At 32.2% G+C, this 286,808-nt stretch overlaps 24 protein-coding genes, 5 long non-coding RNA genes and 2 pseudogenes across 42 annotated transcripts; 12 read left to right on the top strand and 19 right to left on the bottom strand.

Annotated features, from left to right (window-relative positions):
- Nucleotides 1-2,087: 2,087 nt before the first annotated feature.
- Nucleotides 2,088-3,002, bottom strand: LOC123910913. The gene is made up of 2 exons (XR_006810336.1): nt 2,776-3,002; nt 2,088-2,672 (listed from the first exon to the last, which is right to left on the bottom strand). It is a non-coding gene; the product is annotated as an uncharacterized LOC123910913 (long non-coding RNA).
- A 2,716-nt stretch (nt 3,003-5,718) lies between these two features.
- Nucleotides 5,719-12,679, bottom strand: LOC123910912 (phosphoglycerate kinase-like). Of its 3 annotated transcripts, none has more exons than XM_045962202.1 (14): nt 12,425-12,679; nt 11,471-11,648; nt 11,336-11,382; nt 10,507-10,771; nt 10,086-10,429; nt 9,677-9,962; nt 9,503-9,570; nt 8,546-8,797; nt 8,113-8,188; nt 7,883-7,959; nt 7,730-7,779; nt 7,449-7,533; nt 6,718-6,816; nt 5,719-6,315 (listed from the first exon to the last, which is right to left on the bottom strand). In XM_045962202.1, the coding sequence occupies exons 2-14, from the start codon at nt 11,610-11,612 to the stop codon at nt 6,058-6,060; spliced, it is 2,049 nt and encodes a 682-aa protein (XP_045818158.1). In that variant the 5' UTR covers nt 11,613-11,648; nt 12,425-12,679; the 3' UTR covers nt 5,719-6,057. The 3 variants fall into 3 exon arrangements, with proteins under 3 accessions (XP_045818158.1, XP_045818159.1, XP_045818161.1); XM_045962203.1 differs by having other exon boundaries at nt 10,086-10,417; nt 12,425-12,610; XM_045962205.1 differs by lacking the exon at nt 12,425-12,679 and having other exon boundaries at nt 10,507-10,703; nt 11,471-11,533.
- Nucleotides 12,680-20,584: 7,905 nt separating this feature from the next.
- LOC123910911 lies at nt 20,585-22,499 on the top strand. Its single transcript, XM_045962201.1, has one exon. It carries the CDS (start codon nt 21,271-21,273, stop codon nt 22,036-22,038), a length of 768 nt encoding a protein of 255 aa, XP_045818157.1. The 5' UTR covers nt 20,585-21,270; the 3' UTR covers nt 22,039-22,499.
- Nucleotides 22,500-32,534: 10,035 nt separating this feature from the next.
- Nucleotides 32,535-37,016, top strand: LOC123910908. Its single transcript, XM_045962199.1, has 5 exons — nt 32,535-33,113; nt 33,649-33,719; nt 34,046-35,683; nt 35,821-35,932; nt 36,018-37,016. The coding sequence occupies exons 1-5, from the start codon at nt 32,951-32,953 to the stop codon at nt 36,728-36,730; spliced, it is 2,697 nt and encodes an 898-aa protein (XP_045818155.1). The 5' UTR covers nt 32,535-32,950; the 3' UTR covers nt 36,731-37,016.
- An 81-nt stretch (nt 37,017-37,097) lies between these two features.
- LOC123910910 lies at nt 37,098-38,520 on the bottom strand. Its single transcript, XM_045962200.1, has one exon. It carries the CDS (start codon nt 38,306-38,308, stop codon nt 37,313-37,315), a length of 996 nt encoding a protein of 331 aa, XP_045818156.1. The 5' UTR covers nt 38,309-38,520; the 3' UTR covers nt 37,098-37,312.
- A 4,674-nt stretch (nt 38,521-43,194) lies between these two features.
- LOC123909503 lies at nt 43,195-48,195 on the top strand (annotated as a pseudogene).
- Nucleotides 48,196-66,476: 18,281 nt separating this feature from the next.
- LOC123910907 lies at nt 66,477-67,031 on the bottom strand. Its single transcript, XR_006810335.1, has 2 exons — nt 66,928-67,031; nt 66,477-66,800 (listed from the first exon to the last, which is right to left on the bottom strand). It is a non-coding gene; the product is annotated as an uncharacterized LOC123910907 (long non-coding RNA).
- A 1-nt stretch (nt 67,032) lies between these two features.
- On the bottom strand, nt 67,033-67,731 carry LOC123909482 (the record flags this gene model as incomplete). The annotated part of the gene is made up of 1 exon (XM_045960323.1): nt 67,033-67,731. A coding segment is annotated over exon 1 (552 nt), but the record flags the coding sequence as incomplete, so codon positions are not given.
- Nucleotides 67,732-70,978: 3,247 nt separating this feature from the next.
- LOC123910906 (plastidic glucose transporter 4) lies at nt 70,979-77,599 on the top strand. Its single transcript, XM_045962198.1, has 14 exons — nt 70,979-71,187; nt 71,351-71,611; nt 73,151-73,265; nt 73,455-73,522; nt 73,837-73,969; nt 74,056-74,155; nt 74,247-74,359; nt 74,570-74,663; nt 75,026-75,179; nt 75,995-76,141; nt 76,264-76,337; nt 76,648-76,736; nt 76,867-76,981; nt 77,260-77,599. Exons 2-14 carry the CDS (start codon nt 71,356-71,358, stop codon nt 77,440-77,442), a joined length of 1,641 nt encoding a protein of 546 aa, XP_045818154.1. The 5' UTR covers nt 70,979-71,187; nt 71,351-71,355; the 3' UTR covers nt 77,443-77,599.
- Nucleotides 77,600-83,770: 6,171 nt separating this feature from the next.
- LOC123910905 lies at nt 83,771-87,050 on the bottom strand. Its single transcript, XM_045962197.1, has 4 exons — nt 85,968-87,050; nt 85,722-85,782; nt 84,954-85,140; nt 83,771-84,009 (listed from the first exon to the last, which is right to left on the bottom strand). The coding sequence occupies exons 1-4, from the start codon at nt 86,079-86,081 to the stop codon at nt 83,967-83,969; spliced, it is 405 nt and encodes a 134-aa protein (XP_045818153.1). The 5' UTR covers nt 86,082-87,050; the 3' UTR covers nt 83,771-83,966.
- Nucleotides 87,051-100,279: 13,229 nt separating this feature from the next.
- LOC123910904 (delta(7)-sterol-C5(6)-desaturase-like) lies at nt 100,280-104,708 on the top strand. Its single transcript, XM_045962196.1, has 3 exons — nt 100,280-100,925; nt 102,856-103,161; nt 104,186-104,708. The coding sequence occupies exons 1-3, from the start codon at nt 100,562-100,564 to the stop codon at nt 104,476-104,478; spliced, it is 963 nt and encodes a 320-aa protein (XP_045818152.1). The 5' UTR covers nt 100,280-100,561; the 3' UTR covers nt 104,479-104,708.
- Nucleotides 104,709-105,257: 549 nt separating this feature from the next.
- On the bottom strand, nt 105,258-106,348 carry LOC123910903 (agamous-like MADS-box protein AGL82). The gene has a single exon (XM_045962195.1). It carries the CDS (start codon nt 106,346-106,348, stop codon nt 105,308-105,310), a length of 1,041 nt encoding a protein of 346 aa, XP_045818151.1. The 3' UTR covers nt 105,258-105,307.
- A 5,569-nt stretch (nt 106,349-111,917) lies between these two features.
- On the bottom strand, nt 111,918-118,759 carry LOC123910902 (probable ribonuclease P/MRP protein subunit POP5). 2 transcript variants are annotated; one of them, XM_045962192.1, is made up of 4 exons: nt 118,588-118,759; nt 114,813-114,997; nt 114,570-114,707; nt 111,918-112,482 (listed from the first exon to the last, which is right to left on the bottom strand). In XM_045962192.1, exons 1-4 carry the CDS (start codon nt 118,743-118,745, stop codon nt 112,334-112,336), a joined length of 630 nt encoding a protein of 209 aa, XP_045818148.1. In that variant the 5' UTR covers nt 118,746-118,759; the 3' UTR covers nt 111,918-112,333. The 2 variants fall into 2 exon arrangements, with proteins under 2 accessions (XP_045818148.1, XP_045818150.1); XM_045962194.1 differs by lacking the exon at nt 118,588-118,759 and adding an exon at nt 115,267-115,818.
- A 2,482-nt stretch (nt 118,760-121,241) lies between these two features.
- Nucleotides 121,242-130,481, bottom strand: LOC123910901 (alpha/beta hydrolase domain-containing protein 17C). Its single transcript, XM_045962191.1, has 5 exons — nt 129,889-130,481; nt 127,877-127,913; nt 123,374-123,610; nt 123,244-123,291; nt 121,242-122,131 (listed from the first exon to the last, which is right to left on the bottom strand). The coding sequence occupies exons 1-5, from the start codon at nt 130,212-130,214 to the stop codon at nt 121,715-121,717; spliced, it is 1,065 nt and encodes a 354-aa protein (XP_045818147.1). The 5' UTR covers nt 130,215-130,481; the 3' UTR covers nt 121,242-121,714.
- Nucleotides 130,482-156,029: 25,548 nt separating this feature from the next.
- On the top strand, nt 156,030-164,784 carry LOC123910898 (choline/ethanolaminephosphotransferase 1-like). Of its 2 annotated transcripts, none has more exons than XM_045962188.1 (20): nt 156,030-156,221; nt 158,999-159,191; nt 160,084-160,093; nt 160,210-160,260; nt 160,404-160,481; nt 160,634-160,709; nt 160,804-160,826; nt 160,911-161,011; nt 161,565-161,659; nt 161,737-161,805; nt 161,910-161,979; nt 162,209-162,272; nt 162,357-162,397; nt 162,540-162,624; nt 162,780-162,842; nt 163,178-163,236; nt 163,351-163,403; nt 163,918-163,990; nt 164,134-164,177; nt 164,435-164,784. In XM_045962188.1, exons 2-19 carry the CDS (start codon nt 159,055-159,057, stop codon nt 164,153-164,155), a joined length of 1,170 nt encoding a protein of 389 aa, XP_045818144.1. In that variant the 5' UTR covers nt 156,030-156,221; nt 158,999-159,054; the 3' UTR covers nt 164,156-164,177; nt 164,435-164,784. The 2 variants fall into 2 exon arrangements, with proteins under 2 accessions (XP_045818144.1, XP_045818145.1); XM_045962189.1 differs by lacking the exon at nt 156,030-156,221 and adding an exon at nt 156,287-157,274.
- Nucleotides 164,785-168,445: 3,661 nt separating this feature from the next.
- On the bottom strand, nt 168,446-169,132 carry LOC123910897. The gene has a single exon (XM_045962187.1). The coding sequence runs from the start codon at nt 169,130-169,132 to the stop codon at nt 168,680-168,682; it is 453 nt and encodes a 150-aa protein (XP_045818143.1). The 3' UTR covers nt 168,446-168,679.
- Nucleotides 169,133-169,201: 69 nt separating this feature from the next.
- On the bottom strand, nt 169,202-173,609 carry LOC123910896. The gene is made up of 8 exons (XM_045962186.1): nt 173,108-173,609; nt 171,518-171,598; nt 171,366-171,425; nt 170,489-170,532; nt 170,119-170,161; nt 169,947-170,018; nt 169,615-169,716; nt 169,202-169,525 (listed from the first exon to the last, which is right to left on the bottom strand). Exons 1-8 carry the CDS (start codon nt 173,432-173,434, stop codon nt 169,385-169,387), a joined length of 870 nt encoding a protein of 289 aa, XP_045818142.1. The 5' UTR covers nt 173,435-173,609; the 3' UTR covers nt 169,202-169,384.
- An 862-nt stretch (nt 173,610-174,471) lies between these two features.
- Nucleotides 174,472-176,395, bottom strand: LOC123910895. Its single transcript, XR_006810334.1, has 2 exons — nt 176,245-176,395; nt 174,472-175,567 (listed from the first exon to the last, which is right to left on the bottom strand). It is a non-coding gene; the product is annotated as an uncharacterized LOC123910895 (long non-coding RNA).
- Nucleotides 176,396-180,973: 4,578 nt separating this feature from the next.
- LOC123910894 lies at nt 180,974-187,387 on the bottom strand. Its single transcript, XR_006810333.1, has 2 exons — nt 187,274-187,387; nt 180,974-181,198 (listed from the first exon to the last, which is right to left on the bottom strand). It is a non-coding gene; the product is annotated as an uncharacterized LOC123910894 (long non-coding RNA).
- LOC123910892 (serine/threonine protein phosphatase 2A 55 kDa regulatory subunit B beta isoform-like) lies at nt 181,770-185,947 on the top strand. Of its 7 annotated transcripts, none has more exons than XM_045962182.1 (9): nt 181,770-182,295; nt 183,375-183,490; nt 183,780-183,900; nt 184,168-184,239; nt 184,754-184,822; nt 184,864-184,961; nt 185,057-185,134; nt 185,219-185,289; nt 185,625-185,947. In XM_045962182.1, the coding sequence occupies exons 4-9, from the start codon at nt 184,228-184,230 to the stop codon at nt 185,822-185,824; spliced, it is 528 nt and encodes a 175-aa protein (XP_045818138.1). In that variant the 5' UTR covers nt 181,770-182,295; nt 183,375-183,490; nt 183,780-183,900; nt 184,168-184,227; the 3' UTR covers nt 185,825-185,947. The 7 variants fall into 7 exon arrangements, with proteins under 7 accessions (XP_045818138.1, XP_045818137.1, XP_045818136.1 ...); XM_045962181.1 differs by having other exon boundaries at nt 184,062-184,239; XM_045962180.1 differs by having other exon boundaries at nt 183,780-183,974; nt 184,079-184,239.
- Nucleotides 187,388-191,720: 4,333 nt separating the features above from the next.
- On the bottom strand, nt 191,721-193,036 carry LOC123910891. The gene is made up of 2 exons (XR_006810332.1): nt 192,894-193,036; nt 191,721-191,946 (listed from the first exon to the last, which is right to left on the bottom strand). It is a non-coding gene; the product is annotated as an uncharacterized LOC123910891 (long non-coding RNA).
- Nucleotides 193,037-197,724: 4,688 nt separating this feature from the next.
- On the bottom strand, nt 197,725-201,354 carry LOC123910890 (GDSL esterase/lipase At5g18430-like). Its single transcript, XM_045962177.1, has 5 exons — nt 201,032-201,354; nt 200,289-200,416; nt 199,553-199,795; nt 199,214-199,466; nt 197,725-198,281 (listed from the first exon to the last, which is right to left on the bottom strand). The coding sequence occupies exons 1-5, from the start codon at nt 201,273-201,275 to the stop codon at nt 198,049-198,051; spliced, it is 1,101 nt and encodes a 366-aa protein (XP_045818133.1). The 5' UTR covers nt 201,276-201,354; the 3' UTR covers nt 197,725-198,048.
- A 9,833-nt stretch (nt 201,355-211,187) lies between these two features.
- LOC123910889 (40S ribosomal protein S7-1-like) lies at nt 211,188-213,563 on the bottom strand. Its single transcript, XM_045962176.1, has 6 exons — nt 213,407-213,563; nt 212,480-212,562; nt 212,310-212,383; nt 212,101-212,224; nt 211,718-211,900; nt 211,188-211,499 (listed from the first exon to the last, which is right to left on the bottom strand). The coding sequence occupies exons 2-6, from the start codon at nt 212,552-212,554 to the stop codon at nt 211,380-211,382; spliced, it is 576 nt and encodes a 191-aa protein (XP_045818132.1). The 5' UTR covers nt 212,555-212,562; nt 213,407-213,563; the 3' UTR covers nt 211,188-211,379.
- Nucleotides 213,564-215,904: 2,341 nt separating this feature from the next.
- On the bottom strand, nt 215,905-221,753 carry LOC123909425 (uridine kinase-like protein 5). Its single transcript, XM_045960256.1, has 14 exons — nt 221,636-221,753; nt 221,455-221,546; nt 220,854-220,923; nt 220,606-220,721; nt 220,388-220,484; nt 219,446-219,525; nt 219,012-219,206; nt 218,250-218,333; nt 218,095-218,155; nt 217,825-217,885; nt 216,766-216,859; nt 216,584-216,656; nt 216,130-216,212; nt 215,905-216,051 (listed from the first exon to the last, which is right to left on the bottom strand). Exons 1-14 carry the CDS (start codon nt 221,751-221,753, stop codon nt 215,905-215,907), a joined length of 1,371 nt encoding a protein of 456 aa, XP_045816212.1.
- A 3,162-nt stretch (nt 221,754-224,915) lies between these two features.
- Nucleotides 224,916-225,855, top strand: LOC123909420. The gene is made up of 2 exons (XM_045960253.1): nt 224,916-225,363; nt 225,500-225,855. Exons 1-2 carry the CDS (start codon nt 224,916-224,918, stop codon nt 225,853-225,855), a joined length of 804 nt encoding a protein of 267 aa, XP_045816209.1.
- Nucleotides 225,856-234,829: 8,974 nt separating this feature from the next.
- On the top strand, nt 234,830-239,807 carry LOC123910888 (E3 ubiquitin-protein ligase RGLG2-like). 4 transcript variants are annotated; one of them, XM_045962175.1, is made up of 13 exons: nt 234,926-234,944; nt 234,982-235,054; nt 235,960-236,287; nt 236,769-236,853; nt 236,956-237,096; nt 237,192-237,305; nt 237,400-237,497; nt 237,780-237,859; nt 237,938-238,043; nt 238,132-238,259; nt 238,388-238,607; nt 239,095-239,151; nt 239,478-239,807. In XM_045962175.1, the coding sequence occupies exons 3-13, from the start codon at nt 235,976-235,978 to the stop codon at nt 239,556-239,558; spliced, it is 1,422 nt and encodes a 473-aa protein (XP_045818131.1). In that variant the 5' UTR covers nt 234,926-234,944; nt 234,982-235,054; nt 235,960-235,975; the 3' UTR covers nt 239,559-239,807. The 4 variants fall into 4 exon arrangements, with proteins under 4 accessions (XP_045818130.1, XP_045818128.1, XP_045818131.1 ...); XM_045962174.1 differs by having other exon boundaries at nt 234,830-235,054; XM_045962173.1 differs by lacking the exons at nt 234,926-234,944; nt 234,982-235,054 and adding an exon at nt 235,096-235,632.
- A 2,400-nt stretch (nt 239,808-242,207) lies between these two features.
- Nucleotides 242,208-247,397, top strand: LOC123910887 (pre-rRNA-processing protein ESF2). The gene is made up of 7 exons (XM_045962171.1): nt 242,208-242,626; nt 243,761-243,824; nt 243,926-243,993; nt 244,662-244,751; nt 244,835-244,965; nt 246,792-246,917; nt 247,049-247,397. The coding sequence occupies exons 1-7, from the start codon at nt 242,362-242,364 to the stop codon at nt 247,064-247,066; spliced, it is 762 nt and encodes a 253-aa protein (XP_045818127.1). The 5' UTR covers nt 242,208-242,361; the 3' UTR covers nt 247,067-247,397.
- A 2,106-nt stretch (nt 247,398-249,503) lies between these two features.
- On the bottom strand, nt 249,504-254,216 carry LOC123910886 (ras-related protein RABB1b). Its single transcript, XM_045962170.1, has 6 exons — nt 254,004-254,216; nt 253,767-253,906; nt 252,053-252,135; nt 250,945-251,149; nt 250,763-250,831; nt 249,504-249,824 (listed from the first exon to the last, which is right to left on the bottom strand). Exons 1-6 carry the CDS (start codon nt 254,047-254,049, stop codon nt 249,732-249,734), a joined length of 636 nt encoding a protein of 211 aa, XP_045818126.1. The 5' UTR covers nt 254,050-254,216; the 3' UTR covers nt 249,504-249,731.
- Nucleotides 254,217-256,265: 2,049 nt separating this feature from the next.
- Nucleotides 256,266-259,600, top strand: LOC123910885 (elongation factor 1-alpha). Its single transcript, XM_045962169.1, has 3 exons — nt 256,266-256,776; nt 257,856-258,327; nt 258,424-259,600. Exons 2-3 carry the CDS (start codon nt 257,866-257,868, stop codon nt 259,303-259,305), a joined length of 1,344 nt encoding a protein of 447 aa, XP_045818125.1. The 5' UTR covers nt 256,266-256,776; nt 257,856-257,865; the 3' UTR covers nt 259,306-259,600.
- A 50-nt stretch (nt 259,601-259,650) lies between these two features.
- LOC123909204 lies at nt 259,651-261,674 on the bottom strand (annotated as a pseudogene).
- Nucleotides 261,675-272,803: 11,129 nt separating this feature from the next.
- LOC123910884 (elongation factor 1-alpha) lies at nt 272,804-275,521 on the top strand. The gene is made up of 3 exons (XM_045962168.1): nt 272,804-272,957; nt 273,785-274,256; nt 274,356-275,521. The coding sequence occupies exons 2-3, from the start codon at nt 273,795-273,797 to the stop codon at nt 275,235-275,237; spliced, it is 1,344 nt and encodes a 447-aa protein (XP_045818124.1). The 5' UTR covers nt 272,804-272,957; nt 273,785-273,794; the 3' UTR covers nt 275,238-275,521.
- Nucleotides 275,522-286,808: the final 11,287 nt, after the last annotated feature.

The raw sequence follows: 286,808 nt of genomic DNA, 5'->3' as shown, positions 1-286,808 counted from the left end.
ATTGTTGTCTATGTTGATGACATAAATATTATTGGAACTCCTGAAGAGCTTTCAAAAGCCATAACTTGCTTAAAGAAAGAGTTTGAGATGAAAGACTTGGGAAAGACAAAATTTTGTCTTGGATTACAAATTGAGCATATGAAAAATGGAATTTTTGTGCATCAAGAAGCTTATATAGCAAAAATGTTAAAACGTTTTTACATGGACAAATCTCATCCGTTATCTACTCCAATGGTTGTTAGATCATTGGACGTGGAGAAAGATCCATTCAGACCTAAAGAAGAGGATGAAGAACTAATTGGTCCTGAAGTACCATATCTGAGTGCGATAGGAGCACTAATGTATCTTGCTAATTATACACGTCCTGATATAGCATTTTCTGTCAATCTACTATCAAGGTATAGTTCTTCACCTACAAAAAGACATTGGAACGGAGTCAAACATATATTTCGTTATCTTAAAGGTACAATGGATATGGGATTATTTTATCCTAAAGTATCCAAACTAGAATTAATAGGTTATGCAGATGCAGGTTATTTGTCAGATCCTCATAAAGGAAGATCACAAACAGGTTACTTGTTCACAAGTGGAGATACAGCCATCTCATGGAGATCTGTCAAACAGACCTTAACAGCAACATCATCAAATCATGCGGAACTTTTAGCACTACACGAGGCAAGTAGAGAATGTGTATGGTTGAGGTCCGTAATTCAACACATACAAAAGAATTGCAGTTTATCTTCCGAAAGAATGAATACAACAATCATTTTTGAAGACAACACTGCATGCATTGCTCAGTTAAAGGAAGGCTACATTAAAGGAGACAGAACAAAACATATCTCTCCAAAGTTCTTTTTCACTCATGATCTTCAAAAGAATGGTGAAGTAAGCATACAACAAATTCGTTCGTGTGATAATCTTGCAGACCTCTTTACAAAGTCACTCCCGAGCAGAATCTTCGAGAAACTAGTACAAAGGATTGGTCTTCGTCGTCTCAGAAATATTTGTCTAGTTGAGGGGGAGAAATAAATATATTGTAAAAGGATTGTACTCTTTTTCCTTCACTAGAATTTTTTCCCACTGGGTTTTTTTCTAGTAAGGTTTTAATGAGGCATATCCTCGATGGACATCCAAGGGGGAGTGTTATGAATATTTAGTGGATGTCCATATAGGTTCTGACCCATGTTATTGGCCCATTACATTTGCCTATAAATAGAACCTATGACTAATGTAAACTACTCACTTGGTCAATCAGACTAATTCTATTCTTTCTCTCTTCTCTTCTTCTCTCCTCTATACTTATATATTATTACTATTACTTATATTTTATAACATATATATATATATATATATATTATGTATGAGTTGAGATTTAAATTCTGAATATTTTACTTATTTATTTCTAAGGTAAAAATTTTAATCACTATACTACTAAACAAATTTTCTCTTGTAACTCAATAACACCATTATTTAAAATTTGTATTCGATCAAGGAGATTTAACTATATAGTCTTTACTATATATATATATATATATATATATATATATATATATATATATATATATATATATATATATATATATATATTAAGGCAAATATATTATTATTAAAAATCAGATTTCTGTACAAGATAGATAGGAACCCATAAAAAAGGATTACAAAATAAAGGTATTATATATAAGTGGAACATCAATAAAAATATCAAAACAGACAGTCACACACCACCTAAAAAAAAGTATAATTTAGTTGTTGGTATAGCTTTTCAAAGCAGGTAAAGCCTTTGAGGCTGTTAAAAAAAAAATTAAAACGTATGAGAGGAGATCCCACCTCGTGTGTCTTATAAGTTCTTTAACGGATATTAATCATCATTAATAACTGTGAAAACTCCGTACCACTATAATGGTCCTCCGGAAAAAAATTAAAATGTAAGAGAAATATAAATTCAAGTGTGTAACATACAAACTATTTTTTCAACTCATTAACTATTTTAAAGATGTTTTGATAGGTGGGTAGAGTTTGAAAGAAAATGTGATATGTGCAAATTTGAAGGTAATAACGATATCTATAAAATTAGGAGAAAAGACAACTTAAATAATATTCTTTGCTGCACCTTATTTCATTACCATCATCTTAGATTACAAAGTGATCATAACATAACCACATGTTCTTTAAATTAAAAAAAAAAAAAAAAAAATATCGGGTGCCAACAAAATAACAAAATTATAACTCATACTCATGTAATATTTTAGAATGGCATTTATGTACTCTCTTGTGTATGACACCAAATACATTATTTTTTTATGAGATGGAAAATAAAACAAATAACACAAGAACAAAAAGAGAAAAGAAACTAAGTTCTTGGACGAGCAATACCCACAACATCAGTCATCAATATGAGATTGAGTTGAGGAGGACAACTATTCTAAATGTTCGAAGTATCATTATAAGAGGCTCCAGTCTTCGCAAGTCAATTGACACATTCATTATTCTCTCTAAGAGTATGCCGAAAAGAAACATTTCAATCCCCTTGTGAAGATATTAATTTATCATATGGGCTTAGATATCTTCTTGCCACACTTTAATACAATTGCAACGATTGTTATAACACCTTGTAAAATAATTAAGTGGACATGCATTTGATGGACATGGTATATGCTTTGAACATCTAATATCTGTAACGAAAAAAGAGAATAGAAGAGTATAATTAAAATGAAATAAAATATTAAGTACAACGTAAGAAAAGAAATTTGAAATTAATGGATAAAAAACACTTACTTGTATTGAAATTTGCAACAAAAAATATGGAAAGAAAGATAATAAACTTGACAATTGTAGCCATATTTCCTCAATTTACACGTAACAAATGGTTTTTAAAACTTTGTATAATTTATTGAGTTTGTATTCTCATCAATTAAATAGTTTTTAGTACTTATCCAGTAAGAAATTCTTTCAGAAATTATAATATTAATTATTAAATGTCCCTACAATACATCAATGAGTTGTGTTTGTCCGGCCCTTTAATTAATACATGTAGTAAAAAGATCTTATAAAACACTTACTAATCATAAGAGTTCATTCATTTTTATTTTTTTTACTAAATTCCCATTATTTTATGACCTTTCACGACAGAAAAGGAAAACTCACAAAATCACTATTAGAAATATGATATTTGACAGCGACTTTTTCTTAGCGAGAATCAACTTATTGGCAATAACATGCATGCATATAATAACGATTAATCTATGTCGTTGTAATAATTTATTATTTTTCTCAACAAAATTTTTATCCTTGGAAAAAATGATTTATCGCAACAATAATTATTATCTTTCGAATATCCGTTTCTAGTTTTCAATCAACAACGGATAAATCTATAGGACATACACAAACACATACTTCACAAGCAATACATTTATCAAATTCAAAATGGATTCAACCGCAAAAACGTTCTGATGTGACTAATTTGCATATAGCAAAAATCAATTTAAGTAGTTGTAATAAGTATTTTTTTCTTAACCATAGATTTCAATAAAAAAATATAGTTATGAGAAGATATAATAACATCTTTAGATTTTTTTCCCAAAATATACCCCTACCCCCCTCTTATTTCCCGTAATACCCCCCTCTCAAAATTATTTCCCGTAATACATCTCTCAGGAGACAAAATCTTACGACGCAGCAGGGGGGAAGGGTAGCGCCATTCAGAATGGCTCCATTGCCTTTGGGTAGCGCCATTCTGAATGGCTCCATTGACCAAGGCTAATTTATTTTGTCTTTTTTCTGTCGGGTCTGCATGCGCATGGGAGGGAGAGAATAACCGGGATAGTAAGCATTTTCTAAATTTTCATTGAAACGTTGAGTTCCCGGTGATTCAAATGGTTGGTCGTCGAAAATGAAAATTCCGCGTAAATGAAAATTTTGCGAAAATGAAAATTCCGCGAAAATGAAAATTCCGCGTAAATGAAAATTCCGCAAAATTTTTATTTTCGCAGAATTTTCATTTTCGCAGAATTTTCATTTACGACGACCATCCATTTGAATCACCGGGAACTCAACGTTTCAATGAAAATTTAGAGTAAATGAAAATTCTGCGAAAATGAAAATTTCGCGGAATTTTCATTTACGCGGAATTTTCATTTTCGCGGAATTTTCATTTTCGCAGAATTTTCATTTACAACGACCAACCATTTGAATCACCGGGAACTCAACGTTTCAATGAAAATTTAGAGTAAGTGAAAATTCCGCGAAAATGAAAATTTCGCAGAATTTTCATTTACGACGACCAACCATTTGAATCAACGGGAACTCAACGTTTCAATGAAAATTTAGAAAATGCTTACTATCCCGGTTATTCTCTCCCTCCCATGCGCATGCAGACCCGACAGGAAAAAGACAAAAAAAATTAGTCTTGGTCAATGGAGCCATTCAGAATGGCGCTACCCAAAGGCAATGGAGCCATTCTGAATGGCGCTACCCTTCCCCCCTGCTGCGTCGTCAGATTTTGTCTCATGAGAGGTGTATTACGGGAAATAATTTTGAGAGGAGGGTATTACGGGAAATAAGAGGGGGGTAGGAGTATATTTTAGGAAAAAAATCTAACATTAAGACCCGTTTGGCCTAACTTTTTTTCCTCTTTTTTTTTTATTTAAAAATAAGAAACTAGGCCAAACAACAATTTCTATAAGCTATAGTAAAAATAAAAGTTTCTATATTTTAGGAAAAATTATAATATATTATCAAATAAAAAAATAACAATTTTTAAATTTTTTTTATAAAAAAATTAAGATTTACCAACCAATTTTAACTTTAGTTAAAAAGCTATTATTTTTAGCTTTATGATTAAAGGAGCTTCTACACCTAAAAAAAGTTAGGACAAAGGGCCTAAGAACCATAGATACGAAGAATGTTAACACAGTTGAAGAAAATGTCAACATTTGTAAAAAACTTTTAACATTCATCACCCTTTCATCACTAACCCAGAAATCCAGCGCCACCTTCATCATGAAATCCAGAAAAATTTATCACTTCTTGATCATCAAGCCTAAAATTCTTATTCAAAACTCAAATTCTAATAAACCCATTGAAACTTTAATGTTTAATACAAAAAATAAAGAAAGATTGTGTAGAAAGAAAAGATCTTGTATAATACAAGGTGGTGTGGGTTTGTGCGGTGTTGGTTTTGTTGTTTTTTTTGGACAGCTTTTTTATCAATAGGTAACTTCAAGAGTATTTGAACATATCGTCAATGATTCCATATTAGCAAGCTCAACCAACCAATTGTGTAGAACCAATGAAGTCTTTGCGGAGTTCAACAAACTTTTTAAGGTAATATTTACATGTTTGACAGAAGAGAGATTGCTCTTGCTCCAACAGAGTTGTTGAACAATAGGAGTACCCTTATAAACAAAGGTACGTAGGCTTGGAGTGCATAGCTCAAATTTACAACATTCGGTTGTTAAATTGTCAAGTGTGGCACTTGATATGCAGATCTTTTGTTTATCAAGAGCTATACAATACCGAAGTATCAAACTTTTCAACCTGTTAAATGCTGAAAAAGGCTCAACACGACCATCATCGCCCACACAAAAGACAAAACACCGTAAAGACAAACTAGTTAAAGCCGGAAAATTCAGAGAATTTGGAAATATTGTTTTTTGAGGATGAGCAACTGAAATGTGAAGAGATGTTAAAGTGTGACATGAAAAGAAGCAAGGCGGAAAGTATTCAATATGACGTTTATTACTAACCAAAATAAATTGTACAGGAAATATCATAGTACCATTTATAGAAATCATGAATTTCTAGACCTTTATTACAAATATACACAAAGCTAACATTAAAATATGAAATCTAATCAGATGAGTGAACTAAGACCCCGACAATGAACCAGATCAACTCAAAATTAGAGTGAGCATTGATCGATTTTCCGAGTAACTCATTGGCACTGGTTCATGAACTAAATGAGCTGAAAATTCTTGTTCTTGATTAATTAACTAAATGAGCGGAACATTGAGCTCGTTAAATATATAAGTTAAACTCGAACAATATATAGTTGATAGTTCAGCTTGAAGCAACTTTCTGAATTACCTCATTTGAAATTAAAACTTCACTTTTCTCAGATGATTTAGAAAACATCATTCGATACATAGGTGCCCTACGCTCTAAAACATGTTTTTCCCAATCTGACCTAACTCCTAATGGGTTTTCATCAAGCCAATCACTTTGGCCATGCTCCAAAACAAGCTTACCCTTGCCATATCTCATAAATTGTTCTTTCATTTTTTGTGCTACCTCCTTTACATCGGATTGCAAAAAGACCTGATCAATGTTGAGAATCTAATCAAGCTCAATATCATTAAACACAAAACTATTCAAAATATACAAGTTGGAGTAAGTCATCGCTCGACACATTACAGTATCACTAAACAGGGAGCGACACAATGAATATAATATACTTAAAACCAGTGTTGTCAACTGCGATCGCAGAACATAGTTGTTTTTCAAATTCTGCCACACAATAGAACTATAACGCCGTCGTTATAGATGCTATTTGACAACACTTTGTACTAAATGATGTATTACAGAACAATAGTAATTTGTTCAGTTACACTATGCTATAGCCGCTATTTGACAACACTACTGAAAACAACTATTTCTCTCAAATGTAACGAGCAATGATTAAGAAAATGCAAGTAAAAAAATTCTTTAGAGTCTATTTACCTTTCCACCAGATGCTAGAAGATCTACCACTGCTTCAATTAAAGATCTCTGCAGCATTCTCCATCTATGTTCAGGTTTATTGAAATCAGGGTTTGGACACTGCAAAAAAATAAAGGCAAGATGAAGATTAGGCTTTAGTGGTTGGTGGAGAAAGGAAAATATTTGCAAGAAAAAATATGCTTATTAATAAGCAAATTTGTTGTGATAGCATTTTGCTTAGAGATTAACCAATCAAGTATGTAAAGTTGTGACAACAAATCTTAAAATTTGGAATGAGCCTAACTCTACCCTATAAAACCATCTTATAAGATGAGGAAAGTCTCACACTTATAAACTTATTTTAGGCCATATCTCATCAAATGTGAGACTCTTAACCACCACCACCCACACGCCCAGAACCAGACATCTGAGTGTGACCCGAGTGACTCTAATATCATCTTAAAATGTTGGTTGAACCTAACTCCACCCACAAAATGGCTTATAAGGCGAAAGATGCCTCCCACTTATAAACTAGTTTTCAGGCCATATCTCATCTAATGTGAGACTCTTAACATTAAATAATGAACAAAGTCTATTCTACATGCATGTGTTAAGAGGAAAAAACGAATAAGACTCAAGGTCGTTGCTAGTAGCTAATTTAGAGAATATAAAGAGAATAGAAACTATTCAATATTCAATAATGACAAAGAAGAGAACACAAAAGTAAAAATGTAACGAATTTTAAGCTTGACCTGTATTGATACAAGAACTAACTCTCCTTGGTACGAAGAAACGATCGAACGAAATGTTGATGTTGCATTAGTAGCAATGAAGTGCCTAAAATAGATAAATCAGAAAAGCAAAGCTTAGAAAGTTAAACAAAACAATGAAATTTAAAGTATGAATGAACTTAGAAATTAGTGATATATGATCAGTATTCAACTATGAAAATTTTCTTGTAATCTAATCCAACTAAAAACCAAAAATATACAGCTTCTATTAGTCCTATGGAAAGTGGAAACAACGACATTACCCATTCTTTATGCCAAACTCTTGAATAGAATCCAGACACCGCAAAACAAGCTGAAAAATATGTTAATGGTTAAAGCGAAAACAAAAAAAGGATAAACAATGAGCGTAGCAAAAAAGGCTAGGAACAAGGCAGGGTATGTTACAATTATGAAACCTTTTCATTCATCTCCAAACCAAGAAAGTTCAAATCTTTCCTTCGTTTAGCCATTTCGAGAAGAAAAAGCCCATTGCCTGTCATTTAGAGATCAAATGTTCATAGGAACGAGTAACATAAGGACTGTTTTACAACAATGTTATGGTTAAAAGAAAATGTATATGATGACAATATACTCATTACTATATATGCACATTATATACATTATTATATATAGAAAAAGAAAGTACCGCTTCCGATATCAACCACAAGAGATTGAGTTGGAACAGAATAAATGTTGTTCCAGTTGATTTCAAAAGGGTATGCCTGCAAAATGTGACTACCATAAAATTGAAGCACTTTCAATTGCTTAGAGCAAGATTGAATACATCAACACAATTAATTAAAATGATAACACCAAGAAGAAGAAAAAATCACTATATATCTTGTTACGAATCTCACATCGGATGTGAGATGGCCTGTATATGGTTTAGGCCGGTTTTGTAGGATTGAGTTAAAAAAGTGGTTAATGTAATATTAAGAAAGTAACTCTGGTGGCTTAAACCATACAGTTCTAGCACAAGAAGCATGCAAGATAATATATGCAAAATAGAATGGTTTCAGAATTTACAGAACTGTTATTCTATAATATGGCGTAGAGTAGTAGTAGTAATAATAACATACTCTATCAACAGCCATAACACCTGGGAGCTTTCTTCCTTTGAGAAATTCCCATACTACTGAAGCATTCTGAACCATATTTATAGAAGACAGCGAACTTGTTTCCTGTCTCACAAGATTGCATGCAGTAGTCCCAACAATAGTTGTTTCACAGTTTCCTTGGCTTAGTTGAACAAGAATTTTCGCCAATTTAGATGCTCCATTTGTGTGTTCACTTCGATTAGCAAATTTCACTGGACCGATCCAAATTATTTTCTGTAGTTGATTCAAAGAAAAAAGTGAGGTGGTTACTTGTGAATTTTAAAATGTAAGAAAAAAACCATTATTTTTAAAACGAAAATATTACTATCAATTACGAATACCAGTGTTGAAAATTGTGGTTCGCGGAAAATAGCGTGTTGTTCAAATTTTGCTTCGCTACAATGATATAGCACCGCTATAGCTACTACTAGATAACACTTTGTCCTAAATAGCAAATTGCAGAACCATAATGATTTGGTCAAATTATGGTATACTACAGTGCTATGGCACCGGTATTTGACAATACTGACAAATATTTCTATTACATGACATTGACTACATGCACAAATTCAAGTAACATTAGCATATATGGTGCAGTGTTGCAGGTATGATATGTCCATCTTAAAAGATTCCCTATCTTAAGAAAACAAATGATAAATTAATCAAGCTCAATGTTGACAGTAATCCTAAGCTATGTAGAACCGACACTTCATATTGAAGACACGCCCAAGTCCGACACACGTCAGTGTTCAAAACCAACTGACCGGCAGGACACTTGTGGTCACATACAATCACTTCTATTTTCTCAAATTATTATCAGTGCTTATGTGTCTGTGCGTCCGTTATTCATAGATGGTAAGGTACTTCAATACATATTAAGAAATTAAATCAACAGTAGTGCATGTTTAAATTTTAGGTAAAAATAAATTACTCGTGTACCTTACAATTTGTAAGCATGGTACCTATTTCATCCAATGACACAGGTCCAAGGTCAATAGGCACCCAACCTAGATCAAAGTTAAATATGAGTCAATTTTATTTTCTGAGAATACTAACATATGACTAATTATACAAATAGAACAACTGCATTTATCAGATTGAAGAAAATCTCACCATCCAAAAGTCCATGAGAAGGAAATACATGCAATTGCTTTGGATCATTTTTATTCCTACACCAGAAATCCTTTGGATACAATATCTGCACGTTGTTATCGCGAGCACGTCTCACTATATCTATAGCTTCACTGAATGCCTTACGGTCCACCAAATCAATAGGAACCGGTACTCCTAATGCATTCATTATTTGAAATGACATCATTCCAACAAAAATAAAACATTGACATCTGGAGGCTAAAAACCGAAATGAAGCTGCTTTCATGGCAAGATTACCACCTCCAATCTGAATTGTATGAGAAACAAACGGTGAATAACTTCATTGATAAGAGAACTTGACGCTATCTTGAAGAGTTATTTGTCATAGTCGTAACTGGTAATCAATGCTATAGCAGAAGATGAGTCATACAATTGCTACATATGGCTTCTTGTTGGCTTCTGCTAAATTCTTCACGAAACGAAGCTTCTCCTCGAAGTGAAAACCAGCAATACGAGCATAGCAGAAACGAGTAACGCCAACCGTTGATGCTAGAACTTTATGAGAGTTAGAGAAGGAGTCGTTTACAAAGATATCAACTCCTGACGATAATACTCTAGCAAACTTCAAACAATTAGCAACTTCGTCTTTGATATTATTAAGATTCTCAAGAAGATAGATATTCTCTTTCTTGAAGCCATTAATCTCCGATAGTTTGTTACAAGAAATGCCTTGCAGTGGAACAACTTGTCTTTGAAGAATTCCTGATAAGAAATCTATTGCATAGAGATAATCACTTATCTAATATGGAAGCTCAAACAACTTAATTTCAAGAAAGTCTTTAGGAATGTACCTGCAACCGTTGCTGTGTGAAGTTCTGAAGTATTTGTTTTCCAATCACCGACAAGGATGACATTTGCTCCGGCTTCATGTAAATATTTAATTGTAAACAGTGCATTAAAATCTGATTGATTTTTCTCGTTATACTCTTGCTTGAGCAATATGTTAGACTCAAATCTAACCATGACGACTTTTCCAAAAAGCTCCTCCCTAGGAAATTCTCTAAGAGTTTGTATATGAGGAATACCATTCAACTCTTCTCCATTATTAATGTAAATCTAACATTAAAAGTATAAAACCAAAATATTTAGAGCCACAACGAAATACACAGCCAATAACACATCATATCATTAAGAATATAGCAACCATGCTCAACCGACAACGACAATCATTGACATAACATATATTCTACTGGTTATACTGGTCAAAAATGTTATTTGATCATCAATTTAGGACAACTAAATTTGACAACTTTGTAAATGGCTTATGATACAGTGCTATAGCCGCTACTTGACATCGCTTTATGCTAAAAATCACGTATCACAGAATAATAGCAGTTTGTTAAAATTGTGTATGCTATAATGCTGCTATTTGACAACACTAGGATCCGCAGTTACATCCTTATCACTGTAGTCCTTCGTAATTGAATTAAATTTCAACATAAGGTATGATGATCATGTATTAGGAAAGAAAACAAATGCATCCGAATGAGAATGACAACACTATTTCATCCTATCCTAAAAGGAAAAAATTAAGAAACGGGGAACCTCTAGGCTGCTAAAAAATGATGAAATATCAGAACATAAGATTGTAGCACAAAAAAGGCCTATAAACTATATTACCTTATGGTTGAATGAGTTGACAACAGGACCTGCTAACTCTACATTGCCTGTCAAAAATAACATCTATTATTAAAACACAAAAATGGAGATTTTGAAAATAAAAATAAAGAAAATCCTTAAGTAAAATAAAATAACCTTGCATAGCCAAAAGGGCGCCATTAGATTTATGAAATTTGGCAAGTTTTGGAACATAAGAACATGTTTTATGTTTAAGTAACTTGGGGAAGTCATAGAAACATGAAATGTTTAAGAAGACTGGTTCGTGGAGAATATTCATAAGTTGAGTTGAGCCATCAAATTCACAAGATTGAATCTGCAACATATGAGAACAATCAACAATTGAAAATCAAATTAAGAAGAAAATAAGAATTAGTACACAAAATCCACTCACTCCATGAGACAAAATTTAGATAAAGAGGAATCAACAATAGTTGTCAAATAACAGCTATTACAGTGCTATAACCAATGCAGCACTGACAGTTTGCATTGAAGTTGTGTCTGGTGTCTGACATGTGTACCGACACCGACACATATAACCTTCAATTATTCTACTTTCTCAATTTATTGCCAGTGCCGAAGTGTAAGTATCAGTGTCTTACTCGTGTCCGTGTCAGTATTTTATAGGCTATAACGTGCAGCAAAATTTAAACAAACTACTATTGTTCACAATACATTGTCAAATAGGTATTAACCCTCCGGTTTCAAGGAAGGGACTCTGATAATCTAGAGTTTGACCGCCGCGGTAAGTAAGTTCTTGGTGAGAATTGTTCTCACCAGGAATCAAACCCGAGTTCTCCTGAACGCTTGGTCCTAATAGTTAACTAACATTTGACAAACATTGTGTTGTGGGATCCACTAAATTCCAATGTTCCTAATATTGTAGTTAGTTTTCTGTAAACAGTTATAACCAATTTTTTTTAAAAAAAAGTTGGTTAATTTTTACTAATCAAAGTGGCACTAATAACCATATTTTACAACTGTTACTAAGCTCTGACTAGTAAGCTAGCATAGCACTCAAGTAACATTGAACTATGTATGAACAAGAAAAGACAAAAGATTGTTAAAGTTAATGTTGGAAGTGAAAATCACCTTAGAAGAAGTTGGAACACGTTTATGTCATGGCCACCATGATTGCTTAACAGACGAGAGTCGGAGAGTGAAGAAGAGAGATGATAAAACGACGGGATATCCAGTTATCTGTTATGATGGTGGACGGTGTTTAAGAACCGTAAGATCAAACAGTTCCACACAGAGAATTTGGGGGTGTGGTTAGCAAACTCTGGTGGTGGAGATAGCATCTCCGAATATTCTCTTCCCTCCCTTACATGTATTTTCTGCCCCCCCCCCAAAAAAATCTAATTTTGCTTTTGAATAAAAACTTCGGAACACGTTTTCCGAAGTTTTCATAGTTCAAATTCAGAAAAGACTTTCCGAAGTTTTATTCAAGTGTAGAAACGGAAAATCGGGAGAAAAGATATGTTGCGGGGGGAAGGGGGGGGGGGAGGTGAGAATTTTTCATAAGTCTCTCCAAAGTAATTTACTCGAGTTATAGAACTTAATGTGTATGTTACATATTTTAAATCTAGAATCTAAATGCTCCCTACACATATATGAAATTTTATGATTGTATACGTTCAAGTTCTAAAATCTGAAATATATTTTAGTGTTAATTTTTTTATTATGAAAGAGCAAGTTGAAAATATATAATGAAAACTAAGAAAAAATTATTTTAAGAAAAATGATATATACTAAGAACAACATCTGAGAAACTAAAAATGACATGAATAAATTTTATTGGAATCACAGAAAAACTCAAAAAGTTTTGACAAAAGTATTTATATAATATTGTTAAAATTCTCACATCAACGAATGAGATTCAAACTCGTGTATAAGGTTTGAGTTGAATATTTACCACCTGTGTATCAACCTAATTACCATAATGGACTTTTTTTTGTGGATACAACCAAAATAGACTTTTCATACATTGTTCATTAAGTTCCCCTCATACCTTTGAAAACGTGAGTTCAAGCTGAAATTATGTGATTGATAAATTATACGTATATATTCCGTCAAAAAAAAAATTATACGTATATAAATTTCATCATAACGAACATAATAAAGTTTGTAGTTCTCTCTAACCTTATATGGGTGGGGTACATCTCCCCTATTTTAAACTTATTCCAAAATAGTACAAATGCTAACGACTATTTCAGGTCATTTTTTAAAACATTAAATGGTAAGTTTTTTATAGATTTTTTTGGAAATGTGTAAAGTTAAAATGTTAAAAATTGTAGTGTTTAATTTTTTGAATAAAAAATTTCTTTAAATTGAATGCTTAAAGAGCGTCTTGGGGCACTCGTTAACAAGATCCTAAAAATAATAATGTCATTGATTCAAATTCTTTTGAAGTATTTAAATTAAGAAAAATGATAAAAACCAAAAATAAAATTCATTTAAGGTTCAAGTTGACATGAATGACATTATTGATTCAAATTCTTTACATAATAGACCAAAGTTGACATCAATCCATGATGTAACATATTCAACAATTTAGAGGAGTTCAGGGACGGATCTAGAAATCAATCACACGGGGGGCCGAATTTCTTTTTTAACAATAAATAATAGAGTTAAATATATTTTTTATCCTTATAAAATAACGAGTTTTTATGTTTAGTCCTATTAAATTTTAACTTAAAATATCCTTTAAAATATTGCAGTTTGTTAAGAATAGTCCCCATTTTGAAATATTCTTACAAAAAATTGATACTTTTAGTCCTCAAAATAGTCCTATAAAATACAAATATGGACTAAAAGTAAATTTTTTGAAGGACAAAACTTAAAAACTCATAATTTTATAAAGACTAAAAATATATTTAACTCAAAATTATTAAATAAAATCACAATAATTTATTTAAGAGGTGTCATTAGCAACTATATGTATGTGGGAGGGGGGGGGGGGGTTGAAGCCCCTACTTGCCCCCCTTCAGTCCGTCCCTGGAGGAGTTGGATTAAAAGAGTTGTTAGAATTAGGGAAAAATCTATAAACTTAAAGAACTTTGACACATGTACTTATATATTTTCAACAAGAACCTCACATCAACAATGATATATTTGAACTCAAAACCGTTATCGGACCTGATTTGAATTGTTACCAACTAAAACTAACCTAATTGCATGGAGTTTTGTTCATTGGCCATTAAAAAAATATTAAAGAATTTTTAACTCAATCTTATAAAATGGTTGTACATTTTGCTCACATCGACTGTTACTTGAGTTCGAGATCGAACTCCACAATTAATAGATAAATTATATGTTTAAGATTTCATTGTACATATTCAATAAAATTTGTAATTTTCTCTAATCTTATATGAGATGTGTCGTCTCCTCAAGGAATATAAGGTTTTCATGACGTTGATTTTGAGCCGCCATCCACGCACGAATACCTTCATTTAAGAGAATATTTCCAGTGTAGAAAGTCTCAAATTTAGGATCTTCCGCTGTGCAGATTTCTTGAAAAACGAAATCATAGACAGATAGGTGTCGTCTCCCGTAATTTAACTTTATTTTATTTAAAAAGAATCTTATAACATGCTCAACACTTGCAACAAAAAATCCTAATTTATATCTCTTCACAATATCTCCATTCCATTATCTGGATCTAAGGACATCAAATTCATCAATACTTTGCCACCAAAAACCATACTAAGCTGTCGAGACTATGACCCTATCAGATATAAAGTATGCTTTTTTTATATAAAATCCCTTTTCTTATCCTTTTGGGACTATACCCTTAAGACCTTTAAATCAATTACATAACTTGTTCATGCACTGATGTTCCCCAATTAGTTAGATTTTCATCATGCCTTACGTGTAAGGTATCAAATATATTCTAGCTAGCGCAGACATCACACATTTTTGCTAACAAAAACTTTGCCCTACTATGCTTTACTCATAGGCAACCCAATTTTAAGGTGACTCTAAAAATTAGAGCTGAGTTTCATCTCTAGAGACTTTAATTTTGTAGCGAAGATTCTTAGAATCCAACTATGGCGATCTATATGTATAAAGAAAGTACTTTCTCAGGATCTACGTACAATTTATGCTAAATAAAAGCAGAGATAGAGAGTAGACAATCACGATTCACGAATAACATGAAAAATAGAATCAAGAAAACACTATATAGGACAAAAAAATATTGATTTCGATAAGACGACACCTACCTCTCTCGTCATTTATCAATAAAGATATAAAAATAACATGCCAAAAAAAAAACATGATTTTCTCTAATCTCGCCACCATCCAATTAGAATTTAAATAAATTGTTTATGATATAGTAAACCTGTTTGTTATTTTTATAAATAAAAAGTACATAATTAATCTAATTATTATATTTTTAGATATTTTAATAAAATATTTACCCAAGAATAAACTTTGGTCAATAAAGAAATGAGACCTTCAACCAGAACAACCAAATATCAACAAAACAAAAAACAACAACCAAATATCCATAAATAATTTATCATAATTATATATACTTTTAACTAAATTAAATTTCTTAGAACATTTATTTGACCCAGAATTTTGAACATAAAATCCTTGCATAAACTGTTTGCCTAGGACCACCCTACACAATGAAATTGGAAACCATTGATTGACTATGCAGCTTGATTGCCAATCTGTATTATGGTCCAAATTCTTCTTCCATGACACAAAACAGTCAGAAGAGCTTTCAGATTTGTACCTACCACTTTTGCTTCATCATTTGTGTTTTGTTTAACTATTTCCACTACTAGTGTATGTGTTTGTTTGATTTTCCGCCGTTTATTTATTTTTTGTTTTGTGATGTTCATTTAAGTTCGATTGATAGATCTATTTCGGTTAACTAGTAATTTACATATTAGTTAAATTCATCAACGATATAAATCAAGAGGCACATGTATTTCGGTGACTTTGACTTATCACATTATTTATAGACATAAGTAAATTGTTTTATGCTATTAAATTGAATGTTGCGAGTTTATTCACATATATTCATCTTTTTTATTTTTAACGGTGTTGAATTTACTATACTTTATCGATTTGAATTAATATCTTTTTATTATTTTAGAAAAAAAATACTATTCATTCTCTCGATTCTATAATAATTGTCATATTTATTAAAAATAATAATTTTTATATAATTTTTATTTTTAATTCTATTTTCATAATTTTATAAAAACTATAAATAGGCTCTAAGTATAACCTTTTAACAAAATTTTGAACATCTAAATTAGAGTCCCTGTTTTTTTTTTTTTTGATCAAATCTAAATTAGAGTCTCTTATAGATGGACTGATGTGTAATGATTTTTTTTTCTCGTATAATTCTAATAAATTATTTGTACTAAATTGAATTTTATATTTATTTTTTCATAGATTAAAATGAATTTTTACTTTTAAAAAATCCCATATATTATATAAGGAAGTATTAACTAATGAAAAAAATTTGGTTACTTCATTTACTTTCTTTTTTTGGGATTAATGAGTTACTTTCATTTACTTCATTTACTAAAAAATCACATATATGTTTGACTAAGAGGTAGGAAAATATTTTAAAATAATTAAATAATATATATATTTTATACAAATATTACCAAATATTTGGATACAAGGAATTTTCATATTGATGGAAGTATTTTTCATTGTACAAGGATGGGAAGAAGAAGGAAGTGACAGTGAAAAGATCTGACATCTGAGCATGGGTCATCTTTTGTGCATAATTGCTCCATCTAGATTTTGGCACATGATAACTTATTAAATGCCATTGGCTTTTCTATTTGTAGTTTTTCTTCACATGGCAAATGGTCTTGACATTGAAGTGAAATCATTTTAATTTGTGAATAAGACCACAATTAGAAGCTGTTTTTAATTTTGGCCATACATTAGAGATTACTAGTAAATGGCTCCAATTGTACAAGGCTTGATCATATATAATATCTTAATAGTATATTTTATATCGAACGGTTCAGAATCATTACTCCATTAAATAGTGTGTGTAATTTGAATATTATGCTAACAAAGTATCTTAAAAAAATCTATAAAAAAGAATATCAAGTGAAAGTTAAACTAATTAATAAATATATTATTTTTTTTATATATAAAAGTTGCTTATTTTAATTTCTTATACAATGTCTTAAAATGCTTGTTAACATTTCATTTTACCTTTAATAGAAAATGGGGGAAAGAGTTGACATGTATGGCTGACCTATTGACTTTGAAAATAACAAAGATATAGATATCACAATTGAAGGAACAACTTTTTTCTAACACCATGCTTCACTAATTTAAGTTGTAAGAAGATTTTCAATGTCTTTTTTGTCCCTAGTTATTTCTATTTTGTTAATTATTATTATTATTATTATTTTATTTCAATTTATCAATGTACCATAGAAACTCGCTGATTATTATTACCACTATGATATTAACTTTTATTCAACCACATATTCCTAGCGTAGAGTTTAATTTGGATATGTCAATAATTATATGAGCTTCTAATTTTTGCACCTTGCATCTATTTTTTATGGATAAATCCAAAAACACTAAATTTTTTGTTCTTCAAATTGATAAACCCAAGTAGAACTGTATTTTTCCCAATCCAATAGAGCATTTTCAAATGGGTACGATTTTTAATAAATTTTGCTGGGATAAAAATAACTTCAAATATCTAAAATGGGAGGCCTAATTCATACTACTTGCAACTTTTGATGCTCTAGGTCTTGGCCTAAAATCCAACAAGAGTGACGAGCTACTACATAGTGAAATGGATGGATTAGATGTAATGCGGTTAAAACATTTTACCCTCCAATCAAAATTAGACGTCCGGTCTAAAAAATGGGTATTTTATGTTTATTTAATAATATTAAATATGTTGTGCTTATATCAAAACTGTCTGATCTTGATCGGACAGTTCTGACTGTATGACTACGATAAACAATGCATTGAATCATGCTCCCTCAATGAGCAAAACCAAAATATTCAAGTAGTATAAGGATGATGTCAAGAATGTTTAATATCTTTCCTCTATTGGCAAGTCACAACATGGAAGTAAAGTTCTCAAGATATCACAATAAACTATAGAGTTAAGTTATTTGAACAACTACTTTTTAACGAGAGCAGATTCTCTCAATTACTTGAGGAATCTAGTACAATTCTTTGATTCAAAAGTTAAAAAAAAATAATAATAATAATAATTTAAAAGTGTAGATCTCAACTGCTATCTCTCCTGTTAAATTTGAAATTGAGGGAATCCTCTCTCCTTTTTAACAACCTTTGAGACAAATAAAATATAAGATAATGTGGATAACTAGATATTGGCATAAAAATCATAGCAAGTAAAAAATTATTAAAAAATTAAAATAACTTATGCATGAAAGGATTGGCAACTAATTAGTTATTCCAAAATAGTTATCAAACTATCATTTCTCTAAATTACATCACTATTGAGTTCATTTAGCCAAAAAAAAAAATAAATATTGAGTTCATTAATCTAGTATTATGGACATGTAACTTTGAAAATTTTGATCATAATTTGAGTAAGACAAATGCTTTAGTTGTTCTTTTGTGTGACATGTTTGATTGAGTTAAACCAATTTGTTATCTACATTTGATTAGACATTACTGGTTGGATTTGTAAAATTTTATCCATTTGAATAATGTTCACAAAAAATTGTTCAAATTGGAAGACACATTTGTTTTGGGGAAAACTTCACAAGCCAACAGAACTATCCACATGCCCAAAATATCTTTAGATGAAACACACAATGGTTTGACCCCTCTTACGTCCACGAAAATACATCAACAAATAATTCTTTATCTTAACTTAATAAGATTTTTTCTAAGCCACTGTACGCTTGGTAAGTCAAATAAGCTATCGTATAGTTTATTGGACTATCTTATAAGCTTGTTTGATAAAAATGTGAAGTGTTTGGTAACGAGCTTCTTTAACTAGCTTATAGTGTTTTTTGAGATGCTATTTAAAGTAGTGTATGAGCTTATAGCTCATAACTTTTTATATTTTTTCCATTTTTACCCTTATTATTTTTATTTATTATTTATTTTACTTTTTAAAAAAAAATATAATAACTAACCATGTACTTTTATGTCATTTTATACTTACAACAACAAAATTTGCCAAACACTTTAATTTTATTTTACTAACTTTTCAGCTATAAACTATTAGCCATCAACTATAAGCTAGCTTATAACTTATTTTTACCAAATAAACAGAGCCTATATCTTGTCAAATTCGTTTTCAAATGTATCAAACTTACAAAATTATGTCCACAAATGTCTATTTTATTAGTTATTTTGTTCCTCAAATATATTTTTAAGTAGTAAATTTAATCTTTAAATGTGTTTTTTGTTAGTTATTTTAGTCCATAAAATTATTAACAAAAGAGACACTAAAGATGTATTTGCAATTTCCATACAATGAAGAATTAATATGACAGCGAGTTACACTTTCAGAACTAAAATAATGGCTTGTCCATTATATAATATTATAATTTATTTAATTAGATATATGTTGGATTATTTGGGTAGCTAACTTTGAGCCAAAAGCAACCATACATGAATTAGGTATATCACAAGTGCACTCAAGAGAACATGTCGGGTAACACTATTGTAGAGAACACTTTCAACCCATGGATTGTATTCGGTTTCTTTAGTAATCATCTTTTCTGATATTATTACTGTAAAAAAAAAAAAAATCCTTTTCAATATTATTGTTGGATCATGAGAGAAGCCTAAAGAAATTATGATCCATACAATATCATATCTATATAAATCCTCTCACATATATATTACTATATTGAGCACCGACCACTTCTTCATCTAATACGAGACTTCTATGTCGCATTGACTATGCAATAAATATATTTAAATTTATTTAAGAATCTATCTTACAATACCTTTTTTTTTTCTTTCTTATGTACAAAAGAATATATGATTGAACTTATGACCTCATATATACTATTTAAACTCCTTACCGTTAGAACAAATTTAATGACTTATCTTACTATACTTTTTATTATAATAATTTCAAATAAATTTTTTGAACTAACTCAACAAGAATGTGTATTTATAAAGAAGGATAAACCGTTTTATTAACCAACTAACCCAACAAGTTTTTTCAACTAATCTCAAATACGGTATTCTTTTTTATGTATTTTTAAAATGTATATAAATTGTACCAGATAAAAAAAAATAAAGATAAGCAAATATTATATACCAAATAAACTATGTTAGTCAAATAATTTCACAAACAAATCGTTCTTCTTTTTTTTCTTCTTAATATTTTATTCTTGGGAATTGAATCTGATTTTTATATTTCAATCTTGGCAGTCAACTTGATTTTTAATATTGTATTTTTTTCCTTGGTAGTCAATTTGTTTTTTCTTAACTACTAGTTTGATTGTTGAATAAATCTTCACAATTCAAACACTATATACACTTATCTTGATACCAACCTCTCCAAACAAACCAACCTTTGAAACTTCTCCAAAACCATTCACCATTTTCATTTCCAAAGTCTCAATATTTGGTTTCTCCAAACCATCATATACCATATTCTTTCACTCATCATCCCTTTTTAAATTTCCTTCCAACTTTACATTTCATCATTGGACTAAAATTTTTAAATTTTATTTCATTCCATAATTCATATCTTCACAATTTAACTTCCTTTTCATCTTATTAACTATTTCTTTTTTAACTCTTAAATAATTTGACTTAATTTTTTGCTATTAACCTTTTGAGTTTTGGTAACCCTTTTAAGCCTTCTATTCTTCTGTTTTCAATTTACTATCAAAAAATCATTTTATTTCTTCTAGTAAAAAATTTTCATTTTAGAATTTTGAGTGTTATTTTTTATTTTCATATATCTATTTTATTTGAATGAAATGGTTGTTGATATTTTTTCAGAAAATTGTGGTGTTGTAGCAATGAGTCCAAGAATTTCATTCTCACATGATTTTTCTCAACAAGGTGTAATACCAATTGAAAAACACCCTTTAAGATCAAATTCAAGTGGTTTAAATTCAAGCATGGATTTTGATTTTTGTGTCAATGAAAATTCAGAACTTGAATCATCTTCAGCCGATGAGCTTTTTTCAGATGGTATTATTCTTCCAACTGAAATCAAGAAGAAAAAAAATATTCCTTTGAAGCAAACACCAATTCAACCAACAATACCTCAAAATTATGCATTACCACCACTTTATGCAAATGGAAGCAAAAACTCAAAGAAAATGAGCACAAAAGATGTGAAAGAGTTGAATATTAATGATGAAGTGGATGAGAAGCATAATTCGAATTCTAATAAGTCATTTTGGGGATTCAAGAGAAGTAGTAGTTGTGGAAGTGGATATGCTAGAAGTTTATGTCCTTTGCCACTTCTTTCTAAAAGCAATTCAACTGGTTCTTCAACAAGTGTTAAGGGGGTGCAAATATCAAAGGAAGGTTCTAATGTTAAGCAAAATTCAAAGAAAAATTCATCCACTACAAGATCATCTCATTCTATTGGTTCAAATAATCAACAAAAGCCTCCTTTGAAGAGAAGTTATGGTAATAGTGTTAGAGTTACTCCTGTTTTGAATGTTCCTTATTCAAACCTTTTTGGTTTTGCTTCAATCTTCTCCAACAATAGAGATAAGAGCAAGAAGAAGTAACCAATTGCGGTTGACACATATGGTTAGGTCTTCCGCCGACACTAGCTGTGACTGGTGACTTTAGTCTGGGTTGAGCAATCAGTAGGTTATACGTAGATTTCATGGTAAATTTTAATAAGTTGGTGATTTTCTTTTATCTTGTACGAGGGTGTTAAAAAGTGTAAGAAAATGTAATTTTGGTATTTTGAAAAAAAGTAGTTCAGTAGTTTTAAATTTTACTAATTTGCAAATTGGTGGGGTCTATATATTTTTTTATATTATATGTTTCCATGATTTGGCTTGTGATAAGGAAAATTAGGTGTAGTTTACATAAGTTAAAGTTTTGAAAGGTAAAATGTTTGCATCAAGAAGACAAAATGGTAAGAAAAAGATGTTTGGGAATGGGATGGACAAATAATGATGTAATTGAAGCACATGATTTAGGGGACACAATGTTAAATGTTGCTTTCATGGCTGTCCTATGTTATTGTTTCTTTCCCCTTTGCTTTTGTTCTTTGGCCACATAAAGTGTAATTATATTGATTTTTCTCTAATTACATTGATTTTGGTTGTTATCCATCCTTCATAGATTGATTATCTAGTAACAGTAAAAAGTCCTGGTGGCAAACAAGGTTTGAATCTCGACTCAAAAATATTAGTATCTGACATTTGACATATTAAAAATATGATAATCTCTGATGTAGGGAATTTATTAGAAACGAAAATAGAAAGTTTCTTGACTTATATTTAGAATTCTTCTAAAGTATATAAAAATATTTTAAAAATTAGATGAATTTTTTTTTTTTTTTGAAAACTTGATATCCGGCCTTAGGACCGACTAATACAAGGGGACCAATCCCACCGTCCACTTGCGGGGACTCCATTTAAAGCCAGAGTTTTTTTTTGCTCTGTATGGACAAAATTAGATGAGATTAATTGGTTCAACATGTTGAACCGAAAAACAGCCAAATTTATCTAAGTTGTATGTTAGCGTTGTTGAATTGAAATTGAATAAACCGGTTCAAATATAATTAAAAGATAATTCAACCGATTGAACCATGATTGAACATGACCCAAAAATGTTAATCGGTTTATCTTCAATCCAATTCTATAAACATTGATATTTAGTTATATAAAATATAAATATTGAATATCATATTAGATCATTATTGAGTACATTAATGCAATGAAATAGTGTTACTTCTTTATTGATGTTTCCCTCCTACCACCTTTGGCATATTGACTCGAAGGTTAAATAACTATAATTATATGATCCATGGGCCATGGTTTTTCAAGAAGCACATGTAAAATGGATTTTTCCATTACTCCATGATGCAATTTTAGTTAATGTTTAATATTATGGTGGTTTTACCAAAATTACGGGGAGACACCCTAATTTTACAAAGCTACAAAATGTAGTTTTTAAAAATTATGGTGATTTATTTATGTGATATCAAACATGAACTTAACAGCAAATATGTATGATTGGATATCAATGATGGTCTTGAGTGTACATAACCAAACACACACTAAGTCATGTTTGATATCTTAGTAATTAAAGGACACATGTTTGGTTAAAACTACAAGTTGTAGCCCCCCACATAAAGTTGTATTAGGACACAATATAATACACGTGATTTCCAACTTTACTTTTACCATCTAAATCCATTGATAAGTGAAAGTTTAATTTGGCCTGTTTAAATTAATTAATTAAAAGAAAGAAAGACAATTCCAACAAATTTTAATGCACAGTCAAGTAATCGTCGTTGGGTTTTTGTATGTTGGTTACATTTTGCGAAAACATTTTAGGAAACATATTATTTGATTCAAGAATCTTTAGCTGGACCTTACAAAGACGTCCCAACTGTATTGTGAAGCACGAATTGCTCAGCAAGCTCATGTTAACTCAAGCTATAAATATGAAGATTAAAACCTAGTTTCTACTCACTGAAGTCGTGATTCTTACAAAGCATGTGTTTAGGGTTTTAGTGTGTTTATTGTTAATTGTGAGTCTTTCTTGTGTCACCATTGATGCAAGCTTAGGACTGATGTTTATTGAGTTGTATTTGTGTGAACTTCTCCTAAGCTCTTAAGTACGAAGGTAGTTTGTTTCATATGAGAGTGTCTCCATCATTGGTCTGTTTGTATTGATAGCAACACTGTCTGTGTTGTTTGAGGGAATAGACGGGGTCTTATATCTAGGAGTTCCTAGGTAGAGTTAGCACGGGTGGTGTCTAGGTGAGAAGACTTGTAGTGTGTCTGATGTAGTCTTTGAACTAGAACTATTATAGTGGATTCATTCTTGGATTGGTATCCCCAAAGTAGTTGACGTTGTACTAAACTAGGTTAACAACTCGTTTGTGTTATTTACTTTTCTACATAATATTTATTTGCTTTATTGTGTGTGTTATGTCTATCAATTGTTAAGACAAGTGTTGAAGCATCACGCAAAACACATGTCTACTGTGTGCCAGAATTTCAATCATAAATCATCGTTTTTATGACTGTTAGTGTTAAGTGACATTTAACTATGAAATCAAACTTTTTTTTGGTCGAACGATTATGATCGATAATATATGAATCTTTTTTATAACCTTATTTTAAAAGAGTTTGTTTATTTGTGTTGTTTACTTATTTAAATTTACCTATTGACTGAAACGGTATTTGTGTGTCTATATATGATGGTTTGTGAAAACATCTTATGACATAACTTATTTTCATAAACTCTCAAGAATAGCTTATAAAATAGTTGACTTTATTTTATCTTATACTAAAAAATAGCTTACATATAAACATTTAATTAAGTTGCTTAAAATTTACAGATTGAAGTTGAAGGACTTAGCCTTTGATTGGTACGCATGGGATAGATTTGCCTCACTTCCACTGATTGGCAGAGCAGAGAAAATGCAGAGAGAGATTAAATAAGTGTGGGGCCCGCACATTTTTACTTCTCCCATATATTCAGAAGAAAGGAGTAAATTGTCAAATACCCCTGAAATTTTAAAAAATCAATTAAATTGCCCACGTTACAAGTTTGTTGGGACCAACCCATGCTCTCTTGTTCTATCTTTCCACATTGATTCAAAAGTGAAGTGTATTAAAAAAAATAAAGGGTATTATTGTCATTTTGAAAATTAAGCACACTTCTCTATTTTATATTTTTCTCGTATACCAGTCAATACACTAAATCTACTCTATTTCTCACTTATTTCTCTCTTTCTCACCTATTTCTCTCTTCTCATTTTCTTATCACAACCAAACATACCCTTAAAGAATCGGGGTAAAAGAAATTTCCCTTATTGAAAACTTAATTTTGAAGGATATATATCCTATAGGAACATGCAAGATAATGTGAAGTTTTATATACGTGTATGGTCGTTCTTGTAAAGTCAATAGTCATACGTACCATATTTGAATTTGACATAGTCAAAGAAAGAAAAATTGTATGTCACATAGTATATCCATAGTCAAATATCCTATAACAAAAAAAATAATCTAGTCAAACATTGTGTTTCACCAAAGATGTGCATAGGTAGTCTGGAACATGAGTAGCCGCAATCACAATTATGCCACTATTTTGATTTAATCCATCAAGCTGAACAATCAACTGACTAAGAGTTGTCTTCGTGTGTATTTGATCGATCTCATCATCAATGAAGATATATCTTCCGTCGCCAGTGTCTTACATGGTCAACTATATGTTGCGATTTCAAGAGTTACTTTTAGAGAAGGATTAAAAATATTGATCATCGACGATGACGGCGAAGATATGACTAAGACTTCATTTAATGTTACTCAAAAATTTTCATATACCTTATATTATTGCAATTATCATATCGTAATTTATAATTACATATCTTACGGCTAATTAGATCTGTGCACTGCACGGGTCGATGTTCTAGTAGTCTATATTCTAGAAAAAGATTGATTCTAATATTCTAATAATAATTGCTCCTTATATCATGGCTCGTTATGTCATATCTCCCCTTTGCAATTGAGAGAGATATCCTTTTTCCTTTCTAATCTCATCCCTCGCAGAAAGCAAATGTTGAGAGGTCACAACTTTGGCAACAACCGTTACAGCCTCACGAGCCGCATCATTAACCATGTCTACAATGTCAGCCCCAGAGAGGTCGTTTGTAGCGATGATCTGTGAATTAACATGACTGGCCTTCTGCACCTACGTGGAGAAAGAAAATCATACCTGCGACATGCGACAAAATAAAATCAATGATTTCAAAGGATTAAAAGTATACCTTCGACACGAGGGATTCCAAAATCTGTAGCTTTTCTATTTCATTTGGTTTGAGAACATCGACCAGATCAAATCGCCCATGTTTCAACAAAGACGTGCATAGTGAGTATGGAACATCAGTAACCGCAATCACAACTATTTTGCTCTAATCCATCAAGCTCAATAATCAACTGATCTAAAGTCTTCTTGGTGTGTTGTATTTGATCGATATCATCAATGAAGATTATCTTCGGTGACAGCCGCTCTTTCACAGTAGCAAAAAGATCCCTCATCCTTTGTGCACCAACATCAAGATCCATCCTTTGTGGACCAACATCAAAATCACGTCCATTTAATGAGAAGAAACGAACCCCCAGCCTCTCTAGCAACAGCCGCTCTTTCTTAGGTTTTTTTCCTTCTTGATAGGAGGACTAACCGCCTGTTTTTTTATTTTATTTTATATATATATATATATATATATATATATATATATATATATATATAAAAGCGCCTGTTTGTTATAGTCCACTTAGTTTTAATATTTTTTTTAATAATATTTTTGTACCCTTATTTTACTCTATTAATATGCATAAAAATAGGAACAAAATAAAAATATAAAAATCTATGCACACCAAAAAATTTAGTAAAAAAACTATATAAAAAATAAAAACAATAAAAAGGTTTATATGAATCTATGTATAAAAATAGGAGAAAAAAAAGATTATAGAATATAGAAAGAATAAAATACATACGCATAAAAATAGAAACGTATAGAAACATAAACAATATTACTACTAATAATATAATAAAGTTAATTACTATCAAATAAATATAATAAAAAAAATTTGACAAATAATATAATAAAGTTTTTTGCCGAATAAAGTTAATTCATATAAAAAAAATATAATAAAGTTAATTATTATAAAAATATATATAATAAAATTAATTACTAAGAAATTGACTAAATCTATACATCTATACCTATATTTAAAGATGATACAAAAGTTTTGGTGTTGACTTTTCATAATACCAACAATATCCTTAATCTTTTTTTAGTAGCAACAAAAATCATTTATTAACAAACTCACCATAACATAACACACATTTTTTTTGGACATAAGTTAGACACAGGCAGGAGCAGAACGCACCTGTCTGGCCCGCTAGTTATATATAAAGATAATAGATGAGTTTGATGTGGACTTTTCATAATACAAACAATATCCTTGATTTTTTTAGTAGCAACAAAAATCTTTTATTAACAAACTCATAATAACATAAGACATATTTTTTTTTCTTCACATAAGTTAGACACAGGCAGGCGCATAACGCGCTTGTCTGGCCCGCTAGTTATATATAAAGATAATAGATGAGTTTGATGTGGACTTTTCATAATACAAACAATATCCTTGATTTTTTTAGTAGCAACAAAAATCTTTTATTAACAAACTAACCATAACATAACGCGTCTTTTTTTAGCAGCAAAAATCTTTTATTAACAATAAGACATATTTTTTTTTGCTGACATAAGTTAGACATAGGTAGACGCGTTGGCGCGGAACACGTCTTCCTGACCCGCTAGTATATATAAAGAGGATACACAATTTTTTGTGTGGACTTTTCATAATACAAACAATACCTTGATATTTTTTTTGAGTAGCAAAAATCTTTTATTAACAAACTCGCCATAAGATAAAGCATGTCTTTTTTTTTGCTTAGCAGCAAAAATCTTTTATTAACAAATTCACCGTAACATAAGACATGTTTTTTTTCTACATAATTTTACATAATAGACACAGACAAGCGGACAAGGGCTTGTCCGACAACTATTTACCATAAACATTACTAATAAAATTTATGACTTAATTGTGGTAATTGTCTTTTTGTTTCGCCGATTTTAGCAACGACTTTTTTTTACTCTATTTTTATTTAGATATCTATATCTACTCTTAATATGCAATTAAGCATAAATCTAATTACTATCAAATTTATGGAATTATCCTAAATATTTATAATCAAATTTCTAATTTAATGGTCCTAATTAGTATCAATTTGATCAGTACTACATAAAAATTATTTCAACAATAGTTTCACTCATATTTAAACGATATTTTATAAAATTAAAATTAAAATTTTATTCTTAATTCTAAATAAATTGTTTACTTATTTTTTTACAGAATAATATAATAACAAATTTAAATATCGAATAAAAATCAATTGTCCCGTGCGAATGCACGGGTCTCTAAACTAGTTTTTTTTTTATAAAAAAAATAGATTCTTATAGTGTAATATATTTTTGCTATAATTTCGTTTTATACTAAAATTTTGAAAAAGTATATCTATAAAAAAAAAAACTATTTTAAATAGCTTTTCATAAAAACCATTTTGAAGAGATGTCATTTTGAAAAAATATGTGATTTTTACTATGTAAAATATATAACAATAAATATTTAAGTTAGTGAATGTGAAAATCTCATTTTTAACTTAGGTCAAATGAGTTTGAAATAACTTCACTATTTTTGAGTAAGTTTCTTTGAGTAAATTTCTAAAAAATCCATTTTTATTAAATATTTAACAAACAAGACCCTAAATCAGCGTGGATCAATGAATTTGATCTTTTTTTAATTTTTTGTTTTGTTTTTGGGTTTAAAAATGATAGAGAAAAAAAGATGAAGATCATTTTTTTTTATACATTGGAAAGATAAATTGCACCCTCCAAAAATTGATTCTTGAACCTCCCCCTACTCAGCCGGCCCACATGCCCCGTAGCTCTTATCACTTGAGCTATCCTACGAAATGAAGATGAAGAGAAGTTTCATGAATTCTATTAAAAGATGACACAAAATTTAGTCATGAATCCATTTCAAGTTATAGAGCCTCAGGAAGTTTGTGCTACAAAATAATTGAAGTGGTTTGGAAATTGAATTTTAATTTGACTACAGAAAGAAAGTAAGAATTATGAACAGAAAAATAGCAAAACATAAAGCTCCTTAATGTGTATGGAATATCCAACACAAATATAATACAATACAACCTCTATTTTAAAGTTTCCATGCTTTCTTGTTGGTTAGCTTTAAGATGAGTTTTCTTGTTTTACACTTAAGTTTAGATCATCCATAAATTTTTAAAAAATTAAAAATTAAAAATTATTTCATATGTTATTGAGATTCATCAAAATTAACGGTTTATGGATTTTTATTGAATACCGTTAATCTTGATGGACCTCAATAACATATCAAATGATTTTCAAAAAAATTTCAAAATTTTATGGATAATCCAAAGTCTAAACGATATAAACTTTCAATCCAACGGTAAATTTTTTAAAATTCGTATTCGTTATAAAAATATTGAAAACTTGTGCACCATGCACCACTTAATGTAGTGATCATGCTCTAAATGGCAATATACTTTGTTTTGGAAGAAAATGATTTTGGTCAAAAGTGATTTTGGAGAAGTGATTATTTTTTTGAATGAGTAGGAAAAGAGTGCTCTTGGCATTTCTAGAAGCTTTTTCATGTAATTTGTTTTTGAGGAAATGATTCTTGAAAGAGTGATATTTGGTAGAAAAGTGATTTTGGCAAAGTAAGTACTTTTCCATCATAGAAATTACTAGAGAATGCATGTGTACAAGTTTGTTTTTGAAGAAAAAAATTCTTGATGTATGGTTTATGGGAGAGGCCGAGGCTATGCTATAGGTTTAGGCTTGAAAGTTTAGGCTTGAAATTTATCTAAGTTAAAATGCCCATAATGTTGAGTGAATTGCATGATAGCTTGATCAACAAAGAAATGAGATTTTCTTCCCAAAGGGGAAAGAAAAATGATTCTTTAAATGTTTGATCATGCTTAAACTTTAAGGTTTTTTATACTTTAAGTATTCTCTTGATGTTTTATGACTTGCTATGTGTTAGAAGTTGCATACAATGAAATTTTGGGCAATTTGTAAGTTTGGAGAGATTTGGCTCTTTTTAGCTAAGTTAGAAAAAAGTTGGATTTTTGCAAGAAATTGTTATGTCTTGCTTGTTTGCAGTTGATGAATGATTGCGGACTTTGTATTTCTTCCATGTAGCTAAGTGGCCGAGGGACCTTCGAAGAATTGAATTTGATTTCTGGTGGAATAATTCTTACTCATGTTTTTTTTAGGGTCTGCTTAATAAGATCAAATATCTGACTCATATGACAAAAAAAGACATATTCAATAACAATTTTTTGTTCATGAACTTATAATTTATTTTAGGCAAATTTACATGAAATTTTTTTTATCTTACTTGTAACACTGATTCAAAGAGAAGTTAAAGCCCTTTATCCTAGATTTAATAATTCTCCAAGCTAAAACTAGGACATCCGATAAAATTGACATTATATATCTTATTTAATTTAATGTTAGGCTATGGATTATGCAAAACTATTGACATTAGATTTAAATGATTAACGAGTTTTTCTAGGATTAATATTTTGGAAGGCTTAATTAGTAAAATGGTCTCTTAAAGATATTTTTGGTTTTACATTGGTCCCTTAAAGAAAAAAAAGACCGAATAGGTCCCTTAAAGAAAAAAAGGTTCGAATAGGTCCCTTAAAGACATCTTCGTTAATCAGTTTGGTCCCTTAAAAACATCTCCGTTAATCAGTTTGGTCCCTTAAAGACATCTCTGTTAATCAGTTTGGTCCTCGAAAAAATAGACGGGAAGGACCAAACTGATTAATGGAAATGTCTTTAAGGGACCTATTCGAACCTTTTTTTCTTTAAGCGACCTATTCGGACCTTTTTTTCTTTAAGGGACCAATGTGAAACCAAAAATATCTTTAAGGGACCATTTTACTAATTAAGTCTATTTTGGAATAATCAAATTTGATTTCTGGTGGAACAATTCTTACTCATGTTCTCTTTAGGGTCCGTATGATAAGATCAAATATCTGACTTATATGACAAAAAAAGACATTTTCAATAACAATCTTTTCTTCACGTGCCTATAGTTTATTTTAGGCAAATTTACATAAGTGATATATTTTATCTTATTTACTTGTAACACTTTACTCCTTTATGTTTTTTCTTTTTCGTTTAATTCCTTTATTTTTTATAATGCACAGATATACATCTTTTTTCTCATTTTATATTAAAAAAATGGTGACATGACAATCCACATAAAAATTAAAAACAAACATCCAAGAAATGTAGGAAAATATTCATATCTTCATTACCATCTTGATATCTTCATGTATATCATCATCTTCTTCCTTAAACCAAAATCCAGAGAACGCTATTGTCTGTGTTTGTGGCAGCTAAAGGTTACAGTAGCAGTTTGATGCGAGTGAACAAGAGAGAAGACATTTGGTTTTATCTCAATGTTTAACGATATTTCTGTTTTCATTATTGAAAATTTATAGAGTTTGTTGAGAATTTTAGGATTTTAATTTCTGAGTTTGGAAAAAAATTGAGGAGAATATAAAATAAAGAAGGTTATCATTTTTCTGGGTTTGAGTGATAAAGGTTAATATTTTTAACAAAATTTAATGCAAAAGACAAATTTGACATAGGGATCAAGATAAAACAAATAATAAATTATGAAACTAAAATAAAAGGTTAACTACATATTTGGTCCCTTACGTTTATTTTAGGTTTCAATTTAGTCCCTTACGTTTAAAAAGTATCAATTTGGTCCCTTACGTTTATTTTAGGTTTCAATTTGGTCCTTTCCGTCAATTTTGTCACTAACACCGTTTGAACAGTACACATGTCAGTATGTCCAAGTGCCACGTGTTAGTCCACATGTGCAAATTGACTGCCACATGTGACAAAATTGACGGAAATGACTAACTTGAAACCTAAAATAAACGTAAGGGACCAAATTGATACTTTTTAAACGTAAGAGACCAAATTAAAACCTAAAATAAACGTAAGGGACCAAATGTGTCCTTAAGCCAAAATAAAACTAACAAATAATTGAGTAAAAAAAAACTACAGTAACAAATAAGTTAACTTAACAGACTAAATATCTAATTTGAATAACAAAAAAATATCTAATTTAATTTTTTTTATTTATTTAATTATTCCATAATTTTTTGTTTGTTTTCACTACCGGTATTTGGTGCATTGAACCGTTTAATTTGGTTCGGAAGTCAGTTTCAGGATCAAGCGGTTTCAACCTCTCCCAAGTGCAATTGCGAGGATCGAACCGTGATCCTTCCTATCAAGACGTCAATCATCATTAGACCAACTAATTATAGGTTTGATTTGTCATAAAAAAAAAAAGTAATAAATTTATAAATTTTCAAACTTTCCCTCTGTCTCTTCTTGAGTTCCTCTGCTCTTCTTCTCTCCTCTCTGTGTCGTTTTCTCCTCAGTGGTCGTTTTCTTCTTAGGTGGTTTTACAGAACTGTTCATTCAAACTGTCGTTTTGTGACTGGCATTACTATTCTATCAAGAAAGTTCTTCTTCTTGGTTGCTTTACTTTGGAGGGAAAACAATTCTAGATTCTAAATTAAAAAAAAATAGTCTTTGATATTTTTGTTTCTAGTGAAGCTGTGAAAAATGGATTCTTTTTGTTAGAGAAAGAACATTACTAAAAAACCAATTATGGGTTTTGGAAAACATGTTTTGAGAAGAATGAAGTTTTGGTGTTTTTGTTTGTATTGAAGCTGTGAAGTTGATTTTAATTTTAATTTTAATTTTAATTTTAAGTTTTTTGGTTAGAAAGTGTTGAAGAAATGAGTGATGTTAGTGTGAAGGGTTCTTCATGTTTAGCAATAACAGAGAAGAATAATAATCAGAAGCAAGATGGTAGTTGTGTTGGCATTTTCTTTCAATTATTTGATTGGAATAAAACACTCACAAAGAAGAGATTTTTCACCAAGAAACTTCTTCCTCCTGGTTAGTCTCACATCTAAAGAATTCAAACAAGTTTTTCACTTTAATGTTGTTTATGCATTTTATTTTTATTGTAGTACGGAAACTGGTCAGATTAGGCGTCGTCTAACACGACACTATACAAATTATTACATAAAATTATATTATTTTTTCAAATTATTATCAGTGTTGATGTGTTTATGTTGTGTATGGTGTCTGTGTCGGTGTTTCATAAATATTTATTATTACCAATATTTATGAAAAGTGAGATACACAAGATAAATGTGAGATTTTGACATGGTCTTGCTCAAATTCTTCATTGTTCTTGGAAACTGTTTGTTTTGGTTTCTGTTGTCAACTATGTAAAGCTCTTTTTAAATATATTTTTTAAAGAAAAGAGATTTTGTAAAATAAAATTGATAATTAATCTTTAATGTGAACTGTGAAGTTAGATAAGCCAAGTTTAAGTCAAATTTTCACATGAGTGTTGTGTTTGGATTCTTCTTGTGGTTTATGGTAACTAATGAGAATGTTTTTTTTTTTTTGTGAACCGTTTCAGTTAATGCAAAACAAGATTCTTTGAAGAGGTTTAAAAGTGATGAGAAAATGCCTAATTCTAAGCTCCATTTGGTAAGAATACATGATAGTTTGTGTTGGTTTGAATTTAGTTTTTGATGGATTTGGATTTGTTGCAATAAAAAATTCCACACATTCACGCAATAAGCACATTTGTGGCTATTAGATTAAGATCGCACGGTTTAGAAAGCAAGCAGATTTTGGTTTTTTTTTAACTCTAAAATACCGAGTTTGAAATCTGGATTGTCTGAACTTGGCCTAATACTACTAATGTTTTGACTGTGTGAATTTGTGACTGCAGCAAATCCAAATCCTTCTTTTATGTGGTTGGTTATTGCGAGTGTTCGTAGCACTACTCATTTTATTTATTTTAATTGTAGATTGCTAATGGGAACAATGTCGGTTTCACCAACGCGGAAAAAGGTGAAAATTGTGTTATAGAGGTTGAACAACAAAAGCATGAAATGAAAGTACCAAGTCTTGTAGCTAGGTTGATGGGTCTAGAATCAATTCCAGCTTCGAAGAGAGATAAGTCGGAGAAATCTTCCTTTTCTGATAGTGATGATGGGGAGGAGTCTTTCGAAATCGGGGATGCAAATGCAAGGCATGATTCAAGGCCTCAGAAGCTTCGGAAAACAGAGGCAAACGAGAGAAGGGCAGTGACTAGGTTTGGTACAGAGGCATTGCAAATCAAGAGTGTTTTGTCGCAAGTGAGAAAGTATAATCCTCATCATCACCATCATACGAATAAACTTGTTTCACCTTTGAAGAGTCCGAGAATTTCTTCTGGAAAGAGCGGGTCTCGAAGCTCAAGGTTGATAGAAGCAGCTACTAAGATCTTGGAACCTGGCTTGCAGCCTACAAGCAGATCCAAATCTTCTCTTAAATCTTCCATTTCTACGTTTCCTCCCAATAACGGCATTGCCATCGAAAGGGTTGGAGCTCGGCTACAAGATATACACAAACAATCATGTTATCATGCCGGCATAGACAAGTCAATGGTGGAGCATACTTGCAAAACTTGTGGCAATTTGCTTGATGTTGAGATTAGCAGACCTGTTGATTCAGATGTTTTCACTGATTTCTCTTCGGCGTTGACACAAAATGGAAGATTATTCAGTCCTTCTCATGAAAATGATGTAGTTCTTCTGAGAAGTCAAGAGAAGATCATAACTCTTGTTGATGAAGATGTTAAAAAGAATGCTTATTCTTGTAATGAATCCACTACCATAAGAATACCTGTGCCGGAAAAATGGAATTTGTCACGCCAATTGCACGGAGGCTTAGAGGACGATGGCACATCTTCTTTCGCCTTCAGACACAAAACTCAAACGCAGGAACGAGTATTAAGCGGTGATAAGATGTTATTTGAATTTGGATCTAGAACAAGTAATATGCAAGAGAAGAGAGTTTCAACTGCTGCAACTGCAAGCACTGCGAATGGAAATAAAGATTCTGTTGGTTTGAATCGAAGTCTAAGTGGTCGGAATCGGACAAGGTCTCCTACCAAGTTGGGTAGCTGTGATCATGAGAGGAAAAGAAGGACATTGAATGTCTCAAAAGTTGATAATACAGCTTCTGTCAATTCGGTTACATCGAAACAAAGAAATGTTAGTTTTGATGCACAGAGGGGGAAAAGGAGAAGTTTTGATGCTTTCTCTCCAAACAATTCTAATGACAAAAGTAAACGAGAGAGTTATCAAAAAACTGATAAGATCAATAGGGTAGTTTCATCTACCTTAAGTTTACCTCTTAAAAAAAAGGAAGAAACAAGAAGTGATTATCAGATTAAGACTTGTTTCCAAAGACATCATCCACCCTTGAGAGAAGATGTTATAGGTGCTTTTCTAGAACAGAAGTTGAAAGAATTAAGGTCTAGAGAAAATAAGGAGTTGGTTAATGGTGATCGACCTAAAAGATCTTCTGCTTTGATTCTTCAAGAATTGATATCTGTTCTGAATGTGGAGCGTCTAATATGCACCGATGATCATCGTATGTTCAATGACAAAGATCACATGGTTAGTTTCCATGTCCATTTTCTCTTTCTATATTGTCAAATTGGAGTTTATTTATTAAAACTTGTTCTTTATAATTTGATTAGCTTATTATGACTATTATACCTAACATCGTCTGTTATTTCCTATTGGTATATCAGTATGAAACAAAACATGTTCGATTATTTGGAACGTCTTGCAATGGTAATCATCTCAGTCCTGGATCAGTCCTAGAAGCATCCTTTTCTTCCAGTAGTCTCGAAGAAAACTCAGGTAAACACAATTACGAAAATATGATTTCTAATTTTCATATGTTCAATCCTCTCGTTAATGCCTTCGATCTTTGATTCATTTCCAGGGCATTGTTTTCATCCCGACTCTATAAATTGTTCGTATGATCAACCAGAACGGTTGGAACAGGAAGCCGGACTTTTAAATTCTGAAACATCATTTAACATTGGGAAGATAGGTTATAAGATACTGACCGAACTCGTTAACCGAATTCATAGTATTTTGCATAGTTTAGATTCTTTTTGGACAAGATTAACAAAAAGCAAGCTCAATCATATGAAAGACGTTATCTTCAATGCTGAATTGATTCTTGGAAATGTGACTCGGCACAGTGAGGTTGAAGTGCTGCCACAGCTTCTCATTTCTTGCATTCTTGATGAACTAGACAACATTGCAACCAATACTATGCTGAGAAATTTCAACCAAAGCGAAATAAAGGGATTTCTATTTGATTGTGTAATCGAGTATCTAGAATCAAATTGCTTCCAACATTATTATAGCGTGTTTAAGTCATGGTGTGCATGGACGAAGGTTCCTTTATGCATAAAATCCGAGGTTGTGGTTCAAGGGGTTAAGAGTGAGATTAAGAAGTGGGAATTTTTAGCAGGAATGGAACCAGATCAAATAATAGAATGGGAGATGAGTCACTCATTGGGGAAATGGACAGGTTTTAACATTGAAGCTTTTGAGTTTGGTGTTGATATTGGTGAGGATGTGCTTCAAATTTTGCTTGATGAAATTGTTGAAGACCATGTAAATTTCAGGAAAGTTACTGTTTGAAGTTGCTAAGACCATGCTATTAAAACTCCTCTAAGGTGTTCATTGGAATTTAATCATTTATCACCAGTAATTTGTCTGGTCTTTTTTTGTTCTGATAAAGATTCATGTTACACATTGTTTTTACAAATAGATTGATGATGGTATTTCTAATAGAGGGCTCTTGTGATCTTTTAATTTGGCCAAAATTCAGATCAATATAGGGGTTTTAAACAAAGGTCTACAATCGCGATTTAGACAGTCATATCAAATTTTATATGCCAAACAAAGTAATTCATCTTACTAGTTTTATTATGAATCTTGAAAATGAAATTTCATTTCAGAACACAATTAACAAAATCATTCCCACTTAAGAAGATAAAACTATGTATTTTTCCTATAATATTTGTGTTATTGCAATCAACACTATTACTTACATCAAAGCTTTACATAATACTGTAAAATCCTCAAAAGTAATTCAAACAAATCAAATAGAATGAATATTGAAAAACAAAAGAGAAACATAAGAACAATCACCACAGCCTCTCAAAGCAACAAATTCAACAAACAATGAAAAAAAATTCAAACTTCAAAGAAACCTCACATTCAAAACTGTCTGTGTACTGAAATTGACTTTCTCAACACTCTACCATTCCCTCCTCTTCCTCTACTTTCGCCATTGATGGCAATAGCAGTAGCAGAAGACAAATTCCTAAGCTCATCAAAGCTAGCATAACTCTTCCTGCCCGTCAAAACACCACCGCAGCCGCCACCACCAACCGTTTTCTTTTTCTTCTCCCCTGCACTCTCCGACTTACTCCCTCTTGAGCTTGACACCACCTCATTATAATCCTTGGAAAAACTACTCTTCGAAGGCGGTGTCATCATCTCCATCACCGGAGGCAAATAATTCGACGGCTTCCTATTCTCTTTCCTCAATACAGCAGAGAAATCAGGCACAGATTGAGCAACAACAAAAGACCCTTTTCTCCCATTAGCCAATCCACCTTGAAACTTAACCTCTTTCCTTGTTGAGGACACAAATTTTTGGTGTTCAATCTCAAATTTTTCTTCTTGTTCCAAAGACCCTTTTCTCCCATAACCAAATCCACCTTGAAACCTAACCTCTTTCCTTGTTGAGGTAACAAGTTTCTGCGTTTCAATCTCAAAATTTTCTACATGTTCCAAAGACCCTTTTCTCCCATAACCAAACCCACCTTGAAAGTTAACATTTTTCTTTATTGGGGCAACAATTTTCTGTGATTCAATCTCAAAACTTTCTTCTTTTTCCAAAGACCCTTTTTTCCCATAACCCAAATCATCTTCAAACTTAACCAATTTCCTTGATGGGTCAACAAGTTTTGTTGATTCAATCTCAAAATTTTCTTCTTGAACATGCATCAAACACCTCATACGCAACCTTTTCTCCCTCAATTCAGCATATGCATTATAATTCCTTCCTCTTTCCATGATGAAGCTATCTTCTTCAGTGATGAGTGTAAGAGGACAAGGTTGATTTGAATTTGAATTTTGGTTAAGGATCAATGATATGGGATCAAGGGCATGAAGAAGAGGTTGAAGAATTGGGTTTGGTTTTGACATTACAATAATTGATTTTGACGATGAAAATGTTGAAATTGAGGTTTATGATCAGAGTGTGTTTTTGTGTTTGTTAGTGTGATTGAGTGAGAGAATTTTTGTTGGGATTCTTTGACTTCATCAATGTTGAAGTTGATAAAGTGAAAAAGATTTAATTTTTGTAACGGTCTAATTTTGGATATGAGAGAGAGAGGAAAATCTAGTAGGAATGTTTAACGTTAACTTTTGTTAATGATAGGCATGTTTAATTTAACGTTATTGTTGTGATGAGAATCTTAATACTATACATTTGAGGCTTATTTTTTAAGCCTCATTTATTGCTATTTTTCAAATGCTTTCCTCACATTCATCCTCACATATTTGTATTTATTGTTCAATTTCAAATGCTTTGTTCACAATGATCCTCCAATATTTGTATTGAATGCATATATTTTAAAAAGGAAATATTTCAACTAATTTTTGTTTGAGAAAAAATTGAAATAATCAAACATGTAATATATAAAAAGGAAATTGAGATTTATGTTCTATTCAAATAACCAAAAAGAATTCAAACAACCAATGAATATTATATTGATAGGCATAATATATAGTTTTTTTTCCTGCAAATTGTTATTAATTATTTATATAACTTTTTTTTACACAAAAATTCAAATAATCAAATATGTAATATATAAAAAGGAAATTGATATTTACGTTCAATTCAAATAACAAAAAAAAAAATTGTAAATTTATTTACGTTCAAGACAAATTAATATTGATAGACATAATATATATATATATATATATATATATATATATATATATATATATATATATATATATATATATATATATATATATATATATATTTCCGGCAAATTGTTATTAATTATTTATATTTATTATTTATTTAAAATTTAAAATTAAAATCACGACATCTTATACACCATAAAAAACAAAGCAAATTATATGAAATATTATTATATATTAAATTAAATTTCGTGTATAATTAATATATTAATATTAATACACAAAGCAAATTTTATATGTTTTTTAACAATTGTTTACTTCAATACGATGAAAAATTTACTTCAAAAAATAGCATATGAACAATTCATGAACATGAAAGTTCATACGATGGATGCCAAATGAGAATAAAGAATATGCTTAACTATTATAGGAATATATTAGATGCTAAAAAAATATAAATGAAGTGAATTTTAATATTCATACAATTGATATCAATTACATTTAATTCGAATAAAATACTTCCTTTTATATATTCATTCATGCTTATGTTTATGAGATAGTATGATTTAATTTCCTATATATACTATGCATCATAACACTATTATTTTATTCATTGTTTCATATTTTTATGGCTTCACTCCTCCTCTAGGAAATTATTTGTGTTCTTCTTTTTATGGTTTCCCTCTTCCTCTACGAAATTATAAATTATTTTTTTTACCATTAATCATCTTCTTCTTTGTTTTTGCCCATGAATTAGAGTTAAAGTTTTTATTATTCAAATTGTTATTTAACTTCTTTTTGTTTTTTTTGTATGGTTGAAAGTCTTTATTTTGTGAAATGTTCGAACACTAATTTTGAGTTAGAATGTTTTTATTTTGCAGGTTTGCATAGATCGTTGCTATTTCACACAAATATCTACCAAGAAATATTGTCCGATGATATAATTCTACCGGATTCTTTGGTTCAGACAATATTAATTTTACTTTCATAGAGAATTTATTCACTATTTTAATTCGATTATTATTTTGTTATTTCAAAAAATGTAGAGTCTTTATTACCAAAAAAAAATGTAGAGTCTTTTTCTCTTTATGTTCATCTTTTTACTATTCTCTTGCTATTTTGTTTATAGCTTTTGAATTTATTTAATTTGAGAGAATTTATAATCGCCTTTTCAGTATCAAAAATCACTTTGAGGCATGTTTGGTATAGTTTAACAAAGTCGACAATGACTCATATATATATATAGTGATGATTTTGTAATGGGGGTTGAATATTTTTTATTTAGATATGATTGCAAGAAGATGAATTCCTTTGACTTTTTTTTTTTATATTATATTGGACAGTTTAAATTAATCAACATTATTTATCGTTCATAATTAATAATATTATTTATTTAATTTGTACAATATAAATTCTATAGAGCAGATGGATGTAGAAAAAATTGAAAGCATTAGGACAAACACTTTTTAAAGTTGATGAAACATTATTTTATATATATGATCATATAGCAATTAATATAACATTATTTTATAGCTTTCCGTAAATAAATAAAAAAAAACAAACGGAACATTATTTTATCTCACATGCATATTATTTTATTGCAAAACATTATTTTTCTTTTTTTTAGGCAGAACTACGTGCAGATGGTAAATCTATCTAACGCCCAGAATAAATTAAAATAAAAGATAATATAAAAAGTTGGGGAGACGAAAACCTGACCCTACACAAAAGTGTAGTAACAACCCAGACGAAAATAAAAAAACATTACAATCCAACTACATTGGTGGTTAAAAATAACCTTAACAGGTATAAAACAAGAACAAATGCAAATTCACCCACCATAGACACTACCTAGCGAATTCGGGCACGAACTCAAAACCAGAATAGCAAAACATTATTTCTCGATATCAAGTACGTAATACTTTTTATTGTTTCAGTGAATTGAAATGAATAACAATTTTGATGAACAATATATATATATAATATATATATATATATATATATATATATATATATATATATATATATATATATATATATATAATATTAAATGTTAAATAGTTTCATTTTTAATTTAATTTATTTGGTGTGAAATATATAATTATATACTTTTTTTATAGGAAAATCGTTGGCTTGCTTAAAAGGTTTTTATAATGCACAAAGTCAATGTTGGTTCAAATTTAGTATCCCACATTTATTTTATTTATTTTATGCAATATAAAAGGCAATATAAATTATATGCATAGAACATTTCCTAAAATATATTTTTTGAACAAACTAAAAAAATAATATTAAATGTTAATTTATTTCCATTAACATGCCAATAAGAATGATTGTCAAAATCGTATTTTCTATATAAGGTGTGTGCGCTTCTTTTGCCCGTACTATCAAATAATTTTGTCTATTTATTTTTCTTCAATTTTATTTGATACTATTGATTGATTCAATATAAAAGGCAATATAAATCATGCGCATAGAACATTTCGTAAAATATATTTTTTGAACAAACTAACATGTCAATAAGAATGATTGTCAAAATTGTATTTTCTATATAAGGTGTGTTGCTTCTTTTGCCAGTACTATCAAATAATTTTGTCTATTTATTTATTTATTTTTCTTCAATTTTATTTTATACTATTGATTGATTAATTTATTTTGCTTAACGTAACCATTTTTTTATAGGATGTGAGTAAAACTATTGGAAAAGCTCTGCAATACATACAATCGGCGAAAAGCGTGTGATTTATATTAAAGATGTAAATTAGTATTGTTTTTAGTTTCTTAATTAGAAGTATTAGGCGTTCCGTAAAAAAAAAAAAAAGAAGTATTAGGCGTTAATGTTATTGCTATCAATGTATCATTTCTATCTTAATATTTACTAGCCATCCACTGTTAATGGTTCTTTTAGTGGTTTATTACTCCAATTTTAGGTAAATGTAAAATTTTAAAAGTTATATATGTTCTATATTCTCTTTAGAAATTTTTACACTTTTTTTTTCCCCCTTTTCAAGTTCTGATATTTTTTATTTTGGTTACAAAGTTTTGATATTTAGAATGCATATCTTATTCTATATAATTGTTATTTTTTTATTTGTAAATTCTAATTTATTTATTTTTTTGATAATTTGCGAATTCTAATTAGAGTAAACATCACTAAAAATTCCTACAAATTTTTTTGTGTGAATGAATCCCTTCAAATATTGTACCAAAAAAATCCTACGGGTGAGAGTAATTGTTTAAATTAATCAAACTAAATAATAATTATATTATCATTTTTAAAATTAATTAATTTGTATTTATTTTAAATGTATTAAGGCTTAATTATATGTTTAGTCACTTATATTTATTTTAGATTTCAATTTTTCCCTTATGTTTGAAAAGTGTCAAGTTAATCCTTTTAGTCAAACATTTGTTTAAATCATATGTGTAACTAATTTAATTTTTATTTTAACAAAAAAAATAAAAATAAAAGAAAATAAAAAATAAAAAAAGAAAAAAGAAAAATATGTGTAACTAATAAAGTTGCATGCATGAATAACTTAGGAGGGTGACACGTGAAAGTTGTAGACAAAATTAACTCAAAATTTATCAAAAAAGACGAGTTGACATCAATAACGTAAGTGATCAACATATATAAGACCAATTATACAATTAAGATATTTATTTTTATTTTTTGGGTACAATTAAGACATTTATTTACACAATAATAATTAAATATTATTCCAACTCATGTAACAAAAAAAAATATTATTCTAACTCGAAATCATCCTGTGCTTGGCAAAGCACATGTCACCACAAAAGAATATTATTCTAACTCCAAATTTATTAGAGTTTTAAATCAACACAAAAGAACTAAATAAAACTGTAACCATAATATATGTCTATCCTATCAAGAATTATACAACTAACTACACACTTTTTAATATAATATATGTAATGATTCATTTACATGTTCCTAACTTGATCCATTTTTAATTTCGAATTGTTATAGAAATATTTATAAGAGTAAAGAGACCTTTATAGTCTCATTTAAAATCCAGTGTAAAGATTTTTTATTAATGACTCGAATATTCTTTACATACAGTTGTAGTGATTAATTCATTGAGCTGGTTATTAATATAAAGAGTGACAAAATTCTCCATCAAAAGATTTATATAAAAATGGGGTAGCCAAGACTACATATATACATTATCCTCCACCGATGCTCACCTCAAAACTCACGATCTCTAGGTCCCACAAAAAGTGTGGTTGCACCGAATGTAGATGATCATATCGCTAAACAAATTAAAGAGGCTAAAATTACATGATTGAAAGCCGAGAAAAATACAGTTAAACTTATATAAAAGTATCATTATTGATAAGAAAACACAAGAATGGGAGGGGGGGGGGGGGGGGGGTGAATTGTGTTTTATGACAAACAAAAACTTTTTCAAGTTTAAGCTTAAAGGCAACGGATAAACACAAAACAAACACAAGAGTAAAGAGATAAATGAGAGAAGACGAACACAGTCAATTTTATACGGGTTCCTCTCACAAAACGAGAGTAGTCCAGTCCCCTTGCACTTCTAATGGATTTCCACTATAATCACACAAAATTACAATTGCTTAAGCATACAGCAAGGGACTTCTACACAATGCTCGAGCACACAGCAAGAGACTTCTCAATATAAATAATAAATAAAGATTGTTGTGATAATGCAAAACACTAATAAAACCTTGGAGCTAAAATACAATGAGTTGAAATAGACTTCAAAGTATTTTTTATGTGAATGAAATTCAAAGGTTCAGAGCTTGGGTGCTTTGTAGTATAAAAAAGAGTGTGCAAAGAATAGATCACGTGTTCGTCAATGATCTCTATGATGGAGTGTTGTTTTTATAGTTGAGTTGCACGCTCCATGCATAGGTGACAGTTGTGCAAAGACATTGTAGCCAACTGAATTGGACCGACCAGTGTGAATAATATATGTAGTGAGACCACAAATATTGTGTATCGCGAAGTTTTTCAGGTTATTTCTTAACACTATAATATACTATTATTGTTCCTTAAATTTCATCTATTATTATTTGTGTACTTTTTTCTAACTTGGTATTTTTTTTTTACATTTTTTTTTTGCAGTTCAGACTATTATGAATAACAGATGACTATTATGAAACACGCTTCAATATATGCACATTTATGTTGAAGTTTCAAATAGTGTTGACAATCGTTTTATTTATTATTCGTGTTGAATCGTTTTTTTTATTGGATAAGAAAGAATTTATATTATTTTAAGGTAAATTATGTATAACTGGTGTACACAACCAACAACGGTGATATATATATATATATGATCTTTGTGTGAATACTACGGTGTGAATACTACAAATCACAATTTTTCAAATATTTTCTTTTAGTTATTTTAATTGTTATTTATTTACTTGAAATTTTAAAACTAATATTAATTAGTTGTTTCCACGATTATTTGTGATGTGAATTATTTTTTATATTTCAATTTATTCCCTTTTTATTACTCATATTTGTTGTCCGTATAATTTTCTTCAATTTTTTCTTCTTTACTCTATTATTATTATGTTAATCATTTTATGTTCTTCTATTTTTCAGGATTAATTGTGATCATAAAGAAAGAAAGATATGAAGAGAAGATAGAAGTCTTTTTAATCTCAAGGTCACTTTGAGATATGTCACAAAGTCGAAAACAACAATTATTAGATGCATGTTAGTCAAAAAATGGTTTTGAGAAAATGAACTATAAAGTAGTAAAGTACTCTCTCAATAATATATTGTTTAATGTAGTCTTAACTAGACAATATTTGTTGTCAAATATTAATTAATAAAATAATTTATGTGTACATCGGCCATTTTTTGGGGTTTTAGACCCAAAAATTTGCATTGTTTTCTCTTCACAAAGCCAAACAAGACATGCTAATGACTCAAGATAATTTAGCAAATTAACGTGAAGAATTGTGCAAGACATTTTTCTTTTCAATATGTGATCTACGCGCAACTGCAATGATTAATCTTTTGAAGTATTTAAAATTTCATATTATTTTTTTGGGTCTTAATTTAAGTAGAACATAAGTAAAGTAGAACATAAGTAAACGGGAATCCTTAGTAATCCATAATTCAAGTAGACCATAAGTAAAGTCTGTCCAATAATCAATTCAATCAAAATTTGAACTCATAATCTTCTAATTAGTTTATCTTTAAGTAAAGTTCATCATCTATTCGATGATGAAATTCACTATCCGTAAGTAAGTAGTTTTTCATATCTATTTTACTTTTTATATATATATATATATATATATATATATATATATATATATATATATATATATATATGACTCATATATTAATACATAGGTTTTTTTTCTTTTTTGCATTTTTACAGGGTCTAATAATTTATTTATTTTTGTAATTTACACGAGGACTATTTTTTTTTTAATTTATATGGGAACTATATTTATATTCATATATTAATATAGAGACTTATTTTTATTTTGTAATTTATACGGGTCTTTTTTATTTATAATTTATATAGGGTTGTATTTTTACTCATATATTAATTTGAGGACTGTATTTTAGTCATATATTAATAAAAGGCCTATTTTATTTTATTTTTTAGTAATTCATATTACAAGTTTAGAACTATATTTATAGTCATATATTAATATGATGTCTCATTTAAACTCATATTACTATGAGAGTCTATATTTATAAATTGTCCTTTTTAAAGTTTATAGTCACAGTTTGTGTTTTCCAAATTCGTCTCTAAACCTCAATTTTTCCTCTTTGATACTTTGCTATTCTAATGTTATGATGTTAGTGTTAGAAAGGATTTTGAGTAATAAAGATCACAAGTGATATTGAAGTTCTAACAAAGAGACTAATAACAATGTACTTTTTTTTTTTCAATTTATTCACTCAACTCGATTGTCTTTAGATTTCATTAACTTTTTCTTCTTAATTTATTATATTCTTCTTTTACCTTATAATGATTTAATGTCCTATTTTTTTTCTTTTTTTTCTTCAAGTAATGTAAGTCGTAAAGGAAGCTACAAAGAGAAAATTTAAAAGTTTATTTTCAATCTCAAGAATACTTGGAGATGTCTTACGGGGTCGAAAACAACAATTATTGATGAATGGTTATATAAAGACATACGCATACTTTTTATGTAGACTTTTTTATTCTTTATGTAAATGTTAGTTGGATAAGTGGTTATAAGAAGATAAGTGGTTATAAGAAGATGAACTCTAAGTCTCTATAATATATTGAGAACGGGAATCCTTAGTAATCCATAATTCAAGTAGATACATTTGTTGTCAAATGTTCGATATTTATTTTCTTTTAGAGTTTGAATTAATATATGTCTGATTAATATTGTTGAACATGTACTATATTATTTATTCATTTATTATTGTGATATGGCTATAACTTGAAATTAATTGCTAAAGAAAACCAATACTATTTCAAGGTGAAACTTGCAAATGACGTGTATATGCTAAATGTTGTGCAAAATATAGAAGAATCAACAGTTTTTTCTGCACAATAGTAAAAAAAAAATTCCCGCAAAATTCCCGCCAACTTGAAAATGATTTGAAGAATTTGTGTTTAATATAGATTGAAATGGTGCTTCTTTTAAATGGAAAAACTCTTGAGAAGTACAAGCCTATGCCACATCCATATCATACCGGTATGTCGACCTTCACAAATATGTTTATCGTAGATGCCCTTAATTATGATAGGACTGAATTGGCAAAGACACATGCTTCTCTATTATCCATGTTGACCAGTGAGCAGAGGGATGTATATGATAAGATTATGGAATCTGTTCTTTCAGGTTACGGTCATTTCTTTTTCTTATATGGTTATGGGGTACTGGAAAAACATTTATATAGAAAACATTGTCTGCTGTCGTTAGATCAAAATGGTTAATTGTATTAAATGCAACTTCTAGCAGAATTGCATCACTGTTATTACCGGGTGGAAGAACTGCACACTCAACTTTTGGAATCCCTATTAAAATTAATGAGTTGTCTACATCCAACTTTAAGGATAGTCTACAGGAAGAGCTAATTTGTGAAGCCAAGTTGATAGATTTTTGCGAGATATTATGAAAAAGAAACATTCGCTCAACAAGTACAAACCGTTTGGTGGTATAACAGTGGTTCTTGGCAGTGATTTTAGACAGATATTACCTGTAATCAGGAGAGGGTCAAGACAAGATATTGTTTCTTCGGCAATTAATTCTTCGAAATTATGGGCTCATTGTACTGTAATGCGACTTACTGTGAATATGAGATTGGGTGCATCATCTATACCGGCTGGACAAAAAGAAATTGCAGAATTTGGTAAATGGATACTATCAATTGGTGACAGTGATGACAATGCAGATGAAGATGGTCAGAGCAATATTAAAATCCCTGAAGATTTGCTTATAACTGATACTACAAATCCGTTGATGTCTTTGGTCGATTTTGTATATCCAAACTTTCTGGATAATATTAACGATCCAAATTTTTCATCTAAAAAAAAACAATCCATTTTTTTTTCAAGAAACGGGAATTCTTGCCCCGACTCTCGAATCAGTTGAGTATGTTAATGATTATCTTATGTCATTGATTCCCGGCGATGAGAGAGAATATTTAAGCTCTGACTCCTGGGTTCGATCAGATGAAAATTCAGAGGTTCAAGGAGATTGGTTCACAACATAATTTTTGAATGATATCAAGGTTTCGGGGATTCCTAATCACAAATTGAAACCAAAAGTGGGATGTCCTGTTATGCTCCTGAGAAACATTAATCAGGCAAATGGTTTATGTAATGGTACGAGGTTAACAGTGACCCAACTAAGAAAGAAAAGTATAAGTGCTACGGTCATTATAGGAAAAAATGCGGGAGATAAAATATTTATTCCTAGATTTAATTTGCTACCAAGTGATCCTGGTCTACCATTTAAATTTAAGCGTAGACAATTTCCAATAACTCTTTGTTTTGCAATGACCATCAATAAAAGTCAAGGTCAATCTTTATCTCATGTAGGCATTTATCTCGCGTGTTACATCTAGAAAGGGATTGAAGTTGTTGATTTTGGATGAAGATAATAATATTTGTAGTGAGACTACAAATGTTGTGTATCGGGAAGTTTTTCAGAACGTATAAAGATTTCTAAACTTTTCAGGTTAGTTCTTAACATTATAATATACTATTATTGTTTCTTAAATTTCATCTATTATTATTTGTGTACTTTTTTCTAACTTCATTTTTTTTTTTACATTTGTTTTTTGCAGTTCAGACTATTATTAATAACAAATTACTATTATGAAACACGCTTCAATATATGCACATTTATGTTGAAGTTTCAAATAGTGTTGACAATCGTTTTATTTATTATTCATGTTGAATCATTTTTTTATTGGATAAGAAAGCATTTATATTGTTTTAAGGTGAATTACGTATAAGTGGTGTACACAACCAACAACAGTGATATAAAAATAACTTTCATTGATATTATGCGAAGGTGTATCGAGATGTGTGAGCCCATGTAGCACAAATCTGTTATTACTTCAAATGAGATTCACCGTTTGATGATATATTTTTGTTAATGGTGTCAATAAATTATAAGTTTGGTTTCCTAAATATTGACCATTAGTTTAGATATCACGAAAAGAAATTGTATGAGTTGTTTGATTTTGTAAAAATTGACCATTGTTTTTCATCATATGTTTTTTGTTATTTTATTCATCATAGATTTTATTTATGTTATAAAAAAAAATAAGTAAATTTTTACCCCCGTGCTTGGCACGGGTCTCATACTAGTTGAAATTAAGGTGCACTTTGGATTCTACATTAATTAAATGCTTGATTATTTTATTTTTTATAAAGCTGGATTAATTTTATTTTTTTTATAAAGTTTGATCATTTTTTTTTACAAGAATTCAATTATAGCTTGATTAATTGAGGGATAAGTTTAGGATTTTTACGGTATTGATAAATAAAGGAATATTTGTTCATAAATTTTAACTTTAACCGATAAAAATATTGAAATTATTTCGTCGAACACCATGATTGGAGTGAGAATTCCGGTTCCTTCAATTTATGTGTGGATTTTTATTCACTTGTCATTTCGTTTATCTATTAAAATAAATAAAGAGTATTAATTAATAAAATATTTCTATTTTATTTACAAATAATTTTTTTAGGGGAGGGATCAAATTACACCGATGTAACATTTGAATAATGTTACTGATCGTGTAGACCAGAAAGATGCGACCTCGCCGGCGTTTGACGGTGGTTGAGAGCGTTTGAGACCCCTGTTGAAGCGGAGGGGGGTTGTGTACCTGCAGGCACTCCGACGCTCAAGTCAGTATGTGTGTAAGGTTTTCTTAGCTATAAAATGCGTACCTTGCAAATGAAGTGAGATGCATATATATAGCCCCCAGCGCTGGGCTAAGGCCCTTGATGGCATTAATGGCCATCAAGTGGCTGCCGGAAAACGGCTTGGAGGCCTTGATGTGCAGTAAATGCTCATCATTCCGGTTTACGGCCGTTACAATACGCAAGGGTATCTGACCGTTAGGACGTGCTCGGATGGTGTATGTGTTCGACACCCTCTGATGCTCGAGCTCGATGCTCGGCCCAGAACAGGAGCCCCCCAAGTCGTTATGCTCGTAGGCGAGGGTAATGACTTGAAGCTTTATCGATTCATCTCGATTTACCGAACGTACCAGATCCGAGTTGGGCAGCTGAATTTTCGCAGTGTCCCTATGGTCAAAGTCAAGCTTTGGAAAGGGAAAATCGTTTATTCCAAGTGGTCAATCCTAGGATTCTGCAGCCGCCTCTCGCATTTATGGGATGTCAGGTGTGGTGACTGGTCCTTTGGGTGGCAAGTTTTGCTATAAATACTTGCTTATCCTTTGGCTTCCCATATCCTGAGTTTGAAGGCTAGCGATGGATAATAGGGATTCCAAGAAGGTTGTTGCTGATGGCTCTGAGTTTCGAAGAGGGAAAAAGAGAGCGGAAGTTCCTAAGCCTGCACCGGCTCGTTCTCAAAAGGGGAAAGAAGCTAAGGTGATGTTCCCTTCCTCGGATACTTCTGATACCTCCAGTTCCGACGAATCGGCGGATTTCATTGGGGCAGTCGAGGAGTTCCTGAGGGCTCATCAATCTCCCCATCTCTATCCTCCTGGCCCTGCCTCTGGTGAAGGGGGGTCCCAGGTTGGGAAAGAGGCTAAGATATGGCCAGAGGAGGTGCTGTGGACTGATTCGGATTCCGCGATTAGCTCAGGTTCCGAGCACGAGGATTAGGTGCTCAGATCCATTTGTAATTCTCTTCCCTTTGTAACGGACTATCATTAATAAAATAATTCTCTTTTGATTTTCCCGAGCATAATTTATTTGCACTCATGCTTTATGTATGCTCTTGATTTAATAATGTCGCTAATTTTCCGAACCATTCCGAGCGGACTTTCGATCGAAAAATTATACTCATTGTTCGAGCATGTTTTCGACTTTACGAATTTGTCGAGGAGCGCGGTGTTCTTATTCGATTGCTGCGGCTTTCCCCGTATTTTTAGCAAAGAAATAAGGGGAAGGATTCCGAGGATCTTGCGTTTCCTTATTTGGTCGCAATTTTCTCGGGATGTGGTGTCTTGGATTTCGCGAGATTTGCGCGAGCAGACGGGTGTGATTTGAAAGGACGAGTCGCTTCGTTTCCTCTCGCCACGTGTAAAGGCTATGAAACAGCACTCGAGTGGCTATTCTTTGAGATTTGAACTTCGAGGTCGTTTTGGACCGTTGGATTTTCGCGCCTTTTCGTTTCTCCTGAGATCACATCTGGGCCACTTGATCGTGATTGATCCGGACCGTTAGATCGATCCTGTGGTTCAGATGGAAGCGGCGCGAATTTTCCTGTACGGATGCGTTGGCCTATATATAGGAGGGAGGTTTTTCGTTTGAAACTTTACAGTTTCTCACTTACTTTCTCTATCATTTTGCCTTCCCGGTCCAAGCTTTCTCTGGTGTTTTTCTACTACAAACTCCTCATTCCTGTCTTCATTTGATCAACAAGTAAGTGTTTTATCCTTTTAATCTTTGAAGATTTTGTTTGGATTTTACTTTGGATTGTTGTAGATAGTTCACGCGGTGTAGGGCTGTAGTATGTTTCCTGTGTAGTCTGGGTAGTCTTTTTTGAAGGTTGTAGGTGGTGATTAGCACCCTTTTCCCCCCAAAAGAGGGGTTTTTCGCGGTTTTCCGGCGAGAAATCGCTTGTTTTCACCAACTGACGGTTGGGTTTTAGCTTAGAACAGCGTCGAGCACCATATGCATTTCGTGCTCGGGTGTTTACATGAATTTTACGTTCGGAGAGATGATCTGTCACTTTTAGTTTCCGCGTAATCTTTTGTTTGAGATCCTCGCCCTTTCGCTTGATTTGGCGGTGGAAGGGTGGATTTGAATGTCGAATTCATTTTTCCTTCCTCTGCTTTTTCAGGTTTTCTAGATGGCTGAGGGATCTGAAAGTGACTTCGCGTTCATAGATCAACAGCCTTCCTCATCGATTCGTATCCGAGCCGACGTTTCGTGGGTGGCGGATGAACCTCGAGAGACGGCGTCGGTTTATCAGGACTGCGAGAGTGACATCCCGGAGACGATGTGCACGGATATACAGACTCCTCCCACCGAAGATTTCGAGGTGCGGATTCCCACTGCTCGCCACCGGATCTGCGGCAACTGGGCTTGGGGGACGATTCCTATGTACGAGATTGCCTTTAAGCATCTGGGAATTCGGTTGCCCTTCACAGATCTGGAGGTGTCCATCTTTCGCCATCTTCACTTGGCCCCTTCTCAACTTCATCCGAACTCGTTGGCCTTTATCAAGGCTTTCGAGAAAACCGCAGAGTATTTGGGTCTGGGCCCCACCTTGCCTTTATTCTTTTATCATTTTGGCCTTCAACGGAGCTGTCCTCGGGGGGAACAGGCGAAAGGGAAGCTCGCGAAGGGAGCCCCAGTACCGAGCGCCAAGCATGGATGGGTTTCTTTGAGGCAACGGAAACGCCTCTTTGATATGTTCGACGAGTCGGTACGGGGGTTCAAGTCTGTTTTCTATGGGGTTAGGCCCATAACGACGAAAGGTTGGAACAATTTCGTTCGTAGGGGGCATCGAATTGATGAGCTGGGACAGGAAGTGCTTGACGAGCAGGGGCTCCCTATCGAGGAGGATTTTGCCCGATTTCCTTTCTATTGGCGCAGGGATCATTATTCCATGTCGACCAAAGAATTCGCGTTTACGCTGGGAGCGTTGTCAGCTGAGGAGAGAGCTGATTACAAAAAATTATTAGAGTTTGTGGAGGGCTTGCCTCCGTTCCTTCTGAGTGACTCGAATGGCGAGCCTTTGCTTGGGGAAGATGGTCGAAGGTTGACCTGCCCGAAGGTGATCGCTACCAAAGAGTTGCTCGCTTGCGACACCTCGGAGGAATTGACCGTTTTTTGGAGTATGCTCATAGCTTTCTTTTATTTATTTTCTACCAACTGTTATTGCTTTTTCTATTCGCTCGCCTTCTGTTTTGCTAACTGATGCTCTGATTTGTGTAGGTACAATGACCAGTGGATCTGCTGCTCTCCGCAAAGCTCGTGCTGCCAAGAACAAGAGGGAGGCGAGCAGCGCTGCTACAACTTCTTCTGCCCCTCAGTCTCCCACAGCTTCCAACGTGGATCGCTCGAAGAGGACTCGACTGGAGGAGGAAACCTCTTCTCGACAGGATCATGTGATCGTGGATCTTTCTGGCCAGGATGATCCTCCTCTTCCCGGTCCCCACAAGTTGACTGCTGGGCTTCCTGCTGACGATTTTGTCCTCCCTCCACTTTATGCTCATGGCGAGCTACTGACCGGAGCTACCAAAGTGAAGATTAATCCCGCGGATGAAGCCATCCTATCGGATATGGGTCCTGAGGTTCTTCGTGCCGAGATAGCTGCCCAATCCATGGCTCTACTCAAATTGGTCGAAATGGCGACTTTTTTGAATGGTCGGGAGTGCAAGTATTTGGAGGAGAGGGATGAAGCTCGCAAGGAGTTGCCTTCGTTGCAGCGGAGGTTGGCAGAATCCGAGGCCTCCTGCGAAGTGTTCAGGGAGGAGCGCAAGACCCTCTCGGCTAATCTCAAGGAAGCGGAGGATAGGCTCAAGACGGTGTCCGAGGAGAGGGATAGTGCCGTGCAGAAGGTTGACGAGCAGAAGGGTTTGATTGGCGAGCTGGAAGGGAAATTGGAGAGGCTCCAAGTCACCGGGATTGTTGAAGATCGGGAAAAGGAGCTCGATCCTCAAGGGGAGTATGCTTCTTCTTCTCGTGCTGATTTGATCGCCAAGATCCAGGAGCTTGAGTCCAACATGGTGGCTGCTGCAGCTTTTAGTTTCAACAACGCAGTGGCTCAGCTCAGGATTCTCAACCCCGGTTTGAACGAGGAGGGTTTAGATGAGGAGAAGGAGGTAAGAGATGGAGCTATTGTCACCCCTCCTGATGATGAAGTGTAAATTTATTTTTTTTTCTTCTTTGTTTCGTTCGGGCACTTGCCCTTTTTGATGTAACCGACAATTATGGCCCTTCGGGGTCTTTAACTATCAGTACTTTAATTTATCCACCTGCTCTTTTACCTTTATCTCGTCTAGATTTAGGGTTTGTATGGCGACGTTTTTAATTTCCTCTGAATGTTCGAACCGATCGTTTATACGCTCGACGCTTTTAAGCTTATGCTTTGATTGTCTTTTTGTTTGTGCTCGACCAATTTTGAGGTTTTTAACTTGGTAATTTTCCAAACATTCTATACGCCGAACTATTTGTTTCTTCGCGCTAGTGTGTGTTTGGATGGTGGTCATCGTTGTGGTAGCTGGTACCATTTGATGCCGGGCTTAGAAGGTGCGGGGAACCATTCTAAGTGTTTGGAGATGTTAATCCAAACTAATAACGAGGAGAGGGGCTGTTGTTAAGCTTTCCTCCTCGGGGTGTGAACATCCCATCGCGAGCTGGGGTTCTACCGGGCGTGTACTATGACGATGGTGCTCCGTGGTCTAGAGCTTTCCTCGCCAACATCATCGAGCTCAAAAACGTCTCGACTTTGTTTTAGATTTTAAGATTCATGCCCGTACCTAAGCACTCCTCCGTTGTATAGGCGTGCTTCTCATGGGCGAAGACACAGCCTTCGTTGAGGGATGGTTTTGAACTTCTCTCAACTGTAGTATTGTTTGAGATTTTCGGCATTCCAAGGTCGAGGAATTTCTTTTCCGTAAAGATCTTCCAAATAATAGGCACCGTTTTCGGTTTTGGCTCGAACACGATAAGGTCCCTCCCAATTTGCCGCGAGTTTACCCTCGCGAGAATCTTTTTGGTTGCGTCGGAGTACTAGTGTCCCAACGTCAAATTCTCGCTTGATGACCCTTTTGTCATGCCGTTTTGCTATTTTTTGTTTCAAAGTAGCTTCTCGGAGGGCTGCGCCGTCTCGGAGTTCTTCCAGGAGGTCGAGCTCCTCTCTGAGCATTTCGTGGTTGTCTTCCCCTTCGAGGGGTACTTCTGTTCGGAAGGAGGATGCTCCGGTTTCTACTGGAATTACGGCCTCTGTTCCGTACGTCAGTCGGAAGGGCGTTTCTCCCGTTGTAGAATGTGGAGTGGTTCGGTAAGACCAGAGTACGCTGTGTAGTTCTTCTGTCCATTTTCCCTTTGCTTCATCCAACCTTCTTTTGAGTCCTCGTAGTATAACCCTATTTGCAGCTTCGGCTTGGCCGTTCGTTTGAGGGTGTTCGACAGAGGTGAAATGTTGGGTTGTACCTATTTTTGCCATGAATTCTCGCACTTTCTTGTCCGTGAATTGAGTCCCGTTATCTGTAACGACAACTTGAGGGATCCCAAACCTCGCAAGTATATTGCGTTTGAAGAATCGCAACACGTTGAATGTTGTGATGTGGGCGAGAGGTTCGGCTTCGATCCATTTCGTGAAGTAGTCGACAGCTACTATTAGGTATTTATTTTGTCCTGCTGCCGTTGGAAACGGTCCTAAGAGGTCCATCCCCCACCAAGAAAACGGCCACGGGGACGATAGCGTTCTTAGCTCGTTTGGAGGGGCCAAGTGCATATCCCCGTGACGTTGGCATTTGTCACATTTTTTGACATGCTCTTTTGCGTCTGCTTGCATGGTAGGCCAATAGAATCCTGCTCGCAAGGCCTTTCTGGCCAAGGAGCGTCCACCGATGTGCTGACCGTTTATTCCTTCGTGGATCTCGCCAAGGATCGAGGCTACCTCGCTTTCCTCGACACACCTTAGCAGAGGGATGGAGAATCCTCGGCGGTACATTTTTCCATTTAGGATTACATATGCGCAGGCTCTTCTTTTTACCTTAGCCGCCTCTTTCTTATCAAGTGGGAGGTTTCCAGTGTTCAGAAATTCGAATACGGGTGTCATCCAGCTGTTGGTGTTGATCTCGCATATCAGGAATACCTCGGCGGATTTTACTATGCTTGGTTTGGATAGCGTTTCCTGAATAAGCGATTGATTTCCGCCTTTCTTTTTCTTAGTGCTTGCGAGCTTTGATAAGATATCTGCTCTTGCATTGTGTTCGCGAGGAACGTGCTTGATTTCGGTTTGTCTGAATTTGGTTAATTTTTCTTTGATCAAGTTTAAATATTCCGTGAGTCGCTCGTCTTTTGTTTGGTATTCCCCGGTTATTTGTGATGCGACGAGCTGTGAATCCGTGAATATCTTAATTTCCTCGGCTTCCATATCCTGAGCCAACCTTAACCCTGCCAAGAAAGCTTCGTACTCGGCTTGGTTGTTTGTGGTTGGAAAGGCGAGCTCGAGTGAAACTTCTATGAGCGCTCCTTCACCGCTCTCGAGTATGATACCTGCGCCACTCCCTTGTGGATTTGAGGATCCATCTACGAAGATGGTCCATTTGTTTTTATCCGGGGTAGATGACGTGGTCATTTCGGCTATGAAGTCTGCTAGCACTTGGGCTTTTAAAGCCTTTCTGCTTTCGAAAAAGATTTCGAATTCGGACAACTCGAGCGACCATTTTAGCATTCGTCCTGTCATATCTGGCCTCGCGAGGAGTTGCTTAATTGGTTGATCAGTCCGGACAACGATGGAGTGAGCTAAGAAATAGTGTCTTAGCTTCCTCGCGGCCATGACTACTGCTAAGGCCGTTTTTTCAATCTGTAAGTACCGGAGTTCTGGTCCTTGCAGAGCCTTACTCACGAAATAGACGGGTTTTTGCCCTTGCTCGGTTTCTCTTATGAGAACGGCGCTGATGGCCTCTGATGCTACGGCGAGGTAAAGATATAAGGTTTCCCCTTCGTTGGGTCGCGTTAGGACTGGGGGTTCGGATAATGCTCGTTTTAAGTGTTGTAGCGCATCCTCGCATTCCTTTGTCCATTCGAATGCGGATTCTTTTCTAAGTAATTTGAATAAAGGTAGCGCGTGTTGAGCGGATTTTGCGACAAAACGAGATAAGGCTGTGAGCATCCCGTTTAATGATTGGATTGATTTCTTTGAGTCCGGCGTAGGGAATTCAAAGAATGCTCTGCATTTATCGGGGTTAGCTTCGATTCCTCTTTCGGTTAAGTAAAACCCGAGGAATTTCCCAGCTTTTACGCCGAACGTGCATTTTTCAGGATTGAACCTCATGTTATACTTTCTCGCTTGGTCGAACACTCTTTTTAGATGGGCTGTATGATCGACTTCCTCTTCGGATTTGACGATCATATCATCCATGTAGACTTCGAGCATGTCACCGATTTCATCATTGAAGACTTTGTTCATCATCCTTTGGTATGTGGCGCCTGCGTTTTTAAGCCCGAAAGGCATTACGTTGTAATAATAATTACCGGATTCGGTCATAAACGCTGTTTTCTTTTTATCGATTTCAGCCATTTTTATTTGATTATAACCCGAGTACGCATCCATAAACGATAGTAATTTAAATCCTGATGAATTATCTACTAATTTGTCTATGTTAGGTAAAGGGTAAGCGTCTTTAGGGCAAGCCCTATTAAGATCGGTATAGTCAACATACATGCGCCATTTTCCATTCGATTTCTTAACAAGTACAACATTGGATAGCCAGGTGGTATACCTAGCTTCCGAAATGAAATTTGCCTCGAGGAGGTCTTTTACAGCTTTTTCGGCAGCCTCCGCTTTTTCGGGAGACTGCTTCCTACGCCGCTGAACAATGGCACTAGCCCTAGGATCTAAAGTCAGCTGGTGACAAGCGACCTCAGGGTCGATACCAGGCATTTCTGCAGCGCTCCAGGCGAACAGTTCAGCATTGTCCTTAAGGCAGGCGATCAGCTGCTTTTTGACCAAGTCGGGGAGTCCAGTTCCAATCTTGATCCCTTTGAGGGGGTCTTCGCCCAAGGGCACCAGTTCGAAATCTCCGTCCGGGATGGGGCGGTAGATTTTCTTTTCAGCATCGGCGAGGTCCTTCTGTTTTTCTTCTTGATGCTCCTTTTTTGTGAGTCGAGCATCGATGTCGACGGAACCTCCAATAGTGTTTACCCCCGGATTTTTCTTTTCAGTTTTCTTGGGGGTTGCCACGGTGCTCAGATTCTTTGCCGCGGCCTCGAAGCATCTCCTCGCAGCGGCTATGTCGCCGTTGATGGTGGCGACCTGGCCGTCCAGTGTGTAGTATTTCAGCTTCAAGTGAACAGTGGACGACACAGCAAACAGCTCCGCTAAAGTAGTTCTGCCGATGATGCAGTTGTACAGCGAGGGACAGTCGACGACCATGAATTGCGTCCTCACGGATTTCATAGCCTTTTCCTCGCCGAAGGTAACGATGAGGTCCACGTATCCCCAAGGTTTGGTAGTCGACCCATTGAACCCCTGAAGGTCGGGTCCTACATATGGAACCAAGTTCTTCTCCGACAGCTGTAGAGTTTTGAATAGCCCCGAGTACATTACGTCGCACGAGCTCCCCTGATCTACGAGGATGCGGTGGACGTCGAAGTTTGCCATGCGAGCCCTCACCAGCAGTGGTATCTGATAGTTTGGTGAGCCCCCAGGAACTTCTGATTTGTAGAAGGCCAGCGGGTCGGAGTCTCCCTCAGGTTTGGTGACGGTGATGGGAGTCACCGAGCAAACGTTTTCCAGCTCCTCGAACTTCCTTTTTACCGATCCGAGGGTGATTTTGTTTAGCCCTCCACCTGTTATCACTAGTGCTTTTGGGAAATTTTCCCATGAGCCATTCAGGTGGGCGTTGAAATGCCTCATGAGCGCTCCCTCGTCTGACCCCGGAGATGGGAGTGGAATTTCAGGTGCTGAGATGGCAAGCGCCTGAGGGACGATGCCTCTGTTTTCCTGCTCGGGAACATCAATGGCCATTGCGACCTCTTGAGGCTCCCGCCTTTGTTGTTGTTGTTGTTGTGCTTGTTCGTCATTCTGAACATATCTTCGGGCATAACCCTTTTGTATCAGAATCTCGATGGCATCTTTTAAGTGGACACAGTCCTCAGTGACGTGTCCATGGCTTTTATGATAGCGACAAAATTTTGTCCTATCAGTATTTGCCTTCATGGGCTGCTGTCTTGGGAAGTGGATCCCAGCCTTTTTGAAGTCCGCAGCGGAGACTTCGGCGAAAATGCGATCTCTTGACGCATTCAGCGGAGTATATGTTGTGAACTTTCCCCGAGGAGGTTTGGAATCTTTGATCCTTTCCTCCCTTTGCTTTTCGTTACCTCTTCGCGAGGTTCCAGCTTCGTCCTTTTCATGGTTCCTGGTTTTTTCTTGACTTTTAGGCCTTCTGACATCTTTGGCCCTTTGTTTCTCCTCGTAAGTTATGTACTTCTTCGCCTTTTCGAAGAATGCATCCAGCGTTTTCGGCTCTTCGATACCGACAGCTTTAGCAAAGTCGCTGTCTGGATGTAATCCCCTGTCGAGGAGGTACAGCTTCATGCTCTCATCGACCTTCACTTCAACGGCTGCCTTGTTGAACCGTTCGAGGTAGGCCCTTAGAGGCTCGTTCTCGCCTTGAATGATGGCCTCGAGGGTTGCTTCAGTTTTTGGGTGACGCCTCGAGGAAGTGAAGTGAGCCCGGAAGCGGGCGCACAGGTCCGACCAGGAGTCCACGGATCCTGGCGCCAAGCTCTTATACCAAGCCATAGCGCCTTTCCTCAGAGTTGTGGGAAAGAGCTTACACTTGATAGAGCCTCGTACATTTCTGTACTCGAGGAGAGCTTCAAGATTTTCGATGTGCTCGTCGGGGTCTGTCGAGCCATCGTAGGTATCCATTGCCGGTGGTTTTTCGAGTCCGACCGGTAGGGGAAGTTCTCGGATCCTTCGGGAGAGGGGGCCTTGGTGACTGTCCCTCTCTTCCGGGGATCGGTTCCTTTGACGGCGAGGAGGGTTGTCCCTTCTAGGGGAATGTCTCCTCGGCGGGGTGGAGTTTCGAGATATAGCCTCGTTTCTCCTTGGGCTCGACCTCCTTTCGCTTCTGTGGCGAGGTGGTGAGCGAGACCTGGAGTAGGTTCTGCTCCTCACAGGTGTGGGTGAACGGCGAGCTGGGCGAGCTTGCGCCGTGACCCTCGACTCAGCAATTGCGTCGATGCGACGGCTTTGTTGCTCGAGCCTTTGATTCTGCTGCTCGTATCGCTGGTTCTGCTGCAGCAGTAAGTCCGACTGGCGGTTGATTGCATTGACCAGCGCAACCATCATTTCTTGCATGGGAACGCCCGGAGGGATAGCCACTGCCGGAGTCGCCTGTGGCGGGGTAGCCACAGGGATCTGCGGTTCTTCTGGGTTGTAGGGCTCGTAATGTGCGTCTTGCCCTCCCTGGCCATCTTCTGTTACGGAGGCGAATTGTCCGTCCTGCGGATGGTACGCCGCGTAGTCCATCGGTGATCCATGGTTCTCCGCCACGTGCTCCGGGATTTGGTGGTTGTTAACGCCAGCCATTGGTCGTGAAGAAGGTGTTTTGAGGAAGTTTTTTAGTTTTTGGTTTGAATAAACAGGGAAACTATACTCCCCACAGACGGCGCCACTGATCGTGTAGACCAGAAAGATGCGACCTCGCCGGCGTTTGACGGTGGTTGAGAGCGTTTGAGACCCCTGTTGAAGCGGAGGGGGGTTGTGTACCTGCAGGCACTCCGACGCTCAAGTCAGTATGTGTGTAAGGTTTTCTTAGCTATAAAATGCGTACCTTGCAAATGAAGTGAGATGCATATATATAGCCCCCAGCGCTGGGCTAAGGCCCTTGATGGCATTAATGGCCATCAAGTGGCTGCCGGAAAACGGCTTGGAGGCCTTGATGTGCAGTAAATGCTCATCATTCCGGTTTACGGCCGTTACAATACGCAAGGGTATCTGACCGTTAGGACGTGCTCGGATGGTGTATGTGTTCGACACCCTCTGATGCTCGAGCTCGATGCTCGGCCCAGAACAGTTACACCGCTCAATAATGCTTTAACGAATACAAATTTTACAAAATTCACCGTTGGATTCAAAGTTTATATCATACAGATCATCTATGTTAAGTTTTATAAAAATCTAATATCGTTTGATATGTTATTGAGATAGATCAATATTAACGGTATTCAATAAAAACACATAAACCGTTAATCTTGATTGGTCTCAAAAGCATATCAAACGATTTTAGATTTTTGTAAAATTTAACATAGATGATCTATATGATATAAACTTTTTATCCAACGATGGATTTTGAAAAATTTATATCCGTTAAAGCGTTATTGAGCGGTGTAACATTATTCAAATATTACACCGGTGTAATTTGATCTCTCCCATTTTCTTTTTCTTATAGGGATAAATTTATTTTTAGAGTTGTGCTAATGAAAATTTTGATTAAAAATACAAATCAAATATTTATCAAAGTAGTAAATGTATAATTTTTTATACAGAAAATTATCTTTTTAATTTCTCAAGAAATGCTCTGCATCACTTGGAATTCAACATGTTTTTGCTGAAAATCGTGATAGGATGGTTTCGGCAGAGGCAGCAACATCTGGTCATTTAATCGAACATAAGAAAGGCACTTCGGTGTCGAGTACATCCACTGCAATATTTTCCATGGCGGCGTTGAAAACAGTTGATTTGATGCCATCTTGTGACAATGTGAGGTTGTTCTCTTTGTGAGTGAATGTGGCTCCTGCGACGGTAGACACCAAAACAAAGTTTAAATCTATTATGGATTGAGATTTGATTGGGGTTTCATCATGGTTGACATGTAGATCCATTTGTTTTGTGAATGTATAATACTCAATTAAATCTGAAAGAGCAACATCATTTGATTCTTCTTACTCGGCCATCATTTCCACCAACAGTTGAGATACGATGCCCAATTGGTCATGCATGGAGCGAAGTGATGCCGTGAATTTTTTGTGTGATGATTCGTGAGTAGATAGAGGGAAGTTCAAGGATGAAGGCAACATAGTAATGAATGGGAAGTGTGATTACTTCCTTCGAGTGTAGAGAAGCCTCCTAAGAAAAAAAGATAAGAAGAAAAATACTACTTTCTCATTTCATAATGATTGAATAAGCAAATACAAATTTATATAGGGATACCCCTTGCATAATTGATAACCAAATAATAACAAAAATACTAACAAACTTATTCTAGAAGGGGAGGGATCAAATTACACCGGTGTAACATTTGAGTAATGTTACACCGCTCAATAACGTTTTAACGAATATAAATTTTATAAAATTCATCGTTTGATTGAAAGTTTATATCATATAGATCATCTATGTTAGAATTTATAAAAATCTAAAATCGTTTGATATGTTATTGAGATCGATCAAGATGAACGGTATTCAATAAAAACGCATAAACCATTAATCTTGATCGATCTCGATAACATATCAAACAATTTTAGATTTTTATAAATTCTAACATAGATGATCTATATGATATAAACTTTCAATCAAACGGTGGATTTTGTAAAATTTGTATTCGTTAAAACGTTATTGAGCGGTGTAACATTACTCAAATGTTACACCGGTGTAATTTGATCCCTCCCCATTATAGAATGTAGATAAATCACCACTTCATTCAATTTTGGACTTGACATTGAGTTGGACCTCTAGGATCATAACAGAAGCTCGATTGCAATGACTCAAAATGTTAGGGAGGACCTGACTGGGTTTTGTGGTCTATTGAGGGACTCATATGAAAGATGGTTAAAATGTTACTACGAAAGTTTGAAGATTATGATGCTCTTAATGGATCTTGCTAACAAACAATGAATCACACATATTTAAGTTGAAAGTGACTCGAAAGTCCTGATTGATATGGTGAAAGAGAAAATTAAATTCAACGAAAACATGTTCGCTTTGGTATGTCATATTAGACAACTAGCTCGTTGAGCAAACATTGAACTAGCAAGTTTATTTTTCTCATACTTGATGTGAGGGAAACCACTTAGATACCCTATTAGTTCTTTCAATGCTCATTTTCTCGACTCTCCCTTTAGAGAGCTTCAAAGTCTTATTTTTTACGACATTTTTAAAGTTTACATGCCTCATAATTTTCATCTAACTTTATAAGTACCTGGTCTTTTGGCATTTGCCCTCTTTTATTATAAAATAATTTGAGTTAAACAACTTAAGTAAACACTTGTATAAATTATAATAGTAGTAACATTTGGTCGGTTTGAAATGGATACACACTCTGACATTTGAAAAACAAATTCAATTTTGAATCATAGGAAAACAAACACAAGGAATCTTTTTTACTAGGCCAGATCCATTGAGTATATGTTTGGTTTTAATTCTAGAGGAGTTAGAATTGATTTTAGGCATTTAGAATGGATTATATCATGTTTAAAGGGTGTTTGAATTCTCTTTGTAGAATTGATTCTACTGTCTAGAATTCATTCCAATTGAAGCAACATTTTGTAGCTTTTCAATTCTGCCCAAAATCAATTCTCCACATAAACCTTAATAAACAAAAGATCAAGCATAATGTCTTCTAGTATCTCAATTTTACCCTTCTCAGCTCCGCTCTTAATTAATCTGAAACTTGAAACAGCACTACACTTTCTCCAGGTTAGAGAAGAGAAAAGTTTTTTTTTTTTAATCAAAAGAAGAGGAAAACTAACATACACTTTTTTTTTTCTTCAAAAGAGAGTTAAAGGTGTTAAAAAAAATACTCGTATATAGTTACTGGACACTTATTAACGTAATATATAACCCAAAATCTTACAATATATATATATATATATATATATATATATATATATATATATATATATATATATATATAGGGGAGGGATCAAATTACACCGGTGTAACATTTGAGTAATGTTACACCGCTCAATAACGCTTCAACGAATACAAATTTTACAAAATCCACCGTTGGATTGAAAGTTTATATCATATAGATCATTCATGTTCAATTCTATAAAAATCTAAAATCATTTGATATGTTATTGAGATTGATCAAGCTTAACGGTATTCAATAAAAACACATAAAGCGTTAATCTCAATAACATATCAAACGATTTTAGATTTTTGTAAAATTGAACATGGATGATCTAAATGATATAAACTTTCAATCCAACGGTGGATTTTGTAAAATTTGTATTCGTTGAAGCGTTATTGAGAGGTGTAACATTACTCAAATGTTACAACAGCGTAATTTGATCCCTCTATATATATATATATATATATATATATATATATATATATATATATATATATATATATATATATATATATATATATATATATATATATATATATATATATATATCACCCAATTATTATTTTTTTTAAAAAATTGACTAAAAATATATATGTTCACAAAAAAAAAAATCATGTTCATTTGACATATTGACGGTGGTTCTGCAAGTACACAGAATCACTACCAAGTAATAAAGTGATAAGTTTATCGTTCTTCACAGGGATTGTGCCAAAATTACCAGTTTCGCTTAGGAAGATATATAGTTGCATTCACTTTGTTTGTTTAAGAAGGTTTTTTTGCGGATACTTTAGTCAATGACAGGAAATAAATGCAGAAATTAAATGACTGAAAATAAAAGGTGTGTGTGACCACACGGGGTGGTTAAGTGTGGTCGGATCCCTCCCTTACTCTTGCTTGATTGCTCAATTATTTCCCTCTATTATGATTTAGACTGTTGAAACTAGGTTTGAAGCAATATATGTTCCTATTTCTATTACAAGCTTTACAGAGTCTAGTTAAAAGGTTACCCTTACTTATTTAGACACCATTATCCAGAGCTCCACTTTTTCGTTTAAACTTTGGTCTCATCACCCTAGTGAACCCTAAATTATAAGTTGTAACGTGTGCCTAAAAACTACTCACCTACCCACAAGCATACTCTACAAGGTAGAAATTATCGTACTTTCCAATCATATACTAAAACGACAGATACTGAATTTAATGGTCTCATGTAGGCCCTAGCATACCGTCCTTCGGTCAGGATTACTAGCTTCGTTTCTTATACGATATCCACTAGGTCCTTAGACTTTATTCTAATGTGATCAATATTAAAATAACTAAAATCGAACAATAAAAGAGTTTGAAATAGAACTAACTGAATTTATACCCAAATACTATAAATTATACAACCAAGCATTCGTAAGGGAGTTTCTCGACTCCACCTAACCTAGGAAAAATAAATTACAGAAACAGAAAGAAAAGAACCTTATTGGCCTTGGAGTTCCGTGGCCTCGTTGCCTCCTCCTTAGAGTTCTTCTACTCTAGAGTGAATACTGAACATGTCTCAATATTTCTGAATGAATAATTGTGAAGGAGGAAGGCTTTATTTCTAGTTTTTCAGCTCGGTTTGGGCTTTTTCTGCGCATCCATCGCACCCATCGTGGCCACGATGGCGTGTAATTTCGCCTCATCGTGGCCACGATGGATACTATCGTGGTGCGATAGAAGATTTCTTCAGGATTTTCTGCGTATTTTTCAAGTCATCATCGTGCCACGATGCAAGCCATCGTACCACGATGGTAAAGATTTTCAACAGATTTTCTTCAATTTTAACTGTCTTCTCATCGCGCCACGTTGAACCTCATCGTGGGTACGATGATGCGCTGCTTTATTACATTTTTGCCCTTTTTTGCTGCTTTTTCCACTTTCTTTCTTCTGGTCCTTGTAACTTCACTTTTCCCAATATTTGCTTGCTTTTGGGCTTCAATTACTATAAAAACTATCCTAAATTACTACTAAAAATATCATATAATTGGCTGTCAGATATACAATTTACTATATATTATTTTATTGATACTATGATAATGTCCATTTAGGTAATTATACACTCAAAAGCAATTATGTTCAAAATTAGCCAAACAATATGGATTGACAAAAATCAATTCTAAATTACTCTATCCAAACATAAATCAATTATGTCAAAATTAATTATGTCAAACTCAATTCTGTCAGACCAAACATATACTGAATAGACTCCCAAATTCAATTTGCGAGGAAGAAACTCTTTACTAAAAAATTGTTATTATTCACCAATTAAGCATGCAATAAAATTAATTAAACAAATATTTATACATCATTAATCATATACGGGGTCAAATTGTGTTATAAATTTTTTGTGTATTTTTATTTGTGTAAAAGTTTAATATTGGTCCACAAATTTTAATTCAACTAGCAAAAAATATAAAATTATTAAACTGAATGTTATGATTGGAGTTGAAACTCACATAAAATGTTGTAAAAAAAAAAACATAAAATGTAGTTTTTTTGTTGTAAACTGAAGATTCTCTGAGCGCAACTGCAGAGACTAATCTCTCGAGTCTTGTGAGACCCAGATGGATGTCAAAGCACTAGTGCAGAAAGGGGATTCCACTACCGGCCAAATAGGGATTCCACTACTGGCCGCGGCCGGTAGTAAACACACTCGTCGTTGTAAGTCAATACTTTCCACGACGGGTCTTTTTATACCCGTCGTGGTATGTCAGGTTTCTACTGTATTATTAATTAAATTTATGAGGATTCCACGACGGTTTTTACAAATACCGGTAGTGGTATGTATGAGATTCCACTACGGGTATTTTCAATATCCGTAGTGGTATGTATGGTTTTCATTTTTTTTTTTTTAGAGTCTGGGATTCCACTACCGGTATTTGTAAATACCGGTAGTGGTATGTATAGTTTTCATTTTTTTTTTTTTAGAGTCTGGGATTCCACTACCGGTATTTACAAATACCGGTAGTGGTATGTATGGTTTTCATTTTTTTTTTTTAGAATCTGGGATTCCACTACCGGTATTTGTAAATACCGGTAGTGGTATGTATGCTATTCCATTTTTTTTTTTAGAATTGAGGATTCCACTACGGGTAATTACAAATACCCGTAGTGGTATGTTAGTTTTCACTACTGATTGTTATAAATATCAGTAGTGGTATGTTAGTTTTTTTTTTTTTTTTTTTTTCGTTTTTTTGTAGCTTCCTGTGCCTGCATATTAATATGAAAAATCAAAACTCTAGAACAGTATGCACATCCTAAAATACCAATTCCATCACCTGATAAACAGTCCTAAAATACCAATTCCTAAAATACCAATCCTAAAATACCAATTCCTAAAATACCAATTCTAAAATACCAATCCTTCATAAAATACCAATTCCATCACAAAAATACCAATTCTAATACCAATTCCTTCATAAAACCATCCTAAAATAGTCCAAAATAAACAGTCCAAAACAGTGAGATGCACATCCGAGCCAAAATACCAATTCCATCACCTGATCTGCTTCCAAGACTCAAACTAAAGCTAATAACCAATTCATCACCCTGCAGAATCTCAAATTTGACAGAAACAAAGTTCAAATAAACAAGTGTAAACTAAAATTGCTGCAATGTATTGAATAGACCAATTTGCAAAAACAAAGTTCAAATAATTAACTATTCTATAACTCACCAGATAAATCTTAACCCTCCAATAACTCCAAAAAATATGTTGACCAACGTAATCGCAATTCATACATCTCCTCAGCTGTTAACTCTTTTGGGTCATTAAATACCAACGTAATCGCATTTGTATCAACAATTCAAGCAATTCAGTGAAACTTTTGTCGGTCCACCCATTTTTTGCTTTCAAATTAAACAATTTTAACACCGCAGACAAACGGGTAAAATTTGTGCATCCCGGATACAATGGTTCATCCTTGTCACTGCATAAAGTTTCATACACATGCGCCCTCTTAAACGAATCTTCTCCAATATCACGCATCATGTCTTCCAGTCGATCATCGATATCCACACTACCACTTTCTCTATGGGACACACTTGGCGTTGCAACTACTTCACCGTGCCATATCCATTGTGTATAATTTTGACAAATCCCGTCACAAATTAGATGATTCATGATTTCTTTCTTAGTACGTTTTGGTTCTTTATTTGCACAATTTATACACGGACATAGAAAAAGTGGAGGAAATTCAGGAGGAGGACGTTCTAGTTCAGCATTACTTTCCGCAAACTGTAGAAATTCCATCACTCCATGTCTGTACTCAGTACTTAATCGATTAGCTCTCATCCAACTACGGTCCATACCTACGTTTCGAAATTTATGCATTCTAAGTTAAAGGAATGACTAGGTTGTTACTATTGCGAAACATTCTCTCGCCCTATTTTAATAAAAATTCATAGCCTATAACAGAATGACTAGATTATGCATTCTATTTTAATAAAAATTCATAGCCTATAGCTTCTATGTTTTGAAATAGAATCGGTACATGTAGATGAGACCGTGATTGAACCTTCTAACTTCAAACAAAGATGACAACACCAAAAAAGAGCAACACCAGCCCCTGCACAGCACAAGCAACACGCAGGAGCAGCAATCACCGCCTAACGCAGGAGCAGCAATCACCGCCTAACACAGCAACCCCTGCACAGCACAAGCATTGATAATTTTATAAATATGTTTATACAACTTAGTTAATATCAAAACAAGTTGTATGTTTATACAATTGGCCATAAATATTGACCCCTGCCCATGGCCAAGTTGTATGTTTTCTTGAAGCCGAAGCTGAAGGGTATTTGCAAGAAAAAAGATCCCATCTTATAAGGCTATGTGGTGAAGCTGAAGGGTATTTGGAGAGACACTACTCAGCTATGTTAGGCTCATACCAAAACCCTCTTGACCATCTCCATATTTTCCCTTACTATTCTAACTACATCAAACTTGGTCACCTTGAGTAAGTATATTATATGGCAGAGATATTAAGCACTATTCTAACTCCATATTTTCACTCCTTAGCCAACCTTGAATATATTAAGCACTATAACTTGAGTGACTTCTATATACCTTGAATATATTAAGCACAAGGTTAACATGAGTGACTTCTATATACTTGCTTATACCTAACACCCTCATGTGCAGCAACATAACGAATTTTGAATCACACTTTGACATTAAAACATGGCTTGGTTATTTGAATTTTCTTGCCTATTTGGAGTTTAGCTTCAACAATAAAATCTGATATAATAGCAGCAAAATAGCAGCAAAACATGGCTTGGTTTAAAACATTACATATCATCTATGAAGTAAAAAATAATCAAAATAGCAGCAAAATAAATATCATAAACAGAAATGACCATATATCTTTTTACTTTTCATTAAATCTCATGCTAAAGTGACCTACACAGACTTCCAAATCTCATGCAAATTTGTATTTTTATATTGACATTCTCATCATCAAGCCATCAAGCAGAAGAAGAATGAAAACCCACACAAAAAAACACAGACCCACACAGAAATGAACATCACAGACCCACGAAAACGACGTGAATGAAAACGAATGAAAACCCAAGCGAATGAAAACGAATGAACAAGAATGAAAATGAATGAAAACGAATGAAATTTGGAGGAAGTTTGATTTATTCATACCTTTACCGAATAAAAACGAAGAAATTTGGAGGCGATTCAAGCATTCTAGGGTTTGGAGAATGAAACCGAATGAAATTGGAGAGATTGGAGAATGGAGAATGGAGAATGGAGAGATTGGAGAATGATTGGGAAATTGGAGTGTTTGATTTGAAGAACTTGGGACGATTTGGAAGAACTTGGGACGATTGAGAATGGAGAGTTTGCAGTGGGAGGGAGATTGAACGCGTATGAAAATTGGGAATGAAAATGACAATATGAAAAATATAATAACACTATTAGGATTCCACTACCGGTGAATCCTAGATCGGTAGTGAAAAGTGGGAATATGAAAAAAATAATAACACTATTAGGATTCCACTACCGGTGAATCCTAGATCGGTAGTGGAAGATAATTAAAACAAATTTGTACGTAATTACGACATTGCCACCGTGTCTACTTTCCACTACGGATTTAGCAAAGCCGGTAGTGAAATCCCTTGTCTCTGAACTTTCCAGTACCGTTTTAAAAATATCAGTAGTGGAATCCTTTGGTCAAATGTATTTCACTACTGGTATTCACATACCGGTAGTGGTATCTCCAAACCAAAAGTCATTTTTCTACTAGTGAAGTTTCCCTAAGAGTTTTAACATTACTGCATGCCCAAAATAGGGATCAAACTCATGACATTGATTAAGCTAGAAGAGACTCACACAATCTCATTTAAGTACTCTTGGGTATCCATAAAATGTAGTAAATTCAGAATGAATTTTTCACCACTAAAATCATTGAATTTCAAGATACTAGTAGTTAAACAATTTTTTTATCACACTAATTGTCAAAAATTGAAAGTAAAATAAAAAAGTTATGACAACTAGGACCTCGTTGTCAATGTCATGCTGAAACGTGGGGACCAGTACACGTCAGAATACATACATGAGAAAAAGGACATTAGTCAGCCGATCTAAGCCATAACTCCCTCCATCGTAGGCAAATTATTTTTTTTTTAAATCAATTTTCTCATTTGTAAGATTCTATATGTTTATTCCTTAAAAAAAAAAAATCTATGTTTATTTATTTATATTTTAATATAAAGTATGTTTTTCTTATTTATTTTTATTTTTTTGCATTTTAAGATGTGTAAAGTTATAAAAAATACATGAGTTTTTTTTTTGACGCAAAAAAAAAACGTGAGATAAACATAAATAAATGTATATTATTTTTACGAATATAATTCGGTTGATAAAAATATTCTAATATACAGAATTTGGAGTTTGAAAATTCTAGCTCCTAGAATATTGTAAAAAATAAATGTATACTAACATTGTTTGTATTTTAACATGATTTGTCAATAATAATAAATTGACATATACAGTAATAATAAATTAATTTAAGTGATAAACAATTTAAGTTTCTCTAATAAAAATAATAATTACTATAGTAAAATTTGCGTAATTATAATAAAATTATGTTAATTGGTGCCTCTTAGACATAGTACCTCCGATGCAATAGTTAAATAAAACAAAACAAATAATTTTTGTATTAAAAATAATATTGTTTAAAAAGTTAATTATACAAATTTTAAGATTTTATTATATTTAAGAATTGAATCATACTTTCGTAAACTAGAATTGACTCATACTATCGCGATCCCAATCCAACTATCCAAGTCATATAAACTTCCTATTTATTTTTAATTTCATTTTTTGACAAAATATTATTTATCTTTTGTTTTCAATCTATTATTTCTATTTTTACCAGCACTGGGTGGGACCCAGAGCGAGAAAGGACGGGTTGTCTGTATGTGTCTAATTAAAGATTTTGCTACTAAAAAAAATTAGGAATATTGTTGGTATTATAAAACATCATCAAATAGATGATAAACTTTCATAAAACATGTACCTCTGCGTGTAGCTGCACAAACTAAATCTCGAGTCTCGTAGATCTAAATAGACGACAAACTTTCATCACCGCTGCATATCCAAACCTTCATCAAATTCAATACATTGACTCGCATCATCTCATCTAAGCACTTTTGGTTAAATTTGGTATTTTCTTCGCACATAGTAATAAAACAAAAAAATAAATTGTATTTCCATTTTGGTTAAAAAAAAAAATGAAATTCATGACCATCTTTCATCATTGTTATTGATTTACTGACTCAGTAACGATCTTTTCGAAGCAATTTCTTCATTCATCACAAAACTCACAAATAGAGAAAGCGAATCCCAATACTAAAAGTTTCATTCTCTATTCACTGTTATCATCAAAATCTTCAAACTCAAGAAATTTCATCACCCTTTTCTACGGTACTAATTTTCATCTCTCACTTCCTTTTCAATCTCATTTGATTTTGTCATAAAAATTCATTTTTGCATGCATGATATTGCATTTGTTTTCTACATTCTATTTTATGAATTTTTTGAGTAATTTAAGTGTTTTGATTTTCTGGGTATTGGAAATTTTGACCAGATAATATGCAAGCTTCAACTGTTTCTGTTAAAGGTAGCATTTTTGGGGCTAAAAGTCAAAAGGGGTTGGTGGGTTTTGGAGATTTCAGAAATGGGAGTGTTTTAAGACCAAGAAGAGTTTGCATGACCAAAAATTCCAATTTCTGTGGATCAAGGATTGGTTCTGTTGCTGTTGAATCTGAACTAAGTAGTGCAAGAGTTGGTTTAGGTGGCATTGTTATGAACTCTGCTAAATCCAGATCAGTCAGGGTTCAAGTTTCTGGTTTGCACTTTGCATGCTGTTTTGTTTGCTTTTTAATGTGTTTAGTTTATTAGTTTTTGTGAATTATTTTTGGACTGCATTTGATGATGTGTAATGTATGGTTCTAAATTGCAATTGCAGTCACACTACAAACCTTATATTGTGGTGAAATGCAGACATATGTGGCTGATGTGATGTGTGAAGCACGGACACCGTACATGACACGAACACTGACACATCGACACCAGTAATAATTTATGAAAATAACATAATTCAATGTAATTTGTATCACTGTCGTGTTGGTGTCGGACACTGACGCGTGTCGGTGCACCATAGGATGTGACTGCAATTGCGGTTGTGATGTTGTTGCTGAGGCCTTTATAACTGTTATAATGTGGATGCAATTTAAAACCATGATGTAATGTGGGTTATTTATGTAGATGGGGCATGTTTTGTTTGCTTAATGATTTCTTGTTTGACTTTCTTGGCAAGATTATGTTAGAAATTGGTACCAAACGGAGAAATTTAATAGTAATAATTGACTTTTATTGATATAGAATAGAATTACACAATTAGTTTCCAAGAAATTCGAGATTCTTGCACTATGAAGCACAAACACTTATCGGGTTAGGCGTGTCCCGATGTCGGATACGCATCCGTGTCTGACATCGACACATATGATTACATTGAATTACGTAATTTTCTCAAATTACTATCAGTATCAACGTGTCAGTGTCATGTCCGTGTCTGTGTCCGTACTTCATAGGTCTTGGGTCTCTCCCTTCGAAGAATTCGAGAGCTTGGTCTCTCCATACCAATCCTTTTTCCAAATACCCGAATGACGCCCCCTTTCCTATAACTTCCTATTTATACAATTCGTAAAACAGACATAATAAAAACTGCACACATAACTGTCAATAAATTATAAAAAACTGCACAAATAAACATAACTGCCACAAAACTGACTAAAATCATTTCTGTTCTTCTCTTCCCCTGACTGCATAGTGTTTTATAGAAGGATTTGCTTGTCTACATGTATATGAAATTCTTATGTCTATTTTCCCCAACATGAAAGAATGCAGATTGTAATATATGAAGTCACGACATGCTATCAAATCTTGGGTTTCTAGTCAAGTTGATAATACATCATTACATTTATGGTTAATTTTGCAATAGTTAGGAAATTCAATTATTAACAATAGTCCATGAGGTTTCAGCTTAGTGGTAAGAGCTTGACCTTGTAATTTCAATGAAACTATTTTAGTAGTGTATACTATAAAATACGTCTTTTTAAATTGCCTTTAGTCCCTTGGTGATTCTAAATATCATCTCCAGAATATATATGATATCCATATGCTTCCGTGTGCAGTTGCATTTGCTTTGATTTTGAAAATACTTTTTTATTGCTGAAAATTCCAATTGCATGTCTTTTATTTGCGAATTCTACGAATAATTTTTCTATGTTTGATAACCTTTTTGTGTGAATCTAGTACTTATAGTTTTTTTTTCTTGTATTAATGCACTGTTGAAACAATCATGACAAGTAAAACTGGGTTGCAGATGGAGATACCGAGCATGTTATCCCCCCCGTTCCTCAAGGAAAACCTTCTGGAACTGTTCTACCCTATGTTGGTGTTGCTTGTCTTGGAGCCATTTTATTTGGATACCATCTTGGGTATGCATAACCTCTTCTTTATGCCATTTTCTTCATAAATCCATCTGAGTCATATGAATGATCTGAGTCACTTCAATATATCTGAAGTTTTTTGGTTGCATGACATGTATTGAATCTTCTGTAGAACTGTTACATTTTATAATATATTTGGTTTGCATAATAACTCTATCAATACCCTGTTTGGTGCAGGGTGGTAAATGGTGCTCTCGAATACCTATCTAAAGATCTTGGAATTGCTGAAAATACAGTTCTACAAGGTACTCGGTTTTTTTTTTAAAAATGCATACATTTAGCCGTAGTACTATTTTAAAATTTATGATTGATTTTTTAGACAATTAATTTTTTTAGATATTTATGAAAATACTCTCAATTTTTCACTCATGTTTAAATTTACTGGTTAGTCTTTTATTAATGGCAGAACGTTTAAGTTAAATTTTTGTTACTTCTGTTCACGTGTAAATCTCTGTGCCTTTTACCTTTCACTTTTGTTTCCAAAGGTTCTAGATTCACTTGTTTATTATGCTCAATCAATGTTTTCTCTTGATTCTCACGAGTGTTTATCCGTGAATAGGATGGATTGTCAGCTCATTACTTGCCGGTGCTACTGTTGGTTCGTTTACTGGTGGAACATTGGCTGATAAATTCGGCAGAACTAGGACTTTTCAGTTAGATGCAATCCCTCTCGCAATTGGAGCATATCTTAGGTCTGTCATTTGTTGTTGAGTACAAAAAGTTTGATTGTTTTATATATTTTTGAAATGTGATTCGTTAAACTATGATGTATTTACAGTGCTACAGCACAAAGTGTTCAGACAATGATCATCGGTCGTTTGCTTGCTGGTATAGGAATTGGCGTTACATCTGCTATAGTACCACTGTACATATCTGAGGTGGCGACTTTGTAAAATTATCAAATCTCTGTGATTGTGATTACATATTTTATATTGGCAACGTAATGTAATGACTCCTTCTTTTGGGCAGATATCACCAACTGAAATTCGTGGCGCGCTTGGATCTATTAATCAACTTTTCATATGTATTGGGATTCTTGTAGCCCTGGTGGCCGGACTTCCTCTTTCAGGAAACCCTTTATGGTAATGAGATGTTTCCCCTTACCACTTTTTTTTGGGGTGAGGATTTTATCATATAACCTTTTTGGGAGCCGTTTCATTTCTTCTGTGGAAGTTGGTGATATCAATGCATGTTAGTGATGGAAGTTGTATATTTTTATTTTCAAAAGTTCTTACTTTTGTTGCTTGCATGCTCCTTGAAGAGAAATTTGAATAGTCGTTTTATTTTGTCAGGTGGCGAACAATGTTTGGAATTTCCATAGTTCCATCTATTCTATTAGCTCTTGGAATGGGAATTTCTCCAGAAAGTCCCCGTTGGCTTTTCCAGGTTTTCCTGCAACTCTATAGTATCTTTGTCGTGGAACTGGAAGCAATAGCTTCACATCGACATTCAATGATTGGAAAAAATAATGTTGCTACTTTTAGATACATCAGTGACTTTTGTCGAATATTCATATCATGAACGAAACCATTGGATTACATTGTCATATGGTACCTAACAACTTTGCACATAAAACTATAAGCTTCTTTGATGTCTGAGAAGTAAAACACATTGAAACAAGAGTGGTTGTTTCGTTCTAAATAAAATTAGTCGACATTGCAAGATTTGTGATACTTATATTTTGTAATAGTCTAGCAGAATAAACAAATTATAGGTTTTCTTAGAAAATTCCATGTATTTTTTTACAGCAAGGTAAAATCCCTGAAGCTGAAAAGGCTATTAAAACACTATATGGAAAAGAAAGAGTTGCTACAGTTATGTATGACCTAAGAGCAGCAAGTCAAGGTTCTTCTGAACCCGAAGCAGGGTGGTTTGATCTGTTTAGTAGCCGATACTGGAAAGGTATCCTAAATTTCATTTTAGTCTAACTATAGATTGAACAAAAAGTTTTTTTTTACTGTCAGTGCTAACCTGCATCTTTTAAATGTTTTTTTATAGCAACATCCTTGTTTGGTATTGTAGAAACCATAATCACTGGGATAACTTAGTCTCTGTTTGATGAAAAGTAGCGGATATAAAGATAATAGCGCATAAGTTAGCAGATTGAGCTTGAAGTGTTTAGTAAACCTAGCGGTTGAACTAAGTGAGAAATATAAATGAAATAAAAATATATTTTTAACTAATATTTAAATTTTTGGTCATGCTAACAAGTGGCGTAAGGGTACTATTTAAGGAAATCATAAAAGGAAATTTTTTTCTTAGAAATACAAGTCAAACACTTGCAAAGTAATGAATACATGATTTTCTATGCAAAAGTTACCTCTTTTGATTTCTTAAACAATGCCTAAGGGCACTTGTTAGCATTTTCCTTCAATTTGTTTTTTTTAAATTAAGATAATGAAAGGTAAAAATGAGAGAAAATATTATGAACTATACGCTCAACAGCTACTTGAAGTAGCATGTCGAAAAACGCTATAAGCCAGGGAAAAAATGCTGTAAACTTTGTGAGAGAAGAACCGTTACAAAACAAAATCTATGTTTGTCATGCAATCTTATACACTATAAGCTATCCACCGTAAGCTAGCGGTTTGACAGAGCCTTAAACTTGGATAGTGATTCATGAAAGCCAATTCTATTGTCCGCTGTAAGCTAGTAGTTGATTATTGCTTTCTTATATGAAATGGTGTGGTGCTTTATTAAAAAATGTCTCCTTGCAGTTGTCAGTGTTGGGGCAGCGCTTTTCTTGTTCCAACAGTTGGCTGGAATAAATGCTGTGGTGTATTATTCAACTTCAGTGTTCCGCAGTGCTGGAATTGCTTCTGATGTCGCAGCAAGTGCCCTGGTTGGTGCATCAAATGTATTTGGTTAGTATTTATATTTTTAAATCGTAAAAATATCTATTGCGCCTTCAATAAAAAAAAGGTTAGTTTGTTGCAAAAATATTATATTGTTTGTCTTTCTGACTTCTGTTTTGTTGTTTTCGCAGGAACTGCTATTGCCTCCTCATTGATGGACAAACAAGGAAGAAAAAGCCTCCTTATCACAAGCTTTAGTGGAATGGTAATGTCTATTTTGACTTCACATCTGTCACAACTTATGAAGTTATAAGCTGTTTTTGTAAGTTGTCCTGGAGAGTTTATGGAAATAAGCTGTTATCAACTTATGGACATGTCATAAGTTGTTTCCATGCACTCTCTTAAATAGTCTCATTGATATTTATGTCGGTAGGTAAGCTCAAATAAGTCAATCCAACCAGGCACACATCTTTGTATATATGTTTCTGTTTCTTTCCCGATATAATTTCATTTCTTCCAATATAATTTAACTTATATTCATATAATTGACAATCTTTGCTTTATCTATTTATCAGGCTGCTTCTATGTTGCTTCTTTCTCTCTCTTTCACTTGGAAGGTCCTTGCACCATACTCCGGCCCCCTTGCGGTCCTGGGAACTGTTCTGTATGTCATTTAATTTCATCAATAATTGTAATTCTGTTTGTGAAGGAGTTAGCTACAATGAACTTATCGTTTTGTTTATTATTTAAGCTTTTGATTAATACTGACTCTATGATCTATGAATGTTAACCAGCTATGTCCTATCATTCTCTCTTGGTGCTGGTCCTGTGCCTGCTCTTCTTCTACCGGAGATATTTGCTTCCAGAATTAGAGCAAAAGCGGTTTCTTTGTCATTAGCCACACATTGGGTGAGTGACTTCACTGTAAAATCTAACACTTCTTTTCGTACTTCATGAGTCTGGGTTTAGGAGATCTAGATTTGCTGCAGCAATGACACCACATTGTAATCAATCTCGGTCATTAATTAAAAACCGGACAGCTGAAATTACACATTCAGTAATTTAATATTAAACAATCTCAACCATCAATTTAGACCAGAGACAGTTGAGATTGGTAATTACGTCACAGTTACCGAAAGGAATATGTTTTCTAATTTAACATGGTTTGTTTTTACTTTTCTTATCAGATATGCAACTTTGTCATCGGCCTCTATTTCTTGAGTGTTATGAACAAGTTCGGTATCAGCTCCGTGTACTTAGGATTCTCAGCTGTATGTGTTCTTGCGGTTATATACATAGCTGGTAACGTTGTGGAAACAAAGGGTCGGTCGTTGGAGGAAATCGAACGTGCTCTTAGCTCTTCAGCTTGAGAAACCTCAAGAAGTGAATGAATGTAGTCATAATTCCAATGCTGCTCAATGAACTGTTTTATCTTTGTACTCTTTACTACCTAGGCCAACTTGTTTATTGTAATCAAATTTTGTTGGTGTGCAAATATGGTAATAATAATTTGTGAGGTTTTGTAAAGCATTTGTGTTCAGCACCATCTTTTACAGGTTTTTTTTTTTTGTACTTTAAGGTTCAAAATGTCTACCACTTGTGTAATTTAAGGGACTAAAATGATCCGGAAAAAATAGTAATTAAGGAATCAAAGTGAAATCTAAAAATAACTTGGAGAACTAAAAGTAAATTTAGCCTTGAAAAAACAAAGAGCCATATTGCAGACACTTTATATTATTGTTTTTAGAAGGAATAAATCATACTATTGTGTTAGGCATTGGTACCTACTTAGGCTTACAATCTATGGTTGGAAGAAGCAAGAAGGCTATTTTTTCTTATGTGAAGGACCCTATTTTTTCTTATGTGAAGGACCGGATTTGGAAACGCATAATTTCTTGGAGAGGTCTTGCTTTGTCTAAAGTGGGGAAAGAAGTGATGATCAAGTCAGTTTTACAAGCTATTCCGTCCTATGTAAAGAGCATCTATCTTATAGGAAACGATGATTGAAGAGATAGAAAGGATGGTAAATTATTTTTGGTGGAGAGGTGGTCCGAAAAACAAAGAAATTAAATGGTTAGCTTGAGATAGAATGGTCTACCCGTAAGAACTAGGCGATATGGGATTTCACAACCTACATCTATTTAATTTGGCCATGATAGTAAAGCAGGGCTGGCGGTTTATTTCACAACCGGACACGTTAGTAGCTAAATTATTCAAGACGAGGTACTTTCCTAACTCCACTCTTTTATTCCCATCTTGGTAGCAATCCAAGTTACGCTTGGCGTAGTATTTGGAAGTCACGTCAAGTACTTATAAATGATTGAAGGTGGAGCATAGGAAATGGTACCAATATTAGAGTTATGGGTAAGGGTGATCCTTGGCTTAGGGAGGAAGATGGTTTATAGATTAATTCGCCTCAAGAACAAAGTGTGCATCATATTTATGTTAATCAATTATTGCACCCATGTGAGAAAACATGGGATAAGGAAAAGATTGAGTCATTATTTCCCTTAAATGTTGTTAATTCTATACTTTGATGTTCCTTTGCTTGAAGTCGTAGATGATATAAACTTGTATGGATCTCAAGATTGACACGTCTACATTCTTACTTTTCTTGTACATTTCTATCGTACCATATAGCAGTACTGTAAATTGTTATTGAAAGTTGAAACAACCAGGGAACTATAATGTTGATATCAATCAAGAGCAATGGAAAGATATTTGGAAAGTGCATGCTCCTCCTAAGACTAAGCACTTATTATGGCGTGGCAGACCTTAGACATGGACGCAGTGGTTTTGCCTTGGTTTCGATGGGGCAACACAGTGAAGCAGGTTATAATGAATATCTGTCACTATGAAGATAAATATGCTGCTGGAAAATTTGCTACGATGTTGTGTGGAACAATAGAAATAATTGTGTTTGGAATGATTGGAATGCCGTGCAGCTGGTGCGAAATAATAACAATGCTCCTGAACAGGTACAGCAGCAACAATGGCAAAAACCAGATGTTGGTTGACACAAATGCAATTCTGATGCGGGTTTTCATCATGATATTGGAAAGACAAGCGTGGGGTGGTGTGTTTGTGACCATTTGGAACATCTTGGATTCAAGGAAAGTTATCTATAATTGAAGGGGAAGCATTTGCATTATTACCTACTCCTTGTATTGAACCTCTATTAGTTAATGAAATAAGTTAAGTTTTCTATTGCCAAAAAAAAAAAAAATCATACTGTATTTGTGAGTATATATTGGATGATTGGTATAACAACATATAGGAAAGGAAGTAGACAGATAGTTATCTGGATATGCACTCTACTATACATGAGGTTTGTAGGATATGCAAGTGAGTTTACTGCTCCCAAATACCAATATCTTTTTGCTCGAGTAATTACAAAATAACTAACTGTTGTAAATAAATAGTAAATATTCTATTATTAGGAGTAATCTTCTATTAGTAATTTGTATTTGGCCCATGAGCCCATTAGGTTAGAATAGCCTATATAAACACATTAGTGATTGTAAATTATTCAAAATTATTCATAACTTGAAATATAATAATATATTCAGTTTTCACATGGCATCAGAGCTCTCGTTCTTTGAGGGCCTTGCTTCCGCATAAACCCTAGCCGCCTTCATTGCGGTCATAAACCCTAACTGCCTTCATTGCAGGATTAGGATTTGTTACTACTGCCTTTATTGCAGTTTCAGCAAACAGTTGCGAAATCACTGTTCACGCGGTACTGTTCATCCACGACACTGTTCACGCGCGCACTGTTCATAGCAGTACTGTGCGTCACTGTTCATTAAAAAAAAAAACTTGGATTTTTTGCTATTTTGTTCTCCTTATTAAGGCAATCACATGACATCGGTCAATATGTCAAAAAAAGGATTTGTTCCACTCAACCAAGATGAAATAAAGAGGTTGAAATCTTTTCTTAGTGAATTGGAGACACCAACAACGGTTACAACTTCTCTGGCATATTCAGGTATGTTTCCGTTTCCACTTTCTCTTGGTAAGTCTCAATTTTCTGTTGGATTTAATGCTTCGGATAAACCCTATAACCAATATTGGATACTGGATTCTGGAGCCACTGACCACATGACACCCTTACCCACACAATTTTCCACTTATTCACCTTGTCTCAGTAACAAGAAAATATCCACAGCAGATGGTACCCTTTTAACCGTAGCAGGTCAAGGAGATATCCAAATAAGTCCATCTATAATCCTACGAAATGTCCTTCACATTCCCAAATTGTCTACTAGCCTAATTTCCATACAAAAACTCACCAAAAACCTATCATGTAATGCTATTTTTTATGACAATGCTTGTGTTTTTCAAGATAAGCATTCGGGGAGGACAATTGGAAATGCGAAAGAATTGAATGGTCTTTATTACTTGGATAACCAAAATCTCCCCCCAAATCCACTCAACAACAACAACTCACTTTTTTCGGAATCAATTAAGACCAACAGGGAGAAAGTCTTTCTATACCACCGTCGCCTTGGTCATCCTTCATTTAGAGTCATGAAACAAATATTTCCTTCCTTTTTTAAAAATTTAGATGTTGAGAGTCTTTGTTGTGAGGTGTGTGAACTTGCTAAACACAAACGTGCCTCTTTCCCGGTCAGTAACAAAGTGAGTACTTCTCCATTTTATTTAATTCATACTGATGTGTGGGGTCCTTCTAATGTTCCAAATATATCGGGTGCTCGATGGTTTGTAACCTTCATCGATGATTGCACTCGGGTTACATGGGTCTACTTACTAAGACAAAAGTCCGAGGTTACCTCTGTGTTTCTACATTTTTTCTCATTGGTAAAAAACCAGTTTGGAGTGAGTATTAAGAGGGTCAGGTCTGATAATGCCAAAGATTACTTCAATCAAGGACTTAATTCCTTTTGTCAAAAAGAGGGTATTATTCATGAGTCCTCTTGTGTCAAAACACCCCAACAAAATGGGATTGCTGAGAGAAAAAACAGGCATTTGTTAGATCAAACACGTGCTATATTATTCCAAAATAAGGTTCCCAAGAAGTATTGGGGAGAGGCGGTTTTAACCGCATCGTATCTCATAAATCGTTTACCTTCTAGTGTTCTTGCCTCTAAAACTCCTATGGAGGTTCTATCCTCATTTTATCCTGATGTGTCCACCTCTTGTAATCTCATTCCTAGAATATTTGGGTGTAAGTCGTTCGTCCATATCCATAGTGATGGTAGAGGGAAACTTGATCCTAGAGCCTTAAAGTGTGTCTTTATAGGGTATTCTTCCACCCAAAAGGGTTACAAATGTTATCATCCACCGTCTCATAAATTCTTTGTCTCCCGAGATGTCACCTTCCATGAACATGAAAGTTACTTCATTCAAACTCATCTTCAGGGGGAGAGCACAAGTAAGGAAGATGAGTCTCTTATACTCCCTGACCTTAATTTCGGGCCAGAAGTTGAGGCTGAAACTAGAGGTGACAATGTTGAGACTGAAATTGATCTTGAAAATATTGAAACTAAAGTTGACAATGTTGAGACTGAAATTGATTCTGAGAAAGATGAAAATGTTGGTGTTGATGTGAGATATGGGAAGAATTTAGTATACACAAGAAAAAAGACCATTCCTGAATCTACTCATATCCATGAGTCCGATCCAACATTACATGAGGTAACTTTCCTTGACCCTTCAAACTCTAGTGATTCAATTTCAGAATTTTCTCATACCCAGGAACCAGAATCTAGCTCAACCATACAAAGGGAACCAGAATCCATTCTGATAAAACATAAAAACCCAAAATCCAGAGAAATAACACCAGTAGACTCTAAAGATTTACATCTCCCAATTGCCCATAGGAAAAATACTAGAACCTGCACCAACAAGTCACTTTACCCTCTATCCAATTACTTATGCTTTGAACAATTATCAACTACCCATAAAGCCTTCCTCACAAGTCTAAACACTACCACAATACCTACTTCCTTGTCTGAGGCATTGTCTGACAGGAAATGGAAACAACCCATGGATTTGGAAATGGAGGCACTTGATAAGAACAATACTTGGGAATTGGTCTCTCTACCAAATGGAAAGAAACCTGTAGGGTGCAAATGGGTATACACTGTAAAATACAAGGCTGATGAATCTATTGAGAGGTACAAGGCAAGATTGGTAGCCAAAGGGTTCACTCAGACTTATGGAATAGATTACTCTGAGACATTTGCTCCAGTTGCAAAAATGAACACTGTTAGGGTGATATTATCTTTAGCAGCTAATTACAATTGGAACTTGCAGCAATTTGATGTAAAAAATGCTTTCCTTCATGGAGAACTTGAAGAAGAGATCTACATGGATGTACCCCCTGGATATCGTGAAGATATTGCTGCCAACACCGTGTGTAAGTTAAAAAAGGCTTTATATGGACTAAAGCAATCACCACGAGCTTGGTTTGGAAGATTCACCAAAGTTATGGTTGGTTTGGGCTTCAAACAAAGTCAAGGAGACCATACTTTATTTATTAAACACTCTAAGTCAGGGGGAGTCACAGTGTTATTGGTGTATGTGGACGACATTATCGTAACAGGCGATAATGAAGAGGAGCAGCAAATGTTAAGTCAACACTTAACCAAGGAATTTGAGATTAAGACCTTGGGAAAATTGAAGTATTTTTTGGGAATAGAAGTGGCTCACTCTAAGAAAGGAATTTTCATATCCCAACAAAAATACATTACCGACCTTTTGCAAGAGACTGGCAAGACAGCATGCAAGCCTGCATGTACACCAATTGATCCAAATATAAAGTTGGGGAATGCAGAAGAAGATGTTGCGGTTAATAAGGAAAGGTATCAAAGATTGGTCGGCAAACTAATATATATATCACATACTAGACCTGATGTTGCTTTTGCTGTAAGCTTGGTCAGCCAATTCATGCACCAACCAAAGGAGATTCATCTACAAGCTGCACTCCGAATTGTTCAATATTTGAAAGGAACTCCAGGTAGAGGAATTTTGTTCGAACGAAATGGAAGTGTGGGACTTGAAGCATATACTGATGCTGACTATGCAGGGTCAATTGTGGATAGGAGATCAACTACAGGATATTGCACTTTTTTAGGTGGAAATCTTGTGACTTGGAAGAGTAAAAAACAAAGTGTGGTATCCAGATCTAGTGCTGAAGCAGAGTTCAGGGCAATGGCACAAGGTATATGTGAATTACTATGGCTGAAAAGCATCTTGGAAGACTTGAGGATAAAGAGCGATGAACCAATGAAACTCTATTGTGATAATAAATCTGCTATTAGCATAGCTCATAATCCAGTGCAACATGATAGGACCAAACATATTGAAGTTGACCGACACTTCATCAAAGAAAAATTAGATAGTGGTCTAATTTGCACTCCATATGTCTCTTCCCAAGGCAACCTTGCAGATCTTCTAACTAAGGGGCTGAACGGCAATAACTTTGAAAGAATTGTTTTCAAGTTGGGAATGATAAATATTCATTCACCAGCTTGAGGGGGAGTGTTGTAAATAAATAGTAAATATTCTATTATTAGGAGTAATCTTCTATTAGTAATTTGTATTTGGCCCATGAGCCCATTAGGTTAGAATAGCCTATATAAACACATTAGTGATTGTAAATTATTCAAAATTATTCATAACTTGAAATATAATAATATATTCAGTTTTCACACTAACATTTATACAAGAGTGTGAATAAAATTAACCTGTCAAAGGTGTTTATAGTCAATTGTAGATTGCCGAAATAACAATTTGTTCAAATTTTGTTATAGTGAGAACCGTGATTATACATGTCAACTTAACCCCGAAAAATGGATAGCTAATACTAATTTACAGAACATTATGACAAAATTTTGATGGATTCTTCATTGCAGTTACATGATGATATCTACATGTTGGATTTCCTCTCCCACCTCTCCTTGGTATCAAGCCTGCAAATGTTCACGACAAACAGATAAAAAAGATCGTAAACTGCTCACATGAAACATAAATACTTAACCAGATATACACAAATAACAAAAAACTACTAGTACAATACTATTAACACAATTAAGATGATGTGTGAAGCTAAAATCAGGAATGGTGATTCAAGTAATGTAAGAAACTACTGCTAACTAAGTTTCCTAAACCTCAACATGACACTCTTTTCGCACTCTATTTCCAACAACCTGGAATTGCTGATGTTAAGAAAACATTCAGTCATTGCAAATTGCAATCCAAAAAATAGATTTGTTGGATGAGATCAAATGACTAGCGTTCCAAGTTTCACGTTCGTCCTTTGAATCTAATTAGTTTAGAATGTAAAGTGACTTCATCAAACGACAAAGATTTTCTGACTGCAGTGATTATATACCGTTCTTTTTAGCCCCATTTCTAACACTCTGTCATTTTTGATATCTCATATTGCACTAAATAGCCTGGCTCAGTTTCTATTAGTCGCCCACGCGACAACATAATTTTTTATACCTTATAATAAATATTTACTGCCGTCAAAATACCTGCAGCCATCTGATTATATGCACTTCAAGCACTTTGAGCTCGCTCGGATCACAAGTAGGGCGGAGAGCAATGTCACATAATATATGTGAGGGTTCACAATTAAGGATACTCATTTAAAGACAAAACTTCTCAAGACTAAGCCCTACTAAAATGAGTATGTATTTAGGAAAAGAATCTCGCGAATATTGGGTAGCGGTCCTAAACCCGACAAAGTACTTTAGTAATGGATGGTGGTTGCAGAAAATATAGCTACAAGCATACAAAAGCTATTCCAATAGCAGAATTTTTTACAGTGATTACAGTAAATCCAAATTTATAATAAAGTGTGACAAACATACATTTTTCTTTTAGTGAAAGTAGAGTTAGAAAGCTATACCCCCAATGCAATTTTGGTTTCTTTGATGCAGAAAGAACCGAAACACCGCTCCTTGACTCTTCATTTTTCAAATCAAAGCTTTCACAACTATTCCGTAGGCTTTGTTCATTGTTATCAATTTTTAATCCTTGAGCTCCACCGTTCTTGTTATATACATCATTTCCTTGTGCCTTCTTCTTGGACTCATCTGCAGATTCCAATTCAGGACACACGAAAGACAACTTAAGTAGGCGCTTATAGCATAACTGATTATGTAAGTGTTAATGTAAAAGCTATTCCTATAAGAAAAGATAAATAATGTCAAATTGTTTTCATATAAGCTATAAACTGTTTTCATAAGCTTATCTTAAATAGCTTATGGAAATAAGTTGAAAACAACTTATGAACATATCATAAGCTCTTTCGATAAGTTATTTTGAAACAATCTCACAAGTGCTTATGACAGTAAATAAACTCAAATATGTCAATTCAAACAGACACTCAACAACAATATCAACTTAAGTAGGAGCTTATAGCATAACTGATTATTGTAAGTGTTAGTGTAAAAGCTATTCCTATAACAAGAACTGTTTTCATAAGGTATCTTAAACAGCTTATTGAAATAAGTCGAAACAACTTATGAACATATCATAAGCACTTTCGATAAGTTATATATGTCAATCTCAGATGTGCTTATGACAGTAAATAAACTCAAATATGTAAATCCAAACAGACACTCCAAACAACAACAATATCATCAACAATACAAACATGATTCTAAAAAACAACCTTTGGGTTTTGTCTTAAACTTTGATTTAGACTTCAATTGTAAGCGCTTCCTGTGCAGTTCCTACAACATCCAAATTTTCAAACAAATATTAACTTAAAAAACATCAAACAAACATAGTAAAAAACAATACCCAGATTCCAGAATTTCGGAAAAACCAAAAAAAAATCAATTTTCATAATAAAAAAAAAAGTTGAATGTGGAAAATGTAAAAAAATGAATGAAAATTGAAAATTGAGAATACTGACACGAAATTTGGAGAGTTGATCTTGAGTAACGCCTTTGGGATTGAAATTGGGTTGCAGACAAGGTGATGATGAAATCGCTGCTTCTCTTCTACGATCTTCTTCTTCCTTTTCCATCTCATTAGGGGGCGTTTGTTTCACGGTATAAAAAGTTAAATCCAGGAATAAGTTTCCTGGAATAAATTTTCTTAAAAGGTGTTGGGTAGAATTGTTAGTTACCAGGAATCTTTATTACATTCTTGGCTTAATTAGTTTTTTTTTTGTCCCTTAAAGATATTTAAGGTTTCATAATGGTCCCTTAAAGAAAAAAAAATCCGGAATGGTACATTTCCGTTAATCATTTTGGTCCCTTCCGTTAATTTATCAACCACAAATGTATTAGGTGGACCAACATTGAAAGTGGTCTATCATAAACCTCATTAAAATTCTAATTATCACCATTTGATCTTTTACTTAAATCTATACCTTTAGATCTTGCAAATCCATGATATCTAATAATGAAGCACAAACACTTCATTCCCTCTCTCCTTCTTCATCTTCATCCTCATCTTCATTCAATTCATAAAAAATCCAGAAAAATCATCATCAACAAAATCTAGAAAAAAATCACAAAACAACTTAAAAATTCATTAACAAAAAAAATCAACAACAACAAAATCCACCATTCCCAAATTTGCACATCATTCCCAAATTTACATTTCATCTTTCCATTAACTGAGATTTGAAAAAAAAATTGCAACCACAAAAAGGATTATACACGGCGAATTAACTGTGGTTTGCGGTGGTGCACGGCGAATTCGCGACGGAAGAGGTGGTTGCGGCGGTGTGCGGCGAAAACCTCTCCTTCTTTTCTTTCCTCTGCTTCTTCTTGCTTGTTCTGTTTGTTCTGATTTATGTTCTTTGATTTTGACTGTGTTTGATGGTTTTTTATGTGAGTGAATGGTTTAAGGTGGTCGTGATTTGTTGTTACAATGGTGGTTGTTGTTGAAGAGTAAAGTCTAATGGTAGAGATGAAGAAGGTGAGAGGTGATTAAGGCTTGGTGTTGTAAGAATGGTGGTGCGTGTTTTATTTTATGCTTCTCTGCCTCACTATTTTCACTATTTTTTGGAAGAGATGAAGAAGGTGAGATCTGTGTCGAAATATTAGTGGTTGGATTAATCTGACGGATCAAAACAGTTGAAAGGTACGATGCAGTTCCTGGAAAAAGTAGAAGATCTCTTCCTTTTGCCACATGTGCAAAAGTTAACGTTTTTTTCAAAAAACTGACGGAAGGGACCAATTTGGCAAACGAAGATGTTTTTAAGGGACCAATCCGGACCTTTTTTTCTTTAAGGGACCATTGTGAAACCTAAAATATCTTTCAGGGACCAAAACACTAATTAAGCCTACATTCTTAAAAATAATTAATATATTTTATTTTTAATATATATTTTGACAGTTATATTTTTTTAAAAGCTGATATCATGTGTAAGTTAGTAGGGGTACCCATTATTTTTACACTAACCGCTCAAATTACTTGGGAATAAAAGTTTCCCACCTCAATTAGGGGGGATTAGAAAGCAAGGAACCATAGACAAAAATGATTTCCCGGGTATAATTATTTCCCAGGAACAATTTTTATTTCCATTGTAACAAACATGGGAATTATTATTTCCATCTGAAGATTCCCAGGAATATATTTATAATCTCTGAAACAAACGTCCCCTTCAAATGCTCCATTATTTATATCGATTCATTTTTATTTTTATCCAAATTAATTTATATTTATCTAGTCGAAAATTATTTTCTTTTTTATGAAAAAAAAAATTTCGTTAATAAATTTTAGAGCGAGGGAATGATGTGAAAAAATAAATTAAGATAACTTATAATATTTTTTTTTTTTACAATAAAATAACAATAATAGGAGAGATTTAGTCAAAAACAATAATACAAGAGATAAAAATAACTAAATACTTTAGTAAAAAAAAACAAATTAAATACTCACTAAAAAGATAATCCCTACGATTCTATATATAAGAAAAAAAAAATTAGAATCATTAAAAAAATTGATGTATTTAGACTATAGTATTATCTAGATACATCAATTTGTATGTTATTGTTTGAAGTTGTATAACGAGTCATTCCGAACAAATAAAACACCACATTAAAGCGGGACAACCAAAAAACATTGCACCACATTAAATATGTACCGACATTATAAAATAATTTTATATTGTCAACCAATATCAACCATATTTTTCGTCACATCATTTCACTAAACTTTATTTTTTTAATATGATATGAAAGAATGCTTCATTCTTATTTTAATTGGGATAAGGACGAAATGAAACAATATTTTTTATTCTTAAGGGACACTATCCTTTCGGCCCTTTTAGAAAGGATGCAACAAGAAAAATGAAAGACAAGTAATGGCCACATGTATGTACAAGAGCCACCACTCTCCGATGATAGAGATATATAAGAGACAACAGGTGGAACTTAAGGGATGCATAAGAGACAAGCATCGGAGATGAATAACACTTAGAAGTATAACAAGAATAATATCTAAAATATATGTGAATAACACTTAGAAGTATAACAAGAATAAACAATGAAGAGGTGATGATTCTGAATATAAAAAAATGATCTAAAAACACTCATCTTCGATAGATTAATAAAAAAGAAGAAACGTTAGAAAGAAAATAAAACTTATAACATTTTTTTTTTATTGGTTACAAAGGAGCCTAAGCCCAACTTATAACATTTTAAAAATAGGAAAATCTTAAATAGTGCATTCGGTGCACTAGTTAAACACATAAATAAGTAAATTTTGTCTTGAAACTCATGCATTCAATGCATTGAAAGTGTAAAAAGTATTTTTTATGAACATCAATGACGCAGTACGGAAGCGTGAAGGAAAAGCAAGCGCTAATCCTTTTAGATAAAGGTTCTGGAATCCACCAGATTTCCGGAATCCACCAGAAAGAGTAACTAATCTAGAATCCACTAGACTTCCGGAATCCACCAGAAGGAGTAATTTGGAATCCACCAAATTTGAGAAAAATCTCTATATTTTATTCAATCAAAAGGTTCTCTTCAAGGCTACAATAGTTTAGCTTAAATATGAGTGGAAAATAAAAATAATAAATCTCCTAAAAGATTGTAAAAGAAAATAACAAACCTAACTAAATAAAAATAACAAATCTACCTAAAATATAATAAAACTAAATCTATCTAAAATAATAAATTACTAAAGAAACCCTCCTACATCAGTCTCCTCTACCTCAAAAGAACTCGACCCCGAGTTCTCATCTTGATATTGACTCATACGTTTATCATAGTAGAAACTTAGTACTGGTTCTGCTTTAATTATTCAATTCTTTCTCGTTTGCTTGATTGCTACTTTTTGCTCTTCCTTTAGTTTTGCCTCATACCGACTCTTTTCTTCTTTAAAAGCTTGTTTTTTCTCCTCTAACTTGTGATAATAGCTTGTTAATCCGTTTAATAACTCCACAAGGGCGGTAGAGCTTATATGCATAACATGAGAGTACCGATAAATGTTCATAAGTTTATTTGTTTGTGTTGTCCTTAAGGTCGCATCATATTGCGCTGCCGACGACGATAAATTTGTTACACGACATTCTTTCTCCTTTGTTTCTTCATCAATTTCTGGCGTCGCCTCTATTTGGATGTCGCAATCCATGCCATTATTGTTCTCGTTGAAACTACCCTCAAATTCTAGATTGAGCACTTCTTCCTCATCGATTGTAGTTTCTACCATTTTAGACTCCACATCCGTTTGATCCTCTTTCTCTGAATCATCATGTTCATCAATCTCTTCCTTCTCATCTTTCGATTCATCAACTTCAACCAAAGCATCTTGTTCAACAACTACTTTGGTTTCTTTCGGTTTGGATTTATAAGCAGGATCGTCAAGTTTCTCGGGAAGAGATGGTTGGTTATCATCTAGGGTTTCAGTAGCTATGTGACGTAGATGAAAATTATTGGCATGATTGTTGTTATTGACATTATTGAAGATGCTAAATGCTTCCTCGAATCTAACATTAACATACCAATTAACATACGTTATCAAAACAGAATGTTTAGCAATATCTTTAATCGTTTTACGCGAGTTACCTGCCATTCAGTAAGCATGCCTCAAAAGGTCGGACAACGAGTAATCTTTGTTGTAACAAAACGGACAACGATATGTCGAATCAGAGATTTTAAACTCGTAGTAATCATCCTTCAACCTTTTGTAATATCTACGCTCATAGTATTCCAAATCAGATTCACCACGAGTATGTTCTGATTTTATGTACATAACAATATGGTTGTTATTGCGAACCCTAATAACCGGAATTGATTCTCCCATGGCTGATCACGTGAGGAAAAGAACAGGAGAAACCTGCTCTGATACCAACTGACGCAGTACGGAAGGGTGAAGGAAAAGCAAGCGCTAATCCTTTTAGATAAAGGTTCTGGAATCCACCAGATTTCCGGAATCCACCAGAAAGAGTAACTAATCTAGAATCCACTAGACTTCCGGAATCCACCAGAAGGAGTAATTTGGAATCCACCAAATTTGAGAAAAATCTCTATATTTTATTCAATCAAAAGGTTCTCTTCAAGGCTACAATAGTTTAGCTTAAATATGAGTGGAAAATAAAAATAACAAATCTCCTAAAAGATTGTAAAAGAAAATAACAAACCTAACTAAATAAAAATAACAAATCTACCTAAAATATAATAAAACTAAATCTATCTAAAATAATAAATTACTAAAGAAACCCTCCTACATCAGTCTCCTCTACCTCAAAAGAACTCGACCCCGAGTTCTCATCTTGATATTGACTCATACGTTTATCATAGTAGAAACTTAGTACTGGTTCTGCTTTAATTATCCAATTCTTTCTCATTTGCTTGATTGCTACTTTTTGCTCTTCCTTTAGTTTTGCCTCATACCGACTCTTTTCTTCTTTAAAAGCTTGTTTTTTCTCCTCTAACTTGTGATAATAGCTTGTTAATCCGTTTAATAACTCCACAAGGGCGGTAGAGCTTATATGCATAACATGAGAGTACCGATAAATGTTCATAAGTTTCTTTGTTTGTGTTGTCCTTAAGGTCGCATCATATTGCGCTGCCGACGACGATAAACTTGTTACACGACATTCTTTCTCCTTTGTTTCTTCATCAATTTCTGGCGTCGCCTCTATTTGGATGTCGCAATCCATGCCATTGTTGTTCTCGTTGAAACTACCCTCAAATTCTAGATTGAGCACTTCTTCCTCATCGATTGTAGTTTCTACCATTTTAGACTCCACATCCGTTTGATCCTCTTTCTCTGAATCATCATGTTCATCAATCTCTTCCTTCTCATCTTTCGATTCATCAACTTCAACCAAAGCATCTTGTTCAACAACTACTTTGGTTTCTTTCGGTTTGGATTTATAAGCAGGATCGTCAAGTTTCTCGGGAAGAGATGGTTGGTTATCATCTAGGGTTTCAGTAGCTATGTGACGTAGATGAAAATTATTGGCATGATTGTTGTTATTGACATTATTGAAGATGCTAAATGCTTCCTCGAATCTAACATTAACATACCAATTAACATACGTTATCAAAACAGAATGTTTAGCAATATCTTTAATCGTTTTACGCGAGTTACCTGCCATTCTGTAAGCATGCCTCAAAAGGTCGGACAACGAGTAATCTTTGTTGTAACAAAACGGACAACGATATGTCGAATCAGAGATTTTAAACTCGTAGTAATCATCCTTCAACCTTTTGTAATATCTACGCTCATAGTATTCCAAATCAGATTCACCACGAGTATGTTCTGATTTTATGTACATAACAATATGGTTGTTATTGCGAACCCTAATAACCGGAATTGATTCTCCCATGGCTGATCACGTGAGGAAAAGAACAGGAGAAACCTGCTCTGATACCAACTGACGCAGTACGGAAGCGTGAAGGAAAAGCAAGCGCTAATCCTTTTAGATAAAGGTTCTGGAATCCACCAGATTTCCGGAATCCACCAGAAAGAGTAACTAATCTATAATCCACTAGACTTCCGGAATCCACCAGAAGGAGTAATTTGGAATCCACCAAATTTGAGAAAAATCTCTATATTTTATTCAATCAAAAGGTTCTCTTCAAGGCTACAATAGTTTAGCTTAAATATGAGTGGAAAATAAAAATAACAAATCTCCTAAAAGATTGTAAAAGAAAATAACAAACCTAACTAAATAAAAATAACAAATCTACCTAAAATATAATAAAACTAAATCTATCTAAAATAATAAATTACTAAAGAAACCCTCCTACATCAGTCAACTTTATGTTTTATTTCTATTTTTGGTATGTTTAACAAGTGTACGGTTTAACATGACTCTTAAAAATAATAGAAGGATTTTTTTTAAAAGGCAAAAATAATAGAAGTTATTTTCAACTCGTTTATTACAAATTAAACATTAATTTTAACATTCATAACTTAAATAATAAGCATCACATATTTTTTCAAAAAAAAAAAATTGTAAATGATTTTTATCAAATATTTTTGTCCAAAAAATATTGCAACAAAAGGATAAAATATTTAAATTGGTTTAAACCAAGTTTTTATTTGAATTTTTTTATTTAAAATAACACAAAAAATGAAAAAGCATAATAATTTCTTTGAAAAAAACCTATAACAAATTGGACCTATATATTGTCTAAGATTATGGAGTTTGGGTTTGCTCTATTTACTACTCATCTATTTGTTTTTCATTTATGCGAGAGATAGACACAAGTGAAGATTAGTGAGACTCATTAAAAGTGGGTCCCACCAATTAGTGGGTCCACTGATTTTCACTTGTGTCTATCTCTCTTGTAAATGAACAACAAATGAATAAGTAGTAAATTGAGCAAACCCAAATTCAAGATTATGAGTGTACATGTTTATCTCGCCGCTCAGAGTTTGTGTATTGATACCGAGAATACATTTTTTGATAGAATCAGCTCGTTGAGAATAAGTTGTGTGTGTAAAAATAGGTTGCATTTAGTAACCATAAATGTTGGTAAAGTTTTGCGTTTCTATCGAATTAAACTACATATTCCACCGCTTGTGCAGACTCTCGTCAATTCCTTTGAGTTTCGGTCTTACAACGGTACTCCCAGGCGGAGTGTTTCACACGTTAGCTGGGCCCCTGATCCACGTAGACCAAGGGCGAACACTCATCGTGTACGACATGGAATACCATGGTATCTAATCTTGTTCACTCCCCATCCTTTCGTATCGTTGTTAGACAAGGAAAGAAGCTGGTCAGTATAGATCATCAGTAGCTTCAACTAAAGAATCAGTCAAAGACACTTAATCCAAATCCGCAATATAGCGAGTAGCCAGGTGTGAGTCTCATGTTATTTCTTCTTTTCTTAATTTAATTGTTGGTAAATCACAAAGAACAAAAAAGTATTTAAAAAGAGAGATAAGAAAAGTGAATGAATGACTAAAATTCATATAACATGGTCAATATATGAGAGAACAAATTGGAGATGATCCAACAAATCCGTATTTGGTTTGTTGGTTAATACATCCATGTTGCTCTACTTGATAAACCTTGCTTCTTGAAGGTGTGAAAACACAATAAGGGGAGGTTGAATTGTGTTTTAGATAAATTAAAACTTTTTCGAAGTTTTAACTCAAGTAAAGATTGCAGCGGATAAACCAAAGTAAACACAATATAAGAGAGATCAGAGGGAGAGAAAAGACACAAGCAAATTTATACTGGTTTCTCTGACAAATCGAGAGTAGTCCAGTCCCCTTGCACTTCCAAGGGATTTCACTGTAATCACACAAGATTACAAATGCTCAAGCACACAGCAAGAGACTTCTACACAATGCTCAAGCACACAGCAAGAGACTTCTCAAACTTAAGAGTGAAAAATAAAGTTTGTAGAATAAGATACACAGCACAAATGAAACCTTAAGATTAAAATACAATGAGTAAAAACAGACTTCAAAGTATTTTGAATGTGAAAGAGATTCAAGGTTCAGAGGATTAGTGCTTGTATCATAGAGAGTGTGCAATGAATAATAGTGTGCGCGTGTGATTCTTGCAACTTCAAATATGAAGTGTTGAATATATAGTTCCAATAATACGCTCCATGTGAATATTATGACCGTTGTGCAAGAATCAGATAACCAGTTAACGTTATCTTTGCAGTCTGAGATGAAAGCAACGTTTGCAGACCAAAGTGGTAGTGAGGTTTCTCTACTTTGTCAATGCAGTAGGTGTTTATACCAAACAGAGAAGCTTCACAGTTTGACTTCTAAGCTAACCCTACATTGGAATAAGGTTGATAAGCTTGATTGTCCATTTGAAATGCTTATACTAATCTTGAGTAAGGTCTTTATAACTTGGCTCCAACATTCTCTGATTTTTGACTGACATGAAAGTAACATTTCATAGCGCAGAGAACTCAACATCATCTGAAGACTTCTTGCTTCTGAGTATTGTAGCTTCTAAGTCAAAGAGCTTCAGAGTCAAAAGTCTTTCAGAACTTCCTTGCTTCTGAGACCTTATCAGAACATGCCTTTTCAGAGCATGTTTATTTTCTTCGGAACTTAAGATCATCAGAATTTGCTTATAATGGTCCTGCAAACTAGATTAAAAAATTAGTACTACCAATTGTACCTATAATACTTATTGTTATCATCAAAACATTATAGATTTAAAACTTGGGGCTTTAGAACCAATTTTGTTCAAACACTTGTATCTTCCGTTTGCTAAAAGCATCTGCATCTACTATTAACTCATTTGAGTTCTTTAAATATGTTTCATTTAGTTTTTAATATTAATTTACACTTTCTAATTATTTAAACAACTCAACTACATTTTTTAAATATTAATTTGTACAACTCATTAAAAACTCTAAATTGGATTCACTAAATCCCACAATAGCCTTGTAAATACTATAATTTTAAATTACTTTTTAATTTTATATTGTATTATATTTTTGTCCAATAAAATGTCAAAGAAGCGTTGTTGTGGAGATACACTTTCTTAGTTTAGGAACGACAATGAAAGCAAATTATCAATTTTATTCTGACAGAATCTTGTTGGTAACAGCGTAGAAGCGACCGATATTGATGCTCTAAGAGGCTTGTTAGTTGTCAGGTAGGCGAACATTGTCTATTCAATAAATTTTAACAGTAAGTCTGGCTTAAAACAAGTTTTCCTTAATAACCTAAAATAAATTTTATGGGGTGATACTTATGGGATGTCATAATTATCGTATAATGGCTATCCACTCTAATGTTTTATAAAAAAAGTTTTAATATATGAGATTTTTTTTTTTACAAAATTGCACTCTAATTTATTTATTTTTATAATAGAATTGCACACTATTTTATCGCACTATTGAAAGGGTACACGTGAAGCAATAATTGGAAAATGCTCATGTGAAGATGGTAACCACTCTGCATGTGGTCCAAAACTTAACAACCCCTTTCTCGAAAATCTTTGTTTGAAAAGCCAAGAATGAGAAAATCAAAGTTGAGTGTGATAGTAGAAATAGGGACGACAAAAAAACCCAAATTTGAGAGATACACTCGAACCCAAATTCAAGTTAACGGGCGAAATTCGATTTGACTAGATTTGAGTTTGAGTTCGGGTGACACCCGATAATATGGGTGTGGGTTTGGTATAGTCAAACTCACACCCGAAACTCATACACCCACCCGAAATATTTTATAATTACCTAATTATCCCCATAGTCTTCCTCAATTTCCTTGGAAGACCTTAAATTTTAGTTGTAATTTAATTTCTTGAAAGTCTATGTTGTAATTTCTTGAAAGTCTATGTTTGAATTTCCTTGGAAGACCTTAATTTTAGTTGTAATTTAATTCAAAGTCTATGTTGGAATTTAATTTCTTAAATTTGCAAATTATTTTCAAATGTGTTGCGGGTTTGGGTTTGGGTGGAAAAAACCCGAACTCAATGGGTGTGGGCGTGGGTGTTGTTTTGCCACCCGAACATCATTTGGGTTTGGGTAATGATTTCGAGTTTGGGTTTGGTAAGTGTCAAACCCGCACCCATGGACGCCTGTTGCCATCCCTAAGTAGAAATTAGAAAATCAATTTATTTTTAATTATTTTAAGTACTTTTTTTACGCTTTAATTATTTTGAGTACATATACAGTTATACACTAAAGAATGAGCAAATCAAAGTCAACATAGTAGTATACTACGATTGATAAATAATTGAGTCTCTTAAACTTATGATTGGCAGATTATAACTTTGAGAAAAAATGAAAATTATAGGGAGAATTAAAGACATTATTAGTTATTGGTGTAACAAAATAAGGGACACTGGTTAGTATAATGGTGATATAAAAATGGAGGTGACAAACTATGGGATGGCAGTTTATGTCTCATTTTTGCTTAGCCCACTGAAATATCACTACAGTCCACAGAATGGCTGGCACAGTTTTTTTTTACCACTAGATTAATCTGGTTCGGGGTCAGTTCTAACATCAAGTGGTTTCAGCCCCTCCGATCGCAGTTGCAAGGGATCGAACCGTGGTTCTCCCTACCAAATTCAACGTCAATCACCACTGAACCAATTAAAGATTGAAATGGTTGACATAGTTTTGAATGAGTATAATTTGATTAAGAGAGACTTTTTTTAAAAAAAAATTAAATTAGGTTTAACCCAACTTTACAAAATTTAAGATGATTGTTTATAAATTTATGTTCATATCATCTCTCTACCAACATGGACTCTTAACACAATCATTCACGACCAATACTGTTAAACTTGATACGTGAATATAAATGATGAGTGATATGATAGTAAAAACCTGATAACCAATGGCCTAACGAATCTTAGAGAGACTATGATACTGCTCTGAACGGGCAAAATTAGATGGTTCTTTTGGTGGATCTGGTGATGATGCTGATGATGGTGATGAGCTCAAGTACCTGCAAAAATGTTAACACTTCAACGCTCAAGTCAGTAATAACCCAAGACGCTCAAGTCAGTAACAACTCAAGATAAGTGTATAACTGTATATGAAATAGATGAAATGTGTGTACCTCAAGTATGAGTGTGTATGCTTATTTGTAGAAGAATGGTGGGAATAATTGTTTTGTGGGTCTCACTATGAGTTGAATGAACAATGAATATCTCATGACAAGATTCATTTATTCTTTGCAGAGAATGCATATCATAAGACTACGGTGTGCCCGTAGAGGAGTCATTTATACGGTGTGCCTCTATTGGACTTAATGCGTAAATGAGCCTTGATCAGTCCGGAACAGACACACTTTTAAAGTTTAGGTTGAGTTTAACACGACGTACAAATTCAGTTTGTGAGGTAATAATTGACTCTACTTATAAACTCGTATGCAACCATCTCTCAACTAATATGACACTCTTGATGGACTTATTTTTCTATGTCTATAACTCTATTAGGAATATCCCTCATGAAAATTAAGTGAATTATTTATATAGTGCAAAGTAGAAAGCAGAAAATGTATTTTATTTCCCATACAAAGAAAAATATGTAAAAAAAAAAAGTACAAGTATCTATTTTATCACAATAAAAAAGTGTCTATTATTAAAAAAAAAAAAATTGTATTAACCCTCTGGTTTCACCTTTACAATTGTTATATTGTATATTTATAGCCGACTAAAAAAAATCATAATTCAATTGCGAGGTAAGTAAATTATAGTTATAACTAAAAATTATTCACGCTAGAAATCGAACTCGAATTCTTTCAAATCTATTATTCTTAAATTAATTATCTCTTAATTTTTGTTTACCGGTTCAACTTCAACGCTACGTATTTGATCAAGAACAGTGAGAAATTCCATGTTCTACTTATTATTCATCTTATCTATGCATCCGAAATTGCCTCCTAAGATTAGAAAGTTTGATTCTGGATGTGGGAAGAGTAAGAAAAAGAAAAAACTTAATGAGTTAACACAATCTCTATGAGGATCCCTTGATATATTAAACTTTTTGAAAGACATGAATTGTTTTCTTAATACAATATTGCATATAGAATTTTATTGACAATTCATGTGAAAGATGTTTCTACAGAAAGAAGTTTTTCAAAATTGAAGTTGTTGAAGTCATACTTGCGGTCTACCATGTTACAAGAAAAGTTTAATGGATTAGTATTGATAACAATTGAGAATGACTTGTTGGAGATAGATTTTCTAAAACCGATTTTCAAAATATTACAAGTTTTTTTATATTTGTTTTTGCTAAATTAAAACACTAGTTTTGACATCATATAACATAAACACACATTATTGAAGATCAAAACATAGTCAAAATCACAATTTTTTCAAAAAGTTGTAGCTTCAAAATTAAGTGATTTTTCGAAATTTTGATATCCAAAAAAAATTTCAATAAAATGATCAAATACCTAAAATCACATTTTAAGAACAACTATTCAAACCAAATTTTTATTTGAAGCTTTTACACAAAATTATATAACACTACAAGAATCTATTTTAAAAAAATCTATAACAAACAAGCCCAATATGAATACTTGGTTGATGAATTTGCTTAAAAAAATGCGGGGGACTTTTTTTAAGTACTAAAAGGTATTTTGAAACAATATGACTTTTTTTTTCTTAGCACAAGAATGATTGATTATGTTATTGAAATTGTATACAATGTAAATATATATTATGCTCTCATTGTAAACCATATATATATATATATATATATATATATATATATATATATATATATATATATAATGCTTTTCTTAAAAGCAAAAATAATTATGTTTTTATAAGTGACCGATTTTTATTATTTGTTCGGGATTTTTAAATACTCGGAGATGGCCCTATTCTTAATAATCATAAATTATTATTTTTATTGTTTCAAAATCTGAAGGGTATATTTCTTTTATTACAATAAGAAGGAATATTCTTTTATCAATGATGAAAATATATACAAAGAAGCATCGTGTATGTACTTACCTACAAAATGATAAGACAAATTAGTTTTGTGCACGTGCACTTGTGAGTCTATGATAACTCTATAGTTAAGAAATTTCTTCATCCGATCACATTTATAAGTAAATTTAACCTTTTTTTAATACATTAAAGAATAAATATATATAATTTATATTATTTAATATATTTAAAAAATCAAATTTGTTTATAAATGTGATGGAATGAAATAATTTCTTAAGTAGTCATAGTTTTATTTCATTGGGTCAGCTGAAAAGGGATGATAAATTGGCATGAGTTGGATAGTTAAATTCTATTTTTTTTTTTTATAATCATATAGTTTCTAGGTAAAATGGATCTTACTAATCCAGAATTCGGTCGCGAGATAAGTAAAGCCTAGTTAAAAAATTGTTTCATAAAAAAATTGAATCCTTTTCTCCCGAAATTCGTCTGGTAGTTTTTTTTTTGACTAAAAATAAAGGATATTCATTCATTCAAACTGATAGAGTACATCGATGTAATACAAATTCAAATTTGCTAAAAACAAAAAGGATGAATCTGCAAACAAACTCACAGCATCCATGTTAATAGCATAAAACGGCAAATTACATAAGCCTACATATATGACTATATTGAAGTGTCTGGAATGTCCATGCCCCCAGATCTGCAGCGTTGATGACACAAAAGTCGACATTGGATAGATTTGTACTTGATCGGATCTAATCCTTCAACCTGAAACAAATGAACACCGCACAAAGACGGGAAAACAAAATACACCGCACAGAGACGGCACAATTGAATACACCGCACAAGGACGGGATAACAAATAACACAAAACCAAACAAATATGTGAAAAATCACACTTATTTAATAACGAGAAAGGAAAAACAATTTGGAGGGGTGATTTTAGGTCAAGATTTGACCTGAAATCACCCCTCTTTGATAAACTAAGAAGAAAAAAAAAAGTGACGGCTAGGGTTAGAACTTATAAAAATGGAAGAAATTCGTCTGGTAGTTAAATTCTAATTTTGGTGTACAAAACTTTTGGTCAAATGTGGGATCACAAGGCATGGCCATGGATGGATCATTGATGGCATTAATTAGAGTAACATGGACCACTACTATGAATATATGAATTTGATATGATAATGGTCTACCAAATAACACTAAGACTATGACCACTTCCTACTATGAATACATGATGTCAATCTCAATCATTGATTCAAAATCACACAGTTCACATTACATACACCTTTACAAAATCATCATCATCAATTCATCTTCATTATCGATTCCAAATTAGATTCTTTTCATTGTCGATTCCAACTTAGCCAACTAACTACCTGTAATTCATGCATCTAATCCAATTTCATATTATGTCATTTTATTGGTGTGGACATCTCAGTTTCTTGTCTGTATTGTGTCTGGTGTCCGTGTATGTGCTTTATAGCAAATGAGTGACAAACTCTCCCCACAAAATTTAACATTTTTATATGCCAAAGTCGGCGATCGAAAAATCCTTAACTCTTTATTACTAGTATATGAAAAATTTTCAATCGAGACAATAAAATTCTTCGACAAAAATTAGTAATCGCTAAATGAATCTTATTCCATAATAAAATCAGAGAAAAATAAAAAATAAAATAGAAATTAAATTGATGATAAAAAGATCTGTCACTAAATTTCTCTCTCTCTCTGAATTTGCACAACTCACTCTCTCGTACTCTGTCTCACACTTTCCACCACTGTCACTATTTCATCATCTTCTCTTCTTGGAGTTTCCAATTCCAAAAATGGATGACCCAAAAACCGATTATCGTCAATTCTTCATAGAAGATACCGATTTCTACAACCGCATTGTATTAAGTTTCTTGTTACCACAATCCTTGTGGGTCCCACTTCCTCGGTTCTTCCAAACATGGCTTCGAAATTACATTGGTGGCGTTCTTCTTTACTTCATTTCTGGTTTCTTATGGTGCTTCTACATTTACTATTGGAAACGCAACGTTTATCTTCCTAAAGGTCCCTTTTTTATTTCATTTTTTTTATTCTTTTTTGTTGTTTTCTTTTGTTGTTTGATTCTTCTTTTGTTAAAGATGTTATCTTTTGGGTTTAATTTGAATTGGGTTTTGATTGTTATGTTAATCTGATTCATTCTTGATGTAGTTTTGACTTTATTAATTTGATTATTTGTGTTGTGATGTGTGTTTTTTTATTGGTCTTTTGTGGAAGATGTAATCTTCTGGTTTTGATTTGAAATGGGTTTTTATTGTTTTGTTAATCTCATTTTTTTTTGCTGTAATTTTGAATTTTTTTTATAGATTTTTAGAACTTTGATTGTTGTTTTTTCTGTGTTCTCGTTCTTGATTCACTGTGTTTGTGGTTTGTTGTTTTTAGATTTAGAGCCTGTTTGGATTGATTTATTGGAGCTTATCTACTAACAGAAGTTTTGTGAAACTGTTTGAGTGAACTTATGAAAACAGCTTATGACAATTTTTATGTAAGCTAGTATATACATTAGCGCTTGTGCTATAAGCAGCAAATAAGCTGTTTATACAAACAGTCATTTAAATCTGATATTATGCGGTGGAAAATTGAAGCTCAATTAGATTTCAGTGTGCCAGCTATGAGAATCAGTGTGCCAGCTATGATATTATTCAGCAGTTGACGTTTTTTTTTTGAAATACAGTACATTAGTTAGTACATTTGTTTTATCTGATTCAATTATTTTTGAAATACAGTACATTAGATAGTACATTTGTTTTCTCTGATTCAATTATTTATGCTAGTATTTATTTTTATAATAATTTTTGGTTCATTAACAGTTGCAGTGCCGAATCTAGTATTTTTTGCATAATTTTGATTTTGTTATTTTTTGAATTCATATAAATAATCTTAGATTCATTTATTAGAATTGTTTCTGCTTCATTGCTCGAAGGCACACATTGCTGTGAACTTTACACGACGCGTGCATGTTTGGAATCACTGTGGATTTGACAAACACCGTGATTTTGTTGAAGCTCCAAAGTGTAGCTTTTACAAAATCAGGGTGATTTTTCTAAACTCACCGTGAATCCAAACATGCAAGGATACATTTGTTTGTGGCATTATTTTCATCAACTGTAGAGAATCTTAATTATGTTCGTTGTTTACAATTTTATTAGACGGGTCCTAGTGTCGGTGGATTGTTCAATAGTTTAGTCAATCAGAATATTTGATGTTCATTGTTGCATACTTATATGAATTGAATAGACACTTGTTGCAATTTTATTTTGCTTTAATTTCTAAATCATACCAACTGTTAGTTGCTCTTAAAGGTCAATTTGAAGTTAGTTCTCTACTTGGTACGTGTTTGGTTACACATTGGGAGAAAGAAACATACGTTTTAGGCGTCAAAAATGCAATTTGCCTTGGCTAATGTTTGATTTCACTTTTGGGAGACACAATTGATCCTAGAAGTAAAAGTTGATTTTGACATGTTTAGATCCTATCAAATAGAATTAATTTTGCGTCCATAGTAGATTCTAACTCAAAGCTGGGAGTAAGAGCTTTTGTCTCCAAACTTGTTTTTTAGCCTAAAATCTATTGTTCAATTCACGTTTACGTGAATGTATCCAAACCTGTCATAAATCACTTTACATTCAACTGAATAATTATTTTACAAATCATCTGTTTGTTTTTGCGGTGGTAAGTAATTGAACGTGTGATAGGGTTAAAGCTATTATCTGAAACTTATACTTGAATGTGCAATAGCTGTTGTTTCACCGTGAAAACAAACATACTATAAACCATTTCATCTGGAAACCAATTTTCGTCATCGTAAAACCTAACACACACTTAAAGCCTGTCTGCCGGCAATATATTTATATTTTACAGTTGACAACTGAGAGATAAGCTGGTTTTGTGTCTATTTCTTATTTCTGTTTTAATATGTTGAAATCTATTAATGCAGATGCAATTCCGTCACGTAGAGCCATGCTCTTGCAAATAGGGGTTGCTATGAAAGCCATGCCTTGGTACAGTTTGCTTCCGACTATATCTGAGTATCTGACAGAAATTGGCTGGACAAAATCTTTTCCTAGAATAGATAATGTTGGTTGGGTTGCATATGTTGGTTATTTAGCGATTTATATGGTTATTGTAGAGTTCGGTATTTATTGGATGCACCGAGAGCTGCATGACATAAAACCACTTTACAAATATCTTCATGCGACGCATCACATCTATAATAAACAGAATACTCTCTCCCCATTTGCTGGTGAGTACTTTAAATATTCGATATTTCAATTTCAACACCACAATTATAGCCATGTAAAGTTCAAACTTTTTAATTCATATGTTCACATTTTTTAACATTTTATTATCCTTATGTAATAACTTATGTAATGCTGTGTTAGATAATTGTCATTTTAAGGGTTAGAGCTTTGGTTAGAACCCTGAAGTTAAACACTCGTGTGTTATGATAATTTCTAAGGTTTGAATCATGGACCTTCTGGTTAGAACTCTTTCAGCATTCACTAACCGAGTTCCATCGTATTAAAACACTATCACATAGGATGTAAGTTTGATTATATGATACAGCGGCCACTTATATATGAACTCAAAACCACTTTAGTACTACAACACTATAAGTGTATGCTACAGCGGCCACCTTGAATTAATATTAATTTCTATCGGTTCATTTTCTTTTTCATTACAAACGGAAATGCATCTCATTTTGCTTGCTAGAAGATTCCTTTTCCATTAGGCTACTAGCCTATTGTTCTTTTGGTTTAGGCTTAGATTTCTTCATTCGTTGAAAAACAGCAAAATTTTCTTTTGCTTCCAATTGTTTTAGTCACTATAATATTAATCTATTTTGAACTAGTCCTTGTCCCGAAAATATTGCATCAGTTTTATTTTACAGGGACTAATTCTGCATGAACCCTATATTATAGGGATTGAAACAAGGACCGCGAGCAAAAACTTATACTCTTTAAGGATTAAAACCAATAATATTTTAGCAATAAATGATTATTTAGGCCATTGATTTAAGTCAGTATGCTTCATTTTGTATATGTCGTTCTGTCATAAGGTTTTAAGAAGTATAATAACCTTGAAACGACACTACAGTGATTTCTCTATTTCCATCATTTTCATTCAATGTTTTAAAAACCGAACTGGACGATTCAACTGGTTAAACCCTGAACGTGCACTATCTATGGTTTGAGCTGTTTAAATTGTTGAACCATTCCCACCAGATTGATCATGGACTGACTTTTTCTGCCTTATATATATCTCAGGTTTGGCTTTTCATCCTCTTGATGGAATACTTCAAGCATTACCACATAGCCTTGCTTTGTTTATCGTTCCAGTCCATTTTATTGCACATTTGGCACTCTTATTCATTGAAGGTGTTTGGACTGCAAATATTCATGATTGCATTCATGGAAAATTGTGGCCTGTTATGGGAGCTGGTTACCACACTATTCATCATACAACGTATCGGCATAACTACGGTCATTACACCATATGGATGGATTGGATGTTTGGTACTCTTCGTGATCCCGAAGAAGACGAAGGCAAAGCGATGTGAGTGATTGACTAGTTTGCATGATGAAGGTTCAACTCGTCTCGTTTCGCTTTCATTTGTTAACTGTTGTCTTTGACTGTAAAGCATAAAAATGTTGAATGTATTTTTGTTTTGTGGTTCACTAGAAAGTAGAGACAAGGTTGAGGGTCAAAATGGGGGGCTTCCCTAATCTGACTCAATTGTTACTTTGTATACTACATTTTTTATTTTATGTGGTTATTTTCTTTCTCAAATTGTTTGGTATAGTTTGATATGAATGCAATTTTGTTTTCATCATTCCAATAAATATATGACTTTAGTGATTAAGTTGTCGACTATCGACTATGAATATGTTGTTGGTTCAAATGGTAAGGAATTGTTGCTTATTAAGTCGGTGGTCACGAGTTCATCGGCTCTCATGTAAAAGAAAAAAAACTAAATTCATCGATAGATGGTAAATTTGAGCTTGTGACATGTTGGGAGAGAAAAGCTTACCTTATATATATTCCCAACAAATTTGGGGAAGTTTATCAAAAAGTATGTATATCTAGTTCAATCTGAAGATCAAAGCTACATAATAATCAGAAACTAAGAAAATAAGTATGCCTAGTTTATAATAATGTAAATAAGCATTCAATTTTCAGTCCAAACAAAGAAAGCATAATGATAAGTAATTTACCAAGTTATTTGTTCCACTTGAAAACCAACAAAAGAAATTCATATTAATTCAATAATCTAAATAAACAAATGATAATGAAGTCTAGAATAAGAAACAAAAAAAAATGAAGTCTAGAATAATGAAAACTAATTAAATTCAACAATCTTATGCTAAGAATGTTTAAGTTATTATGAGCTACTTCCTTCCATCCATGTAGTTGTTGAACATATGAGCTTGAAGAATATCCATATCATAGAATCCATTAAATTGATATCCATGTGGTGGTAGGTTTTGAAGATTCTGGAAAGGAAGAGTATGCATACCAATAGGATATGATTGCATTGTCATTGCATTTCCATTGTAATAATATGGTAACAAATTCTCATCATTTTCAGCTCCATTCTTCTTTTTTGTACCAGTTTTTGGATCATAGGTAATATTAGCATCAATCTGACTAGTCCAATTAGTCCAATTAGCATCGACTTGCTTGCCGGGATAAGACTGTGCATATCTACCTTCATCAAACTCCATCTGGTTCGAACCTTGTGCACTAGAAAGCGTTGAAGAAGGTTGAGAGCTTTGTCCGAGGTGAAGTGGCCAAAACCCGAACGGGTTTTTTTCAGCAATGTTCATCAATGGAGGGTAAATTTGTGGTAGAGACATGTTGTTTGGCATGAAATTGAAGTAGGTATTTGAATTTGAGGTCAAATAGGGAATATTAGGTTTATCAACCTTGTGTGATTCATGAGCTATTCTTTTTCCCTTAACATCTCCTTTTAGCATATTCATCTTTTGATTACAAGCATCAAGCTTAGCATCCAATAGACCAGCAAATAACCTCATTTGTTCCTCTCCAAGAGAATTGAAAGATTCTTCCCAAGTTGGATACATGATCTTTAACATCTCTTTGCGCACTTTGGAAATCTCGAATTCGACTTTTTTCATCCTTTCTTTGTAATACTCTTGAACATCATAGATCTTAGGACGCCTATCGTTTGTTGTGTTATAATACTTTTGAAGGATTTTTCGTACTTTTGGTTCTTTAGGCCATATTTCAGGTTCAGCATATCCTTGACCTTCGAAATTGGGAGCATAGAGAATTAAACACACATCAACATCACAAAGAATGGCAAATTCTTCCACTTTTTTGATTAACCCTTTCTTTCTCTTTTGAAATGTTGTCCTTCTTGATTTCTCCTTTTGAATGAGTTCCATAGATATTCTTCCACGACCCATTTTCTGTGAACAAAAACATAGAATCATGCATTTATAACATGTTACTATGTACTCAACATAATTGTAATTAAAATTGAACAAAAGGTAGCAAGCAACAAAAAAAGCCACTAGGTTTGGTCTAATAGTCAGAGGTTTGGGTAGTACGTTATAGGTCCTGAGTTCGATCCACAACTCATTGTAAACAAAAAAAAAAACTAGTCCCAAGAAAAAGTAACAAAATAAATGAAAGGTAAATATAATTACTCGAAAAGTGAATGTACACAATCAAATGGAAGCAAGAAAATTGTAACTTATCATGCATGCAAGGATGCATGCATTGAACACAAATATAGTACTCAAATATGACATTAGATGCATCAATGTTCAATAATTACATTAGATGTATTTCAATATCAGACATGCATCAATGTAAACACTAATATGACACTAACATATATTATAACATTTTTTAAATTGTTGTTGGTATGGTATAAATGTGTAAATTTCCATTTTGTAACTATAACTGCTATTCCTAATTGGAATATAAAGGTATTCTATGTTTCAATTAGAGTTGTCAAATTTCCAAAGTTGTAGTCTAATGTTATGAGAGAAAACACTAAATATTATTAATCAGGTCTTTGCATGAGACGAACAAAACCGATAAAAAGTAACTACATAACATAGTTGTCGTATATAGACCGAACACCGAAAATAAACACCAAATACAAGTATATCACCGATACATTGCAATAGAAAAATAGGATGATTTTACAAAACATCACAATAAAAAAATTATAGTCGACAACAATTGCATAAAAAGTTACACTGTAGACAAAAATGAATAGTAACAATGAGAATAAATTTTTAAATTTCTTAACTGAAATTACTCATCAAAAAAAAAAAAAAAAAAAACTAACGAAATGCAAAAATCCCATGATGTCCATGTAGCCAAATAAAGAAATACAATGAAACTCAAATACATAAATAATATCTCTTTTATTAATAATATTTATGAGAAAATCACAAATTTTATTTTAAAAAAATCATAAATTTCAATGGCAATGGAAATGAAGGAAAAGGCTGAATCGAGCACCTCTAATTATAGCAAATGCAGTAGAGCAGCAGCTAAGAATTTTTTTATAATCAATTGTATCAATTCTTTCTCTTTTTAAATCCATAAAAATGTACAATTAAATAGTTGGCACAATTATTATTATAATTATAATTTTGGATTCAATAAATTTCTCATTTTAATGATCCCATCTATTATTCCGATTAAATCATTTTGATTAGATACTAAAATATATTTGATTGATTCAATTAGAACCAATATTTCTATTTGCATAATTGAATAATAACTATAATTTTTTTGACTAATTGAATGATAACTATAATATTTATAATCATTATGAGTATACCATTTTACAATTAAATTCAATTAATTGTAAAATAAATAAATTTTGAAAATTTAAATTGGATATGATTTTAAAATATTATTTTTTCCCATATTTTTAGGGCTCGTTTGAGATGGTTGTAAATTTTGTTTCGAAACAACATCAAAATCAAAATGTGTTCAGGTAAAATAGAGTTAAGTTGAATATTTACTTAATTTCAAAATAGTGTTTCACTAAAAACTCAAAATAAATAAATAAATAAATAAAAGTTTCGTAATTTCTATTTGTCGTTTAATGCTAACTCTCATATTTAAATAAAAATAAAAATCTCATTTTTGCACCGAAACATCTCAGCTTTGAACAAAAGAATACTAGTAGGCTAAATAACTCTTAAAATACCAATTTTTTTTTTACCAAAACCTAGGCAAGTACTCGACTGACTGAGCGGTAGAGCCGCTTACGGACCCCTACTCCAACCATTATTTTGACCACTATCAACTACTACTAGTCTATGACTCAAATACATACACTAAAAATAAAATAAAAAAACTACTATAGTTTATATATAATTTCACTAACTATTGCACCATCTCTAACATCTTGACCAAAATAAAACCTATTTTTTAGCAACAATAACACCTTCACAATGCAACACATCGATGTACCAGAGAATTTTAGTCTTATTAGTCAATTGTATTTGTGTTTTTTCCACATATAATGCATTAACAAAACTGAAAGAGAGGAAATTTATTTTCACGTAAGATTGATCATTTTTGAATAAATTATTAAGGCAAATAATAAAAGAAAGGAAAACTAACTTGTTTATTTTCTTCTTTTGCTTGTGTTCTCCGACTTTCTTTTCTTGTCACCTACTTGTTGCAAAATTTGCTTCAAATATGAATTATGTGATGTGGTTTTTCTACAATATATATTCTATTGTATATAAAGAAAATTAATATGTTATAAAAGGAAAGAAAATTAAAATGTACGAGAAAATGGAAGGAAAAAATAAGCTTCTCAATCAAATTTTATTGAAGGTAGATTCTTGCCTGATTTATAATGGACATGTGATGTATTTTATTCTAAAGTTTAATGGATATGCTCTATGCCACTGATATCCAATAAAAATTAAACATTTTTTTATATCATATTTTATGTTGTCAATGTATATTCTATTTTCTATTTTATTTTTATTTTTTTTACAAAAGAGAAGACATGTGTTTGTGTTTGTCAATTGATTTTGCATAGTAAGGAATTTGAATATTTTTTTTTACTGAATTCAATTGATTAATCTTCTCAATAAATTCTAGCATGTTATTATAATTACAATTCCAATCACTGATTAGATGATTTAATTTAATATATATTTTGATTGAATATATATGGTACCAATTGATATTATCATGGAAAATTAAATATTATGACTCATCCGATAATCTTTAATGTATATCCATACTACAAATATCCACAATGTGACAATGTCTTATGACCTTTTATCCATTAATTTTTAGCTGGAGTACACTTTAGTACTCAATGTGCAAATAAGATTTGTTCGAGAGATATCAGGGGCACTTCTCATAAGAATTAAATGGTCGACACAAAAACTTTTTTTTTAACTATGACACAAAAACTTTTAAAGTATATGAAATTCGTCAATTTAGTCTATAATAACATCTTAATGGCTTTTAGTAAAAAAAAAAAAAAAAACATCTTAATGGCTTTAGTTTGTATTTTGAAAACTTTCATGAGTTTGATAAGAGACAATGAGACAACTTATATTTTTGCGAGGGTAGTCACATCTTCAGCTAGCTCTAATATTTTCATTGATATACCGATATGTACAGGGCCGTTCTGAGATTTTGGGTGCCCTGCTCGAATTATGAACTTGATGCCCTTTTTTTAAAATCATCATTCACTGTTTATGAATTTATAAGTCATATATATAATTGTGAGAAAAGTAAAAGATTATATGAATATTGTAGAATTGATACAATACTAAAACTACAATAGGATAATCACAATGTGTGTAAGTAACATCTCATATCTCATACTAGCTACAACCACCTATTAATCTTTGAGCATCAACCTCATTGTATTTTTTCTTACAAATAATTTTAATGTTAATTAACCACCACCTATTAATCTTTGAGCATCATCCTTGTATTTTTCTTGCAAATAATATGTTAATTACAGTATATATTTTTTTTAATAAAATAGGCATATCATATATGGGCAATATATCCTCCTTTGTATTGTATTTAATTTTTTTTTTTATTTTAACACACACACACACACACATATATATATATATATATATATATATATATATATATATATATATATATATATATATATATATATATATATATATATATATATATACACTAAAAAATAATAATTTTGGTCCCCTAAAAGCTTAGTGCCTGTCCGACCACTCCTCCCAAACATCCTCTGAAACCCCCGAGATATGTATCAACCATATTATTATGAATATTATGAACTTAATGCTATAAGAGCATCTCCAATAGTGGTATCTAAGAGAGTTTCATAGACTAATGATATGGTACCTTAACTTTTTTATCATTGGTGTTCTATGACGTGGCACAGAGGGTATCAAAATTGATGATATCGATACCTTAAATAAGGTACCGTATCATCAATTTAATGTTATTATTATTTTTATTTTTTGTACATTTTTACGTATATGTTTCTAATTACCAATAAAAAGGTTATCACCACCACCACCATTGATGGAAAATAGAAGCAGATGAATGTGTGACGAAAAAAATTGTTTGTCGTTGTAATTAATCAAAACTTTGTAAAAAAGATGTAGAATTTGTTAAAATATTTTTTTGCAAAAAAACATATTTGATAGGTAAAGAAGAAAACCGGTATAATGATGATGAAAGTAAAAAGTCTTGAAGAATTTGAAAAATTCTCAAGACTTTTGGGGAGATTGTTGAAAAAGTGAACAAAGAAAAGAAGAAAAATTCGGGTGCAGTGATGATGAACTATGAAAGTAATAAAGAAGAAGAAGAAGAAATTTTATACGGATGAAAGTAAAAAGTCTTGAAGAGTTCAAAAAAGTCTCAAGGCTTTTGATGAGATTGTTGAAAAAGTCTGTCAAGTGTATTTTCAACTAAAAAGTCTCTCAAAATCAATTCCAAACAAGAATCCATCAAAATCGGTAGACTTTTGAATACCAATAGACATTTTAAAAGTAGGAACAAATCTCAATTGAATACCAACGAATTTTGTTGCCCTGAAAAAAAAATCTTATTTGTCTTGATTGAATACCACAAGATTTATTTAACTTTTTTAAAAGTCTTGATTGAATACCTCAAGATTTTTTTATCATAAAAAAGTCTTTTAAAATCCCATGAAATCCTAATCCAATACACCCTCCTTAATATTCAAAAAAAAAATATAATAATAACATCTTAACGGAGAAAATTAAATCGATGAATTTTATTCATTCAATAAATTTCTCTTCTTTTTTTTTAGTGCCACAATAGATTATTAGATATATTTGTATACTTTTATTCTATAAATATACAATATTTTTAGGCAATATATATCTGTATAATATTCTTTACACTGTCAATCATGTTTTGTCAAAATGCAGCAGTAAATATTTGTTCAAATTCATATTCAATTTTATATTAATATTAATTTGATTATTTTGTCAAACTTTTACTAATGGAAGCTTCAAATGTTACTAGTATTGTACAATTAAATTTTAAGTATTTGACCAAGAACTATATTTACAACACACTCTCAGTCTCTCTCTAATTAGTTAGTAGGATTCATTTGAATTTCAACCGAATTAGTGTGTGCATGTGTGTTGAGAATATTATATTATATGCCTTACAATGTAACTGTGTGAAACAGAGGAATGAAGAATGAAGAGAAAAAAATGATTTTCAAATAAACCATTCTTAAAGTTTGGAACCTTTCCAATATTAACAAAGACAGAAAGAGTATTTTATGCAGAGATCGAACATGGTTCTTCCCCACAAAAGCTCACTGTTGCTTAACCAATTGAACTACATCAATTGAGTCTTAAGCACAACATTTAATATATTTGAAATTTTAACACTCAACTTTGTGTTGATCAGCTAGGAATATAAAACTGTTCAAATCTATCACAAGAAGTGTTTTCCAAAGTGACGCTGATACTCTCAACTCTCTCAATAGTAAAAGAAAAAGAAGAGTTTCATTTGATAAGTGATAAATAAGAATAATTTGCTTTAATTGTTTGAAATTAATATAAAAGCTAATCGATAAATACATTGTATCACTTCCTAAAAATCTAGAAAATTGAAGTGAAGGCAAATGAAAGAAACAAATGAAAACAAGTTTCCCTCCGAAACTATGTCCCTATAACTACTATTGGATTGCAAATTTACACATTTTCACAAGCCTCTTCACTCATGGCTAAAAATATTACTATACCATATGTTAGGAAAACCACAATGCCATCTTCTAGGAAGAGAGTATGCACTAAAATTAAGCTTATGATTATAACGAAAGATTTAAACTTCAAGAACTGTGGACAAAATATGTGACTGAACACAGACTGAGAAAGCTTAACGAGGCACCTTGATAGTATTCAGTGCTCCAAAACTTCAATCTTTGCAAGATAATTATTCATGCGATGAGTATCATCGGCTGATAATCGATCACCAACCATAAGCTTATACTGCTCAAATTTTGCTTTCTCACACTTCAATGCAGCAGTTTTAGTAGCCTGTAAATTTCCTGAACCAAATGTAGAATTTCATATCAGGATTTAGACGTTCATGATGAATGCAACTTTAAGTGAAAGAAAAGATGGTATAATGAATATGGCCAATGGCAAGATCAAATTGATAAAACAGAGAAAAGACCAGAGTTTCATTTAGATGATGGCAAGCATACTGTCCTGTAAATCAAGCTAATAAACACGATAGAGTGATGTGTATTTATTTTTTTACTCAAGGGTGATGCATCAAGGATAGAACAAATTCCTCTTAATTAGAAAATAAGAAAAGTAAAGCGCTAGGTTTGGTCTAGTGGTGAGGGGTTTGGGTAGTACGCTATAGGTCCCGGGTTCGATTCTCAGCTCATTGTAAACCAAAAAAAAGAAAAGTGATGCAATCTCTATATCTAAATATTAAAAAACACAGTTCATGCCAAACCGTATCAAATTCCAATGAATCAATTTTCTTCCAAAAGTTCCATCCCCATCCCCCTCTTTAGTTGCAACGTACAAACATTAGTATTTTAATTAGTCTTTTTAGTAATGGCTATTCATTATTAATTAGAAAGAAACAAAAGGCACAAATATTTCTCTACAGTCTATCTCAGGGTTCTCACTTCTCACATTTACTATTACTCACACTAGAGATGCCCTGATGTGACGTCTTCCATCTCATATTTGTATACTACCTTCGTCCTTCTTTATAAGAACCTTTTCAAAAATCACCGGTATTAAGAAAAGTTGTTGGAGTAATACTTTTGTCATAAAAGTGTTACTATCACCAAATTACCCTTGTGTATTAATAGATTAATTGTTGATTTTTCATATTCCAAGACAAATTGATAATATTAATAAGGGGTATGTTTGGAAAAAGTGTAATAGATGCATCTAAAAGAGAAATGCTAGGGACACACTCCATTTAACACACACTATTATTGGACCACATCACCCTTTTTTCAAATTCCAAACTCTGGTACCAGTTTAACAGGTTAGGCTATTTTTATTTTTTTTATGGATGTGGAAATTGATAGAGTAACTATGCAGAGCTGTAAGTGAGACAGTACAGGATTGTTATCGTTCAATGAAAATGGCGAGTCTTGCAAAGCTTGAGAGTTCCGTGAAGATGGAGAGACATAAGAGTTTGAAGGAGAAGCGGAGGTTGTATGTTCTGTAGGATTATATATAGGTTGAAAATAAATCTTGATTTTTAATGTTAAAATAAAATAAATTGAAGAAATTGAAGTCTATATTCAATTATTTTCCAAGTTCAATTATTTATCAACAGCATACAATTATGGATTTCAATCTACAGAACAGAACATTTTGCGTCCATCAACGCCATCAGCTATCAAATGTAAAAGAAATTAACATTTCAAAAGTTTAAGTGTGTCAATTGTCTCTTAAAATTAGATATTTCAAAGTTAAATTAAAATTTGTGGACATATCATGGCAATGGAGCATTGGAGTGTGCACCATGGGACACTTTTGAATGGAGGAGGAAGGGCTAACGAAAAGGCAATTCGAACCAGAGACACCGTAAAATGCAGATGACGGTGTCGATTCAGAACCCAAAATTAAAATTTAAAAGCAAATTAAAAATAAATAGGAATTAACTTGACTAACCGGTAATCGGGTAATGGGGGTTGAAAAATGGGATGATGTGGTCCAATAGGAGAAAGTGTGTTTAAAGGTGTGTGTTTAAAGGAGTGTGTTTGAGAGTGTGTTCTTAGCACTTCTCGCATATTAGGGGTGGAGGGAGTAGTATTTATTTGGAAATAAATTTCATGGTAAATGATAATCCACGATGAGGGGACAGAGTACTGGTTATGAAATATGAAGGCTTTCAATTGTGTTGTGACTGAATGATAGATTCTAATGAAAAGATAATAAGCATTCAGTTTTCTGACATAAGCAATGTTCTGTTTCTTCCATTAGTTCTATATAACAGGACTTTTTTTCCGACAACAGGACTTGATATTCAAAATAGTAAAACAAACTCCTGAGGAAGATACTATCTAACACACCCCTTGTTTGCTATTCCTATACTGTCTGTGATAAAGGCATTTACAAAAATAAAAACAAAAAAAGAATGGTAATGATGACTTACCAGATAAATCAAGCAAATTAAACACCACCGGGTAATGTCCAATACTTCTGAGCATTGTAATGGAAGCCCATACTTTTTCATAATCCTCCCTTGAAGCTCTAATGATGCACATATTAGTAATTGGATTCACATACTTAACTGCACAGCGACGCAAAAGTGAGAATATTATTATCAAATAAGAGAAATAGAATTTAACTTGAGGAAATTACTAGACAGAAGAATCATCAGTAAGTTGTTACTCACCCTGAAATGATCCCAGTGATGCAGCCAAACCACACTCCCCAAAATTCACCAAAATGCTATCTTTTATAGCATTAGAGACATTAAACTGAGTAATTATAATAGAATCACCCGCCGCTTGGTCCCTGTTAGGATTCATAAAAACCTCCATCACCATGTACCTGTTTTTGAACACCATCTTCCTTTTCCTAGAACACAAAATCAAAGTTTCAAATTATCAAAAGACAAATCAATAGGGTATATTATCAATTATTAATTTCACAGCAGATTATGCAATGTCACCATGATTTAGGTCACAATTGACCACAATTATCAAGGATCCAGATTCACCATTATTTAAAGGGCCAGTATTCTACCTATAACACTATATCCTGAGTTTCTACCAAATTCCGCAATACAAACAAGAAACATATAAAATTAAACAGAGAATCCAAAGCAATTGTGGAAAGGGACCAACCTGTGATAATCGAGGATGAGGAGGATTCAATTACTTTAGTAGGTGAATACAGACCGTCCGATCCACGTGTCCTGTTCCTTATTTTACTTTTTGGAATAAAAAATAAAGCTTAAAAGCGTATCGTATCAAACAAAAAACGCAGAAACCTTCCTTTGTCTCTCTGCAAGTAAGTTCCTACCGTGGTCGACCAAAATCAAAGATGTTGCAACCGGCAAGGAGTGGAGTGGGAATTTTGCGTGTTAGGTAGTTAAGTTACTGAAGTAAGAAACCCTAGAAGATAGTAAAAGGGTCAATCTCGGGTTATGGACTATAGTATTGGGTCGTTAAGCCCCGATCTAGGACCCAAAGCCAGAATGCAGGTCTTTCTTACAAGTGTCCGTTTCTGATTAGAAGACCTTATCCTTTTTTTTTTTTTGGGGAAATAATTGGAAATTAGAATGCTTATTTTAATTTTCTAATCAATACTGTACTGCTAGTGCTAGTGCCGAGAGCGTGGAGATTTTTTGCGGAACACGTGCTCCAAAATAAAAAAGGAAAACCATAAAAATTTTACTTTAGTTTTTTAAAATAGGCTAAATTGTACTTTTGGTCCCCTAAGTTTTAGAAAGTTGCAATTCTGGCCCCTTATATTTCAAAATAACACTTTTGGCCCCTTATGTTTATCCCTTTTGCAAAAAGTCAATTTTGACCAAGTCAATGCTAATGTAGCAAGTCACTTAAGTGATTCAGCTACCACATCAGCTTTTAATTTTGCCATCTAATATTTAAAATAAAATAAATAAAATAAAAACAAAAAAAATGGAATGGAAGAAGTCAAGGATATCTTCTGCTAGTGTTGCAAAGTCAAGGATTTCTTCACCGCCTCAAAATTCAAGTTCTTCCGCTACTCCAATTTGTACAATTGGTTTGTTCTTTATCATAATCTTAATTCTCAGTAATATCCACTTTTTCATACTCATTATTGAAATTAATTTTATTCTGGTTTGATGATTTTGCAGCACCAAAGAGGAAAAGACCAAGACCGGTGAAGCATGAGGATGAAAATCCAACGATTTTCAGTGTTCGATTTAGAAGGCCGAGAGTGATCACTCTTGAAAGATTGAAACTTATTCATTAAATTCAGATAAGATACATGAAAATTCAGCTAATTTGGCTCCCGTACAGACTTCGCCGGAGCAAGTTAATCCAGAGAGCAAACAACGGTGGTGGATGGTAAGGTTTTGAAGAAGGAATCAGAGAAGCAGAAAGATGTTGATTGAGTAAAGAGGTGGTGGCACCTCCTATGTCACTGAAGAAGGAATCTTCTTTGCTCAAAGCAATAGATGGAATCCAACAATATTGAGAGTGAAGATCACCTTAAAGATAAATTTCAGATAGATCTCATCACTTCCATTCCTTTTTCTTTTTTTAAAAATTATTAGATAGATGGAAAAAGTATATAAAAAAAACTGATGTGGCAGCTGAGTCACTTAAGTGACTTGCCACATCAGCATTGACTTGGTCAAATTGACCTTTTGCAAAAGAGAGTAAATATGGGGGGCCAAAAGTGCTATTTTGAAATATAGGGGACCAAAATTGCAACTTTCTGAAACTTAGGGAGCCAAAAATGCAATTTAGCCTTTAAAATACTAGGGATAAACCCGTGCACGGGTTTGATTAAAATATATAATTAAAATATTTTTATAAATAAAAAATAATAATTGCGATAACTATAATCACATATAGTTAAATAATAGATATTATTTTAAAATATGATTATATTTAATATTAGTATATGAGTAAAAAAAAAGTTGTTTAGAAATATTAGATTTTTTATTAATTTATATCGTAGTTTGTTTACATTTTAATGTAATAGATCTCTTATAATATTTCATAAGTTTGAAAGGATGTATCATTTTTTATTTTATTAGTGTAATAATATAAAATTTTAGTTTTCTTTATATGAGTTGCAATTTTATAGTCAAATGTCACTTTGTTTTTTATTTTTGATGTATCCCTTATTTTATTATTTTCAATAAGAGTTGGATGTATACCTAATTATACTTATAGACAATATTGCTCATGAGAAATGTTAAAAAAAGTTTTGATTATAGAATATGATTCATATATGGTGGCTTTGACTATTTGTTCCACGTGTTCTCATTTTTTGAAAATTATGTATGAAATAGCATATTTTGCTTACTATGTTTTATGCAATTTAAGGTTCCAAATAGCATCTACTTACTCATCTCTCGTTTTCTTGGAGTTTATTCTTACATATTCACTTGGTGAAATTTTATTCCAACTTTATTAGTCCCAATTTTTTAGTCTATTGTTTGGTTCACTTTTTTTTTGCTTGGTCCTTTTGTTTTTGGTTTGCTTTTCTTTTTGCTTGGTCCCCAATTTTTCTTTTTTGGTCCCAATTTTATTCCTTTTGTTTTTGGTTCACTTTATTAGTCCCATGTTTGGTCCTTTTTCTTGGTGATTCAATTACTCAGTTTAATGTCTCTAATGCTATAAAAGATAGCATTTTGGTGAATTTTGGGGAGTGTGGTTTGGCTGCATCACTGGGATCATTTCAGGGTGAGTAACAACTTACTGATGATTCTTCTGTCTAGTAATTTCCTCAAGTTAAATTCTATTTCTCTTATTTGATAATAATATTCTCACTTTTGCGTCGCTGTGCAGTTAAGTATGTGAATCCAATTACTAATATGTGCATCATTAGAGCTTCAAGGGAGGATTATGAAAAAGTATGGGCTTCCATTACAATGCTCAGAAGTATTGGACATTACCCGGTGGTGTTTAATTTGCTTGATTTATCTGGTAAGTCATCATTACCATTCTTTTTTTGTTTTTATTTTTGTAAATGCCTTTATCACAGACAGTATAGGAATAGCAAACAAGGGGTGTGTTAGATAGTATCTTCCTCAGGAGCAAGACTAAAAGCTAGCCAAAAAACTCAAAATCCCAAGGACACACCAACCAACCCCTACTAATCCCTAAAAAAAAAGGAAAGAAGAAACAGAAACAGCAAAAGCAAGAACTAGATACAAAAGGAGAAAAAACAAAACTATCTCCTATTCAAACAAAACACCGGTTCCGAATTCCATTCATAGAGCAAACAAGAAGGAGATTTCATTAAACACAGATAACGATACAAAATCCTAATCACGATTATGATTATAATAATAAACAAATAACAAAATCACGAAATTCATATGAATCGCACAATCAAGAACTTCGAAAGTGAAATCAAACAAAATATATAGATATAAACGATGAATAATATGAATATGATTAAGAATTAAACGATGGAAATTGAAGAATCGGTGAAAGTACCGTAGCGGCGCAAATCTGAGAGGAGGCCGCAGAGAGAGTGAGAGAGAAGAGGCGTGCCCTAGCAAATCTGTGGATTCGATGAGAAAGAAGAATAAATTTTCTCCAACTTTAATCGGGAAAGTTATATAACTTTCAAACAATGTCAACCATTTCATCATGTAAATGCACCAGATCTATGTAACCATTTTTTATTTTTAATTTAAAAACAGTAATTATTTTCGTAAATAAAGAAGATTCGATGCAAGATAACTCTTGACCTTATGTATTCTTTCCATTAAGTTGATATCATTAGTCATATTTATTTTTTATTTTTTTTTAAGATGACACATCATCATCATAATAGTATGAGAGATGACACATAAGTATCAACTTAAGCTTAGAAAAAAAGAAAAAAAAAAAGCTTTGTTAGGCTGCCACATCAGCAAAAAAAAGTTTGATTTACAATTATATATAGATAGATAGATAGATAGATAGATAGAATGATGGCTTTTAGTAAAAAAAAAATCTTAATGGCTTTAGTTTGTATTTTGAAAACTTTCATGAGTTTGATAAGAGACAACGAGACAGCTTATATTCTTGCGAGGGTAGTCACATCTTTAGCTAGCTCTAATATTTTCATTGATATACCGATATGTACAGGACCGTCCCTGAGATTTTGGGTGCCCTGCTCGAATTATGAACTTGATGCCCTTTTTTTTAAAATGATCGGTTCACTGTTAAGTCATATATATAATTGTGAGAAAAGTAAAAGATTATATAAATATTGTAGAATTGACACAATACTAAAACTACAATAGGATAATCACAATGTGTGTCAGTAACATCTCATACTAGCTGCAACAACCTCCTATTAATCTTTGAGCATCAACCTCATTGTATTTTTTCTTGCAAATAATTTTAATATGTTAATTAACCACCACCTATTAATCTTTGAGCATCATCCTTGTATTTTTCTTGCAAATAATATGTTAATTACAGTATTATTTTTTTTAATGAAATACGCATGTGATATGTGGGCAATATATCCTCATTTGTATTGTATGTTAGTGTAAATCTTTTCTTTTTAGAGTTTATGTTTATTCTAAAAAATATTTATATTACTTATTATTTTTTTTATTTTAACATATATATATACTAAAAAATAATAATTTTGGTGCCCCTAAAAACTTAGTGCCTATCCGACCGCTCCTCCCGAACATCCTCCGGAACCCCGAGATATGTATCAACCATATTATTATGAATATTATGAATGTAATGCTATAAGAGTATCTCCAATAGGGGTATCTAAGAGAGTTTCATAGACTAACGATACGGTACCTTAACTTTTTTAATGTTATTATTATTTTTATTTTTGATATATAAATCCAATTTAATAGCTTTCATATATGTCAAAACATTACCGTTTGTCATTAATGTATGATACTCAAAAAGTGGTATCACCATTGGAGTAAAATATGTATGAGTTGCATAAATGTTACATGACATTATAAGGACCACTTGTTAGTAATGTATGATACCCAAAGTGATATCACCATTGGAGATGCTCTAAACATCTTAACTTAAAAAAATAAAAAAAAAAAAACTTAACGGCTTCATCAAAAATAACATCTTAATATTCAAAAAAATAATAATAATAATAACATCTTAACGGAGAAAATTAAATCGATGAATTTTATTCATTCAATAAATTTCTCTTCCTTTTTTTTTTTAGTGCCACAATAGATTATTAGATATATTTGTATACTTTTATTCTATAAATATACAATATTTTTAGGCAATATATATCTGTATAATATTCTTTACATTGTCAATCATGTTTTGTCAAAATGCAGCAGTAAATATTTGTTCAAATTCATATTCAATTTTATATTAATATTAATTTGATTATTTTGTCAAACTTTTACTAATGGAAGCTTCAAATGTTACTAGTATTGTACAATTAAATTTTAAGTATTTTACCAATAACTATATTTAGTTATTTACAACACACTCTCAGTCTCTCTCTAATTAGTTAGTAGGATTCATTTGAATTTAAACCGAATTAGTGTGTGCATGTGTGTTGAGAATATTATATGTAACTGTGTGAAACAGAGGAATGAAGAATGAAAAGAAAAAAATGATTTTCAAATAAACCATTCTTAAAGTTTGGAACCTTTCCAATATTAACAAAGACAGAAAGGCTATTTTTAAAGTCACACACATAGACTGCACATGGAAGTTAGAAGGGAAAATGGGTTATGCTGTGATTCTGCTGGGTATACTATAGGGTATTCATCCTCTGATAGTATTTGTTGAGGGTAAGAATTGATCTCTAGGTCTCCTTATCAAACCAGTTAGGTACCCTGGTGTGAGGATCTGGATTGCCTGTTGTAACTGCTTCACGCAGTTTCACACAGTATGCAATCTCGACCGTTGAAAAATTAACAGACGGTTTTGATTCACCCACTGCAATTTCCCACAACAGTTTTGATCTCATCCATTCATTTGATGGACGGATGGAAACAGTTACAGCGTTAACGCAGTTACTGCATAGAATCCGTTTTCCTGGTGTGGTAGCATTGAATTTTATCTTATTCTATGTTTCCTTGTGAGCTTCAATAGATCAAGACAAAGATTAAACTCAATGAAAACAACAGCATCTGAAACACAGGAAATTTACCAAAACAAATTACCATAATGATTACATTTACTACATCAGGATGTTGATTTTGTTTTTTTTTTTTTTTGACAGATCAGGATGTTGATTTTACAAGGCCAAACAAATGCATATATTACTTTCAATCATTTTAACATACAGAAAACTCACTCAAGGTATTCATCGTAGAACAGGCATCATTACTCGAGGAGTGGAATAGGAATTCGGATTCCCTGCAATAAAAGGATCCCGCATTCACGCGGCTGTGGACGTTAGTGGCCGTTCGATCAAGATTGGATGGTCCAAAATAGTGCAGATTTTAATTTTAAAATTCAAATCACTAAGTTTAAGTTTGGACCATCTAATCTTGATTGAAAGGTCACTGATGTCCCGACTGCATCAATGTGAAAAATCTTGACTGTAGGGGAGCCGGATCCGTGGAATAGTGAATATGAGCAAATAAATTATTTTGGATACAAACCATGTGAGAGACTACCAAACTAAACCCTTTCTTCTCCTAAACCTATCAACATGATCTGTGCTCATTCGAGATTTTTCTGGTTTGTCTGGTTTTTTAGACTTTTTAAGACGGCTATCTAAACTGTTTCTAGAAGCTTCAGGAATTTCTTTACTCAATTCAGAAGTACTAGAAGTGCCAGTTTCTGATTCTTTGCTAGATTTGTTACCTTCATTCTCAGTTTCTACAGTTTCCTTTTCAGAACCATTTGCAGTTGCTGCTTTAGGTTTTCCAATTGTCTGTACAAATTTCTTTAGGTGTTTAATGAACTCCGGGTAAAGCTCAAGATTACAATGTCCACCACCACTTACCCACAAGGGTTCATACTTTTCCTTGCAAAGTTCCCAGAGCTGTTTTCCATGAGACACATCTACAACTTCATCTGCTGTCCCCTGGCATCGGACAAAAAAATATTATTATTACTACAATATACGAAATTCAGAACGAAAGAGACAATAAATAAATAGTAAATAGGTTATTTATGTTTTTTGTTTCCCGACTTATACTAATCTTCGGTTTGACTCCTAAAATAAAAAAAAAAAGTATCTTTTTCATACCCCCAATGTCCTGAAATGTGCTGAATTCGTCCTCATATTTATAGTCCCTATAATATGATATTTTTTAATATCATTTTGATCCTTGCAGTATATCCTTTTTTCATTTTAGTCACTATCATACAGAAGCTAATTGAACATAAATCAAATATTACAGAGAAAGCAAACAAAAATGATATTATATGAGGAGCAAAACAAATCAACAATGACCAATTGTAGCATATTTGAGGACAATGAGAACATAGAAGATTGTTTTCTTGAAGAACAAAAACTGAACATTACCATAAGCTGGTGACTAAACATAATTAACCCATAAAAATTTATAATCATGGCAACAAAGTTTGAATCCCCACAAGAAGAATGTATGGTCTAGTGCTTCCTCCCTCCCCCAAAATAAATAATAATATTTCCCTCGAGTCCCGTGGAGCCTAGCTTAGTGGTACCTATCTAGCTTTGTAATCGACTGGGAATGTAGGGCCAAGTGCCTCTTCTTCCCCCAATGGTCTTCTTTTTATGAAACATCTTCCTCAATGGTCTCAATGATAGCAGCAGAAGTTTTAATTTTTTTTTCAATTTTCATACATTGGCAATAAAAGGTTTACTCATAATGTAGATCTCTTCATACTATGGATTAAATCCATCAATAGGTATAACTCAACTAAGTATGTTCTTGCATTAAGAATTCCTATCGACATACAAAATCATGGATTTGAGGGGGGAACCTCGGTGCATGTTCGGAAATCCGTTAGAAAGAACTCAAATCTATGCTTGACCAAATCCAATGGATTTCCAAAAACGCTATTAACTGACAGCTGAAGCCTGAAAGAATATTAGATAAACCAACAACAAAGGCAGCAAAGATGCACGTGTAGCCACAAAAGAACACATTACATATTTATGGGGGAGGGAGAGGGGGAGAGAGAGAGAGAGAGAGAGAGAGAGTCACTTACATGGATAACCAAAACAGGACATTTGACCAGACCAATTTTATCAATATTCTGAAAAGAAGGTAAAATGAACACCATAAGTCACGAAGTATTGAGTGAAGCATATTGAAATACAATCTGTAAGAAATTTTACCTTATAAATATCAAACCAATATGTTCGTTTTACAGGGTATAGTACTCTAAGCCCTGACAAAATTGGACTATGCAACACAACGCCTCTCAATTCTGATATCCTTGAAGCAAGATCAAGTGTAGGACCACTACCAACAGATTGACCATACAATATCAATTGTTCATCTTTTACCCCATATTTCTCCTTCAGGCATTTATATGCAGCTTCAATATCTGCGTATGTATTATATTCAGTTGGCTGTTTCAACAGAAAAAAGGATGACTGTCAAGGTACAAGCAATGTCACTCTGAAAGAACCATCGAGAACAACATAATAAGTATTTAAAATATTTGTAGCTCATTTACAAATGAAAAAAGAAAATAAAAATGATCTCAGTGGAGATTAACTTAGCCATTGGCTTATATAATAACACAACTGAAAACATTGCTAATGCACGTAAATTCATGATGTCACATTGTCGGTGGTTATTAATGCAATATATATGATTTGAATAATTATGCATTGAACCCCGACAAATCTATGTCAGCTAATAATACTTTGTCAGTGGTAACAGTAACACTTGGCAACAACCTGCCAGATTACCAAAACATACTTGCACAATATCTAGACCAAACTTATTCAGATGAACCGCATAGCATCCATAAAAGAATTAAGTTCAAATTGATTTTCTAAACCCATGGCTAGGGCTAACAGCATGATTTAATCAAAAACAGCTCACAGATAGCATAGCTCAAAAAATTAACTTTACATTGCTACATTTTTCCTTCAAATTTTGGTTTTTATGCATTCTATTCTATTCTCTTTTATTTTGTTGTTTATTACATTGCATTGGGCTATAAGCTCAATTCATGTGTGCTATTGTTTATTGTTATGTTTATGGAGGTTTTATTGTCAAAAAAAAAATAGTATTTATGGAGTTTTCACATTTGATATATTATTTGGTGTATATTAATGATTATGCATTATGTGTGGTTGTAATTATGAATAATTTTAAAATCATGAGACTATTGTAAGATTATAAGAATAAAAATGTAAATTATTTATAAAATCTCTCTCCTCCCCTAGTGAACCAAACGTGTAATTAAAATCCCTCCCCTCTCTTTCCTTCTTTTGAACCAAACAGGCATGTTATTAAAAGCCCTTCCCCTCTCCTCCCCTCCATTAAAATCCCTCCCATCCCCTTCATTTAACCAAACAGACCCTAAATGACTGATCATGTCGACAAGCTACTTGCGGCCCGAAAAATGCTATTAGGGTTTGAAAATTGGATGCTTGAGTTTCTTCCCCAAAACAAAGGTTTCAAGCAGTGTATCAACCTTATGAAAAAAAACTCCGAGTTTTTTTTTTGAAAAGTAATTTTGGGCAGAAAAATATTTTCACTTCTAACAAATTAATAACCAATTGTTGGCCATTGCAACCTTAATATTTTTTTTGAAAAGTAGTACTTTGCTATTAGTTGCATGACTTGAAGACATGTAGTCAAAACTACAAAGTAGTAAAAACAAACTTGAAGACATAGTATAGAAGGTTATGCTGAATGGAAGATAAACGTGAAACGTTTCAAAACAGTGAATATACATGACAACTTTGAAGAATGGATAGAAATCTTAATGATTTTAGAAAAAAACTTAATAGACTTGATTGAGAGAGTTATAGAGAAAAATTCTAAATATAGGGCAATACATTTGGCTGATGGGTTATGTGGGTATTAGGATACTTGTTTGGTAAATGTGATTTTGAATGAACTTAATTTTCTATACTATGTATTCTTGTTTGGTAAATGTGATTATGAATGAACTTAATTTTCTAAATTATTTGGTTTAGAGTCAAAAAAAATTATTTGGTTAAAATTGAATTTGAAGTGAATTTATTTCTATTTGAATTGTTTTAATCTAAAATCAAGTTTGACAGGACACAAACACAATTCTGATACTCTCCACCATAAAACCAAACACACTTAAGTTCTTTGCAATCTACAAATTTGGGCAAATTGTGTAGCAAATAGTTGATAAATTAATTTGAAACATTTTCTGGAAAATATAAGATGTTACATACTCCAACTGTTTACCTCTTCTTTCATCGCCTATTACTCTCTTTCCAACTTCTTCTCCTCCTTCACCTTTCCACTTATTCCCCCTCTCCCATCTCTATAATGAACTCTTGTTTCCCAGTATGTCCGATCCAATTCTTCCATACCTATTCTTCTACCTCCCTCTGGTTTTGAATATAAGCAAAACAAAGTTTTATAGGTTCATTGAATAAAGCATGTATTCGGACCATAAATAGTCTAGATAAATACTTTATTCCATGAACCTAGAAAACTTTTTTTTTTTTTGCTCATGTTCAAAACCGGAGGTTGTACTTCACAAGAGATTTTTTCAAAAGTGGCTAAACTAATACAGTTCACATTATTCTTGCAGTGGCCAATTAGCAACTAGTTGAGGCGAATAACACCTCCCTATATGGCTACCTTGTTGGATAAATATATATTCAGCAACTTCCAAGCTTTGAATCCATTGATACATCAATATTTTGCAAGTTTCACAAAGCTTTATATGGACTCAAACAGGGCCTCGTGCCAGGTTCAACAAGCTCCCTAAAGCCTTTGTCGGATTTAATCTTTACTTAAGTATATGGCATCCTTACCAATATCTTTGTCTACATTGATGATATCATATAGCAAGCACTTCTTCAGCCTTAATAGAGCGACTGATTGGTAAGCTAAATGATATCTTTGCCTTGAAGCAACTTGGGATCTTAATAACATTTTTGGCATAAAGGTGAAAAATCTTCCTAATGGCTATCTCTAACTCTCTCAAACTATATACAATTTGGCATTTGCTCACTGAAGTTAATATGGCTTATACCACATGCATTTCAACAACTATGGTAGGTGGTTGCAAGTTCAATAAATTTGGTAGTGGCTACATAGTGGGTGGGTCTCTATAGATCAGTTGTGTGAACTAATTGATTGAAAAAACCCCAAAGTAATGTTCTATAATGCCCTAAATCAAATAATATACACTTCGATAGAACAGACTCTGAGGCTTCAGCCTCCTTATCCTTCACCCTTCGAGATCCTCAGCCCCAGTGGCACTACTGGTTCGAGCTTCTTAGTTTTCTTAATGAGCTTCTCTGTTTCACTGTAGCAGTCACACTTTGCAGGTTCAACTTCAATCATATCTGCCCCTCGGCTTCTGTACAGGATCTAGCCTCTCAGCCTCAACTCTTTGGTTTGAGCCCTTCCTTCAGGCTGAAGCTTTGAATGCTTTGTGTGTTTTGGTCTGAACCTCTCTATGTTTGTGTGCTGTTTGCTGGTTTACTGTGTGTTTTATTTTGTTGTTGGGGAAAATGTCAAGTACCAAGCTATTTGGTTCTATAAGTGGAGGTTCTAAAGTGACATGGAATGCTCCTGGAAATAGGACCGATGTATGGTGGAAACATAGAGTTGTAGTTGATGGGAAGAAAAATGCATCACTTGGAAGGAAAATGTGCCCGGCAGGATTAAAGCATCACAGAAGGATAATTGGGGGCTGGAGGCTTGTTAGCGATGAAGTCAAGAAGGAAATGTGGCCAATTGCATCCTGACTGCAAGAAGATTTGACGATGATCAAAGCAACATTGATGAACATCCACAGGGAGTCCCGTTTATCTTTTCAAGAAAAGGGGGTAAGTAGCCAAACCACTGCAAGTAGCATTTTCTAAAAGCATGTCGGAGGAAGCATGCCGTGAAATTGCCCCTTTTTTACAACACTGCTATACCCTTCAACGAGGCAAAAAGTGACAAACTCAAGGAGTTTGGATAGGTTTTTTTTTTTGACAGGATGGTGTTTGGATAGGTTACTACTTACTAGAATTGGTATTCGGACAAGGCAGCAAACTGCAAAGTAGTCAAAGTTATGTTGATGGAGAAGGGAAGAACTAAGAAGCTACGTAGAATACCATATGAAGTTCATTGCATTGATTTAACATCGGAGGACATTCAGAGAAGAAAGCAATTTTTTAAGAGACAATTGCACAATAAAAAAAAGCACCTGCATCAAGGGATAGGACTTCATAATTGTGTTTTTATAGATTTTCTTGATTTAGTGATTAATGCTTGACTTGAATCAAGACAATCTAAAGAGATCACATGTATAGGGACTGAATGTATTCGGACCTAGTCAATATATTGGAACTTAACATGGTCCTAGTCCTAGTACTTAGAAGCGATACTTATATGATTAGTACACTTGTCGGCTAATAACAATTGCATTCAGGTCCACTATATATGAAAGAAGTCTGTTCCTAGTTAAACTGTTAAAGAATAATGAAGAATCCAAAAATTAAAAGAACATTTTTTAGTATATTTCTCGGTACTCTCGTTTTTCCTGCTTTTTTTCTTTTTTAGTTTCTTTAATTATCTCGAAACCTTCCAAGGCCAAACGCTATTTAAGATCAAGATAAGATGCGTGTAGGAAGAAATAGTGATAGACTTAGAGGCTGAAAAGTTAGATGACTAACCTTTCCTGTTGACTGCCCATAACCAGAGTAATCGTAGCTGGAGAAAGAAAATAAGTTAATATATATTATAATTCAACAAAAAATATATGAAGACTATTATGAAAGAAGATTTTGAAAGAGAAGATAAGAATATTATTTCTGATATGATAATTGAGAATGAAAACCATTATTACTTTATGATTGACACTTGTTATATTATTACTCAGTACTCAAACAATTTTACGCCACTAAAATTATATCTTTATGACAGACGCAACGAGTAAAAGAATGAATCTCCTTAAGTGAAATACTGGAACAGCAATAGTCTATAATGATTTAACCATGATAACTAAAATTTAAAAGATAAGTTTTTTCATCATAAAATTTCACAACAAAAAGAAGTTCCCCCGAGCTTAAAATAAAGACAATCTTATACATACAGTATAACATGTATAACACGAAGAAGTTCAATTCACTCAACATCAGACACTGATTCAAAAATAGTAGCAAGAAAATAGATAACAACGGTAAGCATTAATTCACTCAATCGTTTCTATAAAGTTTTAAAAAAATAAAATAAATTATTGTGCTACAATTCATGTAAACAGGAAAAGAATGTATCTTAGGCAATCGAATTTGCTATCACTATAACAGACATCTCCAATAAAAAGTTAAATCTTAATTCCTCTTTTAACACTGATACCATCATTAAGATTTGGCAACTATAAGCACTTGTCCCATGATCAGAAGTTCAAAACAACCACAAAAGGCATCATTACCAATTTCAAGCATAAAATAATTGCATTACAAAACAAAGGGAGAATCAATCAATCATAACAAATTCAAAGAACAACCGAAAAAAGAACCATCTTTAATACAGCAACACGCTAGTCTCCCACTATGGCAAGATAAAAAAATGGGTTGCACCCATTGCAGATCTACTATAAGCAATCTTACTTTTAAAAGAGACTAAATCCTAAAGCAGCAACAACTTCATTTGTTGCACCAAATTTCTACACCTTTTAAGACATTAAGTAATCAATTAAAGATTTAGTTCATACACAGTGTCAGTTTAAAGATTTTTTACACTATCAATGAATCCTAATCGTCAAATCATTGAAAATTTTAACTTTAACAATAACTACTTCTAAAGTCACACGTGTGATTGTTTGTGATTTGTTGACGGTATTCAACTTTTTTTGCACAAAAAGTGTATCATAAATTAATCATAATTAAACTAAAAAGGAAAAAAGTACCAAAAAAACACACTAAAAAAAATTAACACCTATATCAAATTCAAAGAATACTCAAGCTTAAAAAAAAATCACCTTTTTTTAACTAAAAAATCTATTTTTGTAGTTTTTTTTTTGTCAAATCTATTTTTGTAGTTTTAGTTATGTTTGTTTAAACTTATGAAGTTAATCAAAATCTAAAAAAATGATTTTGATGATATGGTAGATTAGAGAGAATATGAAAAAAGTGATTTTCACTAAATCAACTTCTACGGTAGAAATCTATTTTTGTAGTTTTTTTTTGTCAAATCTATTTTTTTAGTTTTAGTTATGTTTGTTTAAACTTATGAAGTTAATCAAAATCTAAAAAATGATTTTTGTGAAGTAGAAGTTCTACTTCACAAAAATCTCTAAATTATTTTATTCTTAAGCATACATTCCCTAACTAAAAAAGTCTTAAACAAACATTCCCTAACTAAAAAAGGAAAATCAATTAATGAACAAAAACATCACATTCCCAATTTCATGATCATCATAGACAATCAACCACCCAATTAATGCAAAAAACACCATTACAATATCCAATTCAAACAATCCTCAAACCAAAATTAAAAATCACTAGTTATCAAAAAAATTAAAAATCACTATATTAAAAATAAAAACACCATCAAAATCTCAATTAAAAAATCCATTAAAAAAAAGCTCAATTATCATCATCATAAGCAATTAAAACATATAAAAAATTGAAATTTAAATATAAAATAAAATAAATAAAGTTAAAGGAAAAATGAAATTAATTACCCCATAACATTAATTCTGAGTCTATTACTCAATTCAACGAAGAGTTCAAACATCTGACCCAAATCAGCAGCATTTCCATGGGAGTAAAGCATGGTGCATGTAGGTCTATGGTACTTAACATACACCGCCGCTATTTCATTCCCTCTCCTTGTTTTCAGCTTCAATACATCAACGTTCTCTTTCATCGGAACTTCCGGAATCGAAAGCTTCGTCACCGGAGAATTGTCTCCGGTGGTGGTTGTTTCAGAAACGGTGACAGTGTATGAAGGTGGTTGTGGTGGAAAGAAAGCAAACTTCGCAGCAATCGAGGACGTTACTCCGCCCATAGTTGCTCCGATTCATAAAGACGGCAGTTGCAGCAGTGGCGGCGGTTAGATTTCAGATTTGGATAGAGAAACGGCGGCGCGTGAAGTTTTTCTAATAATTCTACAATTCAAAAATTAAAAATAAAAAAGTTTTTTTTAAAATTTTTTTGTTGTTGAATTTCAATTTGGAAGAAAGAAAGAAAGAAAGAGACTTTTCAATGATGTGTTGTATTTGTCGACTTTGCTTGTTGCTTTTGTTTTTTTTAATAAATGTTTTTTTTTTATTATATGATAATGGGAGGGAAACAATGACAATTTAGAGAAAAAAAAGTTACAAGGAAATGTTAATTATTAGTGAATTATTATGTTTGTGATGATAAGTTAGTTGATAATTATATTTGATGACTAATAGTTTATAATTTATGTTTTATAAGTTAACTAGTATAACTTACCCGTGCTATCGCCCGGGTTAATGTTCTATGAAAAATATAGATCATTTTTTTTCACACATGAAAAATATGGATTATTAAAATTTTAATATTGTGATTTTTTTTAATTATTTGTAAAATTAATTTTATATTTAATGTAATAGTTTATTTAAATATGATAAAAGATCTAAATTTTGGAGATTTTAAGGAGAAATGGCATAATGGAGACCGGAGAGTGATACTTCAGTCCTCGTTCCCAACTCACATGTTCATATATTTGTTCTTTTATTTTCATAAAAAAAATGTCATTATGCAAAAACTAATCTAACGGTTAATATATTTGTTCTTAATCGTCATCTCTCTCCTTTAGACATTTATTTTCTTCAGGAGTATTTTATCTCATGTCCCCGTGTGAAAAAATTTCACATTTGAGAAGCAAAATGGGGCGATTTTAATTTTAATATTATTTATTTAAAGGTAATGAACAGTAGAATTGTTTGTCATTTGTTTGACACAAAAAAAATTATATAATTTTTTTAAGCATATCTCATTTGTTAATGTGCAAATTTTAAAAAATTTATCTATTTGTTTTTATTTTTATTTGTTTATTTTACAGTGATGTGTGGAGAATAAAAATAAAGAAATACATGATATTATTGCTTTTAATTTTTTTTATATATATAAAATCATTATTACTTTCTCTGCTTTCAATTGATATCGTATTTTTTATATAATAAAATCTACAAATGTATGTCTCACCCCGTGTAAGTTATTTTTTGCTTAATACCTCCATGTAGGTTTTTTTTTATCAATACCCCCGTATTTTAATATTTTGTTTGGTACAAATCACTATGTATTTTTTTTTATTAGAAAAACCACGTTAAGGTAAACCATAATTAATAGAATAATAAAATGAAATAGAAAAATAATGGCTTAATTAGTAAAATAGTCCCTTAAAGACATTTTTGGTTTCATATTGGTCCCTTAAAGAAAAAAAGGTCCAAATAGGTCCCTTAAAGAAAAAAAAGTCCGAATAGGTCCCTTAAAGACATATCCGTTAATCAGTTTGGTCCTATTTAGACCTCTTTTTAGGGACCAAACTGATTAACAGAGATGTCTTTAAGGGACCTATTCGGACTTTTTTTTCTTTAAGGGACCTATTTGAACCTTTTTTCTTTAAGGGACCAATCTGAAACCAAAAATGTCTTTAAGGGACCATTTTATTAATTAAGCCAAAAATAATCTATGAAGTCAATTACTTCATTCCTTTTATATTTTAGACAATGACACATTTTTCTCTACTTGATAAGTATGAAGTTTAAGAATAATTTTTTTTAAGCATATCAATTTCTCAATTCCACATTTTTCCAATTCATTCTATAGTATAGTCATTCGAGGAGTTTCTATTATTTTATCAGTGTATTTGTTAAATATCACATAAAAAATTAGACAAATAAAAAAATAATGAGTAAAAAAATAGAGTACAACATTTATTTATAAATAATAGTAAAAAAACATTTATAAGCATGATTTAAATCCAATAAAAAATAATATGAACAACAATTCTTTTTTAATAAGTAAACATATGATTAAAAAAAATGACAATAAAATATAAAAAATATAAATAAATACTTAAAACTCTAACATCAATTGATAATACTTAATCCTAATTTGAATAACAAATAATGTTGTTCTTCTGTATATGGACCTGCAAATAAAGATTTATAACTCAAAATTAGTATAATTTTCTGATTGTAGAATTAAACTTGAATATTTTATCCACTCCTCTATTCCCAATCCAGATGTTATTTATCCCTCGTAGTCATCTTCATCAATCTCTGCAAGAATCCAAATAGTAAATAAAAGTTACAAAGATAGATGAATAATATTTTGGCTTCTTAAAAAGAAGTTTACAATTTCTACCAAAAAAAAAAAGTTTACAAAATATTATTGACTTTAGAGAAGAAAATGATTTCTCTTTTTTATGTTGAATCCTCTTATTGTAGCCTAACACAAGTAAACAAAATATCTGCAAAGAAAAACAAATAAAATTTAGATTTCATTCCACTTGAGAGCAACAAAAATTATATTGAACAAATAAATAAGAAATAACCAACAATAGAAATAGATTTTTTATTTAAAAAAAAAAAACCAACAATAGCAATAGATAGAAAAAAAAAGTAGTGATTCTGTCAAAAAAAAAAAAAAAAGAAGAGTAGTGAAGATGAGAAGAGAAGAGAAAATAGAGAAGGGGCGTTGAGACACTCAATGACCCTCACTCTTACATGTTGACCCGTATATATAGAAACTATAGTAGATTTTTGGTCCTTAATTTTTGAAATTTCCATCCATTTCAGCATTGATTTAATTTAATCAATATATATTCCAAAAATGAGTTGGTCAATAATCAAAAGTTTCCATACGTAAAATTTCAATTGTATCAAAATATTAATATATAGACATTTGTTCATAAAACCTGATTGAGCAATTTCTATAAAAAAACTCTTGTGGGATATATAAAAAAAAATATTACGTAAAAAAACTCTATTGTTTGGTATATATAAAATTTCATATATAATACTTTCACAAAAAAAAAATCTATGTATAATATTATGTATTATATATATATATATATTAATGAGATATAATTATTTATATTTGAATTTGAGTTATTTCCTTTTAAAATTATTTTTAATAGGTGCATTAAATACGATTTATAAACAATAATTGAAAAATGATTGAATTTCCAAATTAGCCAAAGATTCTAAGTAAAATGATATCATCATGTATTAGAGAAATTGCAAAGGCCTTCATAGTTAGCCACATAGGAATTGGAGAAATATTAGAATGTCACATAAGACATGAATCAATGAAATGGTGACACATAGGAATAAGACTATGAGAGAGAAACTCCTAAACATATAAATAATAGATGGCCAAAAATATGGGAGAAAAATGCATTTGGGAACGCCATGTGTACATAATCCTTCTATCAAACCCTCCCAAATAATATAATAATAATAATAATAATAATAATAATAATAATAATAATAATAATAATAATAATAATAATAATAGATAGATAGATAGATAATAGATAATGGGGAATGATTTGAATTTATTTTTTGATAACAAATGATTTGAGATTTTGAATTCACATTAATTGACAGATCGTGTATTAATGATTTTGAATTACTACTTGATTTGATTTAGTTGAAATCATTTGATTGATTTGTGGAATTGATTTTTCTTTTTAATGTTTATTTTATTTTACGGTGAAAGCAACCTGTATGCATGTATTAATAATAATAATATGTTAACATTATTTCTCTAAAAAATATATATTTGAAATTTATATTGACGGTTGTTATTTTTTTTATTTTATTTTGTGTCTTTCAAGTGTGCTTAATAATATGAAATGAGTTTTTTTTCTAAAAAAATAAAATGGATTGGTAAAAAAAATAAATAATAAGAATTCATAATGATTGTAAAGAGAATTGGTAATGTTGTTAAAAAATTAAAACGTATTCGATTGTTTCATTTTGAATGATTATTTGTAAATTAGCATTAAATTTTGATTCAGAAAAACACTAAAGAAAAAATATTCCTTATATGAGTACCGCACAAAAATTCTATTGAAGATGCTCTCTAAATTGCCATATAGAAAAGATGTTCTCAATTGTTGCCACATAGATTATGATGAATGAGAGGATGCCACATTGGATTAATAAAAATTAAAATTCATAAGAAAGTGATACGCAGATTTGTTTCCTTGAGAAAAAACTCTTAAACATATAAATAATAGATAGATTCACAAAAATAAAGATCTCCTTTTTTTTAAAAAAAGAAGTATAAAATAAAAATTGCAATAGAAAAATATACAATAATGATGAACTTAATACTATTGAAAAAATACATCATTTGATTAATTTGTTAATAGATTCATCAAGTAAATACATCATTGATATTCCAACTTGTATCCAAGACATCATTGATATTGATAAAGTGCTATAAGCAAGATTTTATAAAAAAATAAAACTACAGTTGTTAAAACAGACTCCGAGCTCTCAATTCAATCCATTTTGTGAGAATGTGATGCATTTTGTCTTGCCTCTCAATTATTTCCCTGTCACGAAAATAAATAGGATTAATAAATAAAAAGATGACCAAAAGAAAATAATCTAAAAGGTAAAACAAACAATATATTAAAATTATAAGAAATATCGAACAAAGAAGAAAAAATAAAGAAATTTAAAAAGGTGACAATATACAGAAAAAATAATGATTATCGAGAGAGATGAATAAGAGATAATGAAGATTGAAAAATTGTGAGTTTTAGAGTTCAGACAAATGTTATATATATAGTAAAAAAAATGGACAAATGAGTAATTTTGTCTTTAATATGAAATTAAATTCATTAAAGTCAAATATATTGATTCCATTTTTAATTTTAAAAATATATTAGTAAATTAGTAATTAGTAAATTAGTAAATAAGACATATATGCACATGAATATAACACACATATTCCAATTTTTTAAATAATAATAAAATATTAATTATATTATGTGACTCTATATAATTATAAAATTATGAAAATATATAATATTTTTTTTTTTTACCGTAATACAATATATATATATATATATATATATATATATATATATATATATATATATATATATATATATATATATATATATATATATATATATATATATATATATATATATATATATATATATATATATATATATATATATATATATATATATATATGTGACCTTAGTATTTTGATACACGACCATTTAGAAAAAAATTTGTGAGAGAATAATTTGGAGACCATAAAGATTTAATATTTTTTTAATTGAATTTGAAGACCATAAAAATTATTATATCCAGCTGACAATTATACCTAATTATTATATGCAGTTGGCAATCTTCCTTTCATAAAAAAAAAATTTAAAAACAATTGCTTTGGTACAAAAATAATTATTTTTTTGACGAAATTGGTACAAAAATAATTATTAGAGTAAATTTATGATTTTCGGTCAACAAAAATAATGACTATATAATTGCTTGCTATATATAGCACTTCAAAAACAATATTTATTTAAATGGATTGTCCAACCAAGAATCAGAAAGTAAAATGTTAACATGATTTTGATTCAGAAAAACACTAAACTAAGTAAAATTATTTCCTTTTAAAATTATTTTTAATAGGTGCATTAAATTCGATTTATAAATAATAATTGAAAAATGATTGAATTTCCAAATTAGCCAAAGATTCTAAGTAAAATGATATCATCATGTATTAGAGAAATTGCAAAGGCCTTCATAGTTAGCCACATAGGAATTGGAGAAATATTAGAATGCCACGTAAGACATGGATCAAGGAAATGGTGCCACATAGGAATAAGACCATGAGAGAGAAACTCCTAAATATATAAATAACTAGTATAACTTACCCGTGCAATTGCACGGGTTAATGTTCAATGAAAAATATAAATTATTAAAATTTTAATATTTTGTGATTTTTTAATTATCTATAATTTTTTTTATTTAATGTAATTTATTTAGATATGAAAAATAATACAAATTTTACATATTTTAAAGGGGAGGGTGTATATTAATCTTCCACTCCCCGTTCCCAACTCACATGTTATTTTTTCTCTTATAGACATCTGCATCCGTTTCTGTAAGGATCTCATCAACATATTAAAAAAATTGAATAAATAAATTTATTCTTCGTCTTTAAATATGCTCTTTAGATCCAATAGAAAAAACATATAGGCCATAGAGATGAGAAATGATAAAAAACTAAATAAGAGAAAAGAATATGTAAAAAGAATATGTAAAAAAGAGATGAAAGAAAGCTGAGAGCAAAAATATTTTTAGTCAATTTTGGCAATGTTTCTAAAATTTTGTTTTATCATCAAATCATATTTCTTGAGTGTAGCTATCTTATATACCAAAGTTTGACATAATATTTTTGGTGCAATAATTAATTCGTAATTAACACACGATTAATATAAAGACTTCTATAGAAAGCTAGAAATTAATATACAAACTTCTTGAGAAAGTCAAATCTCATAAAATATGAAAATTTCAATAAATTAATGATAGTATTGCAAGACCAAAAATAAATTAATGTATTTAAATAAAAATAAACAAATTGATGAAGAGAAAGTTTCATTTTTGATTAGTACCAAATTGTAAAAAAAAAGGTAAACTAATTCAAAGTCCAATGAATTTTTTTTAATTAACCTAATTTTAAAACCTAAAACTATGCATCATTAAACATAATTATTTGGATTTTATTTTAATATTTTTAACTATACAAATAACTAATATGAATTCAAAAACTAAAATAATACGTAAGAAAACTACATAGTGAGGTACATATAAAATTTCATATATAAATAATGATGAACATAACACTATTGAAAAAATACATCATTTGATCACTCTGTTGATTCATTCATTAAGAGAATACATCATTGATATTTCAAGTTGTATCCAACTCATAATTATTGATAAAGCAAGATAAGAAAAAAAGAGACTCCAAGTTTGATCTCAATTCAATCCATTTTGTCAGAATGTGATGCATTTCTTATTGTCTTCCAATGATTTTTGTGAGAATGTGATGCATTTCGTCTTGCCTCTCAATTATTTCCCTATCACGAATATAAATAGGATTAATAAATAAAAAGATGACCAAAAGAAAATAATCTAAAAGGTAAAACAAACAATATATTAAAAATATAAGAAATATCGAACAAAGAAGAAAAAATAAAGAAATTTAAAAAGGTGACAATATACAGAAAAAATAGTGATTATCGAGAGAGATGAATAAGAGATAATGAAGATTGAAAAATTGTGAGTTTTAGAGTTCAGACAAATGTTATATATATAGTAAAAAAAAATGGACAAATGAGTAATTTTGTCTTTAATATGAAATTAAATTCATTAAAGTCAAATATATTGATTCCATTTTTAATTTTAAAAATATATTAGTAAATTAGTAATTAGTAAATTAGTAAATAAGACATATTCCATTATATTATAAAAAAATTAAATAAATTAATGCACATGAATATAACACACATATTCCAATTTTTTTAAATAATAATAAAATATTAACTATATTATGTGACTCTATATAATTATAAAATTTTGAAAATATATAATTTTGTTTTACCGTAATACAATATATATATATATATATATATATATATATATATATATATATATATATATATATATATATATATATATATATATATATATATATATATATATATGACCTTAGTATTTTGATACACGACCATTTAGAAAAAAATTTGTAAGAGAATAATTTTGATCATAAAGATTTAATATTTTTTTAATTGAATTTGAAGACCATAAAAATTATTATATCCAGCTGACAATTATACCTAATTATTATATGCAGTTGGCAATCTTCCTTTCATAAAAAAAAATTTAAAAACAATTGCTCTGGTACAAAAATAATTTTTTTTGACGAAATTGGTACAAAAATAATTATTAGAGTAAATTTATGATTTTCGGTCAACAAAAATAATGACTATATAATTGCTTGCTATATATAGCACTTCAGAAACAATATTCCTTTTGTAATAATGCAAACCAAAAAAAAAATGAAAAATCATATAAAGCATTTAATTCATTTATGGCCAAAAATATGGGAGAAAAATGCATTTGGGAACGCCATGTGTACATAATCCTTCTATCAAACCCTCCCAAATAATATTATCAAAAAAAAAACCCTCCCAAATAATAATAATATAATAATAATAATACTAATAATAATAATAATAATAATAATAATAATAATAATAATAATAATAATAATAATAATAGATAGATAGATAATAGATAATGGGGATAGATAATAGGTGCATTAAATACGATTTATAAACAATAATTGAGAAATGATTGAATTTCCAAATTAGCCAAAGATTCTAAGTAAAATGATATCATCATGTATTAGAGAAATTGCAAAGGCCTTCATAGTTAGCCACATAGGAATTGGAGAAATATTAGAATGTCACATAAGACATGGATCAAGGAAATGGTGCCACATAGGAATAAGATCATGAGAGAGAAACTCCTAAATACATAAATAATAGATAGATAGATTGAAATGTTTGTTAAAATTATTGGTTTAACTAGCTGATAAACATAATTAATAATAAAGTTGTCGTCGCTTTCGTTGGGTTTAATTTCTTTCCTTTTTCATGCCTCCGTCAAGTATTATTTTTATTATTGAAACTCTATTTAAATCGTTTTTGGGGTGGGGATGGAAAGGTTCGGAAGGTGCACTGGATTCATTGAGATATGATTTGTTTGAATCAAGAGTTTAACATTGCTTTACCAAGGAAGTGGTGTGGGAGGGTGAGGGAGGAAGGTGGGTGGGTCGTGGAAGCAGGTTTTAGAACATAAATATGGTGTGTAGAGGACATATTAGAGAGGGCGGGAGAAAGGTGTCAGAGTGGTGGGAAGATATTAGTAGCATTAGAAGGGGGTCTTTTAATGAGATTGTTTGTTGGTTCGATATTTTTTATAGAATAATGCTAGCAACACACTCTTTAACAAACACACTCCAACACACTCTCTTTTATTGGTTGAAATTCACATGGGTCCCATAAAAAAATGTGGACCCATATAACTTTTATGGGACCCATATAAATTTTAACCAATAGAAGAGAGTGTGTTAGAGTGTGCTTGTTATTGGAGTGTGTTGCTAGCACTCCTCTTTTTTATATAAGAAAGTAGGTAATGGGGAGGATATTTCTTTCTAGGGCGATCCTTGGTTGAAAGAATGAGTTACTCTTACAGAGCATTTTTTGTGCTTGCTAAGGTTGTCTTTGGAGCAAGAGGTTTCGGTTGGAGTTCTTTAAGTCCTAGGGGTTGGGGTGTTGGAGGGGGAGGGTGGAGTTGGAGGATGCCGTTTTTTGTGTGTGAGAATGAATTAGTGGAAGGCTATGTATTTGGAGTTATGCTCGAATATTAAAAACACCCTAATAGCAAACACAAAAAATAAATAAAAGCATTCTTTTTTTAAATTGTAAATAAAATAAAAAGCACATAAAAAAACATTATCATTGTATATAACATTCAAAAAGAGATATCATAAAATATATAACTATTATTATAGGACATTAAAATTTTGAAGCCTTAAAATAGCCTCAAAATTTTGAGGCCCAATACTGCCGCACACCCACTTCTTGTACCTGTTTTAATAATGGGCCTTAATAGGGTGTGGTTAGAAGAAGCCCACCTACTTCTTGTATTTGTTTTAATAATGGACCTGGTCCCTATGTTGCCCGGGTGCGGGTACGGTACCGGTATCCGATACCGGTACCGGTACGGGGTACGTCATTTTTATAAAAACTAAGGTACGGGTACGTCCCTATAATTTTTTAAAAAAATATAATTATATATATCAAATAATATAGTTATATTGTTAAAACAAATAATTAAACATAAAAAATATCACAACACACTTTAAATGTAATTTAAATTGTTCGAAACATCAAAATATGAAATTAAAACCAATTAGCTCAAAAAGAGTCAATTATTTCCCTCTTCATCATCACTAAAAAGAGTGACCTCTAGTTAGGTTCACCGCGAGAAAGACTAGCAATTTCAAGAATATCAACTATATATTAAATAAATCTCATTCATCTCTACGAATATCCCACATTTTTGTTGCACTTTCATTATAAGTATTAATATTTCTCTTTCTTGAGAGAAGACGAAGATTGGTATGAATAAAAACTAGATCTTCATCTCTCTTTGAATTTAGTCTATTCCTTTTCAACGAATGAGTGAATAATTCCGGCGGCTACTTTGTTATTGTTTTTTAGCAATAATTGCTACTTTATATTATAAACAAATAAAAAACGTAAATCTTCCTATAAAAAAACTAATAATAAAAGAAAAAGGAGAAAAAAAATCATGTTTTTTTGAATTGGTGTACCACGCGAGTACCACAGGTGTACCACGCGAGTACCACAGGTGTACCACGCGTGTACCCGTTGCAAAAAACAAAAACAAAAAAATTAGGTACGGCATCGGTGCGTACCGGGGGAGTACCATACGCGTACCGGTACCCGGTACGTATCCGGTACCGGTACTCGGTCTAAAATAGAGTACCCATGCAACATAGCCTGGTCCACTAATAATATGCTCTTTTATTATAAAAAAAATAGCTATTATAAAATACAAGGGTCCACCCCTGATATTTACCTTTTAACTATAAGCACATACTCCATCAGACCTTATTTATAAGCAACTTTCTACTTTTTAGATTTACTAGATGACTAATGTATTTGTCCTTAATTATAGACCAGATACATTAGTTTTCCAATAAATCTAAAAAGTTGCTTATAATTAAGGCCAGATAAAGTACACAATAAAAATTGTGGACTTATTTTTTTGGGTACAACATGACAAGGAAAGCAAGGAAAACAAAAAGAAAGTTAGCTATAGTCTAACTAGCATTAGGAGAAGACTCAATTCATCCGATGGAACAACTATAAGAGAATAAATTTACGTGTTGCGAGTTCCAGTCTTAGTTAAAAAATTTACACAGCTATTGCCCTCTCGAAGGGTGTGAACCATTTTAACCCTCCCATCTCTAATGAGAAGATCGCTCGAGAGTGGTTCCATTCGTTAACAAAATTTGAGAACTTATGAATGGGTGGTTTATAGAAAAACATATTAATTATAAAAAAAATAATTTCAATAAATATTTTGACACTTTCTCAACAAAAAAAAAATGATACTTTTATTCTTGTTGGGGGTGTATATAGTAATATGATATCCATATTCATTGCTCGATAGTAGGGATGACAAAAATATTCATACATGTGGATATTCACAGATAAAATCCGTCACGGACACAGAGCGGATAGCCTAATAAATATTTGCAGATAAGATAAATTAATGGATAGTATTTCAACTACCCGATAGTTAATGGATACGGATGCGGATTTAATGAGATTTGTATATGCGGATATCCGTACCCGTTAGTTAATAAGAAAATTATATAAATATTTTTAGTTATCAAATATAAAAGAGCCTTTTTAATTCTTTGTTTTGATTAGAAGTGAAATGTATGAAGTTATTTTTAAGAGAAATGTATGGATAATATTATATTTTGGTGAAAAGAAGAAAAATAAATGTGTTGACTTTTGTTATTAAATTGAAAGTGAAATGTATGAATAATTATTATGTGTTAATAATTTTTTTCTTGTTTCTTTAGAAAGAAGATAAACAAATTTCAAGTATTTTAATTAAAAATTCTTTACAAGAATCACAATATTTTTTGATTTTTTTTATTATTATTCATGGATATCTGTAAATATCCACGGATACATCAAAATCCGTGGATTATCCGATTATCGAATACCCGCACGAATATGGAGCGGATAATATCATATATCTAACGAAGTAGACACAGATATCCATTTACATTCCTACTCGAGAGGATACAGCAAGCTCGGTTGTCTTGGATCAATAATTAATTTGTGTTATCATAAAAACAAAATTGTGCTGATATAATTTTTATTATGTTTTTTCGAAAAACCAAAATAATAGTATATTATTATTAGTATTTTCATCCAAGGCACAATGGTCCAATGATACAAAAGCATCGCACAAAAACACTAACTTCCATCAATACAAATGAAAAGAAATCTACTCTCAAACAATAAAGACCCCAAACACAATAAGATTTGGCCCACCATTTAAAATCACTACCGATATTATTTTTTTAACTGGAAAATAATAAAGTTTAAAGAATATGTACTGTCAGTGTGTAAATTAACATTACATTAACAATCAATAAGAATACTTCAACCTTCCATGTCATATCTAGAAAGTAGGGTTAACTGGAGTGGCATGACGGAAAATATGGTTGTGATTGGTTAATAGTGTAAAATTATTTTACACCGTATGTACATATTCTTTTTTCTCAAAATAATATGACATGAAACATTGAATCATTCTTATTGATTGTCAGCGTAAGATTAATTTAATGACATTAATTTTCATGTATGAATATTTATACAGTCGGCAATGTCAAACAATTTTAATGGTCATATGAATATTTACACAGTATAAAAAATATTTACATTCTCTCATCTTTGAAAACTATATACAAATGAAAAAGATAAAAGCCATGCAATGAGGAATGAGGTTACGTTTTAACGTGCTTTGTTATGAAAGGAGCAAAAGTAAATGAAACCTTTGAACAAAAATAAAACAGAACATGTTTGTGTTGAATCAAGCTATCAACATGTGAAACTAGACAAGTCCACATGCCTTTTTGAGTTTTTGTAATATCTCTATCAAATGCCTCGCCATAAAATTTTTCAACAAAATTTATAAATATAAAAACGAATAGTTTTAGTAGTAATATTAAATGTGTCAATAAGAATAACTAATCAGTGTTGTGACTTATGAGCTTAACTTAATTGACAGAAATATTATACTATTATATATATAAGAGACTGAAGTTTGAACTCGATTATTTCACTTATTTATCTTAAAAAAATTTGTTGGACTATTTATATATTTTTTCCAGACACTATAACTTTTCTAGCCCCCGCCACTGAAGATAAGCATTTGCTTTAAATTATGTATATGGAGAGTAAAATTTTCATTAAATAAATGACTGTTTTTTATTTTTATATAAAAAAAATGACTGTTTTTTAATGCATCTATATATATCATGAGTAAAATTTTCATTAGAAGGTTTCCTGTTTTTTAATATATATTTTTTGCTATTTATAGAATGTTTCATTTTTTTTGTTTTTTATTAACAAAATAGTATATATGACCTCTCAAAATATATATAAATCTTTCTCATAATTGGAATGTGGGACTCACTAAAGTTGATGACACATATAGATCTAAAAGAAGTGTTTGTGATGTGTGCTAACTAAGATAATGCATGGTGGATGAAGTAGTAAGTAAGAAAGAGATGTATTGGGAAGCATGTGAGGTGTTTTGAGTTTTGGCCATGGAATGTGTCGATAATCGACATATTGAAAGTGCTTCTACTAAAAGCAGATTAATCATAAAGTGAATTGATTGGTTAAATTATCTTGACAGCCTTGAAAATTACATACTACTAACTAGTAAATACCAAGTGCAAAGCAACAAATGTTAGGTTACTTCATAAAGATTTAAACTCCTTTGTAGAGAAATGATTCTCTCCAATTCCAATATAGGTTTTCACTGAAGGGAGCTACTGCTATATCTCACCATTAAAATTTCATCATTCTCTTTTCATTTGTTTTCTATAATAGTTTTTAGGCTTAAATAAGTTTTTGGTTTTTATAAATGGGTTATGCTAAACAGTGTTCTTGGGGCACTAGTTAAGCATACTAAAAAAGGAAACAAATGATAAAGTTAATGATGAGAGAGAATAACTTTTCACATCATTAAAACATTGAATGCACAATTTACGAGATAAAACTTCTATATTTGTATCCTTAACTAGTGCCCCGGGAGCACTGTTTAGCATTTTCCTTTATAAATATCTCCAATTTTGTTTTTAGTTCCTATAAAATATATTAGCAACTTTTGGTCATATAAAATAATCACAATTTTGATCTCTAACTTTTAAACTCTTTTCACATTTTTGAATGGTTTTTTACATGTTTATAATATTATAAGAACACCTCTCATAAAAATTTAGAATTTTTTAATATAACATGAATTATTTATGAATTTTTATGTCTAAAAAACTAAAAAATTCATATTTAATTTATCTCTTGTTAAAAATATTTAAACTTTTGCAAGAGAGATTCATATAATATACTAAACATGATCGCGGGAAAAAAATTTAATATTTCAAATAATATGCACGAATTGAATGAAAAATAGAAAATTTTATGTTAAGAATCCCACATCGATTGGAAGATGGCCTGAATATGTGTTTATAAATTGAAGTTAGGGCAATCCTCACCTTACAAGCCGATTTTGTAGGGTTGTGTTGGGCCTAATACTCAATTTTAAGATGATATCAGAGTCTTTATGATCCGTTAGGCTATATGTTATCAGGTTTCCGCTATCGGACCACAAATGTCATATGCAGGGAAGAATGAGTTCTCATAGTACGTAGCAACCAAATTATATTTTGAATTTTCTGTTTCTTAATTTCAGGTGCGTTACAACTTTGACTTTATATTCTAAAATGTTGGTAATAAAATGAAATCAAATTGTCTTCTCTTATTTCTTGTTTTGGATGTATCACATATTTCACCCACCTTGCAACTTTGACTTTGTACTCTTGTTTTTTCAACTCTCTCATCTTTACCGGATAAAATGTTGAGGGAGATTCTAATCTTTTTCATATACAACTCCATGCAAATTGTTTCATCATCATCATTGATTTGGTTCATCTACTTGAATTGATTTGGTTTATTTACTCTTGAATAATGTAACTGGAATCTTCATACTCCCGGATCTGCAACGTTAACGCCTAAGTCTTCATCAGATCTGTAATGAGTTGAGGTAGATATGTCAATTTAAATTAATGAAATACCGTATTAAAATGAACCACTGACAAACGCCGCACAAAACGACGTCAAACACAACGCCGCACAAGACGACGCCAAACACAACGCCGAACAAGACGACGACAAATTAAAAAACAAAAAACGAAGAAGCAAATCTGTGTGGATAATCACTTATTTAAATGAAAAGGAAAGAAAAAACAATTCAGATGGGTGATTTTGGATCTTGGTGGATGAACAAAAGAAAAAATTAGGGTTGAGGGGGAGGGAGTGGCGGCTCTGAGAAGAAGGAAAAAAGGTTTTTGTTAGAATAGATTTAATGCTGTTGTTGTATATTTGTTAAATTGTGATGATTCAATCTTCTTTTCTTCTTCATGTATTTCTTCTCATTGCCATGAATTGGTAAGTTCTTTAGCTTGGATTTTTAGGGGATTTGAATTGTATTTTGTTTGACCAATGTGAGCTTAATTCTTGATGAATGGATTATGATTTAGCTTTAATCAATCATCTCTCTATGTGTTTTATGCTTCATATAATTTGACGAAATTGTGTGATGAATTTAATAGTTGATTTGATCATGAGAGTGAGGATTAACTATGGACTTGTGAGTATTTGAACAATTGGTTTTCACTTTAGAGATTTAGGATAATTGATTGTGGTTAATGAATCAAAGGTTTGTGTAAACCTCACTTGAACATGAATTCTCCCAAGAGATTGGGGAATTGTGATTAAGTGAGAGGATTATTTCCCAAGTGATTGGGGATAGTCATTTTATTGATTCTATCTTAAAGCTAATTGAATAATTCATGAGTTTCGAATATGATTCACCAAACAAAATATAATGCAATGAACTGAAGAAATCCAATCGCCTTCCAAGTGTTTGACAAAAGTCCTTTTTCTCGTTTTTGCTATCTCTATGTTTGAAAACCTTGATTTCTCCCCCCGAATGTGTTTGTATGTTTGTGTTTACATTGGTTCAATCATTTTGATTAAAGTTAACGACAATCCTTGTGGGATCGATATTTGTACTACTTGACGATTATTTCGTGCACTTGCGAAATTATCTATCAGGATTCGATTCTCAAAAAAGAAAAAAGAATATACTTAATATGCATAGTATTTGTCACCATTTTATTACTACAATGAAAATAATTCCCTTTTTAAAATTAATTTTTTTTGTCAAAAAATAATGTTCAATTGCTCAAACTTTAAATATGAAATTGAGCGACAAATTTTTAGATTAAGACCAAAATTACATAAAAAAAATTATACTTGAGAAACAAAAAATATATTTTAAAAAGGACTATTTTCTTGGTGACAGGTCTCGAGGTTGACGAGTGGATCCTCAATCAAGTGATCCGTCGAGAGACATGAAAAAAAAAATCATTTTTGTTAGTGAAATATATAAAATAATAATATTGAATATGCAATAAATATATATTTAATATATTTATATATGTCAATATATAAATCACTACTAGAAATTTGTTGTTTTCCTGCGGAATTACCTGCGGATTAAGGTTCCCAGCTAAAACCTTTGTGGGTAATTGTTTTCTGCGATTTTTGGAATCCTAAGGAAACTTTCCTGCAGAATTTGCTGCCAAAAATAAAACAAAATCCGCAGCAAACTTTCCTGCGAACAATCCGCATGTAAGTCTACAGTAATACCCGTCAGAAATTCCGCAGGAAACATGATTCCGCTGGAAAATCCGCAAGAACTTCCCATTGTTATTTTTTTATTTAACATCAAAATAAATGATTTTATTTTTTTACAAAATCAAAATGGACATTAAAAAACCATCAAAATGAATTCAAAAAGATTTTAATTTGAAGTACATTAAATTTAACTAAATATTTAATCGAACTGCTACAACTATCATCACATTAAATCACATCAAAACAAAACATAATAGAGGAATTACATAATCTTGTTGTTGAGGCAAAATCCATTTTAGTGTTTTAATGACAACAAACCTTATGGAATAATTGTTAAGTTTTATGAATGGTGATCTACTGATGTTTGCACTTGAGTTTTTGTTGAAAGATAGATATTAGCAAAAGTGGACGAGCTAGAAGCCACTCACATCTACAAGTGCATTTATATACTAAAACAATGAAAGATTTGAAGTATCATCAGATAATTACAACAGTAGTATCACAAGCATCAAGAAGATTTTTTAAAGACTGTTGTTTGAATCATTCCACTACTAGAAAACTCGGCTTTAGCGACCAATTTAGAGACCGATTTTCATCAAAATCGGTCTCTAAATCCATTAGCGACCGATTTTGCGACCATCTAAAATCAGTCTCAAGGACCCTGGTCGCTACTCCCTTGTGACCAATGCAGCGACCGATTTGGTAGCGACCGAATTAGTGACCGATTTTAGAGACCGAATTAGTGACCAATTTTAGAGACTGACTTAGAGACTGAATTTGTGTCGTTTGTTGCGACGCGTTGTACGACGCTATAGCGACTGATTTGTGACTGATTTTGGCGACCGATTTAGTGACCGATTTGAAATTAGTTATTCTATTTATTGCGACGGATTTTGCGACGCTTAGTGGAAAAATCAGTCTCTATTTCAGTCTCTAACGATTTTTTTAATTATTATTATTAATTTAAAATCACATGAAAGCAATTTTTGAATCTAAAAAGGTTTAGCAGCGCAACTTGTTGCCTGTCTACCTTTTGTTCATATGTAATTATTATAGTTATAATATATATAAGTTTTCAGTGAATTTAATATCTCTTTAAGCTATTTCATAAACATCAAACAATTAAACATGCACACAACAATATGAACATAATATATTTATATTTATAACCAAAATACTTATAGAATAACACATAAGTGAATTGATCTTCACCATCATCAGACACTTACAAAGGGGGAATAAATCCCTTTCAATTCTTGCATACAAGACTTGCAAAAAAAAATCAACCCTTTACATCAGTAGAACAATATTACATTTGTTTGTAACTGAACTCTAGTAAGTCCCCAATTCTTAGCATAAACATTGAATAACACTTAGCTTATAATTATAAATAACATAAAAGTGAATAAGAACCAAGATCTCTTAGTCCTAATATACCCTCACGGCCTCACCATCTGTTACAATAATAAATTGAATAGTCTTTTCTGACCAAAGGGGACTTTTTTTCAGCTTTAAATATACAGTACATCTGGCCTGTTCTAAAATTTCACCTGATATCACAAATCACCTACACAAGAAAAAAGACGATCATTATGAACACATATAAAGGGATCAATGACTCATTTCTCTGCCTAATCACAAGTCAGTAAGAAATATACAGATTAATAATAATTTGTGTCTGATTAATAATTCATCAAAGCTATACATGTTGATGAGCTTTACCTCTGCATAAGTTTCCAGGTAAGGTCGGGCATCAAATCTTTATATCCATTTACAGAAAGTTTCTTTTTCTGACCTGGATGGAACACGTAATATATGTGTAATCAGTGCCGCTGACGCCAATTATCAATTAACAGAAATTGCATTAAAAAGTGTAGTATTAAAAGTAACTTCATAAACACCGGGTTTTTTTTATGCGCTTTACAATGTGTTGATCAAACTCCTCTCTTACATGATCATGCACTTTAACCTCAAATTGCAGTTGCAGATAAAATAAATCAGTTTTATTTAAAATGCCAAAAAAGAGTAATATGACAAAAATATATATATGTAGCCATGGAATATTTTAATTTTTGACTTAATAATGCATAAACACTAAGTTCAACCTTGAACCACTAAGCCCTAATTTGTGCATCCAACCTAAAATCTAAAATAAGCTATGAGCATTCAAATTTTAATAGAGACAACAAATGATTTCCCAATCTAAAATAAACTGTGGGTAATCCTTCCACCTAGAAACAACAAATGATTTCCCCCAATCTGTACAAAGAGACAAATATATCAATAAATAACCTTAAGAAACAAATAACTATACACATGGACCAATATGCAGCCCAACTAGAAGGCACGAGAAATTTCAAGAACCAAGAATCATGTACATGAAGAAAGAGCATCTAGTACTAGTCAAGAAAAGCCTAAATTAATGAATATTAAACAGAAACCAGTTGAGTAGTTTTTCACTTCTTTTTTTTTTAATTTCAAAACTATATATAAAGAAATGCAAAACTTACTGTTCCACCAAGAAGAAATGCAGCTACAGCCCCAACGGTTGCACCAACAGAATCAGCAACAATTCCAACTGGAAGGCCAAATAGATAACCACAATGAAGCTGGAAAAAAAAAATCATCAAGTAACACTAAAAAAAAGCGCTATTTAGCTACAATCACATTGTTCCTTTTTTTTTTAAGTTGTTATCTGTCATGCTTTCTTTTCATCTTTTCTTACACTATTCAAATGCAGAAAATGCAACAAATGTATTTCTATAATAAACACATTTTAATAGTACATGTTGTATCATAGTCAACAAAAGAATATAAGAAAGAGGAGTTGAAATTGCAATTCCAACAAGTTCAAAACTAATTCCAACTCAAAAGGATTCTTGTTTGAAAGTAACAAAACTTGTACATAATTTTTTATATCCAAACATCAACTTCTCAAATCAAGCAGTGAAGTATGAAATATGAATAATGTTACCAACACTAAATAGCCTCCATTAGAAATATTGTAGTATTAAATTAGAGAAGAAAATTTGCTTATCATTGGTTAAGTTGAGAATTTGACAGCAAGAATATAAAAAACTTTATTCCAATTGTTATATTTTTCTTTTATTTCACCTCATAATAAAAACTGTTCTCACTATATATTAGCCTCCTAATCATGACTTTGGTAATTTTTTACGCAAGAGTTTCATAAACTTAGCACGAATATTAGCTATACAAGTAGTGTGAAGTCTTGTTAACATACCAATCATGTCATTTTGATTTAAACCTTTTTCTTAAACTTAAAATTTACTCTAAAGTGGCATCAGAACTCTGATATTTGAGAACTCATCTTGAAGTTTATCTTATTTCAAACTTGAATTGACATTAAGCAGAATCATTACCTCAACGTGGCGACAAAAATCACTTGAAGCTTGCATTATGCCGTTGATGCAAACTGAAATCATAGTGAGTGAGAGCTTCACTACTGAAACAGCGAGTGGAACGGGGATTGAAGGCTTCAAACTACGACTGAAACGGTAATCATGATTCATGACTGCATGAAGAACTGAAACGACGAGTGAAAATAAATATAGTAAATCACCACTCTTATGGTAACCATGGACGAATCTAAATTGCCAACATCTAATCAAATATGAACTACTAACAAATTAAGAGCTGAGAATCAAAGGATTGTAGTTGTAATTGAATCTATGAGTAAAACCCTATAATAACAATTAACAAGTAATCTAAAATGTTATAACAGATAACCTTAAACAATTTACCAAATCCAAGGAAACCCCAAATTAAAAACACATCACCCAATAACCTAAAAAACACAAATTTCACCTTGAAAACACTAATCACAAAAACCCAATACATGAAAACAAGTGTAGATTGAAGGGTAATTGTAAATTAGAAAACTTATCGAAACTAAGAGATTGCGATTGAGAAATAGAATTAGAACATGTCGACAGCTTCGAACTGATAAATAGAATCAGTGAATGAGATATTGAAGCTTTGTGAGAGCGATTGAAGCTTCATGACTGCGATTCAGAGATTTCACTTCGTGAATGAAAGACATTCAATGAGTGATTAGGGTTCGAGAAGGGGAGAGGGAACAAAGGACTTAAACGAAAGGCATTAGGGTTCGAGAATGAGGGGGAAAGAACAATCGCCACAGTCGATAAGCGTTTTCAGCTTCGTGACTGAGGGAAAGTTAAGGGAATGAGTTTTCCCAGATGGGAAATTGTTTTAAAAAAAATTTCAAAATAATCTGATTAAATATTTTTTTAGTGATTTGTAAAAAAAAAATAAAAAAAAAACCCTTAGCGACCGATTTAGCGACCGAATTTTTTTTGACTTTGGCGTCAAACTTTTGGTCTCTAATTCGGTCTCTAAAAGGGACCGAAAAAATTGGTCGCTAGCTATCAGTCTCTAATTCGGTCTCTAAATTTCATAGTGACCGATTTAGCGACCGATTTGTTTTTTAACTTTGACGCTCGAAATTCGGTCTCTAATTTGGTCTCTATAGCGACCGAATTATTTCGGTCGCTAAATCGGTCTCTAAAAGCGAATTTTCTAGTAGTGTTCGAGAATTGATTCAAGGTTCAAGCAAAGAAAGTAAACTTCATGGTTAATAGTCTTCATCTTCATCACAAGGTTTACAATGAGAATTAAATATTCAAGGAAGATTATAATGATCGTAGTTGAAGAATCATAATGGAAAAACCTGCATCACAAGCTAGTAAAAGAATATACTAAGGATTGATGTTACAAAAGGATCACAAGCTACAAAAAGATCGATGTTGTGTGACAAAACTCACATTGAGTTTTGTACTACATGCTTTGAGGATTTACTATTGCAATTAACGTCAAAGTATCATCCTACCAAAGCTTCTCAAGATGACAATGTTTGAGAATGATTTTTCACGAGTTTTACAAAGAGATTATGCACAAGGCCTAAAGGTTTTAATCATTCTCATTATGAGTACAGTCACGCCTTTACTGAAGAATCTCAAAGATACTCAATGAATATACAACAATGTGTGAAAGCATCAAAAGGAATTATGGGAAGTTTTGCAGCAACAAGATTATATGTCCCACTCTTTAAGAAAAGCGTTTAATACTGTTTCAAGAATGATTTGAGAACATTCTCCAGTTCAAGGTATAAACTCTTCCAGGTTCGTAATTCAACATAAACACTTATTGTGATCTAACAAGTGCTCTTGAGTGATTAAGATAGACAGGAACTAAAGCCCATTCATTATATATTACTCTACTTGAAATTGTTGAAAACTGCAAGTTTATGAGAATGATCAGAGAACATTCTCCAGTTTGTGCACTTTACACGTGCAAGAACATATCTCAACAATGAGCACTTATTTCATGACATCTGAACAAGAGACAAATAAGCACTTTTTGCAAGGACCTTGTTGAAGAGAATCTCTACATGATATAAGTCATTTAAGGCAACGATTAAATGATAACAAAAGAAAGTTTCTTACTTGGTCATGTTTAAGGAATAAACATAAACATGTCTTGACAATTTATTTCTTAAGCTTACATGCTCTCATCAGAGATTATTTGAAGACATTTTATGGACCAATAAGAATTAGACAACAGCTCTGAAAATGGTACTTCTCAAAGGACTTCTCATAATATATTCTACTATATCCTTCTTACAAAGAGAAAGTTACTTGTACTTTAACAAGTACATATGAATAGTAAAAGGATAAGAAGTACAACCGTTTCCTTTTGTCCTTCATGGTTATCTTGAAGCCCACACAACAAAACCAAGAAAGTGAGCCTATTTGATCTAGGCCAAGTATCAATAATTTATGGAGAACGACCTGAGAACGTTCTAGGATCAAGCAAACTTTCTGCACATTCTTTAAAGATTCGATCTAGCTGTTGTTATCGATCCAACAAGGCTTCTACAATGCTTGTTTGTGGAGAACAAGTTCATACAACTCTTAGATGCTCATCCTCACGATCCTTAATGACATCATCATTCTGAGAACATTCTAAAGAAACATCTTCTCTCTCATCAAATATTATTTGATCTAAATTTTAAATGGAATAACGGCTAGTTTCTTGCTCCACATCAGATTTACTTGGAGGTCACGAAACTCAGAGCAAACTACATCTATAAATAGCACACTTGGGTGCTTTGAAGACTTGAGAGCTCACACTACAACATTCATTCTATACTTGTCTTTATCGTACAAGGTACTGACAATCAATAAGAATGCTTCAACCTTCCATGTCATATCAAGAAAGTACGTAGGGTTAAATGGAGTGACATGGCGAAAAATATGGTTGGGACTCTTAACAGTGTTAAAAATATTATAAAACCATTGATATGACTCTATCCTAACACCTTAAGATTTTGGGATAATCGGCTATTTGACATGGTATCAGAGCCTCATGACTAAGTGGTCTAGAGTTCGATCCCTGCTCCCATCACTTTCTAATTAAAAAGTGTAATTTAAGCATATGGCAGGTGGGCCTATGCATTATCCACACTTCAAGCCCAAGTGGACTCTTGCGTGAGGGGGCGTGTTAGAAATATTATAAAACCACTCTATTCTAACACCTTAAGATTTTGGGATAATCGACTATTTGACAATCCTCACCTTACATACCGGTTTTGTAGGGTTGAGTTATGTCAAATACTCAATTTTAAGATGGTATCAGAGCCTCTACGATCTACTGGGCTACCTGTTATCAGGTTTTCGCTATCGGGCCACACACCGTGATGCACTAAGCCCAATTAGTATATATTTTTTCCCATCTTATTAGATGTATGGGTTCTAATATAGATCAATGTATTAAGTTTGTCCATTTGTGTGGGTTCAAAATTTATTGAAATATTTTATTCCCGCTATAATTATTTTAATTCTTTTTCTTATTTCTTAATTATTGCAAAGGAGATTAACAGCAAGCCAAATCTCATTGCAACATTGATCTATCGAAGAGATATTTACTGATTAAGTATTCTAAATGGGCAAATGCAATCCATTGATCCCTTAAATGCTAAAAATATTGATTTTTTATTTTTTATTTTTTGAAATTGCATAACCTTTATGCACTATAAATTGATCAAACCGTATTCTAATTGTTACATAAGAAGAGAGAGAACATGACAAAAAATCTCAAGCTAGTTCCTGCTATAATTTTATTTCTTTTCCTATTTCTTATTACAAATGCCACTGAGCCAAAACTTGTTGCAACATCTGTCGAATGTAAATCTATTATGGATTGTCCTAAAGTATCTCTACATATTAAACGTGATATCGTTAATATATGCATGAATGGCTACTGTCATAGATTGATTTTCCATCCATAGAAAGTAAACAAACGTCATATGTAGGGAAGAATATGAATTCTCATAATAGCAACCAAATTATATTTTAAATTATCTGTTTTTTATATACAACCTGCAAATTGTTCATCATCATAATTGATTTGGTTCATCTACTTGCATTGGTTTGATTTATCTACTATATATATTTATTGAATAATGTGTTTTTTTTTATTGAAATTAGAATTTTATTATAAGAATACAAGTTTTAGAGGATTAAATTGATTTGGATTTCAGTTTCTTCTTTTCCATTTTTACGACGTTCTCATCTACTTCTTTATTGTAAAGAAATATGTGAATTATTGGATTAATCAGTGATGATAATGGTGATGTGGTATCAAAAGTAAGTAGTTTTTGTATCGTCTTTACATGGACTGATACGATATTAGTGTCGTTCAATAATTAATATGATTTTAAGTAAAGTAGTTTTTAAAAGTGTTTGATAATTACAAAAATATAACAAGTTAACAACGATAAGAGATGAGTAAATTAACAGAGATGAGATTGTTGGGATTAGACTTCATTAACTCATTCATATATATATATATATATATATATATATATTTTTTTTTTTTTTTTTTCTAATCAGTTATATATATATATATATATATATATATATATATATATATATATATATATATATATATATATATATATATATATATATATATATATATTCTAGCTATTTATCAATATTATCACGTATTGCTCATCGTACGTTTCCGTCCCCAGATAACGACGAGAAATTTATTGTATCTATCAACCCCTGATTCCTCGAGCGATTAATCAATACAATAACATTAAGATCCAATACTTTAAGTGAATATCAAACCTAAATTAAAACATATCTATATAGCCACATATCATAAACATTAAAGTGTGTCATTATATATCTTAAGATATATATTAAGGTAGAAAATTTATTCGCATGAGTTATTGATTTTTATTCGATATTTAAGTTTGTCATTATATATTAAGGTAGAAAATTTATTTAGAATTAAATATTTAAAATTTTGTTATATAATATTGTTAAAATATAAGTGGAATTATTGTTCCTTCAAAAAAAAAAATGGAATTATTGTGTTATTTCTTTTAAATTTTTCTTTTGACACAATTATTTCTTTTAAACTTATTTATTCAATTTTTTATGTTTCAATGACAAATAATAGTCTCGTGTATATTTTTAATTAAAAATTAGAAATTTTATTAAGAATATTTAGGATAATTTAGTAAGTTTAATACTAATTAACTTTTCATAAAAAAATGCTAATTAACTTTATTATATTATTATTAATGGTTAGTAGTAAACTTGGTAATAATATTGTTTATGTTTCTTTATTTTTTTTATCGAATATTGTTTTATTTATTTATTTATTTATTTATTTATATATTCCTATTTTTATGCGGTTTCTTCGTATTTTTTTATATTTATTCTATAATATTTTTTATTCTCAATAGTAAATACAATTCAAATAGAAATTATTAAGAATAATTTCTCCTTTCCTAAATTTTATATTTTTAAATTTCTACTTCACATATAATAAATAATAATAATCTCCAAAAAATCTAAAAAAAATAACTCCAAAAATAATTTTATTTTATAATCAGTTTTATTAAACTTTATTAATCTAATCTTGCCTATCAAAAAATATTAATCGTCTCCGTGGGCTAGTTTAGCTTGGTCGATATAGAACATTATATACATGATATAGAAGCCTCAGTTCGAACTCGAATACTCCACTTATTCACATGAAATTTTCTATCCACTAGATTAATAATAATAATAATAATAATAATAATAATAATAATAATAATAATAATAATAATAATCATCATCATCGAAAACTAATGGACAAATTAGTGTTTGGAAAAAGCTATGCTGTGAACCAAACCAAACCAAATCATACGTTGGAGGTTAGGAAACAAACAACATTCTTTTATTCCCCGTGTTTGGGAAAAACTATTCATTCATTTCATTGTTCTCTCGCTATCTTCAAATCCTTACATTTCCATGACCCTTCTCTCACGCTGCAACAAATGATCATTTGGTATTAAGATTCAACCTTTTCTTTTCTTCTTTTCTTTGTATTCCTCTTTCTTTTTCTTTTTTTTTTTCTTTTTCAAATGGGTATCATGGAATGCTTTTAGTTTTTGGATCCGGTTCTATATTTTCTGCAAAATTTTCATTTTTGATCATAGCCTTTTTGAGTGTTGTGTGCGTTTCTTTTGTTTTAGTCAATAAGAAGGATACAAAATTTATGTGTAGAATTTTTATATTTGCATTCAAAGGTGGCGTGGTGTGGTGTGTTTTTCTTTTGATTGTTTGGTTATAGTATAATTGGTTTTGGTATGATTGATAAATTACCGGTTAGTTAATGTATTTGTGTTGTGTATTTGTTTTAAGCTATAGCAGTGATAGTAGCGACCGACACTTCTAATTGAACGTGCTCTGTTGCCTGATAGGACACCGATATACGTGATTACATTCAATTGTTTATATATACTATTTTTTTAAATTGTTGCTAGTGTCTATGTGTCAGTGGACATTGTCACGACACTATACATGTGGTTATATTCAATCACCTACATAGTTTTAAATTATTACAGGTGTCTACGTGGCAGCGTGTATTAGTAAAGTGTACCGTTTTAGTGTTAGTGCTTTATTATAAGTTACAAGCAATCTACTTTGTGTGTGTTGTTAAAGATTTGATGCGATGTTTAGATCACATCATTAGCAATTACTGTTCTAGAATATTTTTCTTGAAAGCTTATATGTTTGTAACACATTTTCCGATTTGGATATACTGTTGTAATAACAGGATGCAGTAGCACACAGTAACTAATCCTAGCCGAAAAAATCTTAAATGAATGGCCGAGATTGTTTATAGTTGTTTTTTGACTATGTAATCGAAACTGTCCGATTTAAAATCAATGGTTGAGATCACTTACTGCGTCAAACTGTGTTAAATGGCTACTGTAGCTAATCCTGGTCCCATATTTTCCTGTCTAGGCATGACTCATCAATTACTGATATTTCATGTATTTGTGTTGTATAGTTGGTCTGAGCTATATAACAGCGACACTTCGAATTGTATTTGAAGGTATGTCCCGTGTCTGACACCACTGACATGACACCGATACATGTGGTTACATTTAATTACTTATTAGTTTCCATGTGCTATTATCAGTGCTATATTGGTTATGAGCATTCTACTTTGTGAGTGTTCTTAAAGGTTTGATGGATTGTTTAGATTACTAGGAATTGCTGTTCTAGAATATTTTTCTTCAAAGCTTGTATATTTGTACTTTGAACAAATGAAGAGAGGATCAGTGAGTTTACAAAAGATTCCATTTTTAATCGTTCCTACTTGTCTTTGACTAACTCTTCAGTTAATTTGTCTTGCCTTGCCACCGCATCTCTTTCATCTGTCAGTTACATATTTTGTGCCCAATGCCTATTCATACATAGAAAACACCCGAATTTGTTATTAGTTAATTGACGAGATGCAACGTATTTGGCTGCTCTGTAATTTTGTGTGCTTGTTTGTTAATAAATCCATTTAATTCTTGTGAGTGTAGATATTGACTGATCTGGTATATGACATAGGCTGATTCAAATTGTTGCCAAATGTAATTTGAACTTCATACAAAGCTTAAGTTTAAATTACTTAACATCTCAGTGATTGTTGAGCTTTTATGCGGGTTCATGGTATATTTATATCTTGTTAAGAGGCTTTAAGCATAAAACTTGTGTTTATGCAAGTGTCTTTAAGGAATTACTTGAATTGCTGTGAACTCTCTCTTAAACAATGGTTTCTGCTAATAGTCGAAGGTGAAAGGCACGTCCACAAGGCACTAGTAGTAGTAGGTTTTAGGGCCCTGTTTAAAAAACTTATGGAAACAACTTATGACATGCCCATTACCTCTCCCTGATAGCTTATAAAAGCAGCATATATATGGAAATAATCTGAATTAATTTTATCTTTTGCTATAGAATTAGGTTAAACATAAGCATTTATATGATACATCATACATGGTTATGCTAAAAGCGCTTAAATAAGATGGTTATCCTAACCGGGCCTTAATAATGCCTTAAGGCTACTGGCTTCAGGAAGCGCAACGCTTCACTGGTGAAAGGGACTTTTAATTAATGAAGATAGAATAACAGTCAAATGTTTGACTATGTTGCATTAATGTTCCATGTAAATTAATTGCTCAAGGCCTAACATTGATAGTACCAAAAATATTACAGTGCGCAGTTTGCAAAACCGTTATCCAGTTACTGATAAGAATCTCAGAGATTGACAACTTGCTATTTTCTTTTAAAATTTTACTACTCTATCCCGCTTTAGCAAATGTATTGTAGTAAGCAGATTCAGTAGTTCTGTGCTTCTTTTTCCTTTTTTCTTCTGTTATTATCAGTAAGAACTAAGAGTAACTCCAATGCAGTGTTCTAAAATTCTGAGATCCTATAAAGTAATTTAAGACCAGAAATTCAGTTCTTGCATTTGAGTAAATAAATTAGCATTCTTAAATCAGAAACCTAAAGGCATGCCTGAAATGCTTGCTTGCCTCGCCTTTATCTCAAATCAGAAACCTTTGTTTACTTTCATGATTAATTATTACTGTTTAAGCTCTTTGATCCCCTTTTTGTTTTGGATATGCCTGCTAAATACTTCAATTTTTTGCTTTTATTCTGTTTCATTTAGGGGTTGAGGGGTTTTTATTTACTTGTTTGATGTTTGTTTCCTATTTTCATATATTTTTTATAAAAGGTTATTCGTATATTTAACCAGTCAGTTTCTTCTTCTTAAAATTTCCGCAGGTTCTGCTAAGGTTTAACCGGTACTTGAAGCATATTGCCTAGTTTTCAAAGAGAGAATGGGTTATATTGGGTCTCATGGTGTTGCAGCTCTGCATAGATACAAGTATAGTGGGGTAGATCACTCCTACGTGGCAAAATATGTTCTACAGCCCTTTTGGACTCGCTTTGTTCATCTATTCCCCCTATGGATGCCGTCAGTACTTTTTTCATTTCAAATTAATGTTTTTTTTTAGAGATGCTATTTGTTACGAAGGATTCAAGAAAAGAAATGCAAGAATCAACACATGGCAATATCTTAAAGGATGATGTCACTTTAGTCTCCTTCTTTTGTGGAAATCATGGGGGATGATGGATGTAAATAAGGGTGGAGATTTATTCTTGCAATTCTTCTCTTTAAATTTTCTTAAGAAAAACCTTTTCCTTTTTTTTTTTGTTATAACTTGGTTATTTTATAATAATAAAAACATCTATTCACATCAAGGGTTGTTCCGAGTCCCACACTGGATGAGACATGACGTGAAAAATGTTTATAAGTGGGAGCCATTTCCCACTTTACAAGCCACAGTTTTGTTGAGTTGAGCTCGATCCAAATTCTAAGTTGGTATCCGAGTCTATCCAAGATTCATTTGGCTACCTGCTATCGTGCCACTCGAGTCACGCTCGAGATGTCCAATTTTGGGTGTAAGGAGGCGTGTTGAGACTTCCACATTGGGTGAGATAAGTCCTTAATAAAGTGTTTGTGAGTGAGAGACATCCCTGAACTTACAAGTTGGTTATGTAGGGTTGATTTAGGACCGACCCAAATTCTAAGAATAATGATAAATCACATTATGAAATTTGTATGTGAAATTGAGATTTGTTATTCTCGGAAACTTTTCTCTTATAGCAACAATAAATTATCATTGTTATGTATCTTGATCTTGCACACACTCATTCATGGAGACAATACTATTGTTCGCTCTTCTGTTGATACTTGATACTCTGGTTTAATTATTCTACAATCTTATTTTTAATCTCTTCATCACTAACTCCTTACCTTTTATTTTATATATCCTCATTTCTTGGCATTCTGCGGTGTTTTGCAGTCCAAACATGGTAAACCTTTGCTTCCTTTATTTTGTAGTATCATAAGTAATTGATACTGTTACTGTTATTATGATCATAAGCTATATCATTGGCACTGATATTTTTTTTTTTTTTTTTGCTTTCAGATAACTCTGATGGGATTTATGATGTTACTATTGTCTGCATTGCTTGGCTATGTGAGTGGAACCCGAGTTCATTAATTTTCCAATGCCTCACATTAATTTTCATTTTGCTAAATGATAATAGTAAATTTTGAAGTTTGTAAGAAACAAGTATATGAAGTACCTCTAAAATTACTGAAATTTCTTTACTCGTCCAGATATACTCACATCAATTGGACTCGGCTCCTCCAAGATGGGTTAATTTTGCACACGGGCTACTTTTATTTTTATACCAGGTTGGTTAACTTATCACATCGTGGTACCAGTCTTTTGATGGTAACCAGTTCTTGTAAATTTAATGCTTAAGTTAGTGATTAATTTGTTTATTGTTTTCTTTCCAATATGTGTGCTTGTTTATATATTTGTTTATGCTTATATTACGTGATAGACATTTGATGCTGTTGATGGGAAGCAAGCTAGACGAACAAGTTCTTCAAGTCCATTGGGGGAGCTGTTTGATCATGGTTATTATTTTCATTCACCATGTTTTTCATTCTATTATTTTTCATCCTGTATACGTGTATGTGATTAATGAAGATATTTTCAACTACATTGCAGGGTGTGATGCGCTTGCTTGTACAGTATGTTTCTTTTAGTTTTTTGGCTATTGTTTTCAAACCATTAAAGGAAAATAAAGAGAGTCATCTATGAGAATTGCTTTTCAGTTTGAAGCACTTGCTTTTGGGAGCACATCCATGTGTGGAAGAAGTACTTTCTGGTGGTGGTTGATATCTGCAATTACATTTTATGGTGCAACTTGGGAGCAGTAAGTTATTATGTTCAATTTATATTTTAAGCTTTTAGGGTCTGTTTGGATTAAATGATTTGATCTTATCTACTCACATAAGTATATGTGGCTATGTGAGACTGTTTAAGAGAGCTTATGGAAACAACTTATAAGTTATAACATGTACATAAGCTGTTTTCATCTTATTTTCATAAGGTATCCATGATAACTTATGTAAACAACATATAACTCATGAAAATAATTTGATTTTATCTTTTTTTAAGAGCTTATACATAAGTATTTATATGATTAGTGTTTATGTTTTAGCCAATTAATTAAACTATTGATCCAAACATGGTGTAAACAATATTATACATTGCAGTCTTTGGAGCATAGGAATTTATTTTAAATATGATTATCGGTTCTTGCCCTGTTTATACTGTTGTATTTGAATGAAACATATCTGATTCTCAAGCTTGCATGTATTCTATTGTCAATTTGGCATGATTATAAAATTTAATACCGTATTCTATGTATACTTTTAGATAGTATAATGATATTGATTTTCTTTTAAATGTTGTTCTGGATACAGCTATTTCACCAATACACTTATACTGCCTGTTGTAAATGGACCTACAGAGGGTCTTATGCTAATATACTTCTGTCACTTTTTCACTGCTATCGTCGGTACGCCCTTTGAGTTTTCATTACTATGTATGTTTAAAATCCAATGCACATTGTTATTAATTATTATGTTTCTACAGGTGCTGAGTGGTGGGCTCAGCAATTTGGAAAGTCTTTGCCTTTTTTGAGTTGGTTGCCTTATCTTTCTGGTAAGACTATCCATCTTTAACCTGAAAACGGTTATTGGTCTCATTGTTATGTAAGTTCTTCATAAATTGTTGCTTGATTTTTGTATTTTCTTTCTGGATTTCAGATCTTCCCACATACAGTGCTGCATTGAGTTTGATGATAGCTTTTGGTGTTATACCGACAGTCACATTCAAGTATGTATTGTTTAATCTTTTCTAGCATGCATATATCTACAGTACTGCATTAGTCCTTCGCATAAAGTTTCTGCATTCTTTTCTAAGTTTTAAACCTGAAATAATTTCTTTTAGGCAAACTTTATATTATGTTACTGCATAATAATCCTTGTGTCTGGATACCGTTTTCTATGTTGTTTGATGAAGGTCTTTTCTAATGTCAACATTATTATCTATCGGTTTCGTGCAGTATCATTAATGTTTACAAGGTTGTGAAGTCAAGAAAGGGAAGCATGCCTCTTGCATTGGCAATGGTAATAATACATTTCCTATTGAAATTCTACCCTATAATCTGGTCGCTTTATTGATAAGTTTTTTTTTTTTTTTTTGTGTGGCAGCTTTACCCATTTGTTGTCCTCGTTGGAGGAGTGCTTTTGTGGTATGACTCAACTTAAGATGCATAATTTTTGTTCCTAGTTTTATTTGGAAGACATGCACATTCCATTATTCTTTTGTGTGTCTGTGTGCGCGTGCCCGCGTGTGTGTGTATATAAGCTTATACTTGGGTGATTTTTATGCAGGGATCATTTGTCACCATCTGACATCATAACCAATTATCCACATTTAGTTGTTATGGGAACAGGACTTACTTTCGGATATCTTGTGGTAATAAGATAGCTATGTCTTAATCCGAAAAACAGTTGATTTTTGTAAGATAGCTTCTAGGTTTGAGTTAGGCTTGCCGATTTCACAGATAAATTGTAGTTTTTCGATTTCAGCTATTCGTTGTGATTATTACTGAGGGAAGCTTAATTTTGCAGGGAAGGATGATTTTATCCCACTTATGCGATGAACCAAAAGGCTTAAAAACTGGAATGTGCATGGTATTAAGCTGTTTTTTTTTTTATTTATTTGGATGTTATTTCCTCAATTTTTTAAGATGCATTATTTTTTCAATATTTGACTATTGTCGCTCATTATCTATACCATAATATAAAGGAAACTCCAAAGTTAACTATTAGTAGTAGTAACTACCAATTTTGTTGGACCTTTTTCTTTACAAATTTGATCTAAACAACACAAATCTTTTCCAAAAATTTAAATTTAAATTTAAATTTAAATACAAACCTATACTATGATTTAAGCTAAATAGTTTGCTGTATTTACATTTTTTTTTTATACAAAGATAACTGATGTAAGCATTGCTTATCTTATACAGTCCCTCCTGTATCTCCCGTTAGCGATTGCTAATGCCCTTGCATCAAAGCTAAATGATGGGTATGTACTGTGATTTTACATTCTAAATTCATTTTATTGATGCTGTTTAATCTTAATTTATTATTACTGTCGTCTTTATCTTCTCATAGAAATCGTTTGATATATTTTTGGCAGGGTTCCTTTAGTTAATGAGAGACTTGTTCTTCTTGGTTACTGTGCATTTACAGGTACATCTACCTTTTTTTCTTGTTATGCAAGAAAAGACAATACTGTATATTAAAATTTGGATTCGGCGTAACTCAACCTTACAAAAATGGTTTGTAGTTGAGGGATGTATCTCGTTTATAAACATATTTTCAGACTGTATTTACAAACACACCCCTACGATGCTTTGGGAGTGAATCACCGGTTTAGTCCTTGATATTGTACGCAATAGACAATTTGTTCCACATAACTAATGAAGATTTAAAATGATCCATGAATCTTTTGGATCAGTTAATTTAGCCTTTGATATTGTCCCAGAGGGACTATTTTGATCGATGATTTTCAATTTCATTGATTTTTTGGAATTTCAATAATTTGAGGACGAAACTATGCCCTAAAATTTGAGGACGAAACTATGTGGACCCTAAAATTTCGTTAAATTTTATTTTTGGTTTTCAATCGAGATGGAGTACTTATGTAGTTTATTCTTATAACTTCTATTTCTCTTGTTTGATGATTCTTTTTCCGCAAACGCAGCATCACTTTACTTGCATTTCGCGACGTCTGTCATTCATGAAATTACAGAGGCCCTTGGAATATATTGCTTCAGGTAAGTTAATTAGCACTAGATTAATGTAGTAGTTGCTTCCTTTAATTTTTCTTTTCTTTTTTATGATGTCTATTTTATTGGTAGTGTATATAAAAAATTGGTTTTCTACGCTACTATATGTCTTGCCTTTTGTTCGATTGCAGGATAACTAGGAAGGAAGCTTAAATCTACCCAATCTTTCGTTTAGGTATACACCCTTTTCTAAATCATTTCTTGAGTTTTTGGATATGTTTTTATTTCTAAAATGTCAATTTTAATTTATGATGGATTCACCTTTGTGAGAGCCAAAAGTGATTCTGGACAGGTAAAATTGATTTTGACATGTTTGGTTATTCTTTAGTAGAATTGATTTGGAATTTTGAGCTTTTGCCTCAAAACATAATTTGTAGCCTACCAAACAACCATCATCCATGTTTTCTTAAGTCACTATCTTTGTCATTTCAGCTTGCAGGTCAAGAAAACTACTGGCAAGGTTTTGGTTGGGACTAATTTTGCTACATGGAATTTTTTATTATGCATTGATTCTTAGATAGATTAGGAGATCTAGTTGTGGAAACTTGATTGTTTCACCACAATGAATATATTCTTGTTAGCTATTCTTTTCTTCTTTGGAATATGATAATTATGTTAGACTATAGTTTGTATGAAAATATTCAGAATGAAGCCTAAAATCATACTTCTTTTTTTTGAGTTCTAAAATGATATCATTTAGATATGTGTTGGGATGGTTTTCATTTCTGAACTATGAGTAGAAGGTGATGTCTCTTGTGGCTTTTAAGTCCCTTATTAAATAATCCTATTGAAGGTCAAATAATTTTTATTTTTTTTTATTTATCGATGAATGACAAACACTACCTAAAACTTACAGATCACTACAAGGTCCAAGGTTCAAATCCGGTTGAACATATTCATTCTAACAATATTAGTATAACCATGAAACAAACACCCGAGTAACAATATATCCAATGAATGAATTAAATTTAAAGAGATGAGTGGTGTTGCACCAAAAATAGAACACCACTCATAAGGCTAGTGTGACCTATATGTATTTGTCTTCATGTACAAAAAAGTTGTATCTCAGTATTGAGGATTTGGTTGATTGCATTTAGTCATGGAATTTGAATTCTCTAGTATAGGGATTTCACATAGTTTCACGTTGTAGCCGATCTTTAAGGTTGAGAAATGAAGAAACTCATTCGAACTCAGCATCTAATGTCCATGCAACTAACAACTAAGTTGTACTTTCGAAACAATTTTCGTTTCAATTTAATATGCTTTTGGTATGTAGTAAAAGGTAACAAATGATAAACAAAAGGGAAATTATTATGTTATCAAAGGATAAAATTGAACAGAAAAATATCAAACCAAAATTAGTAGTTACTTTTGGAGTTCACTTTATATTATGATGATGATGATGATTATGATATGAAACAGATTATGCAATTGTAGTTGCAAATAATACACAACCTTAAGAGAAAAATGATTATGATATGATACAGATTATGCTTTGTTAAAGTGATGAATTAACATTGAGAGAAAGATGAATTGAAATTCTAAAGAGATAAAATGATCTCATGAGTTTGTTATTACATCACTGGTTGGTATATATACACAAATGGAAAACAAAAAATGGCAGGAAAAGTAGTTATTAGTTAGTTAAAACCAATTTGCTAAAGCTTCTAAAACACTCCTAGCTTGTGCATCAAGTAACTTCATTTTGATCTTTCTTTAATTCTAATACCCTCCCATAAGTTGAACTATGAAAAATATCAATCATATTTAACTTAGAGATAAAATATTTGAATTTTGGTGAGCACAAGGGCTTAGAGTCAAGAAGTCTGCCAATTGCTCATTTGTAGAAATGTGGAGAAGCCTCAATATTCCTTTTTGAATCTTTTCTCTAATCAAGTGACGGTCTATTTCAAGATGTTTCGTTCTTTCATGGAACATAGGATTGGAGTTAATGTGTATGACACTTTGGCTATCACAATAGGGCACCGGTGGTCTTGTACTTGCGATATTGAGATCCTTAAGCAAGAAAAGTAGCAATTGTAGTTCACATGTAGCAGAAGATAGTGCACGATACTCAGCTTCAGATGAAGTTCTTGCCACTATATTTCGTTTCTTAGCTTTCCATGAGATGAGTGAAGAACCTAGAAAAAAACAATAACCAGAAGTTGATTTTCTACTATTAATACATCCAGCCCAATCTGCATCTGCACATCCTTTATGAACATGAAGAGTGGATAGTTTTTCATACCACTTTCTGCTGGCTTGTTTGAGGCCATATAAACTCTTCTTAAACTGCAAACCTAATTTGGCTTAGTACATATTACCACCTCTAGAACCTGCATGTAGACATCCGCTTGAAGTTCACCATGAAGAAAAGCATTATTCACATCAAGCTGGCGAATATGCCAGTTATGAATTGAGGCCAAGGCAAGGAGTAATCTGACAGTGGTGAGTTTTGCCACAGGAGAAAAAGTGTCAAAATAATAAATGCCTTCAATTTGATTATATCCTTTGGCCACAAGGCGTGCCTTGAATCTTTCAATGCTACCATCATCTTTATGCTTTATTTTATACACCCATTTGCAGCCAATGGGTTTAACATGAGGAGGAAGATCAACCAAGGACCAAGTATGATTGTTGCTTAAAGCCTCTAATTCAGTGTTCATAGCAGTAATCCAAGCTTGTGACTTACAAGCTTCAGCATAGGTCTTAGGCTCAATAGTGTTACGAGTGACACAAAAAAAAAAGGCTTAACTATACATTTGGTCCCTTACGTTTATTTTAGGTTTCAATTTGGTCCCTTACGTTTAAAAAGTATCAATTTGGTCCCTTATGTTTATTTTAGGTTTCAAGTTGGTCCTTTCCGTCAATTTTGTCACATGTGGCAGTCAATTTGCATACGTGGACTGACACGTGGCACTTGGACGCGCTGACACGTGTACTGTTCAAACGGTGTTAGTGACAAAACTAACGGAAAGGACTAACTTGAAACTTAAAATAAACGTAAGGGACCAAATTGATACTTTTTAAACGTAAGGGACCAAATTGAAACCTAAAATAAACGTAAGGGACCAAATGTGTAGTTAAGCCAAAAAAAAATTATGTGTGGGAGACAAAAAATCAAAAGTATGATAGTGAGATAAAGGATATGGTGTACCTGAGGAGAATGGAACCTGTGAGCTAGCAGAAGTGTTGCAAAGGTGCATGCTTCTGTCTGTGAGGTCTAGGTTATTGAAAGGTTCCATGGGTGGAAGAGGTGAAGTCAATGGAACAGAAGGAATGTCTGCTGAAGGAGAATTTGGAGGTGAGTACGTAAGAAGTAGTGTCTGAAGGAAGAGGGGAATCAATGATAGGGTTGGATGAAGGATAATATGGTGGTTTATAGGGAAATATTGTTTCATGGTAAGTGACATTTCTAGACACTAAAATTTCTCTAGTATTGATGTCAAGAAGGACAACTCCTTTCATGCCAATTTTATAACCCAGAAAAACACACTTTCTTGCTCGAGAAGCAAGCTTAGTTCTGTGACACTGAAGTGTTGATGCATATGCCAATGAACCAAAAACTTTTAAATCATGTAAATCAGGATTTGTATGATGAATAAGAAAGTAAGGAGATTGATTATTAAGCACGGGAGTTGAAATACGATTTATAATGAAAACTGCATGTGTGATAACATAAGACCAAAATTTTTTGGGAACCATTAAACAAGATTGTGCAGCCTAATGCATGACACAATTTTGACACTGAAATAAGATTTAAAGTAAAGTCAGACACATAACATAGGTAAGATTAAAGAGTTTGAAAATTTAATGGTTCCGGCATACTTAGCAATAGTTACATGACCATTAGGCAACCTAATATTAATGAGAGTGATTTGATTGTAAGAATCAAACCACTGCAGAGAGCCACAAATATGATCACTAGCTCCTGAATCAATGATTCAAGAGCCTTGAGTAATGTTACCACAAAAAGAAGAAGAAATGGATACACTACCTTGCTTGTCATTTGGTGAAGGACCAAAGGACTGGGAAGAATTGACCTGATGTGGAGCCTGGGAGCCAGAAGCTTGGTTCATGTTAGAAGACTGAAGTAGATGCATAAGCTGATCAAACTGGTCTTGAGTGATGTGGGCAGATGCAGATCGTGATGATTCACCTTGCTCTGCATGAGAAGACTGTGAAGCAGAACCCTCAGATGAGGCATTGTGAGCATTACGAGGACCTCTTTGCATATGTGGAGGATAACCATGCTTCTTGAAGCAACCATCAATAGTGTGACCTGGCTTGTCACAGTAAGTGCAATGCTTATTGGAACTTCCATTGAAGGACTGTGAAGGAGCTTTGGAATTCTTATAATAAGGTTTTCTTGAATCAGCAGCATTAGCCAAAACTTTAGATTCATCAACAGATGCGAAATTCCCTTGTCTCTCATATTGAAGAACCATTGAAAAAATTTTGTTAAGAGGTGGAAGAGGATCAATTAACAAGATCTGAGACTTAACCATTGAGAAATTCTCATTCAAACCAGTGAGAAATCGAATAGCATAAAGAACGAGGTGATTTTGGCGCGCACTGCGCATTGCTTCACAACGACAACAGGTAACACAGGTGCATTGAGGAATTGACATGTATAACTCCAATTCCTCCCATAAAATTTTCAGATCTGAATAAAATTCAGCAACAGACTTTGATTCTTGTTGAAGATTGTAAATCTGTTGCATAAGTTCGGAAATCCTTACCAAATCTCCTTGTGCAAAGCGTTCCTTGAGATCCATCCAAAACATCGATTGCGTTCTTCATGAAGACAATCGAATTTCCAATAGATTCAGAAACTGAATTCATGATCCAAGAAAGCACCAGCATATTGCATCGAGTCCAGGCGCGAAAGGTAGGATCGAAAGGATCGGTGACCACCGGAATTGTACCGTCGACGAATTCGTACTTCATTTTGCCGCCGAGAGCACACCACATGGATCTCACCCAGGAGTGATAACTGGACCCGGTAAGGAGCGGTTTGACGGTTACAGATGAAGGACCATCACTTGGATGAACATAATAGGGACTGGATCGATCTTGCAATTGTTCAATGGAGTTGTTTGTGTTTGAAGAAGCACGCGTTGGCGCCATTGATGAACGCGGAAGAGAGCTCGATGAAACGGAAGGCTCAAGATACCATGTTAAAGTGATGAATTAACATTGAGAGAAAGATGAATTGAAATTGTAAAGAGATAAAATGATCTCATGAGTTTGTTATTACATCACTGGTTGGTATATATACACAAATGGAAAACGAAAAATGGCGGGAAAAGTAGTTATTAGTTAGTTACAACCAATTTGCTAAAGCTTGTAGAACACTCCTAGCTTGTGCATCAAGTAACTTCATTTTGATCTTTCTTTAATTCTAATACGCTTTTCTAACCATCTTGGCAATTTTAGTGAAGACTTCATTCCCATTGTAATAAGAAAAACAGCATAAAATATGTGGAGCAAGAACACGAAAACTCCACAATTCAACAAAACCTGAGATAAAAAATCACATCAAGAATGTTTCAAAAAATAAGTCAAGTAAATAGAAACTAGAAAGACTCTTAAAAATTAGTTTAACATACCAAAGTCCCGAATAGGGTATAAATGAAGTTCATTGAAGGAATGATATTGACACTGGCGGCAGTGAGCACGAATGTAAGAGAAGCATGGATGTTAATGGTGATCTGTAAGTTGTTTCCATCCGCAAAAACACAGAAAAGGAAAACAATTCGTTAGTGGTTTTGTGGTATAAGTACATGTTTGGATTGGTGGTGAGTTTGACGAAATCAATTTGGCAGTGTAGTTTTTGTCACAATTACGGCGACACACCGTGATTCTGTTGAAGTCACCTCTAATCCAAACATGCATTGAGGTAAATGAAAAATTAGTGGATAAAATTGTGGAAATTAATTACCAAAGCTAGTATGTTTTCCCTTATCAAGAAAGATGAAATCAAGACAAAGCCAACTGAACCGAGTGCTCGTACCTGTAAAATATGATTAAGGTTTGATTATGAAACGTTTGTGAAAAATAAAATACATCAAATAGGTATAATTAAGTTTGAGTTAAAAGGTGACAAACATTACAATTGTGCACACGAAAATTGACAGGCTCCAACTGGTTTTCAACCTGATAAAATGCCATCAAAACAAATTTAGTTTTAATCAAAATCAATTCATTCAAAATCAATTTTTGTCACCGCAGAACCAAATACACACTTAGAATATTTCAACTAAAAAAGGGTCAATGGTTCACCATTTCTATCTTCGTAAGAATAATAAAATATTTCACAAGCTTGTAATAGAAATGTGCAAACCATCAAAAGGAATATATATCATAAATCATGATTAATAATGATTCACTGCATTATTTATACAGGCAAAATAATAATCTCAATTCAATGAATATTATTTGGGATGTTAATTTTGAAAACACATAAATCTGTGAGTGACATACCTCCACAGAGTACCAATTGCGTAACCAACTATACCATGCTTAAGCTGCATGAAAGAAATATATTCACAAATCGTAATTAATAGGAAGTTTCACTACAATAAACAAACTACACACAAATATTTACTGCAAAAGAAAAAGAGGAAAAAAAGAGTTTAATCTTTGTTACAAAAATGTCATTATGATGATGATTTTGTTAATTCTTATATGCAAAAGATTGGCATGTCATCTAGATTGAGTCTCTAGTAAACCTCTTCACAACTATTACCGTCTCTAGCAAGAGAGAAGATGATCCAAGTGAAGTGACATGTGTTATCAGTATCTTAGGATATTTATGTGTGTCGTATCTCGATTCAATACAAAACTGAACTCAATCAATATAAATCCCTAGTGTGTATCTATTTTGGACATGAATCTCCTATTGAATCCCAATTCGTTATGATAAATCTTGATTCGTTATAATGAATCTCAATTCATTCTAATGAATCACTACCTAAACTTAGTAATAGTATAGCCAACTTCATATAGCCAGACACTTCCTTTGTCATTTGATTCATGACTACTTTGAATCATTTTGAGGTTCGTATATGATATACATTAGCTTATACTTTGCTGTGTCACTTGTTCTAACTTTAAAATGTCGTAATTTTATTAGTAATGTATCTTACAATTCATAATAAGATTCAATTCACGAAGTAGAAAATAGGTCTTCTGATTCACACAATTAGAATCTCAATGGATTAACGAAAGGCAGACAGTAACACAATGTTTAAAGAATGCAAATTTGATAAGCAATGTAAGTATCCTCCAACGAATTGATAAGAAACTTTCATCAATATACTCTCAAATCTCATAAAATGAAGTTAAAAGTGCTTCTCACCAGATAGGTCAGAGCTTTTACTGGACCAGACAAGACAAACAAAAGTATAGTTGTTGCAACCTACCACAAGAACAACAAAAATATGATTATGCAACAATTAACTATTCACGAATTATTTAATTGTATTTTGTTAAGAAACTAAAAATTCTAACCATCGTTTTCCTTCCAGCATCAACACCCCATCTCATCGACGATATCACTATTGGTAACGCGAAGAATAAATTAAAGTAATTCTGCAACCAGCAAAGAAAAAAAAACAGTGAGGCCAAAAAATGCAAGAAAATGCGTAATACATGAAATGAAACTTCTCTATCACCGAATCTTGTTGCAGACAAACGAATATTCACTATTCGGTAGAAACACCGTAAGTAGGCAACCTGTGCAGTTACACAATCGGTAAAATCAACATCATAGTTCTAAATTGCAGTCCACAACTGCAACTATGGCCGCAATATAAAAGGTTTCTGCAACGCCATTGCAACCTTAATTGTGGCAGCATTTGGCCCGCATTTTGTTGCAATATCAAGTTTTGCAATATAACCACAACAACAACCGCAATTTAGAACCATAATCATTCATTCTATTAGTGTGAGATCAGACTGTTCGTATGATAAACTACATAAATCGGTTGGTTCAAATTTTATTAATGGTCAAGATTGTAACTTCAGTCAATTTTCGTCGTAGTAAACCCATTTCCAAAAACCCAAGAGGCCAGAACCATTATTCTAGTTCCTTAACCAAACAAACCTTTAACACAGACAAAGACCTAACTTTTCCTACAGCTAACCAACTTTCAACCAAATCAACACATAGCCATTATTCTATTTCCTTAACCAAACAAACCTATATATAATCTAAAGACCAAATTTTGATTCTTAATAACAAACCTCAATGTCAAGAGAATTGCTCAAAAAGTAGACCAAACCACACAAACAAAGATCCATTTTTTCCTAGAACTATCCAATTTTCAACCAAAAAGAACACAAACCAATTGTTACAGTTCAGTTCCTTAACCAAACAAACCTATATAAAAACAAAGACCAAAATTTATGTTCACAATAACAAACCTCGATGGCAAAAGACTCAAAAAGTAGACCGAACCTCACAAATAAATATCTAATTTTTCCTAGAGCTAACTAATTTTCGACCAAAAATAATACAAACCCAATGTAAAAACAAAATACCACAGTTTTTTGGGTTTCCACGATATAAGTACGAAGTTTCCACCGCATCTAGCAATGACTAATCTCCGTCGGGGAATTTGTCCCCTCCCAACCGAATTCTTTCCATATATAGGAGCTAGGAATCAAACCCCTGACCACCTACTTAAGGGTTCAAGACTCTTACCACCAATTCATTGTTGCTCAAAAGACCAAAGCTTCATTCTTGATAACAAACCTCAATTTCAAAAGAATTGCACAAAATGTAGATCAAACCACTTAAACAAAGATCCAATTTTTGTTAGAGCCAACCAATTTCCAACCAAAAGGAGTGCAAACAAACACATTATTTTATTTCCTTAATGAACAAAACTATGTAAAAAAAAAAACCAAAGACCCAAATTTTAATTCACAATAACAAACCTCAATGAAATAGACCAAACAACACAAGCAAAAAATCCAATTTTTGTTAAAGCTAATAAATTTTAACCAAAAAGAACACAAACCAATTATTCTAGTTCCATAACCAAACAACATATATAAAACAAAAGAACCAAATTTAGATTCATAATAACAACAAACCTCAATGGCAAGTGAACTGCTCAAGAAATAGACTAAACCAGTGAGTGCAGCAAACATGGAACATTCAACCAACTGAAGTGTCTTCTGATACACTTCCCCTTTTGGAGACAAATCTTGAAGTTTTTCATGATTGCTGTGAATTGATAATTCAATATTTGAAACCCTTTGAAGGGGGGACGATGGAGGTTTGAGAGGAAATTTGAGTGGTGGAGATGATGAAAGAGAGAGAAAGTGAGGTTGGAGAGAGAAAGTGTGAAGTGGGTTTGGTTTGGAAATGGAAGAGAAGAAGAAGGAAGAATGGTGTTGATAAGTTTTCAGTGGAATCATGGAGAAGAAAACTACAAGGTTGTGTTTGGTTCAATGGAAGGGAAAAAGAAAAAAAAACGAATTTAATATATTTCAACTTGGTTTTTGGGAAATGGTTCAACTTTTTTTTTTACAGAAAAAAAAAGTCTCAATATAGAACCTCTTTCACAAATGTCAAGAATAAAAAAAAATTGCATTAAATTTAACAATAATACTCCCTCCGTTCTATATATATATATAAGAAACATTTTGTCGAATTCTATAATGAATCTAAAAAGTCAACTTTTTCTTATATATAAAACAGAGGGAGTATATCTTTTCTTTTCCAAATTACCCTTTAATTATTAAGAGAGAACCATCTTTTACTTTTCTTCATTTAATTAGGGGTATTTTTATGAAAAATTAATTAATACACCTTGAACTTTGAAAAAAATCTTATAAAATGAAACAACAAAATTTTGCAAAAAGCTCTTTTATATATATATATATATATTTTGCTTTCACCGCCAGTTTAATCTGGTTCGGGAGTGAGTTTTGGCATCAAGTGGTTTCAGCTCCTTCTGATCGTAGTTGCGGGGGATCGAACTGTGACCCTCCCTACCAAGTTCAGCATCAATCACAACTGAACCAACTAACGATCGGTAAAAAAAGTCTTATATATTGACGGAGGGAGTATATCATAAGTTATAAGTTACTCTAAAAGACTATTAGTGATCTGTGGTCGTCCTTTTTTTATTATGAACTTATAACTTATTTTTGTTTTACTTATTATTGTGTTACTTATTAGCTAGCGTATATGCTATTTTTATCAAATAGAGTCTAATAATATCAATATTGTTAATTAAAACAAAACTTATAGACGATTTTAGATCATCTCCTTTTGTTTATTTTGAACATCTGGATTCTCTCCTTTTATTTCTCTCCAATTCTCTCTCCTTTTTATTTTACGTGTCTATCTCTCTCATAATCACTTATTTATTTTTTTATTTTAATTTATCTCTCTTCACACTCGCAAAACAAGCAATTGAAGAGGGAATTGGAGAGGAATAAAAGGAGAGGATCCAAATCCGATATATATTATCTTCAATCGTATTTGGTTGATCAACGAAATGGTAGCCTTGACAACATCCGAATTCACAATTTCTCAGTAGTGTTAGTAAAAAATGCTCCAAAACCATAGGGCCAGAAGCTCCATCCTTGTTCATAGAAGACACTGCATTCTGGATTTCATATTATTAGAAGACATTGTTAGACAGCATAGTAGTCATATTATTAATATTAGGGTCTTGTTATCACGTGCCCTTAGGTGTACAAGTTAACATTCTCCTTAATATTATCATTAACCAAACAAGGAATAACCTTCTCTCCACTAAACCACTGTATGTCTATGCAGTTTTTGTCACCATTAAAAATGCTTTGAAAGTAATTTGACTTAAAGACATCATTAAGGTACTGTTTGGCCTAACATTAAAAATATTGGGTCCCACTAAATGTCACTTAAGTACTCCGTTAGCTGACAAGAACGAAAGCATATGGTAGGGACCGAAATTGCTAACGCAAAAAATTGTAGGATATTTTTTCACCATAAAAAAGTAGAGACTATTATTGACTATAAAGCAAAATGTAGTGACTAAAAACATATTTAACCTTACTTAAAAGTTACTCTTGAAGTTACAAAATGTTAATATCTGCTTATCAAAAAAAAATGTTAATATCTAGATATTTTGTGACTTTGTGTCACATCCTTTCGCTCGGTTCCTGTGTTCGTTCTCAGATGCATCACAATTAGTTCACGGAAAGCTTTTACGAAAATAGAGAAATTCTACAGTAAACCATTTAAATTAAAACAATTTAAAATCTTTTAAATAAATTTTTATACTAATAATATTTTCTCTTTGGCTAAAAAAAATATAATGAGGTGATCAAATTCTAATTACAGTCGATTTATAAAGTCTTCGTTTAAATTTTAACAGCAATACGAGTCTGTAAAATTTAAAACAACCGGTATAGTTTGCCAATTTTTCAAAAATCAATACAACGTATTTTCGAAATTCCGACGCAATAGGAACATTTCTATAAACATTTAAAGGTCATAAAATTATTATGCTTCTTCTTGAACATCACAGTCGTCAGTATCCGTTCGGCACAAAATAGCTGCTAATAAGAATTAAGGAACGTAAGTAAAATGGGGGTGAAATAATTTTGAATAGGAAAATATAAAGCTAGAAGAATTATTAGGTAACTTATCTTTTTACAACTTATCGTATAAAATATTTCAGCAAGTTTTGATCTCCTATATATTTTTTATCATAACTTTTGATTCATATTTTTGAATGAGCTATTATTTTCATGTTTATAATAATATAAAAGAAATCGATAAAAAATATTAAAATTTGTCGCACAAAAATTTAGATTTTTTTTTTACAACAAAAATTTAGAATTTTTTAATATAAGATGAATTAAATATGATTTTTTTAAGTGCCAAAAACTTAAAAATTCATATTTAGTCGATCCATTATAAAAATTAAATTTTTGTAAGAGGAGTTTATATATTGTACTAAGCATGACCGCGAAAAAAAATAACAATTTCAAATAATATACATGAGTTGACTTGAAACAGAGACCAAAAATATTTGAGGACAAAAACTTACTGATATTTTTTATATAAACTAAAAACGAAATTTGAGATAGTGATCAAAAATTTGTTTAACCCTATAAATCAATATAAAAACATGACATGATATGAATTTTGTATATAAATACCAGTACCAAACTAAACTTTGAGGTACCGGTGTTCATCGAATTTAAAAGTGTTGATAAAAATTACTTACGGATGCCATATACATTTGCTGTAGAAATAAATATCGTAAAAAAGATAATCATAGCATAAGTAAACATATAAAATTTAACCATATTTATTCTTTTATGAATCTAGAAATAAAAATTATTTGGTCGCTTTATAGTGTGAAAAAAAAAATCCATGCTTTGTTACATGAAACCATTTATAAAATATGTTTGTCTATTTAGGTCATTCAATTAATTACTTGACCTTTCTTTATATTTTTTTATTTCTTTTTTATCCCTTCATAATAAAGAAGGGAAAATCTAAAAATAAAATTAATAAGGTTGAATCATGACAAAAATGTGACCTTTTTGAGTTTTTTTTTTAAACGGCAAATATATTATTAATAATCAGGTCTTTGCACAAGACGAACAGAGATTTGCAAAAGAGGGGCCACAAAACAGATGCGCCATATATAAGCGAAACTCCAACAAAAGTATCAAAACAGACACCACCTAATAGAGGTCCACTTCTAATCTCATTCTTAGAAAGACACTTCTTATCTTCCAAACCAAGAGAGAAGACATCAACCTGATCCATAGAGATACCACTAGACACTAACTTTCGATCTCGAAATTAATTGAATGAGCTCCTTGAGTCAAAAGTTTGTGGGGCACCGGTAAAAGGAGAACCTAGAGGCAGATAACTCTCAACTCACAGATTGCCTCCAACACAGTCAATACTGACGCGGTAGAGGTCAACAAAATACAAAGAAACCTGCAAATCTCAACAGATTTGTAAACCATCAGAGACTCAAAAAGAATCTTACAATACATAATATAATTTCGATTTAAAATTTATCTATTAATTAAGATAATGCAAAAAAATATTAAAAGAGTAAATTATAATATGTAGAATATTGTATAGTATGAAATAATCGCGCTATAATTACTCACCCGTGCGAGATTGTTGTCCCGTGTAAGATAGAATATTGTATAGTATGAAATAATCGCGCTATAATTACTCACCCGTGCGAGATTGTTGTCCCGTGTAAGATAGTTTTAATTGTAATATTTTGCTCCAAAGGGCCATTTCTATTTGTTATAATATGTTTGAAAATATGTTTGTATCATTTTAAAATAGTGGGAGTAGTAACTTGGATTCGTACTACATCATGCAAATTTTAGAAAATAAAAAAAAATTCATTAGCAGCAATTTCTTCTCCGTGTATAATAGTTAATTTAAATTTTTATAAATAATATTTTATTCTATGTATAATAGTTATATTGAAAAATATTATTGACGAAAATAATTAAATAAATAAAAACAATAGTCTGTGAGAGATACTAAATAAAAATAAACAAATAATAAGAGGTAAAATAATAGTATGAATTGTCTTATTTTTCCGTACGTCAAAATAGCAATGTGGCAAAAGAAGAGCATGGATAATAAGAGAAATTTATAGGTAACTCAAATAAGGTCATACTTGATTTACAAAATCTATCAAACTTGTTTTTTTTTGACATCTAAGAATCTTTTTATATATGCGTTGATTGATTCTGAACGTCCGGCTGCAATAAAACAAAGTCCTTCAAATAAGCTAGGATCCAAAATTAACGATGGAAATATAGCAAGTCAATATGTCTATCCATGCTTAGAACAAATTGAGCAACCATTAATTTCCATTCTTGTTCAAAAGCATTTGCACACTCTAAATGATACACCCTATATGAAACAACAATCTCCTGAACTTCAATCTCGCGGGAAAGGAAAAAGGAAAAGTGGGAATAAATTGATTTTTAATAATTGAGATTGTCCAACTAAAGATGTGAAGTATGCTTAATATACACATTCTCTATCTATAGTGGGTGTATATATTAGAACACCTATATATGTGTGTGTGGGATTTTGTTAATTTACAACCACCTAGAAATATTAAGATGTAAAAATTAACAATGCACATCTTTTAACTTTGGACAAAAAAAAAATACTAGTGTGTACCCATTGCTAAAAAAGTGAGGTTAGATTGGTGAATTTAATTAAAACCTTCTCAAACAAACAAAGCAAATGCAAAATTTTTTACTTTAATTTACATTTACCGCATAAATTCCTAACCGAAACTAATAACTTTGGCACAATCCCCGTGGAGAACAATAACTTACTACTTTATTACTTGGTTGCGATTCTATGCACTTGCAGAACCACCATAAAAGTGCAAACATAGTTGGGATGTCGATGAATTACTATGATGCATGCTAACCATTTTTTGCATATATATATATATATATATAGGGGAATGCTACAATACTCCCACTAGCTTTTATGAAGGTGTATTTTAGCATACAACACCTTTTATTTTGGACCAAAAATACCCATTTTGTTTTCTTTTTAACAAGTCAGTATGAAGGGCAGTTATGTAATTGTCTTGCCACTAACATATTTTTGGAACTCTTTCAAAGAAAAAAAATGGAGAAGTAGCAGACTAGCAGTCACGTGAAATTTAAAAAATGTAATAGTTGTTCTATTGTTTCAAAAAAAAAAAAGGGTATTTTTATGATGCAAATTACATACATGCCCCAGTTGCTCTATTGTTTCAAAAAAAAAAAATGGGTATTTTTGTCCAACTCAAAAGGTGCACCTTGCTAACTTAGACCTTGTTTATGAAATTTTTTGAGACCTGAAACTATTTTTCGTTAATTAAATGAGATAAAACGGTAATTAAAAACTATTGTTTGCTTCTGAAACCATTTAGCTGGAAGAATGGTTTCAGAGAGTTATACTGTGAAACCATTCTAGCAGTAAAATACCCATTTTTTTTTTTTGAAACAATAGAGCAACTGGGGCATGTATGTAATTTGCATCATAAAAATACCCTTTTTTTTTTTTTGAAACAATAGAACAACTATTACATTTTTTAAATTTCTTCCAAATTTCGACCTCATTTTACGTGCGAATCGAACGCCGATTTCAAAAACTAATACCGGAAACCTTTGTAAAATTGAAAAACGATCAAAATTCATATAAGGAACGTCGAGTTTCGTTGAGTATTGAGGGAGATCGAACCGGGTCAAAAACCGGGTCGCACGACCCGTTTCTGCATAAAACGGGTGGGAGGGACGATGAACAGTGCGCGTCGCCCACGCCCACTCTCACCGGCGGCGCGTGGGGGCGCGTGCGGCCTCAGGGAGGCTCTATTTTTTTTTATTTTTTCATAATAAAATAGTAGATAATATTCTGGAAATTTTGGTATATTGTATGAAATTTTTGGAGACCCGGAACTATTTTTAGTTAATTAAATGAGTAAAAAGGTAATTAAAAATATTATAATTCCATAAAAAATTTCCAAAATTTTATGTAAAGTACTATGAATTATTTAGAACCCTCTTGTGTACCTCACTCTCCCTAGTTCAAGTCATGAAATTATTTTCACAAATTCCGCTGATTATTTAAAACCATTTAACAAATAATAATAATAATTTCATAGATTTGTACTCTGAAACCAATTGTTTTTTTATTTGTTTCTAATAAAATATTAGATAATATTCTGGAACTTTTGGTATATTTTATGAAATTTTTTGAGACCTGAAACTATTTTTCGTTAATTAAATGAGATAAAACGGTAATTAAAAACTATTGTTTGCTTCTGAAACCATTTAGCTGGAAGAATGGTTTCAGAGAGTTATACTGTGAAACCATTCTAGCAGTAAAATGGTTTCAGAAGCAAACAATTAAAAATCAACTCCCCTGAAACCATTCTATCAGTGAAATGGTTTCAAAGTACAACGCTCTGAAACCATTGTACCAGCTAAATGGTTTCAGAATGGTTTCAGAAGCAAACAATTAAGAAATTACTCACTGAAACCATTCTACCAGTAAAATGGTTTCAGAGAGTTATACTGTGAAACCATTCTACCAGCTAAATGGTTTCACAGTATTATATAAAGATAATTAAAGGTAGTGAAAAATTGAGTTTTTTTTTTGTGTCCAAATCAAACGAACCAAGTCTCTATTTGTAGACAAAAAAAAATTATGAATTTTGGTATAAAAATAAAAAAATAAAAAATTAATTTACAACGAAATAATTGAGTTTAAAGTATTAAATGAAAAAAAAAAACACGCCAACCACCCAGCAGTTGACACGTGTCCTGCTTTTTTAAAATGAAATTTTCTCTCTCCAGGCGCAGATCTAGTGTGGTGCACGCGCTGGCTTATCATGAAGATGGATGATCTGGACTGTCTGATTGATCCGACAGCCATGATGAGATCATCTCTTGGCCGTCTGATGGAAATCAACGGTCTGTAACGGTGGTCCTGCGGTAGGCGCGCGACACTGGATCAGCGCCAATATGTTTTTTTTTTTTTTTTTTAAAAAAAGAAAGGGTATTTTTGTCCAACTCAAAAGGTGCACCTTGCTAATTTAGACTCAACTGGGTCTAAATTAGCAGCCCCCATATATATATATATATATATATATCTTTTTCCAATATTAATAAAAGATAAAAATAAATATCTTTTTTCAGAAGTTTTAATTGAATGTCACTTAAGCAATTTATATTGATAATACACGAGAGGGCTCCGTAAAAATTTCGTAATATATATTATTAGATTCAATAAAATAAAAACTATTGCATACATCAAATAAATTTAAAGAAAAATAAAATTATGTCGGGTCTCTATTTTTTTTTATACCTTAAACATTTCACTTATATTTACTTTAAAAATAGTGAAATTTCAGCCATTAAATTACTTAGAAAAAAATAATTGTGAAATAAATCATTAAAAGACCAACATAATTTAATTTCTTCATTCAACTTTTAAGGCTTCTTCACACATTCACAAGCCACTAATATTGTGCACTTATCGGATCTTCTGGATACATTTACAAATCCCTGTTTCGGGCGGTTTTTCTGTTTCTCCTAAAAATGAAAATATGCAGCTTGGAACCAAAGGAAGGATACACACAAGACCTCGACATTCGTCATTACTTCGGCAAACAATCTCAGCTAATAAGAATTAAGGAACATTATCAAAATGGGGTGAAACAATATTGAATAAAAGAATATAAAGCTAAATTATTATGTATCTTTTATTTTTGACAAAAAAAATTAGGTATCTTGGTTTTTGTTGTATGCCGGTTTCTTTAGACAAAATTCATTTAAAATTTAATTTTTTTTTGTCATGTAGTTTACTCACTACTAGAAAATTCGCTTTTAGAGACTGATTTAGAGACCGAAATAATTCGGTCGCTATAGAGACCGAATTAGAGACCAAATTTCGAGTTTCTAAGTTTAAAAAAAAATCGGTCGCTAAATCGGTCGCTAAGTAATTATAGAGACCGAATTAGAGACCGATTATTAGCGACCAATATTTCGGTCGCTGTTAGAGACCGAACTAGAGACCAAAAGTTTTAGCTTCAAAGTAAAAAAAAAATCGGTCGCTAAATCGGTCGCTAAGGGATTTTAGAGACTGAATTGGAGACCGATTATTATGAGCGACAGTAGTTCCGACGCAAACTATTTTTTTTTTGCCAAATCACCCAGAAGTTTATTTAATTTAATACTAATAATAAGAATTATTAAATGAAATTAATAGTAGTATTATTTTATAGAACAAAATATTATTATTATCATTATTATTATTATTATTATTATTATTAAACTTTTTTTTAGACCGATTATTATTAAACATAAAAAAAATTGCAACACCTAGAATTGATATATTCCATCACTCTCAAAACTAAACTAATTGACTCAGAGCTTATAAAAAAAAAAAAACTAATTGACACAGAGAAACTAAAACTTTAGGTTTGAGTGTGGCGTCCTTGCTTCGAGTTCGGGAAGATGACGAAGAAACGAAACCCTTCGAGTTTGATTATGCCGTTCACCACCAAATTCCTCTACGTTGGTTACTTCAAATCCTCAAATCCCTATGACTGTTGCCTCAAATCTCATTCACTGTATGGTTAATCGCGGAAAATTGATTTGAAGTTTCATAGATTGAAGCTCATGTGCACTTTAATCGTTCCACCTCCCATTGCGAAGAACAATCGATGGCTCAAACAAACTGTTCTGACCCTATCTTCAGATCCAAACCCTAGAATGTAAGTTTCCTTTTCTTCATCTCCGACCTTTTGATTTGATATTTGTCTAGCTTTAATTTTTCAGTTTATAATCGATGATCTTAGTAAGATATCTTGTTTTATGGGTGAATGAGTGATCAAAGAGTACAATATTTGATTTCACTTTGAAATGGTTCTATCTATGGTATGTGTTAATTGTTGAAATTTGGTAAGAAATTTGAATCATGGTTCTAGGGTTTTAATTTTGAGGATAGAAGGTATGTTTCTGAAGAGATAATTTAGTATTGGTTTCTATAATTTTGTTACATTTAGATGCATATGCAGATAGATGTTATGCTCTAAAATGATGATCTCAATTTTAAGTGTGTTGAAGAAGTAATGAGCTTAATGTGAGACCAATTGTAATTGGTTTGGGAGCATTTGAATTCCACACCTGTAAAGAAAATGGGGAAATTTGCAGCATTTTTGGGGATTTGAGAATGATTTATGCATGATATTTTAGACTGGTTTATGCTTGTTTTAGGGACTGGTTTCTGCAGGTATTGGGCTGGTTTTGGTGTATGTTTTGGATCATCAATTACTGATACATAGGTGTCTATTTTGATGATGTAATTGGAATTAGTATTTTAATGTGGTGAATGAAATTTGAGGCACAATTTGATGGTAACTTGTTGTACTTGTCTGTGTGGGCAGTGAATAGGTTTCTGGAACACTGGCTTCTTTTTGTAACTAATTAACTTGTGAAGACTTGAAATCTGATGTAGCTAAATAAGCATTGACCTGTTGTAGAGGATGTAACTGTTTTGTTATCCTTCAAGTAGATTTCACATTTTTACTTGAGCTTTGTTGTTGCATTTAACATCATTTTTGTGCTTCAGCTTAGGATCGAATTGCCATAGAAGTTTATTTTCTCCTGAGTTTGTTATCCTTCTATATCCTTATTAGTTACTTATTTTTGTACGGTTTGATTTTTCTTTTTATACTGCTCGGTATTCACACACTGTCTAAAAGGATGTGCTTAAGTTGTATCAAGGTTTCATGATGTTCGAAAGTTATGCCTACAAGTGTTTATGCTTATGGAAAAGTTACTTGAACTTCAGGATTTGCAATTGGTCTAGATTGCTCAATGCTCATGAAGAACCACATAGCGCATGCAGCTGTGTCAACATCGCCGAAGCGTCAACATCTTATCATTCAATTCCATCACAAAATTCTGGTAAATTTTTTAGTCATGCTTAGTTAAAACATGCACTGAACAATTTTTTTTTTGTATTTTTTAGTCATGCTTTGTCTATTTTTGGAATAAGTATTATGCCACCTCTTATTTTTGCTATGATGGCTAGTTCAAGTGAGATAGTAATAGGACCTGTAATTGTGGATTCATTGCTACTTTCATCAAATGATTCAAACATTGAAAGATCCTATAAATGATCCTATCGATTATACTCCACTTCTACTTATATTAGTATATGTAGAGTCCTTGACTGTAGATAATGTTATTGCAGAGGTTATAACATCAGCAGAATTTCACCCAACACATTGTAATACACTGCATATAGCATTAAAGGGCTCAATTCGTCTTGTTGACTTGCGATAGTCAGCGTTATGCCACTCACATGCCATACTGTAAGATCATCCTTTGCTGATGTTTTCAATTTATGTTCTCTATAAAGGATACGGCTCCTCTAAATGAGCAAACTGTAAGATCATCCTTCGCTGATGTTTTTAATTTAACCCTACCGAAAAAAAATACAATTTTCGAATGCTGATCACATGCATTTATGTAGTTTCTTATGCTTGGTAGACTCAGACAATTACTTCCTGTACATATTTGAGGATGAGGAGGCCCCGGGGTCTAGATCATTTTCACTGAGATTATTGCTTCTATCTCAGATATAAATCTCAGATATAAAATTTGCGAAGGAGGGAAGATATATACTCAGTCGTGATTACATGTCTCTGAAGGTTTGAAAGCTTTTTTATTCCAAAATCCATGTTTCTGTTGTCAAGATTTTCTTAGTATTTTGGATGGAGGTACTTTTAATTTATTGAATTAAATTAAATTCAATGTGTGACTCGTGGATTTATTGAAAATTTGGTATTTTGATTAAATTCATTGATGATGGTGGTTGAATCCAATGAACAAACATCTCTCTATTCATTTATATTTAACTTACAACTAAGATTTGTTTGGATTGGCTTATTTGTTTTCAACCTATTTCCTTAAGCTCTCCATGATAGCTTATGAAAACAATTTGACTTAACTTTTGTTATAGGAATAGCTTATACATTACTATGATAAGCGCTTAGTTAAACTGTTTATTCAAACAAGAACTATACGTTTATTGGACTTTTAAGTTGTTGGACAGGCAAGCAAGCATTGCCATTATGTTTTCCCTATGAATTTGGATATATTCTGCTTGTAGTGCTCCAAATCTCTCTAGTCTTGCTTTATCTTATTGCTTTCCTTGTTTTTCAGTTATGGGACATTAATAGGGATTCCAGCCCAGTTTCTACATTCCGTGTTCACGAGTATTTAAGGCCAAAGGTTAATATATAATAACTTTTTTTAATTTTTTTTATGTGCAGCTATGTGATTTATACGAAAACGATTCAATTTTTTATAAGTTTGAGTGTTGTCTGAGTGGTGATGGTGATGGATCGCGAGTTTCAACCGGTTCTTACAGGTTTGATTCAACTTCATCTTGCTGTTTTTTTTTTAAATCTTTGAACCTTCGTCATAACAGCATAACACATACGTTTTTGTTTCATTTGATGCCAGCAATCTATTCCGCGTGTTTGGCTGTGCCCCGGGAAGTACAGAGGCTACATCTTTGGAAGCCAGTAAAAATCCAATGAGGTAATTTAATACCGGAAATTCCCAACACAAATTGTTGTTTAGTTGTCGTTGTAGCATTTATATGATCTTTTTTCTTTTCCTCAGACGACAAGTTCCAACACCGTCAAGGCCTTCTAGATCACTCGGAAACAGTTTAACAAGAGTTGTAAGACGCGGTTAGTTTTTTTTTTTTCCTTTCTATTTAACCACCTTGTCATAGTCTTGAGTATTCATAATGTGTTGTTAGGGATTTAGGTCATGTTTGGATTGACTTATTATCTACTGACATAAGCACTTATAAGACTATTTGAAAAAGCTTGTTGAAATAGCTTATGACATGTCCATTAAGTTGTTTCAGCTTATTTTTATTAGCTCTTCAAGACCGTTATAGCTTATATGTAAACAAGATTTTGTTATAGAAATAGCTTATACACAAGCACTTAATTAAGTTGTTTATCCAAACAAGAAGTATAATAACAAATACTTCTAATATTTTCTTAATCTTAAACAGGAGCTGAGATCACCGGTGTTGACGCAAATGGAAATTCTTTTGATTTTACAACAAAGTTGCTACACTTAGCATGGCATCCAAGTGAAAATTCAATTGCTTGTGCTGCTGCAAATAGCTTATACATGTACTATGCACGAAGAAAAATGGTTGGAAGACTTATATATATTTGCGTGTTTAACCTATTTTTTGAGGTTATATGAAGAAGGATTCTTTTCCCTTCTTACCAAAGTTGCTACACTAACTCACATACAAACACTACAAAGTGCCCTCAAAATGTATTGTACTAGTAGTGATAACTTAGTCTTGATTATGTTTTGGATCAATTATGTATTTTTTTTGTAAGTATTTGGTAATACTTAAATATAAATATATTATGTTCATATTGTTGTGTGTATGTTTAATTGTTTGGTGTGTATGAAATAGCTTTAGAGATATTAAATTAGATTTTAAAAAATTGCTTTCATGTGATTGCAAATTGATAATATTAATAATAATAAAAAAAAATCATTAGAGACTGAAATAGAGACTGATTTTTCCACGCAGCGTCGCATAATTGGTCGCAAAATTAGTCGCAACGAACAGAGTAGAAAATTTCAAATCGGTCACTAATCAGTCGCTAATATTAGTCACTAAAGCAGTCGTTATAGCGTCGTACATTTCGTCGCAACAAGCGACGCAAATTAGTCTCTAAGCCAGTCTCTAAGTTCTGTCACTATTTCAGTCTCTAAAATCGGTCGCTAATTAGGTCGCCAAATTTCGGTCGCTAGCTTGGTCACAACGAAGTAGCGACCAGGGTCATTGATGCTGATTTTAGTTGGTCGCTAAATTGGTCGCTAACGGATTTAGAGACCGATTTTGATGAAAATCGGTCTCTAAATCGGTCGCTAAAAGCGAAATTTCTAGTAGTGACTGGTTAGAAATCTCACTTTTAAGATGAATAAGTGGACTGATCGGGGTTCGAATCCCGACCCCAATATATATAATGCATTATCTTTGTCAACTGAGCTAAGGTCACGGGATAAATTTAAATTTATTTTAATAAAAAGTATGGTTAAATAAGTTTTTTATGCTTATAAATATCGCAAATTTTGTTTTTAATTTATATAAAAAATTTCAGCAAATTTTGATTTCCTAAATATTTTTTTGTCATAATTTTTTATTTCTATTTTTAAATCAACTCATGTATACTTTCGTATTTCTGAATGAGTGTTTGTTTTCATGTTTACAATAATATAAAAATTTCTCCCACAAAAATTTAGAATTTTTTAATATATAATATGAATTAAATATTATTGTTTTAAGCGGCAAAAACTTAAAATTCATATTTAGCTCATTCCTTGTTATAAAAAACTAAATTTTTGTAAGAGTAGTTTATATAATGTACTAAACAGCACAGAAAACAAATCAAGTAATATATATGAGTTGGCTCAAAAGAAGAGACTGAAAATCATAGGAAAATAATTGAGAATCAAAACTTGCTGAATTATTTATGGATCAAAACTTGAGATAAAGACCAAAAATTTGCTTAACTCTATAAATTAATATAAAATATGGCATGATATTGAATTTTATATAAAAATGCCACAACCAAATTAAACTTGAGGTACTAGTGTTGACCAAATTTAAAAGCGTTAATAAAAATTACTTACTGCTATTTGTTGTAGAAATAAATATGGAAAAAAATAAAATCATAGCATAAATAAACATATAAACTTTAACCATATTTATTCTTTTATGAATATAGAAATATAGAAATTATTTGATTGCTCTATAGTGTGAAAAAAATCCATACCCTACTATTTATGTATAAAATATTTTGTCTCTTTAGCTCATTCAATTAATTATGTGACCTTTCATTATATTTTTTTATCTCTTTTTTATCTCTTCATAATAGAGAAAGGAAAATCTAAAAATAAAATTAACTAGAACATCGACCCGTGCGGTGAACGGGTCTAATTAGCCGTAAAATATGTAATTATAAATTACGATATGATAATTGCAATAATATAAGGTATATGAAAAATTTTTAGTAACATTAAACGATAGTTGAACAATAATTTTGGATAAATATTCATACAAAAGAATGTATTTTTGCCGCCATCGTCGATGATCAATATTTTTAATAGGGATGACAAAAAAACTCAAACCTGAGAGACCCACCCGAATCCAAACCCAAGTCAACGGGCAAAATTCAATTTGACTGGGTTTGGGTTCGGGTGACACCCGATAATATGAGTGTGGGTTTGGTATCAGTCAAACCCACACCCGAAACTCATACACCAACTGGAAATATTTTATAATTACCTAATTACCCCCCATAGTCTCCCTCAATTTCCTTGGAATACCTTAATTTTAGTTGTAATTTAATTTCTTGAAAGTCTATGTTGTAATTTATTGAAAGTTTATGTTTGAATTTTCTTGGAAGACCTTAATTTTAGTTGTAATTTAATTCAAAATCTATGTTGGAATTTAATTTCTTAAATTTGCAAATTATTTTCAAATGTGTTGCGGGTTTGGGTTTGGGTGGAAAAAACCCGAACCCAATGGGTGTGGGCGTGATTGTTGTTTTGCCACCCGAACAGCCTTTGGGTTTGGGTGATGATTTCGGGTGTGGGTTTGGTAAGTGTCAAACCCGCACCCATGGACGCTCGTTGTCATCCCTAATTTGTAATCCTTCTCTAGAAGTAACTCTTGATATCACAACATACTACTGGCCATGTGAATACACTAGCGACAGAAGATATATCCCAACATGCTTTAAAGATATTGTCTCTGACTCTTATTAATAGTCATCGCAAAAGAAATCATTAAAGGAAATTGTCTCCGTTGAAATTTAAAATGAATTCTTACGTCAGATGGTGTCAGAGAAAATCTAGGTATAAAAACCTGATCACCAATATTACTTCCTGAAATAATTTTTCCTTCAAGAACACGTTTTCCCAATCTTGTAATAATAAGTCTTGTTTCATTGCATAATCCTAATTTTTTATTCAAATTCCTTAATAGCATAATAGGAACTCTAACTTTAAGTCTCAACTTGTGATTTGTGAGTCCCGACGTAGAAATCGTGTTAAAAAATTCAGGAGTATGAACATCATCCACTATTTGACCATCTACATTATGTGCGAGTGGACTATCATAACTCAAATATGTTTTTTCTTCACCGGGAATTAAATCTAACATATAATCATTTATTGTGTCGACTATTGAATTTTTAGGAGCTAATATAGCTCTATTTTGGAAACACGTTATATCGTTCATGTTTTGTAAAAGTTGGGGATATGTGCTTTCAAAGATAGAAGCGAGAGGATCACCTGAATTTGGAATCAATAAATCTGATAGAATGTCAAGTTCTAAATCATCATCGTTGTCATCTGCAATTTCTCCATCACCAACACTCAAAACTCATTCAGATAACAATCTTCTTTGATCCGGAAAGGTTAGGATACATTGTTAGCAAAAGAAACAAATGTGAATCAGTGATTTTTTTCGTAATTAATAATATAATCACGTTGATATATATAGTCAACTACTATTTGCATAAATATAACCTTGATATATATTTGCATTAATACGATCAACCATACTTTTCAACATGAACAAATTTTTAAGTTCAGAAAGACCTAAAAAAAGTATATTTTTCTTGACATGTTTAGTTTAAAAAATTAACTTTTAAGTCCAATGATTTTTTTCTTTTCGTAAAAAAAAATTTAAGAAAATGGTTAACATGTTTAGTTAATTAGTAAAAAATATTGAATTAGTATAGAAAAAATGTAAATTTTTCGAAAAATAAAACACTAAGAAAATGTATGATTTGATGATTTGCTAGATTTCTAATTATCGATTTTTAATTGTTTAAACTGTGCAATGTAATTTGATGGTGCTTAATTGTTGTATGAAATTTTTCCTATGAAAATCGGCAGTGCTTATCAATTATTGCACATAATTTTAATCACAATTTGTATACTTGTTATAGTGGTTGAATATATTGCCTTGCATTAAAGGGTTGCGAGTTTGAATTATAGTCAAGACGAAACTGTATTGTTTTTTTTAATAAAAATTTCAAGATAAAAATTGAGGGAAAACAAATTAGGTTTTGAGTTTGCTTGTGTATACAAGCTTATAATATAAGTGATAAGGTTGAATCATGACAAAAATATGACATTTTTTAGTATCCATCCTACTGTAAAGGTTTTCTTCCTTACATAGTGAAAATAGTGTTGTCCTGTGATATTTGCAAAGAGTGTTGTGTATACTTCAATCGCTGCCAACATCTCTGTTTGTTCAAAACTGTTACTTTTGTTTTGTCTATACCAATAACAACAAACACAAAAACACGAAACCAAACTGATATAACACTTTTGCATAAGTCCTTTCTACCCATTACTATAAAGAAAATTTTAGAGAAGGACATTTCCGTGACTAATATAATATAATTCAATCACAAACCTATTTAGTGACGAAATTTGTGACGATCCCAAAAACGTAACAAAAACGAGCCTCTCAAACATTTGTAAGATAATTTTACATCTGTCTTTACCTGTTTAATCTGGTTCGGATGTCAGTTCTGGCATCAAGTAGTTTCAACCCCATATCGATAGCATTTGCGAGGGATCGAACCGTGGTCCTCCCTACCAAGTTCAGTGCCAATCACCATTGAACCAACTAACGATTGGTACCCTCCGGTCCTTTTTATGAGGAACACTTTGAAAAAAAATTGGTTCTTTTTATAAGAAACTTTGACCAATTCTAAAATTTTTTAAATATCTAATTTCACTTATGCCCTTATTTATTAGAAGAGATAATATTAAAAATAAGTAAGTTAGTTGAATTAAGAGTAATTAAATAAGATTATACATGTAAATTATTTAAATTTATAGGAGTATTAGATGAAAATAATTATGTACAATGTGTTTCCTTAGTTTATGTAATTTTTTCAAAATGTTCCTTATAAAAAATTATATTCATTCTGAATCCTAATTAGTTCGGTCCAAGATAAAGAGCACCAAGAACAAGTAAGAACAAGTAAAGAGAAAATAAAGAACACCAAGAAATTGTTTATTTAGTTCGGTCCAAAATATCAACTCTTTTCTTCGCTATAATCAATATTTACAACGGGATATCAAATGAGCTAAAAGAAATTAGCCTCGACATAATTTCTACCCATTTTTATCCAATCTAACAAGAACAAAGATATAAACAATGAACTTCATTCCAACGGTATTTATGATGTGTTTACCAACAAAAGATCTATCCCAAAAAAATCTAAATAATTAGATCTTGATCACCTAATTATTCCCCCTTTTTTCCTCACTAAAGTGTTTTCCAAAATACTAGCCTCCAAAGTTATAAAAGCTGTCAGATTTTGCAGATAGTTACAACCATGTTGGTCCATGTGTCTCCACAAGATCAAATATGCTCTGCGCATGGTAAAAGATGGTAATTCCTTTTGCTTTATTTATAAGCAAAAATCAACAAAAAAAAAAATTTAACTTTAAATATAAGTAAAAGTTATTAAAAGTAACTTCATTAAATACTATCATTTTAAAAGTACTGCTAATTAATTGTTCAACTTTTTACTTGATTGTAGAGTCTCAATGCAAATTTAATACTATTAGGAGGTCATTTTAGGAATTGTACTAAAAAGAGAATTTTGGCTTACAAAAGAGACCGGAGGGAGTACATCTGCTCCATATAAGTAGTAATCCCTTCGTACCACAATATATGTCACTTTAGGGAAAAAAATTGTACCATAATATATGTCGCTTTATATTACCAATGAAGCATTTAATATTATTTTTCCTATTATACTTTTAACTATTTATTACTCTCTATTCTTTCAATTCTTCAATTTATTTTTTTCATACAATAAATGAAGCAATTTCTAATTAATAATATACGAGAGAGCTCCGTGAAAATTTTGTAATATAAATTATAGAGGTTCAACAAAAAAATAAAAAACTATTGCATAGATCAAATAAATTTAAAGAAAAATAAAATTATGTTGAGTCTCTATTTTTTTTATACCTTAAACATTTCACTTATTTACTTTAAAAATAGTAAAATTTCAGCCACTTATAAAAAATAACGGTGAAATAAATCATAAAAGGACTAACATAATTTTATTTTCTTATTTAACTTTTTGTGCTTATTTACACATTCACAAGTCACTACGTAATATTGTGCACTTTTTTCTGGTACCTCTCGACACATGTACAAATCCCTTTTTCAGGAATTTTTTCTGTTAGAACGCAGCTTTGAACCAAAGGAAGGATACACACAAGACCTCGACAATCATGATTCCTTCGGCAGACAACCTCAGCTAATAAAGAATTAAGGAACATTATCAAAATGGGGTGAAACAATTTTGAATAAGAAAATATAAGGTTAAATTATTAGGTATCTTGGTTTCTGTTGTATACCGGTTTTTTTTTTTGACAAAATTCGTTTAAAATTTAAGTTTCTTTTAATAAAAATTATGGTTGAATAAGTTGTTGATGCTTAATTACAAATATCTCGAATTTTAGTTTTAGTTTATATAAAATATGTTAGCAAGTTTTGATCTCCTATATATTTTTTGTCATAATTTTTTATTCATATTTTTAAGTCAACTCATGTATACTTTAATTTGAATGTGTTTCAAAAAAAATCTTTGAATGAGTTTTTGTTTTGATGTTTATAATAATATAAAAATTTAGAAGTTTTTAATATAAGATGAATTAAATATGATTGGAGGGAAAAGAAAGTGAATTATATTCTTAATTCTTTTCAAAGTTTATCACATGAATATTAAATATAAATTTAACTTAATTATATAAGATGAATTATATTAACCATGTTTATTCTTTTATGAATCTTGAAACAAAAATTATAGTGTAAAAAAAAATCCATGCTTTGTTAACATAAATACAATAACTCATTAAAAAATATGAAAGTATTGATCGGGAAATTAAATTTTGTAAGAGATGTTTATATAATGTACTAAACATGTATGTAGAGAAAAAATAATTCAGGTATATAGATGAGTTTACTTAAAAGGAGGGAAGAAAAATTGCACCGAAAATATTTGAGGATCAAAACTTGCTGAAATTTTTAATATGGACTAAAAATGAAATTTGAGATATTTATAAAGACCAAAAATATATATGGCCCCATAAAATAATATGAAAATATAATATGATATTGAATTTTGTATAAAAATACAAGTACTGAACTAAACTGAGATACCAGAGTTCCCTGAATTTAAATGCGTTGATAAAAATTACTTACCGCTATTTGTTGTAGAAATAAATATGAAAAAAAAAATAATCATAGCATAAATAAACATATAAACTTTAACCATATTTTTTTTTCATGAATCTAGAAATAGGAATCATATGATCGCTTTATAATGTGAAAAATTCCATATTTTATTTACGTGAAATTATTCTTAAAATCATAATTATTATTAAATGTTTTTTAGATGTATGTATAAAATATATTTGTCTCTTAGCTCATTCAATTAATTACTTGACCTTTCTTAATTTATATTTTTTTTATCCCTTCATAATAGAGAATGGAAAATCTAAAAATAAAATTAATAAAGTTGAATCATGACAATAATGTGACCTTTTTGAATTTTGAGTATACATTCTAATGTAAGATTTTCCTTACATAGTGAAAGTAGGGTTGTCCTGTGATATTTGAAAATAGTGTTGTTGTGCCTGCGAAGTTTTCCTTTTACGTAAGGTTCTAGGGTTTGTATATGCCAACACCTCTATAAATTTGTTCAAAATTGTTAACTTTGGTTGAGTCTATCTATGATGCACGGATTCTGACATGGACACCGTGACACGACACAGATATAGAGACATTGTTAATGTAAAAATTATAGGACATCACTGCTACATATTTATAAAAGATATAAATTGATAATCAAAATATATACATGTAAATCTAAGTTGAGCAAGTTATTTCTAAAAAAACAAGTTTTAAAACAAGATATGGTAGTATTTTACCTTTATTTATCCATCTACGTACTATTGAAAAACTTTAAAATATTGTAATCAAAATGTAATATCTTCAATCCTTCATTGATCAATATTGTTGTTTTGACACATCTTTAATTCTTGTAGATATGTGTGATATGTTCCTAAGGAGAATATAATCAAAGAAAAAATAGTTTTTTTGAACACTTGTCAAACACGTGTCGTACAAGTGTCTTACAGATGTCGGACACCGTTCAAAGAAGTGTCGAAATTCAGTTTTTTTTACACCGCTCTGAGCTATCTGACACGTGTCGTAGGAGTGTCATACTAGTGTCGAACACCGACACGTATCGGACACCACGACACGCCTATATATCAAAAGTAACGACTTCCCCATAAAGATTAACGACATATAAAAAAAGACACAAACCGTTGATTTTGATGTATCTCAATAACATATCAAATGATTTTGGATTTATTTACACAAATGATCTATATGATATAAACTTTCAATACAACGGTCGATTTTATAAAATTTATATCGGTTAAAATGTTATTGAAAGGTGTAACATTTGGTGTCAAACTAGTTGGTGTCATTTGATCCTGACCCATATATATATATATATAGGAGAACTTTCAAGTGAGAGAGATTTTAAAATGAGAGGGTGAGAGGATTAAATCATAACCAATTGGATCAATCTTTACTATGCTACTTAATTTTTATAATTGTAGGTAATCTTTTCTTTTCAGCACCTTCATCTTCTACCTTATGTCGCTAGCATATTCTTTCGCGGTCTCTCCTGTTATTTTTATTTTTTTTTTCCTATTTTCTTCTTTCATATTTTACTTTTGGTTCTTATCATTTACTGTGTTGTGGATTTATCTCTTTCTCTCTTGCGTATATCTCTCCGTCTCTCACACTTATAGAAATTAAGAGAGCTGCTAAATTGGCAATTTTTGTATGTAATCCACTATATCATGTGAAGTGTTAATGGAATCCATAACACTCTGGCGGCATTAATTATGGTTTACTCTGGCGGCGTTAATTATGGTTTACTGCGACACATAAAGATTAACAGCATATAAAAAAAAAGACGCAAACCATTAATTTTAATGTATCTCAATAGCATATCAAATGATTTTTTATTTCTCAAAAGAAATTAATAAGAATCGGCAAAGAAAAGATGATTTTTGCATTACTTCAGGGTGTCAATATATACACCAAAGTCATAACCGTACAAAGAAACTCATGTCTTATTCCAAGGTATTGATTTAGGCTAATTACATATTTAAAATAAATACAAATATGCAAGATCAGTTGACTATAAATTACAGCTAGCTAATTACAATGAATAATTGATACTGAATGAATTAACTATCTATTATTTCCTCATTAGAACTTCTTCAAAAAAAAAATTATTTCCTCATTAGAAATAGTTTTACTTAAGAACAAATATGTTAATCTATTTGGTTTTCAACTTTTCAAAAAAGTGGATCGCTAACCCTCGGCTTATGGTAAAATACTAGAATAGAACATCCAGACTTTTTCAATTAAATAAAAGCTTCTAGTTTTATCCTCTACAAAAAGACCACATTAGTTAGTTTCTTTTTAAAACTATGATCATTATCTTTTACAAAGCCTTGAAATTTTGAAAATAAACATGGGTCACAAGGCCACTAAAGCCTCGGCCAAAACAAAGAAAACATAGCCAGTTCCAAAAAAATTCATTTTCAAAACAAACCTAAAACAAATGGCTTCCAATTTCATAAAATTGCATAAGAAAATCATTTTAAACTTAGCTTACTAACAAAAAAAATTTCTCAAGAATCTTCATGAAGTTTACACAAATATATTTTGGGGCCTTACAAATATAAACCACTCATCATTAAATTCAAGCTTCTAAAAGTCTTAAAACAATTAAGGTTTCACGAAAACAAACCAATCTCCATGTTCTTGATCAATTTGGAAATTTCTCAAAACCCTAACTACTAACTTCATCAAATTCATACACTCAACCATGAAATCCTACCTAGCTACTCTTAAATACATTAGTCTATTTTGGTTCTCTTTGGGATTTGGTTCGCGCGTGGATTGGCATTCCTATGGTGGACTACGTTACTTTGTGTGATCATTTTGTCTGGTTCACCTCTTAGCAGATGGTTCTCGAGCACGACAGTCTTTTTTTGCAGCTTATTTGGCTTGCTTGTGTTTGGGTTATGTGGATGGAAAAAAATCATAGATTATTCAGCGGCTCAACAAGTACTTTGCGTCAATTGTTGGATAAGATCAAGTTGTTTTCCTATAGGTGGTTGAAGACAACGACTGTGACTTTAGTCTCAAATTACCATAGTTAGTGGTCTAATCATTTACTTTGTTTGGGGCTTGTATGATTTGTTTATAGTTTTTTTCCTTGACTTTTTGTAAATATTTGTATTTGTAGTCGATCTCAGTACATCTTGCTGAGGATTTCTATTGTTTATATTATGACCACCTTTGCCCTTGTTACCGTTCCACTTTCCTTTGTCTTCTTTTCTTTGTTAGGTTGAGCTTGCAGTGCTACTTCTGCCTTGGTGATGCCTGCAACTCTTTCAGTCATTCTTTTTTCATGAGACTCTAATGAACCTTGTAACTCTTCCTTTGTTAAACTTGATAAATCTTTGGATTCTTCAATGGCTACCACTAAATGATCAAACTTTGGTGTCAAGGATCTCAAGAGTTTTGCCACAATAGATCTTATTCACACCTTGATTTTATTCACAAGACTTGTGACTCTTGTGAAAAAATCAACAACACTTTCGTTTTCCTCCATTTGCAACAATTTATATTGTCTCTTATGGGTTTGAAGCCTTACCTCCTTCACTTTCTCTGCACCACCAACGGATTGAGCTAATATATCCCATGCTTGCTTCGAATTTTCACAATCACCAACCGTTTTAAAGTTCCAGCATCTACACATTGATGTATGATGAACAATGCTTTGAAATCTCTCTTCTTCACTTCTTTGTGGGAAGTTTTCTCCTCTTCTGATGCATGTGCTCCCAATGGTGCTACACCCTTTGTGACTACACTCCGTAGATCTTTATAGCAAAACACCACCTTCATTTGCTTACACCAATTATCATAATTCTTTGCAGTCAATATTGGGAGATTTGCAGGGAAATGGCCATTTGGATGTGAAGTCATCATTCAAGAATCAAGAGCCGGAGCTCTGGATACTAGATGTTGGATCAAAATCACGTATGATCACACACACACATTGATACGCGCAGCTTGAGCCAAAACCAGAAAACTTATTCTTCACAATGATGAACACTTGATGAATTATAATTTGAAAGTAAAAATGAAAGAAGAGAGTGAAAGAGATTAGGGAAGAGTTATTCACATTGCACGCAAAATATTGAAGGTTACAAGACACTTTATAGTTGTTACTTGCTGCACAAGCAACAACTGTCACTCTAATTATTCTCAACTACTAACTAAATCTTCTAACCACCTTCTAACAGATTTGTTACAACCAGCAAACCTCTAAAAAAACTTAACAAATTGTGACTTGTGTTACAAGAAACAGACAAAACAGAACATTGAATTATTTACAACAAACGAATGCTCACACATCATTGTTTTGCTATTTGGTTCCACGTCCGTACGCGGGTTCGCTGGGTAGTGTTCAAGGTGTCTGTGTTTGTTTTGGTTCTTTTACCTGTTAGGGTTTATTCTAAAACCAACATGTACTTGGAATTAATTGTATTATCTTTAATTGCTACATTTTAGTGTGGTTAACTCGGTCAAGTTGATGTCCTCCCAGTTTGATGTATTATCTTTTACTTTATGTTTAATCTAATTGGGATAGTGCACAGGAATTCCTCTGCTCTCCTTTTGCTTAAAAAAATATCAACAATAGATTAGTTTAACTGTTTAAGTGTTAAGAAAGTTTGACTCTTAAATAAATGGTCAAAAGTTTAATTTCTGGCTCTTACGATATTAATCGCCGATATTTGGCTCGTACGTATAGAGAAATGCAATGAAAATTTTGTATTTATAATATGATGACCCAAAAAAATTATGTTTTTCTTGTCTAGAACAAGATCAAACTACTCGCATTGTAGGTTAGGTATAAATAAAAAGCACAAAATTGGAGGATAAAACTAAACTTTTTTTCAATTATATTATTTCAAAACAAGTTACAAGAAATTAAAACTTTTGATATAGCTTCCACACAAAGGGTGCATCAATATGGGAAAATAAACTACATAGACTACATAAAGGAAACTTATCTCTTTTATGAATTATGTTTCACAACCATAAAGAGCACCACATATATAGATATATTAAAGCAAAGTTACAACAATATTAAAAATGCAATTAATGAGCTAGAAATGTCATAAATAAACTAATATAACATCCAAGGCAAGTATTACTTGTGCTTGGTTTTATTAATTAGATTATTACTTTATCTTCATGTGGTAGCATCCAATGCTAAGATAGTGCTAAGATTCATTGGACTCATGTAAGCTTGGGTGCCAGACCAAATATCATTCACAATAAGCCTGTTTGCCTTTTCAGATGGATGGAATGCATCCCAAAATGCATACACCTCTCTATTTGAGCACAAGTTGGAAAGTTGTGTACATAGCCCAAGACCATTGTATGGTCCTTGTCCACAACAAGCTACTTTAGATGTTTTGAAACCTGGTCAAAGCAACAAATAATTTCATTAGATTTGAACTTTTTGCACCCCTTGAATATACTCGGTCACCTCTTGAAATTACCAAACTAACCCTCTCGTTTTCTAGGATGCGAGCACTTTTTCGCACTTTAAGTAGCGAGTGTCAAATTTTTAGCTCAAATTCACCCCCTAGAATGAAAAAAATCATGAAAAAAGGAGTTTCCATTCTAGAAAGCGAACTCAACTGCAGTTTGCTATCTAGAAAGTGAACTCAGCTGCAGTTTGCTATCTAGGAAGCGAACTCAGCTACAATTTGCATTCTAGAAAGTGAACTTGGTTGCAGTTCACATTCTAGAAAGCGAACTCTTTCCCCCCCATTTTTGCTATTTACACACTCGCTTTCTAAGTAGCGAGAGGGGTAAAATGAGGTTTTCATGGGGGTGACCATAACTGCCGGGGGATGCTAGAAGTAACTTTCATATCATTAATACTTAATTCTATAAAGTGTTAATTATAAGCAAATTTTCATTTTTCAGATTCATTCGACAACTAATGTATCTGGTCTATATTAGATAATGGATTTCACGTTGTTACAGTATTTAGATGTAACAGATCTGGACTGTCTGACTTTAAATTGGCGGTTCAGATTATTTTAGTGTATGAAACTGCGTAAGTAATTTAAATCGCATGATCTTAAACAAAGGGAAGAGATTCGTTACTGCGGAAAAATGTCAGAAATTCTCCTGCAAGAAATTCAGGTCCATTATTTTATAGGCAAATATTGGAAAATTGATAGGGTATATTAGTGTTTAGGGTTGAACTCTGATTTCCTGATTAATATTATTTCAATTGACAATGCAGTTGCATTCGGTTGTAGACCACAACCTAAAATGTTTTTTTGTCACGATTATGTAACTGTAAATTAAACTTTCGAGTAAAATAATCGAGAAATTACCGTATTGACCGGGGTTTCTAATGAAATTAAGGTGAGTTTTTCCTGTGTTTGCAGCAATGAAAACGTCTCTACCAAGTTTTCTGTTGAGTGCTTTTAACATGGTTTCAAGTTGAGGGTTGAACAATGATGCAGCTCTTTGTATTTCAGTAGAACATTGTCCATTTACACCACGTTGAGCAATTTCTGAAGGAACACAACCCATTGGTCCTGTTCCTGTCACAATAACTCTTCTAGCTCCCAAATCATATAGTTTCTGCAACATAATAATAGGTTAATAAAAAGAATAGATCTTTTAATAAGGTGTACATAATAATAGGTTAACATTGAAGTGGGTGTTACCTGCAAAAGTTTTTGGTACTCAGAAATGAGAAACTTGACATATTCAGGTAATGGATATTGACGAGACCTTGCAGAATAAGGCACCAAATAGTAATTATTTACAAAATCATTGCCACCAACAGTGATTAGAACAAGTGCTTGATTCACACGAGCTTTAGCTTGTGAAGCTCCAATTAGTGCACTCAACCTATTTTGGTACTCTTGAAAGTACTCATATTGTCTATACATTCTTATAATATTCACCTACAAAAATTGCATATATATATTAGTCATTATTTTCATGTGCATAATTAATTATTCCTCAATTTTAAATTTTTCTAGTAGAATTATTTTATTTTCATTAACTTGATGTTTAAGGAAATGTTTTAAAAATGGTTTGGAAATTGGACGGGTGAGACCTCTCAAGTTATAGTTTAACCTCACTTTAACCGTGATTGAATAAGACGATAAATAAATAAATAAAAATATAAAAAATATTTTATAGAAGTTTAAAAAAGCAAATAAAATAAAAGACGATGAAAGCATGTTGAACTAATCACGGATAAACCGATTTAACTCGGTTCAACCAGACTACAATATAATGTAATCAAGACAAAATCAACTGAATGATTCTCAATTCAACCAGTTGAATCGTCCGAGTTGGTTTAATTTTTCAAATATCGTTTAAGGTTTTGACATGCATTATTGAAAAGATTGTGACATTGGATATAATTAATTAGAAAAGGAATCAATTTACAAATTGAATTCCAGTGTCATTGAGAATTCCAATTCCAGCTGAAGCAAAATTGGCTCCAACTAGAAGCCTTTGTCCTGTTAATTCAGGGCTTAAGTATGGCAATGTTGGCTCTGCACCAAGTCTCTGACCTGAAAAAATTTAATTAGTTAGATATACATGTATATACACACTTTGTGTCAATGTTCATTTTATTCTACAAAAAGGAGGGTCAAATGTGCATGATGAAATTGAAGTTCAAAAAAATTAAATGTTGAAGCAAGAAGTGTTATTCGAGAAATAGTTCAGGATTCAATCGATTGAATTAAACGACTAATAAAATTATAAAAAAAATAACCTAGAAAAAAACGAATTGGTTGAGCCAACCATGGTTCAATTCGGTTCTTACAAACTTGGAATGAACTATGGTTGAACCAACCAGCGGACTAGCCTATTCATGTTGAACCATCTAGTCCGGTTCTAAAAATACTATGCAAATAGTCTAGTTTAAAAACTTTTATACACATTTTATTTGAATATGTACCAGTACACTATTAAGTACACTGTTAAGTACACTGTTAAGTACACTGTTAAGGTGAATATTTATGATAAGCCAAAAAGTTATAAACAATATTTGTGAACCTATCAGAATTATATATTCAACTCCGCGATACGCTGGTACACATTTAAGATATAAAAATTCAACTAAAACAAAAGGGTAGTTCAAAATGTATGAATATAGATAGATATATGAAATTAAACTTAACTGATAAGATCAGGAATGTTGTAGCCATTGGAGAATCTACCAGTTGGTCTATGAGTTGGAGCATAATCGATTCCATAAGGTGGAGCATCAGCACGTGCAGTAGTAGCCAAGTAATTGTTATTTCCATTATCAACTAATGAATCTCCAAATACAAAGAAACTTCTTGGAACAGCTTCAATTTCATGAACAAATATTCCTCCAACAATTAAAATCACCAAAGTAACAAAACTTGACAATGATGCCATTGAAAATTCAACCTTAATTTGAAAAATATTCAAAAACACTATAGTTGTTTTTAGAAATGTTTGAATGTGGAAAATGACTTATGATTCAAGTCTTTATATAATGAACATTTATTATTTTATTTCATTGCTTACTTTATTGTGATTCTACTAACATAGGAGGCTACTTTAAGGTGCTCTTTAATAATTCAAGGTTTTTGATTTTATGTTTCTGTAAATGGTGACTTTGTTACAAAGATTAAATGTGATTGGTTGGATTCATTAAATAAAGTTTCAACTACAATGGTAGATCATTATATTTCATGGTACTTAAAGTAAGGTTGTAACGACTTTTATAGAATTATTTAATTTTATATAGTTGAATAAATTTACCTTAGGAAAAATTATATGCAACTTATAGTTAAGCATAGTTGTAATCCTAAGCATAGCTGCTAGTGTATTATTAGTAAATCATTATTGATGGATAAGTGTTCATCCAAATTATCATTAATGAAAAATTAGCTTTTTTTTTAGAGATCAAATTTGGTATTCAAAATAAGCTTGAATATGAATTCCAAGAGCATAATGAGTGTGATTATATAACTCATTTTCAACAAGCTGAAAAAAGTAGCAAAATGTCACAAGCATGGCTATACACAATTATAGTCTTTTGGTTTAGATGCATTTGCTCATGTCACACATGCTAAAAGAAAACTATTACTATAATTATAAACGAAAGTACTCAATCCTACAAAATCGACTTGTTTGATGAGATTTCTACTCTTATAAAGTTATGTTCATGTTATCTCTCATCCAATGTGAGACTCTTATAACATTCATTCTCACGTCCAACACTTTTGAGTTTGTTGCATTAAAATTCATCACTATTACATTTGATGTGTTGATATATATAAATAGCTAGTGACCCAATAAATAAAAGTATGTGTTTGATGGAAAGTACTAACATGGACCACCCGAATAGGTGGTCCACCATGGACCAGTGTCAAACAATTATAGAAATTCTAATACTTGTCGGCGATACTCTTCAGAAATAAAAGCTTCTAACACTCATATTATTTACGGCTTAAACAGTGACCTAATTGGTGACAGTTCAACATCACATGTGTATTTGTTTCTGTTGTTTTAATCAAAACGGTGTCAGTTAAATCATTTTCCAAATTATAAAAATTATGAAGACCGATCACTTTTAAATTTAAGAGACAACATTTACCATCATTGATGTTTTTACCGATCACTTTTATTGATATGGTCCACCATGGACCATATCCATATTAGAATTTGTCTGTGTGTCATATATTTGTTGTAACTCATGTTTTGAAAATAGAATGGGACTTGGATGTCGTTGGTGGACATGGTGGTCTTGTTGGGACAATGAAAGTGAAGGTGTTCAGCAAATATGAGAAGGATAATGTTGGTGGAGAGTGTCAAGAATTGTGACATTCATAAATCTTAAATCTTATCTTAAATACTATAAAAGGTTGTGATTTTAGGTTCAACTGTTTTATTTGGTTTGATAAATAAATAAACACTTTTAGGTGTTACAACATAAGAATCTGATTTCACATGACAAATGCTCCATTTCTTTTGAAAAATATATCAACCGTCATTTTTATTCCATCAAAATTAATTAATCATTTTTTTTTTCTATTTTATTCGAAAAAGTAGATGAGAAAAGAGAAATATGCACATCACAAAAGACGCAAGGTGGCGGCCTACAGCAAAAACTTCTCACTCGAGACAAACATTTGTTGTTTTAAGAATTTATTTTCTTTCGAAAATATTTATGCATTTGATCCATGTTTCGAAAAATTGATATTTTCAAATATAGATCAAAGACATATATATTTTTTGTACCCAAGTAGATCTTCACTCTCATAATTTCATCAATCTTATCTTTTATTGAGTGAGTTGCATTTCTACTACAAAATAATTGAAACTTTTAAAAATTAAAAGTTTGTCCCAAAGTTGCTTTATAAGTTAGTAAAATTATAGTGTCAAAAAAAAAAAAAGTTAGTAAAATTATATTTCATATAACTAAAGTCTAGCTCTCGGTAGCCCTTTAAAAAAGGAAAACAATCATCTGGATAATGAAGGAGAACAATAATAGGTGAATTTTTACAAGAAATATATTTCCCTTGATTGTTTTTATTCACATTTTGTTCTTTCAACATAAAGGCAGTTGAAATTAATTGAAGGGATGAATCTGAAACCAAAGGACATGACAATGTAGTGTTATATTTCTCCTTACTTTAATCAGTAACATTTGTAGTTGATAATACTGTCGATAATTTAATTTTGGAGCTGAGACTGCGGTGCAATGATTAGAGTTATAGACCTGTTTTTTCCACCTTAAATTGTTCATTTTATCTAATTTAAATAGGTAAATGTTGTAATAAGTGTTTCTTTTATCTAGTACGAAGTTTTGAATGCGAAGATATAAGGTAGAATATTTTCTTCGTACTGGATTTTTTTTTATATGTAAGAATCAAATTAAATTTTTAACCGCAGGTCCAAATGTCTTAGAACCAGTGGCGGATCCAGGACCATGGCTCAGTGGGTGCAAAATATATTTTTTTGCCAAATAAGTATAATCATATATATAAAAGTCATATACTCAAAAAATTACATGGTACTCAATTTATAATGTATCAAAAACAACTACATACATTCTTTATAAGTGTCCTTTACGCGAATCCATGTTCTGAAATCGTTGAATAATCGGCTCATCATCAATTTGCTCCAACACATCGCTTTCAATATAAGTCACCAGACAATCATTCATCCATTTGTCCCCCATTCGATTGCGTAATCTAGTTTTCACAATCGTCATGACGGAAAAGGAACGTTCGACAGTTGCTGTGGCAACAGGCAAAATCATCGCTATTTTCAATAGTTGATAAACTAATGGATAAACAATAGAAAATAGAAAATAGAAAATAAGAACTCAAAAGAATAAGGAACTCGGATAAAAGTAACAGTAACAAAGAACAAAACATAAAAAGAAAGAAAGATGTTCACTAATATGAAGTGATTATTTTAGATGAAGTGAACAAAACAGATGATTAATTCTTAAACACAAGGGCCTTGTGTATTAAAATGTCATGATCATCTTAGGAAATACTAATCACAAAAGCACAAACTACATCCTTATCACAAACTGGTTGTGTAAGTAACTACACATACAATGATACAAACCACCATAACACTAGTCTTACATCTCATAGTCATGGTCACATACCAAAACACTATATTGAGAATGTGATACAAGTTGTAGTTGAGAAAACTAAACCAACACAAACACAACAAGCTGCAAAATTTATCAGGGAAACTGATGACAAAATTAGCAAGTGTACTAACTTATCGTTAAGTAATAATATTCATAAAGTTCGTATCCGCAGGGATTGTTTCAACCTCGACAAAACAATTGAATTGTATTTAGGTCGTAAATATAAGGGGATATGCTTGGCATATATTTGGTTTATAAAATAATTAAAATAAAAATTGCAATAAATTGACGAAGACTTTTTAATGGAGCGAAGCGATTAAGGATTGTTCGAATCCTCTCTGTATCCCTATTTGGTACTCTAGGTTCTAATTCTCAACAACCAAACTCTAATAGTTACGATAATTTAACAAAATAGATTAAGTCCAATTCCTTGGCTCATGATCCCTTTTATCTAATAAAGTACCCTAATTCCTTAGGCGAAACTAATATTATCAAAAGCGTTATTGAACGTTAAATTCTCAATCATACCAACTAATTCTTTATTCCTAAAGCAATTATGATTGGCAAACAATTAATTTAGTTCTAGTAATAAAACCTAGGGTCAGTAGTGAATTATTTCTTGAAATCAATTCGATATTGGCCAAATAAAGAAAAGCATTAAACACGAAATTAACTGAATAACTATTAGTTTTGATTGCATAAATAAGAACACGTAGTTACATGGTTCAAATAGTTCTACAGAGAATCATCTAAAATCCCTAATCTGATGAGATTAGTTACTCATAATAATTGACATAACAATTAAATAATAATAAATCAATGATAAAGCACCTTGAAATAAGACTAAGAATTCTTCTCTCTTTTTGGTCAAAGCCGTAATCCTTTTTTTTCTTCCTGTGATGCCTCTGCGTGAATCCTTAGGTTAAAAGAAAGTTGCTATTTATATGCTTTGGTTCCTCCAACGTGTTACTCCTATTTTCCTCCAAAGATTGTGTGACACATCATTCAAGTGGAAAGGCCAAGCTCAGCATGTTTTGTTGTCAACGTGGCTGATGTCATGATCTTGTAAGTGGCAAATCGCGCCACTATGGAGCATGTATCGCGTTGCGAGAAATACAGACAATGGAGGCTTGTTTGAGCTTCAAACTTGGAATTTTTTCTAAGTACCTTTTTTTTCTCCATTTTGCCTTTTGTCTTCAAACTTCTTGCTATTGTAATTTCTTTAAATAATCTTCTTTTTGACCATGTATTACTTCTAAAAATCACTAAAATACTATAAAATAATAATTAAAAATACTCAAATGACTGACTGTCATCACAACCCCAAACTTGAACTGTTACTTGTCCTCAAGTGACATGCCTGTCAAAACAAAACTGTCAGGGAATTAACAAATTAATTTGAATGATAAAAATCTCATAAACCTTATTCTCTTCATCCGGCAATAGAACCACCGGTCTTAACTTCAGTGATTCTGCTCAATTAGCACTCTGGCTTCCAAGACTTGAATCAAATTTGGTCCAATGACCGTTCCACACAATGTTCAAAGTTCAACCTTATCTCTCACTCACCAATTCACTCAATTTGACAGGGTATTCACTCCATCAACATGCAAATGCTATTTTACCATAAGCTTGAAAAAATTCTAAACGTCAATCAAAGTAACTACATCACACACATTTTTGAGGTCTTAAGGGTTATAACTTGGCTTGGGTAAATGGTGGGATAATTTTGGGAACAGTAGGCTAAATTGGAGTTAGGTATCCACTACTATTCCTTGTTGAAAAATTACCATTATTGGGACTCAATTCATTGTTAATTAGGTACTTAGAGAACTTATCCTTCAATTTTTTTTTTCTTTCTTTTTGAAGATGCCAATATTTTTCATGTTTAATGGCTCTTTGTTTTTTTTTTCTAAGAAACTCCATTATTTTTTTGAGTCTTTATTATTCTCTTTTTTTTTTTTCTTTTTTTTTTTCAAGTTCTCTAGTACCTCTACCCCAAACTTAAGATGTTGCTAATTCCAGAAGCAACCCCAAACTTAAAATGATGCCATGACAAGAATATTTAAAGCTTCTACCTAACTCCAAGGAGGGCAAACAGATAAAAAATTTCAGGTCTAAAAGGCTTATAATTTGGTATGTCACCGAAAGAAAAGGGATTTTTTTTTTTTTTTTTTGGCTCAAAATGGTTTAGCAACGGATAAATAATAAACAGGGTAGCTTGAAAAGGCTCAGAGTACCAAACAAATGTGCCTCTATGTGTGAAAATGTAAAACCAATCAACAGTAGAGAATAGTTGCAAGTTCTAGAAAATATACAAAGCATGGATACACTCATAAGATGTGAAAGAAAAAGGGTATACCGTGGAATTTATTTGGCTCAATATGGTCACCAGCTGAGGTATCTGAAAGTTGAACTAGTACACCGTGCAAAACTCCATCTTTCCTATTCGTCTATTTGTCTCTTGAACCATCGCGCTTTCATGAGCAGTCACACGTCAATTATTCTTTTATGTGCAAGTCTAAGAGATTCTCATCATGCAAATTCAGGTATTAACACTGACAATTCTGAAAAGACATAAAAACATTCAACTTGATAATAAACAAAGTAACATAAGGATGAAACATAGGGATTGTCAGCAAACAACAACCATGACTGACTCTTTTTTTGTTTTTTTTTTTAAAAAAATAAAAATTCAAGACTAGAAAATAAATAAAAACGTATATGATGGGTTGCCTCCCATTAAGCGCTTCTTTACAGTCATTAGCTTGACTCATCACCCATCATTAGGGTGGCATATATGACAAAAAGAACACATCATCCTTCTTCTTTCTCTTGTTTGGTAGGAATTGCATGAACTTGACATAAAGAGTCAAATTCTTCCGTGCTCCAACAACTAAGCTCTTGGAATATGCACTCTCCCACTTTAGAGAAGAATGATACTCATTTTTCAAGTGACGTTTCTTTTTAATCTCCATTGGTTGAGACTCACATGTTGCATAGAGATCAACATTCTTCACTTTTGAATTCTCTTTCATGCAATTATTTTTGTTTTTCGAATTTTCTTCTTCTACCACAATGGCATGAGGTTTCATCACCATCTCAACCAACTTCTTCTCACACTCATTTGCCTCCTCCATGAGGTTACCACATTGCACTTCAAATCTATCACATGGAACTTGATTGGACTTCCAGAATTCATCCAAAATACTTTCGAGTTGTGAATTGTAATTAATCATGACCACTTGTGGCTCTTCATCTTTACTACAAGGTTTCTTATTATATTCACAATCATGATTTTGATCACAATAAACACACCTCTCCTTTAGCTTCTTTATATCTATCTCCCTGTATTTTTCCTCGAGTCTTGATCTCAATAATTGATATCGAAGAATGCCTATTTCTTCACTATCAATCAATACATTCTCATACCATATTCCTGTCATTACTACAAAACTCAAGGAAACTTTTCAGTAGCAAAGCACAATGAAATAAACATGAAGTGTAAAAGATTTTTTTATGTACAAAATAAAATAAAAATAACAGAAAAAAAAAAAATCCTATATACAATAAATTGTTTAGTCAAAATCAATCAACAATCCCCGGCAACGGCGCCAAAAACTTGATGACAAAATTAGCAAGTGTACTAACTTATCGTTAAGTAATAATATTCATAAAGTTCGTATCCGCAGGGATTGTTTCAACCTCGACAAAACAATTGAATTGTATTTAGGTCGTAAATATAAGGGGATATGCTTGGCATATATTTGGTTTATAAAATAATTAAAATAAAAATTGCAATAAATTGACGAAGACTTTTTAATGGAGCGAAGCGATTAAGGATTGTTCGAATCCTCTCTGTATCCCTATTTGGTACTCTAGGTTCTAATTCTCAACAACCAAACTCTAATAGTTACGATAATTTAACAAAATAGATTAAGTCCAATTCCTTGGCTCATGATCCCTTTTATCTAATAAAGTACCCTAATTCCTTAGGCGAAACTAATATTATCAAAAGCGTTATTGAACGTTAAATTCTCAATCATACCAACTAATTCTTTATTCCTAAAGCAATTATGATTGGCAAACAATTAATTTAGTTCTAGTAATAAAACCTAGGGTCAGTAGTGAATTATTTCTTGAAATCAATTCGATATTGGCCAAATAAAGAAAAGCATTAAACACGAAATTAACTGAATAACTATTAGTTTTGATTGCATAAATAAGAACACGTAGTTACATGGTTCAAATAGTTCTACAGAGAATCATCTAAAATCCCTAATCTGATGAGATTAGTTACTCATAATAATTGACATAACAATTAAATAATAATAAATCAATGATAAAGCACCTTGAAATAAGACTAAGAATTCTTCTCTCTTTTTGGTCAAAGCCGTAATCCTTTTTTTTCTTCCTGTGATGCCTCTGCGTGAATCCTTAGGTTAAAAGAAAGTTGCTATTTATATGCTTTGGTTCCTCCAACGTGTTACTCCTATTTTCCTCCAAAGATTGTGTGACACATCATTCAAGTGGAAAGGCCAAGCTCAGCATGTTTTGTTGTCAACGTGGCTGATGTCATGATCTTGTAAGTGGCAAATCGCGCCACTATGGAGCATGTATCGCGTTGCGAGAAATACAGACAATGGAGGCTTGTTTGAGCTTCAAACTTGGAATTTTTTCTAAGTACCTTTTTTTTCTCCATTTTGCCTTTTGTCTTCAAACTTCTTGCTATTGTAATTTCTTTAAATAATCTTCTTTTTGACCATGTATTACTTCTAAAAATCACTAAAATACTATAAAATAATAATTAAAAATACTCAAATGACTGACTGTCATCAGAAACACATCACCCACACCCACCTAACTAGTAGAATCCCAAAAATTACAAAGGTAACAAACTAATAAAGTGATTTCATGCACTAGGAATGCAACTACTAGAGTCTAGAAACAGGAAAACAGAGAATACACTCCAAACAAATAAATACTTAAATTTTCATAAAATTTTCAACTATAACGCAATGAAACAAATGATGCAAATTTAAAATGAACCAAATTCCAATCACAATAAGAATTATAGATAAGAATAAATCACAAACTTCCAACAAAAATTCCATAAAACCCTAAAATACTAAAACCCCAATTCATAATTTTCAAAAAACCCAAAATTAACAAAACCCTAAAATCAAGATCAATTACCTTGCTAAGGCTGTCTTCCCAGTTCGAATCTTCGAGAGTAAAGGTTGTGGTGGTGAGTAAGGAGAGAAATCACACAAAAATCGCAGAAAAACGCACAGACTGATAAAGTTGAAAATGGAGAAAGTTGAGAGCAGAAACTGAGAAGCACGAGAGAGATGAGACGGGAGACGGAGAAATTTGAGCACCCGCCGCCGCTGGTTGATATTTAGTGGTCGTTGATTAGGGGCTGTGGTTGAGAGAGGCGAGAGAAAAGAATTTTAGAGAGAAGTGTGAAAGTGTATTATGAGTGTGGTCTTCAGACTTTGGGTGTCATGGGTCCAGGGTGCAAAAAAATAAATTCAGGGTGGTCAAAATTAGAAAACATAGGGGTATCGGTGGAAATTTTCAAATTTCAAGGTGTGCAGGTGCACACCCTCACCATACACTGGATCCGCCCCTGCTTAGAACAATACCAATGGTGATCTTTATCAAAAGGGTGTACTTTGTTTTATTTCCAAAAGAGCTCTATTAAGACAATCTATTAGGTTTATATATTGAGGTTAATTTATCCTTATAAAATTTGTTTGTAAAAAGAGCGGAATCGCTCTTTATAAATTTTCTCTCTTTTTAGTCTTCTAAATATGTGACTTAGATTTTTCTCAATGTATTCCTTCACAATGAACACAATTGAACTTTTTTTTGAACAAGGAGGGAATATCATGGGATTAAAATAGACCAAAGCATTGGTAAATACAATGATGATGAGGCTGCAATTTACATTCAGCTAGGTTTATTTTATTGCCCAGCAAGTGTAGTAGAAAGACCAAACATTAATTCAGAGTAGATAGATTAAATACATACATTCAAAAGAGTGTAATCCAGCTCTCTATTTATTTCAAGGGAATTCTTTTTGTAATGTTATATAGCTGCGTATTTCATCATAAAATTTGAAAAAATAAAATTATATAGCTATATAGCCAACGCAAATTTTAACAGATCAAACGCACTGTAATCATGATATCTCAACGCAAATTTGAAAGATATTTACACATTTGAGAGATATTTGACAGGACACATTTCAGAGATAATCAGTTCTTGATAATTTTTAATGAGAAACTAAACATGTATATGGTTGAAACCCAAGGGAATACCTTTTGTTGAAACTGATCAAACTAAAGCTATGAAGGAACATAAAATGAATCATTTACAAACACACTGGCTTTGTAAAACTTAAGCAAGTATTTTCATTATGAAATTCTATACTAATGATCAGACCTAAAGCTCTAGATTTCATTATAAAAAGCTTATTTTGTTTATTGTGATGGTGAATCAAACAATATATAAAATATAAAACTGGTTCAAATTTTCAAGTACAGCTAAGTTCTGATTTGCATATCAGAAATCCAAACTCCTATTTTGCAAGCATTTGTATTGATAAATATAAACTTTTGACGGTAACATATTTGCATTTTCTTCCATATATTCTAGATCAAACACTGAATAAAATATTGAAATAAGCAAATCATTCTGATACTATATAAATAATATATCAAAAGCTACATTAATAAATTACGCCGAAGTTTTTTTTTTTCTGAAAGTCACAACAAAATCTAGAATAGAAGGCAACGTCAACAAAACTTTAACAAACAGCATTCACCAATGTGCAATTCATGAGAAGAAAAAAGAAACCAACTGAAAAACAGAACCTAAGCCTCAGTAATTGGATACTCGAACACGACATCTTTGCCTGAAAGTTTCCTGTAAACTGCAGTAAATGTATCCAACTTGTACTCAGTTGAGTTACGCTCCTTTGGGTCCAAAAACACCTATAACCACAGAAACGCAAGAATTCAGTTAAAATAAGCGACAAACTTCAATGCACACAAATTTAACCACAAGTGTTTCTTTTGCAATATAACACGCATGTTAATTACACATTAGCTTACCGAATTATCAATATTTTTATTTAAATTGTGGTTTATTAAACAAAACAGGAGCAACTTTTGAAAGTTATTTGACTGTTAGTTACTATAGTATAGTTTACCTTCATGATCTTTGTTCCATCAATTCTGTAACGAGTGCGCTTGCCAACAATCTCAGCAGGCAATACAACATCCTCAAGTATTGCCTCGTGCACAGCAGTAAGTGTACGGCTGCGGGGGCGCTGAGCAGCTGAACCTTTCTTTGGAGGACGAACAATCCTCCTGGTGGCAATAATGATTACCTCCTACAAGTTAAAGGTTCATTAGTATGTAGTTCCACAAACTTTCAAGGTAAGGATCAAAATTCAGTGGAGTGGTTGACAAATAAAAGAGCACCAGACATTGTTGGGTCACAAAATATCGATAGAGTATGTTAAAAGATAGGACAAATAACCGACAATCTAATGACTCAATACAAAACAAACGTGCACGAGATTTTATATACCTTGCCGCTAAATTTCTTCTCAAGCTCCCGAACAAGCCTGACATGGATTTTGCGGAAACCCTTCCTTAATCTGTAGGGGACTTGGATAAGCACAGCCTTACGGTTGCCAGGAACATCGATTTGGCTGTAGATTATGGAAAATAGTAGATATATGAGACAAGGAGAAAAGACATGTATCTCGAAACAAACAACACAAAAAGCATCCTTACACTGCTGAATTTATGTATAAATCTTTGAGCTCACTTTTCAGCTCATGGTTGGTATTTTCTAGATCAAACAAAGCCTGCAACAACAAATATAAACAATGATTAATTTATATATTTTGTAATTGAAACTAACCAGAAACAACATTAGTTCATAAAAATCAATATATAACAACCTGTCCAACCGACTCTTCAAATTCAGTTGGCTCAGCACCCTTATCCTTGCTGATTTTCTTCCTTGAAGTAAACATCTTCACAACTGTAGGCAAAGAAGAAAAATAAAATTTAGGTACCATTAACTTTGTGAAAATGTTTTCCATTTCTATTTGTACAAAAAGTTTTAAAAGTCAGAACGCGTGTTAATTAAAAGATAATTCATGTTAGTTAACAAAATAACACTGATTTAGATTTTATCAAAAGTATAAGTATCGTATCCATAGGGACTTGAGCAATATTAAAGCCATTCAACAATTAATATGGTTCTAAGTGTCGGTCAATGTAAACAGCAGTAAAAGTATTGGAAATTAACAGTGAGATGAGATTGTTTGGATCAGATTTCATTAACCAACTTTCTAAGAACTCTTGTTAATTAACAAAATAAACAAGTCTTATAATCAACACAGTATTAATGTAACACTGATTTAGTTAACAACTTTGTAAATTAATGTAATACTGTGTCGAGTCGGTGGCAGACACCAGGGCATCGAGCGTCGACAAACTGGACACGCTTATCCAAAGAGTGTCTGTGCTTCTTAGATTGCATACAAACATACCAAATGGATCCAATTATGAAATAACATATGTAAAACTTCATCATATTATATCATAGCAAAAGTAATAACACCAAAATCAAAACCATTTTCACAAGTAAAACATTACATTGTTAAGAGTATACAAAAAAAAAATGAAGACCCTTTTAATCATAATTAAACGACCCACATCAAAATCTCGTTACTTTTCAAACCCAGAATCACTATAAATCGGTTTAAATAGCTAAAACAAATCAAAGATTACGAACACGAATAGATTCATTCAAAGTCAAAATTTCAGAAACATTAAACTTAGTAAAAGAAAAGGAACAGAACAGAATCAGAGAATGTTACCTCAGCAGAAACGAAATCGAATGTATCGTTCGGAATGCTCAGCCGCAGGCAGAGAGAAACTGAGGTATAGAAGAACGAAGTAGAGAGTGATAAAAATTAGGGTTCCAACATTTTTATTAGTGGTGAGAAAGATTTTTTTACTATTCCGAAACTGTCCTGGGATTTCTTGTAGGTTTCCTGATATACCCTCGCTTAAAAAAAAGGCACAGGTGGTAATATATTATATCTAGTGGCATTAACTAAATTATTAATAAAAAATGAAATAACATTCATCTATGTATAATGTATGCCATGTCATCTACTCGGTCCGGTCAAAGTCCAACTTGTCCATTTAAGGAGTAAAATGATGGAATCTTCACATTACGAGGGAGAATCGAAATTTTTATTTTATTGGGTAAATTAAAATTCGCTAACATTACATGTAAACATCTATTAACCCTTCCGTAAAAAAAAAACTATTAACCCTTATTTGGGTTCTCCCCTCTCATTCCCAACCAAATTTTCTTCATACCTCTTGTCACATGTTTAATGGACCAAAACTCTTACCATTTGAACCAATTCATTATTGGTATCTTTGTATATTTAATTAAGATACAAAAATATCGTTATTTAATTTAATGAAATTGTAAAAAAAAAAAATTAAACATAATTTTTTTTAAAAAATATGGGAAAATAATTTCAATTTTATAGCAATTTTTAAATGTGAAAGTCAAAATTCACGTGAAAACAATTTAATTGATAGGGACGTTGCATTATGTATATGATTGGAGTTCGAACTTGTGATTCTCTGTTTATTCACAAGTAAATTTTTAACGACTATGCTACTCACTAGACTACTTTATAAATGCATATTACAAAAAAGTGAAATTCAAAATATTATAGGAATAAATATTTTCATTTATTCACAGGTAAATTGAATTCAAAGGTATCCTTCGCAGTGTATCCTCTGCAGTTACATAGACTAATCTTCTTGATATAACTGAGATCCATTTAAATGATTGATATCTCCCAACAAATAATTTTCTCTCGAAGTAACCACTAGATTACTTGAAGAAAAAAAAATGTGAAAGTCATTTACGTGACAAAAAAAAGTGAAAATTACGAATAAATACCAAAATAATTTCTAACTTTGTAAGAAGATGTTAATTTTGTCTATTAATTTTTAATTTGGTCTCTTAATTTGAAAGTTATTTATAAGCTGGATTAAGGTGTTCCATTGAATACTGATAGGTGAGTGATGTAACAGCACAGACCTCTTTTCTACGTATTTAGAAGACAATCTTGACGTTGTACCTCTCGATCTTCTCTACCCCCCCTCTGGTTGAGTTTTTGCCTTTCGTGAAAATCGAATTGGAGTTCAAGTACATGTTCAATTCATTCTCACTACTAATTGAGCTAGTTGCTTACTAAATACATAGAAAAGGGGTATGAACTATTACAAAAAAAAAAAGCTCAATTGGTAGGAGAAATGAATTGAACATGTACTTCAATCCTAGTGTACGTGGTTTGATTTCCACTGAAGGCAAAAACTCTACTAGAGAGTGGGGTAGAGAAGATTGTGATGTACAACGTCGAGATTACCTACTAAATACGTAGAAAAGGGGATCAGACTGTTAAAAGTGAAGCCGCCAAAAAGTAAAGGGTTGTCATCGGGTCAGTGTCGATAGAGTGAAAACTGCCGTGGACGTCGGCTCTTAAAGGGTGTGGCGATGTTAGAAATCTCACATTGAATAGATCAAAGTGTTCAATGTGGTATAGTTAAATCATGGGGCTTCGAGTGTATTAAAAAAAAGTCACTTGTAATTTTTTTTGACACACTTATATATAGTAATTAAACTATATAAGTTGCAAGTTTGTAGTGTTTATTTATTTTTTTTATGCTTTTTTCAACAAAATACGACTCCAATGTATCATATTTGACAGAGTTGGGTTGTCAATACTCAATTTGTATCACTAAGATCCGGCTACACCATTTGCATCTTTGTAGCAAATTAAATAGGATATCACTAATCATTTTGAATCTCTTAAAAGTTTTAAAAAAAATAAATAAAAGTTAAACTTAAAAAATGATATAATGCATGGTGCACGACTCATAATTGTATGCACCCTAAACATCCACTAGTTTGCTCATATTTTTCAATTTGCTATTATGCTATAGTTTTTGCTTTTGAAATTAATTCATTTCCTGAAATTCTATGATGAGTTACATGTTCTTGAATAAGATGAAAATAGCGCAACAATTAGAATTTGGTGAACATAATAAGAGAACACAAATTTACAAATTGAAGTTCTATATAAAATGAGTTAAAAATAGTAGGTGGAGCTCACATTTTGATTCTATTTGTAGTATGATGAAAATATCTATAATACAAATCTCTTCACAAAATTATATTTAACCTTAAATTTATCATTTATATATAATATATAGTGACAGACTTAGAGACATTTTATTTTCATCCCTAAATTTTCATTGATATATATTTCAATTAATTGTTGAACTAATCATCTGTGGCAAAATAACGATCACCAAACTCCCCTAAGCCAGGGATCACACGAGAATTCTCATTCAGTGTTGCATCAATCTCCGATGTCACAAGTTTTATCGCTGGAAATCTCTCAAAAACTGCATTTATTCCTTGTGGTGACTGCATCATATATATCAAATTTATATTTAGCTAGTAATATAATATAGGGTTCAAAATGTTTTTAGAAAGATTACTCACTGCTATTAAATTTAGAAAGATTATGTTGGATTCTGGCACGCCCTTATTCAAAAGCAGTGAGATAGCTTTTATAGCAGAATTTCCTGATAATTATTATAACTATAATTAGACAATTGTACAAACTAAGCATTGAATCAAATGTGTAAATGTTGTATTGAATCAGATTTATTTTTTATCAAGTAGCTTATAGTGTGGCTAGAAAATTCACCTTAAAGTGAATAAATTGGGTGTTCAGAGTTTGAATCCCGACTCTTATATATACAGTGTGATATTTCTGCCAACTGAGCTAAGCTCACAGAGACTACATTGAATCAGATTTATATGATACTATATAACATATGAAACTAACACCAAAGCATAAATATTCTTCAACAAAAATAGAAAATAATATTTTTACTTTAAAAAATAGAAAATAGTATTTTCAAAGTTGACATATAATGTTCTCATAATTTACCTGTAGCCAGAACAGGATCAAGTAGCAACACATGACGACTTGCAATATCTGATGGTAGTTTCTCATATATTAACTACATCAAATTGTGAGATTATGAGATGAGATAATCACCATATATTAATTGTGTAGAAAGAATAATTAAGAAAATTCAAGATGAATACAATGTATTGGCATCCACAAACCTGTCTACCATTTGTGCCATGTCCATGAATAAGAATTTTACCAATTTTGATTCCTTTACAACATGCTCTTAATGCATTCTCCATGCTTTCTCCACTGAAGTAAAAGTTTTATTGAAGAATTAATTCAATAAAAAATTATTATTAAATAATTTAGATATATGGTTCAACCACCTAAAAGGGTGTGCATTTCTAGTATTTTTTTTTTTACTAAAATAAAATATATTCATTCATTCAAATTGGTAGAGTACATCATATTCAAGTACAAATTCAATATATATCACTAAAAACAAAAAAGATAAATCTGCGAACAAACTCACAACATCCAAGTTAATACTCCCTCCGGTCCTTTTTATAAGGAACAATTTGGAAAAAAAATTTGGTCCTTTTTATAAGAAACAATCATTAAATTTATTCTTACAATTCCATTTTTACCCTTATTAAATTGTATCCATTCCAAAGTTATGCATTAATTAGAGTGATATATTCCCTAAGGATAAATTAATACACCAAGGTTAGTTTTGGAATAGATTGTAAAATTTTAGAATTTTTATTAAGAAAGATAAGGTTTCTTGGTATGTGTGTTTTTTCCAAATTGTTCCTTATAATAAGGACCGGAGGGAGTAGCATAAAACGGCATACTCTGTGATAAAATTAAAGTACTTAGCAGTCCAACTATAAAATGTTCATTACAATTCATAATGAAAAAATTAAGTTAGATTTGTGGATATAAATGAAGGATCGTTTTTCCTTAAAAAAATAAAATAAATGAAGGACCGTTTATAAAATGCGGTTGCAATTATATTCAAACTTTTCCACTGGTGTAAAATGCGAAGAAAATGCATATAGTGCAATTATTGTCGCAAAAATCTTTAAAGTTGTTATATTGTAGTTGCATACCGTAATTTAAAATCATGGTTATCTTTGATTTTATGGGCAACATATCTCAAATAGCAAAAAAAATATTTACTTTATAGAGTTGAGTTTTGAACAAAAATTTAAAACTACTTCAATGAAAGCATCTTTTAATCCAAAATGGATTAATAACTTAAAATAAAGTACCTTCTAATAATTGACACTCCACATAGCCTGCTACAGAAAACCACACCAGAGTATACAGATCCTGCATCCATAAGTAAATAAGTGCAGAATTTAAACTCATCTAACAAGTTTATTTTCTTTTGCAATTTCTTTTTTTTTTGGTAAAGGGTCATAATGTTTTCTAATGACTATAGGCATTTTAGTTATTGAAATTGTAAAAGTTGATCAATTTAATCCCTCAAATTTATGAAATAGCAATTTAGTCTCATAAATGGAAATAAGCTAGCTAACCTGTTGGTGTTGTGACTTGCTTTTCTGTAAAAGGAAGATGACCAAGTCCATGTTCAACAACCTTATAAAAACAATACAAATTCATCATGTTTCATCATTTATGAACACACATATTTTCATAATTACTTATATTAATTAGATAAAAACTTGTTTACCAGTCTAATAAGACGATCTGAATAAAAAACAAAATCATGCTTTGTAGTTCCAACATCACGTATGAGAGTATGCATTCCCTTTATCTGAGTACAAAAATAAGAATTCAGGTTCATTCATCACTATTATCATCATAATAATTAGTTAATTACCATAAACATCTTATCAATATTTTTTTTCATCCCTCTATTTTCACACGCTTGCATAATTGGTTCCCTTTCAAAATCATTTTTTTTTCATCTCTCACCCAGGTGTTTTAACCCAAAAGTAACATGACAATACGATAAAAAGTTTTTTTACAAAACTTTAGAATTTTTAAAATGAGAATAATTAAATATGTGTTTTTTAAATTTCAAAAGATAAAGATAAAATAACAAAAATTTCGACTTAAAAATCAAATTTTGATTTTTTTTTTTTTAGAAATTTTTTATGATGTTATAAAGATATCTGTAAAATAATCATTCAAAAATACACATTGGTTTAACAGCATGGACTAAAACTACGACATAATAATTTTGTAGGGACTAAAACATGCTATTTTTTATAGGGATTAAAAATATATTTAACCCAATTTTTTATTGGTGTGACATGTTGATAAAAATACATTTAGTTTAAGTTAAATATCTCAGTAAGAAATCTAAAAACTGGATTTTAAAAGGGGATCAATTCAGTGACGAATGAAAACATGAGACCTTAAAAATGTAAAAAAAGATATAATTAATTTTTTTGTACATAACTGATTATGATTGTGAGAACTTTTTTACCTGAAATGTAGAAAAAATGATAAAAATATTTGGATATATTTTACACAAATCATGTTGACCAAGCTTTGTACGAATATTTTGCATGATCAAGTCAATGGCAACATCATTATCTCCTCCACCAGGGATGATAATATCAGCATATTTTTTTGTTGGAAGTACAAAATCTTCAAAACTAGGTTTCACAAATCTGCAATACTGAACATTTATTTTGTAATTATTAAGTATAAGAAATCCTAAAAAAAATTGAATAACTTATATGTTTAAAAGAGTTACAAGCTAAGGCATTCAATATTACCCCAACAAATAATTATTCATAATTATTTTCTCCAACAAATAAATAATATCTTCTTTCTTCAAACAAAACTTGTCATTGAAACTGATAATTGAAATGGAAAATCATAAAATTAAAATAAGAAAAAAAAAAGTTGACTAACTTGGTCTAGAACATTTTGAATGTTCCTTCCACGTTCAATAGTGTGACGTTGAATCCTTCGTGCAAGGCGTATATCAGAATCTGCATTACTAAATATTGAGTATGTTACTCATTGATCAGAGTTTAAGGGTCGTTTGGCCTACTTTTTTTTTTTTGAGCTTATGCAATATAAATTAAGTTTTATGTTATTTTATAAGTTCACACTAGTGAAAATTGTAATTTTATAAACTATTTTATCATAAACTACCTTGACAAACTTATAATAATATATAAAAATTGCATAAGTTGTTTGCATAAGCTCTAAATAAGAGGAAAAAAAGTCAGGTCAAACGATAAGTTATAGTGAAAGCGAAAAAATAATAACATTAACAACTATTAATTTAAGTAAAAAAAATATTACTAATTATTAACTTTGACAGTTAAAAAAATAATATTCGTCAAAAAAAATGAACTATTACAGGTCATTTGAAACACACCGATTCAGGAAAATTTGAATTTTAACCGGGCTTTGTCTAACATGCACCATTTGATTAAGTGGTGAATGGTGCACAAGTCTTCGATATTTTTATAACGAATATGAATTTTACAAAATCCACCATTAGATAAAAAAATTATATCGTTTAGATAATCCATAAATTTTTTAAATTTTTTTGAAAATCATTTGATATGTTATTGAGAACCGTCAAAATTAACGGTATTGAATAAAAATCCATAAACCGTTAATTTTGACAGATCTCAATAACATATCAACTGATTTTCAATTTTTTTAAAAAAAATTATGGATGATCTATACAATATAAATTTTCTATCCAACGATGAATTTTATAAAATTCGTATTCATTATAGTATTTTTGAGACTTGTGCATGGTGCACAACTTGAGACATGCACCATAGACTTTGCCTTTTAACAGATGATAACCGATTACATGTAGAGTGTACCAACCTTCGTCAACAAAGATCTTCATGTTCAAAAGATCACGAACACGAGAATCATGAAGAACAAGTATCCCTTCTAAAACTATGATATCTGCAGGGTGAACCTACAAGAGACCAAAACTATGTATAGTAAATTTTGTTTTGTCTCATTTATTATTGAAAATTATTGGCCAAAAAAATATTTAGTAAAAAATTGTGATTTTAAAAATACAGATTATATAGTACCTGACGTGGTGGTTCAACTCTCTTACGACTATTGATATCATAATTTGGTATGTTAACAACTTGTCCATGTTTTAATTTCTCCATAGTAGAAAGCATAAGCTCCGTATCAAATGCCTCTGAAAATTAAGGAATGAGTAACAATTATTTTTGTAATGAAATAAATAGATTAGATGTTTCAAAATAATTATGTCTTTGATCAAATTTTAATTTTCATTGCTACATAAAGTTGAAGTAATATATATACTCACCAGGATGATCAAAATTGTAGTCATTAACTTTTTGTAAGATCTTGTCACTCAATGAGTGGTAAAATGAGTCCTACAAAATCATATGTACAATAATTAATTAGAAGTAAAATTTCATAATCAAACCTTTGCATTGAAATGGATTTGGCAAATGCCTGAATCCTGAGATGTCACTTGGTTGAGGAGGGAATCCTCAATCTCGAGGAACTCAGTTCGAGACCTAGCCCCGAGTGAAATGGATTTGGAAAATAATAAGAATACCAATGACATTTGACAACATTGCAGATTGGCAAGAAAAGAAAATAAATTCAGCCATTATTTTGTGCATAAATAATTTATTTAATTAAAAAAAAACATGTATTCTTTCATTAAAAAAATTACAAAGAAATAAAAAAAAATACCACATTTTTGTGAATAAACGTTTAGATGAGTTGAGTTTTACAAGTTCATGACGAGGGTCAGGATAGGCCTCACTGAAGCAAGAGTGAGAGTCTCAGTTCTCTCATCTGCAACGAGATTCGGCCTCACGCTAGCTCTTGTTGATACTAAGATGTAAAACTAATACCATAATTTCAAAGAGTACATGTTATTGAGAATTAATTACTTGATTAATGAGGACAATACGTTGATCATGAAGCTGAGTATTTATTAGGTTGCACACAGTTGTTTTTCCAGATGCAGTTCCACCAGCAACACCTGAAGAAAAAAAATACGGAAATAAAAAATATATATAAATTCAAAATTATTATTATTATATTATTAATATTAACAAATAAAAAAGTTACCAATGAAAAAAGGTAGCTTGGGGGATGGTGGACCTTTGGAGGCATTAGATTGAAGAGAAAGTTTCTTCTTAATGTCAAGATTCAATGGTAATCCAATCTCTTTTCCAGAATTCTTCATTTCTATTGCTATCTCTATATCTATGATTTTTGTAACATGCACATATAACATTCATTCATCTATGATTTAGATCAAGAGAGATCAGATCAACACATAAGGGAAATAAGAATTAAACACCTTTTTTTTCTGCTAGTGTTTTGGAAAATCAGTTACTAATATAGTATCAATTAATTAATATAATTAATACATCACTTTGTGTAGTTTCTATTTATAGAAGTTTTGTAAAACATAGATAAAATCAACTATTCATTATTTTGGTCTTCACTATAGACCAATAGAGATGCTCCTTTGATAACTAGGTCATTCAGATCCTTCAAAAAAAAAATAATAATAAGTCATTGAGCAAAATCAGTTAATGAGCTTTCTTAGGACAATTAAAAGACGAAGATTTCTTCGTAAATTTTTTTTTTTTGGTACAAGATTTCTTCATAAATAAAGACCTAAGTAAGATAAAAGATTAATTTGTGCATGTTTATAATAAAGATAAAAGATCTATGTGAGAAAAATATGATAAAAGATTAACTTTTATTAATGAAAATGGAGATGCGGGGTATCAATCCCCGTGCCTCTCGCATGCTAAGTGAGCGCTCTACCATCTGAGCTACATCCCCATGTTGTTTACACTTTACAGTACGATATGAGTTAAGGCTAACATAAGAGAATAGAGCCCCACAACATGGTCGTCATGGCGAACCAATTAGAGTTGGGAACAGGCCAGGCCTTGATAGGCCTGAGCCTGGCCTACGATTTTTCTTCAAGCCTGAGTCTGGCCTACGACCTATCAAATGTTATTTATTTTGGTCTGGCGTGAGCCTTTTTAAAGTCTGGTTTGGCCTTGTAGCCTATTTAAAAGTATGTGTTACATAAAGGTCTCTATATAGTCTTTTTAAATAGGCTAAACAGGCCTTAAAAGTATATTTCACATTTAAATTTTTATAATTTCTTCATCATTAAGAAAAAGCTAATAAAATGATTAGCACAATAATTAAAAGTTAATAAAATAACAAATATGATTAAATAATAATATATTTTTTCTTTGGCAAAAGAAATATAAATAATAGTATTATATAAATAATAATAATTAAATATAAACAGGCGGACTTATCAGGCACCGTCAGTGTAAAGTTATTTTACACATGCATCCAATAATATACTGACACATCATGTATGGTATTTAAAAACACATGATGGGCCACATTCATTAAATGATGTGGCAATGCATCATTGGATATATGTGTAAAGAATCTTTACACCGACGATGCACAACAATTAAACTCTTTTTAGAAGCATGAGTTTGACCTATTTATGTAAACAAACTTTTTTCGAAGTTTAAGTCTGATATTTTTAATAAACAGACCAGACTTACACAAGCCAGACTGAAGGTGCATGTAGGCCGCTTGGCCTATTCCCAATCCTAGAACCAATTAATGCTAGAATCTCGACTTAAAAGATGTCTATATTAGTGTTCAAAAGTGCCTTAAATAAGATTAACTCTTGTCGAAGGAACATATAAGAAACAAAAAAATATTGGTAAATGCTAACATGTGCCCCAAGGGCACATTTTAAGGTGCATTTAATTAACTAATATTTCATTTAATTTACTTCAAAAATAGTAATAATCAATTTTATTAATTAAAAGATATGATCCACTATATTTATTACCTATTTAAAGGAATTGGAAAGACAAAAAAATTATATGCTGCCAAATTTGATTTATGATGACGCGCCTGATTATACGACCATAATTATATGACTCCGATTTTTGTTTTTGTTTGTTAACAATCAGACTTATATTTACTTCTGGAAATACTTGATTTATGCTAACTTGTGTTTTTTGTTTTTTCTCGGTGAACAAGACCGAATATTATAGTATTATGTTGTAATGGTAACGATTGTTAGTACTATTTTAGCTTTTGAATTGCTAACATGTTTTAGAATTTTATAATACTTACTAGTATAATTTAATTTTGTTTTCAACTTAAAAAAAAGTTTGACAAAAAAAAAAAAGCTTTGTAGCAAAAAAAATATAGTTAATTATCATATTTGGTAAGTATCATATTTTGCCTATGCAATTTTTTAAAATGGGTAATAAATATAATGAACTATATCTTTTAATTAATAAAGTTGATTATTGCTATTTTTGAAGTATATTAAATGAGATATTAATTAATTAAATACACCTTAAAATGTGCCCTTAGGGCACATGTTAGCAAGACCCAAAAAATTATTATAAGAATTTAACTCATATTCCACCTGAACCGAAGTTTGAATCTCATTGTCCATGCAATGCCCTTCTTGTTCGGTAATTACCTAACATCACATTTCTTGACATGCAAATAGTGATTGAATGAACCCTCTTCAAGTTCATCTACAATTAATTATGTTGTCTATGTGTGAGTGCGACTAAAGCGAGAACACTTTACTAATATAAAAAGGGTCATGTTAACATGTGCATAAAAGGCACATGTTAAGGTTCTAAATATAGAAAATTGCATTTATTGTTAGAAAAAAATTTAATGCTTAAGAAGTTAAATGCACATATTTCAATATATTATTTCTACTTTTAATTTCTTAACATGTGCCTTTGGTGCACATGTTAACATTTTCCATATAAAAAATTAAAACAATTAACATTAACTCCGAGATGACTTGAATTAAAAATGCACTCTTTATTATTACATGAACCAAAGAAGATGAATATTTCAATAAAGAAATAAATGATTTGTGTCAAAGAAAAAGGAAGAAATAAGGTAATTGATGAGGTTGTCAATAGTGGTGTATGTAAAGTTCATTTGTTATGTGTAGTTCATCGATTTCGGGTATATTTATTTTTGTCTATCTTTTGTTTTATACTAATTTAGATAAGAGTCTTGTTAACATGTGCATATAGGGCACATGATAAGGTATCTTAATATAGAAATTTAATATTTAATGATATAAGACATTTAATGCTTGAAAAGTTAAAATACACAAATTCTAAGGCATAATTTCTATTTTTACTACCTTAACATGTGCCATATATGCACATGTTAACATTCTCCTTTAGATAATATACTTTTCACTATTGCAAGTAGTTTAGGAACACCAATTTGCACTAATTCTGTTACAGCCAAACCCTTGTTGGAAAGAACATTTGGTCAATTTGCTAGGGTTTTGATTGACATGGACCTTACACAAACCTTAAGGGACAAAGTTCTTGTGGAAAGGAAAGGTTTTGCCTTTTTGGTTAATATCGAATATGAGAACTTGCCGGATTTCTGCACAAACTGCAAGGTTATTGGTCATTATGTGGCCAATTGCAAAAAGTTAATTCCAATTGATGATGGGAAATTTGACAAAGACACCAGAGATAGAAGAACAACAAATAAAGAACCTAAGAAGGTGTTTGTGCCTACCAAAGAGGGTAGACAAGGGCAGGGTACCTCAAAAGGAATTGCAAATGTTGAAAAAACAAATGAAAATAATGATGAATTGGTGATTGTTGAAACTGATAAAGATTTGGCAGATAGGAGTCTTAATCCAAAGCCTCATGACCAACAAAGAGATGACAGCTCAAATAATGGAAAAGATAAAGAGGTGGCAAATATGAATGATCAATTTAACATAATTGGTAATTCAAATAAGTCTCCAGTCAGACAAGTCATAATGTTCAACTAGTCAAGGTTCAAAGACCGATAAAGAAACTACTATTAGTCACAATAGATTTGAAGTTCTTACTACTCAAAACATTGATGATATTGATGTAGAAGCTACAGAAGAAACTCCTGTGATAGAGATAGAAAGCACCAAAGACACTGAAGGTGTGGAAGACACACAAGTGGAGGTGGTTTTGAACAAAGATGAAGCTTTAAGATTAGAAACTAATGCTGCCAACAAAACAACAGAATTCTTGAATCAATCATGGGCAAATATGGTAGATGCAGAAGAAGAAGAATTGAAGACACAAGAGATTGCAGAACATGAAAATCTGGTTTCTAAAACTAGATCAGCCCCTTTGCCTATTGTGAAATCAAAAACAAAAGCTAAGAATCAGAAGCAAGTTTCTTCGAGTTCTTATGGAACCAGGTCTAAGCTGACAGGTAATACCAAGCCTGTCAAATGAGGTGCTTATTTTGGAATTTGAGGGGTTTGGCCAACTCCCCTACAAGACTAGCCTTGAAGAGACTTATTTTGAGTAATAATCCTGACTTCATTCTTCTTGCTGAACCTTGGATGAAAGTTATTGATTTTCCTAGACAATGGTTAGCTAATTTGGGTCTTAAAATCTTTGCTGTGAATAATAGAGATAATTTAGATCCTAATCTTTGGTGTCTTTGTAAATTAAGCCTTAATCCCAATGTCATTGCTTTTGATGATCAACAAGTTTCTTTTTCATTTAGTGATAATGGGAATTCTATGTATATAGCTGCTATATATGCTTCTACTTGTCATCTTAAAAGAAGATTTCTTTGGCAAAATTTATCAAATCTTCAAATTCAATTTTCAGCCCCTTGGTGTTTCTTAGGTGATTTTAATTCAATTATGGGTGCTCATGAGCATAGTGGTTCTTTAACTCCTGCTAGAGCCGCTATTGATGATTTTCAGAATTGGACTGATAGTAATTTACTTCTGCATTTGCCTACTTCTGGTGCTTACTTCACTTGGAACAATGGTAGAGGTGGTACAAGACACATTGAGAGGAGATTAGATAGGACAATTTGTAATCAGGATTGGATTGATTGTTGCACCTCCATCAGTTGTACAACTTTAGTGAGAAACAGGTCTGACCATTACCCTTTGTTACTTGATTTTCAAAGTAGTACTATTAAGTTCATGTCAAGCTTTAAATTTCTTAGAATGTGGTCCACACATGATAATTGTAAAGAGGTTATTGTTAATAGTTGGAAGGAGTCAGTAGTTGGATTCCCCATGTATATATTGAGCTCTAAACTGAAAAGATTGAAAGAAAAGCTCAAGATTTGGAATAAAGATGTCTTTGGTAACATACATGATCATGTGAAAGAAGCTGAGCAACAGGTTTTGAGCATACAGTTGCAGATTCATAATAATGGTCACTCTGACCAGCTTATGAATTTAGAAAAAATTGCACAAAGTGAATTGGATAAAGCTCTTGAAAGACAAGATTTGTTTTGGAAAGAAAAAGCAAGATCTAGATGGCACTTTGAAGGTGATAGAAACACTGCTTATTTCCATAGGCTTGCAAAAGTCAAAAGTGCTACTAAACTCATTACCTCTATGAGAAATGGAAATGATGTTATTCATGATCCAGCTCTTTTGTCTGACCATGTTGTTAATTATTTTCAAAATCTTTTTTGTTCTAATCCTCTTATGCAGGATCCCTTACTTGTTGATGATGTCATTCCTTCCTTGGTCTCTGAAAATGTTAACAACTTGTTAACCATGTTACCATCTAAAGAGGAAATCAAATCTGCAGTTTTTGCTCTCAACAAAGATGGTGCCCCAGGACCTGATGGCTTTGGAGCTTATTTTTATCAAGAATATTGGGATATAATTAAAGATGATGTTGTCAATGCAGTCATTCAATTCTTCACATCTGGGTGGATTCTTCCAAACTTCAACTCCAACACTCTGATTCTTATACCCAAATCTGAAAATGCTGATACTATTGATAAATTCAGGCCTATAGCTTTGGCTAATTTCAAATTTAAGATCATTTCCAAAGTCCTTGCAGACAGGCTAGCTCAAATCCTACCTACTATCATCACTAAGGAACAAAGAGGGTTTGTGCATGGTAGGAACATTAAGGATTGCATTGGCTTAGCTTCTGAGGCCATTAATCTCCTTCATAACAAAGCTTTTGGTGGTAACTTAGCCTTGAAAATTGACATCTCAAAAGCATTTGATACTCTCGACTGGTCCTTTCTTCTCAGAGTTTTGCAAAAGTTTGGTTTCAACAGCCAGTTTTGCAATTGGATAAAAGTAATTCTTGAGTCTGTAAACATTTCAATTTCCTTTAATGGAGCTCAACATGGATTCTTCAAATGTAAGAGGGGTGTTAGACAAGGTGATCCACTGTCCCCTCTTCTTTTTTGTTTAGCAGAAGAAGTTCTGAGTAGAGGCATAACTAAATTAGTGGCAGATGGTAAAGTTGATCTCATCAAGGCCTCCAGAAACAATTATGTTCCATCTCATTGTCTTTATGCAGATGACATAATGGTGTTCTGCAGAGGTAAGTTATCTTGTCTTCAAGCTCTTAAAAGCTTGTTCACTGATTATGCCAATTGTTCAGGTCAAGTGATCAATGCTTCAAAGTCTACTATTTATTCAGGGGGCATTTCTCAAGTTAGACTAACTCAAATTGTGAATTTAATTGGTTTCAACATTGGTTCACTCCCTTTCACTTACCTTGGTGTTCCTATCTTTAAAGGGAGACCTAAGGCTAGATACTTTATTCCAATTGCTGACAAAATTAAATCCAAGCTTTCAGCTTGGAAAGCCTCTCTTTTGTCCATTGCAGGAAGGACTCAACTTGCCAAATCTGTCATTCAAAGCATGCTTGTCTACAGCATTTCCATTTATTCATGGCCTGTTGCTCTTTTAAAAACAATTGAAGGCTGGACTAGAAACTTTACATGGAGTGGAGATATAGCTCAGAGGAAACTGGTTACAGTTTCTTGGAAGAAAGTTTGTGCTCCATATGAGGAAGGTGGGCTTGGTTTAAGATCTCTAATTAGTACTAATGAAGCTGCAAATCTTAAACTTTGCTGGGATCTTTTGCACTCTAATGAGGACTGGGCTGCAATCCTTAAACGTAGAGTTTTGAGAGGACAACAAGTTATTAAACATCACATTTTCTCTTCTTTGTGGAGTAGTATAAAAAATGAAATACCTGTTATCAAAGAAAATTCAAGTTGGAATGTAGGCACAGGTCAGTTGATTAATCTTTGGCATGATACTTGGTGTGGAATTCCTTTACAACAATCCTTTAATATTCCTCAGAATGTGTCCATTTGGCTCCCTCAGCTTGTCAGTGATTTAATCTTAAATCATCAGTGGCACATACCACCTCTTCTGGAAAACATGTTTCCAAATCTCTTGTCCATGGTTCAACACATTACACTCCCAGTTGAAGAAACCCTTGACCAGCTTTGTTGGAATAATTCTCCATCAAGTATGATTTCAATGAAGTTAGCATATGATTTCAAGAGAAAACATTATACTCCAAAACATTGGGCTAAATCTATTTGGATTATAGATATTCCACCATCAAAATCATTATTAGTTTGGAGATTGATGCATGATAAGGTCCCCACTGATGATAAATTAATGGAGAGGGGCTGTAGCATTCCTTCAATGTGTTCTCTTTGTCACACTCATTCTGAATCCACCTTTCATTTGTTCTTTGAGTGTAATTTTGATTTTTCTCTTTGGTGCTGGATGGCTTCAATTCTGAACACTACTTTGCATTTTCAATCCATCGAAGATATTTGGCTTTTGTGTGGTGGTTCTTGGTCTCCTCAATGCAAGATAACAATTAAAGCTGCTATTGTTAATCTCCTGAACTCTATTTGGCATGCTAGAAACATTGCTAGATTTAATAACAAAACAACTCATTGGAAGACTGCACTTGCTTGGATTTTGTCTAACACTTCTCTCACAGGTAACAAAACTATTGGTGTTGCCTCTCCATCTATGACAGAATTCATGGTTCTAAAAAATTTAAATGTTAATTTGCATCCTCCTAAGCCAACTGTTCTTAAAGAAGTCTTTTGGCAGCCTCCATTGGAGCATTGGGTGAAGTGTAACACAGATGGGGCCTCTAACTCTTTTACCTCATCTTGTGGTGGCATTTTTAGAAACCACAATGCAGATTTTTTATGTTGTTTTGCAGAGAATACAGGTTTGAAATCAGCATTCATGGCAGAGATCTGTGGTGCTATGAGAGCTATAGAACTAGCTAATTGTATGAATTGGAAAAATCTTTGGCTTGAGTCAGATTCTACTCTTGTTGTCATGGCTTTTAATTCATCTGTATTAGTTCCTTGGGAGCTAAGTAATAGATGGAGGAATTGTCTCAGAATCACTAGAAGCATGAATTTTGTGGTCTCCCATGTGTATAGGGAGGGTGACGCAGAACGGAAGCGCTAGGTTAGCAAAACGCTAAACCTAATGGATAAAGACAAGTCGCAAACACAAACTTGTCAAAATAGGGTTTCGGAGTCCACCGAAAGAGTAATTTGGAATCCACCAAATTTGAGAAAAATCTCTGAATTTTTATTGAATCAAAAGGTTCCTTCAAGGCTACAATAATTTAGCTTAAATAGGAGTAAAAAATAAAATTAACAAATCTCCTAAAAGATTGTAAAAATAAAAATAACAAACCTAACTAAATAAAAATTACAAATCTACCTAAAATATAAAAATAACTAACCTAGGTGAAATATAAAAATAAGGAATCAACCTAAAATATAATAAAACTAAATCTAACTAAAATAATAAAATACAGAAGAAATCCTCCTACATCAGACTCCTCTACCTCAAAAGAACTCGACCCCGAGTTCTCGTCTTGATAAAGAGCTTCCTTTGCAGGTTGACTCCTCCAATGAACAAGAGACCACCCTCCTGGATCCCATTGAATTAAGTGAGAGGACCTGTCTCGTGTCAACACATCCAAATAACCACCGGGGTTCCATTGCTCAAAGATAGAACACAGAATTTGAAATTTATCACAAAAGGGTATTTGACCCAACTCAGTTAACATGTTTGAGCTAGTGCCTAAACCATAAGATTTAAGGTAAAATCCGAATTGAACCCGATCTATAAGCAAATCCTTGAGTTCAATGTGACGGCTGTGATGCGGAGGTTTTGCTGAGATGGAAGTCGCCGCCTGCATCCTAGTGTCCGGAGGTTCTAGTGGCGGTGAGGTTGTTGCCGGATTTCGCACAAATACATCTGGCCTAAACGAAGCCGCCACAGGTAGGTCAACATCAAGTTGTGGATCGCCAGACTTGCACAAGACAATTTTTTTTATCCTAGTTGGATTCTCTTCACCTCCCTTTTCGGACACAACTTCCTCATCCTCAGAACTCGAGTCATTAGTAGATGGGTTGTTGCGGTTGTTGTCGCCGTTTCTGTTGTTGTTACTGTTTCTATTGCTGTTGTAGTTTCGGTTGTTGTTGGATAACGTTGTCACCTGTGTTGTCAGGGCTGTGATGGCCGCGGTTAAAGCCGTCATGGCACCGTAAAACTCTGCTTTCGTCACCGGTTGATCTCCCATCTGATCACGTTAGAAAAGAACAGGAAAAACCTGCTCTGATACCAACTGACGCAGAACGGAAGCGCTAGGTTAGCAAAACGCTAAACCTAATGGATAAAGACAAGTCGCAAACACAAACTTGTCAAAATAGGGTTTCAGAGTCCACCGAAAGAGTAATTTGGAATCCACCAAATTTGAGAAAAATCTCTGAATTTTTATTGAATCAAAAGGTTCCTTCAAGGCTACAATAATTTAGCTTAAATAAGAGTAAAAAATAAAATTAACAAATCTCTTGTAAAAATAAAAATAACAAACCTAACTAAATAAAAATTACAAATCTACCTAAAATATAAAAATAACTAACCTAGGTGAAATATAAAAATAAGGAATCAACCTAAAATATAATAAAACTAAATCTAACTAAAATAATAAAATACAGAAGAAATCCTCCTACATCAGAGGGTAACCAATGTGCAGATGGTTTGACAAACATTGGTCTTACTATTGATAGGTTTACTATATGGAATGAGCTTCCTCAACAAATTAGTGGTTTTTTTGTTGATAATAGTTTGGGTAAGCCTAGTTTCAGGCTTATCCGTGTGTAAGGAGGTTTTGGCCTAGTCCCCCTCCTTCTTTTGTTTTTTTTTTTCTCTCTCTCTCTCTCTATATATATATATATATATATATATATATATATATATATATATATATATATATATATATATATATATATATATATTGAGGCAGTAGCACTTTGCTACTCCTCTTTTGGGAAAAAAAAAATTAGAAACTTTATATCAATTAAACTATTTCGTGTCATATCTTATTTTGATTGTAGATGTCAACTGTCAAGAGAAGATATGCAAGAACCCCTTCAAAATATCATTTCATTAGCAATTTTGATTAAAATATTTAAGAGACATGGTATTGTAGATGAATATGAATGATAGTATCTCTTTAAATTCGTATGACACATGTATACTCACATGTTAAAATATAAGACTCACCCAAATACTCGCAAAGATTAAAATATATAAGACTCACCCAAAGTCCACTTACCCCTTCTTTCTTTTTTGGGTGGACGTCCAATGGAATCATGGATTGACACTATAAAAGTATTTAAATTTTTATATTTAGACACTATAAAAATAATAGCATATTCAATTGATCTTGTGTTCTTGGATATTCATGACATCTATAGGACCACTTGAGCAATCCAAAGTGAGAGATTCATTTCAAAACATTTTCCTTCTTTCTGTTAGTTTAGTAGCAGTTAGATTTACACAATTTTAAAATACAATTACAAAAATTAACATTTTAATATTTTAAATTTCATAATTATCAAATAAAAAAAAATAGAATTAGAAACTCCACCCTCCATAGTACATACGATGTAGAAAATTTGAAATTTGATTTGATAAAAATAAAAAATAGAATTAGAAACTCCACCCATCCATCTTCCACCTCCATATCTCTGTTCCTACAAAACAATAATAATAATAATAATAATAATAATTGATAAATATTTAAGAGTTTAATTTGTATACATTGTGTAATTTATTTTTTTACAAAAATATTCAATGATGAGTTGTCACATTATTTTGTTTAGGCTAAATTGCAGTTTTGGCCCCCCATGTTTCATAATTGTGCGATTTTGGCCCCCCATGTTTCAAATGTGCGATTTTGGCCCCCCACGTATCATAATTGTGCGATTTTGGCCCCCAACGTTTCAAATGTGCGATTTTGGTCCCCCACGTTTGCCCCCTTTTGCATTTCTTGGTCTCCGTTGACTATTTTGACCAAAAAATTAATGACATGGAATATTTTTTACACGTGTCTTAATTGTATTGGCCAACCAAAATTTATTATTATTTTTTTTTTTAAAAAAAGGATAGGTCACGTGAAACCAATATAGCATAATCAATTCTTGAAACCTATCCTTTTTTTTAAAAAAAATAATAATAAATTTTGGTTGGCCAATACAATTAAGACACGTGTAAAAAATATTCTATGTCATCAATTTTTTGGTCAAAATAGTGAACGGGGACCAAGAAATGCAAAAGGGGGCAAACGTGGGGACCAAAATCGCACATTTGAAACGTGGGGGGCCAAAATCGTACAATTATGAAACGTGGGGGGCCAAAACTGCAATTTAGCCTTTTGTTTATGGTTTAGGAGTATATTATTGGATTCATGTGTAAAATAATTTTAAACTGAGAGGATATATAATTTATATTCAAAATTTAATCCCAATAACAATAAAATAATAAATCATTAAATTAATCTCTAACGTTGATACTCTTAAATAAATTTATGACTTTATAAATATTTTAAAACAGAAGTAACTTCTTTTTTTTATAATAAAAAATTTATTTTAAGAGAGTACAAAGGGGTACTCAAACCCTTATAACAAATAGCACTAAACCAAGTGCTCATAATACAAGACATAGGATTTAAACACCAAAAAGGAAAAGGAGTACAAGTCTTACGCTCATACCGATTAATAAACCACAACCAAGAATGAAGTTTGATTGTCTCCAATAACGACGAAACATCTGGAATATTGCCCTTAAAAATTACTTTATTGCGAAGATTCCAAATATTCCAAGTGGTTGCCAACCATACCAAGTACCGGACACGACCTTTGTCTTTCATTTTGAACAAATCATCAAATAAAACAAACTTTATCCATATTAATCCTTCAAATAATATATTAAAAATAAAATTGATAATAAATAGATAATCTTATAAATCAAATTAATAAGAGTTAAATATGTTTTTGGTCCCTATAGTTTCACAGAATTTTTATTTTAGTCAATGAAGTTTGTTTTCACACTTTTTTAGTACCTGAAGTTTCTTCACTCAGGGTTTTTAGTCCCTACTTTTCATTCAACTCGTGCATATCATTCGAAAATTTAATTTTTTTTTTCTGCGGTCATGTTTAGTACATTATATGAATCTCTATTACAAAAGTTTAATTTTTTTTAACAAAAGATGAATTAAATATGAAATTTTTAGTTTTTTGCACATAAATAATTCATCTTATGCTAAAAAAATCTAATTTTTTATCGGAGATGTTCTTATAATATTATAAACATGAATATAAAAGATCATTCAAAAATGAGAAAGTATATAATAGTTTGATTGAAAGTAGGGACTAAAAATCTTGAGTGAAAAAACTTCAGGGACTAAAAAGTGTGAAAACAAACTTCAGAAACTAAAACGAACGAAAATTATGTGAAACTATAGGGACTAAAAACATATTTAACCCAATTAATAATTTATTTTTTTTGGTGAAGAAATAATTTAACAAACAGAGTTTCTTACTTACTAAGGAGTAGGGTTGGGAAGAGGTCAGGCGGCCTACAGGCGCCTTCGCCCTGGCCTGTGTAAGTCTGGTCTGACTTGTTTATTAAAAATGTCAGGCTTAGGCTTTTAAAAATGTCTGTTTACATAAACAGGTCAGGCTCATGCTTCTAAAAAAGCTTACAAAGCCTGATAGGTCAGCCTGTTTATATTTAATTATTATTATTTATATAATATTATTATTTATATTTTTTTTCCGAAGAAAAAATATATTATTATTTAATCATATTTATTATTTTATTAACTTTTAATTACTGTGCTAATCATTTTATTAGTTTTTTCTTAATGTTGAAAAAATTATAAAAATTTAAATGTGAAATAGACTTGATTTGTTTAGCTTATTTAAAAAGACTATATAGAGACTTTTATGTAACATAGACTTTTAAATATGCTACAAGATCATGCCAGACTTTAAAAAGGCTCATGTCAGACCAAACTAAATAACATTTAATAGGTCGCAAGCCAAACTCAGGCTTGAAGAAAAATCGTAGGTGCCAGTTCCCAATCCTACTAAGGAGTGTAATACGGTAGCTTACTCGTTAATTAATTAATTATTAGTAGTAAAATAAAACAAAACACAAAGAACGTTTGTGTATATTCAAGCTTTTCGCTTTTTTCAATAATCGCGTTTCTCTCTCTACACCGCGCTTTTTAACTCAAACATCGATTCCAGAATATTCCAACAAAACCAACACGTTCAATCACTTTCCAGATTCAGGTATCTTCTCATCTCTTCACTTCTTTCTAATCACTGCAACACAATGTCGTTAATCTCATAATTAACAATTAAGATCATAATAATCATTTTTAGTAATCTTGCTTTTTAATCAATCAAACCGTGTTAATTGATAAGCACGCATTCATTATTGGATAATTGTGTGGAAATTGAATTGTTATTTAGGGTTAATTACTTAACCACTTAATCACTTAATTTAATCGATTTTTTTTTCTATTTTTAGTTCAATAAGTTTGTTTTTGTGTATTTATGGCTTTTGGATATTAGATATGGGTTACGTGTGTTGATTGTGTTTGAATTTTTTTGGCGGCGGTTATTTTTGTTTGCATTGAAACGTTACTTAATTAAAGGTTGCTTATTTTGAGTTTGCTTCTTTGAGTCGGTGAAATTTGTATGAATTAGTCTTTGTTTCATAAATTGAGAATTTGCTTGGAAATTGAGAAAAACTTCAACCTTGAAGAAGATATTCATTTTATCCATATATAGTGTGTGGAATTGACTTTTGAGTTCAATTTGCTTTTTGGGATTTTGATTTTGGATTAGTTTTCTGCTGATTTTTGGTAAGGAGATAAGTGGGTTGTTTGGAAAATTGGGATTTTGGGTTTGTTTAAAGTCCATTTATCCATTTATAGAATCTGGAATTGACTTTTAAGTTCAATTTGCTTTTTGGGATTTTGATATTGGAATTGGAATAATTTTCTGCTGAATTTTGTTAAGGAGATAAGTGGGGTCTTAGGAATTGGGATTTTGGATTTGATTTTAAGTTCATTTATCCATTTATAGAGTCTGAATTGACTTTTGAGGTCAATTTGCTTGTTGGGTTTTTGTTAAGGAGAAAAGTGGGGTGATTGGAATTGGAATTTTTGTTGTTGTTTTTGGTTTTTCAGAGAATTGAGGTGATTGATGGGGGGTCAAAGTTCGAAAGAGGAAAATTTGAGGCAGGATTCGTTGCGTTCGAGTTCATCTGCTTCGGCTTCTTCTTGGAATTCATATCCTGACCCGCATTCGGGTTACGGTCAGGGTGGCTATCCTTATACCTATGGGTCACAAGAGCCTTCTTCTTATCAACCGTATTATGATGCCCGGCCGCCTCCTCCTCCACAAAACTATGGCTATGAGCCTCAAACTAGTGGTAGGGTGCCCCGCCATGATGATAAGAGGAAATTAGATAGGAAATACTCGAGGATCGCTGATAATTACAACTCCATAGATGAGGTAAAAGATGCTTTGCATGCCAATTTTTTTGTATAGTTTTATCATTTTTAGCTTATCATGAGATCAACCCGTGTAGATGTTTTGTATCTGCTCTGGAATTGAAGTCCTTTAGTTCTTCTGGCTTTTATTTATTATTTTTGGCATTTAGGAAATTAAATATTTAAGAATCATAACAATATTGCAATTGCAGTTGATTGTTATATTGAATTTGGAGGATGATGATAGTTCTCTGAGATAGATTCATTTAGAATTTGAGATTTGGTAGATATTTATGTGCTTATGAATTTAGAGCTATACATGATTTTACTATTTTTGTGTTGATATTTAAGTGACTTGGCTGAAAATGATGTTGTCTTGCAATTTTCAAATTTTCTTCTCACTGACAATGCTGCTTATTTGTAACTGTTCATTCTTTATCGTTATTTCAGTTCTTAACATTCTAGTATGTTTTGTTATACTTATATCCCATATCTCATTACAGGTGACTGAGGCTCTTGCACGTGCAGGCCTTGAGTCTTCCAATCTTATTCTTGGAATTGATTTCACCAAGAGCAATGAGTGGACAGGTTAGGCCATATTTATAACTTTATAGTTTTCTATGCTAAGATTTAAATTTATGCATTATACTGTTGTGAAATATATATGCTCAGCTTGATGTTTGCTTTCAGGAAAACATTCATTTAACAGAAAAAGCTTGCATCACATTGGGAATGGTCCGAATCCCTATGAACAGGCAATATCCATTATTGGGAAAACATTAGCTGCATTTGATGAGGATAACTTGATTCCTTGTTTTGGATTTGGCGATGGTATTTATCTCAAAGTTCTCTCAACTCAGAAATTGTGTAATTTTTGTTTGTGGTTTAAAATGTGCTAATGGCTCATTACTCTGATACCATGGCAGCATCAACGCACGATCAAGATGTCTTCAGTTTCTATCCAGACGAAAGAATTTGCAATGGATTTGAAGAAGTTTTGAGCCGGTATAGGGAAATTGTTCCTAATATTCGACTTGCAGGTTATATATCTACTACATATCTTGTTCTTATGGTGTTTATCCATGTTATAGATATTGTAGTACTGAGCCAATCATACTTATGTTTTAACATCAGGCCCTACATCGTTTGCACCTATTGTTGAAATGGCAATGACAATCGTTGAGCAAAGTGGAGGCCAATACCATGTTTTGGTGATAATTGCAGATGGCCAGGTATTTTATTCTTTATCCAGGATTGCTTCTTGCTTTCTCCTTCATTTGTGCTTCTATTCTTTCAAAGGAAAAAAGTAATTGGACTACAAATATGAACAGAATCAAGTAGTGAGTGCATTGTTAATTTTCACCCACCAAAGTTTTAACAACCAAGTGGAGACACTTTTGGCTTATTTGCCACCTGATAATTTGTTTCCTTATTTGTTGGGATTGATCTTTTCCCAACTTATTGTGCTTTCAAAACATCTTATGCAATATATGTACATGACATTGTTTGTGCAGGTTACAAGAAGTATTGACACTGAAAATGGGAGGCTTAGTCCACAGGAGCAGAAGACTGTGGATGCCATTGTTGAGGCCAGGTGATTATGCTGCAAAGTTATTCTCAATAATGTTCCATTTTTACAAATATATGTTCTTACTTATTTGCTTTGTCACAGTAAATTTCCTCTTTCAATTATATTGGTTGGTGTTGGAGATGGACCTTGGGACATGATGAAGGAATTTGATGACAATATGCCAGCTAGGGCCTTTGATAATTTTCAGGTAGATATTGAAGAGGATGCAGAAATTAATACTTGTTAAAATGTTCTAAATAATTGGAATTCATCCCTGACTCTTTGTACTTCTTTAGTTTGTGAATTTTACAGAAATTATGTCAAAGAACATTCCTCCTTCACGAAAAGAGGCAGCATTTGCTCTCGCAGCATTGATGGAAATTCCTTCTCAATATAAGGCCGCAATAGAGCTTGATCTACTAGGGTAAAATTTTGATTCATTACCTTCAGTATTATTCTCTCTTTTTCTTTTTTTTTTCTTTTTTCAAAAAGAAAATCTTAAGTTCATTTCTAACAAATTTTTTAATATTTGGGCTTATTTATCTCAAACAGAAATCGAAAGGCCAATGCTCCTCAAAGAGTTGCTCTCCCAACACCCTCTTATGGTTCAGCATTTTCAGGCACTTCAAATCCTTATGGTTCAGCATCGTTTGGCACTTCAAGTTCAAAACCTTATGCTACTAGTTTTGAGCGGAGTGCACCTTCTTACCCTGACGACAGCAAACAAGCTGGCACAGCTCCGTCTGCCCCAAGTTCTACTTATGAAAATCAGGTACAACCTACAAAGTACTTCTAATAAAAATGTGTCATGTTCTTGATCGGGTTTTATGAGTGTAAACATGAATGTTACGCAAAATTGCTTGAATTATATATGAATGTACAGTATGTTGTTTATTTTTCCATATAGTTCTTGAGGGTTATCTTCACATCACATCACATGCCTCAGTTGAGTAATTAGATTACTCTCTAACAAAGCATCTACATGGTCTAATAATGGTGAGACAATAAATGGCATCAATTACATGTGCTGCATGTTTTATTGTCTCATTTTTGCATTTTATATTGAATGACTATATCTGAAGTAATTGTCAACTGTCATGCATCCAGGTTGGATTATTTGCTTAATTTTATTGTCGGGTTGCTTGTTCGTTGTTCATTTTATGTCTAGTCGGGATTGAGTTTGAAATAGTTCGTGTTATTAATATATTTTTAAAGATTTCCAAACTGTAAAATTAACAAATTAAATTGGTCTTGTGCAGCTTTGTCCTATATGTTTAAGCAATACAAAAGACATGGCCTTCGGATGTGGGCATCAGGTAAAAGCGATATTTTCAAGCGGAAATGTCCAAATTGGTCCCTTACAAAAAACAAACACAGACACCTATTTGTTCATGAGCAATGAACAATACTAATTTGGTTCATTAGAATCTCAGATTTGGATCAAAATAATCCTTTTTAATGATAATTTTTACTTGGTCCACATTTGAGATTCTAGTTCTAGGATCAAATAAAATAGGTCTTGGTGTTTCTTTTTTACATGGAACCAATTTAGGTATATATATTCAATTTTCAATTTCATCTCATATTTCTGAAGTGAAGCACAGATAAGGAGAATGCTTATGATTTCTTTGTTACATGACAGACATGTTGTGAATGTGGACAAGATCTTCAGACGTGTCCCATCTGTAGGAGCCCTATTAATACCAGAATAAAGCTTTATTGAGCAGCATCTTTTATTGGGAGTATTTATTTGTATTCTTTGAAAAAAATTTATGTGGTTGTATAAAACATTAGATCAAATCTTTGTTTCTACAGTGAGTGAAACGTGGTATTTCTGTATGTATGAGTTGTAACCATTCCTTGATTTTTTTTTTCCCATTCATTTTGGTTTCTGACAATATTGGTTTGAGAGCTTGTACAGTTTTAATTCAATGATTTTGGCTTGATTTGTAGAGCAAGTTTTGCATGGTCACAATTATTTTGTCACACTATTTAAGCACACACATTTTTTAATATAATTAAGGCAATGCTAACGAGCACCCCGAACACTCTTTAAGACCTTAAATAGTAAGTTTTTTATAGAATTTTTATGAGAGTGTGCAAAGTTAACGCAATGGAAATTGTAGTGTTTCATTTTTTGAATGAAAAGTTTATTTAAATGGAATGCTTAAAGAGTGTCCGGGGGCACTACTTAGCAATACCCATTAATTAAATAGAGAAGGGATTCGTTGACTCCAAGAGTAAGTTTCCATTGACTTACTCAGCTTAATAATTCGATATCGGCATTATATTTTTTCAATCCAACCGTTGAATTTAAATATCTTATTGAGTAGATCAACTCCACAAATTTTTATAAAAATTCAAAAAATGTAGTTATGTGTTCAGATTATTGAAATTCAACGATTTTTTTAAAAGTTTGTCGTACGTTCAATTGAAGTTATTAGAAAAAGTATCAAACGGTAATGTGGCGATGACAGTTTGTGTGTGGGAAAAACCAGCAAAAGGAGTGCTCAAATGTAATGTGGACCCTGCATGTTATGGTGAGCATAATTGCTATGGTGTTGGAGCTTGTATAAGGAATGAAAATGGTAAGCTTTGTGAAAGCTTATATGAAAGAAGTTTGATGGCAGACCACTCATCGCAGAAGGTGAAGCACACGGGATCCTATGTTGAAAATATAGCAAGTGTGAGTTTGTGGAAATAGTCTCACATTGGATAGGAATGTGGTGACTTGAGCATTTATAAGTGGGAGACACACCACTTGTTCACCCAAAGGTGTGTTGCTCAAAAGAACAAGTGTCACAAAAATGAATGTTCCTCGCTCTACCCTCCCCCGATTGTTGCGCTAACATCCTAGATGTGTTGAATTGGTTGTGTGACTCCAATAGAATAACAACTCCAATATGCAGTACAAGCAATTCACTCAAGGCAAAGGAATAATACTGAATTTGGAGCTATCATTGACAAGTGTCGTAGTTTATTAGTCTTGAATGAAAAATGTAGTATCAGTTGTGTTAGACGACAAGCTAACCAAGTTGCTCATGATTTAGCTCAAACATCTCGCTTTTATGCTAGTCCCCAAGTTTTTAATCATTGTCCATCTTATATTGAACCTATTATATTATGAATGAAATGCATTGTGATTTTATAAAAAAAAAATACAAGGAGAAATAACATGGAAATAATGGTGATTAGCATAGGAAATGGTCACCCTCGCAAGAGAGTGAGCAACCATATTCACTTGTCTTCGTACAAACTTGACCTCAAAGTGGAACAATAATAGTAAACTATTCTTAATGCTAGTAATAAGAGAACCAAATTCAGTTTCTCCCGTGTAATTTCTCCCGTGTAATTAGAAGCAATGACATTCACTAAAACTTGGCAATCACTTTAAAAAATAACAAAGTACCACCCATGATGAATAGCTAGTTGTATCGCCTCAAGCATCGCCATACCTTCTCCTACCACCGCCAAAAACCGCAAGCTAAATTTGCGGGTTTGTGCCCATTGAAATTCGTCGTTGCTGTTCTGAATGCAGCAAGCAACTGTAGTAACATACTGGCTTTCAAAAAATCTTGCATCAACGTCACATTTGATCCATCCGTCTTGAGGTTTCACCCATGTCGCAGCAGTAGTTATACGCGTGTTCTGCTGATCGCTATTTTGCATCCTGGTAGCATGAAACCAAGTCTTTCACATCTGAAATGCATTGTAGCCAACCTGCTCCAGCACCAGTTTTACATTATTCCAAACCGCATCGTTATTGTTCTGCCAAATGCTCCATATGAGAGATGCAACACGACCAATTGTATTTGGTAATAAAAAATTGGACTAAATACACCAATTTTTCCTTATATTTTAGGACGAAGGAAATATGTCATAAACCTCCTCCCTCTCTCACCCATGACTCTTTACTACCATCCTCAATCACATACCGACATCCCCTCTTCAACACATCTCTAGAACCATAAGCTTCTTCAACAGTAACTAGAATATTGTAACCGTTAGTTAAATTGTTCCACATTATCAATAGAATTGTGTCTGATGAAAGTGAATTGAAGAATTAAAATTTGAATTAAGAGCTAAAAAGATACCCATATTTAGCGCCAATAATGTTCAAATTTCTATTAAAAAAAATTCAAATCGGAACAAATACTTTATGTGGATATGAAAAATAAAAAATAAATTGAGCTAAATATTTTTTAAAAATTCAAAACAAAAAATACACATTTTTTTTAGAAGAAAATAATTATGCGTCAAAAAATAATAATTAAGTGGATTTTATTTTTTAATTTAATATAATAAATAAATAAATAAAAATCTGCAAAACGAGGTCGTTTTGTTACTAGTGGAGTCTCCTATATGTCACAACAATTCATAAACCCTAAATTAAACCTTCTTCTCAATCGCTTCAACCATTCTCAAAACTCCGGCAACAACACCGCCGCACCGTTCCGGCGTCGCATTCCACCGGCCATCCCAACTCCAACACCACAAACACATAAGAAGTTGAAAAAGTAGAAAAAATGGAAAATTCAGAGGAAAACAACGAAATTGATGCAACAACAACAACAACAACAAAATCGAATGAAGAGAAAACGGAATTGGAATTGAAATTGAAATTGAAGAAGAAATTGAAGTTAAAGAAGAAGCTAGAGAAGGAAACAGAGAAAGCTGATAAGCGTGGTGTTTGTTATTTGAGTCGCATTCCTCCTCATATGGATCATGTTAAGCTTCGACAACTTCTCTCTCAATTTGGTGATATTCAAAGAATTTTTCTTGCTCCTCAAGGTTACTCATTCAAATAATTTCATTCAATTTTCTCTTTTGATTTTAATTTGTTGTTATCATATTGCATCTTATTTCAATACATAAAAAATCATAGGATATGATAAGATAGGAACATTTGTTGAATAAATATTTGATATTTAGGACCCGCTTGGATTAGCTTATTTTTGAGCTTATGCAAACCGTTTGTGCAATATAAATTAGGTTTTATGCTATTTTATAAGTTCACACTAGTGAAAATTGTATTTTTATAAGCTATTTTATCATAAACTACCTCGACAAACTTATGATAATATATTGCATAAGTTGTAAGCTCAAAAATAAGCTAATCCAAACGGGCCGGTACTTGCTCGGGTTTGGATTATAAGCAATACATAGGGTCTATTTTGATCGACATATTTGAGCTTATTTACTGACATAAGTTTTGTGAGACTGTTTGGGAGAACTTATAAAAACAGCTTATGATATTTTTTTTAAGCCTTTTTCAGCTTATTTTCATAAGTTCTCCAATACAGCTTATGAAAACAGCTCATAGAATATACATAAGTGATTATCATGATACGCGTCTGTGCTATAAGTTGCAAATAAGTTGTTTATCCAAACAAGTTGCTAATCTCATACTTGGGGCTTTTTGAATTGGTTTATTTGAGTTTATTTATCGTGATAAGCACTTGTGAGACTGTTAAGGAGAGCTTATGGAAACAACTTATGACATGTTCGTTAGTTGTTTTCTGTTTATTTCCATAAGATAGCTTATAGCTTATATGAAAACACTTTGACTTTATTTTATCTTTTTCTATAGAACTAGTTTATACGTATGCACTTATATGATACGGTTTTATTAAGAAATATAGTTGAATGCGATTAATTTCTTGATCCCATAAAATACATGTGCATTTTTTAAAGTTCCCTTCGTGTGAACTTATCTGATGAAACTAAAAGAATCATCAGAAAATAAAACATATTTGAGACATTATTAAATATATAGTAAAAACAGTTAAAAAAAAATTGTATATTTGAGACCGCTGAATAAATGAGTATTTTTTTGCTAATATTCAAGATAGAAAGAAAAGAGTAATATATTACTACATGGTTAGTTCTAAGGTTGGTTATTTTTATTTGTTTTTAATTTAGCAGATTCTAATGCCAGAGTGCAATATAAGCGGGCCCGGGCATCTCAAAACCAAGCTTATTCAGAAGGGTGATAGTTTATTTTATTTTTATGTTAATTTGATTTGGTTTTTGAATTGGATTGGTATCTGATTGAAGTTTTGATGATTGTTTTGCATTGTGATTGTGTAGATGGGTTGAATTTGCCAATAAATGTGTTGCCAAGAGGGTTGCCAATATGTTAAATGGTGAACAGATAGGTATTTGTTTGCTCACTGTCATTCTTTACCAGTTACATTTGAATGGAAATCATCATGTTGTTTTTCAATTCTAGAGTATCGCTATATCACTTGCATTGTCACCAAAGGTGTAGTCCAATGGTTTGATCCCTGCTGCTAACAAATTCCCTCTCCTCTTAACTTACCAGTTATTGACATTTGCCTATAAAAAATTGGTATATCACTTGCATTGGCTTTTGTCTCCTATGTTATCTTTCTACAGTTATGTCTATTGTTAGTCACACAAAGATACAGATATAAATTGAAATTTAGTAATTGATAATATGTTGGATACCTAAAACACGAAATAAATAGGAACATAATTTTTTTTTCTTCTTTTAATTGACTCTGGAATGAGGGTTTACTTGTATAGATTATGTGAAAGTATTTGGTGTTAGCAGGATTATGTACTTTTAGGGTGCTATACATACTCTTTTTAACGAAGGGGATATGTGTGTTGCTATTTCTTATTTAGTCCTTTAATGGAAATCACGATACTACCCCACCGACTCTAGAACTATTTTTTTAATTAATATTTGGAGAAACATAAGTAAAAGGTGTGCATAACAGTGTTTACTGGGATTTTTTTTTCATGTCTGTTTGCAATGATTTCGTTTTGTAAGTTTCTGAATTGTATTGTGTTTTTTAAGGGGGAAGGAAGAGGTCATCTTTCTACTATGACCTTTGGAATATTAAGTACTTAAGCAAGTTCAAGTGGGATGATCTAACTGAAGAACTAGGTAATCACTTTATGATCAGTTCTTGATTTTATTTATTGATGAATAAGCAGCTCAAGCTAAAGCAAAAAATATATTTGTAACAGCTTTCAAGAGAGCTACTCGGGAGCAACAAGTGGCAATAGAAATTTCTGCTGCCAAGAAAGAGAGGGACTTCTATATATCCAAAGTTGATCAGTCGCGTGCTTCTAACGCTATAGAGGAGAGGATAAAAAAGGTACACTGTCTTTGCACTTGACCAAAACTTAAAACTAAATGAAGTTATCGTTCTATGACTTAATTCAATTTCAATATTTCCCTGATAAGAAAATAAATAGGTATCTCTCTATAATCTTTGTCTATTGATCAGCTTTATCGGTGTTGGTTAAAGGAGTTTTTTACCACCTTTTTCTGCTATTGGTTGGGTCATATCAAATAAGCAGAATTGTAAGAGTGGTTTCCATTAGGGAAATAAGTAATGTGTATATTTTTTTTTTTTATTAATTGGCTTTGGCTGGTTGCAAAATGGATAGCAATTTTAGTTAATAGAAAAAGTTGTCCAGTAATTGGAACTTGAAATTAGCAAGTGATGAAGCATAACATTATTATTGAGGGAAATTCTAATATGGACTACTCCTACAAGTGGTCCATCATGGACTAATTTTTAAAAAATATTTAAGATTTCAACGACAACATACATTGTTGTTTGAAAGTATAAGTTAATGATCATCCTCGTTTTTATGACTAAAATAATGACTTAATTTATATCGGTTTGATTAAGACGATGAAAAATAAGAATGTAACCTGTATTGAGCTGACTTCAATTATGTCATTCTTTTAGCCGTAAAGACTAGGAGAGTTGTAATTTTTTATCTTAAAGAATATTATTGACAGTTGTTGGAATTTCTGATAATTTTAGGCACTAGACCACGGTGGACCACTTATGAAAATGGTCCACCGTAGCACTAGCCTATTATTGAGTTTTCTAATTTGAAATATCATGTTTGTTTTATTGCTTTTGGCTTCAAAATAAAATATATTTTTATTGTTTTAAAGTAACAAGCATTTTTGTGTCAAAAAAAAAAGTAACAAGCTCTTGCACTGGCTTCCCCATTGTTTCCTTTTGGTTTTCAAATGGCTGTCATGTGTTTTTATTGCTTTCCGTGACTTTAACCCGTGATATGGTTTTCAAGTGGAATAAAATTCTTCATTCATTTAAATCATTTTCTAAGATTAACCCATGAAAATTCTCTCTGTAATGGTGGTAGGGTGTATTATCTCTGTTCTATAACAATTCAGTTGTTTTTTACCAACTGATTGAGACTATCAGCCAATATATTCTGTTTGAGGCTTTGAATCCAGCCCTCTCTTAGTCTTAGGAGGCCCCATACCTAACAATGAGATTGTGGATAAATTAAATAAATAAATCCAATTTCGAGAACAACAATAATTTAAATTAGTTATATTGGGTTTGGAGTTATCTGCAAATTTAAGATGTTGGTTTGTGACGTGCTTGGCATATATGGTTTAAAGGAGCTTGCAACTGGTATTGCCGTATTGGTTTTTGGCAAACTAAATCTCATTCTTCCTGCCTGATGATGTTTGATTATATGCTTGCTAGATCTCTGTCACTTCTCTTTGCAATCCATAGAAAATTGTGTATTATGAATTTCTAATCCCTTTTTATTTTGTGGTCCACTTGCATGTGCTTAATATTTTTCAATTGTATAATTTTTTTTCTGACTTGAATTATATTAACTCTAAAGTCGGAATAGACTGGCAAGCTCTGTAGCTATGATTGTGTTGTGGAATGGAAGAACTTGTTTTAGACAAAATATTGTTAACTTTTTCCTTCAATCCGCAAGAACTTGTGGCGATATACTTCTTTTTGCTTATGTTTTCATCACACTGGCTCACATAACTTACTCCACAAAATTTTTAATGAGAAGTAAAATTAATAATAATTCAGCTACTTCTTTGTATCTATATTTTACAAATTTCAATGAGTATCATGCATGTTGATGAATCATTTCATATTGATATAATTTCATTCGGCTTGCACAGAAGCAGAAGGTTCAACAAGACTCGGTACAAGTGGAAAAAGTGATTCGGCATTTCCCTCAAACAAAGCCTATCAATGCTAACGCTAAAGGAAGTAAAACTGACTTGTCAGATGATTTTTTAGATGCAGTAAGTACAAGATTAATTATTTATTGTTCCGTTGTTTTTGTTATTGCGCTGTCTTTATTTTTTAGTAAATATGTCAACATGTGTGAAACCATTAGTTCTTAATTGAAGATTTTCCACTATGACCCTTGCAGGTATTTGGCGGCTCGTAATGCATGTATTGATATTGATCTTCCAACATGCGGTGATGCTACCTTGATGTATTTATTCACTTGCAATGATCCATCTAGAAAATAGTTTTCTTTTTTATTCAGATTTTGAAACTGGAAACCAAAGTAATCTGTATTCATAACAGGCAATAATGTCAACTGGAGTTGAAATTTCTAAATTGGGCAAGATCTGGTTTTCCATGCATTGTTTTGTCACTAATACAGAATGTCAAGTTATGAATTGTAAACTCCAAATCTGTTGTTGTCTAGAATGTGAGTACTTTGTTCCAATATAATGTTATTTGATTTTGAATATAGCATTATTGTTTTCGCATTTTCGGTTCTTGAAAAGTCTGGCTTTTTATGAACTACTAGTACTTATCTGAATTTTGAGTTTTCAATGTTAATAAAAAATGTCATACTTTTAATGACTTAAGTTTCGTGTTTTTGGCAATGTTATTGAACCTTGAGTAAGCTAGGTTGCTGGATGATTCAATTGATGTCTGATCAGATTGAACCAGAGTTGAATCGCAGTTAGTTTAATTGATTTTCTTGTGAATATTTTTTTTTTACTTAATTATTAGTCATTTGGTTCAATCTGATTGAATTATGATTTAGAGATCTTGTCAATTCTTTCTTTGGTTTGATTTTTAAAACATCGGTATGTAGCCACACAGTTTCGGCATGTCTCTTGTATCGTTTTGTTCTTTCTCTTTCAATAATTAAATTGAAAGAATTTGGCAAGAAATCAGAACCGATTGAATCAGAATTTACCAAAGCAAACTTAGTTAATACAGTAGATGAGCTAGTGGTTAGCCTCTCTTCCTAAGATGTTTACAAACAAAAGAAATAAGGTTAAAACTTATAAGCTTTGCAATCCTCAAATGCCATTCTAAAATATATATATATATATATATATATATATATATATATATATATATATATATATATATATATATGGGTTAGACTGTGTTGAATTAAGCTTATTTGTCCTTATTTACTGTCATAAATCATAATTCATAATCACTTGTGAGTTGTGAGACTGTTGTTAGAGCTTATAGAAACAACTTATGACATATCTTATCTATTAGTTGTCTTCAACTAATTTTATAAGCTATTTAAGATAGTTTATGAAAACAACTTATAACAGCATATATGAATATAGTTTGACTTATATAACAAAATTTTAGTCTTTTCTAGTTTGAATTTTTAAAAACATCTGTCTAGCAAAGATCAACCAAAGCCTCAAACACACAGCCTCTCTCTGTTGTATTGCTGTTGCTATAAGCCTATAATCAATTCACCATCATCTCTGATGATCACACATTGACACAAATATCCCATTTGCCATTAATAAGAGTATAAGACAACAATTCTTATTTCTGACCATGACTTTCTACTTGTTGACTCTAGAGGCATCTCCTTATTTTCACAACACTAATAATCATTTTCTTTAACCATATAGCAAATTCAACCCATGTCTGTTTCACCCAAATGCAGTCCTTTCTGGTCTCCATATCATCACCACACTGTAAAGCCAAACCAAAATGTACATGAGGGAGACTCTGAATTTTCCCATAATTTAGCATAAACTAATGTGGAATAATCTTTTTATGAACTATGAGCATTATCCTCATTTTCAAAACGCTTGAAAACATGATAGACTACTTTTTTGTTGTCATGTAACATAGTGGCTAAACTCACACGCGTTAAGTGTGGAGAAGTGAAGGAAAAAAAAAACAAATTGTTAGGCCCGTTCATTTCAACGTGTCTTGAAACTATCAATTGAGTTGTATTATGGAGAACAATCATCTGCTATTCAGGCCTTATATTTGTTAACAAGCTCTAAATTCTAACACTTCTATAAAATTAGGTATCAGACACATGAAATGTGAAAAATAATTGACGATATTGGTCTGAATTCACCTATATTCCTTGGTTTCTAATACTCAGAAAAATGAAGTAGGGTTTGGCTCTTTCCCAATCTCCTCCATAGTTGAAGATATAGAAAACCAAATTTACCATGTCCTCGCAGCCGTAGTTTTCATCAGTTTTGAGGAATAATGGACCTCCTCCTTTGTGAAGTCATTAGAATCAATGTTTTAAAATTGAACAAGGTCATGGTTCAACTACTTTAAACGGTTCGAACCGGAGTGAAACCGCAGTTGAACCGCTCAAATAACTGAACTGTAGACTGTGCCAATTAACAGTTAAATTGATCGAAAGGTGATTCGATTCTGAACCACGTCAACAACTACCTTTTTTTTCTTTCCTTCTCAAACTAAAATATATTTTGAAAGAAGCTAGTTATGACCTTAGCAATGTGTTCCTCAATGAACTTTTCACCATAAACGTCAACAATAAATTCTAACCATGAACCAAACAACTTCATACTTGTTTGATATAATGTAGTGAAACGAGCCAAATAAAAAACGCGACATAGAACAATTCCATAACGGTATTTCACATAACAGCCAACAATTTTAAACATTTACTAGAACTTAACAACTATTCAGTCAAATTTGTCATAAGGCCTTTGAGATTAAAGCTATACATGAAATTGTAGTGCTATAAAAAAAAGTTCCATGTCAAGTCTAAAAGAGTATGCACTCAGTTTTCTAGAGACAGATGCACAAAAGGATTAGATTCAGAATTGTTTTCCTCCCAATCAGCTGCAACATGCACCTCCTGCAGCAACAGTTCCATCTCTGCCTCCTGCTTGGCCTTGTGGACGTCCGTAGCCAATTTTTATACCACATGTCTGCAATAATATATGCATTGAAAATTTTAGCCATAAAGAAACATTGGGTAGCAGGAAAATGGACACGGGTACTCTAAATACAAGGAATCAAGCATTTGACGCAGTCGTACGACTTTGACTGTTGAATCAAGATTGGATGACTCACGTACTAACTTTGGTAAATCAGGTCCAAAATACATTGTTGATAAAACGTGTGACTCATTTGATCTTGAGCTGTCGACCAAGATTAGCAACTGCATAATTGCATGAAAGTAAGGGATCCAAATCCCAGGAAGATTTCCTTTAAAATTTATTTGCTTTATGCATGGAAAGAAGAAAAAGCATCCATGCTTCTGCTTCATTTGACTCATTTTGGTGAAACCACGAATCAATACCATAAGGTATATCTCATGATAATTTACAAGACAATTGAAAACAATTCTTATAAGCATATCACCTAGTAATAGGGATAATAACAAAACAGGATGTGACCATTCATTCTCAGGACACAGACCCAACTGAAAAACTATGCTCATTTATTACTTGACAAAAAATCATCTTTTTAACAAACGAAATTATTTTTAAGGATTTTGATCGTTTTTGTGTAAGCTTTTAAAATAATCAAAATGTATTTTCTGGTCAAATGAGAAGTTATCTTCAGTAGCTTCTAAAACGTAATCTGATTTTTATTAGTGCAGTAAATACAAGAAAAGATTAAAAAGGTAATTTTTATTATTTTAAGCAAACACAAATTAGCTTCTACTTCACATAAAATCTCTAAAAACTAATCTCTAAATTCTTTCATCAGAAAATGATTATTTCTTTATCTTAAACAAACAGTCCACCACATGGATTTTGATTTATAAACCCAGTGCCATATAGGTGTGGCATTGGACCAATGCGAACATCACAATTAATTTCGCACATCTTTTAAAATGGAGCTGACTGTAGATAGTTACCTCATTGGACACATCAAAGACACCATCCTGGATGTTCTGAAGAATCTTTGCAGCAGTCTTTATGAAAGCCTGCAGAATAAGCACAAGATTACTTTTCATGGTAACCAAAATTATAATATGCTTGAGGCTACCATATATATATTTGTGCTGCATCTTTCTTTCTACTGATTGAGATCAATCACCTCTTCCACATTTTGTGCTGTCTTGGCAGAAGCCTCCATGAATAAAAGTCCATTCTCCTTTGCAAATTGCTCTCCCTCTTCTTTGCTCACCGCCCTTCGGTGAGACAGATCGCACTTGTTCCCTATGAGCGTGATTGTCATGTTAGGATTCGCATGCTGTCGAGCATCTTCCAGCCAACTTGCTAAATGATTAAAGGTCTCTCTCCTGATCAACAAAAGAATTTTCTGGTTTTCAATTGAAGGACATAAATTGATTTGTTTATATGGAACAAAAGTGTATATTGTTTGGGGCCCCAAAGAAAAGAAAAATGGGATACATACTGCATTAATTCATAAACTTGAGAAGCAAGCAACAAAAAAAAAACCAAACTAAACCACCGACAGTGGTAACTTCAAGATAGAATCAATTCTACAGACTATCAATTCTAATCAGGAACATCCAAACACAACAAAATCAATTTTAAGTCTCTTAAAGAGATTTGAATGTAAAAATCATGTTTGAAGGAAAAAGCTTCAATTACAGCTTCAAGTTAGAATCAATTCTAGAGACATTATCAATTCTAATCAGGAACCTTCAAACATAACAAAACAATTTTGTCTTTAGAATCATTTTTGGCTATCCCAAGAGTGAATCCAAGGTCCAAACATGCATCAAGCCACAAATGTTCTAGAGTTCAATTTAAAAAGATTTGAAACTTCCAAATAGGGAAATCAGCAATAATAAAAGAGAAGGCCATAATAAAGCTTCAGTAAGTCACCAAAGGTTTGTAGACACCTAAATGCAGAAATATACAGCATTTCACTCCGGTTGTACGGGATTTGACTCCTCGTGAGTGAAGGGAGGAGTGCCATTTAAAGGATAAAGTAAGTAATTATAACTATTGATTTGAAAAACAATAGCTGAGATTTTAACTACGCACACATATATTTTTCAATCAATAGTTATTCTTGCATTTTCAATCAATAGTATTCTGAACATCAACATCAAAGTGGCAAATATTATGCAAGGTGCGTGTAGAAAGGCGGGAATGTAAAGTTAGGATTATTCTCAAGTTGCACATCATGATACATCATGATTGTGTGTCAAAAAGACAATAGCACCATTCACCTTGTAATGTCATAAACTAGAAGTGCCCCAGCTGCTCCTCTGTAATAAGATCTAGTGATAGATCTAAAAGACTCTTGGCCAGCCTACAATTAAACAACGTACTCAGCATCAGTATTTGAATCTTATGGAAAACTACAACCACGGATTGTCAAACTAAATGAGTGTCAAATATAATTTCAATTACTGATTTTGATAGGAATGACTACAAAATTTTAGGGCAGTCTTATTGAAATGTTGCATAAATAGAAAGAAAATAAAGCAGTGCCACAAATAAAGATGTCTAACGAAACCTGGGGAATAAATAATAGGTTTTATGTGTTGTATTTGTTTGAACAAAATCAAGTAGATATCTGTTATCCAAAACCACTTTAGATTTCAAGAGTATATGTTTTCTACTCACTCACACCATGAAGGAGATGGGTTAAAATATCTCCGTGGGTGAGAGGGAAAGAAGGACCCCATATATATATTCATATTCATTGAAGACATCTTTCATTTAGCAAGTAGAACAAGTCTAAACAATAATCTCTTCTATACCAGCCGAATTAAGCAGCACCTTAATTTCTGCTTCCGCTAATCCAAAGCATCAACTTGTAGTTTTGTTAATGACAGCCAGCCAAAAATCAGCAATATAAACATGCCATTGTGGCCTATGGAGCAGCCTTGACAGGCATCCCTCATAAATAGCATATGAAGGTTGTCAAAAAATCCACCACGCTATGCCACTCCCTCAGGGCGACCATTTAACAACACTGATCACTTGTGATGAAAACAGCAACAACAATAACAACCAAGTATTTTTCCATTAAGTAGAATCAGCTACATAAGTCAGTAAACATCATAAAGGGGTCTACTTGTCATGTACTATATTAGGTCCATAGATAGATTATCTACCTCTAAATCTTGCTTATTGGAGCATCCTTCATCTTGTCTACTTGTGATATAATAAGACTCGTTTTTTTTGTGACAAATTTGACACCTTGTTCTAATATCTATATCTACATTTAACACACAGGAGCAATGTAGTCAGGTTTGAGATCCTATGTAGGATCGGTAGGCTGGTTGAGAATCGTAAGATCGGGATCGTAGCTCGATTCGTAAGATTCTACTCAAGGATAAAATTGTAACTTCACGTATATACATATACACATAAACATAAAAAAAATATAATACATGAACAAAATAAACTTAATTAATTAATATTTCATAGACATCATTCCAAATGTTCATAAGTTCATAACAGAGGGTTATAAGAAGCAACAATAGGGTTAAAAATAAATAAATTAAAACAGAGGGTTGAAACTTGAGAGTGAAAGAGATGAGTTCAGAAGGTTTCAGTGAAGACAGAGGTTTGAGTGAAAGAGATTCAAATCCATTAATTACAAAAACTATATTCATAATGCAACTTTATGAAACATTCAAATCCATTAATTACAATATATATTCTGTCAATATATAATATGACATCCAATAAAAATCAACTATTCCTCCATATCATGCCATTGAAGTGGGGTGATTTGACAGAACGCATAGTTGCTATTGGATGTCCGTATAAGTGCTTATCCTATTTTCTATCATTCTATGATTATGTATACTTCTAACTTCTAACACATACCCTTCAATTAATATTATCACCTAATTTCAAACACCAAACCAAAAAATAAAAATTTAAAAATATAATAATTAAATTCTAGAGAGAGAGAGAGAGACTAACAGTATCCCATATCTGAAGCTTGATGGGTCGTGAATCAATGGTAAGCATACGAGCACCAAATTCAACACCAATTGTAAGATCATGAACAGGTTGAAACCTCTTATCGGTGAACTGAAGGAGCAGGCAAGATTTCCCTACACCTGCACCACATGGAATAAAAACCCAAACTTGAAATCAGAATCAGATACCCAATTGCGAGAAAAGAAAAGGGTCGTCGAGATTAATTAATTAACGAACCTGTGTCGCCGATGATGATGTACTTGAAGAGGTAATCGTAAGACATGGTTACGGAGATGAAACGACGTCGTTTAAAGGAAGAAGATGATTGAGAAGAAGTTAGCGTTTAAGTTGGGTTTCTTTGAGTGTGGAATGTGGATGATTATTGATGATGGATTTGAATCCTAAATCAAAAGAAAAACAATGTGACGTGTTATAGGAGCATGAAAATGAAACATCTAAGGTGTCCTTTTTTATATATATTTTTTTGGAGTTTATTTTTGGAGATATTTTTTAAGGTTGTTTTTTTATGATGACAAGGTATTTTATATTGAGTTTAAAGGATAGATATTGTTATTTTAATTATTAAAAATGCACTTTGATTAATTAAATGGTTCTTGATAACGAGTGTCCTCAGACACTCTTTAAGCATTTAATTTAAGAATTATGTCACACGTAGCTCATGTAACAGCCTGGGCTCCTTTTCTACGTATTTAGTAGGCAATCCCGGTTGTCACCTCACGATCTTCTCCACCCCCTCTCTAGTGGAGTTTTTGCTTTTCGTGGGAATCGAACCACGTACCCTTTGAACACGTATTTGAACCCCAGGGTACGTGGTTCGATTCCCACGGAAAGCAAAAACTCCACTAGAGAGGGGGGTGGAGAAGATCGTGAGGTGACAGCCGGGATTGCCTACTAAATACGTAGAAAATGGGCCCGGGCTGTTACAACTCACGTCACTCGTCCGTGCAGATCATGTGGAGCTGGAGCGCGCGTAGCTCACATCACTATGTTCGTACCAGATGCGTGGCAGGCTAAGCCGAGGTCCGAATGAATTACATAGTTGAACTAAAGGTGAAGCTCAACATGACCTTAATGACAACATAGAGCTTGTCTTGATAAAGGTTGGGCTCAACATGACCTGGATGGTCAGAAAAAAAAAAAAAAAACTATCGCATGTTGAAGGTAAAGCTCATAGTCGAGTTGAAATAGGTACGCCAAAGATAGAGCTCGTGGTCGAGTTGAACTAGACATGTTGAAGGTGAAGATCATGGTCGAGTTGAGTTGAGAATGTTGGACATGCATAAAGTGAAGTTATTGGTTAAGCTGAGTCGAACATGTTGAAGGTGAAACTCATGGTTGAGCTGGATGGTCAAAGTGTCATAGAGTGTATATGATATATATGGTCCTCAGGGGCGTCTCCGGATTTTAGGAGGCTCTGTGCAAAATATAAAAGTGGCCCCTTAATATAAAAAATTTAATATTTAATATTTTTTAATAAAAAAACTGTCGATTTAAATTGCGTATAATATAAAAAAATCATTTTTATTTTTGCAAACATATAGATTATCAATATTAAACCAATTACATTAAATCAAATGGGATAAGAAATACAAAATAATTATCTTTGTATATAACGTCAAAAATGAACCTCCTAATCTAAGTTTAAATTTTATGCAACGATTAAAATGGACTAAAACTATATTTACGAGTATAGATAACTAATCTATTGATACTCATATGATATTATATGAACATTAACAATATATAACTATTAGTTTAGGGCCTAAAAATTAATCTATTAATATAGATCTGATATTTTATAGGTATAAATAATATATAAGTAATATTATAGGACCTCAAAATTTTGAGCTGAGACCCTCAAAATTTTGAGGCCCGATGCCGTCGCACACCTTGCACATGTGTGCAAGCTGCCACTAATGGTCCTCCAAACAAGTTCATATTTGGTTCCATTTTGTATGGTTTTTGCTTTTTTACTTGATAAAATAAAGGAAAAGCTAATGTGTGTCCTTAGGAGTTAGGACACATGTTAGTGATTCAAAAAATGAATTGTTTTATCATAATTCATGTATTTAATTCACTTTTTAAACTTGATCACATATTAATTACACAAAATTTAAGAGAATATTTCTATTTTTGGATTCTTAATATCAAGACCGATGAAATAATACTCCTTCCGTTCCATATTATAAGCACAAAAAATCACTTTTTCATGTCCCAAATTATAAGCAAAAAAAATCAACTTTTATCATTTTTAAAATAAATTTTTACTTAATTTACTTTATCTTATTTTCCCCATAATCAATAACCAATAAAAATTCTTTTTACATCTTTCCATGAAACTTATTTCAACAAAAACACAAAAAATCATCCTTAAAATTATTATATTTTACTTTTTTTAATAAGTGTGAAAATATTTTTTTTATTTATATCATGAGAGGGAGGGAGTATAACCTTGGATTATTAATTAATTAATTAATTAATTTTCTAAAGAAGAATCCTTCATCCTTTTTTATTTTGGGATTAGCCACAGTCGATGAAGAGCCCAAACCGATGTTAGTATTCACTTTCAGCAAACCTCAATAAACGACGTCGTCACATACTCTAACCTTCATCTTATGATAGTATTATCTTATCTTATTATTATTATCCTTCTTACTTAAGAAAACTCACTAAAAGCATATTCCACACGCGAATCACCCAGCGCGTGACGACAAATCTAAGAAAGACCTAGAAGAAACTCACGCGAGTAATTCACACGTATCTTTCCTTATCAGTGCAAAACAAGATCAACGTTCAAATAACAAAGGGTATAACAGGAAATCCAAACAAATCCAAGGACCATTTTGGAATATGAATATTATCTTTCTCACTATAAAAATGTTCGAACCCTAGTTTTCTTCATTATCACTCTTCGTTATTCCATAGCTCAGTCTCTGTGCGGCTGAGAATTCCGAACGAGTACACATCCTTCGATTTCATTTCTGCTAAGGTATAATCCTTTGATTCTAATCTTTTTCTTTCGATCTGTGTTGTTGTTCTGTTATATCATGATTTTTTTTTCCGGTTCATTTCTGTTTAATTTCCATGTTTTGATTTTGTTTTGTGTTTGATAAATTCTGATTTTGTGTTAATTTATCATTTTGTTCGGTTCATTTCTTATTAATTTGCATGTGTTGATAGTGGATGAATCAATTTTAAATTTGAATTTAACTATGACTTTTTTCATTTCATTTCTGTTTCATTTTTGAGAAATTTTAATTATGGATGAATCAATTAGTGTATGTGATATTTGATTTGTTTTTAGCTTTTTGAACCGATTGTTTTTTCATGAATTTATAGATCTGTTGATTTTATGTTTAAATCTTATAATATGGTCTAGAAAGTTTTGAGCTTTTGATGTTTTGGTTGCTTGATTTTGGATCTATTAAGATAAGTCTTTGACTTTAATTCATGTTGTTTATTTGATGAAAATGATGTTTTTATTGTTTAGATTTGATTGTGTTTGTTTATGATAGTTTAAACAGTGACATTTTTTACATATGAAAAGTTATTATCTGGTTTTACTTTTTGTATGGTGTAACATGAATTCATGTTTATCTTTCATGGTGTTTTTCAAAATTGGATTGGATCTAGTTTATATCTATTTTGAAAGTTGTATAAATTACATGTTTTTGTTATCTATGTTTGATTAGATCTTATTTGGCTAAGCTTGTTTTGAAAATTTTGATGTGAGCTGAGTTTGATTGTTATTTGGTTAAGCTGGTTTTGTATTTGTTGTTTTTGAACTTTTATAAGCTGAGTTGGATTCTTATTTTTGTTAAGCTTGTTTTAATTTTATCTTTTGAACTATTGATGAGCTGAGTTGTATTTACTTAAGGAAGTGAATTATTGATAAGCTGAGTTTGATTATTATTTGGTTAAGCTGGTTTTGAACTATTGATAATCTTAGTTGTTTTCTGGTTTGTTTTCTGGTTTTAAACTATTGATAATCAATTAGTGGTTTTCAATTTGATGAATTATTTTTCAATTGGCGTTAGTTCTGAATTGTGAAACTTTTGTGAATTGCAGTTAAGACATCATGGGTAAAGAAAAGGTTCATATCAACATTGTCGTCATTGGACATGTCGACTCTGGAAAATCAACCACCACTGGTCACTTGATCTACAAGCTAGGAGGTATTGACAAGCGTGTCATTGAGAGATTTGAGAAGGAAGCTGCTGAAATGAACAAGAGGTCATTCAAGTATGCCTGGGTTCTTGACAAACTTAAGGCTGAGCGTGAAAGAGGTATCACCATTGATATTGCTTTGTGGAAATTCGAAACCACCAAGTACTACTGCACAGTCATTGATGCTCCTGGACATCGTGATTTCATCAAGAACATGATTACTGGAACCTCCCAGGCGGATTGTGCTGTCCTTATCATTGACTCCACCACTGGTGGTTTTGAAGCTGGTATCTCTAAGGATGGTCAGACCCGTGAGCATGCTCTTCTTGCTTTTACTCTTGGAGTGAAGCAGATGATCTGTTGTTGTAACAAGGTGAATTTCTAGCTTGTTTTATATACATTATATCATCATTTACTATTTGTTATGTTGTGTTTCGGATTCTGACTTTGGTTTCAATCTTTATTTCAGATGGATGCTACCACCCCTAAGTACTCCAAGGCTAGGTACGATGAAATTGTGAAGGAAGTTTCTTCATACTTGAAGAAGGTCGGTTACAACCCTGACAAAATTCCATTTGTTCCAATCTCTGGTTTTGAGGGTGACAACATGATTGAGAGGTCCACCAACCTTGACTGGTACAAGGGACCAACCCTCCTTGAAGCTCTTGACCAGATCAATGAGCCCAAGAGACCCTCAGACAAGCCACTCAGGCTTCCATTGCAAGATGTTTACAAGATTGGTGGTATTGGAACTGTGCCAGTCGGACGTGTTGAAACCGGTGTTGTGAAGCCCGGTATGGTTGTCACTTTCGGTCCCACTGGTTTGACAACTGAAGTTAAGTCTGTTGAGATGCACCACGAGGCTCTCACTGAAGCTCTTCCAGGAGACAATGTCGGATTCAATGTTAAGAATGTTGCAGTCAAGGATCTCAAGCGTGGTTTTGTTGCATCCAACTCCAAGGATGACCCTGCTAAGGAAGCTGCCAACTTCACATCCCAAGTTATCATCATGAACCACCCTGGACAGATTGGAAACGGTTATGCACCAGTGCTCGATTGCCACACCTCTCACATTGCTGTGAAGTTTGCTGAACTTGTCACCAAGATCGACAGACGATCTGGTAAGGAAATTGAGAAGGAGCCCAAGTTTTTGAAGAATGGTGATGCTGGTATCATTAAGATGATTCCCACCAAGCCCATGGTGGTTGAGACTTTCTCTGAATATCCTCCTCTTGGTCGTTTTGCTGTCAGAGACATGCGTCAAACTGTTGCTGTTGGAGTCATCAAGGGTGTTGAGAAGAAAGACCCAACTGGAGCCAAAGTCACCAAGGCTGCTGCAAAGAAGAAGTGATTTCACACCATGGTTACTGCTTAAGCTGTTGTTTCTTTATAGTAGTTTGTTATCTTGTCTGAGTCTTAGTACTTTGTTTTTCAAGTTTTATTTTTCCAGTTTTATTAACTTACAGAACTGGGTTCTTGATAGGCGATGGTACTGTTTTTGGTTTTAATTATTAAGAGTCTGAGTACTTCATTTTCAATATGCAGCTATAAGATCTTATATCTTCATTTTGCTGCTGAGGGATGTTTGAATTGCATTTTATTTTAAATTTTAAATTTATATGACAATTTTGTCAACCTTTTATTTATATCTGTTTTTATATTTAAAATTCATGTGCAAATATCTAGCTTTGATTAATTATGTGGTGTGTGACTTAACATGCTTGATATTTGATAGTGTCTGCAATTTTATTTGAAAGGCAGGTTTGAAATACAGTGTCCATTGAGTTGTTCTGGTATTATGCAATATATCATTCAAGTAATTGCTCAACAGGACTGAATATACAAGTTTTTCATTATTTCAAGTTAATTTAACAATATTTTTTGTTATCTATTAACATGATTGAAAACCAAAGTTAAATCTTTACAAACACAATCAAATATTTCATTTTTGTGGTGGTTTGTTCTTTGTTTAATGTCATTAAAAAAATACTTTTGATATTAGCAAAAAAAACTTTTTTTTAAAATTTCCGATTTCCTGGTTAAAGATTGAAATTTAAATCGCTATATATCTAACTCTTTACATTTAGATTTATTTCCTATTTGAGTGAACAGACAAATCTTGAGACAAATCTTAAGTGATCTTGATAAGTTTAAGTATGACTATCACGTTAAAATTGACAAGTACAGGACACTTTAATTTAGTTTTTTTTTTTGCTTTTTCTTTTTCTTTTCTTAGGGCCCATTTAGAGGTACGATATAATAGGAAGTTGGATAATGATAGTTTAGAGGTACGATATGATAGGAAGTTGGATAATGATAGAATATGATGATATGATAAGAAGTTGACTTAACTATACATTTGGTCCCTTACGTTTATTTTAGGTTTCAATTTGGTCCCTTACGTTTAAAAAGTATCAATTTGGTCCCTTACGTTTATTTTAGGTTTCAAGTTAGTCCTTTCCGTCAATTTTGTCACATGTGGCAGTCAATTTGCATATGTGGACTGACACGTGGCACTTGGACACGCTGACACGTGTACTGTTCAAACGGTGTTAGTGACAAAACTAACGGAAAGGACTAACTTGAAACCTAAAATAAACGTAAGGGATCAAATTGATACTTTTTAAACATAAGGGACCAAATTGAAACCTAAAATAAACGTAAGGGACCAAATGTGTAGTTAAGCCTAAGAAGTTGGATAAGTGACTTTCGACCGATCCGTTTACTCTGTTCATTGTTGTTGCATTTGCTTTGCTAACATCTGCATAATTGAGCTCACTTCTCCCATCTGTTCTATCAGTTCTCACTTTCCTTCTCAGTGAAACACTCCAAGATGCTGCTAAGTTTATTTTTCCAATAAGACTAACATGAACACACTCTTCATTACACTCAGGTGCATTTTATACCTTCCAAAGCTTTCACAATCTGTCTCATGGTAGACCTAACACAAGGGTCAAAACTAGCACTAGCACATAACAAACCCAAATAAAGCAATCTCTCAGCTACCAGTGTTATATTTACACTATTTGATCCTTTATACGATCATCGATTGCATTACTCGATTCACCTTTCTCCATAAGGGAGAATACCAATTCAACCAATGGTGGCTCATCCATCACAACCAATATTCCAAAACTATAAACATCATTTGCAGTTAATGGTTTGCCAACTTTGAGTAATTCTGGTGCCATGTACCCTAAGGTCCCTACCGGCTACCAATCTTGTGGATTCAGTTACTAGTTCTTGATGCTGCAACCTAGCAAGTCCAAAATCACCTATTCTTGGATTCATATCTTTGTCAAGTAGTACATTACTTGCTTTTATGTCTCTATGCTCAAATTCCCAACCTTCATGTTGATATAAAACTCCACTAGCTACATTTTCTAAAACTCTTATTCTTTGCTCCAAGTTATGCAACTTGGTCTCTTCACACTCAAAGATTCTTTTGTCTAAACTCTCATTCTCCATGTAATCATAAACCAATATAAATTTCCCTCCTTTTCCTTTACTCCAACCTTTGAAACCCAACAAATTTCTGTGTTTCATTCTTCCTAAACTTGAAATCTCCGCTAAAAAGCCTCTAATTCCATGTTTGGTATCATGATCCACGGCTTCTTATTCTCCTTTCAAAACTCATTTGTATACTTTCTCACTTGTTCCAATCCCTATCACATTTTTTAAACAAATATTTATAGGATCAATACTGAAAAAGACTTCCATTAATAATGACAATTGTAACAATGGTCAAGTATTGTTCTACCTGCTTCTTAATATTTATAGTGATATTTGATTTAATCTAACAAACTTAACTCTTTTCCTCACCGTTACCCTTTAATTTAAGGAAAATCAACCATGGCCATGTAGGATTTGGCACAGCCATGTAAAGCTCAAGGCACGTCCAATTGGCCTTTTGCAAGGGCTGACTCGAGCGTCTAGATTTGGCATGGGCGAGCAACTGCTTCAGCAGGGTGCTGAAAACTCGACTTTTCACATTTCCTTGCCTTTGGTGATGGATTAATAGCCTTAAACCTTAACCACGTAAATAACCATTGTCTTTGTTTTTCACTTGCCCTTCGTTAAGGCATGTCTATCAATTGCCTCATAAAGGATCCTTGGTCCATAAGTCGTCAAAGTATGCATTATTTGTGTACTTTTCCTCTTATTCATGCATTTTGACCTATAAAACATAAAACATAGAAAATGAAGTAGGAACACTCGTATAACTTGACTAATAAGCAAGCTTTATATAGATAAGCTACTACTAAAAAGTATGCATATGTTAGAGCTATCACCGAGTCAGATGAATCACTATTTTAAACTCCAAGCTCCCACACCACGAGGTTCTAGTGATCATTGGTATCAAGATGTCCACGCCACTACAAAATCACAACATTCGTTTGTCAAGCACATGATAACACATCGTCCTTGCTCTGTAAATTATTTCCATGGTGTTACTGTGTCGATCTTCCCTAGTGCCAAGAGCAACATTATGTTCATTTTTTTTTCCAAATTGCTGCTTGTTGCAATATTTTATTATATTCCAATAATATTATGTGGACAAATATTTTTATATAATTATATTAGCTATTTATCAATTATGAGCCTTAATTGATTAAATAATCAAATAAAGTTAAAAGGCTAATTAGATTCCTATTTAAAAATAATTAATTAATAAATTAATTAATTGGATATGAGCTCTGTAATAGACAAAAGTTCTATTATGCGAATAAGGAAGGAAATGAAGGCAATTGCATTAATCAAAGGATAGATCCAGATCTCAAAACAGAGAAATGAATAACAAGTGTAAATTAAGAGAGTCTTTAGAGAGAGAAATATCAACTACACTCAAATTACACATAATGAGATAAGAATGTGGAGTAGGATAGATATAAGGAATCATTTGCAAAACGTCTTCCACATGCTGTGCGATTTTCTTGCTCTTTGGCCTCTACGTGGTCCCATCAATTTGTTATTCTCCTCAACTGTTTCCATTTCTAGCGCATTTTGTGGATCCCCATGTGATTGTGCTGCTGACACATTCTCTTCTAGAAGCTGTGTCACATTTGGCCTCATTACAATACCTTCCCCTTTAAAAACAACTTTGTCCTCAAGGTTGAGAGCAGGAAACTTGAGCTGCAAGTCATGTAAATTTTCCCAAGTGGCCTCTTCCTTTGATTGTTGCTCCCACTGAACTAGTATCTGATGGACTTTTTGTGATCCTTGCATAATAGTCCTAGCTTGCAGAATTGCAGCTGACTGAATAATAGGACCAGTATCAGCCATAGTTAAGGGTAAAGGTAGATACTGTTGATCAGTAGTTCCCTTAAATGGCTTGAGTTGGGACACATGGAAAACAGGGTGAATCTTAGCATTGTCTGGTAATTTCAACTTATAAGCTACTTTACCAACACAATCTATAATCTCAAATGGACCAAAGTATCTCATTCCCAATTTTTGATTCTTTCTCAATGCTACTGACTGTTGTCTGTAAGGTTGTAGCCTAACCAGAACCAATTCTCCAATTTGGAATTTCACATCTTTTCTGTGTTTATCAGCTTGATGCTTCATATATTGTTGAGCTCTTTCCAAATTGCTCTTCAACTGTTGCAAAATTTTGTCTCTTCCCCTCAATTCATCTTGCAGTGCTGGTGAATCATTCTCATGAGCTTCATATTTAACCAAATATGGTGGCTCTCTTCCATATAATGCTTTGAATGGAGTCATGCCTATACTGGTTTGAAATGCTGTGTTATACCAGTATTCTGCCCAAGATATCACTTTAAACCAAGACTTTGGATTGTTGAATGTGAAGCATCTAAGAAATAATTCCAAAACCTTGTTAAGTACCTCTGTTTGTCCATCTGACTGTGGATGATAAGTAGATGACATAGCTAAGCTGGTCCCCTGTAGCTTGAATAGTTGTTGCCAGAAAGCACTAGTAAAAACCTTGTCTCTGTCAGATACAATGGATTTAAGCATGCCATGCAATTTGACAATGTTATGCATAAATGCTTCTGCAACTGATTTACTAGAATAATCAGATTTCATAGCAATGAAGTGTGCATACTTAGTCAATCTATCCACTATAACCATGATAGTGGTGTTTCCATAAGAAGGAGGAAGGCATGTGATAAAGTCCATTGCTATGTCTTCCCAAACTTGTGCAGGTATTGGAAGAGGTTGCAATAGCCCTGCTGGAGATGTGTTTGTGGTTTTAGCTTGTTGACACACCACACATTTCTGCACATAATCAGTGATATCTTGCTTCATATTTTGCCAGTAAAATTGAGATTTGATTCTTGCCATAGTTCTAGTGATACCAGCATGTCCTCCAATAGGTGATTATGTGCACCAAGTCAAACAATATCTTGTGCACCAAGTCATTGTTTTTAGGAATCACCAATCTGTGTTTCCAATACAATAAGCCATCTCTCGTAGAATACTGAATTGGTGCCTTAGCAGTTTGACATTTCCTGATGATCTCTACCATTTCAGGATCATCTTGAAGTGCTAGTCTTACTTGGTCAATGAACAGGCACTTTGGTTCAGACCATGCCAACACCATGACTCTTGACAAGGCATCTGCTGCTAAATTTTCCTTGCCAGGCTTGTACTCAATTGTGAAATCATAGCCTAAAAATTTATGCAACCATTGTTGTTGATCAGGTGTTTGTAATGATTGATCCATCAAGCTCCTCAAACTCTTTTGATCTGTTCTAATAATGAATTTGTGTCCCAACAAGTAATGTCTAAATTTTGCTATTGCTTCAGCTATTGCCAACATTTCTCTAAAATAAGCAGATTTCTTTTGATCCCTAAGAACCAATTTCTTTGAAAAATAAGCAATAGGGTGGCCTTGTTGGTGTAGCACTGCACCAATGCCTATCCCTAAGGCATCTGTTTCCAAAATAAATGGAAGTTTAAAATTAGGTAAAGCAAGTACAGGAGCAGTTGTCATAGCTACTTTTAATTGTTGGAAAGCTTGTTCTGCCTTGTCATTCCACACATAAGCTTCCTTCTTCAACAAGTCAGTTAATGGTGATGCTATTTTGGCATAAGACTGAATGAATCTCCTGTAATAACCTGTGAGACCAAAGAACCCTCTGAGTTGCTTTATGTAACACCCAAACCCATTTTTCTAATAAAATTCTACCATTATAAATCTTTTCAAAATACGCGGCGGAAAAATCAAAGTTTATTATTATGAAAGTCATTGTTCGAGCATTACACTCTTCAATCATAATAATACTAATGTAGTTAATTAGTAAAAATGTTTGTTTATACAAAATAATCCCCTTTATCGAAAGATACAATTTTTCAAATAAATACAAGAATGTCATAAAGACTCTATACCCTAAGTACACCCTTTTCCCGTGTCACAATCAGAGCGGAGCTTCACCAAAGACTCGACATCGATAACCACAAAACCTGTTAATCTGGACCCCCAACGGTCCAGCACATAACACATAAAAGAGAGTTAGATAACATACTCAAAATATAAGTGTAAGTAAAACGGTACTTAAACACTTCTTCATAAAACATGCATAATCATACATTATACATATACATCACCATCATTCATGCATATTCATATATCATGCATATACTTCATTTATCAGCATACATCATTAACCTCATTCAATTATAAGCTACGAAAGGTTATAACCAAATATCAATCATAATTCATAAGATATTGAAGCCAATTACATTTAAAATCATCGAACAATCAACACAAACATCAAGTCTAACACACATAGACAATTATCACAAATTCCAAACATATGTGTCACATATCAAATATCAAATAATGTACACATATCCTAATGCAATCTAATGCCACAATCTTCATGCTATGTCCCCTAGACATATCTAATGCATGTGGTACCATCTTCTTTATTAGAGTATCTCACCTCTAATATCCTTCTTTATCGGATAAATATAATCCGATATCCTTCTTTATTGGAATATCCAATATCACATATATTCATGAATGCATGTATGTATTTCATGAATTCACTCACAATAAATAGCATTAAGCTCTTCATTTACTAATGTGGAACACTATCCAACATTACTTCTTTATTAAGATGACACTATACCTTAATATCCTTCTTTATTAGAATAACAAAATCCTAATATCCTTCTTTATTAAGTTGATTAACACCTTAATATACTTCTTTGACATTTAAACAAACATCATCAATAATCATCACACAACATCAACAAATAATTGCATAAGAACACAATTAATCATACCATCAACATACATCGTTTATTACATACAATGTATTCACTTGCATTTTAACACAATACCAAAAATATAAGCTAATTGTATTAATCATGCACTATCTCACAAAACAAACTCCGGAATCGGAATCTACGCGAAAAATCGAGTAAAATGGGTTTCGGGTACATAAACCATCAAAAGTCAAAAGTCAACGGTCAACCAAAGGTCAACGCAGAAATTGACTGAGCTGAGCCAGGCTCGGAAAAAACAGAGCCAGGCTCAAGGACCAGCAAGCTCCCCAGAAAAGCTACGCCAGGCTCGAAAAAAGCTGAGCCAGGCTCAGGGACCTGCAAGCTACCCAGAAAAGCTACGCCAGGCTTGGAAAAAGCTGAGCCAGGCTCAGGACGCAGAGTGATTTCGAGTTTTCTTGAGCAAAGGCCAAATAATCACTTATTTTCACATATAAGCACTTATTATGACCCAAAAATACACATACATCATTTACCACATTTATATATGATCAAAAAAAACACTTAAGAACAACTTGTTACCATCTTTAATCACTTATTTTATGATTCAAGACTCATTTTTTACAAAAACTCAAAATCTACTCATAAATCCCATTTTTCTTGTTATAAATCTCAAATGAGTTTGATTTCAGGTGTAACCAACATGTATAGACTCAAAAGGACGGTTCATTTCATAGATCTACATCATAAACATCGAAAAAGTAAGAATTGAACACTTTTACTCAAAACTCTCAAGAACACAAAGTTCTTGAGTTTAATCTTTCATAAAACTCGTTTTTAACCATTAAATTCGTTCATTCATCATGTTAAAAGCATGTTAAGCATGTTATGAACCTTAGAATCAATTTCCATTAAGAAAATCCATTCAAGACTAAAACGAAAATGGGGTGGAGGAAGTTCGGGTGAGGAGAAATCGACATTCTCCCCTTCCTCGAGTCACCCACGAATATGAAATCTACTCTCTTACCTTAGATCGACGAACTCACGAGCTTTGCTCTTGGATCTCTCCTTGAAGCTCTTGCCCTAGCTCTCCTCTTCTCTCCCTTCTCTCTACTTTCTCAAGAACAAAGAAAAAATGAGCAACTTCTCTCTCTAACAAGGCTAAATAGCGCCCCCCTCCTTTGTGTCAAGGCCCATTGGGCCAAAAGCCCAATTGCTCGGCTCAACTCGCGTTAACTCTCACTAACTCGCGCGTTAACTAAATCTCTCGATAAATAACTTAAAGTTACTATCTTACTTAAAAGCCACGTCACCAAATAAATAAACACTTACATAGTGAATAATAAATTTGGGTCGTTACACTTTATATTCACAGGTGTAGGCCAGTTCAACACAGCTTGAACCTTATCTTTATCCATAGATACACCTTGCACTGTTACTACATGTCCCAAATACTCTATCTCCCTTACTCCAAAACTGCATTTGGATAATTTCACATATAGAGTATTGTCTTGTAGCACTCTCAGTACCAGTTCTACATGTTTCAAATGTTCCTGCCAGTCAGTACTGTATATTAAAATATCATCAAAAAAAACTAAGACATATTTTCTCAAAGCATGTTGAAAAATATGATTCATGAGGCTTTGAAATGTTGCTGGTGCATTAGTGAGACCAAATGGCATAACTAGCCATTCATAGTGTCCTTGATGTGTTCTAAAGGTAGTCCTGTGTCTATCTTCTTGCTGAAGCAATATCTGATGATAACCTGATCTTAAATCTAACTTGGAGAAGTACTTTGCACCACATAATTCATCAAGTAACTCATCTACAGTTGGAATGGGAAAACAATCTTTGATAGTGATAGCATTTAATGCTCTATAGTCTGTGCAAAACCTCCATGTACCATCCTTTTTCTTTACCAAAATGATTGGAGAAGAAAATGGACTTGTGCTATTCTGAATAATGCCCTGCTGTAGCATTTCTTGTATCATCAGCTCAATTTGATGTTTTTGACTGTGGGGATATCTGTAAGGTTTGACTTTCACTGGTGAAGTTCCTTCCATAAGTGGAATAGCATGATTGTGAGACCTGTGTGGTGGTAAAGCAGTAGGAGCTTTAAATATTTCCTTGTAAGTATGCAGTAAAATAGCCAATTCTGGTTCAATGTTGGTAGGTAAATCCTTGAATATGTCCTCCTCTTCATGAGGTTTAAGACATTGAATGGTGAAGCATTCAGCAATAGCATCTGTTTTAGTCAATCTTTTAAAATGATGAAATTGAGCAGGTAAGGGTCTGGTAACTGCTTGCCCAGTTAAAGTCACAAATTTTCCTTTGAGAAAAAATTTCAATGTTAAGGAAGCATAATCTGCAACATGTGGTCCTAGTGTAGATAACCACGATGCTCCTAAGATAACATCAGCTCCAGCTACAGTCAAAAGAAATACAGGTACTTCTAGCACGTGACCTTGTATTTCAAGAGGCAATTTCTGTATTACCCCTTCAGCAGTCATTACTTCTCCATTGCCTACCAAAGCATTAAATTGAGGACCTGGTTCAATTGAGGACCTGGTTCAATTGGCAATCTGAGGAATTTTGCAATTCTTGGTTGCAAAAAGTTATCTGAACTTCCTCCATCAATTAAGATTTGCACATTGATATGTTCAATGGATCCTGCAAATCTTAGCACACCCATATTACTGTTTCCCTTCATAGCATTTAAAGACAAATGATGTTCAGGTGAATTGGTGGTAAGACTATTTGTGGTTATATCTGGTGATTGAGTCATTTCATCAAACAGTTTGTCCTCTTCATCATCATCAACTTGAACAAGCATCAACTGCCTATTTGGACACTTATGTGTGAATGAAAATTTTTCATCACACCAATAACAGAGTCCTTTATCTCTTCTAACTTGTCTCTCAGCTGGAGATAAGCGTTTGATATTAGGATTTTTTTGAAATTGACTCATAGGTCTCGTAGGAGGTGTTTGAAGGATGGGGGCTGAATCTCTAGTTTGAATTTCAGATTTATAGGAGGGTTTGTTGGTGGAGTAGTTTGTAGTATTGAGTTTTTTCTGGTTTGTGGTTGAAGTATATTTTTCTTCATAAATTTTAGCTAGGGAAAAAGCTTTCACCAATGAGGAGGGTGTGTGTATCAATACATCACGGCGAATCTCATCGTGTAAGCCACTCACAAAACAATCAATCAAAGCATCATTACTTAAACCATAGTCACGGTTTGCTAATGTGGTGAATTTCAAGTAATATTTAGCCACAGTTCCAGTTTGATTCAACTTAAACAGAGTAGCACGAGGGCAATCATACACAGAAGGACCAAAAGATAACTCAAGGGCGCGCGTAAATTCAATCCATGATTGGAAAGGATGTGTACGTTGCACCATTTGGTACCATGGTACCACGTCTTTGTCAAGGTGAACCGATGCGATTGTTAATCGATCTAAGTCAGGAGTATCATAATACTCAAAAAATTGTTCAGCACGAAAGATCCACTCATGCACATTCGTACCTTCAAAACGGGGAAATTCTAACTTAACATTTCTCACCTGAAACGGAGCTCTAGTACCATGATGTTGCTTCTTTGGTGATTGATTGATGAGTACGTCCATCGCTGCGTACAGCTTGTCAAACTTTGCATCAGAGCTAGCCTCCATTCTCTCCATGCGCTCAAGTATAGTAGCTTGAAAGAGCAGCATCTCTTCTTGAGCTGACGGAGTTTTGGTCTCACTACTACTAGCCATGATGCGATGAAAGCACCAATGTAATAGACAAAAGTTCTATTATGCGAATAAGGAAGGAAATGAAGGCAATTGCATTAATCAAAGGATAGATCCAGATCTCAAAACAGAGAAATGAATAACAAGTGTAAATTAAGAGAGTCTTTAGAGAGAGAAATATCAACTACACTCAAATTACACATAATGAGATAAGAATGTGGAGTAGGATAGATATAAGGAATCATTTGCAAAACGTCTTCCACATGCTGTGCGATTTTCTTGCTCTTTGGCCTCTACGTGGTCCCATCAATTTGTTATTCTCCTCAACTGTTTCCATTTCTAGCACATTTTGTGGATCCCCATGTGATTGTGCTGCTGACACATTCTCTTCTAGAAGCTGTGTCACATTTGGCCTCATTACAAGCTCCATATAAGTGGATGTCGGGATGACTCATTCCAGGATAACAAGAACGGAGAACCCTAATTGATTATCACAATATATAAAGACTATGGTCCCCAACATACCATACATGCATATTGCTTCTTCTTCTCGTCTGAAGATTGCTAAGGACAAGCCAACAGATGCTCGTCATCCGATTATCTTTCTTTGTGTTTCAGGAGTGTTTCTCTCATGGATTCGTCGTATTCTTAATACTAATTTTAAATAAATTCCACCACAAAGTGATATTAGAGCATATTGGATTTCATTCTTATGAAATTTGGGTGAACTTATTTTATTGAATTTACAATATCAATTTTTTGGGCGTACACGACGTTTTTAAGTGATAGACTTGTCAGGTTCTAGTTTTTTAGTATTTACCACAGTATGTACGGATTATTACATATATGACTGTTCCCTTTCTATTTTTCCTTTGTTGTTGGAAACGTAAATGTGTGTATCATGTTTTGGTATATTGTATGTATGCACGTATATACACAGTTTCTGGATTTTTATTCTTCGATTGATACATATACGGGACTTGAAAACCTATAATTAGGGGTCATTATATAATTATGCCAATTAAGAAAATCAAGGCAGAGTAACATTGTTTTTTTTTTTTAAGCAAGAGTAATATTGATTTTAAAATTGAAAATTAAAAGATGCAGTCTTGATTTGTGGACAATGTATTCATCTCTTCGGATTGCTAGAGTTACTCTTACGGTCAAACTGTGTATAAGGTTATGATGTAAATTGGAAGTTATTGATTCTCATTAGTTTTGTACTTAAAATTTATTTTGAGAAATAAAACATATAAAGATTTGATAAATATGTATATATATTTGGTTGTTATATATATATATATATATATATATTTTAAAAAATCAATTCCCGTTAAATAGAAATTAATAAGGATTCTCAAAATACTTTGATCAAATTTTATATGCACGGAAATTTAAGTTTTTTTTATTCTTTAAATTTTAGAAAAATATAGATATTGTAATTTTTTGTTTAATTACAAATATATATATAAAATTTTTGGTTTCCTTCTATTTTGAAAAAAATACAATTATAAAATTCTATTTATTTATTTATTTAAAGAATCACTGAGTATATGTATATCAAATGAAAAACATACAAAAGTTTTGTCGCGTAAAAGATTCAAGATGGCGAATAAAGTAAAAAACTATCTTCTATTTTAATTTTAATTTTTTTTTTGACGAAATCTTCTGTTTTCAACTTGTCACCTTTAAATTCCCACAATCCATGTCAGTCCACGTCTCTTCAACCTTAGAGCAACAGGAGAATATATGCCAGTCATTCTCAATAAATCTCTTGCAATTAACACAATAATCGATTTGGACATTGAACATCTTGAGTTTATAATTACAAGAGAGATTCTTATAATATTCCAAATACAAATATAAAAACTCAAAAACTTATTAAAGCCCCATTTGAATTGGCTTATTTTAAGCTCATGTGAGCTTATCTATTGATATAAGTTTTTTTTTTGAAGCAATCTACTAATACAAGTTGTTGTATTAGGGTCCGTTTGGATTAAGTTATTTTTGAGCTTATGCAAACAGTTTATGCAATTTTTATGTGTTATTATTCTTATTATTATTATAAATTTATCAAGATAGTTTATCATAAAATATCTTATAAAAATACAATTCTCAAAAACCTATAAAATAACATAAAACCTAATTTATATTGCATAAGTCGTTTGCATAAGCTCAAAAATAAGCTAATTCAAACAAACCCTTAGTCTTTGGGTAAATTAATAAAAAGTGTTCACAATTTCATAAACTACTTATGCCATATTTTAATAAGCTCTCATAATATGCTTATCATTATGGTTAACATAAAACTTATGAAAAAGTATCCTACTCGATTCCCGCATGCTATATTCTACACAATATTAACATATTTTTTAAAATTTATTTTAAGTAATCTTAAACTTATCTTCTTATTTTTATACAATTATATTTTTCTTCTTTACACTTATCTTTTTAAAAATATTCCATTTATCTTTTTTTTATTTTTTAAATTCATCTTTTTGAGTCAATTATATTTGTAATTAAATACATTCAAACACTTAAATTTATGCAAGTACTTAGCATAAAAATTTATGATGTAAACTCTTATGTTATAAGCTCTAATTCTATAAATATTTGCATAAGTTGTTTATAAATTTTTTGTCAAGTAGCCTATTAGCTAGAAATTTCACCTTAAAGACGGATAAGTAAAGTGACCGAGGTTCGAATCCGGCTCATACATTTATAACACTATGTCCCTACCAACTGAGCTAAACTCACCGGGACAACGACCGGGACAACGAGACCTTAATCCTAACTAAAGAAGCATATTTTTAATGATTTTGTACATAAATGTAGGGATATTAATTTGGGCCATGCTCGTACGAGAGCCCAACCCATGTCATCAAGTTATGAAACCTCAACGAAACGACGTCGTCACAAAAAGTACGTTAATCCATACCTAAAAATCTCACTATAAAATAGTTGGAACCCTAGGTTTTTCATTTCACTCTTCACTTGTTCTTCTAGCTCTCAGTCTCTCTCTGCGGCTGAGGATTCCGAACGAGTAGCAACTTTTCATTTCATTTCCAGCTCAGGTATCATCATCCTCCGATTCTCATCTCTTTTATTCGATCTATGTATCTTTGCTTATAGTTTATATGATTGTTTTCTCAGTTTTTTCGGTTCATTTCTGATTAATTTGAGTGTTTTCTTATTCATTTGAGCTACAGAATTATTATTTATGAATTAATCGATTTGTGCTTGTGATATTTGATTCATTTCAGCTATTTGAACCGATTGTTTATGTAAATTTGTAGATCTGGTAATTTGTTGTTTAAATAGTTATGAGCTTTTGATTTTTATGTTGTTAAATCTTGGATCTGTTAAGAAATGGATTTGTTTTTTGTTTATGTATTTGTATGTTATATAGTTATATTGAATCAGTCACTTGTTTAACTTGTTAATATTTTGAGCTGGAGGTATTCATTTATATATAGTTAAGTCTTGATTTGATTCATCTGTTTGATTGAATCTTATTTGGTTAAGCTGATTTTCAACTTGATGTTTGATTAGATCTTACTTGTTAAAGCTGATTATAAATTTCATGTTCGTTGAAGCTGATTTGTATGTTTGATTATATCTTATTTGGTTAAGCTGATTTTATACTTTATATTTGATTGGTTCTTATTTGGTTAAGCTGATTTTGAACTTGATGTTGTTAGCTATTAGTGAGCAGGGTTGGATTCTAGCTTGTTGATTTGTTGTGTTGTGTTCAATTTTTGTTATTTTGCTTATTGAAATTAATTATTTGTAAATAATATGAGTTCTGACTTTTGAAACTATTTGCTAGTTGCTGTTTACATAAATTATGAATTATTTCAAATGAAATAAGTTCTGACTTGAGGAATTTTTTGAATTGCAGTTAAGACATCATGGGTAAAGAAAAGGTTCATATCAACATTGTCGTCATTGGACATGTCGACTCTGGAAAATCAACCACAACTGGTCACTTGATCTACAAGCTAGGAGGTATTGACAAGCGTGTGATTGAGAGATTCGAGAAGGAAGCTGCTGAAATGAACAAGAGGTCATTCAAGTATGCCTGGGTTCTTGACAAACTTAAGGCTGAGCGTGAAAGAGGTATCACCATTGATATTGCTTTGTGGAAATTTGAGACCACCAAGTACTACTGCACAGTCATTGATGCTCCCGGACATCGTGATTTCATCAAGAACATGATTACTGGAACCTCCCAGGCTGATTGTGCTGTCCTTATCATTGACTCCACCACTGGTGGTTTTGAAGCTGGTATCTCTAAGGATGGACAGACCCGTGAGCATGCTCTTCTTGCTTTTACTCTTGGAGTGAAGCAGATGATCTGTTGTTGTAACAAGGTAAATTTCTAGCTTCTGATATATACGTTATTATCATTTACTATTTGTTATGTTATGTTGTGTTTCAGATTCTGACTTTGGTTTCAATCTTTATTTCAGATGGATGCCACCACCCCTAAGTACTCCAAGGCTAGGTACGATGAAATTGTGAAGGAAGTTTCTTCATACTTGAAGAAGGTTGGTTACAACCCTGACAAAATTCCATTTGTTCCAATCTCTGGTTTTGAGGGAGACAACATGATTGAGAGGTCCACCAACCTTGACTGGTACAAGGGACCAACCCTCCTTGAAGCTCTTGACCAGATCAACGAGCCCAAGAGACCCTCAGACAAGCCACTCAGGCTTCCATTGCAAGATGTTTACAAGATTGGTGGTATTGGAACTGTGCCAGTCGGACGTGTTGAAACTGGTGTTGTGAAGCCCGGTATGGTTGTCACTTTTGGTCCCACTGGTTTGACAACTGAAGTTAAGTCTGTTGAGATGCACCACGAGGCTCTCACTGAAGCTCTTCCAGGAGACAATGTTGGATTCAATGTTAAGAATGTTGCAGTCAAGGATCTTAAGCGTGGTTTTGTTGCATCCAACTCCAAGGATGACCCTGCTAAGGAAGCTGCCAACTTCACATCCCAAGTTATCATCATGAACCACCCTGGACAGATTGGAAACGGTTATGCTCCAGTGCTCGATTGCCACACCTCTCACATTGCTGTGAAGTTTGCTGAACTTGTCACCAAGATTGACAGACGATCTGGTAAGGAAATTGAGAAGGAGCCCAAGTTTTTGAAGAATGGTGATGCTGGTATCATTAAGATGATTCCCACCAAGCCCATGGTTGTTGAGACTTTCTCTGAATATCCTCCTCTTGGTCGTTTCGCTGTGAGAGACATGAGACAAACTGTTGCTGTTGGAGTCATCAAGGGTGTTGAGAAGAAGGACCCAACTGGAGCCAAGGTCACCAAAGCTGCTGCCAAGAAGAAATGATTTCACACCATGGTTGCTGCATATGTTGTTCTTTTTCAGAGTCTTAGTTCTTTATATCGCCAGTTTTATCTTCAAAGTTTTTGCCGGTTTAATCATGCTAAACTTACAGACCTGGGTACTTGATCCGATGGTCAATTTCATTTCTGTTTGTTTTAGATGGTATAGTTTTTGGTTTTAATTCAGTGTCTTAAGAACTCCATTTTCATTGGCAGCTTTAAGGTTTATATCTTAATTTTGCTGCTGAAGGATTGCATTTAAATTAAATTATAAGTCATTTTGGTCCATCCTTTTTCTGTATGATTTTTTAATTTGGTTCTGAATATCTGTTGATAAATGATGATGATTGTTGTGTGGCTGATAATGCATGTTAGGTGGAATTGCCTGCAATTTTGCCTAGAAAAGATGCATTTGATTTACAATTGCAGGGACTGCGTTTCAGATTTATATTTGTTGCTGAGTTTGTGTCAAAATGTTTTTATGTTATATCTTTCAAGAGCTTTATCTACCCAATATTTTTGACTTTGAATTTTTTTCAAAATTTCTTGAATGCTTGTGTGTGTCTAATTATGCTTTTGATAATGCCTGCAATTCTCTTGGCTAGTTTAAGTATGTGTAGTTTTGTTTAAAGTTTGTATAACATGTTTTGATTACCGGAACAAAGGTTATTTACAAATGAGTTTAAATCGAACACAATTTGATTCCAAACTGAGTCTATGAGGTGTGTTGTTGCTGCTGGTTTATTCAACAGTTTTGCTAGGTCTAAAGTATATTATCCAAAGATCATGACAAGCAATCTGCAACGTATTCTATTAGAGAGTACTAATTTTTGAAGTCGATGCAACAATTGTTGTAGTTAATTATGGATGATTAGCATCATAATCGAATCTTATAATTTTTATTTTGAAAATTTGGTATCCGACCTTAGGACGGGGATCAATCTCACCGTCCACTTGACTTAATCCACTGAAATTGATATCATGGGGAATTGAACTTGAGAGGGACATGTTCCAAGAATTCAAGCCAACACAATTAGACCAACCCAAATGGGTTAACCGAATCTTATAATTGATGATGATTAAAATCCAAAGCTAAATCTTCTGCAGTACGTACACCACTAATTTATGCTACACTACACTCCTGGGTCGACCATTTTTAACCGTCCGCTATGACTTTTTCATTGTTGTCACTTAAGTACTTGATATATCATCTAAAAATTGTCGGCCAAATAAATTTCAGCTCTGTACAATTACGGTTGGAGTTAATTTAATATTAATTCTATAAATCATGCTCAACAATATAAAGATTAAATCTATAATTTTACTTTATTGCGGAAGTAAAACAAAATATGTTGATTTATCAAGATTATAGAATTAGGAATACCTGAATAGACAAATCTATAAGAATCGGATGATGAACATCTGTCGGCTTGTGGTTCTTCCTCAATTGAATTCTAATGCCCAAAATCTTAGAAATATATAGCATTTAATGATACAAATATTATTTAAACTGAATTCTTTGTACGCACGTTAGAATTGTACCCTTAAATGCTATATCTGTCGGCTTGTGGTTTTTCCTCAATTAGTTAAACGCACGTTGCTGACACTAAACGTGAGTTTCCTGTTTAGTGAAGCTGTTTGGGTAGCGATAGGACAACGCAATTCTAATGCCCAAAATCGATTCTAAACGAAGCAAATAATATTTGAAGCTTCTGCGTTGGTTTATACTCGATTCTAGTGTATGGCATTCACATCTTTTCGTTATTTCATTATTATCCTCAGTTCTTATTAATTAATTGGGTATGTATTTCATTACGTCACATTTTTTTAGTTTTACAGCAAAATATTAGTATATCTACATTTAATAAAAAACTCTACTTAAATAAAGTAGTACAACCATAGCTTATTAAAAAAGTTGTATATCAACATGAAAAAGTATTATTTTTAATATTTTTTAAAAATTAAAGAGTTTCTAAGACCAAAAAAATAAAAATTAAAGAGTTTCTGGAACAGAATAATACCAACATATTTTTTTTATAATAATACTAACATAAATTTAGTAATCATTTAAAATAGAAAAAAAAATTATAGTTTAACACATACTCCCCCTCTCAAAATATACGACAACCACCGCCGGCCCTAAAACTCTTTTTGATTTTCTTCTTCTTCTCTCACCCATAGAGGGGTGGTTTTAGGTCAATTTTTGGCCTAAAATCACCCCTTTATATTTTTTTCTTCTTGCTTTTTAATACAAATAAGTGATTTTCACATAGTTTAAGTCTTATAGTTTTGTTTTCATCTTTGCGATTTTATCCTTTGTTTTGATTTTCAGTATTGTTGTCCCGTCTTAGTGCGGAGTATTGTTGTCCCGTCTTTGTGCGGTGTTCATTTGTTTCAGGTTTGAAGATTAAGGTTGATCCAGTGCAGATCCAATCAATGACTTTTGTACCATCAACGCTACAGATCCGGCGACATGAATGTTCCGGAAACTTCAATATAGTCAAATATGTAGGCTTTTGCAATATGCCGTTTGATGCTATTAACACGGATACTGTGAGTTTGTTCGCAGATTCATCCTTTTTGTTTTTAGCGATTTTGATTTGTATTGCATCGATGTACTCTTATCAATTTGAATGAATGAATATCTTTTATTTAGTCAAAAAAAAAATATAAGGAAAAATTAATCAAACAAAATTAATGTATTTTTAGTCCAAATTTTTAACTAAATACATAACTTTTAATGACTAATTTTTCCTTATATTTTGGGACAGACGGGGTATACTAAAACCCTTACAAAAAAATTTTTTTACTAAAACTGATTTTAGTAATTATACATTCAAAAGCAAAATTGATCCAATTTATCCGAACAACATAAGTTGATAAAAACCACTTTTACATTAATGTATCCAAACATAAACTAATTATGTTCAACTCACTTTTAATCAAAATCAATTCTATCAAACTCAATTCTACTAAACTTATTTCTAGTCACCGACAAATCAAACACACAACAAGTATTTCTAGCATCCAATTCCACTTATCGCGCCAACTTCTACCCTTAGAGTTAAAGAAGGATTGCTCCATTTGAGTTAGATTGTGCCATATCTGCATGGATTACAAAGAGAAAACATTACTAGAGGCCAATCATACCCATTGTTACAATAAAAAGCGAAGGTTTCCAAACATATTTGTACACTCGATAGTCTCTGAACCTGAGTAATGTGAGACTCCAAACAACTTCACTACCCACGCTCATGCAAAAAAGTTTAAATGCAGAGAACAAATTTACTTATAAAAATATTCACACAAAAAAGAAATTACTTAGTAAAAAAAAAGAGGTTTCAATTTGTCGAAAACACTTATAAGATCAGATCAAATTCACATGAAAGTCAAACTTAAGAAATACTTTTTTAGCTGGATCAAACTTAAGAAATTAGTCATGGACTCAAAAGTCCTGAAGGAGTTGGCCCTACGCTTATAGTATGGAGAAATTAATAACTTGACATATACTTTCATCATACATTTAGAAATTTCCAGATTGTCCGCAGTAAGCAAAACATACAGTTTCACACTATTTTATACTATCCTTTAAAAAAAATTATCAGATCAGACGATCAAATTAACTTATTTAAAGAATTACTAAAAATGATTCTAATCACACGATTGTTATCAGACGGTCCTTATCTGTTATAACGCCCAACAAAAAATTCTTACTATAGTATACAAAATTTCAACTATTTGTATTACTATCTAGAAGTATATTTGCTCAAAAAAATCTAGAACTATAATGCCTCATACTTGTTTTAGTACTTCACAAGGAAGCTTCCTAGAAGCAAAATAATCACCAATGACCTAGTCAATTAATCCTCCTTTTCTCCAAGTTCTAGAAATTAAAAAACACGGATTCTCCCTAACGTTACTCACACGAGACCAAAAATGACACACATATCTTCCTTCATTTAATTTCCTTTGAACTAGCTACTCCTATAGTCATATTTAGCTATATTAATTATTATATAATAATAATATTTGTAAGAAAAATGAAAAATACTCATAATTTTTTTTAATTATAAATATGTTCTCAACACTCAAGTCTTGTGTTTCATTTCAAACAGCATTCACAACTCTTTTGCTTTTGTTTCATAAACTATGAAAGGCTACCAGAAATTACTTCAACCCGGATCCATTTTTCACTCGAATACAACTCGACCTGATTTCGAATTTGGCACCGGTTTGATTAATTCACTATCAAACGATGTTGTTTTCTGTGGAAAAGTAATAAGTCGCAAAACTGAACCCGGTTCAGCATTGCAGAAGAAACAAACGGAAGGAGAAAAGTTGTGTGATCAGAAAAATGTCTTTGTTGCTGGACTCCGGTCGCCTTCTGGAAGGGAAAACCGGTGGCGGAGAAGTGACAGTGATAGGAAGAGTTACACTGGAATATTTGGGACTGTGATGTTTCCATTGCAAATGGGATTGAGTGATATCAAGATGAGGCAGGAGCGGATGGAGCCGATGACACTTTCAAAGTTTAAGGCGGAGGATGGTGGCGAAAAAAGTTGTCGGAAACTTGTCCGGCATCGGAGGACGCTTATGAGTAGTTTGAAGTCATCCTTTAGAATTAGATGTATTTCTAATATTGCTTAGAATTTTTTCTTTTTAGTGTTTTTTTCTTCCCTAATAATTATCTTTCTTCTTTGTTGTTCATTCATTCATTAACCATTAACTATTGATTCAGTAATTTTTTTTGTTTGTGTTGCAATGATTTGGTAGATATCTTTTAGGTTTGATGACATATTTGATCACTTACGTTTATTTTAAAATTTAATTTAGTCCCTTTTGTTTAAAGAGTTTTAAGTTGACCCCTTACTTGATCCCTTACTTACTAATTAATGTTAACATAATTCGTCATTTTCGTTAAATTTTGAGTTAATTTCATCTAACTTTCCGTTAAATTTTAAGTTAATTTCGTCTAAAATTAACTTTCACGTAATACCTTTCTAAGTTTTCCACGTATGCAAATTTGTTAGCTACGTGGACGATTTAATAGAAATTTGACTAAAAGGACTAACTTAAAACTTTTAAACGTAATAGACCAAATTAAAACTTTAAATAAACTTAAAAACCAAATATGAAATTAAATCTATCTTTTAAAATTTTTGTCGATAAACAAAGTGAAAAATTCACACAAACAAATGTGAAGTCCTCTGATTTCAAATTTAGTGGCATTGTAATATTTAATATGGCACAATTCACCCAAACTCAAATGTTAAACTAATACGTAGGCAAATTGATTCAATAATCTATGAAGTACGGACACATATACATGCATTGAATATGATACATACACTGACTCGTGAACATCGAAAATAATTTTAAAAAATGATACAATTTAGTGTAATTATAAGTGTCATTGTCGTGTCGGTGTCTGGTGAGTGTAACAAAATCTAATAATCTAAAAAATAAGTGGTCTTAACGAGAATTAAGACTAACAAATTGATTATTTATTTAGTAAAACAAAAAAATTGATTATTTGTACCATGAAAAAAAATATAAAAACTTACTCCCTTTGTCCTAAATTATAAGGGAAAAAACCTATTTTTTTGTCCCCAATTATATATAAGGGAAAAAGTCATTTTAAAGAATTTGTTTTCTTTATTCTCATAAAATTAAATACAAATTGCATTTAATTTTCTCTCTATCATTTTATCAAAAAACAACAACCAATAAAAAATATTTTTACATCTTCCTATCCAACTTATTCCAAGGAAAACTCACAAAAACTTATCTCAAATTATCATGTTTTACATTTTCTTAATAAATGTGATTTTTTCCCCCCAATTTAGGACGGAGGGAGTACAAGAATTGGTGCAAGTTTTAACGAGCAAGTACTGTAACATTTAAGCAAAAAAAAAAAAAACAACGACATGATTGTTAGCAATTAGTGTATTTCTACAATTTCATAAACGAAATTCTATCTTAAAATAGCGAAAACAAAATTGAATTTAAATAGCCGAAATACCTTAAGCCATTGCTCTTGCTTAAAACTTGTTCCTGCTGAGGATTGCTCTTACTTGCTTGAGGATGTTGAGACTCTTCTAAACCTTCCACAATCTCCCTTTGGCTTAAGTTTTTACTGATTAGAAATGTCACATTTAAGGAACCAAAAACAAAAGGGACTGCACTTTATATTTAACTTTTGTCCATCACAAGAGCATTTTACGTGCAATGATAACTGTCCCACTAAAGGATATACCACACACTTTAGACTTAATGGAAAATTACCGCAATGTGCACTTAGCGAGTAATTTCCATTTAGTGAGTAATTTCCACTTATTTAAATTAATAAATAAACAATTAAAAGGAGATAAATGCAACTGTTAGCACAACTGATCAGCTCTCAATTCCACATATCAAAGCTCACTTCGTCATGTTCTAAAATCTCATATCATAGCTTTAAAGCAACAACAAACAATGCTATAAATATGGCACCAATACCTTTGACCACTTCATTTTAGCATTCTCCTCGTGTTTACATCTTTAGAATTTTTATTTTCAGTTCACTCGGTGCTCTTTTTTTTGTCGAGACCAGGGTATTCACCGCCGAACGCAGTGACTATTCCTCTCATTAGATTGGAGGTACCTCAAAAGATGAGATAGCTGACCCAGAGATTTAAAGTTACTCCATACCCAAGACGAGGATCGAACCCTCACATAATGCTCTTTGTTCCAACCCATCTAAACGAACTTACAAAATACTACTTCAAGTAATCAATTGAAGTTCTAAAAAAATTGCTCCTATAAAAAAAAATATTTTGCTGTCAAACTTTTGGAGGCCTTGTTTGATAATTAAAAATGGATCTTTAATAAAAATTCAATTTTTTTAAAAAGGTCATTTTTATTTAAATTATAAATAACATAAAAAATAGTCATCATAGTAAATAACATCTAAAAACGACATATTTTAATCAATAAAATTAAAATATATTTTCAATCTAATATCATTATCAACTTTACATTTTCTTAACGAAAAAAAAACTTCCTTGTAATGTTGATTCTTTTTTACAATCAATCATAAGTTACTTATAAAATTAAGAGCGTGTCTATTAATTTTTTTCTTCAGTAATAAAATATTTTTAGTAGTAACAAAGTTATTAATTTTTTACATATATTAAATTTTTAATAGACCGATATAAATAATTAGAGGCTCCTAAATGTTTGAGGCCCTGCGCGATGGCTCACCTTGCATACCTAGAAATATTATTGGCTTAATTAATAAAATGGTCCCTTAAAGATATTTTTGGTTTCAGATTGGTCCCTTAAAGAAAAAAAGGTTCAAATAGGTCCCTTAAAGAAAAAAAAGTCCGAATAGGTCCCTTAAAGACATCTCCGTTAATCAGTTTGGTCCCTAAAAAGAGGTCTAAATAGGACCAAACTGATTAACGGATATGTCTTTAAGGGACCTATTCAGACTTTTTTTTCTTTAAGGGACCAATATGAAACCAAAAATGTCTTTAAGGGACCATTTTATTAATTAAGCCAATATTATTTGGACCTCCATTTTGATCAAAACTTCTCTCCGATTAATGTGTTTGGATAAACAATTTATTTGTGGCTTATAGTATAAACACTTATATTATAAAAAACACTTATGTATTGTTCCAAAAAAAAAGTATAAGTTTATTATTGTAACGAAAAATAAAAATATTTTTTTTTGGTGCATAATTATTTTTATAAGATATACCGAAGAACTTATAAAATTAGGCTGAGTTTTTTCATGAAAATTGTCATAACTTATTTTCAGAAGTTCTCTCACACAGTTTCATAAAATTTACGTCAATAGATAAACTCAAATAAACTTATCGAAAAATACCCTTAGATATTTTTTCCTACCCTTCAACTTATTTCATGCCCTATCTTAGACAAAATTTAAAAAATTACTCCCTCTATCCCAAATTATAAGAAAAATAAAAATAAAAATCACAGTTATTAATAAAAATTGAAACATAATAATTTGGAGTATATGTTTTTATATTTTTATTGAAATAAGTTTCATGGGAATTGATGTAGAGAAATAAAATTAAATACAATTAAAATTTAATTTTATGAGAATAAATAGAAATAAATTTTGGAATCTTTTTTTTAATTTCTTCTCTTATAATTTGGGACAAAGAAATTGAATTTTTTCCCTCATAATTTGGGAAGAGGAATATTGCTTAAATCTACCAAGAAGATAATCTCTTATACTTAGAATGACACTAAGAATCTTAATTTACATCTAACCTTATAACAATATCAAACGAAAATATCTTGAATTCAAAGTTAAAAGAAATCAATCAGGGACTCCTAAAGTCCTGAAGCAGTTGGCCCTACACTTATAATATGGAGAAATTAACTTTGTATCATCTAGAAATGACGACCTAAGTAAATTTCAACTCTTTGCTATTACTATCTAGAACTGGATTTTTAGTCCAAAAAAAAAAAAAAAATCTAGAACTAGATTTTTTTTTTGATTAATTACAAGAATTGTATTTGTCAATACTCCCTCCCTAAAAAAAAATATTGTTTATTTTTCTAAGTTTATTATATAATTAAGATATCTAAAACAGTGAGTCATTTCATGTTCATTATATAACTTGGTAATTTTTATATCAGATACCACCAGTTGAATCTTGTTCGGGAGTCAATTCTGGCATCAAGTGGTTTTATCCCCTCCCGATCGCAGTTGTAGGGGATCGAACCGTGGTCCTCCCTACCAAGTTCAGCGTCAATCATCATTGAACCAACTAACAATTGGTTATATCAGATACATTAATTATACAATAAATCTAAAAAACTGAATTTTACTTATAATTTATTACCGAAAAAGTATTACTCATTTGTGCTCCACAAGGAAGCATCCTAGAAACAAAATAGTAGTATAAATGACCACCAATGACCCAGTCAAATAATCCTCTTTTTCTATATTTTCTCTAATATAAGTTCTAGAAATTGAAAAACTCGTATCACTCGAGACCATATATGACACATTTCTTCCTTCATTTTCCTAACTAACGATATATTATATATTATTCATAAGAAAAAAGAAAAATATTCACAAGAAACTATACATTATAAATATGTATCTAACTTAAGTGTTGTGTTTCATTTTCAAACAACATTAACGACACAACTCTTTTGGTTTTTGTTTCATAAACTATGAAAGGCTACCAGAAATTACTTCAAGCTGGATCCGTTTCTCATCCGAGTACAACTCGATCCGATTTCGAGTTTAACAACGGTTTTATTAATACATTACCAAACGATGTAATTTTTTGTGGAAAAGTTATAAGTCGCAAAACTGAACCGGGTTCAGCATCGGAGAGGAAATACACGGAAGGAGAAAACACGTCTGATCGGAAAAACGTGTTTATTGCTGGACTCCGGTCCCCGTCCGCGAGGGAAATCCGGTGGCAGAGAAGTGATAGTGATACAAAGAGTTACACTGGAATGTTTGGGATTGTGAAATTTCCGTTGCAAATGGGACTGAGTGATATGAAGATGAGGCAAGAACGGAAGGAACCGGTAACCCTTTCGAAGTTTATGGCGGAGGATGGCGGCAAAAAAAGTTTCCGGGAACTTGTTTGGCGAAGGGGAAGGTTTATAAGTTGCTTGAAGTCATCCTTTAGAATTAGATGCATTTCTAATAATGTTATTGCTTAGCATATTATTTTATCCCTCGTTTCCTATATATCTATTAATAACATATTTCTTTGGGATTCATTCACATTAGATTTGTTAGACACTTTTTTTTTGTTGTTGCAATGATTTGATAGATTATTAGTCTCTTTCTTTTCTAATACTAGGTTTGTGCACACAACCCGACCAAATAATTACCGGATATCAAAGAAGAGAGAGACTAATAATCTACCAAATCATTACCATATAAAATAAGTTGAGACCCGTTTTAGTTTGATGGTTTTAGGTTGGTCTCAACTTTGTTTGATGTAAAATAAGTTGACAAAACAACCGTCCAAATAATTACCGGATATCAAAGAAGGGTTTGGGTTGACATGGGATTGCCTATATATATATATATATATATATATATACAATTTTGGTTCGCACAAAGAGCAGTGCTATATATAGTGACGCTACTGCATGACGAAACTTGTGAGTGGAATGTGTTGTATATTTAATGGCTCGTTAAATTTTCAATTTGCAATTTAACGGAAATCATGGGAGGTATTGGGTGAAAGTGGGCTAACATTATTATTTTTTCTTAGTGAACAACATTGTATTGTATGTGTGGTTGTAGTAATGTTAATTTACCCGAAGCCTTTACACCTAAACTTCTTAAACCCTTGGTTCAAACTAGTTAAGCTATCCATCCTATTCTATTATATTTAATTACTAAATCTATATTTTTTTATAGTTTCAAATTCATAATAAAATAGTAACAAATAATAGTCATTTGTACATATATATTCCAGGCCAACGCAATTTTGTTCTAAATAAATTCAATCCAAATTGACCCACGGCCTATCGAGTTTGTTCAGGTTTAGGAACAAGTTTAGGTTTTCAAAATCATAATTTGGAACAGTGTTATGGTTGGTTATAACTCACTCCAACCATTCCTTTTTCAACTCATATTTCAACAAAATTGAAAAAATTTTAAAAAATATTTAAAGAGTATCCGAATAGCACTGGTTAACATTTTTTAACAAAATTGAAAAAATGCTATAGTTCTTAGAAAGACATCGAACTCCAAAAGCATTAATTAATTTCAGATAATTTCATTTTCAGATACTTCAAATGACATCCAAGAACGTTAATTTACATCCAACCTTAGAAAAAAAGTCCTAATACTCCAAAAGAAATTAAATCACGGACGCCAAAAGTCCTGCACTTATTATAGTACATGGCATGGACAATAACTTGATATATCATCTAGAAATTAACGACCAAAGTAAATTTCAACTCTTTACTAGAACTAGATTGCCTCATATATATATATGGGTCTTGCTAACGAGTGCTCCCGGGGCACTCTTTAAGCATTCTATTTAAAGAAACTTTTTATTTAAAAAGTTAAACACTACAATTTCCAATACGTTGACTTTACGCATTCCAATAAAAATTTTATAAAAAGTTTACTATTTATGGGCTTAAAGAGTGCCCCAGAGGCACTATTTAGCATTTGCCTATATATATATATATATATATATATATATATATATATATATATATATAGTACTCATGTGCTGTAGTGCCTCCACAAGGAAGCATCCTAGAAACAAAATAGGAGTATTAATAATCACCAATGACCCGGTCAATATTAATAATCTTCATTTTCTATAATATGATAAAGAAAAATAAAATAAAATAAAGTCTAAATGGTAAAAATAGATATGATATAAAAATGGAGAGAATCTTGACTATTTATTCACCTGATGGAATTCTAATCATTAATTTACTTGACCAAAATGATTATATTTTTGTCCCTATTCCCTATAGTTTTCCAGAATTTTTATTTTAATCCATGAAATTTTTTTTCACACTTTTTAGACCCTGAAATTTTTTCCGCCAATGTCTTTAG

The sequence above is a fragment of the Trifolium pratense genome, linkage group LG2, assembly GCF_020283565.1.
Source record: "Trifolium pratense cultivar HEN17-A07 linkage group LG2, ARS_RC_1.1, whole genome shotgun sequence".
NCBI classification, from domain to species: Eukaryota; Viridiplantae; Streptophyta; class Magnoliopsida; order Fabales; family Fabaceae; genus Trifolium; species Trifolium pratense.
The sequence above is the reverse complement of the archived record's forward strand: the minus strand, read 5'-3'. Positions and strand labels throughout refer to the sequence as shown.

Bases quoted from the DNA above. Each gene is read 5' to 3' on its own strand.
- LOC123910912 (XM_045962202.1), bottom strand. From the start codon at position 11,612: ATGAATATTCTCCACGAACCAGTCTTCTTAAACATTTCATGTTTCTAT. The intron at 10,772-11,335 runs GTAATATAGTTT...TTTTAATGTTAG, and splicing joins TCAACTCATTCAACCATAAG to ATTTACATTAATAATGGAGA. The intron at 8,798-9,502 runs GTACACGAGTAA...AATCAACTACAG, and splicing joins CCATGCTTACAAATTGTAAG to AAAATAATTTGGATCGGTCC.
- LOC123910911 (XM_045962201.1), top strand. From the start codon at position 21,271: ATGGTTGTTGATATTTTTTCAGAAAATTGTGGTGTTGTAGCAATGAGT.
- LOC123910908 (XM_045962199.1), top strand. From the start codon at position 32,951: ATGAGTGATGTTAGTGTGAAGGGTTCTTCATGTTTAGCAATAACAGAG. The intron at 35,684-35,820 runs GTTAGTTTCCAT...TTGGTATATCAG, and splicing joins TCAATGACAAAGATCACATG to TATGAAACAAAACATGTTCG. The intron at 35,933-36,017 runs GTAAACACAATT...ATTCATTTCCAG, and splicing joins TAGTCTCGAAGAAAACTCAG to GGCATTGTTTTCATCCCGAC.
- LOC123910910 (XM_045962200.1), bottom strand. From the start codon at position 38,308: ATGTCAAAACCAAACCCAATTCTTCAACCTCTTCTTCATGCCCTTGAT.
- LOC123910906 (XM_045962198.1), top strand. From the start codon at position 71,356: ATGCAAGCTTCAACTGTTTCTGTTAAAGGTAGCATTTTTGGGGCTAAA. The intron at 71,612-73,150 runs GTTTGCACTTTG...ACTGGGTTGCAG, and splicing joins AGTCAGGGTTCAAGTTTCTG to ATGGAGATACCGAGCATGTT. The intron at 75,180-75,994 runs GTATCCTAAATT...GTCTCCTTGCAG, and splicing joins TAGTAGCCGATACTGGAAAG to TTGTCAGTGTTGGGGCAGCG.
- LOC123910905 (XM_045962197.1), bottom strand. From the start codon at position 86,081: ATGGAAAAGGAAGAAGAAGATCGTAGAAGAGAAGCAGCGATTTCATCA. The intron at 85,783-85,967 runs GTCAGTATTCTC...TGGATGTTGTAG, and splicing joins ATCAACTCTCCAAATTTCGT to GAACTGCACAGGAAGCGCTT. The intron at 85,141-85,721 runs GTTGTTTTTTAG...TGGAATCTGCAG, and splicing joins GTTTAAGACAAAACCCAAAG to ATGAGTCCAAGAAGAAGGCA.
- LOC123910904 (XM_045962196.1), top strand. From the start codon at position 100,562: ATGATAAAAAGATCTGTCACTAAATTTCTCTCTCTCTCTGAATTTGCA. The intron at 100,926-102,855 runs GTCCCTTTTTTA...CTATTAATGCAG, and splicing joins CAACGTTTATCTTCCTAAAG to ATGCAATTCCGTCACGTAGA. The intron at 103,162-104,185 runs GTGAGTACTTTA...TATATATCTCAG, and splicing joins TACTCTCTCCCCATTTGCTG to GTTTGGCTTTTCATCCTCTT.
- LOC123910903 (XM_045962195.1), bottom strand. From the start codon at position 106,348: ATGGGTCGTGGAAGAATATCTATGGAACTCATTCAAAAGGAGAAATCA.
- LOC123910902 (XM_045962192.1), bottom strand. From the start codon at position 118,745: ATGATGAAATGGTTGACATTGTTTGAAAGTTATATAACTTTCCCGATT. The intron at 114,998-118,587 runs GTACTTTCACCG...TTTGTGTTCTAG, and splicing joins CTCAGATTTGCGCCGCTACG to GAAAAGGAAGATGGTGTTCA. The intron at 112,483-114,569 runs GTAAGTCATCAT...CATTTGGTTCAG, and splicing joins TAATTTGCTTGATTTATCTG to GAAATTTACAGGCTACTAAA.
- LOC123910901 (XM_045962191.1), bottom strand. From the start codon at position 130,214: ATGGGCGGAGTAACGTCCTCGATTGCTGCGAAGTTTGCTTTCTTTCCA. The intron at 123,611-127,876 runs GTTAGTCATCTA...CTGTTGAAACAG, and splicing joins ATGGGCAGTCAACAGGAAAG to CCAACTGAATATAATACATA. The intron at 122,132-123,243 runs GTAAGTGACTCT...GTCCGATGCCAG, and splicing joins GTCCTGTTTTGGTTATCCAT to GGGACAGCAGATGAAGTTGT.
- LOC123910898 (XM_045962188.1), top strand. From the start codon at position 159,055: ATGGGTTATATTGGGTCTCATGGTGTTGCAGCTCTGCATAGATACAAG. The intron at 160,261-160,403 runs GTGAGTGGAACC...TTACTCGTCCAG, and splicing joins TGTCTGCATTGCTTGGCTAT to ATATACTCACATCAATTGGA. The intron at 163,237-163,350 runs GTATGTACTGTG...TATTTTTGGCAG, and splicing joins GCATCAAAGCTAAATGATGG to GGTTCCTTTAGTTAATGAGA.
- LOC123910897 (XM_045962187.1), bottom strand. From the start codon at position 169,132: ATGGCGCCAACGCGTGCTTCTTCAAACACAAACAACTCCATTGAACAA.
- LOC123910896 (XM_045962186.1), bottom strand. From the start codon at position 173,434: ATGATTCCACTGAAAACTTATCAACACCATTCTTCCTTCTTCTTCTCT. The intron at 170,162-170,488 runs GTATGTCACTCA...GCATTTTATCAG, and splicing joins GCAATTGGTACTCTGTGGAG to GTTGAAAACCAGTTGGAGCC. The intron at 169,526-169,614 runs GTATGTTAAACT...TTTTTATCTCAG, and splicing joins ATACCCTATTCGGGACTTTG to GTTTTGTTGAATTGTGGAGT.
- LOC123910892 (XM_045962178.1), top strand. From the start codon at position 183,401: ATGCTCATGAAGAACCACATAGCGCATGCAGCTGTGTCAACATCGCCG. The intron at 183,491-184,863 runs GTAAATTTTTTA...TTTTATGTGCAG, and splicing joins AATTCCATCACAAAATTCTG to CTATGTGATTTATACGAAAA. The intron at 184,962-185,056 runs GTTTGATTCAAC...ATTTGATGCCAG, and splicing joins GTTTCAACCGGTTCTTACAG to CAATCTATTCCGCGTGTTTG.
- LOC123910890 (XM_045962177.1), bottom strand. From the start codon at position 201,275: ATGGCATCATTGTCAAGTTTTGTTACTTTGGTGATTTTAATTGTTGGA. The intron at 200,417-201,031 runs GTTAAGTTTAAT...AAATTTTTTCAG, and splicing joins CAACATTCCTGATCTTATCA to GTCAGAGACTTGGTGCAGAG. The intron at 199,796-200,288 runs GTAAATTGATTC...CAATTTTTGTAG, and splicing joins ATGACACTGGAATTCAATTT to GTGAATATTATAAGAATGTA.
- LOC123910889 (XM_045962176.1), bottom strand. From the start codon at position 212,554: ATGTTTACTTCAAGGAAGAAAATCAGCAAGGATAAGGGTGCTGAGCCA. The intron at 212,384-212,479 runs GTTGTTATATAT...TTGTTGTTGCAG, and splicing joins TTGAAGAGTCGGTTGGACAG to GCTTTGTTTGATCTAGAAAA. The intron at 211,901-212,100 runs GTATATAAAATC...TTTAACTTGTAG, and splicing joins AGAAGAAATTTAGCGGCAAG to GAGGTAATCATTATTGCCAC.
- LOC123909425 (XM_045960256.1), bottom strand. From the start codon at position 221,753: ATGAAGAATTCTGGAAAAGAGATTGGATTACCATTGAATCTTGACATT. The intron at 220,722-220,853 runs GTGAGTATATAT...CTTAATTTTCAG, and splicing joins CTACAATTTTGATCATCCTG to AGGCATTTGATACGGAGCTT. The intron at 220,485-220,605 runs GTACTATATAAT...GGTCTCTTGTAG, and splicing joins GAGTTGAACCACCACGTCAG to GTTCACCCTGCAGATATCAT.
- LOC123909420 (XM_045960253.1), top strand. From the start codon at position 224,916: ATGGACCTTACACAAACCTTAAGGGACAAAGTTCTTGTGGAAAGGAAA. The intron at 225,364-225,499 runs GTAATTCAAATA...ATATTGATGTAG, and splicing joins TGATCAATTTAACATAATTG to AAGCTACAGAAGAAACTCCT.
- LOC123910888 (XM_045962174.1), top strand. From the start codon at position 235,976: ATGGGGGGTCAAAGTTCGAAAGAGGAAAATTTGAGGCAGGATTCGTTG. The intron at 236,288-236,768 runs GTAAAAGATGCT...ATCTCATTACAG, and splicing joins ATTACAACTCCATAGATGAG to GTGACTGAGGCTCTTGCACG. The intron at 239,152-239,477 runs GTAAAAGCGATA...GTTACATGACAG, and splicing joins CCTTCGGATGTGGGCATCAG to ACATGTTGTGAATGTGGACA.
- LOC123910887 (XM_045962171.1), top strand. From the start codon at position 242,362: ATGGAAAATTCAGAGGAAAACAACGAAATTGATGCAACAACAACAACA. The intron at 242,627-243,760 runs GTTACTCATTCA...TTAATTTAGCAG, and splicing joins AATTTTTCTTGCTCCTCAAG to ATTCTAATGCCAGAGTGCAA. The intron at 243,994-244,661 runs GTATTTGTTTGC...GTGTTTTTTAAG, and splicing joins GTTAAATGGTGAACAGATAG to GGGGAAGGAAGAGGTCATCT.
- LOC123910886 (XM_045962170.1), bottom strand. From the start codon at position 254,049: ATGTCTTACGATTACCTCTTCAAGTACATCATCATCGGCGACACAG. The intron at 252,136-253,766 runs GTTAGTCTCTCT...GTTTAATTGTAG, and splicing joins AGCTTCAGATATGGGATACT to GCTGGCCAAGAGTCTTTTAG. The intron at 249,825-250,762 runs GTAACTATCTAC...ATATTATTGCAG, and splicing joins TCTTTGATGTGTCCAATGAG to ACATGTGGTATAAAAATTGG.
- LOC123910885 (XM_045962169.1), top strand. From the start codon at position 257,866: ATGGGTAAAGAAAAGGTTCATATCAACATTGTCGTCATTGGACATGTC. The intron at 258,328-258,423 runs GTGAATTTCTAG...TCTTTATTTCAG, and splicing joins TGATCTGTTGTTGTAACAAG to ATGGATGCTACCACCCCTAA.
- LOC123910884 (XM_045962168.1), top strand. From the start codon at position 273,795: ATGGGTAAAGAAAAGGTTCATATCAACATTGTCGTCATTGGACATGTC. The intron at 274,257-274,355 runs GTAAATTTCTAG...TCTTTATTTCAG, and splicing joins TGATCTGTTGTTGTAACAAG to ATGGATGCCACCACCCCTAA.